The 288,358-nt window shown below is 46.6% G+C and overlaps 3 protein-coding genes, 4 long non-coding RNA genes and 3 pseudogenes across 7 annotated transcripts; 2 read left to right on the forward strand and 8 right to left on the reverse strand.

Moving 5' to 3' along the window:
- Positions 1-25,286: 25,286 nt before the first annotated feature.
- LOC144107002 (uncharacterized) lies at positions 25,287-26,958 on the reverse strand. Its single transcript, XM_077639977.1, has 3 exons — positions 26,698-26,958; positions 26,438-26,598; positions 25,287-25,650 (listed from the first exon to the last, which is right to left on the reverse strand). The coding sequence occupies exons 1-3, from the start codon at positions 26,748-26,750 to the stop codon at positions 25,517-25,519; spliced, it is 348 nt and encodes a 115-aa protein (XP_077496103.1). The 5' UTR covers positions 26,751-26,958; the 3' UTR covers positions 25,287-25,516.
- An 18,807-nt stretch (positions 26,959-45,765) lies between these two features.
- On the reverse strand, positions 45,766-49,032 carry LOC144107016 (uncharacterized). The gene is made up of 3 exons (XR_013309184.1): positions 48,740-49,032; positions 48,084-48,167; positions 45,766-46,275 (listed from the first exon to the last, which is right to left on the reverse strand). It is a non-coding gene; the product is annotated as an uncharacterized LOC144107016 (long non-coding RNA).
- Positions 49,033-60,006: 10,974 nt separating this feature from the next.
- Positions 60,007-60,661, reverse strand: LOC144128548 (uncharacterized; annotated as a pseudogene).
- Positions 60,662-83,418: 22,757 nt separating this feature from the next.
- LOC144107021 (uncharacterized) lies at positions 83,419-84,780 on the reverse strand. Its single transcript, XR_013309186.1, has 4 exons — positions 84,664-84,780; positions 84,525-84,595; positions 84,285-84,453; positions 83,419-84,201 (listed from the first exon to the last, which is right to left on the reverse strand). It is a non-coding gene; the product is annotated as an uncharacterized LOC144107021 (long non-coding RNA).
- A 2,571-nt stretch (positions 84,781-87,351) lies between these two features.
- On the forward strand, positions 87,352-211,265 carry LOC144116217 (mitochondrial-processing peptidase subunit alpha). The gene is made up of 13 exons (XM_077650947.1): positions 87,352-87,429; positions 91,641-91,855; positions 98,474-98,553; positions 101,354-101,436; positions 116,851-116,953; positions 123,599-123,691; positions 134,364-134,536; positions 136,221-136,329; positions 153,677-153,888; positions 162,655-162,745; positions 189,466-189,528; positions 205,249-205,393; positions 206,283-211,265. The coding sequence occupies exons 1-13, from the start codon at positions 87,374-87,376 to the stop codon at positions 206,456-206,458; spliced, it is 1,599 nt and encodes a 532-aa protein (XP_077507073.1). The 5' UTR covers positions 87,352-87,373; the 3' UTR covers positions 206,459-211,265.
- Positions 168,817-170,200, reverse strand: LOC144116218 (uncharacterized; annotated as a pseudogene).
- A 17,442-nt stretch (positions 211,266-228,707) lies between the features above and the next one.
- On the reverse strand, positions 228,708-231,801 carry LOC144128556 (uncharacterized; annotated as a pseudogene).
- An 893-nt stretch (positions 231,802-232,694) lies between these two features.
- Positions 232,695-245,825, forward strand: LOC144116219 (uncharacterized). The gene is made up of 3 exons (XR_013311788.1): positions 232,695-233,127; positions 233,525-233,676; positions 245,653-245,825. It is a non-coding gene; the product is annotated as an uncharacterized LOC144116219 (long non-coding RNA).
- A 4,900-nt stretch (positions 245,826-250,725) lies between these two features.
- Positions 250,726-264,284, reverse strand: LOC144116220 (uncharacterized). Its single transcript, XR_013311789.1, has 3 exons — positions 264,015-264,284; positions 263,445-263,596; positions 250,726-250,778 (listed from the first exon to the last, which is right to left on the reverse strand). It is a non-coding gene; the product is annotated as an uncharacterized LOC144116220 (long non-coding RNA).
- A 13,930-nt stretch (positions 264,285-278,214) lies between these two features.
- On the reverse strand, positions 278,215-282,146 carry LOC144128566 (uncharacterized). The gene is made up of 7 exons (XM_077662064.1): positions 281,669-282,146; positions 281,429-281,593; positions 280,930-281,116; positions 280,586-280,828; positions 279,168-279,339; positions 278,461-278,609; positions 278,215-278,381 (listed from the first exon to the last, which is right to left on the reverse strand). The coding sequence occupies exons 1-7, from the start codon at positions 281,819-281,821 to the stop codon at positions 278,215-278,217; spliced, it is 1,236 nt and encodes a 411-aa protein (XP_077518190.1). The 5' UTR covers positions 281,822-282,146.
- Between the last annotated feature and the right edge of the window lie 6,212 nt (positions 282,147-288,358).

Consider the following 288,358-nt stretch of genomic DNA (forward strand, 5'->3'; position numbering starts at 1 on the left):
AGCCGCCGCGGTCGGTTTCCAGATGGTCGAAATTATTCCGGAGTCCTCCACTACGACACCTCTTTCATCTTTCACTCCCACCGTCCTCCCTTACCGTACGGCGTGGTTTGGGTGTCCACCGACATATGTGAGGCAGTTATTGCGCCATCTCCTTTTTAACTTATTTCAAGGGGTACAGTGTAAATACTGGCAGTGAAACAACAGATCCTCCAGCGAAGGAAGCGAAAGATACTGGAGAGGAGAACAAGCCGCCAATAACTACGCAATTCATAAAAAAGCAACTGAAAATAGAACTTGCACGTAGATGAAATAACACCTGGCAGAACGAAGGAAAAAATACATTTGCATTTCAGTGGTTTAGGAACACTACACAAATACCAGGAACATTTCCTACAAATCACTACCTCTCATAGGCCATCATTGGACACGGACGATTTCCATTTTTATTCCAGCGAGTCAACATTAGTGGAAGCAGAAATTAATGTGATGCTGAAGTACAAGACTTCAATGGTTATATGCAGAACTGTGTCTTAACGAAGCACGAAAGAAAAATATTGATAGGAAAGCTTCGAAAAAACACAGAAAAATAAAACCTGAGATAATAAAAGATCAAAAGCTAGTTAAAACATTGCCGGACGTGGTGAAAAAAATTGGCAGTGGCTTTGCTCGGCTATTCCAGGTTATACGCAGCGAAAGCTACGGCGGCTTCTCCTCTGACGTCACGCCGGATGGTGAGGAAATGACGCTGTGGTTGGTCACGTAATTAGTCACGCGGCTGGTCAAGTGACCAGTCACGTGGTCGGTCAAGTGGTGTGGTGCAACCACGGTGGGACTGCGAGAACCACGAAACTGCGAGTTCGTGGCCAATGTAGCTTTCGCTACAATATACTCGAGAAATCATACGAATAACAGCATGCCTGTGTTGCCCTCCAATGTAACTTCTTCGGCTGCAAGGCACAGGGCTAGCATGCTTTCACGGGGGCAACGGAGCAAAACAACGTAGTCAGTCAACACCGAGCAATCGGCAGACACCTGCCAGAGACCACACGCGTCACTGGCATACTGGCACGTATCATTGGCATAGACACGCGTCATTGGCACGCGTCATCGGCATAGAGACGACATACTGGCACAGAAGGATCGGCAAGGATCTACAGATCAAGAAAACCAAGCACGAACCTTCGGCGCTTTCAGGATGTTCTAGAGTGTAGGCAGCAAACATTGACAATTAACCAGGATCTGCCTTACATTTAGTAAATTTACCTTGCAAAAAGGACATTATGCGCATGAAGATGACTTCGACGACCGAAGAGGAATAACAAGAAGGAAGAGGAAAAACATGACATTATTGGACGCTGTGCGGGCGTCTAGAGAAAGGGTGAACTTTACCTGTCTTTAATGCTTTCATCATTTTCTCGTTTTCAACTTTCACAAAACTGCTTTCATTTATTTTCTTGGCACTATTCCCTTTTCTTTTATCTTTAGGTTTTTCAACAGCCGCGATACATTAGTGGTGCGGGTGAGCTATTCTTTTATCGACCTCAACCTAAAGTACGCATGTTGATGAAGCTGTCTCCTCTTAAACGAGAGAGAGAGAAAGGAATTTTAATGAGAGGAAAAGAGGAGAGGTCGGCCCGTGGTAACATAACCCTGGCCTGCTAATCCACAATGGGAAATGGGAAGGCGAGGAAATGGAAAGAGCAAATGAAGGTTGATGATGGCATAAAAATTCAGGGGGCACTTTGTTAACCTAAAGTGCGATGAGGCGTAAGCCTTTAGCGCTGTGTTGCTGCTCGTGTCACTGATGTGAGGTTAAGATGTAATTAAGTACACAATTGTTTGTGAATCTTAAATGCTGCAGACACTGGAGGGCGTTTGGGAGGCATCCGTCTCATTCGACGCCTTTCTGTAAACACTCTCCAGCGTCCTAGACAAGGAGAGCTACATATGCGTTGGCAGGAAGTAGCCTAGTCGATAGCACGCTCTGCTGCGGAACGGAAGTATGGTGGTTAGAATCCCATGATGCAAGATTTTTCTTAAGGCGAAAGCCTTTAATGGCTCATACTCCTGGTTGAGATGCTGTCCGTGCGTTACATCGCCAAACGGAAGTCACGAAAATGGAAGTGACGTCATACGTCTGGCCGTCCATTACGCTCTTCAACTCGATAAGAAAAAAATCTTTGTGCACCATTGGAAACAATCCCCCATCCTTCCGCTCCGCAGCCGAGCGTGCTAACGACCATGCTACTTCCTGCCAGCGCATATGCAGTTCTTGTCTAGGACGCTGGAAAGTGTTTGCGGAAAGGCGTCGAATGAGACGGATGGCTCCCAAATGCCCTCCATTGTCTCCAGCAAACTAATGAGTACTTAACATCTTAACCAAACATCAGTGACACAAGCAGCAACACCCCCATTGGAAAACACAGTGCCACTGGGATAGTGTATGCCAGTGCCATGCCTGATTATCGGACAAGTTTGGTAGTGTGTAACACTGTATACTTGTACACTTGAAACCAGTGCACACTGGTATACACTTGAAACCAGTGCACACTGTTATACACTTGAAACCACTGCATACTAGTATCCACTTGAAATCATGGCATACCAGCATATTGGTTAAAACTGCATGCTGACGCAGTGGCCGACTGGTACACTGCCAGCGGCTAGCCAGCACACGGGGCCACACTCAATATAAGCGTATTGGCACAGACGCACCGAACTGCACGCAACTGGAGACTGGCATGGGGGGGGGGGGGGGGGGGGCGGTCCCCTTAGGAAAAATGTTGGGGGCGAGCGCCCCCTTTGCCCTTTCAATTCTAGGGTCCCTGGCAGCCCTGTAAAAAGGAACGAGTGATTCCCAATCCCCATGCACTAGAAAACACAGCTTTGCACAATTACATTTTTATTCGGTCTCAAGAGCTTCAAATGCAGGCCCAAACCATCCACTTATAAGATGCTGATAAGCTGGACTTCATATCAGTGTTGTTGAATTGTTCAACACAATTTAAATGTCCACCAAGTACCATGTCATGTTTTACTACCATTCTTCAGAGTACCACAGCCATCATAACGTGAAGCTGTAAGATACCTGGAAAAGCAACCAGTACAAAAAGTCATAACTTCACGAAATGAATTTAATATTCGGAGTGAAAAGTGCATCCAATGTCAGCATCTACTAGACAAACTTAACGATGAAGTAGTCATTCTTCGTTATTCCCTCAACAGTTCCCTTAAATTTCTGCTCAACTAAATAAGAACACCAAGAACATTGTGCTGTTCAGAATCCACTACAGGGCATCTGCTGCTCTATTTCGAAGAAGAAATGTAAAATTTAGAAATTTATTTTTAGAGGCTCTGTGTAATATGCCACATAACGAGTACCTATATATCAATTTCTTTTGCGGTTGCATGGCTGCGTTTAGGTGAATGCTAATGAGTACTTACTCCTTTATTTCGCAACTGGTTAAAGTTGTCCCAGCAATATACCAGTGTTACAGGAAGGTCTCCTGCTAATCTCTAAAAGAAGGCTTTATGGGGTAGACGATGTCTTTTGCAGTACAGTAATATCAGTGTTTGTGGACGTTAAAAAAATAGGTGCATCATGGTAACTATGGTCGGAAAAATCGAGAATGAGGCGCTAGATTCCCATCAAAGGTTGCCCTACGGCAAATGGCTTCGAAAATTTGCCACAACCGTGAGATTAATTATTGAATAACCTCAAGGTGCCATGGTCAAATCCCCTCTCAGGATGCGTGAGAGGGATCATCCTCAGATAAACCACATCACCGCAGCCGTGGCCTCGTGGTAGAGTACCCGCCTCGGCTACGGGAGGTGGTGGGTTCGACTCCCGCCGCCGGCCGGTTACCCACCGGTTTCTTCAAAATGGGTACAAGCCATTCCACGGCCTGGTGCTCGGCTCCTCAGGGTGCATGGCTTGGAAAGGAGCCCGTGCCTTCAAATCCGAACACTGTGTGAGGCCGAGTTCAAGGCACTCCTGCGTAAAAAAAGGGCCACAAATCGGCTTCTACCGCACGAGGCGGATTTAATGTTGTTGACGGCGGAACTTATCGCTGATCCATCAGAGCAACTGTGGATGCAGCGATGGCGTAAAGGTAGAACATCCGCCTCGCGTGCAAGAGGACCGGGGTTCAAATCCTGGTGCCGCGCAATTCTCCACCGGGTTTCAAAAAAAATCCGCGTGTCGATGGAATGCGGCCTGGAGTCCGGCCTGATCTCGGTGACCAGAACCGACAACGCACTCTCTCACCGGAGCAGGATTTGGCCACCCTGGTGTAGTACTTGGCCACAACCTTCTATGATCAAACCAATTAACCCTCGTCCCTCAGTGCCCAGCGGCTGCGGAGCAACTGACCGCGGCTATATAGCAGGCAAGGATATAGCAGGCAACGTAGAGGAGCTCTATAGTATTAACGAGAGGGTAGCAGCTGTAGTAATTAGGCTGAATAGGAGGTACAAGCTGAAAGTGGTGCAGGCCTACGCACCCACATCCAGCCATGACGACCAGACCGTTCAAAGTTTCAATGAGGACGTAGAATCGGCAATGAATAAAGTAAAATCGCAGTACACTATACTGATAGGCGACTTCAACGCGAAGGTGGGCAAGAAGCAGGCTGGCGACCACGCGGTAGGTGACTATGGGATAGGCTCTAGAAATAGCAGGGGAGAATTATTAGTCGAATTCGCGGATAGAAATAATTTACGGATCATGAATACCTTCTTCCGCAAACGAGAAAACAGGAAGTGGACCTGGAAGAGCCCCAATGGTGAAACTAAGAATGAAATCGACTTCATACTATGCGCTAAACCTGGCATCATTCAGAATGTGGCCGTCCTCGGAAAGGTGCGTTGTAGCGACCACAGAATGGTAAGGTCTAGAATTAGCTTAGACTTGAGGAGGGAAAGGAAGAAGCTAGTGAAGAAGAAGACTATTAACGAGTTAGCCGTAAGAGGGAAAGCACAGGAGTTTGGGATAACGCTGCAAAACAGATATTCGGCTTTAACTGAGGAAGACGATCTTGTTGTTCATTCAATGCACGATAATCTGACATCAATAATTACGGAGTGCGCAGTAGAAGTAGGCGGTAGGACAGTTCAAAAGGATACCGAGAAGCTATCTCAGGTAACGAAAGATCTGATTAAGAAGCGCCAAAGCATGAGGGCGTCTAACCCTACCAATAGAATAGAACTAACGGAGCTATCAAAGTTAATAAATAAGCGCAAGGTAGCCGACATAAGGAAGTTTAATATGGAGAGAATCGAGCATGCTCTAAAGAACGGAGGTAGCCTAAAAGCAGGGAAGAGGAAACTAGGCATAGGTAAAAACCAGATGTATGCATTAAGAGACAAGCAGGGCAATGTCATTAGCAATATGGATAAGATAGTTAAAGTAGCCGAAGAGTTCTACACAGACCTGTGCAGTAGCCAATGTAATCAGAGCGCTAACGAGAAGGACAACAGTGCACAGCAATGCGTCATCCCGCCAGTAACGAAAGATGAAGTAAAAAAAAAAAAGCCTTAGAAGCAATGAAAAGGGGAAAAGCAGCTAGGGAGGATCAGGTAACAGCAGATCTGTTGAAGGATGGAGGGGACATCGTGCTAGAAAAACTAGCCACCCTGTATACGCAATGCCTTATGACCTCGACTGTACCAGAAGCTTGGAAGAATGCAAACATTATCTTAATTCATAAGAAGGGAGACGCCAAGGACTTGAAAAATTACAGGCCGATCAGCTTACTATCCATTGCCTACAAAGTATTTACTAAGGTAATCGCTAATAGAGTCAGGGCAACGTTAGACTTTAATCAACCAAATGATCAGGTAGGCTTTCGTAAAGGATATTCCACAATAGATCATATTCACACTATCAATCAGGTGATAGAGAAATGCGCAGAATATAACCAACCTCTCTATATATCTTTCATTGATTACGAGAAAGCATTCGACTCAGTGGAAACCTCAGCAGTCATACAGGCATTGCGTAATCAGGGGGTAGAAGAGCCTTATGTCAAAATACTGGAAGATATATATAGCAACTGCAAAGCTACTGTAGTCCTCCATAAAGTCAGCAATAAAATTCCAATAAGGAAGGGCGTCAGGCAAGGAGACACGATCTCGCCAATGCTGTTCACCGCATGTTTACAGGAGGTATTTCGAGGCCTGAATTGGGAACAGTTGGGAATAAGAATAAATGGAGAATACCTAAATAATCTGCGATTTGCTGATGACATTGCCTTGCTGAGTCAATCAGGAGGTGAACTGCAAATCATGATCAATGAGTTAGACAGGCAGAGCAGATCGATGGGTCTAAAAATTAACATGCAGAAAACCAAGGTAATGTCCAACAGCCTAGCAAGGGAACAACAGTTCACAATTGGCAGCGAGAGCCTAGAAGCTGTGACGGAATACGTCTACTTAGGGCAGGTAGTGACAGCTGATCCGGATCATGAGAGGGAGATAACTAAAAGGATAAGAATGGGGTGGAGCGCATATGGCAAATTCTCGCAGATCATGAGATCATGAGTGGCAGTTTACCAATTTCCCTCAAGAGGAAAGTGTACAAAAGCTTAATCTTACCGGTACTCACCTACGGGGCAGAAACGTGGAGGCTAACGAAAAGAGTTCAGCTTAAGTTAAGGACAACGCAGCGAGCCATGGAAAGAAAAATGATGGGTGTAACGTTAAGAGACCGGAAGCGGGCAGAGTGGGTGAGGGAACAAACACGGGTTAATTACATCCTAGTCGAAATCAAGAGAAATAAATGGGCTTGGGCAGCGCATGTAATGCGAAGGCAAGATAACCGCTGGTCCTTAAGGGTAACGGAGTGGATTCCAAGAGAAAGTAAGCGTAGCAGGGGGCGGCAGAAGGTTAGGTGGGCGGATGAGATTAAGAAGTTTGCAGGCAAAGGGTGGATGCAGCTGGCAAAAGATAGGGTTAATTGGAGAGACATGGGAGAGGCCTTTGCCCTGCAGTGGGTGTAGTAAGGCTGATGATGATGATGATGATGATGATGATGATGATGATGATGATGATGATGAAACCACATCACCAAATTCGATTGACATCACTGACTAGAGGGCCTCCCTTAAGACAATCATAATGGAATATGACTGTAATAATCCGCTGAACTAAATTGTAACAGTTGCCTTTTACCTGTGACAGATAGGTACTTGCCAGCAATTCGATATTTACAGCTTGCCATTACTAGAAGCCAAATCAGTCTTTAGAATTTCAAAAATGTGATTGCCCTCTGAATTTCGGCTCAGAAAATTTTTGCTACTTTCATGTGCAATTAAAAAATTACGCACCGGTGATGGGTGCACAGTGACACTCATCTATGCATGTCATTCCATGACGAACATGCCACATTCGACATCCAAACCACATCACGATGCACGCCGCTGCTCCCTGCTCCCACACGACACCCTGCAGGCCACTCCACAGTGCACATGCCACGCAACCACCTGCATCTGCCTGCACCACAATGCTCACCACTGCTCGCTGCCCCATCTGAGGCAGGGCAGAGGTGGTCATGTGGCATATGCAGGTGTTTCTATAAATTATATTTAATTCCGGCAATCAGCCACAGAGGACAATAATTCGAAGTTTGAGAATGCCCGGAATTGCAGATAGAGTTCCCGCGGTAAAAAGACGATTTCAGATACCTCTTAAGCGCACCTTTAATGCACCACAGCACGGCTGCCATTAGGGCTAGCCGGTGGTCACCTACGTTACATGAGAAAAAACATTACAACAAAAACAATCAATAAAGAAGCACAGAAAAAGCACCAACTTAAAACTGGCTAATTTCCAACATACAATACCGTTCTCCAAACGAAACCAGAGCACTTCACGAAAATAGCGAGGTGGCATTCCAGAGTCAAGTGGCGGGTTTCCGCGAGAGTGCACAAAGCAGTTGCAACCATTGAGAAGGCCCTGACAGCCTTAAATGTAGAAGGTGGCCCCAAATTCATGAAGCACGAAGCTGAGCAACATCAGAGCCAATGCAATTACATACATTCGTGGCCTACTGCATAGGCTAAGAAAGGTTGGCAGAAAATATTGAATATGAATCATGTTTTCATCATGTAATAAGTTCAGCAGGAATAAGCTGAGTAGATGGCACGGTGGCTGATGAATGCTCAAAGGGGTGCAGTTAGTAATTCTCGTCCTTTTGTCTTTTGCAAAAAAGAATGTTGTCTGCTCGCTGCCCCACTCTTGCAACCAGTTTTATGTTGGCGAAGTGCAAAGGTGTCTAAAAATCCACACGCAAGAGCACCAAGGGGCTATTCATGCATTTTAGCCAAACTGCTCGACAGTTGGCCGCGGCAACCATAACCCCAAGCAGGATTCAAAGCAGTTTTAGCACAGCAAGCTCATTTTGTTCCCCATGCCTTAGACCATTCAGCCATCGCTCCAGCATTCCATGCTACATGTTGTAATTGTTATACAGGATGTTTCACGTAACTTGAGCCAATGATTAAAAAAAGTGGTGAAGTGCAGCTGAGTGAAATCAACGGCATATTGTTTGCCATCGTGTAGCGGTTCTAAGATTATTTTTTTTATATTCAGCTTAATTAGATAATTAGTTAAGCTTAGTTATGTAAAATTTTCAATATTCACTATAGGGTCAGGTGCATTCGATTAAACTGTACCGGGGATTAAGAAACCATCATTTCAGTTTTTTGTAGCAACGTATCTCCAACATGTCTTTTTTTTCCAGCATTTAAAGAAAGCCCGCGAAATATGAAAGAACCTGTGTAATTGTCCTCTTCTGCTACCATACTGTAGCACTACCAAGCATGTTGTGAACTAATCATGCATGCTCGCTCACCATCTCAGTGAGTGGTCAACGCCGCTGCAAACGTCTTGAAAATGTGTCAACACGTGCTTCCGGAGCAAAATGCATGCCATGATCTGCAATAAGTGATAAGCTGGCACCTGACAGACAATTCGGACAGAGCTTTTAATGAGGCATACTACACACAACACAAAAGAAGAAACGGATATCACTGAAGTTGCGTAGTTCGTGGTAGACCGTTTTCTTTACCTGTGCAGTTCGTCGAACTGAGCGGTGGTTACTCACTTGGCCACGGTCAGCATGCACGTTTTGTTGGTTCAAAACACAGTTCGGAGTGTTAAAATACGGTAGCGCATGAGCGTGGCCAGGTGGTTTTTTAATGTTTCTTGGACTTTCTTTAAATGCCGCAAAAAGGACCACGCAAGAGGTAAGTACGCACAAAAAACTGGATCAGTTATCTCTGGATCCCACAGCAATTTAATTAAATGCACTTGGACCTTAAGTGAACATTAAAGCTGCATAATTAATCTCACTTAATTCACAAAATAAGCCCAATATGAAAAATACCCTGAGGAGCGCCTCATGACAGCAAACAGTACGTAACTGGCTGCACCCAGCCACGGTTTCCTGCTTTTTTAAATCCTCGACTCAAGTTACATAAACACCCTGTATAGCACTCGCTAGTGGCTTAACTTTCGCCATCACCTATTATCCGTTAGTTCTGCACATGCAAGTGCTTAGCAGTAGTAGCAGTGAAGCCACGCCCATGCAATAAAATCGGATCAGTCAAGAGTTAAAAGGTTCTCCTATGTCGCCAATGGCAACTTTATACCAAACATATCATGAACCAAATGCACAGATTCTGCATTTTGAATTTCCCACTATTTGCGACGTACATCACACGTACTTAGCAAGCGGCTAATGAAATTTGCTGCCCACAAGCAGCCGGTATAGGGTTTCGCGAGATGTACCTGTCGTCTGCTATTCTAGTGTTGCCAAACTGCAGTGCTGCCAAACTATAAAATTACCAGTGTTGCCAGGTTATAGTGTTGCCAGACTATAGACCTCCTTCAAAAACGCTAAGGCGCCCGTGTGCTGTGCGATGTCAGTGCACGTTAAAGATCCCCAGGTGGTTGAAATTATTCCGGAGCCCTCCACTACGGCACCTCTTCTTCCTTTCTTCTTTCACTCCCTCCTTTATCTCTTCCCTTACGGCGCGGTTCAGGTGTCCAACGATGTATGAGACAGATACTGTGCCATTTCCTTTCCCCCAAAACCAATTATTATTATTATTACTCCTTTACCTCGCGACGTCACGAAGATGCGGTGGCTCTGATGTCAGCAGCTACTTTCGCACGGTAGGCAAAACAGGTTCCGCCTGCCCGTGCCTACCGCAGCTACCGGCGGCTGCATCAAGCCTGTGCACTGCAGAAGCAGCATGTATTGACCAGCTGCGTCACTGCTGGATCCACGTAGTAGCATAAAAGGACATTTAAATTAGCCTCGATAGGTTTCTCGCACATAAATGCAGCATTAGGAAACTGGCTAAAAGGCATTCGGCCACGGTAGTAAAGCGCGAAGTCTGGGAGTCGATCGGCACTGCCACTCAATGCACTTAATAGCTTGCAAGTTACTGCGTTCATTCACCTGAACATCAGGATAGTAGGCTGATAATTGCGCAAGGCAAAAAACACATATGTAGCTGCAGACGTATTTATCACCTTGAGCCGGTGTGCACGGGGCGCCGGCAGGTTCACTCGCCCCCAAGGAATGCGTTCTTTTGTTAATAACACAGCATGTTTTAATGGCGCGTTTTATGGCATTTAATATTCACTTGAAACTGTTTCTTGATATGACAACGTAATTATCTGATTCGAGTAGAAAGAAGTCTGGTAATTTGTGTCAATCATGCGCGGTCGCGTTAGCGTGCTTAGAATAGCGTACCTTAAGTGTGCTAAACGCCACATGCTTTTTCATTGCGTCATGCATGTGTCATGTTTCATGAGGTAGTACATGATCAAGAAGCTTGTTTGGAAAGAAGCAGACCCAGGCGTGCTACTAACAGACACGTGGCGAGATTGAGAGGGGACGCGGCAATGAAAAGTGTTTTCGTTATTTATGCATGCGATATGTAACTAAACTTGAAGCACATATGAAATTGCTACGCTAGCTTCAGTAATGCCTTTTATTTTTAGCTATACCTTGTGCAGTTCTGGGTAATTATAATTAACACCCTCGTCAAGCCACCCCACGGTTTTAAATAATTGAGTAGATAGTGTGCAGTTTTTTTTTATTCCAGCATGTACACAAAGCCCTGTTCGGTATGATGACGCGATTAGTTCTCTTTCTAGATGATCAGTACTTATGCATCCTCAGTTACATGAAAACGTTTCCTACAAAAAATAACTAACATAGTACTGCACGGGTAGGAAAAAAAATCGAGAGATTTATTACGCTCCTCAACGTCTCAGGAATAGTTTGCAACAAATGGAATCATTTTATTTTCATGCGTTACGGAATTACGAAGGTGAGTGATCCAGTCGCAGAAAATGTAAGAGGTCAGAAAACGAACCTTAAAGTTTATTCCCTCGTTTATGGCCTCTTCGCTTTCGCTTTACAAAAAGAAATATGGCACTGAAATCAAAGAAATTACCTCACAATTTTCGACGACCACACATCAAGAAAGCGTAATTTATAAATTTGTACTGAATATTTTGCTATAATTTTTCGTCACGAAACACGACTACAGGGCTAGGAAAGAAAATAAGTCTAGAAATCAGAAATTTTCACTAAATCGACCAGCTTAACAAGGGGACAAGTCGGCCTGGCTGGTGCGTGGTCATGCGGCTAAAAACAGCGCTTAAGCGAGGCAGAGGAGATCGGGGAGACACCGTTGTCCCCACTTTTCGCACAGCGCGACACGTATGCCAACAGACGAGCGCACGTCTGCTCCGCCGAAACAACGCCAGCACTTCCCCTCATTGCTGTCCCGAAGAATATCATTCGGGCTCGTGCAGAGTGTCAAAACTTATTTTATTAAATGCCTAGCGTATAAATCAACGGCAGGAAAGCTTTCTACATGTTTACTACTAACCATATATACAATACACAGTGGCAAACTATTTCTCTGAATACGCCGCACGTGGCCAACGCGAGCTCGTGTACTTCGAGAAATTACTAAGTTGGAAGCACCAACCATTGCTGTGATTCGCAGAAACTAAACGCGCCTACAACCCTTGAAAACCTGCGCTCAACACCTTTCCGCCTACCACGAGCTCGCTAGCGACTGCAGCGCCACCTCGTTTGTATACAAACATGCAGGAGGTCTATAAGGTCAAACTCAATGTGCCCAGCATACCCCCCCTCCCCTTATGTTCGTGCCTCGCTTTTACTGTAAAGCAGCCTTAATAGAGGGTACTAGAATCTTTTGAGTGGCCCGACCAGCAGCCGCGGAGTGGGCCGAGGCTGCGTTTCGCTAAGGCGCCCGTGTGCTGTGCGATGTCAGTGCATGTTCCCCAGGTGGTCGAAATTATTCCGGAGCCCTCCACTACGGCACCTCTTCTTCCTTTCTTCTTTCAGTCCCTCCTTTATCCCTTCCCTTACGGCGCGGTTCAGGTGTCAACGATATGTGAGACAGATACTGCGCCATTTCCTTTCCCTCCAAAAAAACCGATTAAAAAAAAAGAGTGTGGAAGTTGGCGGTGGCGCTGCAGTCAACCGCACTTGAATGCGTCTTCGCCGTTAGCCTGCCGTTTCTGCCGCGCACGGAAGTCGCTTCGTAATGCCTGCTTGATGTTCAAATAAGTGCATCGTTCCTCTTTATTAAAATTAATTATGCAAGTGCTCTGTGACCTCACGCAACCCATAAGAAAAACTCCGAAAGAATTCGTAGCAGTAACTGAAATGCCTGGAAATTTACACAGGAACTCCCTCCCCCGTGTACATCCGCGATCTTGTTTAGTTTGCACGACGCTGCTACACGGAATTGCGTAACAGCCTAGCGGAAGGCAGTGACTGCGATGTTGTTGCCTCTATGACATGGCACACACCCACGACGGAGAATAGGCCAGGGTTCGGCGAGGAGCGTGCCGCGGTCGCATGGAACGCTTTCGTTGTCTTTTAGCGCACGCAGTTCTTTAGAATGGCGAGATAGTGGACTTACTTGCAGCATCAGTGCAAGTAGAGCCTTTGTAAAAAATTTAGAGCCGATGAGGTTCGCTTCCGAACCACATCGCATAGTTCGTAATTATTTCCAGCGTTCCATATATCCTGAAGGCAAGGTTTTTCGTCCCGTTACCTCGAATGGGCTGAACGCCCAAAAGTGCTGCAGGAGCCCCGCTATACATTCTAGAAGCAAACCCCGTGAGCTCTGAGCTCTTGACAAAGACTCTACCTAGTAAAAGTGCAGTTCTATAGTTCATGTATCTAATACCAACTTTCCACTTGAGAGAAGCGCCAATAACAGGTCAGGCAAAGCAAACTTGGTGCACGGCAATCCAGTCGTAAGGCAGCAGTAGACGCTCCCCTCCTCCCCCCCCCCCCCCCCCGCTTAAAATAAATACACGAATATGCATGTGTCACAAAATTCGGCGCATTTTCGAAAAAAACCGGCGCTGCGCCTAAGCAATCGCGCCCGCGCGCGGTAAAATAAAACAAAAAAAACAAGCGACGAGGGACCCCGCGGAGAGTGCGTAGCTTTGCGCGTACTGCTGCAACTCAGCTCGCCGGCGCGGTGCCGAGGGAGGCATGGCCGCGCGCGGCGTCGATTCATGTAGAACGTCTGAGTGGTTTCTACTCGTCGTCGAAGGAGAGGGCATGACCTTGACCGCACTAAAGTGATACCCTCTCCCCTTCGCTCTTGCATCGATGACTCCCCGTGGCGAGAATGACCTAGATTGTTCTAGAAGGTGGTTTCCGCGCTCGACCAATGGGGTCGCGCTCCCGGGCGAGAAGGAGAGCAAGTTTGTGCAGTTGAAGCTGCGTGTATGTGCGCGCCTGCCTTGGCGCTAAGAACAAACAAGACGCGGTCTGCGCCTATAAATGAGGGGCTGCAAGCGCTGTCTGTTAGGATGCGCGATTGTCCGGACCCGTGGAGTATCTGTTACGGGTCCAAGTTGGACTTATTTTTGGAAATGCGGCGGAGAGTTTGAAGGATGCTTCACTCCCACCACCGGTTGGCCCGGTATTGCACTACCTCCGGGATCGGCCTTGTCTTTAGCGCGTCTTTACTATCCTGTCTTTCTATCTCCTCTTTCAACTCTCCTTCTATCTGCACGTGGTAGCGATTGTGGCTCGGCTTGAGCCAGTGAACAGGCCTGTGCACTTTCCTTCCTTCCTTTCTTTCTTCCTGGCAGTAACAGACAGACGCTGTCTGTTAGCCCGAGCAGCCGTTTAAGCTTCCGAGATGCGCGCCCACTCTACTCCCGGGAGAACACCACTCGCCCAGACCGGACCTGCGAGGCAACATGCGCCAACTTGCGGGACGGCCCCGTCGAGCTCCTCAGGTCGTCGGACCGTCGCAGTGCCCGGTGAACAAATCGTGTTTTGGTTGTTTGTCTCTCTATGTGTTAGTTTAGGTGCAAAGATTTTGTTGAATTGTATCTCTCTCTATTGTTACTTTGCACGAGTTGCATTGTATTTGCAAATCACGCTGTATGTACTCGTACTGGTGATTGTGAAATCCTGTGTATCGTCTCTTGGCTGTATAAACTTTGTTTTGTTTTGTGAACCTTTGGCTCCGACCCATTCTCTGGCTTGCGACCGGCGGAAGCTGGGCACCAAACAACCAACCCCCTTGTCACTTGGTAGCTGGTTTCCGGCTGAGCTTGCCGCGCTGAGTCGAGGGCATCTCCTCTGTGACCGAGACCGCTACCCCCACACGCTCTAAGGGTGTCTGTAGACGCTCGTAAAAGTGCGCGAAGTGGTCACAGCATGACACAACTAATTTTATTTGCATATACTGGCCCCACTCAGTCCTCAACAAAATCTTGCATCTCAATTTTCTACTCACGGCTCAACTTTAAATGCTGCTGTGCTTTCCTTCGGGCGAAGTCACGAGACTTATTCAGACCTTTGACAAAAAAATGTATTCTGGTCACAAGATGTCAAATTTGAAGTGGGCTCCTTGAAGTGCTGATCGCGTATAATACGGTTCATTTCTGTCTTGTTCAGAAGAGCAAGCACGCATCCATGATGCGGTCGTGATGCAGTCCTCCAGAGCTAAAACATCCTGTGAAAACGTCATCAGCTGACTGATGAACTTGAAGAGACTCAGTGCGGGGTAGAGCAAGCCATCAAAATCGCATGCTTTTGTAAATGTGGCAGCATTCAAATTTTTGTCATCGGGAGCTGGTAACAGAAGCTTATCCATGCACACACGACATTTTGATGTCAAGATACACTTTCTTGCAACATACCCTGCACTATAGTAAGTAAGCCTTGAGTCACTCCTCTGATTGTTATAAGAATGTTCTGTCATAGCTTCTTTGTTGAAGAGCTCTTTCTGTTTCATCATGATTACCATAATGATCAGCATATCAATAAGTTTCTGCTGGTTGTGAGAACCTGCCGCCTGGTCCTTGACGAATAGAAGCGAGCTAACCATAACCTCAGGCAAATTTGACTCAGCGACGCTCTTTGCCAGATTGTAATAATTGAGGCAGTTGATGCTTATTAGTAAATGTTGTGGGCTTGGGTGGGCCAGTTCGAGCACATCCCGTCTTGCACCCTGGCGCGTAGCAACTAGTGATATAGCCGTCGATTGGGAGGCATCCCAGGTGAAGACCAGGCCAGCAGAGATTTCTCGATAGCAATAACTGCCAGAAACAAGCACAACAACCATTCCCAGCAAGCAAGGCTCTTCAAGTGCTGGCGACGACAGCGCCGCCGCAACTTTCTATGGACATCCTGCATGTTTGTAAACAAACGAGGTGGCGCTGCAGTCGCTAGCGAGCTCGTGGTAGGCAAAAGGTCGGGGAGTGGCGTTGCGGATAGGTGATGTGCGCGGGTTTTCAAGGCTTGTAGGCGCGTTTCCAGTTTCTGCGAATCATAGCAATGGTCGATGCTTCCAACTTAGTAATTTGTCGAAGTACACGAGCTCGCTTTGTCCACGTGCGGCCTACTCTGCACTAGCCGGAATGATTTTACTTCGGGACAGTAGTGAGGGGAAGTGCTGGCGTTGTTTCGTCGGAGCAGACATGCGCTCATCGTCTGCTGACATACGTACGTGTCGCGCTGCGCGAAAAGTGGGGACAGCGTCGTGTCCCCGATCTCCTGTCTCGCTTAGCGCTGTTTTTAGCCGCATGACCACGCACCAGCCAGACCGACTTGTCCTCTTGTTAAGCTGGTCGATTTGGTGAAAATTTTTGATTTCTAGAATTATTTTCTTTCCTAGCCCTGAAGTCTAGTTTCGTGACGAAAAATTATAGCAAAATATTGAGTACAAATTTATAAATTACGCTTTCTAGAAGTGTGGTCGTCAAACATTGTGAGGTAATTTCTTTGATTTAAGTGCCGCATTTCTTTGACCAAAGCGACAGCGAAGATGCCATAAACAGGGAATAAACTTTAAGGTTCGTTTTCTGACCTCTCACATTTTCTGCGACTGGATCACTCACCTTCGTAATTCGCATGAAAATCAAATTATTCCATTTGTCGCAAACTATTCCTGAGACGTTGAGGAGCGTAATAAATCTCTCGATTTTTTCCCTACACGTGCAGTATTGTGTTAGTTATTTTTTGTAAGAAACGTTTTCATGTAACTATGCATGCATAAGTATACTGATCATATAAAAAAAGAACTAATCGCGTCATCATACAGAACAGGGCTTTATGCACATGCTGGCATAAAAAAACCGCGCACTATCTACTCAATTATTTGAGACCTTGGGGGGACTTGACGACGGTGTTAATTATAATTACCCAGAACTGCACCGGGTATAGCTATAAATAAAAGGAATGACTGAAACTAGCGTAGGAATTTCATATTTGCACCAAGTTTAGTTACATATCGCATGCATGAATAACGAAAACACTTTTCATGCCGCGTCCCCTCTCAATCTCGCCACGTGTCTGTTAGTAGCACGCCTGCGGCTGCTTCTTTCCAAACAAGCTTCGCGATCATGTATTACCTCATTAAACATGACACATGCATGATGCAATGAAAAAGCATATGGCGTTTAGCACACTTAAGGTACGCTATTCTAAGCACACCAACGCGACCGCGCAAGATTGACACAACTTACCAGACTTCTTTCTACTCGAATGAAATAATTACGTCGTCATATCAAGAAACAGTTTCAAGTAACTTAAATGTCACAAAACGCGCCATTTAAACATGGTGTGCTATTAACAAAAAAACGAATTCCTTGGGGGCGAGTGAACCTGTCGGCGCCCCGTGCACTCCGGCTCAAGGTGATAAGTATACGTGTGCAGCTACATATGTCTTTTTTTTTCCTTGAGCAATTATCAGCCTACTATCCTGATGTTCAGGTGAATGAACGCAGTAACTTGCATGCTATTAAGTGCATTGAGTGGCAGTGCCTATCGACTCCCAGACTTCGCGCTTTACTACCGTGGCCCAATGCCTACTAGCCAGTTTCCGAATGCGGCATTTATGCGCGAGAAATCTATCGAGGCTAATTTAATATTTTTTATGTTACTACGCGGATCCAGCAGTGACGCAGCTGGTCAATATATGCTGCTTCTGCAGTGCACAGGCTTGGAGCAGCCGCCGGTAGCTGCGGTAGGCACGGGTAAGCGGAACCTGTTTTGCCTACCATGCGAAAGTCGCTGCTAACATCAGCGCCACCGCATCTTCGTGACGTCGCGGGGTGGAGGAGGTCCATACAAGTGGGGGCCGCGGCTAACAACAAAACCGGTCTCCACTCCTTCCACTGAAAACATTCTAATACACTCTAGCCTTACTGTAAAACGAGCTTTTTTGTCCCGCAAGCTGATTGAGTGGGTGTCGTCACTTAAGTAGACGTAGACAGGATATCGAACAGATTTGAGATGTCGTGCATGCTTGAAGCGCAAGCTTGTTTAGACACTGAGTACATGGCGTTAGGGATTAAGACTAATACCCGTGTTACACGGGCGTTTTCAACGGCAGTTCAGTCAGTGAGGGTCAGTTGAGGATTTCAACTGCCATTGAGCTCAACTGGAATCGCCTGCTGTTACATGAACACTTCGCGTTTAGTTCAGTTAGCACTCTAACCACGTGACCTCGCAACTAGAGCCAACTAAAAATATGAAAAAAGCAGTGTATGCATTTTTTTCTTGTTGTAAATGATCGTAGTGTATATATTCTTTACTATCGTGGCAATTCTTTTTGTGTATTTTTTGCTTTGCAGCAGATATTTGTGGGTGCGAAGCGAACAGCCAATGCAATCCAGTAATACCTGCGTTACACGGGCGTTTTCAATGACAGTTCAGTTAACCGCCAGTTGAGGATTTCAACTGCCGTTGAACTCAACTGGAATCGCCAGCTCTTACACGAGCACTTCGCGTTCAGTTCAGTTAGCACTCTAACCATGTGACCTCGCGTCTGGAGCGAGGTGTAAATAAGAAAAAATCAGTGTGTGCATTTTTTTTTCTTGTTGTAAATGATTGTAGTGTATATATTCTTTACTATAGTGACAATTCTTTTTGTGTATTTTTTGTTTTGCGGTACAAATTTGCGGGTGCGAAGCAAACTGAGCCAATACAATCCAGTAATACCTGTGTTAGGCCACATTCTCACAGAGGGTTTTTCGCTTCCTCCGTCACCTCCGTCGCCGTCGGAGCCGACGGAGGGGGATGAATTTGGACCGGATTCCCCCCCAAATCGGGCGGCCAGTGCCGCTGGGCCCTGCTCCACGTTTCCGTCGAGCGGCGGCGACGGAGCCCCGCCCCACAAAAAAACGTGCCACTCACAGCGCGAGCTCGCCTCACGTGACCCACGGCTTGCTTCCTGCGACCGAGAGATGGCGCTGGCGAGCGTCGCGGCTTCGGCCGGTGCGTGGGTGCGCGGGCTCCCAGGACCCGGCCAAGCAAGCCATCGCCACAGGCCGGGCTGCCAGCGTCATGAGCCTCCGGGACATTAACGTTTGAGTGCAGTGGGGCCGTGCGGGGGCCCAAGGACGTGCGCGTCCTAAACTCCCCTGTGTCTAATAAAGTTTCCACCACCACCACCGGGCGCAAGGAAAGAAGCCCCTCCCCCCCCCCCCCCCCCCCCCCCGCTTTTTTTTCTTTTCTCCGTCGTTAGATGCACGAGTCTTGCGCCCCGAAAAGCGCCCGCTGCCAAGGAACAGAGAGAGGATGACGGTTTTATTTCATTTGGCAATATACGATGCGTTCCAGGTAAACGAGTCTCTGATGAGTTCACTGTTTTCATTGGGCACAGGATATACGATAAGCGAATTTTCATCTGTTGCGCTCAAGTAGCACCACTGTTGTGTATTTGGATTTCTCGCGCTATCTTTTAGAGCTTGAAGAAAAAATGACTTGCACGGTATCTTGCTGCGAACAAGAAGTTAATATTTAAAAAGCTAGCTAGTCAGTCTAAACTAATTAATAGACTGTGCAGTGCGAAAAAGAAAGTTAGGCAGGGTTTAATCGTGGATATACCAAAGGTGGAGCGAAAGCATTTTGGCAATGGCCCGGACCAGATTTGGAGGTCGTCATCGTGTCGGGCACGCTCACTTATGGTTGCACGCTCAATATGGTTGGACGCTCAGTTATGGTTGGTCCAAATCGGCAGAGGTCAAATTTCGGGGCTAATAATAATAATAATAATTGGTTTTTGGTGGGAAGGAAATGGCGCAGTATCTGTCTCATATATCGTTGGACACCTGAACCGCGCCGTAAGGGAAGGGATAAAGGAGGGAGTGAAAGAAGAGAGGAACAAATAGGTCCGTAGTGGAGGGCTCCGGCCCGGGTCAAGTTCAGAGACTGCCATCGTAACGAGCACATTGAAATTAGCCTGAAAATAGATTTTGGTCCCAATCAATGAAGGTCAAATTTCGGGTGTGGGATGGGCAACATTTTGGAAGCGACCAGGGTCTAATTTGGAGACACCATCGCATTGGCCATAGCAAAAATATGCTTGCCATCCGACTTAAAGCTGTTGCTATGAGAGCATAAAGTTGGGCTAGTTGGTCAATATGCATACTGAAGAAGTTGGCGCGGAAAAACGAGGACAAGCGAGACAAACGTCTTTGTCTCGCTTGTCCTCGTTTTTCCGCGCCAACTTCTTCAGTCGGTTGCTATGAGATCGCTAAGTGCGAAGGTCACTTCAATGTCATATACGCACACCGGACTGAAACTCAAGTTTTGCGTTGAATAGATACTGCAGAGTAGGCCACACGACCCTCAGCAGTACTGAACCCATTTTACGCGCCTAGGAGACTCCTTCAATTGTTAAAAACGTGGTTTCATTTAGCTGGACACCTGTTCTATTTACATGGAGGGAGAGAAACGTAGGGCAAAAATTCATCCCTTTACTCAACAAACCATTGTCTAGTTCGAGCACATACAGTAAACACACAACTGTACAATACAAGCATTTCCGATAGACATGGTTGTACACACAGATGCATATCAGAATAAAATGCATTAAAACATACAGGAATGTCACCAAAACGATCCGATGTGGAATGTTACTACTAGCAAGACGTATTTATCTCTTTCAGACACTCATTGAGTTCTGCTATCAAGAAAAATATGAAAATTTTCATGTGTATTAGCCGATACTGGTAAAATATTCTCTAAACTGTTTTGCTAGTCTAATTCTCGAACGTTAGTATGAAGACCAATCTAGCAAGCCCCGGCAAACCATTCCTGTATTGATAACAGAGTTCATTACCCCCTACATATGTTCGATTTCGTTCATTTGGCCAGAATAATGTGACTGCAGTGCGCGCCGTGCTTTAATAGTAGCTTGCTATATTCGTATAAATATGTTTTGGTGCTGTACGCGTGGTGTTTCGCTGTAAAAACTGTGGAGTTGCGCAACGTTATTCAACTAACATCAAATTTTTGCCATCGCTTGCGAGATCGCATTGTTTTTTCTGCGATAACAGTCATGCAAAGCAACGCAAGCAGACGACAGACGACTTTCACCAGACCTTCGGCATCTCCTTCAGACCCCACCGCCGCTGCTTTTTTTTTTTTCTCCACGCGCGAGAAAGAAAAAAAAAAGGCACTGGCGTAAGGCGTAGATATAGTCCGACGTATTCGGCGCTGCAGCCGGCGACGTCAGCTACGTTACGCCGGCTACGGACGCGTCGGAAAACCACTGCGTCTTGAGTATGACGCATCTGGCGCGCCCGGCGCCGAAGCGCATGCGTAGAAGAGCGCAGTTGGAGCTGGTTTCGGTTTTTTGGCGCGCACCGCGCCGACGTTTTCGCTGGTGCGACCGCGCAAATTTGTTCTCGCGGAATGGCGTTGACGCACGAGGCGAAAAAGAAACTTGCACTAGCACTGCTATGGCATCGCCTTCGTCGCAAACGCAGGAGAACAATGTATATTAGAGAAATCTTCGACAAGAGGCCAGACCTCGTCGAGTACCACCACTTGTTACAAGAGCTCCGACGAGTGGACCCGGAATACCATTTTAAGTATTTCAGGTAACAATTTTACAGTGTTCGCGCAATACAGTAGTGATGCAAGAAGTGGCGTTCTCTATAAGCTTCACTTGTTATATGTACTTGATGTATTGGGTTTTGCGCCAAATTGATGTGCAGCGACATTTCAGCACTGACATTCTCCGTGCCCGTGGCGTGTGTCGAAAGTAGCTTTATTCAAAATTATCTTTTTTTTTTGCGATATGCATAGTGCTCCAGTACCAAAGTTACTGACCGCGCTGTAGCGCTCTTCTCTCTTAGTCGAAACGACAATATGATCCGACGACAATTGAAGCAACACAGGCAGTGTGTAGGGATTACCACTGCAAAGCAGTAAGCTAGATCTTCAGTACAGTTTGTCTGTTCGTGCAGAATGACCAAGGCATCTTTTGACCGCCTGCTGGAGCTCGTTCGCGACAAAATTTTGCATCCTCCCAACCACCGGAGACCGATGTCTCCAGGAGAAAGGCTGGCTGTCACACTGAGTTGAGTGCAGTGCTGGAAATTAAAACTGTGTATTTTAACTGTATTTTAACCAGAACTGATGAGGTCATCACTATTTGAGCTGACCAAATTATGCTTTATTTGCCTTGGTTGGCACATTTTGCATTGCTGTAAGCCTGCCACTAATACAAACAGCTAAAAGACTAATCAGCCACAAAAACAAGGCAAAATTTGTCTGCGAAAGTGTGCACATTATAATGATTTCATGACTGCTGAATATTGATTTTGTGACTGCTGAATGCTTGCAGGTTCCTCGCCTCAGGCTGCAGCATGCAGGACATTTGAATGTCTTACTGCATGCATGCCTCAACAGTGTCACAAATGCTAAAAGAAACTTTGCCAGCTGTGTGGGAAAGCCTGTCACCACTTGTTTTGAAACGCCCAACAGCAGCACAGTGAGAAAATATCCAACAAGCTTACTGCACCAAATGTAACTTTCCTAACTGCATTGGCAGCATAGACGGCAAGCACTTTGTCATCAGGTGTCCGGACAACAGTGGGTGTGATTTCCGCAACTACAAGGAATTTTTCTCCATTGTGCTTCTCGGAGTGGTAGATGCTGATTACCGCTTTGTGCTAGTTGACGTCGGAGCTCAAGGAAGGTTCCCGGATGGTGCTATTTTTGGAGAGAACATGATCAAAGAACAGTTTGAAGATGGAACACTCGGCCTGCCTTCCTCAACGTATAGGTGGCCTCTCTCTATCGTGAGTGGTGCAGCATTCCCTCTCAAGACTTACTGCGGCCTTACCTTGGAAAAAACTTGGACGAAAAAAAAAGTATTCAGCTATCGGTTTTCTAGGGCACGTAGATGCGTTGAGAATGCCTTTGGCATTTTTGGTTGCTCGATGGCGTTCATTTCTTTCCACTGTAGACGGAGATCCTGACCTCCTAACCAGTATAGTAAATGCAGCAGTGTGCCTACACAATTTTCTTATGCAGGACTCGGCATACTGCCCATCTGGCTACAGTGATAGTGTGCGTGGAGAAACTGTACAAGATGGAAATTGGCGCAAAACAGTAATGGATGTCCGTGGCCGCAGCACCCACTCGACAGTTACAAGTAACCGGTCGACTTCAACGGCTATGGCCCTGAGGGATGAAATCGCAGAATATTTTATGCCGCCAACAGGCTCCCTCCCTTGGCAGCTCAATGTTGTTCGGAGAAGCTAAAAACTAGCCTACACCTTCACAAAATGTTCCATAAGCAACCACCTAGTGAATATCTTTCACAAACAGTGAACGTAATGTGGCCTTTCTGCAGTTTTGTACAAGTACCCGACAGACTTCGTTCTGTTCAAGCACGTCACTTCCCAGTTAGTTTTCCACGTCTTTTAGCAGTAAAAGTACAATTAAAATGCAGTCATTTTGTTCTCAAGTATTTTTAAGCCTGTTCTTTTCCTTAAGAACCTGTCTGTTGTTCAAAAAGTGTATTAAACATGACTGAAATTTTGTTTTGTCTTCACAATTTCTACATCAGCTGTTTGTACAAGTGCACTAAATATTTTCGTGGCATGCATGTTACAGAAGTAGTTTTTTTTTTTAGGTGGAAGTAGTACATGCTTTATTTTAGCCTACTTTAGGGGTTTAAGGACTAGTGCTCTTTGTTTCCTTGTTTCCCATCGAAAGGGCTTCGACCGTCATCTTCAGCAAGCACCTGCAGTAAACCTGGGCCTTTGTGACGTCGCAGCATATTGGACATTTCCAAATTACGTGTTTAACAGCCTTCCAGTTTTTGAAATTTCTGAAAAACTGGACGGTTAATTTTGCAGTGTGGCATCACCAAAAAATGACCTGAAAGAAATTTGTTATGCAATGACGTCCATCAATCAGATATCACTTTATTATGTATAAATTGCAAAATTGGTTCCTCGCAGTTTGCCTTTATTTCTATACCCGTACAAGTGAAAAAAGATTGCAGGCTACCAAGTATACAAAGGGTGTAGCGACTAAACACTGGTGTTCCCTCAGTAACATCACATCCGATTTAAAATAACTTAATTTGGCGCATAGCATAAATAAATACACACAAGCTGAGAAGCAAAAAGTAATGTAGGTGAACAACAGCTGCCAATGAAATATAAAACTTGTAAAAAACAAAAATCAGGTAGCAGCTAAAGTAGTCATGGTCTGCGATGAAAACGTTTAAATATGCACAAGCATTGTGAACCAATAGAATGTTGAAGCATAGTGTAATAAACAAGCAAAAATGGCTAAGATTAAGCAACATTCAATCAGGAATAATTACAAAATTGGCCCGGCAGTTTCATATCACAAGCACATGAAGCCTATTGCAGCCCGTCTTCTTGTACTGAAATGAGAAAGTAGTATGATGCATATCTTGTAGTTTCATAGCTTACATCACAGTTGATTTAAAATCACATTATTATGGCTATAGCTGCGCCTAAAATGCACATCTGAGTTTACACTGCAACAAATTAATGTAGCTGAACAACAACTGCTAATAAAATATAAAACTCGTACAGTCAAGTTGTCATCCGAACAAGCAATGGTTCGCAATAATAAAGAACAACATTTAAATCCGAAAATACACTGTGCACCCCATCAGTGTTTTAGCTTAGTATATATCTGAAAACAGATGGCAGAAGTTAAGCAAAATAAAATCAGGAGCAAGCTATCACATTCAAAATCACAGACCTGCAGAAGTTTCACATCACAAGCACTTGAAGCCTGTTGCGTCCTGTCTTCTTGCACTGAAATGAAAAAGTAGTATGATGCATATCTTGTAGTTTCATAGTTAACATCACAGTTGATTTAAAATCACATTATTATGCCTATAGCCGCGCCTAAAATGCACATCTGAGTTTACACTGCAACAAAGTAATGTAGCTTAAGAACAAGCAGCAATAAAATATAAAACTTGTACAATAAAGTTGCCAGCTGAAAAAAGAATGGTTTGCAATAATGAACATTTAAATCTGCAAAAACACTGTGCATACCATCAGTGTTGTGGCTGGACTAAGCGTAGTACAATATTGGAAAACAGATGGCAGTAAATTAAGCAAAATAATATCAGGAACATGCTAACACGTTTAAAATATCAAAACTGGCATGGCAGTTTCACATCACAGGCACTTGAAGCCTGTTACGTCCCGTATTGTTTCATGGCGTCTCTCATAGCCTGAGTCGCTTTGGGACGTTAAACCCCCCATAAACCAAACAAAATTCTTGAATTGTACCTTACAATAAGATTTGCGCTACGGTGGCTGAGTGGACATTTCCAATACTATAGCAACAGTACTGACTATAGTAGACCCCCCCCCCCCCCCCCTCAAAAATCAAAATATGCTGTTTAAAAATCAGACATCAAATTCGGAAAGAACCTGCATTAATTCAACTTTGCACTTTGCCGCTGCTTGCCTATCCATCGTGTCAAGGGCTAACGCAATGGACAGGCCAAATGCCTCATGTTCACTCATTTTCTGCTGTAGCCGAGACAGCAACTGCTGCTCAAACATGTCAGGTGGTTTACTGCGCTGTTTGGTCGTGTGAGCTGGTGGCTCTCTTGCAGGTGGCTCGCAGCTGGCAGTGAGAAGCGCTCATTATCTTGGAGTTCACAGGCGGCTGGTGTCAACAGCTCACAGTCGCCATTAATGCTCCCAGCAGGTGACGGTGTACATTGATGCATGGCACTGATGATTGCCTCTCCAGGAGTGTTCGCATCATCCGCCACTCCATGCGGCCTTTTGAGGTTGGATGTAGTTCTGGAAGATACGGCATTTCACTATGTCGACATGCTTAAGATGAAACGATAAATATCCACTGCCCGCAGGGAAAAAGAAAGGTTTCCAACTGTGTGGTTTGTTGCAACTCACATCTCTTTTAAACAATGCTAAGCTTTGGAATGCACTGTTTGTCAGCATATCGACTTCATACCAGAAAGGAAAAACATCTGGCTGCGGTTTAGCGTGGTTACATCAGAAAATCATGTGGAAGCACGTTTTATACTTTTTTTTATGTTGCTGAATTCATGCTTGTACTGTAAATTTGCTAACTGAAGCCAAATGTTCGTGCTTTCTATTAGGAGTGGGGCAAATTTGTGGCTAACCACCGAAACATGTTCTGTTCATTCTACTTAACTATAAATTTTGGTCCAGTTTGTATGAGGTCACTTTCAGGCTGGGTGAGGGGGGCGTGAAATAAATTTGGGGTGTGGCCCGGGCCAAATCTAGGGCTGGCCACGGAAATGGGCTTGGTTCTTTGTACTTAGATGTCAATTTTCGCTTGAGATGTCGCCAAGATTATCGTTTGATCACACGATCCCACAGGAAAGCCGGATTTCCGAATCATCCCGACCGAATCGGGCAAGTACACCTCTTCTAAGCGTAGTATAAAAAGATTGTGATGACCGAATACAACCTCTGTGCAAAGTTTGAGCCAGAAAAAAGGCCGACAGAATAAGTCAGTCGGGCGGTGCGCAACTTGCTGGAGGATTTCTCGATCTGGTCTGCTCGAGCAGCGAACTGTGGTGCTACCAGCTGAAATACTCACTTTCTCGGACGGCCGCAGTTTTTGTAAAAATCCATTGACTGCGAATTCCCATGTTGTCTGTGAAACGTAGCCGCTGCCGCTCCGCGTCGCCATTTCCAGCGTCTTTGCCTCCCGCGTGTACCGATCCCGCAACCTCTTCCATAATTTCTAGCATTCGTCCACTGGAAGCAGTGCGGATAAGAGAAAAAAGATCATTACATCCCCTAAAGCATTCACTGCACGCTGCACGCGACAAACGGCAAATTTACCGAGGCACTCACCTGTGCCGAGACCGCTGAGCAGCCGGATCGCTTCCCACGCATTCCTCTTTCATTCAATATCTCTGTAGTCCAGTCGTTTCGTATCATACACGCAAGGATGCGATCTTATACCCTCGAGCAGCCGCTCTACCACACCGTTGGACTCGCCAGTCATGCAATCCATGCTGTCAGATATCGAGTAGCTCTGTCGACCGCTGTAGGAGACCGTGTCAGCCATGTTGCCCCTCGCGAGGAATGCCAGGATGGGTGGCGGACGCAGCTCGACGCGGCCGGTGAAAAATACAAGGCGCTATTCGCGCGTCAGCCGCGCTGGCGAGCGCCAGACGACGCTGCATACGTCCGCTGCGTCGATTGGTTGAAGTATTGACATCGGTTTCTAGCCAGCGTAACGTCGCGGAGGCCGGCGCACGCACGCGCGCGCGTTACGTCGTACTATATCTACGGCTATAGAGTCACGTGGGAGAAGCGAGCGCCCGCCACAACTGGTTTCCCGGTGTCCGGCGGCTCTTTCGAACACCGCTCCGCTCCGTTGCTGCCGCGGTTTTCGGCTCCGTCGCCGCCGCGCCGTAGAGGAGGCCGGCTGTGAGAATGTGGCCTTACACAGACGTTTTCAACGGCGGTTCAGTTGAGCGTCAGTTGACGATTTCAACTGCCGTTGAACTCAACTGGAATCGCCTGCTGTTACACGAGCACTTCGCATTCAGTTCAGTACTTTAGCACCCAACCACGTGGCATCGCAACTAGAGCCAACTAAAAAAAATGAAAAAAGCAGTGTATGCGTTTCTTTCTTGTAGTAAATGACCGCAGTGTATATATTCTTTCTTATAGTTACAATTCTTTTTGCGTATTTTTTGGTTTGATGTAGAAATTTGCGCGACGATGTCGGTTGGTAGCCAAGACTATCCGATGTGTGGGCCGGTTTGTTGGTCGTCGTTCTCTTTGTGACGCTTCTCGCAGTCCATCGTGTGCCGACCCATCCATCGTCGAAGCCGGCTCTTTCTAACGTGTCTACATCGAAGCATTTTACTGCGGCGGTGCGCTTGCTTGCTTCGGCTCTGTGACGCACGCCAACCGGTTATGTTGGAATATCAGCGCGATCGTAATCGCCGCGATGAGCTGTGCCTTTTGCTAGTGCAGTAGCAGGCTTTGCTTGCTTCCAAAAGATGCGAGTTGCACGCAGAGCTACTGAAGAAGTCCACCATCAAAAGGAAGACGCAAGCGGTGGAGAAGGGGTGGCGCTTCCTCATGGCATGCGCATTAGATATGTGCGCGAAGGAGCCACTACTGTGGTCGCTTCATCGACCCCCGTCCTGGTATGACACTACAGTGCCAACGCTCTCGGACCAAGATTTTAAGGCGAACTTTAGAGTAACGAGGCAAACGTTCGCCTATATTGTATGAGGATTCATAGCGCACAGAATACACAGGACACAACACAAGCGCTTACTTCCACTGAATGGTCTTTATTTGGCGCTGACAGCCTTATAAAGGTCAGGTATTGCGCAGGTACAAACAACTAACAATGATTATCTTGTCAAGGTCATGATGTGTCAAGGAAAGACGAAAACCAAAACAATAAAAACATTAAAAAATAAAAAAATAAAAAACAACAAAAAACCTACCAAACAGTGCACAAGTTTCACACTTTCGCCCTCTGCCTTGCACCTAAGAAAGCTAAGTCTTTCATTGATAAAAACACCGAAGGATCACTGATACAATTTCCCAGTCCCTCTTTTTCCATCTCTGCCGCTTCAATTATTTCCCTCGTTTTTTGATTGCTATTTTTTCCCAATACTGAGCACTCCTTGAAGTTAGGCGTGCACTTGTGACTACGGCAGTGACGAGCCAGATTACCTGGTCCCTGATCTCTAACACTTCTGTGGTGCTCGCTGAGTCGCTTGTTCAGGCACCGGCCTGTCTGCCGGATATACAACTTGCCACATGAAAGTGGCAACCTGTATATAACGCTATCGGCACAAGTTACAAATGGGTTCTGATGCCTTACAGAGCAGGCCTTCTTATCCTGCTTGTCTGGACATGTGTTCTTACACATGCGGGACAGTTTTCCTGGGACTGACATGCAAATTTTTGCACCAATTTTCTCTCCAATCTTTTTGAGGCCGTGGGAAATCCTGTGAATATAAGGTATTACTTCAATTTTGCGGGTACCTTCTTCTTTATCTGTCAACGTTGTGTTTTTCTTTTGTGTGCGCATGCTTTCTGCTACTGCTACTACAAGGTACCTCGCGTAACCCGCTTCCTGAAGGCGATGAACCTGATTATTGAAACTTGTTGTCATTAGGCAGGTGCACGACTTATTGACTGCATTGGACAGGCATGTTTTTACTACTCCTCTCTTGACTAACTTCGTATGTGCGGAGGTAAACGGTAAGAGAGCCTTATTCCCTCTAGGCTCATACATCCAGCAAACCCGACTCACAGAAACTAATTTTAAATCAAGGAAACGGATCATTCCCTCAACAGGAAGCTCGTGAGTAATGGACAGTGGCTCAAGACACTTCGCGAAGGTAGATATAGTGCTTTCTGCTACCTGAAGAAGGCTTCCATTGCTCTTCTGAAGAACGACCAAGTAATCATCTACAAACCGGAACGTTTTTATCACCACTTTACTATCTAGATTACTCTGTATCCTCCTATCTGCGCTCGCAAGAAACAAGTCACTAAGGGCAGGCGCTATGCACGAACCTATACACACTCCCTTTTTTTGCAGATATACTTCCTCATTCCACTTAACAAAGGTTGACGAGAGGTACAGGGACACTAAATTCAACAAACCAACAAACAACTCAACAAACAAGTGGAATGAGGAAGTATATCTGCAAAAAAAGGGAGTGTGTATAGGTTCGTGCATAGCGCCTGCCCTTAGTGACTTGTTCCAAGGACCTCCAAGGACCTCCTCCTCTGTGCCCAGTGTAGTTGCGCCGGCAGCCTCTTCTGCTGCAGAAGCTACCACTTCCGCACCGGCTAACATTTCAGTCACCACCTCCAGCTCAAACAAAAAACGAACATTTGCATAAGTAGCCCCAGTACACTTCTTTGCACTGTTATGTTCCAAGCTTCAAACTTTCATTTGCTTTTAACTTGTTTCATGGCCGAATTTTACATTCGTGAATAAAGGAAATGGTACTTCTAGAAACTTGTACCTTCAACAACACATCATTAATGGCTGACTTTTTTTGGACTCTTGCTATCTATACTTGTTGAATTAGCTAATATTTTGCAGACAATTTTTGTTGTTGACCTTACTACGATACAGGGTGTGGTGTCATACAGCAAGACAACTATACCGATAAGACTCAAGTATGCAATAAAGTGATCTGCTTTGACATCATGCATGATGTGTTTATTACTGCCAAGGTAACATTCTGCACTATATGGCTGCAATTTTGCAAGGCAAACTGTTCATTTGATTTAAAATCACACATTCCAGTCTTGACTTCAGAGAACGTATCTCAACTGACCCACCTGTAAACTTTCTTCCAAAAGGCTTGTATCATTGCAAGGCAACGATCCCAAGAATCTGTGCAGGCGATAGAAGCAAGGCCACTGGATGGCACCAGAGCCAGTAAAGCATCTTATACGCTTCCTGTAAATAAATAGAAGCATAAACAGCAATTTTTATCGTAATGGTGGCAACATTTCTTCCCATTCAAGGAACGTATGGAATTGTGAGGCTCTCTTGGTGCACTCTTAAAATAGATATTTCTTTTTTCAAGGCTAGCAAATGCCGGAACAATTGCAGAAAATTGTTTCATTTAAAGTCGACAATCACTTATTAAATGAACACTTTTGTTGCCTACATTATGGGTACACTCCACCGTTCCAATACCCATTTCCAACGATCCCTAAGATTATGTGGAACTTATTTGTTGTGGAATTCCATCCCTCCACTTACCCACACATGTTTTATTTTTGTGCGTGGGAGCTCTCTTCCAAGCCGAGTTTAATCTAGTTATTCCTTCTGATCAACACTCTCGGTACTACCAACAAAGCTTCCTGTACTGTGGAAATGCGAGCGATAGAGGTTACAGTAGAGCTGCAGATAGTATTGTGCCCAGCTGAAATTGCAATCGCACATATAGCAATCTGCAATACAGTGCCACTGATCTTGCTAGCTGCCAAGTAAACATAGTCATTCTGCATTTTCCTGTCTGTCCAAGCCGGGTGACAAACGCTTTTAGCCAGCAAGGTTTGTACTGATTTATAATCACGCAGCCACTTACCTGTACTGCTGATTCAAATTCTCAAGTTGTTCTGTATCAGAACGCTGCCTTCACGTCTGTGCAGTTTTTTGTAATTTGTGCTATAATCAGGGAGGCGCCGCTCCCTTTTTGCCACGGCGATGGAAGTGGAGGCTGCTGTGCCTCTATTGGAACCCGGTGGGTCGGCAGCAGCCGCCCAGAGGAAGCGCCTGCACCGCCAGAGTGACTCGAGCAGCCAGGGCACTGTTGTGTACTCGGTGCCAAGTGAAGACCCCTCGGCCGACGACGGTTTCATACCGGTTGTTGGCAAGAAGGCCAAGCGCAGACTGCGTAGACTAGCCGAATCGTCCTCATCGAGCACGTCAACGGTCTCCTCATCAAAAACGCCAACGATGATCACGGCGCGAAGTTCCTCAGCGCATACAGCCTTGTTTGTGCCGTTGAACTCAACGGACAACTTGAACCTACTGAACAGACAAGCCATCTCTATTTATCTGGAGAGCCTTGTACCGGGAGGCATAAAAGATGTCAGAATCAACCCGTTCAAAAACGTCATTGCCATTGATGTGGTGGAGCGAAGTTCACTAGAGAATTTAACCGCAATCACAAAACTCGGCAACATCAGTGTGCGCCCCCTTATTCTCCAGGACAGCGGCACTACGGCTGGCGTAATCTATAACGTCGACATCGCCATCTGTGATGCAGATTTACCCATGTTGATCAAGCCGGCAACCGACGGCATTTCCATCATTCAAGTTCAGCGGTTAGGCAGATCTCCATGCATCAAGCTGACCTTCAAGGGTGACTGCATACCATCGTACGTGAAGGTTGGGCACTTTCGTCATCCAGTTCGACCTTTTGTGCCTAAGCCACTTCAATGCAGGAAGTGCATGAGGATCGGCCACGTGAGCGGCGTCTGCATCAACTCCATCGTGTGCCCGCGATGCTCCGAGTCACACAGCGGTGATGTTTGCCGCGCGACTACCTTGAAGTGCGCCAACTGCCACGGCCCTCATGACTCTTCCTCGAAAGACTGCCCCCGTCTAAAGACCGAGCGGGCGGTACTGAAGCAAATGGTGCGAGACCATTCTACGCACAAACAAGCCGCCGCAAAGGTGCGACGACGTCGTTCGCGCCGCCGAAGGTCGTCAAAGAAAGCAGTCACATTTGACAATAATGCCCCAAACCCAACTGCAGCTTGTCCGCCTCCACCAAAAACCGTACCATACCAAGGGAGCCCGGCTTTTGGTGAGGCTGGACCTGCTGCCTCAGATGCAACTTGGCCACCACTGCCAAAGCCTTCTACGCCTACTGCGTCAGGGATGTTGGCGCACTCAGGGCAGTGTGCAGCGCCTACGACTGATCCAGCCAACAGGCACGATCAAGGCCATAGCCCAGATATGCAAGTGATTGCAATGCTCACGACACTAATGAATGTCATGCGTGCTCTGCTTTCCAGCCTACACACGCCAACCGCGAATAGCGCACTTCAAGTGCTGGACGCGCTACATCCAGTTCTTGCGGCTCTACAGTAGACGGCATCATGGCTCCTTCGGACCTGTCTTTTGAAAAGAAAGTCAAGCAAGCTTTCATTTTCCAATGGAATGCTCGTGGGCTCCAGTCCCGGATTTCTGATTTACGGCACTACGTCTACGAGAATCACTTCCCCATTCTTGTGATTTGTGAACCGAAGACCCCGGCAATTTTGAGAATATCTGGTTACGAGGCCTTTTCATCACCCACGTGCAACAGATCCAGCAGTCATCGTCTACATTCGACGTGAACTTACATATGTGCAACATTCAGTTCCTCCGAACGAAGACAATCAGTACGTATGTCTGACAGTGAAGAGCCGTGACCTGACGTTTACGCTACTGGCGGTGTACTTGGCGCCATCAAGTCGTTTCGACGCCAGAAGGTTGAGTGGTTTGATGGCAGCTACACCTGCTCCGTGGGTTATTATGGGTGACTTCAACGCTCATCACACCATGTGGGGAGGCGTTAGGATGGACGTTAGGGGAAGACAGCTTGTGTCCTTCGCCTCTGACCATGACCTCCAGTGCCTGAATGACGGAAGGCCGACCTATATACGAGGGGTGACTTATAGCAGCTGCTTTGACTTGACTTTCGTTTCAAAGTGCCTTAACAACAGCGTCCGGTGGTTTTCGGATGTAGAAACCCATGGCAGCGACCATATTCCAACCTATCTGATTATTACCGGCCATTCCACATTTTCCCCAGCCACGTGTAGGCAGCGCATTGACTGGACAGTTTTTAAATTACTTATGGAGGCTGCTTGCGCAGATGGCTTCTCTACCGGTTTTGATCAAAAAATTAAGGAGGCCATGGAACACGCCACCTGCCCCTTTAACCCTGTCGCTAACTACACCAATTTTGACTTCTAATTGCAGCGACTGCGATCACAACGGCGCAGGGCAGAGCGCAGATACCGACGCACAAAGTCGCGCCTAGACCTAAGAGATGCTAGGCGCATACAGAAGAAGATTCAGCGCAGAATTCAGGCATAGCAAACACAACGGTGGAGGACATTTTGCCAAACACTTGATCCACGGAAGCCTTTGTCACGCGTTAGGAGTGTAATTCGGGGTCTTCGCACGTACCCTCAACAGCGCTACCCGTTCAAATCCGTAGCGCTCCACCAAAGGCGCAGTGTGGTTGAGGTAGCCGAAGATTTCTGCGCAAAAATAACAGGCCCTCCGAATCCAGGCGCAACGCTGCACTGCAACAATGTTCCACCCTCACGGGATTTTCGGATGGATGCACTATTCTCCAAGGAAGAACTTGATGCTGCGCTGGCTTGTTGTAGAAGGTCATCATCACCAGGGCCCGATGGTGTGACGGACTCCGCACTTGCCAACCTTGGCCAAGAAGCTCGACGGGCTCTTTTGGACACTTATAACAAGTCATGGACTGCTGGCATAGTTCCTCATGATTGGAAGACCAGTCGTCTGGTTCCACTTCTTAAGCCGGGGAAATCACCGCTCGACCTTTCATCATAGCGTCCAATTGCACTCGCCAGCTGCGTCGGCAAAGTCATGGAAAGAATGCTGCTCACACGCGTGGAATGGTACTTGGAGCGATACTAGATTTATCCAACCTTCATGTCTGGGTTCCGACAGGGCCGCTCTTCAATCGACAACGTGGTTGACCTTGTAACGTCGGTGCATCACAGCAAAAGTTTGAAAATATTGACCGTGACATTGTTTTTGGATATCAAGGGCGCGTACAACAGCGTAACGCATCAGGCCATTTTGGACGCAATGGAAACTGCTGAGATCGGACGCCGCACGTTCAGCTGGATACGCAGCTATTTATCAGAGAGGTCGTTTTTTGTCCTGACTGCGGACGGACCAACGTCCTTACACCGAAATTCGCAAGGAGTCCCTCAGGGTGGAGTGCTGAGCCCAGTTCTCTTCAACCTTGCTCTTATCGGCCTGGTCGACGTATTGCCACAATCTGCTCAGATCTCGGTATATGCAGACGACATTTGTATTTGGGCATCAGCGGTGACCCGTCTTCAAGTTCGTGCAAGGCTTCAAAAAGGGCATCGATATTGACATCTTATCTTCGCTTGCAGGGCCTGAACATTTCAACCGAAAAGTGTTCACTTGTGGCGTTCACACGCAAAATAATGTCACGTTACACCATTCGCATCAATGGCGAAGCCATTCCCTATGAGAGAAGCCACAGATTCCTTGGTGTTGTCATCGACAGGAACCTCTCGTGGAGTCCACATATCTACGACATGAGAAAGAGACTAATTTCGATTGTCCACGTCCTCTCCTTCCTCGGGGGAAAGTCCTGGGGCGCATCAGTGCGCTCGATGCTACAACTGTACCGTTCCCTATTTCTGGGCTACATGCGGTACAATCTTCCGATATTCAGTTCCATTAGAAAAACAAATATCGAGACTCTTCAAAGTGTGCAAGCGCAAGCTCTCCGTATCTGTCTTGGACTGCCTAAATGTGCATCAACAGCAGCAACTGTTCTTGTTGCCCGGGAACATCCTGTTACTACATACATTGCTGTTGACACCATGAGAACACATATTCGGCACCTCACACGGGTTCCCTGTCATCACCTCGCAGCACTCCCAATAATTAGGCCGCGTACTGCATTCGCCAAAGTCATTGAAGCCCATCGCGCATATCTTCCATCGCAGTTCACCCCTGCGTCAAGACCGAGCTCACCCTTATGGAGTCTTCATGAACCTCGGGTTCACCTCTATATTCCTGGCATTACAAAGAAAGCTGGTGTATCACTGCCCGCTCTCAAACAACTGACATTGAATCACCTGCATTCTTACCACAGTCACCGCATACATATTTACACAGATGGATCAGTTCACTCGACCAGTTCTGCGGGGTCGGTGGTGATACCGGCCAGATCTATCTTCATGAAAGTGAAGACGACCTATCCAATATCTTCAACTGGTGAGGAACTCGCAGCCTTACGGGCTGCGGTAGAGTTCATCAGTCAAGAACCTCCACATGACTGGACGGTTTTCACCGACTTTTTTAAAGCAGCCCTTCAAGCCCTGCAAGCTGCGCTACGCCGCGGGTCGCAGCAGCAACTTGCTGCTGAGATCCGTCTACTGTACCACTGCACCGTTTCCAAAGGTCATGACATCATTTTTCAATGGCTGCCAGGACACTGCGGTATTAACGGTAATCACCAGGCCGATACGGCTGCGCGTTCTGCTCACAGTGACGGACTTCCAGTGAGGATCCCAATATCGAGACCTGACGCTGCATGTGGGCTTCACCCTTTGGCGCTGGAGCTCACACTTTCAGCGTGGAACACGGGATAGTTCTGCAACCTTCGCCTCAAGGCACTGGACACTGAACTGCGCCTTCGTCTTCCCCGTAACTTAGAACGTCGCGACGCAACACTGTTATGCCGTTTATGGATCGGTGCTGCATTTACCAATTACTATGCTTTCCGGATGGGGATGGCCGACAGCCCTGCCTGTCAGAGCTGTGGTTGTGAGGAGACCATCGCTCATCTTCTCTGTGAGTGCCCTGCATTTGCGAGTGCAAGACATACACTGTGTTGTGCCCTGGACCGCCTCGATCCTCGCCCATTAACAGAGCAAAAGATCCTCGGTCCGTGGCCACAGCAGTCGACTGCCCTTAAGGCATACAAGACACTCTTTGCCTACTTGAGAGCGACTGGATTGAGTGACAAATTGTGACAGCGTTGTGCGTGTGTGTGTTAGCCTTTTTTCCCTTCTCTCTTCCTCCTTTTCGTCCCCTAATCCCTCTTCCCCAATGCAGGGTAGCCAACCGGAACCCCTTTCTGGTTAACATCCCTGCCTTTCCATCCTTCTCTTTATCTATCTATCTATCTATCTATCTATCTATCTATCTATCTATCTATCTATCTATCTATCTATCTATCTATCTATCTATCTATCTATCTATCTATCTATCTATCTATCTATCTATCTATCTATCTATCTATCTATCTATCTATCTATCTATCTATCTATCTATCTATCTATCTATCTATCTATCTATCTATCTATCTATCTATCTATCTATCTATCTATCTATCTATCTATCTATCTATCTATCTATCTATCTATCTATCTATCTATCTATCTATCTATCTATCTATCTATCTATCTATCTATCTATCTATCTATCTATCTATCTATCTATCTATCTATCTATCTATCTATCTATCTATCTATCTATCTATCTATCTATCTATCTATCTATCTATCTATCTATCTATCTATCTATCTATCTATCTATCTATCTATCTATCTATCTATCTATCTATCTATCTATCTATCTATCTATCTATCTATCTATCTATCTATCTATCTATCTATCTATCTATCTATCTATCTATCTATCTATCTATCTATCTATCTATCTATCTATCTATCTATCTATCTATCTATCTATCTATCTATCTATCTATCTATCTATCTATCTATCTATCTATCTATCAAATTCTCCAGCTTCTGCCACACCTGCTTGACTGTTACATAGTAGCACGTGCTGGCGATTAGTTCCTCGAACCGCACGGTCATTTCCGAATATAAAGATGCATTCTGCTTTTGCGGTCGCAGCTGGGGAAGGTAATCTTCCCACAAATCAATCAGAAGGTTGGTCATCACTTCCGTCCATACGAAGCGCTTGGCCACGACGGGGCCACGCTGCGCTGCTGCCGAACTTCCTTCTGTGGCTTCCATGCTGCTGCCCACGTGCTGCTACCGCTGCTACTGCGCCGTTCACACGGTTCACGCTTCACGCGGCAGTCGGGCAGTCACGTGATCACGCGACCGAAATTTTAATGACTAAGTAAACCTCTTTGTTGTTTAGTTTTATTTTTATACGTTTGTTTAATGCATCTCGAGTTTTATTTGCCTTGTTTCTTTAGTTTCATGCTTTGCATATGCCGCTGCACACTGAGCCAAACAATCTATTAAGGGGCAAGTTTTTCGGCCCGTTGGTCGCCATCTTGTCAGTTGGCCGTTCAACTCGGATCCCCGATCTCAGTCGAACTCAACTGCCGTTGAGATTTCAACGGCAGTTAGCACTACCGTGCAACACCGCCAACTGCCGTTCAGTTCAACTGAACTGCCGTTGAAAACGCCGCACACGACACACAATTGTTCTCGATGCACGATTTCAAAGCTTCTCGACCGTATGACAACGGCACAGCAGTTACGGCCAGTCAGCAAAGCAACCTGTCGCTCTGAAACATACTGGCGCAAAACAAGCCCTCACGACCAACACTTTGCCATAAATTCGGCTGCTGTGCACCGAGCAAACGGCCAATCATTTGTGTACAAAGGAAAAGCGCCTGTTACGGCACCGCGCTCTACAGCTGAGTCAAGTCCACTACAGAATGCACAAATGTTGACTTACTGCTCAATTCTTCGACACTGTTGAAGTAAATGCCTTCGTCGTCCATGACCGCAGAAGAGTCCACATCGCGCCTCCGGCAAGTTTTTGACGAAAATCGGCGAGGCATTCGTCATTTATTTCGCCTCGAAAACACCAACAAGACAAGCTTTTATACACAAACAGCACTGTCTTGCCGTTTCCTTCGATAAGGAGAACGCGTATAATACAGCCTGGAGGTTTGGGATCCTCCGCGACCTAGACGACCTAGGTATCCGCGGTAGGATGTTAAACTGCTTCACTGACTTCCTTTCCGACCGCTCATTTTATGTACGCCTGGGATCAACCCTGTCCAGGAGCTTTGTTCAAGAGGACGGAGTTCCTCAGGAATTTATTTTAAGCGCGACATTGGTTATTATAAAAACGAATTCCATAAGTAAAACAATCCCAAAGTTCATCCTGTATTCAGTATACGTTGATGATGTTCAAATAGCCTGCACATCCTCGAACATTGATGGCAACATGCGAGAGAGAAATACAGTTGACAATGAATAAACTAGTGACGTGGGCAAATCAGAACCGTTTCCAGTTTTCCACACAGAAAACAGTAGCCATCCTTTTCTCGCTGAAACGCGGCATACAATTCGACCCATTCGTACACCTGAACGGAACACAGATACCTGTCAAAAATGAGCACAAATTTCTAGGGATAACCTTTGATAAAAAACTCACTTTCCTGCCCCATATAAACGCACTGGAAAAGAAAGCCTCCAGATCCTTAAATATACTCAAGGTACTGTCACGCAAACGTTGGGGTACTGACAGGACATGTCTTTTGCAAATTTATCGCGCCGTGGTACGCTCTACCTTAGACTACGGATATATAATATATGGGTCAGCGAGAGCATCGGATCTTAAACGACTGGATCCAGAGCATAATTTAGGTTTACGTCTTTCTATTGGTGCATACCGGACATCACCCATAAACAGCCTATATGTAGAAACTAATGAACCATCACTTATAGACAGAAGAACCATGCTTACCTGCTCGTGCATTCGAAAAATTCGTTCCCTACAAAAACATTTATGTTACCATATAGCTACTAAGTGTCCATCTCAAACGCTCTTTAACATTAAACCTCAATCTAACAGGCCATTGCTCTTGCGATTTGAAGAGATGTGCCAGAATCTTGGCGTCCTGAACACATTACCTGGTATTGCTCAAAGACGAGATGCACTACCTCCCTGGCGCAATTTCCCTGCATTCTGCGATTTTTCTCTTAGACGCATCCCGGAGAAACAAGCTCCACAACAACATATCACACAAGAATTTCTAGCACTGAAGGAAAGGTACAGTACTTTCAGAGCATTTTATACAGATCGTTCAAAAACAGATGCCTACGTAGGAAGCGCAGTGGTACAAGGCAATTGGATTGAAATAGTAAGGCTTCCACAGTGTGCCTCCATTTTCACTGCCGAATGTTACGCGATTTCTGGAGCCGTACAAAAAATAGTGAACGAGAACCTTGCAAACAGTAAAATATATACAGACTCGCTAAGCGTGCTTACAGCCCTTCACCCTAAAACTTCAGTCACTCCTATACTTAGTAATTTCATACACAACATAGTAATAGCCACTGCTAAAGGACCAAACGAAAAACTCTGCAGGATACCAAGCCATACCGGAATTAAAGGCAACGAAAGAGCGGACTTCTGCGCTACTCAAGCTCGTTATCAGCATGTAAAGAAAGTAAATATAACGACCAAAAATTGCACTAACTTAACTCATCGTAAAATAAGAGATAAATAGCAGTCCGCGTGGAACAACAAAGTTAACAACAAATTACACAATGTAAAACCAGCTATAGGTGAATGGAAATCCTGCACATACCAGGAACGTTTTAAGGAAGTGATTATGTGCAGTCTTCGCATAGGACACACGCTCCTCACACACAATTTCCTACTGACAAAACAAGATCAACCTGTCTGCGAAAAATGTGGACATGAAGTTACGGTTAACACACATTTTAATTTCTTGTGTGAAGCTGGAAAAACTAAGGAAAAAGTAGTTTACTCAGTTTTATAACGAATACATTACTTTTCATCCCTCACAGGTTTTAGGAGATGATGCAATTGTTTATATATCACATGTTTTTAGCTTTCTTAACGAAACGAGATTTCTCAAGAGACTCTAAATTTTTTTACCCACTGGTCTGTTTGAAGTTTAGTACACCTCAGCCACTTTCTCAGGCCTGAGAAGAAGGCTGAGGTTTTTATATTGATTGGTTGGGAGCCTCCATATCCTTGCACAGCCAAGAAAAGTTACTGAGGTTACCCAGCCCTCTTTAAAGCGCTTACTAATAGCCATTTCTACAATTTATGTGTTCACCGTGTAGTATTAACGTTTGAGGGCCTGTACACCAGGGATGAGTTTTACATTTCTACAATATTCAACAAAAGACTTTTCCTATACCTTGTTCTTGGCGCATGATGGCCTCAGTTGCCTATGTGCCATAAAACCCAACACAACACATCATGATCTACTGTCACATTGTCAGCACGGTTTTCGATCTGGTTTTTTCACTGTCACCCAGCTCATTGAATTTACTCACGACATAGCTTCCGCATTAAATAACCGCGATCAAATAGATGCAATATTTATAGATTATTCCAAAGCATTTGACATGGTCTACCATAATAAGTTACTCGACTGGACAACCGACTAATTATACTTAATATCCCAGTTCGTCACTTTCAACCATGCACAGTCATTGTAAGTCACTGTAACTTCAGGTGTACCTCAAGGAGCGGTGCTTGGGCCTATATTATTTATAATTTTCATTAATGATGTAGCAAATGTTATTAATGACACCGCGGTGAAGTTGTTCCTATACGCCGATGACTGCGGGCTTTATCGTAATGTTGCTAACGCCCATGATCATCAGGAACTAAACAAAGTGTTCTCATTGTTCTGTGAATGGAGTAACGCATGACAAATGAAAATTAATTTCACTAAAACAGTTGCAATGACCTTCGGTAACAAAAAGAATCCGCTGCATTTCTCTTACAGTAATAACGATAACTACTTGACCTATGTCAGCGAGTTCAGATGCCTGGGTGTTATTTTTTCATATAACTTAAAATGGAATGCTCATATTAACAATATTTCTGGGAATTAAAGCACTTCGCAATCTTGGCTATCTCAAAAGAATGTTAAAAAATGCCACGAAGGAATGTAAATTAACTGCTTCAAATCACTAGTTCGACCGATCCTGGAGTACGCCTCAATTGTTTGGTCCCCCCATCACGCGAGCGGCATTCACCGTTTGGAATCAGTTCAAAAAGAAGCAATACGATTCATCTTCGGCCGGTACGATCGCAAGTTTTCACCTTCTTCACATATGCACACTTTATCTTTGCAAACGTTAGAACATAAGCGCACACGTGGCCGCATCATCATGCTGCACAAGATCATTCACACGTCATCTGGCATTCAGGCACCCTTCTCATTTGTCTCCTCGAGCGCACGTGCAACCCGATGAAACCACCCATTAAACATTGTTCCTTTCAAACCACATATAGACTGCTTTAAATTTTCTTTTTCCCGCTAACTGTTGAAATTTGGAATCGATTGGACGGCTCACTTCGCGCATTGCCAATTGAAGAGTTCGGTGTTAAGTTGCCTAACAATTTGACCTGTTGATCTGTGTTTAATACTTTTATGTTATCTATTTCTATGCTACCTATGTTATTTGTTTTTACTAATGCATGTACCCACTCCTACTACGCCTCCCCAGTCCGAGACAGCATTATTTGTAAATAAAATAGATAAATAAATATCAGGGTACCGACGCAGAGCTACTCGCCGAACCGCAAAAACGCTCCCTGAACACGTCGCATACAGACCCCCTACCCGCATACGAGGGCCTCCCCAATGAGACCCTGGACGCGGACATAGTGGGCCACTTCGATTTTCCATGATCGGGCAGCCCGCTGGCTGCCAGCAAGTTAGCCCCTGACAGGATGTCGCGTCATGGTCACTTGAACTGGCAGCCACTGGAAGCCGCGAGCAGCCGGCTCTCGCGTCCGCGTCGTCTGTTGCGTCGTCTGCTGATCACTTTCATCAAGTCGAGAGAAGAGGTGGCTGCTCTTGCCACGCTCACCGATGCTGTTGACCGGAGTGAGCCCGTTGACAGCGAAGATGATGACGACGACGCGTCTGTCGTGCTTCTCCTGGCGGCGCATGTAGAGAGGCAGGACCGTCACAGGGTCCCACTCTATGTGGAGGGAGTCGTGCCCACATATTTCGAATTTGAATTCCGGAAACTGTTTCGAATTTCGAGAAGCTTGTGCGCAGATCTCACTGGCGAATTTGAGGCATCTGCCTTCTACCCGGAGGGATGTCGAGGACGGCGCCAGATATCTGCCCAGAAGACTATGCTCGTCGCCCTGACGTACATCGGTACTCAAACCACGATGTACCAGATTGCCGACAAATTCGACGTGAGTCTACGGTCCACGCTGCAATATGTCGGGTATTAGATTTCTTGTTCTCAATAAGAGAGAGAGAGAGATAAGCTGGCCGGACCCCGACGAGCGACAGCGCAGCAAGACGGCTTTCTGCCAGCTCGGCCGTCGCGGACGAGTGCTACCGGACGTCATCGGGGCGATCGATTGATGCCATGTCCGCATTGCTCGACCCTCGGAGTCAGAGGAAAGTTATTATAATCGAAAAAAATTTCATTCTATCACCCTCCAGGGGGTCTGCAACGCTGACATGGTTTTCATAGACGTCTTCGTCGGCTTCCTCGGCAGCGCGCACGACTCCAGAGTTCTCCGCGAGAGCTTCCTCTTCAAAGACGGGGAATCTAAATGCGAAGGTCTTCTTATTGTTACATCGTTAATGCGTGTTTAATGATGCATGATGCACGGAAGAGAGTTCAGAAAACTGAAAGCGGCGCGCGCGCATATGTGCAAGATATCGATTAAGCGTCTCGGATCGTTTCCGCGAGTTTTAACCAAGCTGAACTGTGAGCAACAGGTATAGATATAGTGATGCTCGGAATTACGTGTTTACAAATTGCTACATATGCTACGGTCGGTCATATATACGCAGGAGGTTTTAATTTGTTAATTTGTATTTCTTACATATGTGAATGAATTAATTCGCGCAGGAGGATACCTTTTGGGAGACGCTGCGTATCCGTTGCTGCCGTGGCTGCGGCCCCCGTACCGACACTCCACGACCAACTGGCAGCCTTGGATGGCGGCATTCAACAATGCGCACAGTCGGCAGCGTGTTGTTGTGGAGGGCAGCTTCGGCCTGCTGAAGGCGCGATTTCAGCGGCTCTTCTACATCGACGTCGCCAGTATAAGCCAGGCGGTGCACATCGTGCTGGCAGCTTGCGTGCTGCACAACAAGGCAAGGAGGTGCGGCGACGCAATGGAAATCTTGGAGGAGGTGGACAGCGGAACCAACGTGTCGCCAACCGAGCCTGCCGACGACGAGGAAGAGAGTGCTGTTTCGGCAGGAACTTTGCGCGACAGCGTGTCTCAGAGCCTTCAATCGTGAAGTATATATGCCTCTCATGTATACCTGCCATCATTTATTTTTTCATTGCTTGAGGTTTATGCAGTGTGAGCAAGCTTCCATCACTCCATTACATTTAAAGATAAAATTAAGGCTGAAAGCAGAAAAATTAAATTATTTGCTTTCAGCAACAATATTGTTATGTATATGTTGCCTGTTGGGACTATAAATGAAGCAACGCAATTGGCACGTATGATGACTTGCAGCCTTTTCTATCTTTTCTTAATGAAGCGATCTTCCTAAATTTTTTGCCAAGAGTTTTTATGGTCCTTTTCATTTGTGTACTTTTGTATTTGCATGCAATTTCTCAGTTTTTTTACATTGAAATATTTGTTATGTACATTGCAGATAGATGATGTGGTGAAGAATATTATGGTGCATTGTTAAATGCAACAGCGCTTTAAATAAATAGCTGTACGTGAACGTCCTTTCTTACTTTATATAAAAAAATATGGTTTTACCTCATCACAATAATATCCCAGGTGTTGATTTGCGAATGGGAATTGCTGTTTTCTGTGGTTTTATTTGTCCCTGAAGGAATAGGTTTTTTTTAGTGTATATATGGTCCTAATAGGGCAGCTGATTTTGTTCTGGGCTCATCTTAATTCTGGTCCCTACTGGGAACTTCTGATTCTGAAGTGGGATCTGCTAGCTCCTGCTCAGAACGGTTTGTTGTTGAATTAGCAGCCTTTTTTATTTTGTGGTAATGGTGTTCCCGAACCGTGCACTAGCAGAATTTTTAGCTGAATCTCATAATTTTTCATGCAATAAATTACATAAAGAGTGCTGAAGTTTAATCAAAAAACTTTGCTTAATTATTGACCATACTCCACTAACACCTGTGGCCTGCCCTTAATTAATGAGGGAGTATATCATTAACCCATAGTATGAGTTTGAATGTGAGCTGTATAAGTTTCTCATATAATTTGTGTATATTGCAACGGTTTGGTTGGGTTTATGGGGGTTTAACGTCCCAAAGCGACTCAGGCTATGAGAGACGCTGTAGTGAAGGGCTCCGGAAATTTCGACCACCTGAGGTTCTTTAACGTGCACTGACATCGCACAGCACACGGGCCTCTAGAATTTCGCCTCCATCGAAATTCGACCGCCGCGGCCGGGATCGAACCCGCGTCTTTCGGGCCAGCAGCCGAGCGCCATAACCACTCAGCCACCGCGGCGGCTATATTGCAACGCTCTGTTGTTAGTCTTGTTGACGCTGCTACGTTTCAAGCTCTGTGTTCTATGGGCAAATCTAGCTGTGTGGTCCTGCAGGAAGACACATATTAGTGTAGGTTAATTCCTTCTTTTTTCCTTACTTCTTGGAGTATGCCACTGCCTGTCACCTGCATAGAATGGTTAATGTAGCAAGGGATATTGGTACACAAAATGATGCTCATGTGTGATGTTCGTGAAATAAGTTTTCGTGCGTAAATCATACAGAGTAGCCTTTCAGTTTTCTCTTCGTATATGCCTGCATTCTGCCCCCTGAACAGTAAATGACAAGAGGCAGTGTGAAGGCTATAAACTGCAGGAATAAGTGCATGCAATAGAGATATTTTAGACAGTTGTGCCTACAAGTAATCTGAATGTATATTCAATGAAACACCGAGATCTTATTACGTATGCATGGTTGTAGAATATATGGAAAGATGAAGCACTAGGATAATTTAAAGTACACACATATTGAAATGTAATAGAGGATAAGAGACGAATTTACAAGTGTGCGTATGCACACGCACATGTAGCCAATTAGTGGAAATATATGGAACTGAACAGAATGAAACATACAGAAACAATTAATTAAAGAAAGTTATAAAAAATGTCAACTGCTGACTAGACAGAATAAAAGAAACATTAAAAACTATGCATTAGTTAGGAGGCTTGGAGAATAATGTGAGGAGGAGGTCCTTCGCTCAAGGGCTGCAGCTGTACTCCTCCTCTAGCCAGCAGCAATCTTTCTTCAATGGCCATCCACTGCTGTATGTTAGCTTCAGTCACCATAAGATGGCTGACATGTTCAAATGAGCATTGCGTTCCATGAATAGTAAATAACAACAAGCATGCAAGCTAAACTGCTGGAAGGATGGTGTGTGCTAGAGAAATTTAGACAAGTATGCTCTGGAAATTTTGTTGCCATCCAATTTATTATCAGTACACAGAGAAACAAGTGATCAGAATGTACATACACGAACCACGCAGATCTTATTAGAGGTTTGTAAAATTTATTAAATTATGTACACAATATGAAGTGCAACCAAGAATGAGATGAATCTGCATCTGTCTAAGTGTACACATGGACATACACATACATAGCAACTTAGCATAAATATACAGAACTGAACACAAACATATAACAGCAATTATGAATGAAAATTATAAAAGTAAGCGCTCACTAGACAAAAGACGAAACATTAAAATTAAGCATTATAGTAAGGAGGGCTTGGAGAGTGAATCGGAGAACGGATTGGGGAATGAATTGGGGAAAGAGTTGGGGCACGTATCGGAGAATAGAGTGAGACAAGCGCCTGCCGTTCCAGTGCTGCAGCCACCCGCTCAAGAGCTGCAGTCCTCCTCTCTTCAGTAGCAACCTTCCTCTCTTCAAGAGCCGTGCACTCCCTGTGCCGCTGCTGTCTGTTAGCTTCGGCCACCTCAAGATGGGTGACGGCACTCTCGAGCACTGCACGAGAGTGCCCTGGGCCTCTTCCTGGCTCGGCCTGGTTGCTGCTGCCGGGGGCTTGGCAGCGTAGATGGGCTTGGGGGCTGCGAGTCTCCAGCAGTAGTGCTGCCTCTGCTCGTGCTCAGTTGAGAGCTGCCAGGAATTGGGCTCGCTGTGACAGTTACCCTGCTGGGGCCAGGCTGGGGGCTGGCTGCAGGTTCAGCCTGGCTGCTGGTGGCAAAATAATGCGACATCATTATGCATTCCTTGCACTAAATAACAGAGACTTTGTAGTGCATATGTGTAATCCCTACACAAAGGGCACTGTCATTCATTTAGTCATTTAATTTCGTACATATAATTCTGCTGACAGCAAAAGTCAGCTTGGAGCATCTTTCAAACCATTCAGGAAACAGGGATTAAATTGCTATCAAAGGCTTTTCAATTTCAGTTAGCCAAAAAAATTAACACTGCAGATTGTTTTGTATTTTTGTTCAAAAAGGTCTACCCCATGGAATTAACCTGTCGAGTTTATTGTTGCGCCCTAAACAGCCATAGAAGGAACCTTATAATACTCATACCACATTTACATTTACAAGGAAGCTAGAACACACAATTTTTCAAGAAGTGCAAACTAAATTACACGGATTTAATGTCCTTTCAAATGTGTCAAGATCCATTTTCAAAAAGTGAGAGCATTTTAGTGTCAGTAATTCTAGATTACTGAGAGCAATGGCACAATATCGCTCAAAACATGAAGCCTTACATATGTGGTGCATAATGTTCTTGATGTATTGGGCCACTATTTCACATGTTGGCCACATTAATCAAGAAAAATCACCCATTTGTAGACAAAGTCAAATTTTTCAATGCCTGTGGCCTTCCATGTGCTCTTAAACCAGCTGTTTACTGCCTACCATATATTTTGTGCTAGGTTCAGTGGATTCCCTACACACCCCCTTGTTTTTCTGAAGGCCCTTCCTTAATTGGTAGTGAACTTTTTTCATACCTAACTCACGTATGTAACTGCGAGGAATGTGGCTGATATTGCGCCATATAGTTGTGGCAGTTCAGTTATTTTATTAGTAGGAAACACACAGATATACTCATGTCTTGGTTTATATTTCTTGATTGGTTTATAGTTATTGAGTGAATAGTCGGAGTGTGCGAAGAGCCTTGTACATATTCAACCTGGTGCTGATACATATTCAACCAACTGTGCGTAGCAGCCATAAATGTTGATACCTAGATGTGTCAGTGTCATGGAAATTATCACGGCTGACTTCAAAGCTCTGATGTACACCTTCCACATGTGCGTACAGAGTTGAGCATGCACATGAGACTTCTTGGTGTGTGTGTTTAATTATTGACTCGGTCTGTTATGTTCAGAGCAAAGACGCATGTTTTGCAGAGGTTTACAAGTCTCCGATATGAGACTGGTGTGGAACAGAGATAATTTTTTTGTTAGGTTTATAGTAGTCCGAGCTACTGCTCCGTTTCTGGACACATTTATGTAGTCGTTGTTTCTTACTTTTGTCTCTTAATAAATATGACTTGTATCCTTGTCTAAAGCGAAGCAATTGTTGTCACTCTTTGTCATGAGTGTAGTGCTGCAGTCATGGTCCTTTTTTATCCTATGTGCCACATCAAGACACAATTAAAAACTGAAAAATGACTACCACTACTCCCCTACTTCAACAACATCCCCCTGATTTTATGCTTGGGGAAACCCCTGATGGTGTTTGATTTCAAATATGCTTTGCATGGCATGCACTGCCTTTTCCAAAAGTAACCAAGCAACTGTGTTTGTTCTTTAGGCATGTAATGGAGCACATGCATGGCACCCCTTAAACCTTAAATCTTTATGGAGAATCATTCCTCACTATCTGAGGCCATTTGCTTTGTAGTGGTTTCATAAAGGGTCCACTATATGGCTGAGAGGCAAGCCCAATATACTAGTTATTTCGGCAAAGCCTGTGCTACAATGCAAGTAAGTTCCCTGTCGCACTTCTCGTGTGCAGAAAAAAATGACTAACTCTTGGATGCTCTGGACGAGTCCTGGCCCCAGCAAGTAGGGTGGGTTGATGCTGTGCGCTTTCTCAAAGATTTAAGCGAGCTCCCTGAGAACAAAAAAAAAATATAGGATCAATTTGACACATATATATTACATCACTTAATATGTGTACAGCTCTTCGCAAACACACTATTTCATGCATGAAGCTTGACATATATCTATTCAGCGAGACAAGACACATGTACAGCTAGCCTATAACCACGGCATGCATAATGCCCTATAGTTGCCCAGCAGCAGAGCTGTTGGCATGAGCACAAAGTCCGGATTTATGCCTTTCAGTAGCCATATGCAGTTGACAAAAAGACAGTCAATTTAACCACCCAAATGTTGCTGTGAAATCTATAACACCCTAAAAGTACAACAGGAATTACATCATTTACACAATTAAAAGATGTCCAAAATCAGTACAGTTAATTATTCTGTCGCACAATCTACCTGGACCAAAGAGTAAAAAATGCCGCAACATTCTTAACAGGTTTGTGCAATGACTAAACTGCTTCAGAGGCAAAAGTCACGTATGCATATAATCAGGAAAACATAACAAGTTTTCCATTCTGTAGAAATTAATTTACTCTTCTGAAATCATGTTCTATGTACGTATACAAATAATATACTTACTCTACAAAGTCGCATGTTCGCTGGTCCGCCCCTGATTGGCTGTTATGGTGTCTCACCGTTTTATATTTTCTCTCCAGACCCCGCCACTTGTTCTCAATTTGCGAATGGGTCAAATGGCATCCGAATTTTGAATTCATCAAATCTGCCAAATTTTCTCAGAGTTGTCTTTTAGTTTTTAGGCGTTTAGAAGGGTCTGATTTGAATTTTGTATATTCTTCAACCAGGAACAGAACTTTGGCCCGAGGCCACAACTCCCCAGGCTCGGTGGTAGATGGGACGGGGGCTGCCGGAGCATTGAGCCAAACCTGCACGTTGTCTGCAACCAAAGGCAGGCATATATATGTTGCGCACTATGTACTGCATGATCAAATATTGCATATACACATAGCGAGAAAGCTATACGTACGGTCCTGCTGTCACGTAAAGGCGCTGGTTTCCGTGTACAATGGGTGCACCGGTGTCGTCGACTGCCTCAAAAATTTCCGTCTCCACACCTTCCAAGAGGATTCTCAGCGGCGCGGCCATCCTGTATCTCCTCCGAAATGAACGTATGAAGTGAAAGCGTTGGAAAGGAGCTTACGTATAAATAAGGGACGAAGAAGATGCAGAAGACAGCATGCAGAACGAGCGACTCCCGCTAATCCGTAAAGCGCCAAAGAAACGGAATAAGATACTGCCCGTCAGCTTGCACCAACACAGGCGCACGCATGCATGTCCGCACCAAAGAGATGCCACACGGTTGCCGCGCAGAGCTGGATGCCAAAGCGCTGTCCGAAACAGAGTGATATCGCTCAACCTCTGCAAGAGACGAACCAAAGATACGTAGATACCAGAAGAGAGCTACGGATATATCGTAGACGCCGCAGACTAAGCCAGCACTTAAGCCACTTAAGCCAGCAGCAAAAAGCGCTACAACGCATGCACGACACATATGCGTGCATGCCTACATCAGAGGGAGCACGCCGACACGCGCGTATATGGGCTGCAATAAAACAAGACCGGAAACCAACTCCGTGGAGTTCACGAGAGATAACGGATGCACATCGTCGTCTCATATATATGAGACACGTGCATCCGCTATCTCTCGTGAACTCCACGGAGTTGGTTTCCGGTCTTGTTTTAATTATTGCAGCACATACGCGCGTGTCGGCGCGCTCCCTCTGATGTAGGCATGCACGCACATGTGTCGTACTGCATGTACGTTAATTGTAGCGCTTTTTGCTGCTGGCTTAAGTGGCTTAGTTTGCGGCGTCTACGATATATCCGTAGCACGGCAGATAACGGATGCATCGTATATGCGCGCATATGCCGATACGATCGAGTCGAAACCCAGAGTTGCGAACGAAACAGGCATCGTTAGCGATCGCTGAGCCAGCTGCAAGAGAAAAAAGCAAATATATACAATACAGCTATAGCTGATACCAGAGGCGTGGATAGACGCCGCGCGCAAACGAGTTTGAGAGAGAGATAACGGCGCGCCAGTTTGAGACCCCAGGAAGAGCTGCCGAAATCGCGAAGCGCAGCCATCATCGTCCGAAAAACAAACCGGGAGCGACCGCTAAACCTACAAGACACGAACCAAAAATAAATACGGCTAGCTGATACAAGAATAGAGATATCGTAGACGCCGCAAGAAGCTAGAGAAGATATATACCAGCTGCAAGCCAACGTACAACAAGAGCTCTCATGCATGCATGCAGTATACGTTAGAAAGATATGCCGACGTGCACGTAGTAAAATAAAATAAGGCCGGAAACCAAACCATCTTATCAAGTAATCAAGAGAGGTAACGACTCTTCGCACGAGACGGCGCGCGGAGGTGCCGAAATAAGCGTTAGTTGAAACGAGTAAACAAGATGCGGCTCGGAGATACGACTCGAAATAAGACACGCATAACCATGTTAGGAAAACAGCACAGAGATACGAACGCGAACGCCGTTTCTGCGCGCTAGCTGTTATAAGCAAAAACGTAGCATATGGACGGGACGAAGAAGGGCGAAGACAGGACGGTTGCTACTTGTTTGTAGCAACCGTCCTGTCTTCGCCCTTCTTCGTCCCGTCCATATATATGCAACTTTTTTGCTTATAATATGTCTGACCAACTGGCCCGTCAGTATACTCCGCTAGCTGTTAACCACCCAAGCTGTCGCGAATGCGACTCCCTCCATTTTGTCATCTGCTAGCCGCCACAGCGGAGTGCTGTGGAGCTAGCAGACGACTCTGCCAGCACAAAATCGTCCTGGCGAGTCTGGCTGTCCGCTGGCTGCCCGAAACCACCCAGCCAGAGAAAAACTAACGTGTTCTGGGCAGCCACCGGAAGTGCGCGGAGCAGCCGGAGAAAATCGAGCGCCTGGCGGCGCGCTCTGGCAGCCCGCGGGCTGCCTGCGGGCTGCCAGAGGCGGATAATCGAAGAGGCCTAGTAGATGTCAAGGTCTGGTTTGCTCTGGGTCAGCTCCGTACCACCTCCGCGGCGGGACCGGACGGAGTGTCGAAGACGCTCAGAAACCTAGACCCCAAGTCTGTCGCGGCTCTGACAGACCTAATGAACACCTACTTGAGGGAAGGCGAGATCCCCCAGAAATGGCGGCATGCACGGGTGACCTTCATCCCTAAACCGAAAAAGAATCTCTCGATTGAGAATCTGCGGTCCATCTCCGTCACGTCTTGCATCGGAAAACTCATCGAGAATGTCATCCTTAACCGATTGCAAATTTACGCGTAAGACTGCGACCTACTTCCTCCCACAATGATTGGCTTTAGGGCTAGCTTGTCCACGCAGGACGTGATGCTCCAGCTTAAGAAGAACGTGCTGGGCCTTCCACGCGGGACCGGGACGAAGGCAGTGCTCGGGCTAGACCTGAACAAGGCCTTCGACAACGTCTCGCATAAGGCGATCCTCACGAATCTCTCTAAAATAGACCCGGGAGAACGGACATTCAATTACGTCCGATCATTCCTATCCGAGCGCACCGCAGAGCTTGCATTAGGTGGTCTCAAATCGGAGCCCATTCTTCTGGGAAGCCGAGGCATGCCACAAGGCTCGGTGCTTTCGCCTTTTTCTTTAACCTTGCATTCATTACAATACCCCCAAACTCGCCGCCTTGCCGGGGCTGCAGCACACCTTATACGCGAACGACATCACCCTGTGGGTAACCACTGGGAATGACGGCCATATAGAAGATACCCTGCAACAGGCGGTTGACATAATTGAAACTTACGCGTCAGGAGCTTCACTTGAATGCTCGCACTCCTAACCGGAACTGCTGGTTCTTAGGGCCAAGCCACGCGGTAGAAACGCGAACCAGACAACGCCGACCCCTCTCAATGTATATGTGCAAAGACTTCCAGTCAAGGAGGTCCAAACCATACGCATACTGGGCATGTACATACAGAGCAATCGCAAAAACGCCGAAACAATCAACAGACTCACGGCCATGGTCAACCAGACTGTGCGGCTAATCCGGCGGATCTCCAGCAAAAGACGAGGCATGAAAGAGAAAGCTCTATGTCGACTTGTGCAGGTTTTCGTGCTGAGCAGGATCGTCTACCTCCCTTATCTGCAACTGCAGCTCGCGGAAAGGAACAAGGTCGACGCTGCAATCCGGCAGGCCTACAAGGCGGCCCTTGGGCTCCCGCACAGTACGTCCACAGAAAGGTTGCTGGCCCTTGTGGTACACAACACGCTCTCGTAGCTGTGCGAGGCGCACCTCGTTTCCCAGCTCGGACAACTCCCTCGTACGAGCGCGGGAAGGGCCATCCTATACATACTAAAGATGTGCGAACAGCTCCCCGAAAGGGAGTCGAAAACGCAGTTATCCACGCACATCAGGAAAGCTCTTTTGATTAAACCCCTACCCAAGAACATGCACCCCGTGAACCACGAAGGCCGACGCAGAGCGGGGGCTCGCACCCTACACACCAAATACTGCCGGAACGACAATGCGGCGTACGTGGATGCCGCGGAATACCGGCAAACTCAGAGAAAAGCGTTTGCACTTGTCACGGTGAACGGGAACGGCACTCCGTTGGCGGCCGCGTCAATAGAAACCACCTCCTGCGAGACGGCGGAGGAAGCGGCAATAGCCTTAACTATAGCGAACACGCGTGCTGATATTATATTCAGCGACTCCAAAACAGCCATTCGCAATTTCCCGCGGAGCCGTATCACATCTACCTCACTCCGCATCCTTCAAAACACCCCCCTTCCGATTAAAGAAGTTGAATTGATCTGGGTCCCGGCCCACTCGTCTAATCCAGGGAACGAGGCGGCTCACGCGCAAGCCCGAGGTTTCGTCGACCGGGCAGTGAGCGCGCCCTCCGACTCGAATTTCACGAGGGACGGGTTGATCTCATTTCATTACATCACCCATCACTTTAGGCTGGAGAGGCGCGCATATGCCCCCTCGCCACAAATCGTTAACAAAAGCGCAGGAAGTTACGTGGCGCCGACTGCAAACACGCTCCCTTCTGAATCCGGCAGTGCTTACCCTCATGTGCCCTGGCCAGTATGACCCAAACTGCCGTAAGTGTGGTGAAAGGGCCACATACGACCACATTCTCTGGAAGTGCGCAAATGGTCTGCCTCCGGCGGAGTTGATACAGCTCCCTTCTCCCGAGCGGTGGAAGGCCGTGCTGGGCAGCTCGGACCCTAACATTCAAGTACGGGCAATCGAGCGTGCTGTAAGGTTTCTGGCGACAGCCGGTGGTCTGATTCAGCTGCGTATTCGGCAAGGACACCTGCAGCCGGGGTCCCTGCACGGCGATAGGCATCTGGGTTCCCACGGCCGGTCCTCGCGAGGTTTATTGGATTCGAGACGGAGGATTCCACTGCCGTTTGTAAACCTTGTTCCCGGAAGATCTACAGTGCGGCACGGAGGCAGTTAGCGACCGCCAGAACCAAGCAAAGGTGATTCACCCCTTCAACTATGCCTGCTCGCCGGCGCCTCGCCCATTCGGACTTCCCGGAAGACGTGTCCGGCTGGAGCGTGAGAACTGTCGTTCGGACGCGAAGACAACGCTCTCTCTGGTGGGGGCGATTGTCCAGCGGCACCCTCTTTCTCCGGCGAGGCATGTGACGGGGGCGTGTCCCTATGTGAAGTGGTGTGTGTGAGTGTGTGTACGACAACGCAAGTTAGGCCACGCCCAACCTGGCGAAGACTTTCTCGAACCTGGGGAATCCTAGGGACCGGACCCTTTTTAAACCGGACGACGAGTGCCGTGGAAGAAGAATCCTCGATCATCCTCAGATCTTCTCAGATCCTCCGACCTTCCCCCATCACCCTCCAATGGGTTCCAAAATCTTGTAAATAATGTAAAATAAACCCCCTGTACAGTTTCCTTCAGTTTCCGACAACGTCATTCGAAGAAGGGACCTGCGGCGCTGAAAGAGTCAGCTCACTCAAGGACCCCTCGTCTCTAACAGTGCCAATGAGGTCGCCGCCAGCCATGGGCTATCGGCCATCTAGTTTGTCTCTCCTGCAACGTGCTCTCGACGCGAGAAATGTTTTACAATCCAATTCAGTCAGGAGTAATTTCGACCACCTGCGGATTTTAACGTCCACTGACATCTCACAGCGCACAGGCGCCTTTTGCGTATCGCCTCCATCGAAACGCGGCCGCCGCGATCGGGTTCGAACCCGGGCACTCCGGTTCAGTACACCTGCGCCATGTTGCGTTTTTGCAGAAGTTTCGGAATCCCAGGTTGCGTTGTCAGGTAACGATACGCGTGCGCAGACGCGCGGAGAGCAAGGTTTCTTTTGTTTGCTTTCTGCTGCTTCATTGTTCAACTCCTTGACATGATTATCTGCCTCAGGCGGGGAATTAAACAAGAGAAAACAAAATCTCAAACGAAGATAGATTTACGGGGAAAATATATTTATTCATATATAGAGGGCGTGCCATATCGCGCCGAGTGAAAACATCGGCGGCGGTGGCGCAGCCAGGGCAGTCGAAGGAAGGAAGGCCTCAGACGTTGCTGGCACATACCCACTACGGGGGAGTGGCCAAGACACAGGCGGTTAATTACTGGATACAGGAAAGTTTTGACGGGAAAAGGAGTGGCAATAGTATGTAGTCTGATAGATTGGAAGACGGAAGGAAAGGGGTCCAGTTAACTTGGAGATCGAAGACGGGACAATTGCTTAATGTGCATAATAGTACACAATGCCAGTAATGTTGCAATGTCGTACTGACTGAGAGCGGGAAAAAGAAATTAGAATGGGAGTCGCTGCGTTTCTTGAAGAAAATTTTGCACAGCAGAGCGCACACTCCTGTCGCTTCGTCCAAGCAAAGAAGCGCCAATGGAAAGAACAACCGCGGAAGACACAGGCAAGCCCAGTTGATGAAATGGAATTTGCAAAAGACGCTTCCTCAAATGAGAAAAGCGGCGGCAGAACAGCAGGAAGTGATCTATTCTCAGGTTCGGCACAAAAAGGGCACTGTGGGGAAGCTGCCAGGCCAGATCTGTGAAGGTAGAAATTTAGAAGGGGAACCCGGCAACGCAAGCGCGTGAAAGAGACCTCTAGTCTGCGTGAGCGCCAGTCTTTGCAACTCCAAGGATGCAGAAGATGCTGATATTCGGGAGATGATGTAAGAGCCGAGGCAGCAAATTCCTGAAATATTGTGTAGCTGCGAAACCTCACCGCAGCTGTATATGCACACGATGGCAGGACAGCAACAATTGGGCCGCTGAGAGAGGCTCTTGCTAAGGAATCTGCAACCTCATTTAAGTGAAAGCCCATGTGACCTGGTACCCAAAGCAACCTTACCGAATTTAGATGGAGCGGAATCAGGAACTTAAAGAGGCGTAATGGCCGAGAGTCAGTGGGTGAGGATAAGGAAGAGCAAATGAACAGAGAGTCTGTCATAACCACGACCTGGGAAACGGTAGATTCTAATTTTCGTAAGGCTAAGATTACTGCTAATAATTCAGCCAGAAAAATTGTAGTGAAGTCAGGAAGACGGAGAGAAAAAGACCAATCCAGTGAAGGCGAAAAAATTCCCACACCTGCCTTTTCGCGATCCTGCGAGGCATCGGTAGCAATAAGAACATGAGAGGGAAAGGACCTTAGGTGGTCCTGCAATAGACCCTGAAGAAGCGGAAAGGGCTGCAGCTTTGCATTCGATGGGAAAATGTCATCGAATTCAATCTGGACAGATGAGGAGTTGTTATATATTTGGCGGACATCTGTGAAATGAATATTTATGCGATCAAGGAGGGACTGCACGTAACATATCGGCGGGGTATGAAATCGAGACCAGGGAGCACTAAAAAAGGCGGAAGGTTGACTAAGAAATATTATACTGGAAGCGTGAAGAGGTGAGTCGCACAATTTTAAAAATGTTTGAACTGTTAAAAGGCGAAACCTAGCTGATAACGAAGGCATTCGCGCCTCAAGGTGCAGAACCGAATTGGCGACATATTTTGGAAGCCCCAGACAAAGGCGCAACGCCTCACGCTCCAAAAGCACAAGAGGGCGAAGTTTATAGGCAGGAGCTCCTGAGAATAAAACACACCCGAACTCCAAAATTGGGCGGACGTACATTTTATAAATCATCAGAAGCGTATGCCTTCTCATGCCTGACCTAGCACTACAAAGCCTGCGCAGGATGCCAATGGCCCGAACTTCTTTTGCAGAAACTTGCTCAATGTGTGGCCGCCAGGAGAGAATAGAGTCGTATAATACACCGAGATACTTCACCGTCTGAACTTGAGGTATTATGTTATTTTTACAGACCAGACAGGGCAGTCGGCAGCGGCGCGCCGGTGCCCTGGCGCACATCTTTATCTTCTAGTCCCCATCCCCATATCCGGCCCTCCTCTTACTGGTCCGGCAGTGCGCCTAGGTAGCGCTAGCTTTCATTTGGGAATACACTACATTCCTTCTTATCCTTTAATGGTTCTTATCCGGTCACTTGAGAACAAAGTTCGTCAGTTTCTTTGGCAAATTTCTGAGAGCTTGGCGGTAAGGGTACCTCCTGGTTTCTGGCTGTGGTGTGACCTGCGGGTAGTTGTGGGCACTTTTTATGTCTTGCTTGGCTTCCGGAGGGTCTATGTTGTCAGGTCTTTGTCGAGCTACTGCAGCTTCTGAGTGGTTCGTTCGTTTCCTCAGCCGACGATTGTAGGTGTCCCAGTCTTCAGTGCTTTGGGTTTGTCGACCTCCTTGGGGGGCGAGCCTAAAGAACGGGGAATTCCTTGTGACCCTTTTGCTTGCACTCTCAGCAGCTATTGCTGTTCCCTGAACCCTCGTTACTGTGTAAGGCTGCAGTTCGTAATGGCGTTCATGCGAGTGCGGTGCTGACGCTCTCAGTAACATTGTCTCTCCTTTGAAGCCATGAGGAACCGCTCTACGTTTTTCGTCCGCATAGCTCTTAATTTTCTGCTTCTTTTCTGTCAAGTGTTTCGAGGTCCTCGAAGCGGGACTTCTCCTTGATCTGTGGTAACTTAGTGCAAATCTTCCTTTCGAAGAGGAGTTCAGCTGGCGTGTAGCTGTACGTGGAATGTGGCGTCGCTCTGCAGTTGAGAAGGTATTCGCCGAGCTCTTCTTCCCAATTGCTTCCCGTCGTCTTCACAGTTTTTTGTTTCTAATGAATCTTTCAACCTCGCCATTTGCTTGTGGCCACAGGTGTGTTATCCAGTGGTGTTGAATGTCATTTAGCTCCATGAAACAAGCGACTTCATGTCCGAAGAAAGGAGGACCATTGTCAGTCTTTAGCACGTAAAGCAACCCATGCACGGAAAACATGTCGCTCAGCTTTGCTGTGACACTTTTTGTGTTCAATGAAGAGAGTGTTGTAACTACAAGGAAGCGAAAGTATTCATCCACAACCACTAACACATATTTTTTACCAAGCAAAGGGCCAGCGAAGTCTGCCGCCAGTGACTGCCAAGGGCAATCTGGGAGTTGCGTCTTGCAAAACGGTGAACACTTCTTATCTGCAGCTGTTTTCTGACACAATTCACAGTTCCTTATTTCTTATTCCACTTTTCTGTCAATTCCTGGGAACAATATTTTCTCTCTGAGCAGTTGTTTGGTTTTGACCATTCCCTGGTGTCCCCTATGTGCCAGCTCAAAGGCTTGTAACTTCACTTCTTCGGGGATCATCAATCTTGACCCTCTCAAAACAACATCATTTTCAGTAACTGCTAGCTCATCTCTGATCTGAATGAAGGGCTTTAGCTTGTCAGCTTTCCACAGTCTCTCCGATGACGTCCGATCACTCGTCCTTAGGGCTCTGATGAGCAGTTGCATTCGCATGTTCCTTTTGTATGCCATCTCCACTTTTTGCATCGTCAAATCTTTGGGGAGAGCAGACTGCAGGGTGAAAGGAACATACTCTTCTGTTACAGCTGACTCTTTAGAGGAATCTGCATCCTTCCTTGGTGGAGGGTGTCTGTACAGGAAGTCTGCAGGGTTTTCTTTGCCAGGTATGTGCTGGATGTCAAAATAGTAGTGCTGTAGCCTAAGGCTGAGGCGTTCGGGTCTTGCTGACAGCTTTGCACTTGGGTTCTTGGTTATGGACACTAGTGGCAGATGATACGTCTTTACTGTGAACTTGCCTCCTGCAAGGTTCATGCGGAAGTGTTCAACTGTTGACACGATGGCCAGCATCTCCTTGTCAATCTGAAGGTATCTCCTCTCAGTTGGCATTTATGCTCTGCTGTAATATGCTAAGATGTTGGGTGCCCTTTCATTTGGTGTTTCTTGGTCCAACACTCCAGCTATTCCACCAGGTCCAGCATCTGTGATGACATATGTTTCCCTGTTATCATCAAAATATGCTGGGGTCCGTGGTCTTGACAACTCTTGTTTTACATCACCCAGGGCTTTCTGGTGCTTCTGCAACCAACAGAACTCTATGTCGTTGTGAGTGAGGCTTCTTAGTGGTTCAACTGTTTAGGCCAGGCGAGGAATGAAACGGCTGTAATGATTTGCCATCCCAAGTAAGCTTCATACTTAAGTTTGATTTCTTGGTTGCGTCATTTTTGCCACTGCTTTTACCTTTCATGGTCAACACTACTCCACTGGCAGAGAACACGTGGTCGTAAAAGTTAAGACTCCTCGATCCCAACACACACTTTTTCTCGTTCAAGGTGAGGCCAGCATCTTCGAGGTGCTTTAGCACCAAACGAAGTCGGCGATCGTGTTCTTCAATTGTGCGGCCTCAGACAAGAATGTCGTCCCTCATATTATGATGCAATCTTCATTTGGCAGCACTTGTCTTATGGCATCCCGGAATATCTCCGCAGCAGCATTGACTCAAAACAGGAGTCTCTTGTGCCTTATTAGTCCACAATGAGTGGAGAAATTTGTTATCGTTCTTGACTCTTCTTCTAGCTCTAGCTGGTGGTACCTTTCTTTGAGGTCCAGCTTGAGGAGACCGCTGCACCATTTAGGATGCTGATGACATATTCAAATGTAGGCTTTAAATGCCACTCTCTGGCGATGGCTCTGTTTGCTTCTCGCATGTCAATGCATATTCTTACAGTGTTGTCATTGCGCTTGGGCACAATTACAGTAGGCGAGACCCATGGGGTTGGGCCAGTTACCCGTTCTATGATGTCCTGATCTTCCAGGCGTCTCAGCTCTTCCTCCACTGCACCTCGCATCTAAAAGAGGATTCAGTGATGTTGTCGGGCCACCGGTTTCACATCACTGGAGATGGCCAACTTCACCTGAAAGTTTTTCAGTCGTCCGAGTCGACCGAACAAGTTTGGAAATCCTTTTGTGATGTCAATGAACTTTCTTTTGTGACTGTCTGGACTATCTTGATTAGCCTCAGTGCTGTGGCTGTTTTGTAACTCAGAAGCGATACTTGTCGCCCTTTTACTACATGCACAGTTGCCTGGACACTCATATCTTTGGAGCAAAATGTTGCACTGAACATTCCCATCACAGGGAATTCTTGTGCGACACAATAAGGGATAAGCCGCGTACTTGTCCTTCCCAGTATTGTCTGAAGTTGGTTGCGTCCGGTTTCTTCACCAATCACATTAACACCTGCACCAGAGTCCACAAAGAATTGTAGTGGTGTTTTATCTACCTCCACTGACACCACTGGCACTTCACTTCCTGAGCTTTGCACATGTAAGACCGATTCATCAGAGCTTGAGTGCTTGAGAGCACTTACGGGTGCGTCCGACTTCCACAAGCAGCGCACAGTTTCCGTGGCTGTGCTCTTGCATAGACTAGCAAAGTAATTCTTCTTCTAGCACCTGTGGCAGGTAGCTCCCCAGGCCGGACATCTTGTCTTGCTCCCTTTTGAGCTCATTTGCCTCCACAGCATGAACATCTTTCTGCCTTCTTCTGGTCTTGCCAGTGCCTCTGGCTGGCCCCTCTACAGGAATTCTGCTTCTTTACTGTGAGTTTCTGCACAGTTTTTGCGGGCGCAGGATGTTCCATGGTGGCCGCTTGGCTTTCGACGACTTCAAAGCTCCGGCCAATTGCTAGAAGTTGCGTTAGCGTGATGTCTGGTTCTCGCAGTGCGCTCCGTCGCAGCTGGGAGGACGACGTGCCTTCTATGATCTGAGAGAAGTTCTTTGTCGACGTCGGTGAACTCACAAGTATCCGCGAGTTTTCTCAGCCGTTCTTGGAACTCGTCGAGGGATTCTTCTGGGCTTTGTCTTCCTTGGCGGAAAATATGGCGCTCATACACGGCGTTCTTTTTGAGTACGAAATGCTCCTTTAGGCGTGCCACGGCCGTTTTGTAGTCCTCTCCCGTGTCGGACAACGTCAAAAACGTGTCATACACAGCTTCTCCAGCATAGTGAAGCAGCATGACGTGCTTGCGGGCGGTATCTGTGACGCTCGCGGCCAACAAGAAATTGTCGAAGGGGGCTTGCCATCGTAGCCACCTCTATGCAAGCGATGTTGGATCCCAATGTGGATCAAAAGGCAGAAAGGCCGGCAGGAGAGTCTCCATGCTTCTTACTTGACGCGTCTTGCGGTGAGCGGGTTTGTATCTTCTGTGCGTGGTACCACCTCCAATACGTTGTTTCTGTAGCCCGGCCTGCAGCTGAACGTCTTCTCGTCTTCGTGCTTCTTGCCTCTGTCGGCTTCTCAAACGAGGCACATCCTCGTCGCCAGGTTTTTGTAGTGTCTATGCCCGCTCAGGGCGTCTTCTTGAAGAAACGCCTGACGCCGATTACAACTGATTAAATTACTTTATTTAACCAAACTACCACGCACCGCCATTTTCTCTCTTCTAGCCCCCATCCCCAGGTCCGGCCCTCTTCTTACTCGTTCGGCAGTGCGCCCAGGTGGCGCTGGCTTTCATTTGGGAAGACACTACACGGGAGATGCGGTGTTCGATCCCCAGTGCCGATGCGTACCGATCTAAGATAGCATGGGCACAAGTTTTCCTCTCCCTTGTGCTCGGCTTATCTAGGGTGATATGCTTTGAAAATGGGATTTTGACCCCTCCTTGTCTAAGCTCAAATATCTCGTGTCATGACGGTACTTGTCCAAAGCTGCCCTTGCGCCGTAAAATTCAATATTATCATAGTGTAGCGTCTACTACAACGTCGTTGATGACCACGCACATGTTTTCTTGGCATTTTTCCTTATTGTTATCCCCCAACAGTGCAATCGGGGGGGGGGGGGGAGGGGTGTTCTGATCTTGTTGGACGGCCAACTAAATTATGAAAAAAAAACAAACCGGCGTTGATGTTCATTCACCTACGAATGAACGCGTGTTGTGTCTTGGGTGGGAATACAGACGATGCACTGAAAGCTGAGGATTATGTACATTCCCAAATAAACAAGCACAGAGATAGCTAAACGACTCTATTTGGCGAGCATTTCCTTAGTGAATTAGGACAGGTGACAAGCTTACAGCAGCGAAATCATTAAAGGACGAAGAAGGAAGTAAAACTGTGAGTTTAAATTACCTAAAAAACTCCCCGCCACCTCAATCAGCCCAGTCAGAAAGACCAAGCGCCCAGCCTAGCTTGAACAGAAGCCTGCAAAGACAGGAGCGCGTTCAAAAGCCAAAAGGCCCTGGGGCTACACAGCGGGTACCATCAGCTATAAACCACCTTGAAGGAATTACGCATTTGTTCCAATTCATTTGATGTTTTTACGTGCTATCTACGACCAGGTACACTAGAAATGTTTTGCTTGCTGTCCACATCTGATCATAGCTGTCATCACACCAGCGAGACAGCATCATTTGGCAACGTATTTAGAATATTCTGTTTTGTTTCAGGCAGCGCGTCGTTTATTCGCATGCAAAATGTTTTACATCATCTCTAGGCTCAAGGTTAATATAAAATCTACATCATCTCTAGGCTCAAGGTTAATATAAAATCTAAAGTCAATGAACATCATGCATGAACGCCGCCATGCTGGTCAGAGTATACAGTCTGTGCAGAGGAGGAAGGGGAGGAAAAACTTTTGAGTGCAGTTAGTCTTCCTGAGTGGAGCCCTCAATGCAAGGCTCCATCCTAGTCGAAATCAAGAGGAAGAAATGGCCTTGGGCAAGGCATGTAATGCGAAGGCAAGATAAGGTTAATATAAAATCTAAAGTCAATGAACATCATGCATGAACGCCGCCATGCTGGTCAGAGGATACAGTCTGTGCAGAGGAGGAAGAGGAGGAAAAACTTTTGAGTGCAGTTAGTCTTCCTGAGTGGAGCCCTCAATGCAAGGCTCCATCCTAGTCGAAATCAAGAGGAAGAAATGGCCTTGGGCAAGGCATGTAATGCGAAGGCAAGATAACCGCCGATCCTTAAGGGTAACGGATTGGATTCCAAGGGAAGGCTACTGTAGCAAAGGGCGGCAGAAGGTTAGGTGGGCGGAGGAGATTAGGAAGTCTGCAGGCATAGGGTGGGCGCAGCTGGCAAAGGACAGGGTTAATTGGAGAGACATGGCAGAGGCCTTTGCGCTGCAGTGGGTGTAGTTAGACTGATGATTATGATGATGAGCGGTCGCAATCCTGCCGGCCCGCCAGAGCAGCTGTCGCTGGTATTGCTGTTCGTGCTGGTCATAGAGGTCTCGGGAAGAAAGGCGCTCAGTCCATGGCCCCGTTGGCTACCCCATGATCCCAAGAGGAAGGGGGGGGGGGGGGTATGGGTGGGACGCCACCGGGCGGTGTGGTGCATGCCTAAACGGAATGCCGGAGTGTAGGTCGGATTTTTGGCAGCTCGGGCACTTGTCTGGGTTGAGGGTTAACGATGCTGCAGCGCGAAAACCCGCTCGCACAAACAAGCACTATTTGCAAAGTTCGGGTTGTGTACAAAATTTCTTTAAGCTCTTGCAAAGCGTACGTCGGACAAACCAGGCGCAGTCTCAGTGAAAGATCGAATTATCAATTCAACAATGATTACAGAATTTTGAAGGGGAATATGGAGCTCGTTGCTTAAAGTGCCCCATGTTTTAGCGGAATCCCCGAAGGTGGAGCAGATTTGTAATAAGAGAGTAATTACTCATTGGCATCCACCCAATCGCGTGCATGCGGCTACACAAAAAAGTTGTACAGTTTCCACACAAACTTCGTATTTAAGAAAAAAATTCGTCCTGGTGCCAGGTTCGAACCCCGGACTAGGACGAAATTTCTTACACTACAAAGTTTCTTTGGAAAGTGTACACCTTTCCTGTGTAGCCGTATGGCTGCGCTTGGGTGGATGTCAATGCGTAGGTACTCTATCTTAGGAAAAGATTGTCATTACTCTCTCTGTAGCTCTAAGAAAGCTTGAAACAGATTTTCTTAGTCCCACGCAATTTGAGTTGTTTTATCGTGCTGGCTTCGTTATTTTTTTTTCTCGATTTCACGCCTTTTCAGCTTTCCTCACAGCCCCTTTTGGCCCTTTGTGTCTGTTATTTCGTATCATACTTTCACACCTGTAAACGCCTCTATTATGTCTGTTATATTTTAATTTTCATCGTATGACGTCGCCGCGTACGCTGTTATCTAATAAATTTTAAAGTTGCGCTTGTACTTTGATGTGTGCCGTGCATGCGAACCCAACGCCTTTTCAGGTGCCTCCCTGCTCGTTCTGCCTGTTGCCTCCATTCGGAATCTTGAAGTCAGCGGGGTGGTTCTCATATTTAATCTGTCCCTGTCTAAAATGTGCGGCGTTTTCTGTTTTTTGCTGCCATGAATCACCAACTAGCCCGATCAACCACGCCCGGAAGTTAGAACCCTTGTTCACTGGCCGGGCTGCTTAGCGCAGTGACACGTTACGGGGGCAAAGGCCTGTCTCCTTCCCTTTCCTGCTAATCTTGGCTGCAGTAGCGCAGTAGCGCGAGCGCGGTTCCTCTGGGGCTCGATGCGCTAGCGACGCTTGGTGTCTTGGCAGTGCTAAGCGACGAAGGTCGATACACGTCGGGGAAGGGCAAATTACAGTCTAGCGCGATTTGAAGGTTATCGCGCGAGCGTCGGCCGAGAACATGAACAGCGCCATGGCCCAGAATTCTCTGCCGAGGCGAGGGAGGTATCAGGCCAGCTTCCCTCACTCTTTTTGCTGTTCCTTCAGCAGCTGTCACTCCCTCCTGGGCTATCACCTTTTTTTTTTATTTTCTTTTGGAAGGCTCCAAACAAGATAAACGTGGAAGCACGCGGCAAGTAAAAGCGCCAGTTTGGGCAAAAATGCACGGTATCTCTATTATTTTTTATAGCTTTCGCGTCGCCAATTGCACTATGACGAAGTATTGTAGCAAGGTATGCCCTAAACATTTTAAAAATGAAGATGTTTTATGTGCGGTCGTCGAGAACTCACGAGCGCATCACGTCATCGAGCGCATCGTGCACGATTTTTTTTTAGTTTCTAACTACAGCCCGATCCATCTTATTATCACTGTCGCAAGGAGCGACCGGGAGATGAAAGGACGCAGCATAAAAATTTGCATAACTGCGCTAAATATGGATAGATTTTGTGCATAAATAAGAAAAATAGTCTTAATTATACTGTTTCCTTCAAAGCTCTGTAGTTAGAAGCAGAGCGAAATCATCACCGATGAAAGAATTCACATGTGCAAGCTGGTCCCTGAGGCCGAGATCAGACAACGCAGTTGAAATTAGAACGTGTGCGGCAGCCAAGCCGGAGCTGCGGGTCGTAAATAAGACACAGACGAGGAACGATAGAGTCACTAAGGCGTTTGAATGTCGATAAACGCTAACCGTTCCGATATGTGTTCGGGCTACTATGGTCTCTAAATGGTGCTGCAAATTTCAGTGATGGTTGTGTACACAATCACTTCCCTTTCGATATCAGTGGCATCGTATAGGGAGAGGGCTAAGCAATGAACTACCACTGAAAATGGCTGTGTCATCGATGCTTACCCATTAATGTTGATTAGACTAAAATTCATTTCAATCGTTCTTTATTGGCTTGTTTAGTGTGTAGGGAGAGGGCTAAGCAATGAACTACCACTGAAAATGGCTGTGTCATCGATGCTTACCCATTAATGTTGATTAGACTAAAATTCATTTCAATCGTTCTTTATTGGCTTGTTTAGTGTGTAGGGAGAGGGCTAAGCAATGAACTACCACTGAAAATGGCTGTGTCATCGATGCTTACCCATTAATGTTGATTAGACTAAAATTCATTTCAATCGTTCTTTATTGGCTTGTTTAGTGTGTAGGGAGAGGGCTAAGCAATGAACTACCACTGAAAATGGCTGTGTCATCGATGCTTACCCATTAATGTTGATTAGACTAAAATTCATTTCAATCGTTCTTTATTGGCTTGTTTAGTGTGTAGGGAGAGGGCTAAGCAATGAACTACCACTGAAAATGGCTGTGTCATCGATGCTTACCCATTAATGTTGATTAGACTAAAATTCATTTCAATCGTTCTTTATTGGCTTGTTTAGTGTGTAGGGAGAGGGCTAAGCAATGAACTACCACTGAAAATGGCTGTGTCATCGATGCTTACCCATTAATGTTGATTAGACTAAAATTCATTTCAATCGTTCTTTATTGGCTTGTTTAGTGTGTAGGGAGAGGGCTAAGCAATGAACTACCACACCACTGAAAATGGCTGTGTCATCGATGCTTACCCATTAATGTTGATTAGACTAAAATTCATTTCAATCGTTCTTTATTGGCTTGTTTAGTGTGTAGGGAGAGGGCTAAGCAATGAACTACCACTGAAAATGGCTGTGTCATCGATGCTTACCCATTAATGTTGATTAGACTAAAATTCATTTCAATCGTTCTTTATTGGCTTGTTTAGTGTGTAGGGAGAGGGCTAAGCAATGAACTACCACTGAAAATGGCTGTGTCATCGATGCTTACCCATTAATGTTGATTAGACTAAAATTCATTTCAATCGTTCTTTATTGGCTTGTTTAGTGTGTAGGGAGAGGGCTAAGCAATGAACTACCACTGAAAATGGCTGTGTCATCGATGCTTACCCATTAATGTTGATTAGACTAAAATTCATTTCAATCGTTCTTTATTGGCTTGTTTAGTGTGTAGGGAGAGGGCTAAGCAATGAACTACCACTGAAAATGGCTGTGTCATCGATGCTTACCCATTAATGTTGATTAGACTAAAATTCATTTCAATCGTTCTTTATTGGCTTGTTTAGTGTGTAGGGAGAGGGCTAAGCAATGAACTACCACTGAAAATGGCTGTGTCATCGATGCTTACCCATTAATGTTGATTAGACTAAAATTCATTTCAATCGTTCTTTATTGGCTTGTTTAGTGTGTAGGGAGAGGGCTAAGCAATGAACTACTACTGAAAATGGCTGTGTCATCGATGCTTACCCATTAATGTTGATTAGACTAAAATTCATTTCAATCGTTCTTTATTGGCTTGTTTAGTGTGTAGGGAGAGGGCTAAGCAATGAACTACCACTGAAAATGGCTGTGTCATCGATGCTTACCCATTAATGTTGATTAGACTAAAATTCATTTCAATCGTTCTTTATTGGCTTGTTTAGTGTGTAGGGAGAGGGCTAAGCAATGAACTACCACTGAAAATGGCTGTGTCATCGATGCTTACCCATTAATGTTGATTAGACTAAAATTCATTTCAATCGTTCTTTATTGGCTTGTTTAGTGTGTAGGGAGAGGGCTAAGCAATGAACTACTACTGAAAATGGCTGTGTCATCGATGCTTACCCATTAATGTTGATTAGACTAAAATTCATTTCAATCGTTCTTTATTGGCTTGTTTAGTGTGTAGGGAGAGGGCTAAGCAATGAACTACCACTGAAAATGGCTGTGTCATCGATGCTTACCCATTAATGTTGATTAGACTAAAATTCATTTCAATCGTTCTTTATTGGCTTGTTTAGTGTGTAGGGAGAGGGCTAAGCAATGAACTACCACTGAAAATGGCTGTGTCATCGATGCTTACCCATTAATGTTGATTAGACTAAAATTCATTTCAATCGTTCTTTATTGGCTTGTTTAGTGTGTAGGGAGAGGGCTAAGCAATGAACTACCACTGAAAATGGCTGTGTCATCGATGCTTACCCATTAATGTTGATTAGACTAAAATTCATTTCAATCGTTCTTTATTGGCTTGTTTAGTGTGTAGGGAGAGGGCTAAGCAATGAACTACTACTGAAAATGGCTGTGTCATCGATGCTTACCCATTAATGTTGATTAGACTAAAATTCATTTCAATCGTTCTTTATTGGCTTGTTTAGTGTGTAGGGAGAGGGCTAAGCAATGAACTACCACTGAAAATGGCTGTGTCATCGATGCTTACCCATTAATGTTGATTAGACTAAAATTCATTTCAATCGTTCTTTATTGGCTTGTTTAGTGTGTAGGGAGAGGGCTAAGCAATGAACTACTACTGAAAATGGCTGTGTCATCGATGCTTACCCATTAATGTTGATTAGACTAAAATTCATTTCAATCGTTCTTTATTGGCTTGTTTAGTGTGTAGGGAGAGGGCTAAGCAATGAACTACTACTGAAAATGGCTGTGTCATCGATGCTTACCCATTAATGTTGATTAGACTAAAATTCATTTCAATCGTTCTTTATTGGCTTGTTTAGTGTGTAGGGAGAGGGCTAAGCAATGAACTACCACTGAAAATGGCTGTGTCATCGATGCTTACCCATTAACGTTGATTAGACTAAAATTCATTTCAATCGTTCTTTATTGGCTTGTTTAGTGTGTAGGGAGAGGGCTAAGCAATGAACTACCACTGAAAATGGCTGTGTCATCGATGCTTACCCATTAATGTTGATTAGACTAAAATTCATTTCAATCGTTCTTTATTGGCTTGTTTAGTGTGTAGGGAGAGGGCTAAGCAATGAACTACCACTGAAAATGGCTGTGTCATCGATGCTTACCCATTAATGTTGATTAGACTAAAATTCATTTCAATCGTTCTTTATTGGCTTCCAAAAGAGACGAATGCATCTTATGCATTATCACAGGCTTAGCGCTTTGACCTCGGTCCTAATACTTCAACGCGGCGCCCATTCTTTCTTTCACGTCTTTTATCCTTTTCGGGATAGAAGCGAACAGAGATTCTGCAAGTTCTGGGTCCTGTCGGAGGACATTCCACTCCCTCTCAAGGGCTGCCCACAGAGTGTCTGCGTCAGTGCTCGTCAAGTTGGAGCGAGCCAGCTGTGCCTTCATTAAACCCCAAACATTTTCGATTATGTTCAGATCGGCGCTTTTTGGTGGTCAGAGGAGCTGCGCAATTCCAGACTTGGTGAGATTTTCTTGCACTCATGATGCAGTGTCAACAGGGCAGCCGTCGTGTTAGAAATAAAAACATCCATCAGGGAAAGGTCCGTTCACGGCGAAAGGAAGGAAAACAGTGTCGATGATCTCGTTGTAGACTTCGGCCGTGAGCCTCCCTGGGATGCGGAAGAGGGGACCCAGACCAGCGTAGGTTATTGCACCCCAGACTTTGATCGAGACACGCCCGCTTGCTCCGACATCGCGGACGTTTTCACCTTCATAGCTGCAATAAAATTGATGCATCGAATTTAATAACCAGAATTACGCACAGGGCCGTTACCACAATATAATGAGAGACTGAGCGCTAGCTGCTAAGGTATTTTCAGCTCGTGATAAACTGAGGTAAAGAATTTCAGAGCGACGTGCATATTTTCTAGCTAGAGACCACCGATTTTAGTTTTGCACAAGTAAAAGGTTTGCCGGCGGTGTTGGTGCGGTGATTTTCAGAAACTGCATGCACCGCTTGAAGGCTTCTCGATGATATGACTTGCAGGCGAAGCGATTTAGTGAAAAACGAACTCTTATACAGGCTATTTACAGATGGGCACAAACAAAAGTCAGTATACGGCCACAACTATCCGCGGCCGGCCTAGCCGACCGCCTGCACAGAGGCGAGGGACACCGCGTCCCAACAGTCAAACTGGCGCGCCTCGCACCAGCTCTCAACGGTCACTCCCTCCGCACTCCGCCAGACCGAGCGTCTGCCAGCTAGGAGTAGCTAGAGACAAAAGCACACGGGCGCGGCTCCCTTCGCGGGTACACCCCGAAGATGTCCGCGCTCCTTGCCGCACGTAAAAATAAACTGCTAACTGCGGCTCATCAGTTTTGCCGAATAGGAAAGCTCAGAACTGATGTCAGCGTTTTCCCTTACCCCCGAGTTCTAGGTGGTCTCGCAATCCTTCGCCAAGGGGACAGGGGTCCAAGGTCGAGGCCGGCAGATAGCGCCGCCGTCCGGAGCGGCGAAGGAAACCGCAAGGACGAATGGGGAGACTAACCAAAAAGGCATGAGTCCCCTTCTAACGGCGTGCACCAAAGCAAAACCAAATAAAACAAAACCGGACGCGCAGCCTAGGTCACTGCCCTCTCGCGGAATATTCGCAACACATGTACAAAAAGATGCGACAGCGCGCCGAACCCTACAGCACACTTACTTGCACTTCGACTGAAACTCCGCTACGGTATGGCGGTCTTAAAGCCTCTCCTCGGGTGGTGGATTTCACAGCAGCCGCCACACACGAAGCGTGCCATATTCCTCTGCTCTAGCCGTATACTCTCCGCGCTTCCCCCCCTCCCCCCATCATAACTAACTCTGGTGACATACTCCTCCTGTATAGACCTGTTGGCCTCCTCCCATGGTAACGCCTGTCTTTCTCCTACGTGGTTGCCACACTACTACTGCGCTGCAACTTAAATCAAAGACGATGCAGTGAGCTCTGCAAAAGAAAATCACAGCTAACTTTAATAGAAAAGAGAAACAGAGTCGTTCAGGGAGCAAACGGGACTCGGAAAAGAAGTTGATTGAAGCGAGCCGAGAATAAATAACTGCGCTTGGTGATCCTTGTGCGGCTACTCAATCTGCTCCAATAAAAAACTTCACGTCCCTGAAGCATGAGGTTAAGAAGTTTGCGGGGATACGGTGGCCGCAGCTGGCACAGGACAGAGTTAACTGGACGAACACGGGAGAGGCCTTCATCCTTCTGTGGGCGTAATATGGGTGTTGATGATCATTTCGCTGATAAAACTAAAGAGTGGGCCCAAAACCGCTGATCTTGTGAAATGATATGCAAGAAAAGTAAATCTCACCGGCAGCCATCGACTCTCCGAACACGAAGTCGCTGGTTCCAGCAGGTAGAGAATGTCGATTCGTCACTAAATATGACCTGTTGCCAGTCCTCAGCGCTCCATGCTTCGTGCCGATATGCAAATTCCAAACGCTTCCTGCGATGTTCGCTGGTCAAAAGCGGTTTTCTCGCAGCCACGCGGCTTTTAAGACCCGCAGCGTTAAGTCTCTTCCGGATAGACGAAAAGCTTAGGAGAAGGTCAAGTTCTTATTTGATTTTCTTGGAGGGGAGCTACTGCTGTGTATAGTCCATCTCATCCGCATCTCAACTCTCGCGCGACGTATACTGCGGATACGTGCACTCCCCTGGCATTGGAACTTCAAGCCATTTATAATGCCATATTGCTTCCCTTCCTCTCGTTCCAACATTAAATACAGTTCATATTTACACCGACTCCCGCGCCGCCCTTAAACAGCTTAAAGCTGTTCGACGAACGTTCGAGATTTCACAATCAATTCATGTGCTCTGCGCAAAGTATCCATGTCCTGTGTGCACACACTGGATTCGCGGCCATGCCCAAGATCCACATAACATTCAAGCGGATGCTATGACTCATCTTCATACATTAGACGATCCGCCACCTTCCCCTCTTCCCCCAGCCCCGTTCCTGTCCCATGTTTCCGATTCCGAAGTTCTCCGTATTGGCACCCTCTCCCCCGTAGTCTTACTCGGCAGGAGGAGGTATCCGTGCGCCGGATTCGGGCAGGGGCGGCTCTGACACCATCTGTCCGTCATCGGTGGCGTGCCAAAGATCTGCCAGCACCTGACAGGTGCCCTCACTGTAGCGCTGCACCGGACATTTGTGATGTGCGGCACTTGTTATGGACGTGCCCAGCGACGGCTGCTATCAGAAAACGGCTCCTCAGGGAGGTGGGCCTGCGGTGGAACCGCGAAAGTGACTACGTGAAGTGGACTGTGGACAACCGTTTCATTAGCAACCTGTGCGACTACCTCAGCGCAACGGTTCTTCCCGTGCATTCCTCCCCCCCCCTTCCTTTTTCAACTTATGCCTCATGGCACACTTCTCGAATAAAAAAAAAGTTTTCTTGGCTGTCGTGAATGGATCGTGGACGGCGGCAGCTATTATCAGCGCGTCTTCCTCCGCAGTTGTTCTTCTGAGTCATCTTTGATACGGGCATCCTCCAAGTGGTTTTCCCTGTGAAACACTCAAAGAATGCGGTTGACTGTCTTCTGAGGACAGTCACCTTCCGGGATATCTCTCGCTGGGACATGAACTTTCCCAATGAAACAATTTCGTGGCGCTCATCTAACGTAAGTCATCGTGGAATTTTCCTTGCGACAAGTGGTCTAGGATCGCATCGATTATTGCAGCAGTTATATACTCTCACGAAAAAATGTTTCGCGGAATGTTATTGGTGGACAAAGACAATATGACGAGGCGATGTTGCGGTTTTATATTTTTCCAACTTCAAAGTCGTTCAAATCAAGAAGTGCCAAGCACTGGCTTTACCAGATCTTTCCCACCAATTTTGTTATCGCCCGCGAAGATACGAGGTAACCAAGTCCACACTTTATCGCAACCAATGGAAAGCTTAGAATATAGAGAAAGGGTGGTGATTTCGTGGAGAGGGTGAAGCTTGTTGCGTGGAACAGCGAACGAGGAAGAGCAGAGTGCGCAATCATAATTTTTCCTGTTCCAAAATCGGCCGCTAGGTGCCTGGAGGGCTAGGCTGGTCGACGCTCGCGCGATAACCTTCAAATTGCGCTAGACTGTACATAACAGAGTGCCGAAAAAGGGTTCTGCTGGTTCTTTTGTGTCCGCTATAGCTGGTGTGATAACGTTCCTGTGATACCGCATGAGCCTTCGAGCTTTCTCGCGTGCACAGTTCGACTGCCTTGAGGTAAATTCTGAGCCATATTTGTTCACTGGCTGGCAGTGTAGATTCTTGAGGTGATTAGCTATCGCTGTATGGCCTGATCGTGTTGGAAGTGCGTCGGTGTTCCCCGTGATTGCCAGTGCTGTCAAGGAGCTTCATGGTGTTCCTCCTGGGCACAGATTCGTGCGCGACGGGCGATAAAAAAAAATAGAGGACGAAACGGGGCGGCTATGCTATGCACAGAGTAGTGGCGAGACTCCACAGAGGTGGGGCCCTCATCGGGACTCAGCGTGAAGCACGGCTTTCTGTGAAAGGTCAAGGACAACCAGATCCAGAAGCACTGCACCAGGTGCGTTCTCTCGAGGCTCGCTCAGGCTCCGACTAGTGATCTTTCGGACTTTTCAGCAGGCTAGTGACGGCAGCGGAGTCCGTTCGCTGTCTGCCGGAGATTAAGGCGTGGCTGTTAAGCGATAGCTCAAACGTGTACTGCTTTTATGGGAGGGTTGAACTACGGTGCCACGCTGGCACTCTGAATGCTTGTTGAACGTTGTCGTGTTGCGAAGCAGCATTTTTTTTTAAATAGTTGTTTATTGGCAAACAGTCAGATATTTGTAATTCGGTGTTCGATCCACTATAGCCGAGGTAGCTAAAACGCCATAACACCCAGCACCGGAGCACAACTTTGCAAGGATTCAAAGCGCTACGGACAGGACAAGTGAAGGAGACACACACACAAGCGCTGCTAACAACTGAAAAAAATTTATTGCGCCAGAAGCAATATATACCCACGGGCAACACCCACTGCAAACAAAAATAAAAACAGTAGCAAGGTTCTGCACATGCTCAGCCATGCTCAGCATGCTCAGCTCTTGGCGCAATAAAATTATTTCAGTTGTTAGTAGCGCTGCTGTGTGTGTCTCCTTCACTTGTCCTGTCCGTAGCGCTTTGAATCCTTGTCATGCACCAACTGGCCCGGCTTGTTCCTCTCTTGGACAACTTCTCAATTTGTGGTCTTTTCTAAAGATGAAATTAGAGCGCAACACTAAGCCTTTGTGCGCCTGGCTTTGGAACGCGTTTGTTGGGATTCCTATAGCCCGAAGTCAAAGACCTGCACTGTGGCCGTTTGGACGCGTTCAGCATTGCAGCTATTTGTTGAAAGTGATCGCGGCGTCACTTGGTTGCTGGAGAAAGGAAATGGCACAGTATCTGTCTCCCATATCTCGGCGGACACCTGAGCCGAGCCGTAAGGGAAGGGATAAAGGTTATGGACTGAGAGAAGAATGGAAGAAAGGTGTGCCGTATTGGAGGGCTCCAGAATAATTTGGACCACCTGGGGATCTTTAACGTGCACCGACATCGCGCAGCACACGGGTGCCTTGTGCGTTTCGCCGCCATGGAAACGCGGCCGCCGCGGTCGGGTTCGAAGCCGGGTATTCTGGCTCAGTAGCCAAGCGCCCTAACCACTGAGCTACCGCGGCGGCTGTTCATGTTCTGTCCTTGGGCCCTATACTTCTGAGTAGCATTTCGGTCGCTTCCTTTGGCTCCGCGTAATTCATCGTGGCTTCCCGGTGGCGTAGGCAGTCGCGGACAACGCCGGTGATGGAGGCTGTTAGATGTGGGCCCCTGGTTCGCCTGGGCCATCTCTCGCCAGGCGGAGGTCTACGGGTTCCGGATCGGGAGTCTGCTGCTACGGCGGGACGAAGAAACGAGATGGGTTTCGAAGTGGAGGAGAGACTGAAAAGGGTTTATTTACATTTTTACAGATTTCAAAAAAGTGAATCGGAAGCTGGTCGATCACATGCCAGACTGCTGCTTAAATAGGGTACCATGTCTCCAGGTCCCTAGTTGGGGAATTTAGGTGATTCAAAATGCGTCCATTCACACAAGCGATTGCGGGTCGGTGGGCTGGAAACGCTGATTGGCCCAAAAAAAAGTGACGTCACGCCTCTGACGTCATGGTCACGTGACTTTTAATGGCGTCATGTCCGGTTGGGGACAGACACATTTTCCCTAGAGTTTTCTCAGAATTCCTCACGTTTGTGACAGCGTGCGCGGATAAAGAAGCGCATCTTTACCTCCACCCCACCCAGTTCGACCACTTTGCCGAGCGGGGTGCAGTTGAGGAACCCTTGCCTAAATGCTCCCGCCATTCACGTTTACCCCCCGCCTCCCCCCCCTCCCCCACGACACTTTCCCGAACTCGGATGTTTTGTCGCCTTTTTTATTTTTATTTTTTGTGTTTGCATGCACAGTGCACATGTCTCTACTTAAGCAAACTGCGCCGCTGATTCCACATTGACTATTCCTGCCGAAGAGGCTCCAGGGAAGTGTCCTGCCATGTCTGCGCTTTATTCTGGTTTTTTTTTTTACTCGTTTTGGCCAGGGGCACGCGAGTACACGCATCTCCGCGAATCCGCCACCGTCTGTTTCTGTACTCGCCGCCGCTCTGCCTTGAGGGGCGACCATTCTCTCCTCCCGCTCCTCGTTTTCCTTTAATTCTTTCTCTTTTTTTTCTGCACGCTCCCAGCGGCTTTTCGGTGGACAGGGTGCGACAGCGCGTATTCTTTTTCTATTTATTACTCTTTCTCCCTTTTCTAGTATTTTCCTTTTCTGCCCATCTTCTTTCCAGCACCCGATTGCTTGTTGCTATTTTCATGTGGCGGACATGTGTGCCAATTACAAACGTCGACTCAAAATAAATCTGTCTAAATGAAGCGTCTCTCAACTTTGCATATATATATATATATATAGTTACCCTTGATGTAGTGTCTCTGTACACAAACATACCGCATGATGATGGCATCCGATTCTGGTCGCATCCTATGGAAAACACAAAAACGATGATGCTCCTAGCCAAATTAAGTACCATCGCTGCACTTACTGATCTGGTCCTCAAGCTCCACTTTTTTGGATTCAACAACTCCTTTTACCTACGAACGAGTGGTACCGCTATGGGAACGAAAATGGCCCCAAACTATGCCAACATATATATGCATAGCATTGAATCGGAGTTTATCCGCTCATACCCAACAAAAACGGCTTTTTACAAACGCTTCCTAGACAACATATTCATGGTATGGACGAAAACAGAGGACCAATTCATCCAGTTTATTTCAGAATTTAACAACGTACATCCAAAACTCTGTTTCACACACACTTACTCCACCAGTCAAATTAATTTCTTGGACGTCTCAATTCGAATGGAGAAGGGTACCTTAATCACCAGTGTCTATAGAAAGCCCACGGATAGGCAACAGTACCTTCATTAGAAGAGCTGCCACCCACGCCACTGCAAAACTTCAATTCCATATTCTCAAGCCATCAGATTCAAACGGATCTGCTCGCGACCAGAAGACTTCGAAAAAAATTCTAGCCGTATGCGGGAGGTTCTGAGGGACCAATGCTATCCGGCCTCCATTATTGATGATGCCGTTACGAAAGCGGAAGCAACAGATCGTAATGAAATGTTTGGGGATCCCCCATTAGCAACCGCAAATGAACACCGCTCTAATCTCGTCTTAACCTTCGCAAACAACCTTCCTAATGTCAACAAAACTCGAAAAAAAAACATTTCAACATAATCGAACAAAACGATCGACTGTCAAAAATTTTTCAAACAGTTCTACAGGTTACCTACAGACTACCAAAAAACATGCAGGAAGAATCGCTGTCAAACTTGCCAGCACATGCGGACAACAACACTAGCTCAAAGCACACACTCTAACTTCAAACACTCCATACGTGAAAACTTGAACTGTGACAGTAGTAACGTAGTATGCATGCTCGAGTGTGGCGATTGTCAGATGCAATACATTGGCCAAACAGAGAATTCCTTCCGAATTAGATTCAACAACCACCGCGCGCACACCAGATCTCTTTCTCTCCTCCCCCTGTCGAAACATCTTTCCCAAGAAGGTCACGAGTTTCACAAACTAAAAGTTACGCTGCTACAGAGCGGCTTCCAAAATGCCCGTGAGCGTGAGCAACGAGAGTCATACTTTATATATCAGTTTAATACTGTGCAGGCCGGTATAAATGAAAACCCTGGTACTCTCTCCACACTTCAGAGATCATAGTCCTAGCCCTACTGAAATTCACAGCACCCGGACTGCATCGCCTGAGGTCATGCCAATTTGCGTGCTTGCTTCCACATGCCGCCCTTCTCCTCCCCCTGCCATTCTTTCTTGCTCATGACCAGAGAAAACAGTTCTGAGAGCAAAGCATATTGCCTATTCCCCCCTCAACATTTTATATTTTTTATATATTTTATTTATGTCTTTTTTCCTGCTTTGCAGATAATAGAGCGTGATGCTCCATATAGGGCAGTAACCCATTGCAATAACGCACACTTGGGCGATTTCGCGCCTTCGTTCCCCATTTTCTTTCTGTTACTCTCCCCTCTCTCTCAGTTTTTAGGAAGGAGCCCTCTTTTTGTCTCCGCGACGGAAGGCGGGCGGAGGCACCTTCGACGCATCTTCGCGTTTCGTAACCTCACTTAATTGAGGTCTCCTTCGTTTTAAAATTGCCCTCGTGGCGGGAGGCGTTCTGGAACGACGCTGACCTCCGACGCCGCGCGAATGCAGAAGCATCTATAGCTTTGCGCCGGGATGCAGGAAACTCAGGCGCCAGACGCCTCCAAGTAGGTAGAAAACAGTGCCTTCCACTGGTTCCATGGTATTGGTGGCTGATCCGGGGTTTGCAGGAATGTACGAGGGGGCGTAAGATCCCGTGAAACTCATAGTAAAGGTTTACCTCGTCGGCACGTTGTTGTATTGTAGATGCAAGATCGAACGACACACCGGAGCGAGCGATGTCATGCTGACGCCAAGTTTCCTCCGACCCCCCCCCCCCCCCTCTACTTTTCCTGCGTCACGTATACGCGGTGTCAAGCAACATGCATGTGACTGAAACTGAAACTCTGAAGAAGAGAAACTGAAAGTAAGAGAATTGAATTTGAAAATAAGAGAAGAGAAACTGAAACTGCCGCACAGTTCATTACCTGATGGACACAACAGTATCATGTATTGCTTAACGTCTTCATAAAACCTCTGTTTGTTCGTCTATAACATTAGCAGCATTAGCATATGTTTGCTATTAATGACACCCAGGTAATGAACATGATTTACCAACTTAAGTAGTGTTGGTTCTGGTGTAACGCACGAATAATTTATAGACATGCCTTTGTGTATACGCCAGAAATTAAATTGTGAAGCAAGCCTTGAAACTGCCTGTGCATTTCTCATAAAAAAAGGGGAAAAAAATTATCTTGCTTTCATAGCATGCGTGTCATCTATATCAGATGTGATTGTAATCTTGAGCTATAACTTGAAATGACCCATGCTGGCTGCCATGAAAAATCACTTTTTTAATTGTTCAACAAACCTCATAACTCATTTATGTCACGAAAGGAATGAAATGCTTCACTTATGTCTCATTGCTTTGGTACAGTCATGGTTCATGATGCAATGTAAATTCTGATTTAGGAATATTTTGTTACTTGTTGCATGGTTTGTTCCTGAAATTCAGCACATCCGCCAGTGTTGCGTTCCCGCGTGCTTTTCTTTTTTGTTAATTGAGCACAGATGAATAGCCACCGGATTCTTCGCCGATCGCCCAGTGTGGGTATGTGCCATCTTTTGATAGGCTAACAACAACAGCAACATTGGCCAGGCTATCAGCTTCCGCAAGTTAGGTTCACGCAAGCTCCGCTTCAGGTTGATCTGATCTCCTTGCAACGAGTTGCTGATACGCAGGCTGACCCCGTCTTCTATTACGACCATATTTACCCGTTCCATGCGAAACATATGCCCGCAAATATCCTAAATGGTCTTCTTTCTGAACACCTACACAATTTTCCTCATCATACTGTTCTCTCCACTGATGCCTCCGGCAGCTGTCAGAAAGCGGCGATTGGCATATATTCGCAGGATCTGGCTTAGAGCTATTCCGTTCGTATCCCTGATTATACTTCTAAATTCTTCGTAGAGTTTTTGGCTATTGGTTTGGTTCTTCTCAAAATTCCCAGACATGTAGCACGGGTTCTTATTCTTGCAGACTGCCTTTCAGTTTTAGGCTCTCTCCAAAACTCCGGAAAATCTTTATTGAATCGGCCGCTTAGGTTTTTTGTTCCGTGCACAGTGCGTGAGATCCGCTTTGTCCGGGTACCTGCAGGCATTCGGGTGTCTATTTTAACGAGGTGGCTGATTTATTGGCAAGGTCAGCTCTCAGCGCTCCTGTAATCTTAATCTATCCCGTCCCTCACCTCATTCTGTTGGAAACTTCACGTTTCCAGTGGTTCCAACATATTTCAGCCAGCTTGAGTGATCCGTTGCTCAATACCGTGGATTTTCACCACTTAAAGTACCCATGGGATGTCCGTTGGTGTAAATCAAGGCGTTTTGAGGTGTCAATGACGCTTCTGCGATGCAGAATCCCTCACTTAAATTTGTACTTACGCAGATACGGGTTTCCTGCGACAAACCTTTGTGTCTCATGTGGGCAGGTTGAAACATTAGACCATTTTCTCCTCTCTTGCCGGCGGTTGTTCAAGGAAATCAGTATTTGGAGGTCCCTCTTCCAGTCTCTTCCAGTTCTTCTCTCGTTCGGTGCGAGCGCCAAGGAATTCCCGTTAAGCAGTGTTTGTGGCTACCTTCATGATTACATAAGTGCAACTGATCGGTTACCTTGTTAGCTGTATACAAAATTCTGTCTCATGTCCGAAATGCTTGGTTCTATTCCTGGTAATTCATATTTCTTAAATTTAATTGAATTTTCTTATCTTTATCTTGATTCAGTCTTCTACGCCGCCGCCTCACGTCTTTTTTCCCGTGCAAATACTTCATTGGCAAATCTCCACTGTACCTTGGCCAATCCCCCCGCATGGGTATGTGCCATATTTACTGAGGTGAAGAAGAAGAGTGTGGACTACAAATACTATCTGTACTTGTGCTCTATGTGTTTTTTTTGTCAGTTTGCAATGTAAGCCATTACTAGGTGGAAAGGCATGCACTTAATGGGCATACCCTGTGCACATGAATGCGGAAAGCTGGCCATGGTTGTCCAAGCATTGCCAACAAAGCAACGGGACCTTCAAGAAACAGGATAGAGTTGTGACCCCTCACATGCAATGATTTTCATACAATTTGAAAATGTGGCAATTTACAGCAGTCCCGTGGTTATATTGTTGCAAAACAAGCCAGCTCATTTAGGCGGAAACATTTTTAGAGGCTGCCAAAAAGGAACATGTCAAAAAGTTACACATAGCATCCTGTTTCATTGACGTTGTTTATATGTGTGGTAAACGATATGAACAAGCATCTCTTTGTTGGTTAACTGCTTTGCTATCCACGCACTGTCATGCAGTACATACACAATCACAGTTCAGTGACTGCAGAGCGGTCTGCAACCAGTAACTTGCAACTATACTATGCAGCAAGCTTCTTTGCACGGTATTTGTTATATTTATCGAACGATGAGATGGAATTGGTATGGCTATTTCTACACAGTGCATTTCCTAAAGACTCCTTTCTGCCATACTGTACTTTTTACCCAAAAAGCTTCCCACAGAGTCATTTAAATTGCTACGTATAAAGATGTTTGTAGCAGGTGTGTGAGCCCGAACAAAAATAAATGTTTTAATTTTCCTTAATTCTTCAGTATTCCTGATTATCACGACATGGGCATCTATATGTTGGTACAACTTTTTTCAGGCATTACAACTGATGTACCGATGTGTTTGGTACTAATTCATCTTCAGACCTTTCATGTCTGTTGGGTAAAAAAAAAACGAAATAATAGTTGGCTGCATTAGTTTTCACTGAGATAACTAGCATCACACAGCATGCTCTTGAAATTCCTCTAGCTGTCTGTAATTGGCTTCATTGTATAGCTTCATACTTGTTTAATTTAAACTCTGCACACTGCTCTTTTCACCGCACATGGCGACATGGCACGCGGAGCCCCGTGGGAATGGGCGAGGAGGATTCAGAGGTCAGCTGCTGCTTCCCTGGAATCCAAACACAGCTATAGGCACCTGCAAGTCACGGTTAATTTCGGAAAGGCAGCTCTGCCCGCTTCCTTTCGTCGTCTTGTCCGTCGTGCGTCCCGTGTCGCGGCGAACTCGACAAAGGGGAGGCCAGCAACCCCCTTCCCCTCCCCCTCCCCTCCTGAAGCAGAGGAAAGATCCCACAAATAGTTTCCTAGAGAGGTCCTTTTTTCCCTGCGGTGAACGAGGGGTCAAACGACAGGCCCAAGCAGTGTGAGGCAACGTTCTCTGTTCATTCTAGAGGCGCAAGCTTACACTGCAAAATGAAACCTTGTCTTTCTCTTCCAAATGCAATTTCATTTCATTTTTACAAAATGCAAGTTACATACTATAGAGATGCAAGGGCTAAAAGCTGCTAAAAAGCAGCTTGACTGGGCCCAAGCGCCTCTGAAATGGCAGTACACGACAAACGCACTTCAAGCAAAAAAAAAAAATGTTTACATATACGTATAAAAAGCATTAAAAAATGTTTACGTGCTCTTAACGCAGCGCTATCCACGTTCTTTTATTGATGACGCCATAAGCAGAGCTTCAAATCTGAACCGTAGTCTAATACTCCAGGGGCACCGAAGAGATAATCGAAATGATTACACTACAAACCATATTCTCACATTTAACAGTAACGCACCGAACATAAACAGAATTCTTAATAAGCACTTTAATATTCTCCAGCAAAGTCAACGACTATCGAAAATATTTACATGCGCACCCCGCGTGATTTACAGGCGTGCCAAAAACATTCAGAACCATCTAGTCCACTCCAAGGAACACAAAACCCCAAAATATGGATGCCAGCCCTGTAGTAAAGATCGCTGCAAAGTTTGCAAGCACATGAAGACTACGTGTTCCGCAACTAGTACGAGGTCAGTTTTCCAGCATTCAATCAACGGCAAGTTTGACTGCGACTCATCAAACATTATTTACCTTCTTGAATGCACTGTGTGTAACCAGCAATACATAGGAGAGACAAACACTGCATTCCGCATTCGATTCAACAACCACCGAGCACACACCAAGTCTCTCCCCAATCTTCCCCTATCCAAGCATGTAAACTCAGAAGGACACCCATTTGACCAACTAAAAGTAACAGTTATTCAAGGGGGCTTCAAAAACAGGCGAGAACGTGAACAACGTGAATTCTATTTTATCCACAAGTTTAATACTATTCAAGAATGTCTTAACGAAAAGCCTGGTACCCTTTCTTTTATTCACGACCTCCAAACAAAATAATACTGCACCTCTCGTTAATTGGCTAACTCAGATATACCCTTTATAACTCCTATTGTATATCCCAGGCAATCATACCCCTCCTTACTTACACTATCCTGCCTCGTGCAGTATTAATAAGCTTTGACGTTCTTTCCTTACTTTTTTCCGACAATTTGAAATCTTTGTACACAGCTAGCCCAGCCCTCCTCCACTACAACCAAGTATTCCCGACGAAGTCGGTTCAACGACCCGCCCAGGGAGAGGGGTGCACCGTTCAGTGAAACCCAGACCCCCTGAGTAAGTTCTTACACATGTGCTCGTTAACGTAGCCCACTCCTTCCTTAACGTTCTAGCCCTCGGCTCACCGGAAATTAGTGAGACCCCCCACAAGGCGCCTTATTTGGCCTGTTCGTCGCTGCCAGTGTCATTTGCGCAGCGGCGCCTCTTTGGCCACGCATCTGCAGCGGCGCCCATCTTTGTGTTTGTGCAGTTTGTTTGTGTCTTGTTTGCACGTTTTGCTTTCGTACGCCTGTGGTTGCCGCGCTGCCCATATCGCGGGCACCGTCTTCCTCTCTCTTTCTCTCGTTTCGCCATCTTTTTTTACCCCGTCCTTCCTTACTAGAATAGTCCCCCCCTTTTTTTCTTTTCTTTCTATTTTTTGCTTCCTCCCCCAATCTTGTCCCTGTCTGCTCCCCACACCCCCATCTTTATTTTTTTTTACTTTTTTGTTCAATTTTTTGAACTGCAATGAAAACAATGAGCATGTATGTTCACTAACAATAGTTTACAGACGCATGAAAACAAAGAGAAGACCCGAGAAAAATAAAGAGAAAAGAAACACTCAATAGGCATACATGGCACCGGCAGACAACAGAGGAACATAAAATGCAACCTGGCTATATATTCACAAAATACATTTTTAACTCGCTTGGTTTAACACTATCCAAAACTTTGTGCTTATTAAGTGTGGTCGGTAAATTGTATGGTGTAGGAACAGCGCTAAAAACAGGACAGAAGTCACTACATCTTTATCTCCCCCTTTAAACACAACTGTCACTCTTGCTTTATTCATTTATTCCGGGTAAACTCCCGTTTCAATTAACAAATTGAAGATTTATGCAAGCACAGGTGCAATATATGATAGTACATATTTGACTGGTTTTATCTGAATATTGTCAACATCTAAGGCTTTGATATTATTCAAATTCAGGTCTCATTGGTGGGCTCAAGGAAAAGGCTTTCGAAAGGGCTACAAGATGAAGGAACTTCAGGTAGATGCATCATAGGTAAATGGGTGGTTAAAAAATTGCTGTTTAAATGGCCAGCAAGAGCCTGACCGGATAATTCAGAGCCCTTATAGATTATTCGTTGAGCTGGGGCATTTTTCGTATTGCGACGCAACAAGTTATCTACACCTTTCCACACAGTGTCTGAATTTTTCATTCCAACATCAGAGAACAGTTTTTGATGATACACAGTCTTAGCACGCTTAAGCTCAGCATTTAGATTATTTGTTTTTTTTTTTAAATAAGAGATTCAAGAGAGCGATTATTTAAAAAGGCATGGTACTTGTTTTTGCTCTTTATCATTCTTCTGAGCTCTGGCGTGATCCATGGTTCTCTTATTCGTTTAGACTGCTTAATGTTCTTTATATATTTCTACAAAAACCTTGATAAACGCTGAATATGCATTATTTGAGTCCTATATAGAATAACTAGGACTCCCGCCCAAAACCAGTTCAGCTTATCTGGGTACCTCCAACCTTCTTTATTTGCGTGTAACTCCAGCCCCTCGTCATCTTTGTTATCGTAGCCGCTATTGTTTCTCAAGTACCATCTTGATATTAGCAGTTCCTAATTCAAGCCTTCTGCAGGGTTTGAAGGACCTATTTAATTGGAAATGAGGAGAGCACGTGCACAGGGTGGAAAGCGTGTGATCTGCCAGGAAACACTGAGGCGGCCCCGAGAAGGGCCTTTATTAAGGTTGACAGCCGTTTTGTGCCTCTTCACTTGGCAGCGACGACACAGCGTGTGCGGTCCCCATGGTTTTGCCCCAGCTGTCGAAGCAATCCTCGGGCACGACCTTCGACATCTGATGTTTTTATTTAAAAAACACATGGACCAAAGTCGTGCTGTATGCAGTGCGATCGCCATGTGGTTCCACTGACGGCGAACAATCATCCACCTACCCCGGCTCTTTGGACAGATTCAGGAAACGACTGAAAAGAACAAAAGTAACTAGCAAACAAGTTAGAACGCTAAGAAACGAAGGCGCCCTGCGCTAATGCTGTAGCGAGGTCTAATATGTAAAATTTCACGGCTGGCGTCGATTTCTACAAAGCGCGGGTAGTCGCTACGCAAATAAACAAAGGTGCACTGGAGCTGGGTAAGTCTGCAGCTACAACCACGAGTTTTTTGTCTCTACCGCCGATTTCCACACCGCGCGATCGTCATAACTTTTCTTGGACTTGCTGTTGAAGCTGACAGCGATCATAAAAATTAAGGCCGCCGACTGTAGTGACAGAGGCTTGCCATTGAAAGGAACAAAGCCGTGCACTTTGTCAACCAGGCAACGAGGCCTAGCGCGAGTTTTAGAGCCGACTTGGACAAAGCGCGAGACGGCGCGCGCTTCTAACGCTTGCCGACGCAAAGAAACAAAGGCGGAACTTCTGGACTTACAGTTACATCTGATAGCGATCCTAAAGGGCAGATTGTAGTGGCAGAATTATCGTGGACACTTTTACCCTGGACTTGCCACTGCAAAGGAACAAAGGCGCACTGGGGTCGATGCCCTGGCGTCTCGCCACGTGGTATCGGTCCGCGGCAAATAAGGACAGCATCGGCTCGCCAGAAGCATCCAGGAAACGATGCTGCAAAAAAACTTACGTTACAAGCGCCGCAATTTGGCGAGTTCTGCACGAGAAAACTTGCGAAAACGTTGTTCAACCCTTACCTCGTGAGTGAGAACGTGCACGCCCGACAAGCGCTTCATCGTGGCTGTCAGACGGCGGTTGATGGCGACGCCGGCGGTCCTCAAACCGCACCTTATGTGGGTCGTCGTAATGGAGTTGCAAAATTTTGAACACCAGCACGACGTGCTCCTGCAGCAGGAAAACGAGGTCCTGGAATGCGCAAGGCATGTAGGTAAGCGGTACAGCACTTCATGAAGCGAAATTTGAGATAAAATGCGTACCTTTATGTCACTGGCGATTTCTCGCGGGTGAGCGCCTTTTGGGGGTCGTCGCAATGTCGTGGAAGCAAGAACTGTACAGAAATTTCAGCTGGCTGCGCCGACGAGCGCACCACGCAAAAAAAAAAAAAAAAAGCCATACCTGGACAGCTTCCGAAACGCGCGCGCCGCCGCCTACGCTCACGAAGAGAATGCCCGCAGTAGAGATGGGTCGCTCAGGAGTAAGCCGGATCTTCTGAGCCGCTCTTTTAAAAGAGCGGGTGAGCCGTGGCTCAGTAAAAGTGAGCGGCGGTTCTTTTGGAGATCCGGCTCACTGATCCATAGGACCGTAGTCCAGCGTAGTGATCCGTGCCGAACGGCGAACTGTCTGTTCCGTCAGAGCTGGGTCTTCTGCCGGGTGCGATTTTCGCGCCATCTGTTAGCAGTGCGAGAAAGCTGGTTTGTCGTTCAGTTAGCCGTGTCGAACCGTCCGTCAGAGCTGCTGGGTGCGATTTGCGCGCCATCTATTAGCAGTGCGAGAAAGCTGGTTGAGTGAACGGGTCGCCCGCTCGCTGAACGAGAGATCCGGATCTCCAAAGGAGCCATTCGGCTCACTGAGCTGAAGACCCGGCTCTTCAAAAGATCCGGATCTTTTGAAGAGCCGGGTCTTCGGCTCAGTGAGCCGTTTGGCTCCTTTGGAGATCCGGATCTATTGAAGAGCCGGGTTATAGTTCACTATAGCCGGGTCTTCGGCTCAGTGAGCCGAATGGCTCCTTTGGAGATCCGGATCTTTTGAAGAGCCGGGTCTTTGGCTCAGTGAGCCGTTTGGCTCTTTTGGAGAGCCGCTCTTCTGGTGAACCGATTCTCTCGTTCAGTGAGCCGTTTGGCTCTTTTGGAGAGTCGCTCTTTTGGTGAACTGCTTCTCTCGTTCAGTGAGCCGTGCGGCTCTTTTGGAGATCCGCTTCCCTCTCGTTCAGTGAGCCGTGCGGCTGTTTTGAAGGGGCGCTTTTCTCTCGTTCAGTGAGCCGTTCGAAGAACCGTTCAATCAGAGCCGGGTCTTCTGGCAAAGTGCGTATTTCTGGGCGAGTTGGTTGAGACACATTGCGAGCAAAAGAGCGCTCGCAGAGCTTGTCCTCGCTTTGTGTTGTCCTGCGGTGTTGTGTCTTCCTTGTGGTCGTCCGTTGTCTGCGAGCGCTGTTTCGCTCAGAACGTGTCTTCTGGCAAATCATTGGCAAAGGATGGCGCCGTTCGTTGACAGCTGTTGTTCGAGCGATGTCTCACGACTCCCACCGATCTTGCATCGTGAGATGGTGCAACATTTCGAAGGTATTAGTAAAAATACCTATAACACGGTTATTCTACTAATGCACATATCGTTTTTTTTTAAAGCCAAATAACTAAACTCTATAGCAGAGGTTACAGTGTAACCTGCTAGTTATTTGGCTTTCATGAAAACAAAGCAATATATGCATCCGTAAAATAGCCGTGTAGTAAATTCAGGCATGGTCTCTTCCTTTTCTTTAGAGAGGAACAGGGCCTCTCCAGACAGTGTTTGAAGATGGGGACGATTGTCGAATGCAGATGACGAAGAGAGGAAATATATCTACATAAATGTACAAAGGCAAATTGAGTTACAGAAGCAGATCTCATACAGACGGCCGAACTAACTGTAACTAAAAAAAAAGGTAATTCTCACACAGAGAACATACACTACAAGACCTTGCTTATCGACCCACGTGTTAAAGCCTAGGTATATTTGCAGAATTACAAGCCACTGCACGGAGCCTCTAGCTAAACTAGGCAATACCGACTTGTGATTTGTAATGCATTTGCTTGCGTTTTTGTAAGTTTTATAAACAAAGAAGTTAGGGCGGCCGTATTTCGAGGCCCGTCCTAAGTTTCGATAACCAATGAAGGTAGCCACCTACAGCCCTGAAGTTTGACACAACCTCGAGCCCATGGCTTGGATAAAAGAAAAACACATAACGAAAATTTCCGAAAAACCTATTATTACGGGAGCCCTTACCCTTATTGCGTGATGCTCTTTTCCTTCCCCGCCCCACCTGCGCGTCGCCTCTCGAAGGATGACAAGTTTTCTTTCTTTTTTTTCTCAGCTAACTGGCGGTGCCACTAACCCACTGGCTCGTCCCAGAAATATAGCGGAGGCCGGCGACGCCTCGGCGCCATCAAGAATAGAGACGCGCGTGAAGGAGCCGCAAGCATGCGGAAGGAAAAGAAAAAAAAATGATGGTCCCTGCGCCGAACTTGTGGAGAGAGGGAGTGGAAAGGAAAGAACCACGGCTCACTCAAATGACCCGGCTCTTTCCTGAGCCGTTCAAATGATCCGGCTCACTTCAGTGAGCGGAGTCGTTCTGAGCCGCTCACTGAAGTGAGCCGTTTTGCCCATCTCTAGCCCGCAGACCACGTACGCCCGGCGGCCGGCCAGCCGGCCCTAGCGATTCCCTAGGCACTCTAGGGACAGGCCGAGAGAGGCGCGGCGACCCCACATCCGGTTGAGAACGAGGGCGAAGCGAAAAAACGTCACGCAGACACGCATCCCACCGACCAATCGGCGTTTCCAGCCCACCGACCCGCAAACGCTTCTTACGGACAAGCGCATCCCATCGACCAATCAGCGTTTCCAGCCCACCTGCACCCAAACGCTTCTGTATTACAAAGTGATCACGATAAAAACGCACAATACTCTATAATCGTTGATGAAATAAATGAACTGTTAACAATGCTTATGTTTTATATATAATATATAAAATATTTTCATTTAAACGTTTTTTTATGAGTGAAGTAAATAGTTCAAGTTATTTGTAAGATACCAGTTTCGGTTCTGAAGGTTAATCCGCCAGGGAGAGAGTAAAATGGCGTCTGGTTCCTCGCGTGTGCTGCCGAAAGGTCTGCGAAATATCCTGAATGGGTAAGTTTGTGAGAATATGCAACCTAAATGTAAAGGATCGCAGTGTGTCTTTGCTCACCCCGGAGCTCGGCTGCTTGCTGAGGAGGTGTGTAACGGCAAGCGAGTGGGTATTTGTGTCGCCGGTGTTTGCAGTGGTGTGCTCGCCTGACGCAGAATTTGAAACGAGCTGCCACGTGAGTTCCCTAATCGAACCGTGTGTAGAAACGTCGCCCAATAAGTTTACCACGGTGAAGATGCGAAGTCGCGCTTCACTACTGCACAGCCTGTGGCTGACCGCCCGTCCGAGAGTGCGACCTCGTTTCAAGTTGCACCATCTCCCGAAAACGCACCTGCAGCAGGGTTTTCCTCTCAGAGTGCAACCAAAGCAGCCTCGAGCACTGTTGTTGCCCAGGCGTCTGCTCGAGGCTGGTCGGCCTGGCCGCTGGGGCGCCTCTTTTTGTCGGCGTCATTGTGCGGAATATGGCCTGCCCGGGTGGACGGCAGCCACTCTCGTCGGGGCGTTGTGCCTTGTGACAGTGCGTGCTCGCGGCACTAGCGTTCGCGCTTCCAGGTGCAGTCAGTCGTTCGAGGTAATGACTGGTTGCGTGGTGAAATGTAAGCATCGTTGCGTCATCACGAATGAGAGAATCCCTGCGCGAAGCCGGTCTGGTTAGCGGGCTGGGCTGCAGGTTCCCAGCCGAGGCGCACAGCGGGCGTGTGGTGGGTACCTTCTCCAGCTTTTCTTGCCTTCTGGACGCCTTGTGCTCAGTTTTAAAGTTTTTACGCACCCGCCATGCTTCAAATTTCGCACTGGTAGATTTTACCTCGTTTAAAATGGTGCAGCGATGCATCCACCGTGGCATGTCCATCATTGTGTGGTCATTTCAAACAGGTGTCAGGCTTGCGAGCATGCGTGGTAAAATCTGAGAGCAGCAGTCCAGGGTGCTTTTAGCAGCCACGCAAAGCCGCCTGCTGTAGGCTGCCGCTTTGTGAGGTGCGCATAAAGTGGTGTGTAGTGCACCCAATTAACAGGCCTCAGCCAAGCCAACCACACTCCTCAGCTGAGTTAAGATTCTGCTTGGTGTGGACGGTAGCAGCTCCTGCTGCTGACTTAGTGCACCTGGATGACTTGCTGCATTCTTTTGTTTCCCCACCTACACCTCTGTTAAAACACACTCAACTTGGGCTAGGATTTTTTTGTGGCACAGCTAACAGAAAGCAGAGTACAGTTTTTTTGCAACGTTTTGTGTACGAATAACGGAAGCTATGTGCATTACTACTTACTTATGGATGGTGCAGTGCAGCATTTCCTTGCTGCAGTGTGTGTGTACACAGTTTTTTTGTAGGGCACAGGCATCTAAGCAAAGTAGTGCCATCTGGCCTGACCTTGGCCACCATGCTGACATGTGCAGTGGGCTGCAGCAACCACTGGATGCACGTTGATGTTCTTAATCATGTATTTTTGAGCAAAAAAAAAGAACGAAAACTGAACACTTTGTATGTGTACTCTTTTTATTGTGGCAGGTGGAATTTCAACCTAACTTTTAAAGGGAACTCTCATTCGGCTACATTGTGACATCGATAAGTAGTGTACAACAGAGCTGTTTCCTGTCCTTCAGTTTTGAAACTTGGTCCTTTGCCCATTTACTGGCCAGACTCGAAAGTCTCACCACTTGCTGTTAAAGGGACCGAGACACCAAACTTTCTAGCTGCACTTTGTTTACCTTAGTGTGTATTGCTTCTCTGCTTTGTCAAGTCTGTTCAAAAGGCTGTGATGTCACTCAGGTGGTACTGGATGGTTGATGGCCCGTGCACTCCTCCTTTATTTGGTAAACTTCTCTAGCTGGTTGGGATTGAAAACTGGATCAGTGAAGCATTTTTTTGAAAAACACCGACTTAAAAGACACATTTGCATGCAGGACTAACTCTCAAGCCATGCCAGTGACACGACTAGTGGACGCTGGTTTTACACTGAAGAAACATCGCTTTGTGTTTTGGCACTTAACAGTGAGCACTTTGTTGCTGGAAGTTTTAATGTAGTGCATATTTTATTATTTCTATGTGCCCAGGGGAATCTCCCTGGTTGGGTTAATTTCAATCAAGGAATTAATTACTATAACATTCACCCAAGCATAGTCATGTGGTTACAAAGAGATATACTGTTTGTAGTCGCATAACTATGGATGGATGTATTTTAAGGACTAGTTACTTCCCGGATGATGTTTTTCACTGTTGAAAGCTCATCTTTACAAGTCTTTTTTTTTTTTATCAGTGTGGCTCGCACTTTGTTGGGGCCAGTGTAATTCTCTTTTTGTTATTGTACCACTAAAATAAAAGGAAAAAGTCCCTTGTCCTGGACTTGAGTTATAAAGTTTCTACCATGTGTGCTACAAGCGAAATTCTGGATTGCCATGAGAGAGTCTTCTCAGTGTGAATGACTAGATCCATTTGCAGGTGCAAATAGTTTGTGGTAGTTTATTGATTCTCATGTCAATAAAACAAATGAACTTACAGCAAGGCTACATCAGCTGGGCTAGACACAAGGGAGATTTGTCATTAAAATTCCACAGTAACCCTGCTCTCGACGTAGCCTTTCTGCCTGCTTGCTTGGTACCGTGTGGTAGTACCTGTTGGACATCATGCGGCAGCTGCTACTTGTTTGCATAAGACAGGTGGAAAAGCATGCTGCATGGGACAAAGGAGGCATTATTTTGCGCTGAGATTGTGGCCTTGTGGGCCGAGGTAGCTCATGGTGACATGCTCTGTCTGCTGGATGTAAACTTGAGGGTGTGGTTAGCATCATATTGCAGAGGGAGTGGGCTGTAGGTTGGACTGTAGTTGGGAGGCCTGAGCTGAGGCTGCTGCTTTGCTTGTTTGTTTGTTTTTAAATTTTGTCCTGCTGCTGAAGGTGCCTTATAGAGATAAATTTCTGTGCTAATTGTGTGGCCATGGGATGCCCTGCTGCACCTGTGAGTGATGATATTGCATTCCCTCTTCATTCTGTTTCATTTAGATGAAACTTGGTGCTTACTTATACCTGGTATGTGGCATGACTGCCTTTTGAGTCCTGTCTATCTATTATAGCTTGTCTGTTGACAGATCAGTGTTTAGGAAGTAAATGCCATTGGCCAAACTTAGCAGTGGGGAAGAGCAGTTATGCTAGCAATGTGCAATGAAGAATGCTGCTACTTAGAAGAATGCATTGGCCCATGTTATTTTGGTCTGCAGGCATGCTAGAATTTGGAAAAATGAGTTGTCTTGAGGGAGGCAAGTGCCTCATACATTGTACTGTGGAACATTCTCTCTAGGATGCTCCATCCTAAAGAGCAAGTTAATGTGTGGTGATTCTTTCTGCAAAGTGCCTTGTGTGGCATTTTCTGCCTACATTGTGAGCAAGCGCAGTTCTGTGGCGGCCACTATCACGGGGTTGGTAGGCGTCAACCAAAGCAAATATTGCTAGTATTTCTTGTTGAGGGCTCTTGCATCTGTCACCTCATATCTGCTATTAGTTGCGAAGGGCAGAAAAATGTGAAATTTCATTGCACTTTGCACTCAAGACTTCTGATTGGTTCCTAATTTTGTTCAGAAGTATGATGCACTCCTAGTATCAAAGCACATGGGAGTCTATTAGTTTCTTGTCACTTTTTAAACAACACCTGCAGCAGAAGGTTTTCATCTTGTATAGTATTAGTACAGGCTACCAAGGCATTGTTGGGAACTCCATGTTCTTGGAGATGGCTTACGTTTTAAAACTGGATTGGGCAGAAGTACTCAAATGGCGTGGTTCCTCAGGTTCATGGTAGTTTGCAGCAGACCCAGCATGTCAGCAGTTGTGCGCCCTTTTTGTGGTGTACGTAAAGTGCATTGTGCCATGCTATCATTCATGCTTTGGTCTGCATGCTTTTCAGAGGTACACCATCTCTGAAAAGTATGCATCTCGTTTCGAGGCATCAGAAGCCTGTAACAAGCTCAGATGTGAACGTTTTGCATGTCTGGCCACGAAACATGTTGACTTAGGCAGTGTTTTAGGGGGGCAGCAGTGCTGGGCCCACAATGCTTTTTTCACAGCTGTCCATGAATTTGCATCAGCGTGTTTGCATTAGTTTGCATGCATATATTGCTCTGCACTGTACCAAATGAAATAAGCGCAGTGCTTTTTGAGCTGCTGAAAGCATTGGTAAGACTGGATGCCTGTTCAGCCGTGATGTCATTCTGGAGGTTCTCCTTTGCAGTTGCTGGCATGGCAGTCGGCGTGCACTATGCACCAGGGGCACACCAACCCCAGAGCAGATTACCCGTATACCATTGTCGGACCCTCTTCCGGGCTTTCCCAAACCCCTGTATGCTGTGCCCTCGGCCCACGACCATGCCACTGAGGTGACCACGCTGGACAATGGCCTCCGGGTTGCCTCGCAGAACAAGTTTGGCCAGTTCTGCACTGTGGGCGGTGAGGCTTTTGCATGTTCTCCGTCAATGTGGCATGTGCTGTCTAGCCTGGAGATGGTGCAGCTTTTGGTGTTGGGCTGCACTTGACTCGGTCATGGGTCACCATCAGTGGTCACCAAACAACCTAATCTGCCTGGAGGCCGAGCTTGATTAGGTTGCTTGTAAATGCTACTGAGGTGACTAGGTCATGGTTCCATGAAGTTCTTTTTGATTTTTGCGGAGACTGATCACAGTCGTAGTAGGCTCTCCATCTGTTGTCTTTTGGTACTGGGGGACAGGTCCATTGTAAACTTCTCTTTCCTCTTTGATTTCATGTGTAGGGTGCCTTCAGACGAATTGTGTGCCTGCCTAACTTTTCTGTTCTTCCTTTAATTTCTCTGTTAATTTGTGTGCAGTTTGCTAAAATGGTGTAATGCGAGTGTTTGATGAAATGTTGAGAGTCTGCAAGATGGTATTTTGAGAGATGAGAAAGGATGTGACACTGACCACTTGTCATTAAATGCACAGGAAACATGACATTTTCGTATCAAAAGGGACTCTTGTTGTTATGCTCACAACAAGCAGTGTTGCACTATTATTTCTAGGACTGAGTAAAGATATGAGTACGCATATTGTCATCTCATTTTCAGAAACTGGGTAGCATCAGGTTGGAGTACAGCTTTTAAACTCCTGGGTCTCCTTACATTGGTGGACAACGTACAGTAGTGGAGTTGAAGCGGTGATGATACACCTTTACTCCGTATGATTTTGGTGTCTTAAAATATTCTGTACTTTTGTAGCAGCCATCACAAAATGATGGATCATGTCTTGGCCATGGCATTTGCATTTCAGTGGACACGAAATGCAAAAGCATGTCCATGTGCTGTGTGATGTCAATGCACTATTAAGGATCCCAGGTGGTCGTTAATCTGGAGCTGCAGCATTCCTGACAGCCCATGTGGAGGTTGGGGTGTTTAACTCCACATAATGTACCATCACAAAATGATACCATACGTCATCATGTCTAGGGCATAAGCTGTATTTTGGGCACCTTTGTGAGCTCCTTTTCTCGTTTTTTTTTTTCACTGTTGTGCTGTTTGTGATAGAGCTGCAGAGTGCGGGTGGTTCATGTTAGTGCAGGGTTGGACTCACAAAGATACATTTGGGTGTTATGATAGCTAGGTGAGCAAACAAAGCCTAGTGTTCAAATTGCCAGCTGGGGTTTCTTCTGCAAACCTTTGCGCGCTAACGGGAAGAAAAGCATGGCATGTCATGGAATAACAAGTTATCTCAAAAACAGACTGAACATGCAGCAGCTCTACTTAAGATGGACTTGTCCATCTATCAGAAGCCAAGTTTGCCATCTGGTGAGAGATATTGATGGCTTACTAACTGATGGTTGCTTATGTCAGACTGCTTTCCACAGTTAGATACGAGCAGGAGGTGCATGCTTTCAAATTTTGTTTTCTAAGCCATTTTCATTTACGCAGGACTTGTCTGGATGACATATGACTGCAACTAGTAGGACCTTGGAGGTGGTACCTCATCTTTGATGAGGCCAGCAGTGGTGGAACTAGCCTCTGTGCATGAGTGGGGCTGCAGTGCTCTTGTACTCACCACATCAGTCATTCTGCAGCAGCTTAAGGGGTCGTATGGGTGCACATTCACTTAATTCCATAGTGTTCACAACATTTGCCGAGTGTGGAAAAGTGAGAACGCATTTGTCACTCACATGACAGCACTGATTGCGCACAGTTGTTGGGCAAACCACAAAGGAAGCCCTTGCTGACTTGTCAGTCTGAATCAAATTGCGGCATTTGCTCGCGTAATGAACCCACTCCCAGCCTCACATGTAAAACATGCACCTGGCTTTCAGGACCAGTGTTCAGCATGTCTTGAATAACTGGCACTGTAGACTCTCACAAATACGTCAGGTCGTACTGTGATACAGCAGGCACCTTTTGGAATGCAGATAAACACCAGCGACATGGACACAACTTGTCGACCGCACACTTTTGTGGACAGACGGATGGGCAAGCAGGTGGGCGGGCAGACAGACAGACAGATGGGCAGGTGGGCTGACGGGCGGGAGGATGAGCGGACGGTGCATTGCATTTTGTGCACAGTTCAATTCCTTTTTTTTTTTTTACTTGGACCACATCTTTACACATGTGGCTTTTACTTCCCACGCTCTTGAAGCAGAAGTTGAAACTCTTTGCAGTGCTGTAGCATCGGCAAAAATGAGTTAAGTTGGTTGGGGTAGTATCTATGCTAGCACAGCCCATTGAAGCCTTCAGGGGGGAAGAGGGTCTTAAAATTTTGTTTATTAATTTATTAATGAAATCACAACTATGAAATCTTCAGAGAACATGTATTTTTGCGTGCTGATTCCAAATATTGAATTTAATTTCATGTGCAACAATTTCTTGAGCAATTATGCAATATGTTATGTAACTTTTTGTGGAGCGCTTTCAAGAAATCCTGCTGCAGGAAACTTGCTAGAATGCATGTCATTGGTTTCTTGACATTAAGCTATGCAATAAAACTAAAATTATCATCCTGCCTGTCATAGAAGTTGAGTTACAGAATATTGAAGTTGTCACTTCAGAAACAGGAAGACAAATTTTTCTTCCTGTTTGTGAAGTACGAAGTTCAAAACCCTGTAACTCAACTTATGTGATAGGCAGGATAATAATTTTACCTTTATTGCATAGCTTGTTATCAATTTCTTTAAAGCTCTCCACAAAAAGTTACATAACATGTTACATCAAGTCCACAAGGACTTGTACATTAAATTAAATTTCATATTTGGAATCAGCACGCAAAAATACATGTTCCCTGAAGATTTCATAATTGTGACTTCATTAATAAAAATTTTTTTTTCTAAGACCAGCTTCCCCCCTTCAGCTTGGCTCAGCTATGTTTTTTTTGCTTGCCTTCATACAAGGAAAATATGAAATTCAGAGAATTCTGGTGGCTTTTAAAAATGAAAAACATGTGGCAAGAAAATGATTATAATGATGCCAAGTGTGGTCAGAAAAAATTTGGAGGGCGCTTAAGCTGCGTCTTTAAGTGTGAGACGCTCCAAACTGGACTACGGGTGCATAGTATATGGTTCAGCAAGAGCATCCTACTTGAAACGACTGGACCCTGTTCATAATCTTGGTCTGTGCCTATCAACTGGAGCATATAGAACATCCCCGGTAAATAGTCTTTATGTTGAAGCTAATGAGCCCACACTAGAGGATAGAAGAGTCACACTTACATGCACATACATCCTAAAAACTCGTTCTCTTAATAAACATATCTGCTATCCCATTGTTACCAAGTGCCCATCTAGAAGATTATTCAATAATAAACCACATTTTATCAGGCCACTAATAATGCGCTTTGAGGATAAATGTGAAGAGTTAGCAGTGCTGGACGCCCTACCGAATATTCCACAAAGACATGAATATCTGCCACCATGGTACAGCCTTCCTACGGTGTGTGACTTCACACTGACACACGTAAACAAAGAGGAAATGCCACACAAGCACATACTGCAAGAGTTCTTTGCCTTACAAGAAAAATATGACACCTACACTGAATTTTACGCTGATGGCTCAAAAACAGAAAGCCATGTCGGAAGTGCAGTAATTCGAGGAAAAAATGAAAAAATGAGACGATTGCAACAGTATGCATCGGTATTTACTGCGGAGTGCTATGCCATCTTTGTAGCCGTAGAACAAATAGTAAAACAAAACATAAAAAATAGCATAATTTACACCGATTCACTGAGTGTGCTCAAAGCGCTGCACTCTACAAATGCTGCTGAACCCATAATAGGAAAAATCATACATAACATTGTTAAAATCACAAAGCAAAAACATAACATTATATTCTGCTGGGTCCCTAGCCATGTTGGAATTTTAGGTAATTAGAGTGCAGATGCTTGCGCAGCGCAAGCTCGAATTGGTCATATAAAACAAGTTAACATACCACAGAGGGATTTTTCTAATTTACTGCACAGTAAACTCAGGAATAAGTGGCAGGTACATTCTATAAAACCCGTTTTGGGAGAATGGAGATCATCTAAACACCAGGAACGTTTTACAGAAGTTATTTTGTGTCGACTACGCATTGGACCCACACACCTTACACACAACTTCTTACTGACAAAAAAAGACAAATTTCTCTGCGAAATGTGTGGCGATGAACTCACGGTAAACCACATTTTAATTGTATGCACAAAACTGGAACAACTGAGGAAAAAATATTTCACAACATTCTACAATGAATACATCCCACTACACCCCATGTTACTTTTTGGTGATCAAGCACTGTTTGATTTTTCAAGCATTTTTAAGTTTCTCATAGAAGCTAATGTTTTAAACAAACTCTAGATATAAAAAGCGTAACCTTTAACAAAAGCTCTAACCGTGTGTTTGGCGCATCATAGCCTCAGTTGCTTTTGCGCCATTAAAATCAATATAACTAACTTTAAGTGTGAGACGCGACACGCTGTCGCAGCAGCGTTGCCAAGGAGTGCACGGAAGGCCATCGCCCATTCGGCGGATGTGTGGCCTGTCAGACAATTTAAGGAAAGGACGCCTGTAAGGAAAGGAAATGACGCCTGTCTCACAATTCTGGCTGGACACCCGTACTGCGCCCTTACAGTGTGGTTCAGGTGTCCACCGAGATGTGCCATTTTTCGCTCATGGCCAACGACACAGGCTTTTCTGGGACACCAGCTCTTTAACGCTGTCGCGTAAAAAAAAAAAAGTATATATATTTAAGGGTGCCAGCCTATGGCATGGATGGTACTACTAATCCAGGTAGAAGTTCACGTGGTGGCTGACCTGACACATTATCGTCATCACTTGGCAGTGTCTTCTTTTTCTCTGCATATTATAAATAAACAAGAGTATATAAACATGTTCTTAATTGCCAGGCACTGGTTTGGCGGCTTTCCTTCATTACTGTGTGTGCTAATTTGAACACTCCCATTAATTTACCTCATGGAGACCTCTCGAATGAGGCAAGGTGCCTTGAGCCAAAGGAAATTTTCTTTCTGCGCATAATGCATTGGCCGCTTTGACGATACAACTTGTGTTGGGAGTAGGGGAACAAATAAGGGTTGTATTGATCAGTTGTTTCACGGTTAGCAGGGGCAAAGCTGAGAGCCTCCTCACCTAGAGGTGCCCAACCTGCACAGCTGTGCTTATAACGCAGGGACCATTTTTATACCGCTTCTCAGCTTTACTTGAAATGGATGCTTTTGCGTTAATACCGTGGTACTTACACCGTAGTAGCAGTTGCGATTTGTCAGTGGTAGCACTTCTGCTGGCCAGTTTGACACCTTGCTACCAATGTAGTTTATATTGTATAAAATATTATTCGCTGCTGCAATGTTCTAATTTTCATACCATTTGCCACAGAACTTGGAAAATGGTACTCAGTTTCACTGCATTAGCGGAACTGTGAGTGAGTGTCATGGGTGTGGCGTGTTACTAAACATGAAGCGCCATCAGAATGGCCATGGCCAAAAGTCCATAGAATGGTTGTTAAAATACTGAAGCATGTGAGACATGATTCATGCGGCTGCCATTTGATCTGTGCGTGCGTGTTTTATTTGTCGTGCCCTATTTTAGTACTGAGTGCTTTGAAGGTGCACTAAAGAGGATTCTGAGCTCTTCTTTTTACCATGAGAACTCGATCTACTCTCCAAGCCCTCTTACAATCTTAAATTATTGTCCTGTGCGGCCGATTTTCCTATTAAATTGGATTAAGCATCCAGGCTCTCGCCTTTTTTTTTTTTAACTCACCTCCCGGTCGTTTGGTGGCTTTGCTTTAGTTTTTTTTTTGTTTTTTAGGTTTCCGTGAATAAATAGTTTGTCTTAGACAACATAGCCGCAAATTAGGACCAGGGAAATAAAAATATTCGTGGACTCCTTGCTTTCGCAGATCACTCCACGTATTATTACGCGTCACTCTGCTAATGGCAGAGCGGCAAGCTGCCATGCGACAGGCTGAAAGGCACTCCATGTGTTGATTGATTCCTTCTACTCTCGGAGGTGAGTTCAGAAAAAGGGGGAAGCTGCGATGTTTAATCCGATTTAGTAGGGAAATCGGCCTCACAGGAGAATACAGTTGCTCTGATGGATCAGCGATAAGTTCCGCCGTCAACAACGTTAAATCCGCCTCGTGCGGTAGAAGCCCATTTGTGGTCAAGACCCCCTTTTCCCAAGCATTTCACCCAGAAGAGCCGAGCACCAGGCCGGGGGAAATCTTGTACCCATTAAAAACCGGTGGGTACACGGCGGCACTGGGGATCGAACCCAGCACCTCCCGAATGCGAGGCGGATGCTCTACCACAAGGCCACCGCTTCGGTAAGAATGCGGTAAGAATGCTTGGAGCGTGTAAACAGAGTTTCCGCGGTAAAAAGTCGAGCTCAGAACCCTCTTTAGTGCACCTTTAATGTGCATCAGCTTGTGTAGCTGCTGTGGTGTTATTTTGGTACACAAACAAATGCTTGGATATTAACAGGCCCATTGTTGCACTGTTAATGAGCTGTGATATTACTCGCTGCAGATGTGACATACCAACGGTCGCATTTAATCTGTATTGCTTGGTATATCTTGCTTTTCCACATTGCAGTGGTGATCGATTCCGGATCGAGGTACGAGGCTCCTTACCCAAGCGGCATTTCCCACTTTCTGGAGAAGCTGGCCTTCAATGTGAGCGGGCTTTCTCATTACAGAAACGCAGACAGTCACTTGGTCTCAAGGAGTGCTGCCAGGCCTTTTACATATTGTATCAAGTGTGGTGTGTGTGACCAGGTTGTACTTTGCAGTGATACGCTTGCATGTGCAGGTTCTCTACTGTGTAGCCTTTGTCACTCTGTGCTTGGAGAAGTGCAGACTTGCGTGAAATGAATAAATCTGTTCAGCTTAACAGAAGGCTTTGTGAAAGCATGCAGGCACTGTTAATAAGGCAAAAATGAGACAGGCATGAATGGGGAGGGTTTTGGAAGGAAACATCTGTCAAGCACTCCAGAAAGAAAATTTCTCAGAAATTCCCTACAGCACCTGTAGTCAGCCGATCATTTTTTGCTTGTGTTTTGGTGTTTTTCTGTTTCAGCTGCTTTTCTTCCGTGTAGGAGGAGAGCTGCCCCACAGTTTACTTAGATCTGCATACAACCTGTAGTTTATACTATACATTCCTATGCAAACACGGGCATCATTCTTAGATGGTTCTCCTGACCAAACTGCCAGCTTGCTCACCTTTCATACAGAGGTGGCATTGGGTATTGGTTTTGTTTTATGCAGTTACCTCTTTCCATGCCGTGGGAAAAATGGACATTTCTTGTATAGGTTCTTTTTATTATTTTTCACCACAAAAATTATGTTAGTTACATTAGCATGTAGAACATCAGAATGAAGCTAAATAAATGTACTAATGTGATAGTATGCATTTCAAGTAGGAACAGTAGGTGGTAGTGTGGTATTTTATTTTGTCTAGTACAGACTTGGGTGAAAATTTTTGCGTATGTTTATGACGTATATTTATGGTGTTAGGCGTATACTGCAAAAATAAATGTTTCGGAAATTCTGAAATATACAAAAATGTTGCCTGTTTTATTGCATAAAGCACCTGAAAGTTTCAGTGACAAATACCTGGAAATGACAAATACCTGGAACTACAAAATAAATATTTGATGCCTCATAGAAAGCACTGTTTTTTTTGGAGTTCTTACAAAAGCTGTTTTTTTCTCCTAATATTTTGGTTGGAATATGCTGGAAAGTACGAACACATCTACTAACATCAATGTTCTCCTGAGTGATGGACATTAAAAGAGTAAATGTAGAATTGTAATCCCCAAGAAAAATTGCAAATTGTAAGAATAGAGTGATGATGACAACGAAATTGAGAAAGAATGACGAATATCGGGAAAGTAGAAACAGGCTAATATATATCTTCTGCACAAAAAGTTTCGAATTAAAGCTACTAAAGCTTAGGCATAAAAATAGAGTGCCGCCCCATTAATATTTTCAGCCACAAAAGAAACCAAGGCTCACTTGTCACTTTGGAAAACAGCTCCTCAATGTTGAAAGATGCATACAGACATCCAGCAAGCACAGAAGATCAGCAAGATGCCTTCTGGACATTAACCTGTGAAGAAAAAGACCTCAAATCAAGCTGGCATTACTCCATTAGAGACGCAGTCATAAGAGCTCTACAGTGTTCTTGGAAATGAGCAAAGCATTAGACTGGCCTCTGCATTTGTGGCCTTTTTTACATGTCATCGGATTTATTTCAAGGCTGTTTGCTCAGGATTAGCATCCAGACATATACTTATTCCTGTGCACTGAAACCTTATTGCCACTGTTAGGAAAAAGAGCCTGATAACATTGTTACGCCTGGTCACCTGTCTTCTTCACCACATTGGTGCCATTGGCTTCACCGAACAGTGCCATGCAGGGGGCAGGCTCTTTTTTTTTGGGCAGAACAGCTGTACTTGTTGAGAGCGCGATACCAAATCTTGGCCGCATAACGTAGACAGACTGCAAATAGCCACCATAGCACTGTGAACATCTCTGTTGTATCTTGGGTGGCACAAAATATTAGTACAGCGGTTGCAGGTAGAAAGCAGTGCACCATTGTGGACAGCAGTTCGTTGGTGTTTTGGGCTGGTTTCTTATTCATCGTTGGCCCTAAAACCAGACTAGTATCTGACATCATCCTGAGGCTCACTGCTACTACTAGGATTTAAAAAAAAATTATCGCGATGGCCAAAAAAATGACAAAACTGAGGGGTGGTATGCAATACGGTCCGGATATCGGAAGCTCTCTATGCTAAGAAAAATTGTGCGTCATGCTCTTCAGTTCCGCACCAGAATTCACATCTTAGCAGAGTTGCAAATTATAATTTACAAACGACTTCTCTACTTTGCTTGCACTGGAAGGGAAGTACTACCAGCGGTGGTGCTTGCACTCTCATTTATCCATAGGTCCATTCGATTCGCCTGCACTATCCAAACTAGTTCCCTTCATGCTGCACTTTGCCATTAATATCAGGAGTGCAGCCTAGCATCGTCTGCATGGCACTACTGTTTCAAGCAAATGCAGATGTCGTGCAGACCTAGTTCAATGAAGCTGTGCACTTGCTTGACTGCCAGTGCTGATTTCATGCAGACTGCATCATGGTAGCAGACAATAGACTCGCTTAATAGGGAGCAGTTGGCGGTGCGTGCCAGAATTTTTACATGCCTTAACTACTGCGCTGCAACCAAGTGTTTACATGCTGTGTAGCTTGTTGGGCAAGCGTACTTGTTCAGCACTGAAGGGTCCTTTATGGCATGCTTAGGCATAGAAGTGTAGAGATTTCACTGTATTGGTACTGTATTCTGTGCTGCTCATTAGCAGGAAAGGTGGCCTGTCTGGTCAGAGTGAGCAGCGTGCTGACTGGAAATGTGTGAAGCTTCCAGATCTGTTAGAAGCGGTGAGTGCATTGCAATGACTCTCCCTCTTGTGCAGTCGACCAGAGAGTTCAAGGACCGAGATGCAGTGCTGCAGGAGCTGGAGAAGCAAGGCGGCATCTGTGATTGCCAAGGTTCCAGGCAAGTGGCTATTATTGCGGGCAGTGATGGGACATGCTGAATGGGCTCAGTCTGTGCATTCTTCAGTGCCTGAGGCACAGTGCACCATGACAAAGGGTGTAGGGGACCCATGATGTGCTGGTGTGCGCCTTGGTTTTTAGCAGGCAAAATTCATGCACCAATGGCGTAAAGGTTAGAGCATCCACATTATGTTCAGGTGTTCTGTAGCTCAAATCCCAGTCTTGCTGCAATTAGACTGAGTACTGATGGGATTGAAATACAGTTGAATCCAGGTGTTACATTTTTCATGATACTGTCGTGGAAAAAAACCCAGACCAGCTGGCTAACGTAGCACCAAATGCAGTGCATGTAAAAAATTGTATGTCGTTTTGTGCTGTTTCTTTCTATTGTTATTTTGTAAGCGCAGTATCCTCCTTTGTAATTTGCAAGGCAAGCTTTGTGGCTCTGGCAGCAGCGAGAAGGGAATGCAGGCGGAGCGAGCTAAGATGTGGCATGCATAGGCTCCTGCACTGCTTCCGTGGCGGCCAGTTTAGTCTTAGACAATCCTTATGTCTTAATTGTATCTGGCAGGTTGTTCACATCCTGATCGCATGACCGAGATCAGAGGGTAAAAGGAGATACCGCTTAACTGAGTCGCACAAATAGCAATACCGTCACACCCCTCTTTCTTTGAAGTGATGACCGAATGCTTCCACTGGAGAGAGCTGTTTAATTTTAACCAGATTTAGGCTTCCAACTTGGGATTTCCTGATGTTATATTGACCTCACACTCACTCTCTCAGTAATAAAGGCTGAGCTGGTTTTAACAGCCATTGGGGGGGGGGGGGGGGGGGGGGTGCCTTGCATTTCTTGCGCAGACATTGACCATTGACCATTTTGTACGTCCTCATGCACTTCAATTTTTTTTGGTTCTGTAAAACCTTGATAATTTAAATCCCATTTATTCAGAAATTTGAATAATTTGGACTGCCACCAGAGTCCCGCTAAACGCCCATGTACAACCATGTATGGCGTCGGAAGCTCGTTTGTCGGGATGCTCCGGGTCCGGCATCAGTTCATTTGGACAGGCTGCCAAAGTGGCACCTTGTTGAGATATGACCTGCATGACAAGTGATCGTCCTGACATTCGTCCTCAGGCCTGAACTGCATGTTGCATTGTTTCTTGCACCCCTCTGATGTGCGCGCTGTGACAGGTGTGTTGATGATCAGTAGTGACCTGTCGATAAGCCCAAAGAAAGTCCAGTCGCATAGTAGTTGCATTTGCTAAGCTTCGCCACCAGCCTGCAGTAATGGCTGCTATGGGCTGCACATATCACCTGCCAGCCGAGCTGCACACCGTTTAGAATTACGATTGCTTTGTTGGCGATATATAATTTTTTTTCGAAGGTGTCTGGCCACTCTGGCGCCAATGTGTGCTTCCCTCGCTTCCTTCTGTGTGGCAGTATTTCCGTTCTTCCAGCGTGCCAAAACTCCATGGTCATCACGTTCTCCATTTGTGCAGTAAAGTGTCCTCACGTTCTACTACTGCGTTGCAGACTGAAAGAAGCTGTGGAGACATTTACTATTATGAAGCAGTTCAGCTTCCGGTGTTCCCAATGGCGTGCATGAAAACGAAACTGCAAAAGATCACTGTTGTCATGCAGTTTTCGTCTTAAAACGAGGTGACCATTGGCCACGTTTTCGCCAAATAAATTATAAATTTTATTTTTATATAAATGTTTTTGGCAGTTTTTGGAGGTCATTCGATAGTGTGACATAGTTTGACTCCCTTGAAGGTTTTACTGTAATTTCGTCACGCTTGCCATCACTGTATCCTATGAATTGTACTCATACTCACAACTGTTAGGCTGTATACACTTTTATTGCTTTCATTAAACTTCCGTGTAAAACTTGACCCGCAGTTGATGAGTTGGCACTCTTTGGCCGGAGATGACCTTGTGCCGTTAAAGCGGTATTGTCAGTTTTGATCAATGCTTCAGAGTTTCCAGCTTAACATATATTTGGTTCTGTGGAAAACTTGGGTTCGTTGGAACAAACAGCACGAAAAAACAGAGTGAAGAAATGAGAGCACAGGACGAGCGCTGACTCTCAACTAACTTAATTCGCCATGGTGCACAATTTACCGTATTTACTTGAATGTAACGCGAGTTTTTTCTCATATTTTTTCCCCTTAAAGTCTACCCTCGCGTTATAATTGAATACCGCACTACGATTGGCCTAAAGCAGTGCCGCGGTGCAGCCATTTCAAGCAATCAGCTTGGTTTCGGTTTCCGCAGTTTTGCGATCTTATGCTGGCAACATCGGTACCACGGAAGCCAAATCCTCATCCATCTAAAGTCAAAGTGTTGTTCTCTGTCATTTTTTGTGTTTGTTGCGACCTCGCGCTCAGTTCGTCATTGCATCGCGTTCTTGTGGCGTCGCTTGCGTTGTATCGATTCAGCTTGCACGATGGCAATGTGTCGTGCGCAGTACGACGGTCGTTTTAAGAGAAAAGTGATCCTGTTACTGAAAAAGTCGGGAATTCTGTGGCAGCTCGAAGACTTGACCTCAACGAGTCAACCATCCGCGGATGGCGGCTGCAGCGGGAAGGGCTTTTTAATTGTGCGCCCGACCACAGAGGATTTCGAGGGCCTCGCCACGGCCATCACGTCGAGCTGCAGAAAAAAGTGGCGGACTTAATTATCGAGCAGCACAACCATCTCATGGGGGTCAGTGTTGAGCTGATCCGTTGGAAAGTTAGACATTGCTCGGCAGATGGGAAATTCAGAGCATCTCGTGGGTGGGCCCAAACTTTCATGAAGAGAAATGGATTCTCTCTGCGGCGAACAACATCGATGCTGCAGAAGTTACCGGGAGACTTCGATAGCTAAAAGGACTCCGTTTCCAAGAACTCGGCCTTGTTAGATGCGGGCCCCTGGTTCACCTGTGCCGTCTCTCGCCAAGGTTGGTGTCCCCGGGTTCTGGATCGGGAGACTGCTGTTGTGGGGTGACAAAGAGATGAGAGGGTCTTCGAGGTGGAGAAGAGGCTGAAAGGGTGTATTTGCATTTTTACATAGTTCGAAAGAGTGAATCGGGAGCTGGCTGATCACACGCCAAATCGCTGCTTAAATAGGGTCCGCTGTCCCTAGGTCCCTAGTTGGGGAATTTAGTTCATTAAAAATGCGTCGAATCACTGTGATGTAGATCACGTGTCCAGTCTTTAGGGTCCGCCTTCCAGGACGCCATCAACACACTCTCGCCACTTCTGGCAAGTTATGGTCCGCGCTGTCCAGGCAGCAGTGATGAATAGCCCGAAGCGGTCCCCAAGCAGCGTCGAAGGTCAGTCACCTGCACTTCACAGCGGTAGCGTGGGGGCGAATGGACGCCACTGCACTTTGCAGAAGGTTCCACGTATAAGGAAAAGCACTTAGGGTAAGACGAGGTTGTTTTCAAAGCGCGACGATTCCGGCATCGTTGGCTTAGTCAAACACGGCCGCATTTGCCACGGCTCATTTGCAGCCCCGCGCTGCTTGCCGGCTCCCCCGCCGTCCCCTCCGGGAGGAAGACGTCGTTATGTCCCGGGTGGGTCCGGCGTTGAGAACAAACGACAGGTTACCGAAAGCCGTTCTCAGGCAGCAGAGGGCCGTTTCACCCCGGAAACAGCAGGAGGGAGAGGAGGGGAGGTCCCTTGTAGACGCCATCACCTGCATTCGTGGCACCGCAACCACGTCAATGGCCCTTTGAAGCCTCTGTTGATTGATGCTTCTCTTGGCTTGAATATTCCTGGCCTGTTGGCGTCTCCAAATGTAACAGCTCCTCCGCGGCCAGGACAGTCGCGATCGGCCAGTGGTCACAATCACGAGTCGAGGAGAGGTGGGAGTTGTAGCGTGGGAGGCCCTTCTTGATCTTCTTAGGCATTAGTCGAAACCAACCACTCAACATAGCGCCACTTCCCAGGCAGTGCCCAAAATTCACCCGAGAGCCGCCAGATTGTTATGCAATACGACTGCATTGTCAACATAAATGTAAGCACAAAATTTTGTAGCTGACAGCAATAGTCTCGGCTACTAAGAGCAGCTTCCATGTCTGCCAAATTCGCTGCCAAGGCCCGATTCGCCGTACACGATTTGAAGGGAGGTAGCAAAATTTGGAAGCAAAACTAGAATAAACAAACAAACTAGCACCTTAATTTTGCCCGTATTTAGGGTCAAGAGAGCACCCCCGTCTCATCTGATGTCGCCAAAGACTAACTGCCAAGTTGTAGAATACGCGGTGGTTTGTCAAAGCCTACAAATTTTTGATTAGAAACTCTATTCTTTATCAATCAAAGCTTTGATCCCCTTATACCACCAGAATACCGATATTCTGCTTAAGATTTTGCCCACACTCAAATTAATCCACTGGCTCTTTTCAAAGAAGCTTGACGCTCGAGTCTAATAATCAACTGTTCGAGTTGAACTCACAAAGACGCGATTGCACGTCGCAGTCCCCCACTCATTCCCGTACTGGCGAGAGATTTCTCTTAAACTCAATTAGTCAATTACGCACCTCGTCACCCTCACCTGTACAGAAAGCTGCTGCAGCTGTTCTCAACAGAATTCTGCAGCTTCACTTCGTTCGCTTAATCTTTGAATACCAAAATCGGCTAGCTAACCAAGCGCCGCTAAACACAAGTATTTAAATGGGCACCAATACCCGTGCTTTCTTTACCTTCGCAAGGCATTAGCTACGCCGTCATTAACGTAGCAACAAACCTTTCGTATCTCAACCAAGTTTTACGCGCCCGAATCTGCTGAAGACACCAAAGCAAACCTGTTTCAAAATTTCAAAGACAAAGAAATTTGCTTGCTTGGAATGGTTCTACATAAGCAAACAGCTCATCGTCTGCTCGGGAACTTTCTTCGCTGCAATCGTGTGAGTGCCTTTTTCACTTGCTAGCATCCCAAATTGACACACGTCCTTTCTAACTCAGTGGCACAATCACCTTTAGTTAAGCTTTAAGAAACCAGTAACACTTGGTCAAATCCAAATTTGTAACCTAAAACAAAGTAGCATTTCCTTTTCCGATTTTACATGCACACAACTGAAAGAGGAATAATAATAAAAAAAAACAGCTACTTCGAATGGCTACGCGGAGTGAAACATGGCTCACCACCCCCGCGTCGAAAGGATTAGTCTTTCAGCCGCGCCCGCCGGGGTCGCGCTCTGACTGATTGTACTGCTGTCAACTCGTGACAAAGGGCAACTGAAAAAAGACATCCCTGATTGCTACTGTCATCTCCACAGCCCCTTGACGCGCTCAGAAGGCCCCGGCGGCCCATGCAGTGCCGATAACCAATACCGGGCGACGGACAGCGACCGGAGCGAGAAGCTGCTCTCTGTTCTCGCCCCAAGCATGCCCGGCAACCTGTTCGCCCTGCGCGCTTCCTCGAATACAGTGCGGAAAGTGAAGGACCCATCCTTCTCAAGTGTGCGCGCCGAACACACCGGCATGTGTGGTCTCTGTTGCTCGACCCCTGAGCTCGCATGCGCCGGGTGTCTCGCAAACTAGCGCCTTCTGATCTTTCGGGCAGATTTCCTTTCTTCCTGACCGCCTTTCTGTCAGGTCGCGGTGGTCTGCGTCGTCCCGTAAGCCAATGCCCTCTGCAAAAACTCGCTCCTGTCCTGCTTGCAAGATGCGCTTTTCTCTTTCTGTTACCGCGGTCACCTTTAAAAGCCCCTGCGCGTGCCGCCTGACCAGTAACTTTAGCTGCAAGATTACAAGGCCCAATGCGGGAAGGTTTTTGTTTCCCTTCTGCCGCACTTTTATCTCTGCTAACGCTAGCACCTGTCTGCGCCCCTGAAACATTTCAACCGTTTTTTTCTTGGTCCGTGCCTTCTTCCTGTTTTTACGCCTAGGCACTTCCGTTTGCATCTCCTGATCACAACTAGCTTGATCTAGTTTTTCAGAGGCACCACGGAGACCCTCATCCAAATGCAAACTGGCCGCTTTGCCTTCGCAGGTCAATGTCAGCTCCACACTGCTGACACACGGACCTTCCGCTGCCCCCGAGTTGGGCAGTTCGCTTTCCTTAAGGCAGTCCTCCACCGCCCGCTTATAGGCCTTAGCGCTTACCCCTGAAACGCCCTGCTCCTCTGCAATGGAGCTTTCGTCCTCTGTCTCCGCGTGGCTTTCGATACTGCGTTTCAACATTACAGCTCCGCAATCTTCATGACGGTTGTGCGCTGTTTCATAGTACTGTTTTGCGTCGTCACGTCTGTCCAACTGAAACGATCCGCCCCTGACTCGCTCTAGAAGTACTTTGATTTGGGCTAGTTGGTTCATATCTTGAAAGAAGTTAGGACGGCGCTAAAACGACAAAGAGGCACGAACACAACAGGACGGGCGCCAACTTGCAACTGAAGTTTATTGCACCAAACCCCTACATTTTATGCATCAACTGAGCCGTATCACAACAAGCTTATCACACAACAAAACGCAATTTCTTCAATAGTCAGAACATCGGAAGTAGGCGCTACTTTTACAGACCAGAGACGCCTTCTGCACTATCCACTTGATAACAGCATTATTCTTACTTTATAAGTCCCCAGATTAAATGAGTGCGCAACCCACATGAAAGCAGTTGATCATCCAAATGATACACACACGCTTGGGCAAGGCAACCAGCGCGCAAACTCTACAATCGTGATTTAACACAGAGTGATAATGAAAGAATGACCAACAACAAACGCGGAAAATTTGGTGGACATGAAAACTTAAACCTTCGGGGGAACCTCCCAGCGTCAATGTACTATAATTATCGTCAAAAATTTAACACCTTTGAGAAAACCTCCCAGCGTCAAAGTGCTACAATATTGGTTTCTACACAATCGTCTTTTCGGCCGATAAAACACATCGATGAAAAAAAACAATGTATGCAGAAAACTTGCAAACATTGAAACCTAAAGACAGCCTTCGAGAAACGCCACCTCAGCGTCACTAGTTGAAATGGACGGACTACTAACGCATGCGCTTCCCGCTTTCTTAATAAAAAATGGCTCCACTACTTCTCGCTCAAATCTGTCTTTACCGCTCTTCAAAAAAATTGTTTTGCTCAGATCCGGACTACACCCCTTGCACGTCTTGCAGTGATCTGCAAAGAAACTTCCATGATGTTGGCGCACATTCCGCAAGTGTTCACTGGCACGTTCATTAAAACATCGACCGGTTTGCCCTATGTAAACTAAACCGCAGCTTAGAGGAATCTGATATACAACTTGTGATCTGCATTTCGTGAACAATTTTTGATGTTTAATAGGGCAAACCGGTCGTTTCTTTTCCGGTTTTGACATTGTGCAAATCTTTGACAACTTTGATGGGGCCGAGAACACAACCTGCACCTGATGTTTGCTTGCGACTTTTTTTATACCATGGGACACCTTATGCATGTACGGAATCACAGGGACCAATTTTTTTGCTTCCGGAAGTTTCTCATCACAAGGCCGCTTGTGTTTCTGGATTAACATTTCAGAAACAGCCAAAATCAAATGGGGCGGGTAACCCGCTTCGTGCAACCTCTGAATTTGGGCGCCAAAGCTCATAGACATCGTGTGATGGCACGACTTGCTTAAGGCACTCTGAAGGGAATTAGCGATTATTGCTCTTTTTACGAGTTTAGAAGGAGCACTATCAAACGGTAACAGCCCTTTCTTAGATCTGGGATTGTACGCCCAGCATAGGTGATCCTCCATAAAAACCAATCTAACGTCTAAAAACTGCAGTTCGCGATTCACTGGTAACTCCCACGTGAACTTGAGGCCCTGGCTGTTACTGGTGAAGACTGATAACACACTTCCTGCCGCCGAAGCTACATCGGACTCATGAACATTCTTCATGATAACCAAAAAATCGTCCACGTATCTAGAAATGGATACTACACGTGGATCTCTAAGTTGAATTTTGATTTGATTACCAACAGCTGACAAGAAAATATCACAGAGTACCGGTGCCACTGAAGACCCTATGCATACACCTTTTTTCTGGACAAAGAAGCTACCTTCAAATGAAATGGCTGTCGAGCCTAAGTAGAATTCTAACAAGGCTACAAAACTATCACTGCTAATGCCAGCTGCATTTTGAAACTGAACTTCACCTGTTGTGATGATCTTTTCTCTGACCGCGCTTAGAAGTCCATGATGAGGAACAGAGTAATATAAATCTTCAATATCGATGGAGAAACACATGTACTCGAGGGAGGGCAAAACGTCCAGTTGCTGCACGACATACGAGGAACTACGAACCACGAAAGGATCATCTTCCACCTAAGAACCGAGGTGCTTCTGAAGGTAACTACTGACAACGCACTGCCATGTCCCTTTTTCCGACACGATGGATCTTAGTGGCATTCCAGGCTTGTGGGTTTTGACCGTGAAGAATATTTCAAGGAAGCCCCTCTCTTCACCTTTTGCTCGCTTCTTGATGGCATCCAGGTGCAAGTCATCCAAGATTTTTAGTACTTGTCGTTTTCTGGTTCGTGCGTTGAACTTGACCGATTTGAAGTTTTTGTTGATGGCTGCAATCGCCTTTTCTCGAAACAAACCCACGGGTAGGACAGCAAAACCACCATCCTTATCTGCTTGGAGCGCCAGGAGACCTTTTTCTTTGAGGGCATTGGACACCTTTTCAAGAGGCGGGTTTTTCGGGGGGTTAGCCCCGACGCACCTCATCAGGCAGGCGACACCGTCATCTATAATCCTCTCTTTTCCACGCTCCGTCGCATGGCTGGCCACCCTTCTAACCATGGCAAGCATCTCCTGCCGCTTGGCATGCACCGGGAAGCAGAACTTTGGGCCTTTCTCCAACACTTCTTTCACTTTTTCTGGAAGAACCGCATCTCCAAGGACGACAAGCTTGCTGGGGCGAACACAAGAAGGTTCCTTAGGTCGGTAAAGCAGGCTCGTCACCGCACGTTGCCAGAGAAACTCTGTAGTCTTTGCTGACAGCCTTTTCACTTCTTCTAACAGCCTGCGCTCTTTCGTCGGGTCTCTTCCAAGCAAAACAAGGACACGTGCCCAATCATGGAACATGCGGACCTGCCTCCAGTACTCAGACTTGAGTATCTTGCAAATGCGCCTGATGTGGCCCCAAGATGGCTGCACAACACCGATGAGAGCTTGAACCTCAAATGGAACGATCTTTCGCTTCAAGCAGAAGGAAAGCACCCGAGACTGGCAAGTAGATACGGCAATCAGGTTGGTACAAGTAATGACGGGGTCGGTACAGAAACTTGAATATAGGAAAGGGCCCAGTGCAGAAGAAATATGCTCAAGAAGTACTTTGATTTGGGCTAGTTGGTTCATATCTTGAAAGAAGTTAGGACGGCGCTAAAACGACAAAGACAAAGAGGCACGAACACAACAGGACGGGCGCCAACTTGCAACTGAAGTTTATTGCACCAAACCCCTACATTTTATGCATCAACTGAGCCGTATCACAACAAGCTTATCACACAACAAAACGCAATTTCTTCAATAGTCAGAACATCGGAAGTAGGCGCTACTTTTACAGACCAGAGACGCCTTCTGCACTATCCACTTGATAACAGCATTATTCTTACTTTATAAGTCCCCAGATTAAATGAGTGCGCAACCCACATGAAAGCAGTTGATCATCCAAATGATACACACACGCTTGGGCAAGGCAACCAGCGCGCAAACTCTACAATCGTGATTTAACACAAAGAGTGATAATGAAAGAATGACCAACAACAAACGCGGAAAATTTGGTGGACATGAAAACTTAAACCTTCGGGGGAACCTCCCAGCGTCAATGTACTATAATTATCGTCAAAAATTTAACACCTTTGAGAAAACCTCCCAGCGTCAAAGTGCTACAATATTGGTTTCTACACAATCGTCTTTTCGGCCGATAAAACACATCGATGAAAAAAAACAATGTATGCAGAAAACTTGCAAACGTTGAAACCTAAAGACAGCCTTCGAGAAACGCCACCTCAGCGTCACTAATTGAAATGGACGGCCTACTAACGCATGCGCTTCCCGCTTTCTTAATAAATAATGCCTCCACTACTTCTCGCTCAAATCTGTCTTTACCGCTCTTCAAAAAAATTGTTTTGCTCAGATCCGGACTATACCCCTTGCACGCCTTGCAGTGATCTGCAAGGAAACTTCCATGATGTTGGCGCACATTCCGCAAGTGTTCACTGGCACGTTCATTAAAACATCGACCGGTTTGCCCTATGTAAACTAAACCGCAGCTTAGAGGAATCTGATATACAACTTGTGATCTGCATTTCGTGAACAATTTTTGATGTTTAATCTGAGCAACAACACACCCCCAACAACACACTCTCGTCACTTCTGGCAAGTTATGGTCCGCGCTGTCCAGGCAGCAGTGATGAATAGCCCGAAGCGGTCCCCAAGCAGCGTCGAAGGTCAGTCACCTGCACTTCACAGCGGTAGCGTGGGAATGAAAGGATGCCACTGCACTTTGCAGAAGGTTCCACATATAAGGAAAAGCACTTAAGGTAAGACGAGGTTGTTTTCGAAGCACGAGGATTCCGGCGTCGTTGGCTTAGTCAAGCACGGCCGTATTTGCCATGGCTCATTTGCAGCCCCGCGCCGCTTGCCGGCTCCCCCGCTTGCCGGCTCCCCCGCTTGCCGGCTCCCCCGCTGTCCCCTCCGGGAGAAAGACGTCGTTATGTCTCGGGTGGGTCCGGCGTTGAGAACAAACGACAGGTTCCCGAAAGCCGTTCTGAGGCAGCGTAGGGCCGTTTCACCCCGGAAATAGCAGGGGGGGGGGGGGGGAAGGTACCTTGTAGACGCCATCACATGCATTCGTGGTGCCGCGATCACGTCAACGGCCCTTTGAAGCCTCTGTCGATTGATGCTTCTCGTGGCTTGAATATTCTTGGCCTGTTGGCGTCTCCAAACATAACAGCCTCCTGATGCGAGGAAGATGAATAAACATGTTGTCCACGATGTCTATTAAAGGTTTTGCATCCTTAAGCCTCGCGTTACATTCGTGGTTTTATTTTTTCCCACTGGGAAGCATGTAAAGTCATCCCTCGTGTTACGTTCGTGGTCACGTTACATTCGAGTAAATACGGTACACGCATGAGTGGCTGAAATCAGAAGGATAAGTTAAGAAAAGTTTTACAAATATGCAAGATTATACTGACAGATAGTCCACATTTTAGGTGTCAAGAAAAGTAATTTCATTATTGGTTCGATATATATTCTGTTTGCGGATGCACGTGTCTGGGTTTTTGGTGATGTGATATGATTCAACCACCTCTCGCGTTGTCTTATCGAAGTGCCTGAACAACACTCTTGTTGAACAGAGCTTTGGAAAGCAGCCCTCGTACATGCGGCAGTGGGCTATAACGCGCAAATATTTGTCGTTTTTGACCTGATTGCTGTGCTCTTGAAGGCGTGTGTCAAGACATCGTTCAGTCTGGCCTATGTACTGAATGCCGCAGGACAAATCAAACTGGCACACTACACCGTTGGTGCACTTAACAAAATTTTCTTCATGGCGTATATTGCAACCGTTGTGGTCAACTTGGTTCCATGTGTTGAGCCTGTGATGCATGGATAGGCCGATGCAGGCCAATTTCAAGGAGGCGGATAAAAACACCTCTACCTGATATCGCTTGGCCACATTCTTTAGATCATGCGAGAGGCGGTCAGTATAAGGAATGACTGTGGATTTCTTCCTCTTATCCCTGCTGTTTTGCTGGACAGTGGGTGCCTGTGTTCGTTTAACTTCTTTAACCAGTTCTCCAGAGATGTGCGCTAACAAATAATGTGGGTATCCTGCCTCCCTTGATCTGGTGACCTGGGCTTCGAAGCTGCTGTTCATCATGTGAAAACATGACTTCTTTACAGTATTTTTGAGGCATGACTTGGCTACGCAGTTCATGACTTTTTTTGGAAGGCCCTGAGTTAAAACTAACGGTCAGCTTGCTGGAACCTTGTGTTGTAACGCCAGCTGACATAACTTTTTTTCCAGTTTAATCTGTGTGTCTAAAAGCTGGAGAAAAGCGGCTTTTGTGGCCTCAAATGTGAATTTTAGCCCGGATCCACATTCCTTGAAAACTTTCAGAATGTTGATCATCTTGGTGTTGAAAGACAAACGATCAGCAAATATTAAGTAATCGTCAACAAATCTAAATGTCTTACAGACATTTAGATTTGTTTACATTTAGACATACAGACAGAAAAATTGAGACATGTGCATCAGCAAACCGAATATATACCTAACCGATAATGAAATTGCATTTCTTGACAACAGCTGCCGCGGTGATTCAGTGGTTATTGCGCTCGGCTGCTGATCCGAAAGACATGGGTTCGATCCCGGCTGGGGCGGCTGAATTTCGATGGAGGCGAAATTCTAGAGGCCCGTGTACTGTGCGATGTCAGTGCAGGTTAATGAACCCCAGGCGGTCGAAATTTCCATAGCCCTTCACTCCGGCATCCTTCATAGCCTGAGTCGCTTGGTAGGTTAAACCCCCACAAATGACAAATGGCATTTCTTGACGCCTAAAATGTGGACTGTTTGTCATGTACAGTGAAAGCTCGTTAATTCAAACCTCGATAATTCGAAATTTCGGATAATTCGAACTACACTACTTGGTCCGGCCAAGCTCCATAGAGATCTGCGTATAAAAAATCCCGTTAATTTGAAAGCGAGTCGGTTCCGCTACGGATAATTTGAACTGCGCGCCACCGTCTGGGCAGCTTGGCACACAGCACGTGGCCAAAAAAAAGCACCTAACTATTTAGACGCTGTGCAAGCCCTAAACGGGGACAGAAGATGGAACCAGATAAAACCATGGAAGAATGGGTAAAACCTACCGTAAAAACCAGACTATAGGTCGGACCGGAATATAGGTCGACCCCCTAACTAACCAATTCTAAAAATGAAAAAGATCTTTTTCAATAGGAAAAGTACCGAAAGACATCCTTACTTTGAAACAAATGCGACTCGAGAGGTTGCACAATGGTGACAGTATTTAATTTCATTTAAATGCTGCTTGTATGTACACCCGGCAAATTTTTTAACAATATCGCGCACCAATCGGCCCGCGTGTTTGTTTCTGGCACAGGCAAGTACGGCGCCGTAGAGCAAAGCCCTCCTCTTCATGAATCGCCGCAACCAGGATGGCGAGCCTTTGAATTGCGCCCTCGTGAGTCTAGAGGCACGCGCGATCTCTGCCGCTTTCACGCGGATGCATTCGGCAGTCACAGGCAGCGATCTTGCTCGCAGCGCAACGTTTCCTTCCTATTCTCGATACACTACGGTCTGCCCACGAAATGATGTTTTCTTCTGGTTGCTGCAAGTTGTAATACGCAGCTTCTGCCTCCGCCAGTACTGAATGCTCTTTTCGGATACTCCAAATTCGCGCTGTGCCGCCAGGTTCCCGTGAGCTTCCTCGTACTCAATCGTGTTTTTCTTGAAGGCGACGGTAAATTGCTGTTAGCTTCCGCTTTGCATCTACTGAAACGCAAAATGGCGGCACTGCTGCTGATGGCGATGGTGATGGAGGCTGCTGACTTCAGCCACCCATTGTTGCAAGACTTCCGTATTTTTTCCGCCAATGACCGGTATATAAGACGGGGGTCGACTTTTCACCATGGTTTTTTGAAAAAAAGTTCGACCTGTATTCCGGTTTTTACGGTATATAGCACCATCACCGACGCGGCGGCGGGCGTCCGGAGGGTAGGGGTTGGCGGCCGCGGTGGCGGCTGCCTACCTTCATTTCCGCGCAGCCTCCGAAACTCGCAACTAAATACTCATTAATTCGAGCCCTGTTAATTCGTAAATACGGATAAGTACTGTCGGCGCAGTCCTAGCCAATGCCCATGAAAGGCTATGACTTCGGATGGGCACTACAAATTACATGTGAAAAGCTTTTTTTTTTTTCTTTGCGAGTGTTGTCCATCCTTCCACCCATCAGTCGCCAACGGAAGCACGTGGTCAGCTGCGATCATGACGCCGGCTTTTAGCATCGCCCGGCGGTCAGCCGCTGGCCAGAAGCAGCCAACGTGGGCTAACTTCCTTCCGCCCGCTTCTACAACATTGCCGCGCATGCTGAAGCAGCCTCTCGCTTCACCACGAACTCGTCGTTGCCGTTACAATGTGCCTCACGCTCACGGCAAACAAAAGTCGCACAAAGCTTTTGCTTTGTCTGAAGATGCCCGCAGCACAGGATTTTAGCGATGAAACGCGCCAGATTTTCAGAATGCTTCTGGACTTTCAAAGCTGCTAGGCTTAGCCACTACGCGTCTATTGACGTCTGGAAGCGCGGGAGGTTCAAACAGGCTATTTTGGTTCAGAAAGGGGTCACAAAGAATAATTCGTCCTCTTTCTCGTCATTGAATAAAAAATAGCTTAATTGTAAATGCACAGCTATTTTTTCAGCATTTTACTAAGCGTATGGAACCACGCCGTTTCTAAATCCTGGCGGCAGCGGTCTGGTGGCAGCCGCCTGTTTTCCGCTGCTTGTGGTGCTGCACGGTGGCGGTGCAGCGGCATTCCACCATGCCGCTCAAAATCCGCAGCGCAAGTTCGCTTCATGTGGGTCACCCTTAAGGCAAGCGTACTGAAAACGAGGCTTGCACAACCGGAGAAGCGCTGGCACTCTGCAGAGTTCGCTTCTCCCCCTTGCTAGAACTAACGTCAAAAGGTAAACACACTGGGATCTTATCGCTGCGCAGCATCTTGGCGCACTGCCAAGAAATGCGTTGTGGACCATGAGGGTGCGAAATGGAGGGAAGCGTTAAAGACTGACACTTTTTTTTTTTTTGCAAATTCTTAGGCAAAAATCGGGGGTGGGTGGGTTCATGATGCGAGTGGGTTCGTTACACAAGTAAATACGGTACATATATTTTAATGGAAATGGTTCTTGTCAGTTTTTTTGAGGCCATTCAATAATTCAAACATCGGATAATTCAAACTTTTTTCCCAGTCCCGTGAAGTTCAAATTAATGAGCTTTTACTGTATAATCTTGCATGTTTGTAAACCTTTGCTTTTCTTACCTTATCCTCGTTATTTCAGCCGCTCGTGCATATAAATTGTGTACCATGGCGAATAAAGTTGGTTGAGTGTCTGTGCTCGTCCTGTGTTGTCGTTTCTTTAGTCTGTGTTTTTTCGCACTGTTTGTTCCAATGGATTGTTACCAACTCGCCCAACTTGTTCTATTTCTAGAACTTGGTTTCCAGTGCTCCTGTTCAAGAGGCATCTTTATAGAGTATAAGCTTGCGTTTTTTCCATTATTTCTCAACATGGGGCTTCCCATACATGAGAAAGCTGCTTTCATCTGCTCTATAGTGATCAGCTCATGACACCCCCTTGAAATGGTACAGTGTTGTAGTGAGCTGCCTTTTATAGCCATGAGGCCAAGTTTCACTCATTTCGTGCTCATCTTCAGGGACACGATGATTTATGCTGCCTCAGCTGATGCTCGGGGTTTGGACCCTGTGATGAAGCTCCTTGGTGACGTGGTGCTACGGCCGCTGTTCAAGGAGGAAGAGGCAAGTGGCACCCTCTGGTTGTTTAGGGAAATCACTTAATTCAGCAAGACAGGAAGCCTGCCTGTGGCCCCGATGGGAGGTAGCAGTTGCATGAACACTGTGTGGTGTGGAAACTGCATGCGTGGTGTTCTTGCCATCAATGGGTGGTTGACACTGCCTTGTGACCAAACCTTGGTGGACAGAAAATGTTTAGTGGATTGATTTGGCCTAGCATAGCTGCCAGTTACATTTTGCTGCATGCGTTGTGCATTTTTGGTGTTTATCACAGGTTTTGAAATTTAAATGTTGGAGGGAATTTGTGCTGGTGTTCACTCGGAATGAATGTCTCCTTATTGCCAACTTGTTTGCAAAACATTCTATCTTCAACAGCGCCATCAACAAGAGAACAATCCGTGTTTGTTGTTCTTGCAGTAAAACCTCATTAATTCAAAAGTCAGATGGCGCAAAATATTTGAATTGAGAGATTTTTTCAGTTATCCAAAAACAAAGCAAAACGAAAAAGGCAAGCGTGAAATGTTATTCAACCACGTGCAGCACTATAGAGTCACTAGTCCTGCACTCAGGAAAGCTGTGTTTGATTTTTAATGATTAACTCCCACTATGTTGGCAATTCAATTTCATTCATCATGTGCCTCTGGGCCATAAAACACAACACAGCAGCACATTCATCATGACTGCTACGTCACCGGAATTTTGGTCACCCTGGTTTTCATTGCTCAGAATGCAAGGCAAAAGATGCAGCGCTCGTTTTTTCATCTAGCCTTTCTCTCCATCATCTGTTTTATACGACTTCACATTCTTGGTTATGCTTGCCACACTGCTTTCCTCGTGTTTCACTGGTAATTACCCATTGATGGCCAAATAGCGTTTTGTGAGAAAGCACAGTAGACATGTCAACATGTCACAGCCGCAGTTGTACAAACCTATGAGTGGCCGTACCTTGTGTATTCGCTTTTACACAATTTCCTGGATTATGAAAGCTTTCTTTTCAGTAGAAATGATATATTTGTTATCACGTGATGCTAAACCTGTCAGTCTAGCCTGACTTGGTATTTCCCTTAAGTGTCCCTTTAATGCAACTGATGTTGATGGGACTGAAATGTCGGTTTGAATAAACCAGATGGTCAATTTAATGAAATTTCATGGTATTTTGCAGCTGCTAATGTGAGAGTAATAACCGAAGCAAATCTAGTTGTCTCAAACAAACCCTTTGAGTAAACAAGTTGCTCGACTAAATTTTTAAATTTCTTATTTCTCTTGTTTGTTAAGTTAAACCTGGATGTAACGAACCTCCATATAGCGAATTCCTCAATGTTACGAAGTTTCTCAATTCCCCAGCACCGCCCCCATTGAAGCGCGTGTATTTGAGACCTAATGAACGTTTGCGGGTTACCTTGATATAACAAACTGCATGGCTACGCCGTCTATATATTAGCTGGTGCTGAGTTTCTCAAAATTGGGCAGAACCACGCGAAAGTTTCGTGACGATAAAGCACGAACTGACACGAGAGGAACGCCGATCGCAACGAGCGACCGCAGTTGACACAACACACTGTGCTGCAGCGCTGTCGGTGCATCTTCGGCATTTTCTCTTTTGGAACGCCATACCACGTGGCATTACACCAGTTCATGCTCAAAAGCAGCAAAAAATAATAGGGAATACAACAAAAAAAAAAAAACGAGCAGTGCGGGGTTGTCACCAGCGTGTGGTTGCTTGCGTGATTCCGGTGCCAATAGCTTCCGCGCGTCGGGAGCGGGGACGGCGGAGAGCACCAGCGACACAAGGTGAGGAGTTCGTTTACTGGGGCAACAGCGAGAGCGAGGGGAAAACCGAGAGAGGAAACGTGGGTAGAGGCACATGCCTGTGCGGTCGGTCTACGGCGGTGGTGCAGCCGCATGCATTCTCTAGCTCAGCCAGAGCGCCCCCGTCTCCCACCACCCTCCCCGTACCACACGTAGCAGCATTGTGCGAGCCGCGTTGGTGGGGGCGGCGCCTGCTGCCACAGTCGCACTATCAGCGCAATCGCGAAACATTACTACGCGTTTATGACATTGACTGACGCTGTTTTCTGTACACATTTTCAAGGTGATTTCATCTGCATTAATTTCTTATTTTGGTTTCTGTTCTGCAGTGTCCTTTCACTCTTCTTGCAAAAACTGAATGTAATGAAAACCTGGATGTAACGAAAAATCTTGGACTTTTTTCAATTTTGTTACTGCAATTGTATTTTAATCTGTGACGAACTAAAATTCACTGATAACGAAAGCAGCTTACTTGATAGTACAGTAAAAGCTCATTAACTCGAACTCGGTAAATTCAGATTCACGCCAGGGTCCCGGCACAGCCCTGTGTATTTCAATGGAAGAAAATGCCCGATAATTTGAACAAGTCGGCATCCACTATGGCTAATTCGAACTAGGAGCCACTGGCTGACACCACTCCTCGTAGATAGAAGTTGACCCATAGCGAGTAAAACACACTCCAAATTTGCCAAAGATGTAAAACAATGGAAGAGAAAAAAAAAACGATTGCACGAGGCTCACGGAGCTCGCGTTCCGGTGCATGCCGTAGCAGATTTTCACTGCCGGAGCACTCGCCCGCGCCGCTGATGCTTCGACGCGAGCCGTTCCAGGTTTTCGTTGTGCCACGGTCGCTGGGTAGTGATCATGTGGTTTAAGCAACGTACAGTAGAATCTCGTTACAACGAACTTCACGGGACCGCCGAATTTAAATCGTTTTTTTGAAATATCGTAGTACTGAAAAACCATTATTTTCATGTCAGTAATGCATCACAAGAACTAAAATTACGTACCTTTGCAGCAGATTTACGTGTTGGTAAGTAATTAATAAACGATAACGCTGGGCACAGTTTAACTTGACGTTAAAAGCTTGACGTTAAAAAGTCTAGCGGGCCTGATAACATCCCTTCAGCTTTTCTCCGCCGTTACGCAGAATCGTTATCGCATTACCTGGAAGTTATTTTCAAAGCCTGTTTGTCTCAGTGCGCAGTCCCATCAGAATGGAAAACCGCACGTGTCGTACCCGTTTTTAAAGGCAATGACCCATCTTGCGTGTCTAATTATCGCCCAATATCTTTGGTCTCGACCAGTTGCAAAATGTTCGAGCATGTGATCTGCCGAGCTTTGACAGAATTTCTGGAGTCGACCCATTTCTTGTGTGATCAGCAACATGGATTTAGGCGAGGTTTATCTACAGTCTCACAACTGATAACCACTTACCATGATTTTTTTATTGCAGTTAACAACAAACAACAAATGGACGCTGTTTTTCTTGACTTCGCCAAAGCCTTCGATAAGGTACCGCACACCAAACTCATAGGAAAGCTTTACACTGCCGGAATCAATCCTAACATTATTGACCTTATTAGAGCCTACTTAGAAGACAGATTTCAATACGTTCATGTTGGCGATGAGTACTCTGATGCACTTCCGGTTTCATCTGGTGTTCCGCAAGGATCTGTTCTGGGGCCTATCCTATTTTTAATTTACGTAAATGACATAATTAATGTGGTTGATTCCGAAGTTAAAGTTAAACTATTTGCTGATGACTGCGTTTTATACTCCCTAGTTAACTCCACAGCGGACCAAATTAAGCTTAACAGTAACCTGCAGAAGATCTCAAACTGGTGCAACCAATGGGGTATGCTTCTTAACGTTAATAAATGTTTGGTACTTAGAATTTGTAAAAAGAAAACTGTTCTGACTCATCCATATTGTATAGCTGGCGTTCCACTTCCAGAATCCTCGTCTGTAAAATACCTTGGAGTCCAGATATCTAATCACCTAAACTGGGATGCCCACATCGATATTACTTGCGGGAAAGCACTGAAGACTCTATGGTGTTTGAGGCGTAAACTGCCAAATGCCCCAAAACACGTGAAACTGGCAGCGTATAAGGCTTTGGTGCGGCCTCGTCTGGAATATGCCTGTTGTTTATGGGACCCATTTACAGCCAAGAATATTTCCAAATTAGAAAGAGTGCAAAGAATCGCAGCCCGTTTCATTTGCAACAGATACAAACGAACAGATAGTGTAACAGCTATGATCAAATCTATTGGCCTAGAATCCCTGCAGACAAGGCGCACTGAAGCTAGGTTGAAATTTCTGTACCTAATATATAATAATCTCATTAAAATAAACGCTCATGATTATATTACTCCTGTTTCGCGAGCAGGTACGCGTTATAACCATGGCAAAATGCTACAAGAATTTCGTGCATATTCTAATACAGTTAAACACTCATTTTTTGTAAAATTGATTACAGACTGGGATGAACTCCCGAAGTGTGTAGTGAATAGCCCGAATGTAGAAATGTTTGTTGACAATTTGAGAGCCTTTTGTATGTGAAATCCTTGTTTTTTGCTTATTTTCGCATCATCTGTTCGCTTTTGAATGGCGCTAGTCTATATATGTATCTTGTTTATTTTTTACTTGTACCTTTGTTCACCCCTGCTTGGAGTCAAGCGACTCCGCAGTATAAATAAATAAATAAAATAAACTACAATTTATTGCTTGAAGAAGTCTGTTATCTTCTTCTGGCGAGTAGACGACAAGTGCTGTAGGACAAACGCCTCCACATCCTCGACCTTCCTGTGCACGTCATCGGGGACATCTTTGCAGCGCCCGAGGAATGATTGGGTCTTCTCTAGAAAGACTAGGACATCTGAGCCGGAAACAATTTCTTCCTCTTCGTGCGCTGATCCAGTGTCGGCATCGTCTTCGTCGCTACTACATTCTTCTTGCTCACACACTTGGTTCACGATGTCTTCGGTGGTGAGCTCCGCAGATGTAGCCGCCCCGCTGTCGCTATCCACATAATGCGAAAGTCGCTGTCCACATAAGTCGCTGTCCACGGTAGTTGCCCAGCCGCAGACGTTTTCTTGAGGGAGTCAGCTGCGACTCTCGATGTAGTTTTATAATCTTGTCCCGATCTTTGAGCATCGTTGCCATTGTTGACGTTGCCATTGTTGACGGTGTAATGTCAAGCTCCCTGCACAAGTCCGCTTGCTTTTTTCCAGCAGCTGCGACAGAATGTCCGCTTTTTCTTTAAGCGAAAACTGGCGTCGCTTCTTTTTAACGCGGGGGCCAGGAGAACTCATTGTCAGCAAAGCTAATGCACAACACAATCACAGCGCCGATAACTTTGCAGATCCCAACGTTCGCTGTCGACGTGGTGACACTGCGCTGAATAGGCTTAAGACTACTGCGCAGTATGTGACCACACGCTGGATGGATGATAATGGCCTTACCCTTTGTATCGGGCGGCAGCTTGCGCCGCCTAGCCTATATTCATTCAACGCGACACTCGCGTGATGGCGATACTGCTGGGGCTGTATCCGTTGCAACGAGTTCCCCAGCGCATAGGTGATGCTTCGGATGATGATGACAGGCGTCAGCTTCAGGGATTTGGTACGGAACTTCGACGGACCTTCGTAATAACGAAGCGTCTTGCGACGAATGCGAGATTAAATTACATACGTTATTCTGAAATATTCGGTAATTTGAAATTCGTAGTACTGAAAGTTTTTTACATTGAAAGTATAGGCATTTTGGCGGGGATTTAAAAAAAATTCGTAAATCTGAAAATTTCGTTAATCTGATGTTCGTAGTAACGAGATTTTACTGTAGTATGGCGGCAATGGCGGTTCGGGCGATGGCAGCTTTTGTTGCTGCTGCGAGTGCTAGCTGCGTGGACAGCAGCGTGGTGACGTTGGAGCCCTTGAGTGACGCCGATATAATTGAGGCTGCATGCTCCTCAGCAGACGTTGCAGGGCTCACATGCAGTGAGAAGAGCCGACAGTGATCAGTCCGATGGCGACGCTCGATGTTGCAGCACGCCACTGCTCTGTCAGTGAGAACTCTGACGTTGCGCAGGAGCTTTGGGCAAGCTGCAGATGATGTTGATGGAATCTCGATAGAAGAAACGCAAGCAGATGCACTTCGCCGATTACTTTTAATTTTGACAACCCTATCCCGTAAATAAACATGTTTTGGAGCATAAATAGCGTCATATATTCCAGCACTAAAGCTCCCTGCTCACGCGAATGCATTCCCGTACTTGTTTCTGGCGCATAACTGGCCGATCAATTTATTTCATTTGCCACTAGGACCGGATGAATTTAATTCTCAGAATATGCCCTCCACAAACGCGTAGTAGCGCCTAGCTCGTGGTAAACGAGTCTAGATGTGACTGCTTGGGGTTCTGCCTGCGCGGCGGGGCTCTACAACAGTTCATTCTGGCGCTGATTTGATAATTCGAACTTTGCTTAATTCGAACAATTTTCTGGTCCTCTTTGAGTTCGAATTAACGAGCTTTTATTGTACTGACTTAATGTGAGCCAAGAAATTCTTTTCAACATCTTGCTTCTTCTGGCACCATAGTTTTGTGATGACTGTGGTAGACACTCTCAGCCCTGGATTTTTTATTTTCTGCAGCTTTCTCATTTGCCGCCATGGGCTTGTGTTGCTTCTGCTCCAGGCATGTTACAGTGCTGCTGTGTGTCTGAAATGCGAGCACAGAGGCCAACAGTGAATGTGCCTCCCGAGTAGGGATTCCTTTGGCAGCCTGGCTGCGACCCAAGCCACGTGTTGATGAGGGACAAAGCTGGATTCGTTCTTGCGTAGGTGGAAAAGACGCGGCAGACCATCCAGTTTGAGCTGGAGGACATCGACACCAAGCCGGACCAGGAGCAGCTGCTTTTCGAGATGATCCATGCTGTGAGTACACTCTCTTCAGATGCTTTGTGGAGGGTAGCACCAACTTTTTGGACAGCACGGAAAGAAGGGTGCAGACGGGAGGAGGAGTGCTACTAGCAACTTTGAAGTCTACAGTAAAGCCTCATTAATTTGGACTTCAAGTGACTGTGAGTTATTGAAAGGTTGAATTATCAAATGTTGCCCAAAAAACTGCCAAAAGCTGTCCACATCACCATAATTTTAATTGGTGAAAACCAGTATGATTTACTCATCTGCTTTTCAATTCAGATGATAACTACACGGCAACGACAATTTTTCGGAGTTCCGCCAAATTCTGTAGTATTACGTGCACTCTGTTGTCGGGAGCATCGAAGCAGAACTGCTTCAAAAATTGTAGAGGCATGCACGGCCTCTTTTACTGTGCAAAGTGGTAGCATTGAAACTTCCTTACAAGTTACACCTGAGGAGGAGGCTCCACCACGCAAACTGCGAACAGTGCTGCTTGATGCGGGCACAGTTTTGCCACGCTGGAAGAATGGAGGAACCATGCAGAAAGCAGAGAGGGAAATGTGCTGGCGATGGAATGTTCAGGTGTCTTCTAGGAAGAACCGAGAAGGACTTTCAATATATGGCGTCCATAACAGTGCACAGCTGGGCATTGACGCAAAGCTCAGAAAAGTGAAACACAGGTATGTGCTCATACCATTTTCCATAATTTGTGGCCCTCCAGTTACCATCGCGCCGATATTAAGCGCTCATGAGAGGTGCACGGATGATACTTCATCGTGCATTTCAAGTTTTAGTAATGCTTTTTGGACGATTGCTTGCTGTGCCGGTCATGTCTTGACACGAATTGACCGGTATTAGTCCATCTGCTTCCCATTTTAGGTGGTTAGAGTGGGGAGGTGTGCGCATTGGAGTGCCAGAGAGTGTAACACCAATTCAGGATGAAGCGGTGGCGCTGCTGTCAGCAGTTAGATCTCTTCCACGGACAGGCCAGGCTTCGCTGTGGGGATTTCGTCTGATAGTGCTTCAAGTCTGCCAAACCTCTTTCGTTGCTGCAGTAGTATGAAGCAGATGTGGCGTCTGCTACAATGCTGTGTTGGTCCTCCTCATGAAAACAGTCGTCCTTGAGTCATTTGGGTGCTACACTTCCATTTGATGTAGCTGTCTTTTTTTTTTTGATGGCAGTATCTTCGATAGGTACCATATTTATACGACTGTAAGTCGACCTATTTTTCAAAATTTAAAAATCTGAAGTGGGGTGGTCAGCTTACAATGGGAACGATAGCATGCTACCATAAACAAAGGCAAGACAAACGAGATATCAGGCATGCTATAGTGTGGTTGCATTTTTGCTGCGCGGCTCCATCGCATTGCTCTTGGTGCTGGCCTTGAGCAGCTGCTATGTCAGCACGCAAAACCGGCATCCCTTCCCCGCGCGCAGTGGCCGATGGCAGCTGTCAGTAAGCAGCAAACCGCCCCCCCCCCCCCCCCCCCTTCTCCCCCCACGTGTCTGCTGATAAGCGGCGGTGGCCCAATAACACATTCGCTTCTACTCTTAATAGGCGTCCTCCCAGTTTCTTTTTTTACTTTCAACTGCGCACTTGGCTCTCAAGGGAGCGTCGATAGTTGATGGAAGGGTCACTGTTCCAATCGTGGGGGCACCACCACTTGGAACGGCAGCGGCGCCGGGGAGTGTCGATAGGCGACAGAATTTTGTCTTTGCTGACTGTAGTGTTCCCATATATGCCCCCAATATACAGGAACGCTGTTGCTGACGAATGACCGCTTGTGGAGAGAGCCCGCGCTGTCAGTTCGTGCGGCACGTCTGTGACGCGTTGGCAGTGTTCCATGCTGTACAGTCAGTTTTTTGTACCTAGTAAATGACATTGCGAGAATATCACTGGCAGCGTGGACAACAACAAAAATGGCTGCAAGGCGTGATCTGCTTGTCCACCTTAGGATAAGAGCCATGCAGTCGTTCAGGTTTAGCAGCAAGCTCTTTCTGCTGTGGGGGGATAGGGTAGGGAGTGGAGGGGAGGGGGAAAGACAAGAAGCATTGTGAATGCATCACTGTGAAAGCTCGTTAATTTGACTTCCGTTACTTGGGTGCCCCATTTCCAAGCATAGTCTGACCTCTAAATTTCAACAAGGCGCCATTGTTGCGGTTTTCTTAGCTTCGCACCCCAGTCCATGGTGACGATAGTGACTATCGGCCACGCATCAGCCAGCCAACAGAGCACAAATGTGTGCCGTTTCGGACTGACTGGTGCCGCCCCCTTGCATTCATCCACTTGATTCCTGCATTCCAGTGAGGGCGCCAAAACTGCATGCCTTCTCACTCGTGACACGCCCGCTTGTGAGAGCTTCATCGCCACTGTGTCGCACCGTGAAAGATGCCGCGGGGCCTTCGTCATTTTGGAGTTGTTTTGTTTTGGTGCCCCTGGCAGTGGGCACGCAATAAAGCATTGATGGAAGTGTGAAATATAGTCAGTATTGCGCTGTGCCCATCTCAACAACAGACGATGATTGTACAGTCTTTAACCAAAAAAACATTTTCCACAATAGACACGGTTCTTGTGAGTTTCGTTAGGATCCTTCGATAATTCAAATTTGGACAATTGGAACACTTTTTCCAGTTTTCCTTGAAGTTCGAATTAACCAGCTTTTACAAGTGTAAATCCACTCCACATCCATCCCACAAGATCGACACATAAGTTGTTTAGCATTGCAGTCAGCTTCTTTGAGACGGGGCAGTGCTGAGCTCGCTTAGATGATTTCCTGCTTTCTGTCGCATACGTGCTATGCTCATCGTTCTCATGTTGTGCACTGAATATTTTTGACACTTATGTTCTCAGTGAAGATCGCGGCTGCGTGGTGCGGGGTGCGTTGCTGCAGCCGTCGGGCGTTCAGCGCGACGCATTTGGCGATACCTACGAAATGTGTTGCATACGGCAGCAATGCCCAATATGTAAAGGGAAGTAAACTCGGATTTTTTCGCTTTCTGAGCGCTTCCCGGGACAGCCTTCGACGCGTGGATAAAAGCAGTTTGCCGGCTCGGCGATCGTGCCGCCCTTGGGCACCGTCAAGCACGTCAAGACTGTGCGGGAATCACTTTGTGACAGGTACGGACGAGGTACTGTGCTTAAATGCGTGTGCAGTCTATCACGAAGTGTTTTATTCATGGGCAGGAAGGCCTCGATTGTCACCGCGGCACCCAGACTTCGTTCCGACGCTTTTTGCTTTCTCAAGCAAGAAGGCCAAATGGGCAAGTGCTGTGAGCCGCTTTCAATGCGCGATGGAGCGGGCAACGAAAAAGAAGCTACGACAGCATTCACGCATGGTGCTAAAATTTTGTCATAATCTCCTATGGAAATTTCCTTGTTTATGCCACTACACCCTGGCCAATCCCCCCGTGTGGGTATGTGCCATGTATTAAGAGGCAGAAGAAGAAGGTGCGTTATGTGTGTGTTCGAATCATATCCATGATGAAGAGCTCTGCGTGGTATCGCCGGAATGGATTGATGTGCGCCTCTCGCGCTCGTCTTTATGGACGCGCATGCTTGTTTAACCTATGCAGTGGTGTGTTGTGAGAAAATACAGTGAAATGCTAGCAGAGCTGCTTTGTTGCGAGTACCCTTATGCTTTTATAGCTCGTGTAGCTATTCTGCAGCGCTTGAGCACAACGATTGCTTGTGAAAACTGTTGTCCCCAGTCGTTTTCTGTACTATGGTGTGCACGATGTAGTATCCACCTTTCATGAATGGCAGGCATATACAATGGAAAACGCCAACCTCACTGATCGGGAATATTTCATTGAACATTATGTTCCGAATGTAGCCTTCAACTCTGAAGCGGCGGCCCTTGTTAGCTGGTGTTTGCATCGCATGCTGGATGATCGGAGATACTGAAGCATTTGCTCTTCGGTGGGCACTACAGCCTGCCTCGGACTTCGCACCAAGCCATCAGTCAACCCTAAAAATCCTCCAGGTACTGCCCAGGACACACCATCGTTGACAGATTCCAACAAAACGTGCTCCGCAGCGGCACTCAGTCCGGCCGGGTTGGGCGCGCAGTACCCTACCAGTGAGCTTCCAGCGTTGTACGCGAGGTGGCAGCACAGGAAAATGAAAAAGGCGGACTGCTTTTGAGCGAGACAAGCGCAAGTGTGCAAGAAAGCGTAACTGAACTGGCTGTCATAGATAAGCTTTGATTTGGAGAAGATGCACCGTATATACTCGTGTAATTTGTGCACCCCCAACTTTTTACTCATGTTCTTGAAAAGGAAAAAACCTTATACTCACATGCTTTGCACTCTGTGCTGTGCCAGACCACCAGCATGTACTTGAGTGCGTGCAAGGCAGATTTGGGAAGATCGGCGCAGCTGCGTCTCTGTGTGTGGTTGCCACAGGTGCGAGTGGTGAAGGCCTGATTTGTGCGCCGTTTACCCGGCTCGGTCGCGCTGGAAGTCGCTTTCCCGGATGAACAGTTCATGCGCACCCGAATCCGAAACTACTGAACCATTTCCTGTTTGGTTTGCCACTACTAGTCAGCTGGGCCGTCCGCGAGAGCTCCGTTTTATCACCCGTTATCTCCTTTGCCTCCCACTGCTGGCTTGCAATTATATTGTTGCACATTTATTGCTTTGAGCTGCACACGTGCCATCATGCCATCGCGTGGGGAACTGCATAGTGTGCGGCAGGGCAGGAGTGGGTATGCGTCTTATATTCTTATATTTGGAGTCAACGTGTTTGTTGGCCAGCAAGGAGTATGAGATGGGGGGTCTAGGTTTATATGGCAGTATACAGTATACATTGCGCGTTATGACCTTTGTAGGGTTTTTAAGAAGTGTTCAAAAAATTTTTATGTAGTTTGCACTACCTCTTTTTGAAACCCTAATTTTAAAAAATAAATGTGCAAATTACACGAGTAAATACGGTAATTAAGCTTTTTAAGCTTTTGCAAAGAAAAGTGAAGAGCCATACATCAGCACATTTGAGCTACTATGCTCGAAAGTATGTGCAGTGTATGTATGGGCTGTCCTGAGAGATTTAGAAACTCAATGGTACACACTCTAGAGTGCTTCTAAACCATTGTTTTAATGCTCCAAAGTGCTCCAGATTCGAAATTTTAGTCCTTGAGACTGTTGCTAAGTCAACGTTCCTCTTCCAGAGTGCTCCAAATTGGAAATTCCAGGACTCCAAAAATTGCTCCAAATTGCATTTTACCACTAGCATCACTGCTAGAGTATGGGGAGGCTACCTAGGAAGAGGGATAATCACTCCCAGATGCCATTCAAATCATTAGGAAAGCAGGTAATCTCCCCAAGCGAATTTTACAATTGCCATGCAGAGAACGGGCGTTTAACAAAAGATACAAGCATTTTGGGAAAACAATGATGGTGGGGACAGTAGATGAAGAGAAGAGATAAAAAGAAAGATGAGGACGGAAACATGATAAAGAAGCGGAGGAAAGTAAAAGCCAGGAGTCATGTGTGAAAGCGTGTAGAAAGTGAGTCGAGTCCCTACAACCAGCAGTATACAGTGGTGGGACTGGAAACATTGGTTGGATCTAATTTTAAATAAGGTTGTGAAAGTAGAAAACTATAAGGCCATTTTATCCTTAATTACGAAAGGTTCCTTGGCCAGTTAAGCATACCCTGTACCAGCATACGTCACACTGAGACAAGTCCCCTTCACAGCCCATCACACCCATTCACGCACCAGCTAACTAGTGCACGCACCAGTCGGACTAGTGCATTCAGTGCAGCTTAAAATTATTCATGCAAAAGACATTAAAGCGGCACTATAAATCGATTTGTGTGCTGTGCATTACAGCTGTGGTTTGTCAGAATGAGCCTTTCTGCACAGACACCGAGTTGGTTTTGCTCGGAGATGACTGCGCGCTGATGCCTGAGCTCCCCACATTTTTCTCCCCACATTTTTCAAATATACTAGATGGCAGGAGTTAACTTTTCTAAGTTCCCTTTGGGCTTCGTCTAGCTTTAAGATCTTTATGAGTTGCCCCTGGAGCATGAAGTGAGGGCTTGACAGCCTGGGCTCTTTCTTCGTCAGTTTACCTGAGAGTTGGAGCTCTTTTGTATCTGATGGAAACAGGATCTGATTAGAGTTTTCCGCTGCAGTCAGCTTCGTTTGACAATTTTTGCAATGAGCGGACGAAAAGGGACATGCACTCTTTTCGTTTGTGAGGAGCGCACCTCTTGAAAATGTTGCATGGATTTATAGTAATAATAAGAATCATTAAAGGGATCTCATTTTTACCAAGATTTCGGTCATTAGCGAAGACCTGGCAGTGAACACGTGATTACTTCCCTAACCTCTTCAGGGACAGAACTGGCACTTTTGAAGGCAATTAGATAATCACCTGCATACGGGAACACACGATCGAGCTGCTCTTGTAGACTGTAGTGCACAAACCAGTTTTTTAGCTGTAACGATAAGCATTTATAATCGGTGGAGGCAACATCCAAACGGCGTCATTTTGTTGATATGAAGGAAATGAGGGCACGAAAACAAAGAAAAGCAGAGTATGCGACATATCTTAGGTCTGGAATACGACCATAACGATGGGACTTGTTAAGATTTCAAGAGAGTGTTCGAGCAGAATAAAAGCGGGTGAACAGTTCTGGCCAATTATGCTGTGGTCCAGAAGACGCAGAAAAGGACAGGGGCTGCATGCTGACCCTTACACACACCGCGCTTTTAAAGCACAGGCAGTGGCTACGACCTAGTGGACAAGAGCCCGGCTTCTACACTTTCCCAATGTTTCACGCTAATGCAAAGTATACCGTTGGATTTGATGGCATAAGTAACGTCGAATTTGTTAACTTGTGCAAGCGTGTTTATTTATTCCTAGGTATTTCATGCGTATGTGTCTCTGCCTACGTTTTCCGGTGTGCTTGTTACTTTGCTGTGTTTTATTGCCTTGTATTGTCACGTTGCAGTCTTCCTCCCCTGCGTCGAGGATATACAGTTGTAAGAAAGGGCCATTTATTATACACATGTTTCTTCTTTCCGCAAGTGTCGTTCTGTGCAGCGAGCGTGCTTTTGTGCCTACACGTGTGCTTTCTGTACGGGGAGCGTCCTTGGCGCCTCCCACCGTCCTGCGAACGGACCGATGGTCGCCCGCTTCGTTACCAATTGGTGTGGTCGTTAGGGTCGCGGGCAATGCCCCCGCCACCCGAAGTACGAACTGGAGAGCCGCGCGGCGTCTGCTTTCAAGTGGGCCCGTGCACATGTGCGCGTGAGTGTGTGCGTGTGTGTGTGCTTCCGGTGCATTGTAAGTGCGCGGTAGCCTGCGGCGCTGGGAGGAGACACAGCGAAGAGACGGACGACAAGGAACGAGTGTGTCTCGGAGAGTGTGTGTGTGCGATGCTCGACGGTGCGGGTGTGCGAGCGGGTGCGAATTCGCGAGTAACTATTTTGGCATGTAAATAAGTTTTTTGTAAATATATCCTTTTGCATTTCCTTCACATGAGTGCTTAATCGTCTCATTTCTTCAGCGCGTATTTGCTAACATTAATTTAATCTTAAGGGTCATCTCTAACACAGTTAAACCTCTATGTAACGAACACCAGTGTAATGAAATCCTCGATGTAACGAAGTGTTCCAGTTTTCACAACTTCACGTCCATAGAACACCATGTATTTTTGGCCTCGAAATACCGAAGTAGGTTTTGGCACACTTTAAATGTAACGAAGTTTCATTGCTGTCTGGAAACAAACATGAGCAAAAAGTTGTATCGCGGAGGTGTGTCGAAACGCGCATTGGAGCGCGTACATAATATGGGTGCTGCCGGCTCTCGCATACAGAGCGCATGGGCAGACGCAAATACAACGGTGATTATAGTGGTGAGCGTGCCACCGGCCACGCCATCTGGCATAGTGCAAGCGAGGCTGGCACGAGCGTCTGCACAGCCATGGCAGTCTGCCAGGCCAGCCCACGGCTGTTGCTATCTTGCTGAAAATTGGCGCTGCATGCGACGCACTGCTTGTGCCCTAAGGCTGCGCGTCATGTTTATCGCGTTTAAAGATGCCTAAAGCTTGGTAAAAGGGCTGGAAGGGTAGTACAGTTGGCACACCCATCAGCTATGTAGCCGCTTCTCACAGAGACTATGGGTGGGTCTGATTTTATTTCATTGGTTGGTGATTGGAGGACACTTCTCACTATCGCCAACATAGAGAAAGAAAGGAAAATAAGGGGGGGAGGGTGAGCATACATGGTGTGGCCCGCCACGAGGCTGCTTCCGACGGCCACGAGGTCGCAGCGGTGGCAGCGTCGGAACACTTTGTCGTGTCGGCGGTGTGCTAAGACAAATGTGTTGTTCCTGTTACCCACGAGGTGGTTGTCGTGATAGACGTGGTAAGGTGACTAGCGATCTCGCAACAAAGACGCGAGTAACGCCGTTGCTGCTTTTGAAGAAAGGGCAGAAGTAACGGAGCACTTTAATCGCAAATAAAGGCTTTTCCTTTGAGTTACCTGCAACATGTTTTTGGCAGATTTGTTAGCATGCTAGGAGACGACTTGCGATGTGTATAGAAATTTCAGTGTTACGAAGTAAACTGCCGATTTTACCGACTTCGTTAAATTGAGGTTTAACTGTCGGACGATATGGGACGTGGAAACACAAAACATTGCCGTGTAATTAATGCATTTGCCTAGAAGCAACACAAACCCGAGTGAAACTACACACGCACAAAGTGTGCATGCATAGTGAGTGGCTGGCCCAAAGCACATCACTGCCGATGAGCAGTTTAATGCCTGCAGCCCATTGGTCACTCCCTACACACCTGTTTGCCCTTAATTGCTTTCCCACTCAACTTATTCAGTGCTTTCTCCTTCTCAGTGACCCACACTTCCTGCTTTCCACATCCATAGCCACCTACTCCTTTGCACTTGCAGTGTTGCATGCTTTGCCTCAAGGTCATCAAAAAGCTGACTTCTAGTGGCTTTCAAGCCTGGTGGCAAAGATCACTTTGCTACTGTGAAAAGCTCCGAAGAAGAAAAAAAGAATTCACACTGTGTTCATAGCTTGCTTCCTAGTATGTATAAAGCAAAGTGCATTCTGAAGCATTATTTGATGTCTTCCACTGAACTTCACGGAATGTAAATTTTTTCACCGCAGAAAGCAGGGCCCTTATGCATGAGTCATACCCAGTTATGTTTTTAATGGTTGCAGATTCCTAGATGTCTCTTTTGAGGTTTGTCTTCCCTCTGTTGATATCTGCCGCTGGATTCTCTTCCCTCTGCTGTTTCAAACTTCGTGTAACCCCTGCATTTCTTGCAGTGCTGTACAGCGTTGGCATCAGTATCAGATTTCAAGGACCAACAGTGCTATCGCAGTCTGTACTTGTAACATTGTCCTGCCTGCCCCATGAAAATGCTATCACAACTGAGTGGGAACTTGTAAACCACTGCTGTGGCACAAAAGTTATGTGTGATCTGCAACTTTGCCCTCCTGAAGGGAATCGATCAAGGTGGATTTTGTTTCAGGCCAAGAAATTAGGTTCAGTTTTTTTTTTTCAACATCCATCTGAAGTGGATTGGTAATTGTAATGAATAGATTCCAGTTTTCTCTTTTTGTTCTTGCATTTTCACTGCAATTTTCATCCATAAGAACATTATTCAGAATTAAGAGCTTCAGTGGATATAATGAAATTTCACAGTGATCAGCCAACAAAATTTTCAGCTGCAGTGCAAAGTGGCAGCCACAGTTGTGTCGTTTGTGCAAAATGTGAACACCACGTTTGGCGCTCAGATGACTGTGTAAGCGTTGCACGGGGCCGGTCCTGACTGCCCCACCATCTCTTCGGAGTGGATGTGGAACAGCTTTTGACATGCAGCCAATGTGCTACAGTGCATGTTCTCAGTTCCAGTTTCTCCTGTGTATCACTTTAAGGTCTCAAACTACAAAATAATATCGGAGGCTGCACCACTTCTGAGATGTGCATTTGCTATGGAAGACCTCACAGAGGCTTACCCATTGGCCTCCTAGCCCTGTGCCGGCTGTGGCCGCACTGTTCCTGTGAACTTCATTGCATCTGCCCACCCGTCTCTCCAAGGCTGTAACATTTGCAAAGGTGCGAGTGGGGTTGGTTGGTTCTGCGTAATTAACTTGAGCAGTACATTATTCTGGGCACGGACAGCAACAGGGGAAGATAAAAACTGTGTGAGATGGTACTCTGGCTGTTTGTGTTATTTTTACGTTCCCCTGGTGTTGTCCATGCCCAGAGTAGCGCATTGCTCATGTTCATTATGCAAGATTGCCAGCCTGCGTCTACATGAAGTGATGCTGGAGAGAAGCCGCAAAAATGTGCCAAGTAAGAAGTGCAATAAAGTTGCCATGTGTGTTGTTATCTTTAGTCTTTGTGTTGAGCTGGGTCCAGAGTGGCTGCTATCCTTGGACTGGCAACTGCTTTTATAGCAAGTAGTATACTTCTGCGAAAACCTCATGGCACCAGCTGTTGGTGCCTTCTACACAGCAGTTAGAAAAACTGTGCAATCAGGAATCTCAGTATGTATCGCTGGACAGACTTGCGCAGAGAAACCTGACACCAGCTCATGGACAAGGGCACATGTGCCACTACACCATACATTAATTTGGAGAAGAGCTAAAACTGCTTTGCAGGAACGGCCTGGTTGAGCCTGTGGTTGAAATTATAATGCCGCAGGCTGCCTACGGCAACAACACTCTGGGCCTGCCCAAGCTGTGCCCCCGAGAAAACCTGCCACTCATCAACCGCCAGCTGCTGTACACCTACCTGAGCCACCACTTCACGCCTACACGCATGGTGGTGGCAGGTGTTGGCGTCGAACATGCTGCGCTCGTCGAGACCGTCCACAGGTGAGGGAGTTACACTCCACACATGCAAATAGGGTCCCCTCTTCAATGCACTGCATTTCAAGAAAGTGCATTCGCATGGCTGTTGGAAATAGAGCACTGTTTCACTCAAACCCATTGTAGTGTTTGCTGCTGGAAAACCTCGTTAACTTCGTCAATTCGTAAATCCAGATAATTCCAGCCACTGCAGTGACTCATTGTTATGGTGCTCAGCTGCGGACTCGAAAGACGTGGGTTCGATCCAGGCCGCAGCAGTCGCATTTCGATGGATGCAAAAGTGAGTTCCCATGAGTACTGTGCGATCTCAGTGCACAGTAAAGAACCCCAAGTGGTTGAAATTACCAGAGCCCTCCACTACGGTGTCCCTCATAGGCTGAGTCGCTTTGGGAAGTTAAAGCCCATAAACGATACCAAATCCAGACAATTAGTAATTCCGGCATAGACCTGACCAAAATTCATACAAGTGTGTGGGGCTGGACACTTGTTGATTAGGACTCAACCGAGCTCACACCAGGTAATTCGTACTGGCTCCAGTTTGAAGGCCGTGTCGAGGTGTGGCAATTGGTGCGCGATCACCCAAATAACTTTCCTCAGTATGGTGCAGTGCTGCCCGCGAACCTCTGACATGCGTGCAGCAGCAGTTGTAGTGACAGTCGGAGGGAACTTTTCCCGAAAGTTTTGGTTTCGCTCTTCTGAGCTTTGCGCCGATTCGTGGTGGTGGCAGCTATTGGCCACGCATTGGCCATTGAGCTGAGCATAGCTGTGCATGCCGCTTGGGCTCTTCTTTTTTCTTTCTCTGTTTTCAGAAGGCGGGTCACTGTTCTGGCATTGACGCATGCTTCCTTTGCTTCTATCCTTGTGGTTCTTCCTAGGTGCTGAAACTGCACGCTAGCTGGGCGCTATTCGCAATATGTGCAATGGAGCCCCTTCACACGCGATGACACCTTGTGAGGAGGAAGGAAGTGGAGGAAGTCTTTACCATTTTGTAGTACTTCCACGTTGACATTCCTGGCAACGTGCACAGTGTAGCATCTTACAGAACTGCGAAAAATCAATGTTGCTGCGCAGTTTTCGTCTCAAAAGCTGACAGCCACCGCCGAGTTTTGATATGGACAGTTTACTGCTGTTTATTTTGGGCCATTGATAATTCGGACACTTTTCCCAGTCTCTTGTAATCATAATGAGTTTTTACTGTTGTATGTGTGTATATAAACCAGGAAGGTACTATGGAAAAGACAGACTGTTAGGTGTGCATGTCCTTGTAAGTTTCTTTCATGTGGCACTCTAGTAGCTCATTATGTAATGGGCCAAGTTTCAAAAAGTGGCCTGTGCAACTGTAACACAAACTTTTGCCAGTGCATTGCTGTAGTTTTAATCGGTTATGACGCCACCATTTCAAATGCTAGCACAAAAGGAGTCCACGTGCTTTAGCTGCAAGTTTGATACCTTTGATGCCTTTAAGCTTGTCGAATTCTAAAGCCTCTTCAGCAGCCGTTTAAGCATTGGGTTTGGTGCACTTGCTGAATCAGCTGTGTGCAAAAAAAGAAAAATGGATTGTTGTAGTGCATGCATGTGTGTTTCCATCGAGCATCAGCTGTGCTTGCAGAGCAAGCTTGTGCTCCACCAGAGGCATGTGTGACCTGTGGTGGGAGCCTTAGTTCATTCTCTGAGCGATGCCCGCATGCAGGTACTTCGTGGAGCAGCCACCACTGTGGATGGAGAACCCAGAACTGGTCCTTGACCCAAAACTGGAGCCGGACCAGTCCATTGCCCAGTACACGGGGGGCATCATCAAGGCAAGCACACTTCTGCTTTGCACCTGATGCCTCCTGCCATAGCACAGCATTCCCAAGCTTGACCAGAGTAACAGACACATTTCGTCTGGTGGTTTGGTGCCAGTCACATGAGTCCCATAGTGTATAGCTTCTGAGCACAGTGCTCCGGACATCAACTGTGGGAAAGGGGTGTGATAAGAATGCAGAAAACGGTGGCGCTTTGGGCAGTGGCAGATTAAGCTCCACTGCCAGAGCATGCACACTTTTGTCTGCTGCTGTGCAGCCCTACTCCCATTCCACTTATATGAACATCTAGGTCCGGCATGTCAGCAGGCTTTGAGCTGTCAGAAATTGGGGTCGTGACAGTCAGTGCACCATTATTGTCCTGGACAGATAAATGTAAATTTTACCGGATAATTGCTCTTTGACGAGGCAGCATCTAATGGAGTTGCTGGCATCAAACACCCCACCCCACCCTGAGCAGCATCAGTGGCATCAGCATGTGTCCCGCAACGAACCAGTCAACCATTCTTCTCTGTGCTTTCAACAGGCGCTGTTTCTTTGTGTGTTGTGCCATGGCTAGTAGATTAGGTTACCACCATCTCTGATTACTTCAAATCGCTAAGTTCATTCAATAAATGTACCGTGTTCCCGCAGGGAAATTTTTTGGCCTGGGTACCATTTATTTCATTCCCAGTGACTTTGAATTAACGTTTTACTGTACTGTCACTAACAGGTTTTTCAGACTTGCTGGGGACTACAAAATTATCCAAAAAATCAGGCAGTGCAAATAATCCTGTTCACCCCCCAAAAAAAGAAAATCACTTTTCTTTAACTCTTGGTTGCCAAGCTGCCTGAGAAAGGTGTTGCAACTTGTATCAGCTGTTGCGTGGGTTTACACGAATGACAAGACACGTACAGTGCATGTTAGCTTGCCGTGCTGCCAACTGGTGTGCCTCCCCTCTTTTATTGAACCTTTTGAACACATGTTTTTACCTGATGGAAGAGCATAGTCGGTGCCTGCTGGGCTTCGCAGTCTGGCAGCCAGACCTAAACTTGTAGGGCACCTCATCCGGCCTGATGTTGACGCTGGGATCTTCCAGTGGGGGAAATTGTATTTGGCTTTGTGGCTTTGGATGCTCCTCCCGGCCTGCTGTGGCCTTCTCGTGGAGCTTTCCATGAGACCGAGTGTTAGGCGCTCCTGACATGTCATCAGTGAGGTGCGTAACATGGAGATGTTCATTTTCACAAGCTACCATGTTGTCTCAGGTTCTCTGAATCAAACTGAACTTCCTGGGACACACTTGCTTCAGAAGCTTGCATTGTGCCTCCGGTTGTAACCTGGGACCTGGTTTTGCTTCTGCTCTATATCGCTCTGATCGGGCTTCATTATCCCGCTTGTATTTGGGGGCAGGATGTCCACAGAAACCAGAGTCGTCCTGTGCATGAGCAGCGCCCTGCTAGGGTCTATTTCCCGGAGAGTGCATTTGGCAACCACCAGCATTCTTTGCAGTCTTTGCCATTACCCACTGGCTGCTGGAGAATGTTCTCGATGGGTTCCACCTGGTCCTTCCCTGTGAATGTCAAACTTCTGGGACCCAAATTGTGGTCCATTATCTAACCTGAACAGACAGATATAAAAAGACTCTGTGTATGGGGTCGCACATGAAGGTGGGCTAAGCAGTTTTTCTTGTACAGTATTGTTTCGAAATATGGGCATCTGTGGTGGCTACACACTAGAGACCCACCTCTGTGTGTGTGTCTTGCACAGGAATTAAGAGCTGTCAAGTTCCTTCAGTTCCAGAGAGGAGTTGGTAGCACCAATGGCTCTCATGGGCTCCACTCTGGGAATGCTCTCTCCAGTGCAAGTTGGCAAACTCTCATCCAGCTGAGCTCTCTTGCACCATTTTCATCGTTTCTGTGACATTCCTTGGTGCCCTTTGTACAGATGGCACGGGGCTCTCTTCCTCAGTGCCCTTGTGATGATCGAGCCAGGTGTGTTTAACCAGCGGGCTTTGTGTCTCATTCCGAGCGATTAGCTGCTGCCATAGAGGTAAACTTATGCGGTGTGTGCCGGTGTAGTAATTTAGAAAAGTCATCCGTTTGGGGTAATTACCATGATATAACGCTTCAAGAGGAGATTGCAACCGCGTGTGAAATCGACAGTAGTGCGTTATTGAAACAGGATGTCGCCAAAAAGCATGCTCATTGGCTTGGCAGTTTCTGACTTGGGTAGGAAGGCTGGAAAATCAAGCAACATACCAAAACGACCAAAATGGTCGTGCAACCTCCGCGACTCACAAGTGTTAATTTGTGAGTCCCGCATGTTGCAAAAAAGCGGCAGCCACGGGACGGTGGCAAGCTGCTCGATTTTCCAGCCTTACGACTTCATGCTCACAGGCGATTGCACGCCCTTCTCAACTCCGGTTAAGCCCTCCGTTGTGCAAGGTCGGACGCGCCGAACACCACCTGTCTCTTCTTCAGTTTTAAAAGGCAAAGTATAGGCCTTCCAATATGTTCAGGCTTTAGAACAGAAGGTGTTGGCTATTGCCTTCTGTGAAATAAAGCAGGTGATGACGGAATATTTTAGAACAATAAAATAGGGTAATTTTACTGCCTGACTGTTTTCCGATCACATATTCTGTTTGCTTTCGTTAGTTCAAACTTCAGTTAATCCGTGCATTTCGAATTAACGAACTTATACTATATACAGTACCAAGGTTAGCTAGTGTATATTGTACACAGCAAACTGAAATAGTGATAATTTGCTGATTGTTGCAACTTAAAAGAGGGATAGCAGTTTCGTTCTTTAACACGTTCACTGCGTAGCCCCTTATCATAGTTTTGATCTCTGTGCGTCGTGGCCCACCGGTGGGTCACCCGATGCTTTCCGCGGGTGCGTCGTGGCCCACCGGTGGGGCACATTTCTGAGGCTGTTTTTTCCGCCTGCTGAAAGATGGCTCTACTGGCATTTTCGGTTGCAGCTTGCGCGGGCTACTTCAATCATGTATGCTAGCGCAGAAAATCATCACGTAATTCCCTTGGCCCGTGCATTTCCAGGAAGTTGCTTCCCCTGGGGCCGCATTTTATAAGAATCCATTGTCCATTTTCCGCTCCATTTCGCGTGACGTAAGCCTGACTGAATCATCAGACGAAAGCAGCAGTCGATCAATCAAAGAACTGAAAAGCAGCAGATACCCGCGTTGACGATAGCCTTCGCCATTCGTTGCGCGCTGTGGTTCAATATGGGCTGCAATGTGCATCCAATAGTGAGGTCCGGTCGCCAATGAGCCAATAGTCAGGTGGCTTCCCACGGACGTTTGAACGGCACGGCTACGTCATCGAACAATAATGACCTGACGTAAAGGACCAAATGGATCATAGAAACAAAATGGATAATGGCTTCTTGTAGCATACGGCATCTGGAGAATTTATCTAGTCATTTATTACCGCGACTCTGCTCGCTTCATCCCCAGTGAACGCGACTGAAGCGCGTTCTCAAGGATGTCCTTGAAAAGCGGCGCCCTTTCTGTCTACCAAATTTCTGCTTTATGCAACTAGAGCGTGGCCAAGAGTTTCGGTCGTTCTGGTCCGCACAAATGCCAGAGGCGCTTGTTGCTCTCGCACCCTCGATTCTTCTTTCTTTTCCTGGGCATGCACAAGTTTTCACAATAAAGGGTTTGCGTTTTGAAGCCATTGCCTGCTACGTTACCTACCCACCGACCAGCTCCCCTTTGTGGGGCAACATCACGTGACCCTGCGTTTCAGCATTCACTAAGCACCAATACTCAAGAACAAGACCTCAAACTCGACATTTTATTCAAGTACTTCCAGAATAATTTTCGTAAGAAAAAAAAAACAGTTCAAATCACAGCATTTGCAACTAAACGTCTTACGTGCCACCAGCTAACGATGTCAAAAACGTAGTCTATGTTCAGGAGTTCTACTCGTGCAGAAGATTGAAACATGGCAAACACATAAATGGCCTTCCCGCGCAATTTGCGCAGAATGTAACAACTTTCTTCGCCATTACCCTTGCCTGCTCTGGACTTCTGCGAGCTCTCAGCGATGCGTAGCATCCAGTACATCTCCTTCGGACAGACCGTGCAGGTCCATCGGCCTTTTCCAGCGTATGGGCGCGCTTTGTTCCGCGTGTCCATTCGGTCTCAATCTGAGCTGTGTCGAAGAGTGCTCGTGCCAACTCCTCGCGGAATTCGATGATTGGCAACGTTTTACCGTCCACCATTGAACGGACAACCCATGCGTTCACAACTGCAGTTCCAACGATGAGCTCCACCGCAGCTTTCCTATACCACTTGAGCCCTTTCCGTAGGCAGGAGTAGTAGGACGTCATTTGGTCACTGTAGTCTACGCCCTTTTTCGCCACGTTGTAGTCGAGGACTGTGCGCGGTTTCATGATCGGCTCACCCTTTCTCGTTTTTTTTCCGGTATCAACAAGGCTGGCGTCATGCTCAGCAACCGTTGTGATCATGAGAACGGGCCGTTTATCCAACCACTTCAGCACCTTTACGCCGTTGTGGGATTCAAGACCAACGACTTCGCCTTTTTTAACTCTAGCTTGTGTAACTTCTTTCGGAAGCCCCTTTCGGTTCGATCGGAGAGTGCCACATAAAAATGTATCATCTTTCAACAGGCGTGACGCAAGCGGCATGCTCGCGTAGAAGTTGTCGACGAAAAGTGTGCGACCGCAGCCGGTGAAGCCAGCCATCAAATTTACTACTACTTCTTCGGCATGCCCCATGCCCACTATGGCGCCAGATTTTCCGGCATATATCTGCACTTTCAATGTATAGCCCTCCTTCGTGCAGGCCTTGTATAGCTTGACTCCATATTTGTGGGCTTTACCAGGGATGTATTGCCTAAAGGCGAGGCGCCCACGCCACGGAATCATCGTTTCGTCAATGACAATCTGTTTGCCTGGCTCCAACACTGAGCAGAAATTGCGATTCATTTTTTCCATCAAGGGTCGAATACGATAGAGACGATCCTGCTGTGCGCTCGGTTCCTCGTTATCTGCGAAATGCCAGAACCTTAGTAGCAGCAGAAACCGGTCGCGGGCCATGTTCTGGCGAATGCAGCTTACGCCGTACAGATCGCTTCTTGCCCAGTAGTGCTGCAGACTAGGAAGCCTTACTAGACCCATGCAGATCAGTACACCAACAAACACTTTCATTTCTTGCACGTTTGTCTCAGTCCATTTCTTCACACGCGATTTCTCTTGTAGGACGTTCGAGTCTATGTACTGTTTCCCATACCTGTTTGTCTCATGAACCATCATGTCCCAAATGTCATCAGTCAAAAAAAGAGAAAACAAGCTGAGAGCATCGTTGCCAGTCGGGAGGCTGATTAGCACAGGAGGGCTCGAATACGATATCGCTCTAACTCTAGTCGTTATCGCATTCCAACTTTCGGTAGGTAATGCAGCCTGAACATCACCATTTTCTGAATCCTCAGATACCGCTTCGCCGCAATCGCTTGACTCACCATCCCACAGTTCAGAAGAACTTTCCAATAACTCTTCGAGGCTGTCATCGTCGCTGCTTGGACACTCAACGTTCGCTGGAGCAGAAGTTGTGCCGCACGAAGTGGATGGCAACGTATTTGGGCTGCCGTGTGTCCCGGCGGATCTGCTTCCACCGCAGGGTCTTTTCTTCTGGTTTTCTGTACCTCCGTCGAATTTTTGACAGTCCATCACGATTTTTGAATGCTCGTAAAAAATGGAAATCACAAGGATGAGGACCACGAGGCTTGGCACTGAGAGTGAGCCAAGTTATTGCGAATAGGACAGACTAATTCTTCAGCTGAGCTCTTGCACACATTGTGAGCGCTTTTCAAAAGTACGTTGCGCATGTGCAAAGCGCCCGAACAAAAGGCTGGCGCGGGTAGCTGGAACATTTTCTGCGCTGTTTCCTGATAGCCGTCAGCTTTATCATCAGACCCATTGCAAGCGCCAATGTCAATAAATACAGGCGTGCTTTATATCTCTACCGCCATCTGTGATATGATAGTGGAAACGCATTTTCACGCATTTGTGGAAGCATATCGTCGCCGCACTGCAAGAAACGCCTCGTTGTTTGCGCCACCACGGCTGGACTGCGTTGCGTGACCCACCGGTGGGCCACGACGCAGTGAACGTGTTAAGTGTGCGGGGAATGAATGGGCCAGGTAATGTTTTATTGTGGCATCAAATTAAACCAACTTTGTGTTTGTGGTCTAAGCACAGTGATACATATGAAGGTGGGCTAAACAGTTTGTCTTGTAGAGTGTTTTAGTGAAATATCTTATGAAATAAATGCAGTTGTCTACAAGGTTCTGACGTGACCCAAGTGGGCATAAGTTCAAGTTAGATTTCATCATAGGTACGCTGGGTGTGCGATGATAATCGGAGTGGATAAAATGAGCAGAATTCTGTTGAATCATTTCTAGCTGGCTAAACAGGTTGTTAGTGCCAGGATCTCAAATTGACACTTTGAGCTGCGAGTGAACAATGATTTTATAGACTAGTAAGCCTTGTGTCAGCTGGGGCTGTATGAAAGTTGTGCTTTAAGTATCCAAGCATGCAGTTAGTTTTGTTAACGATAAAACTGACGTGAATTTTCAAGCATAGGTTAGATGTGATATGAATACCCAAGTACTTGTATGATATGACAGATTCCAGGGCGGTATTGCTTAGGTGATACTTTGGTAAGTTGCTAGTTGTTAGGAATATGCACATGAATTTACATTTAAAAATTTACATTTCTTACCTGCTTTTTGTTCCATTCAGCCCTTTGGAAGAAAGAGTGACTATGAACACATTGTGACCACCTCTGTCGCCCCTTAACCATAAGTGTATGCATCATCGGAGGTTCATGAACTGCTGTCAGGAATCATAAAGTGGGAACGTAGTTGCATCTCAATGGCTCGCTTTACCTAGTCGAATACTACTTGCTGCTGTTGAGCTTGCAAATTCCGCTTTATGCCCTTCTTTGGGGTTTCCTGGGGTATGTCAGCTTGTCAGACAGCTTGGGTATGCTGCTGTTGAGCATGCCAATTCCGCTTTATGTCCTTCTTTGGGGTTTCCTGAGGTATGTCAGCTTGTCAGACAGCTTGGGTATGAACCTTTCCACCTGGTTAGCCATGTCTATAGATTTGCATTTCTTGGCTGCCGTGAGTGGTGTGAGAAAGCCCGCAATCCTTTCTGAATCTGGCAGGGCCCTTTTTAGCCTGGAATGTGGCCCAGAAATTTCGCTGAGGTTTTTGTGAACTGGCATTTGTCATTCAGTGTCAGATGCACAGCGTGCATTCTTATGAAAGCTTTCTCTAGCCGCTTGCCAAAATTTGGCAGCATTGCTCCTGTCTCCAAGATGTCATCCATGCAAGGTAAAACCGAAGGCATACCACTGAGCACCTGGAAATATTCAGGCACTGAAGAAATACTAAAAGGTAACCTCTGAAAGCAAATCCTTCTTAACGGGCTTATAAATGTAAGTTTGAGTTCACAGAGAGGTTTAGCTGCCAAAATCTCGCATTGACATCTTGCTTTGACGAGGTCTTGGCACCTGTGAAGTGTCCTGGTATCTTTCACTGAAGGCAGCACCAGCTTCTCACTCTCTCTGCTTCTGTTCAGATTGGTCAGGTCAATGCTACCATACTTATTCGAATCTAGGCTGACATTTTTTTTTAAGAACATGAGATATGAAACGCATTGGTTGGCTTAGATTCGAGAATTTAGTCGTTATATTCATGACGAAAATTTTGCTTGCGCTGCAACGAGGTGCGCCTTCATGTGCCCGATGAAAGGCCGCCATCCCGAAGTGTAATCAGCACTGGCAGAGATCGTGAAATCGCGGAGGTCAACGACACTTCCAGTGACCACAGAAGTGCTGCAGGCCAAAGCGAGAGCTGGCAAGAGAGTGAGGCATTCCACGGGACGAGTGAAACACGCGAGCTATCTCCAACAAGTCTCATCAAGTGTGCATCGCTAGTATTTGTAGCTAGCTGCAGCCTGGGATGACATCCCGGAAAGCTTGGTTGTGTGCTCGTTCCTAAAGTTCAGCATTTCCAATGCACTTGATGGCACAGAAAACATAGAGCACTGTATGAAGAGGACAGTGATGAGGTCAGCGATGACGAGGACGAGTGAGCAGGAGGAGGTTCATGGAAATAAATGTTGTTTGTGTGCTGTCCCTGCTGTCGTTCCCAGTTGTTTTTTCGGCTGGCTTGCATTCAAGGAAAGATTTTTCTTTTGGCCTTCAACTTTCGGGTGTTGGCTTAGAATCGAGGGCGGCCTAGATTCGAGTAAATGCGGTCCTGATTTCAGTTGGTTCTGGGATCACTACCTTTGCTCAGCACCATGTAGTTAGGCCATCTTAATCAGCCTCAACCTTACTTTAGCCAAGCCAAGGACACTCTGTAGACTGGCCTTTGAGCTTGATTTGGTTGCATTTTGTGCAGCCCACCGTGGAGAACTTCACTTTGTATTTTGCACCTGGATCTTCTTTCACTGGTTGTACAACACGTACGAGCCTGAAAGCTTCCTTGACAACCTAAAAGACATACAGTCTTTGTCAGAAATATATATGCAGCCCAAGGGGTTTGCTTCCAAACCCTGTAGCGGGACAGTCCTATGCTTGGGATGTTTGAGGACTTAGGTTCCTCCCGCCTTCGTGAGATTAGGGTCCCTGAGTATGCAAGAGGAGCCACGCTGCAGGGCTCAGAAGCAGACCCCTTCGGCTGCATACTTTTGACAAAGCCTATATCCAGGCCTTCCACTTCGTTTAAATCATTGAGTAGCTCAAAGTTTAAGAACAGAACACATGCTAAACTTGCAACTGCGACGATGTCCCGTCCCTCGTAGGGTGCACACCTCATTGCATGCAGTGTATCTGCCAGAACTGAGTGCGGCTCTTAGTTCAGCCACTTCCTTGAGTGGCTGTCTTCCTTCACCATGCTCTTTTGCCAGTGGCTTTAACTGCTTTTAGATTTGTCACTGTTGGTAGCAGCACTGGATTTATTTCAACTGACATCGACAACTGATCTCCATGCCTCACTTTCTTGTCCACTTGCGGGGCTACCAGAGTCCATTCCTTGAACGAATTCTCGCCTCCTTTGACATATACAAGTGTGTTTGTTCAGCATATTTTCTGCTAGTGGCATTTCCTGCCACTAGAACTGCACTTGGGCACTGAGGTTAGACATTTTTTTTTCTGGGTCTCATGTCCACTGCATCTACAGCTGTGGCAACTTTCTGTTGACCACCTTAGTCTGTTCAAGCATAATCAAGATGTGTGCGTGGTATCAACAGACACCCCACCTGTATGACTGCTGAGGTTTCCACTGAGTCAAGTGCTTTCTCGTAATCAATGAAGGCTATATATAGGTGTTGGTTATATTCTGCGCATGTCTCTATCACCTGATTGATAGTGTGAATATGATCTATTGTGGAATATCCTTTACGAAAGCCTGTCTGGTCATTTGGTTGATTGAAGTCTAAGGTTGCCGTGACTCTATTAGTGATTACCTTAGTAAATACCTTGCAGACAACGGAGAGTAAGCTGATCAGCATGTAATTTCTCAAGTCCTTAGCGTCTCCTTTCTTATGAATTAAGATAACGTTTGCGTTCTTCCAAGCTTCCTGTACAGTCGAGGTCATAAGGCGTTGCGTATACATGGCGGCTAGTTTTTCTAGCACAATCTCCCCTCCGTGCTTCAGTAATAAGTTGTTGCCTGATCCTCACAAGCAGCTTTTCCCCTTTGCATTGCTCCTAAGGCTTTCTTTACTTCCTCTTTCATTACTGGCGGGGTGACGCATTGCTGTGCACTACTGTATCTCTCATTTACGCTCCAATTTCTAATGACATTGCCCTCCTTGTGTCTTAACGCATACATCTGGTTTTTACTTATGCCTAGTTTCCTCTTCACCGCCTTTAGACTACCTCCGTGCTTTAGAGCATGTTCAATTCTCTTCATATTAAACTTCTTTATGTCGGCTACCCCCTTACGCCTATTTATTAACTTCGATAGCTCTGCTAGTTCTATTCTGTCAGTAGGGTTAGACGCCCTCATGCTTTGGCGTTTCGTCTCCTGAAATAGCTTGCCGTTATCCTCTTGAACCGTCTTGCCGCCTACTTCTACTGCGCACTCCATAATGATAGCTGTCAGATTTTCGTTCATTGTATGAACATTAAGATCGTCTTTTTCAGTTAAAGCTGAATACCTTCTGCAGCAGTATCCTGAATTCCTCCATTTTCCCTCTTACCGCTAACTCATTAATGGATTTCCTCTTCACTAGCTTCTTCTGTTCTCTCTTAAAGTCTAAGCTAATTCGAGACCTTACCATTCTGCAGTCACTACAACACACCTTTCCGAGGACTTCCACATGCTCAACGTTGCCAGGTTAAGCGCATAGTATGATGTCGATTTCATTTTTAGGCTCACCATTGGGGCTTCTCCAGGTCCAGTTCCTGTTCTCTCGTTTGCGGAAGAAGGTATTCATGACCCTTAAATTATTTCTATCTGCAAACTCTCTTAATAACTCCCCCCTGCTATTCCTAGAACCTATCCCATAGTCGCCTACCGTCTTGTCGCCAGCCTGCTTCTTGCCCATCTTCACATTGAAGTCGCCCATCTGTACAGTGTACAGTGATTTTACTTTTTCCATTGCCGATTCCATGCCTTCATAGGCATTGCGGAATTAGGATGTAGAAGAGCCTTATGTCAAAATACTGGAAGATATATATCAGAACTGTACAGCTATCATAGTCCTCCATAAAATCAGCAATAAAATTCTAATAAGGAAGAGCGTCAGACAAGGAGACACGATCTCGCCAATGCTATTCACCGCATGTTTACACGAGGTATTCCAGGGCCTGAATTTGGAATAGTTGGGGATAAGAGCTAGTCACGATATTTTTCCCTCTCTCTTGTGCGATGTTGTATCCAGATGTTGACGTGGAGTGGTAGAGGGCGGGTCTCGTGAGTGACCCGGGGGACGTACTTCGCGACTGGTGAGTTTGAGACAGGCGTGCAGGTCTTCTGACGTTGGCACCTGGAAAGGCTTTCCTCAAAAAGTTATTTATTACAATATTTACAAAACTGATTTACATATGCCGAAAGATTTCGGCCTCTCCGCTTTAACTAAAAAAGACAAAACTCCAAACTCTCGCGACTCCGGACCACCGTCGACCACCACACAGCCAACCCGCCCGGCCGCCGGTCAAGGAACTCGCTTCTCCAACTCCGCGACCCCGGGACCACCACCGGCCACACACGACTGATCTGTCCGGCTGCCACCAACCAACCCCCCGCGCTCCCTTAGCGCGCACACATCTCCTTGTCCTCCCGCCAAAACTACACCCTCAGCCAATAGGTGACTTTCCCGCCACATTTCGGATGCAACATATCACAACACAAAAGAAAAGCATGCAATATAAAACACACGCCTTGCAACGCAAAAGAAAAGCACAAAATATCGAACACACGGCTCGCTGCAAGCTGCCGTGGCTAACTAGAAACATGCCACAACGAGCGGAGAGAAACCCTTTACGACACATGCATCACTGTTAGCTGCTCTGGCCTAGGGTGCCCGGATGCCCGCTCGCCTCCGGCGCTGTCCCATCGAGCAAGCTGCCGTGGCTAACTAGAAACATGCCGCAACGAGGGGGGAGAAACCATTTACGACACATGCGTCACTGTTAGTCGCTCTGGCCCAGGGTGCCGGGATACCCGCTCGCCTCCGGTGCTGTCCCATCGAGCAAGCTGCCGTGGCTAACTAGAAACATGCCACAACGAGGGGGGAGAAACCATTTACGACACATGCGTCACTGTTAGCCGCTCTGGTCTAGGGTGCCCGGATGCGTGCTCGCCTCCGGCGCTGTCCCATCGAGCAAGCTGCCGTGGCTAACTAGAAACATGCCACAACGAGGGGGGAGAAACCATTTACGACACATGCGTCACTGTTAGCCGCTCTGGCCTAGGGTGCTCGGATGCCCGCTCGTCTCTGGCGCTGTCCCATTGAGCAAGCTGCCGTGGCTAACTAGAAACATGCCACAACGAGGGGAGAGAAACCCTTTACGACACATGCGTCTGATCAGACCATTCCTCCTCGCTTAGGGCGAGGCTCCCGAAACTCGCGTGCGATGCCGCCCTGAGATCCTCTCCCTTTTGTCAGCGCGTTCCCCTGCTCCCCTTCGGCGGCCCTCTTCACGCCTTACCACGACATACGCCAACTGCGTCGTGACAGAGCTAATGGGGAATACCTAAATAATCTGCGATTCGCTGATGACATTGCCTTGCTGAGTCACTCAGGAGATGAATTGCAAAGCATGATCACGTAGTTAGACAGAGCTGCACGGTGGGTCTCAAAATGAACATGCAGAAAACCACAGTAATGTTCAACAGTGTAGCAAGGGAACAACAGTTCACAATTGACAGCAAGGTGCCGGAAGTGGATAGGGAATACGTCTACTTAGGGCAGGCAGCGACCGCTGATCCGGATCATGAGAAGGAAATAACTGGAAGGATGAGAATGTGGTGGAGCGCATATGGCAGGTTCTCTCAGATCATGAATGGCAGTTTACCAGTATCCCTCAAGAGAAAAGTGTACAACAGATGTATATTACTGGTACTCACCTACGGGGCAGAAACGTGGAGGCTAACGATAAGCGTTCAGCTTAAGTTAAGGACAGCACAGCGAGCCATGGAAAGAAAAATGATAGGTGTAACGTTAAGAGACAGGAAGCGGGCAGAGTGGGTGAGGGAACAAACGCGGGTTAATGACGTCCTGGTCGAAATCAAGAGGAAGAAATGGGCTTGGGCAGTTCATGCACTGCGAAGGCAAGATAACCGCTGGTCCTTTAGGGTAACGGAGGGGATTCCAAGAGAAGGCAAGCATAGCAGGGGGCGGCAGAAGGTTAGGTGCGCGGATGAGATTAGGAAGTTTGCAGGCATAGGGTGGGAGCAGCTGGCAAAGGACAATGTTAATTGGAGAGATATGGGAAAGGCCATTGCCCTGCAGTGGGCGTAGTCAGGATGATGATGGCGAAGACCACAGCCTGTTACTTCCAGACTCCTTCCTTATTTCAAACTCTGCCATGTTTAAAGTAAGATTGTAAGCACTCTGCGCCACCTAGGATAGCATTACATCCTTGCAAGCCTGCAACCGGCCAGTAATGCACCATTTCATCTTATGGTGTTCTGTTCCTGCAGTGTAACACCAGTCCGTATACGGCTGTTACAAATGCCGCTACTATTCCACTTTGAGTTTTTGCTCCTTCTGGTGAAACGTCACCATATTGTACAGTAAAAGCTCATTAATTCAACCCTGTCTATTTGGAAATCCAGATAAGTGGAACAGCCGGTGTGGTCCCAGCCAACGCCCATGTAAGTTTACGGTGTCGGACGCTCACTAATTTGGGTGCTACGCATCTCGCGCCGGTTTATTCGAAAGGCTTCTGGAATGGAGGCTGCATCCAGAAGCGACTGGCACGGCAATCAATCATCAAGATAGCCTAACTGAAACCTCATTTTCATGCTGCAGAGTTTCCTGCACGCCTTTGACATGCTTGCGATGGCTGATGTGATGAAAAATGGACAGTCCCGTCTTCAAGAATAGTCCAACCGCTTTGTTTCAGTTGTTCTTTACTGAGCTTTGCGTTAGCCCTCAGCGGCGGTGGCTATCGGCTGCAAACCAACTAACCAGCCAAGGATGCTGATTGGTGCTGCTGCGCATTTCTCTCGCTTCCATCCGTGTGGTTGTTCAAATGCATTAAAGATAAGCACTCGTCACACACTATTCTCTCTCTGTGCTGTGAAGCTTCCTCGCACGTGACGTGACGCAGGCATTTTGAGGGGGCTCCACAGCTACCGTGTCGCATTGTGAAGGATGTAATAAGGGAATACTTACTCACTGGCATCAACCCAAGCGGAGCCATACGGCTTCAAAGGAAAGCTTTACAGCTTTCTCAGAAACTTCACAGATAAAAAAAAATTCATCCTTGTTCAGGGTTTGAACCCGGGACCAACGCTTCACCAGAGCCATCGCTCTACCAACTGAGCTAACCGGGAGGGCAAGCTTATGATAGGGCGAGAGCGAATTGTTCAATAACTCGAAGTGGCAACACTGTTGGTCAAAGTTCAGGGGAATCCCTCAATGTGGAGTAGCCGTATGGGTCTGCTTTGGTGGATGCCAGTGAGTAATTACTCCCTTATTACAGATCTACTCCACCTTGGAGGATTCCCCTAAACTTCAACTGTGAAGCATGCTGGGGAGGCCCTTACCATTTTAGAATAGTTCTGCTTCAACGCACCCGACAGTGTGCACGTGATAAAATGTTGGTGGAAATGCAAAAATCAATTACCGCTCCACTGTTCTCATCTTAAAAGCAGTTTTCAACCATATAAATTTGCCGTGATGCATGCAGGTCTTGACATTTCTTCGGGCCTTAAAGCGCACTTTTGGATAATTCGAATAATTTTTCCGCTCCTTCAAAGTTTGTATTAACAAGCTTTTATTGTACGTGGTTTTTTGCTGATCAGTGACTGTCGAAAAGACTGCAGTGAGTTTTTGAACTTTTTTTTTCTCATTGTCAGCCAGTGTTGATACCGCCAGAATGTCATGTGCATCTTCTGTGAGACAGTAATTTGGAGCATCTCCCTCAGCTTCTCTGTTCAATCAGTTCCACTATACAGGGTGTCCCAGCTAACTAGAGCCAAGGGTTAAAAAATCATTCATTAGAGGCAGGCGAGTGAAACCAGTTGCATATTGGGGACAGCCATCTTGCGCACCACAGACAATTTTTTGTTTTGCAAATAAATAATTTAATTAAGTTTAATTATCTAAATGAATAAATATTGACTTTAGACAGCAAATTGCATTTGAAGAGTTGTCGAGCTTCTTCAGAAACCCCCAATCCACCATTTACGTTAAGGAAATCCTCACGTGCATCATTTTTTTCCCAGCTCAAAAGAAAGCCCGCGAAATGCAAAATAAACCACGTGACTAATGCGCTTGCGCACCACGATCGTGATGCTCTCAAGCGTGTTTTGAGCGAACGAAATCGCTGCAGCCTTGGCTCGAGGGCCCCGCAGCAACGGCAGGCCGATAAGTTGGTGGCGGCAATTCGCACCGTCATGTGTGCCACTGGCTGACGCAGACGAGAAACCACCGCCAACTTATCGGCTTGCCGTTGCTGCGGGGCCCTCGAACCAAGGCTGCAGCGATTTCGTTCGCTCAAACCACGCTTGAGAGCATCACGATCATGGCGCGCAAGCGCATTAGTCACGTGGTTTATTTTGCATTTCGCGGGCTTTCTTTTGAGCTGGGAAAAAAATGACACACGTGAGGATTTCCTTAACGTAAATGGTGGATTGGGGGTTTCTGAAGAAGCTCGACAACTCTTCAAATGCAATTTGCTGTCTAAAGTCAATATTTATTCATTTAGATAATTAAACTTAATTAAATTATTTATTTGCGAAACAACAAATTGTCTGTGGTGCGCAAGATGGCTGTCCCCAATATGCAACTGGTTTCACTCGCCTGCCTCTAATGAATGATTTTTTAACCCTTGGCTCTAGTTAGCTGGGACACCCGGTATATATCTCATGGCACCCATGTTGCCCCACTTTTCTACCCACTGGAAGTCGAACTGTGCAGGTGGCGCAAAGTACAAGCTCAGTTTGCCAGGCTATCGCTCTCCTGCCACCATGCGGTGACTTCTCCAACGCTTCCACCACTGCCTTCTCTGACGCTTGCGTCATCTTCGTTGCTCATGCGCTAGTGGCCTTCTCACTTGTCTAGGGTGCACCTTGCACTTGTGTTCTTGTCTCGCACTTGAAGCTGCTGGCTTTTGTATCAGTGAAGTTGTCCAATGCTGATGTCACAAAGGCAGAGTTTGACTGTGTTGTTTGCGCACCAAGATAGGTGCTTACGTCAACAGCTTTCGTCTATACTATGTCAACTAGAGTGAAAACAGAAAACAATTTATGCCACATAATTGTTTGATTTTGGACTGTACATTTCGAGAAATGAAATTGTGGGTGTTGTTTAGAAGTGAGTATTTTCCATGTTTTTGTTTTTTGATTTGTTTTTTTTTTGAGCTTATGTTGTGCTCTCGCGTATGGTGTGAAAACTTGATGGCTAATGAAGGAGTTTGATACAGAAGGTAGGCAATAGGTGGAACATTAAAGGGGCCTTGGGACATTGGACATGAACAAGCCCAGCCAGTTGCGAGGCTATCTGCTAAGGAGTACCTAAACCAAGTGTGGATAGTTTGCACAAAGTGGAGAACCTGTATCCTTGCTCCCAAGTTTGCTTTGAGCCTCTTGGTCTTGGTTTGACTTTTCTAGGTCATTCTTACTGCTATAACCTCACGGTAGCCATTGGGCAGCTGTTAGCTGGACTCCTCCTCTGGTGTCAGGAGTGGCGGGTACGAGCAGGAACAGAAAAGGCGAGAACCAGACCAATGGAATGAGTTGTGCACTTCGGCTGGCAGGGATCAGTTATGCTCACTGGTGAAAAAAAGAAGGAGAACATTTTTTGCTGTGTGGGTAAGTTCTGCTTGAGAAGGAAATGCAAAACAGGACAAATAAGAAAATAAGACTACATTGCATGACCAGCAGTTACAAGATCAGCTGGCCCTCATGTGGGAAACCTTCCACCAAGTTAGCAGCTAACACTCAAGCTGTTCAGCAAAGTGTACACTCTCTCTCTCGCTCAACTTACCATCTTGTTGTAGTAGGTCTTGTATCATTGGAAATCACAAGAGAACAGGGATGCCTTGAAGTACAGTTGAACCTCGTTACAATGAAATTGAAGGGGCCCGGCGATTACTTCATTATAGCCATAGCTTCGTCATAGCCGTGTTGACAGAGCTTCCAAGGGGAATCATCATTCCTTAATTATCTGTTATTTTTTTATAAACCGTTCCATTATAACGAGCTTCGACTAGTTGGGGAGCAGTTTTTGATCATTGGTAAGCCTGTGCAAATCTCATGTGAAAGTTGCTTGCCAAAGGCTGTCCGACACGGGGTACTGCTTCCTTCTCGGCATATTTTTTGTTTGTGTTCTAAGGTGTTTTTTGGCCTCTTGAAGATAGCATGCATAAGAGAACTAATGTGGATTGATGGCATTCTAGTTGGCTGCAGGAAAGTGTCCTGTAGTGGATGCCAGGGAAGAGGGATGAGGGGGGGGGGGGGGAGGGGAGAGAATGCTTGAAAAGAAATGGGGAGGCGGATTTTTTAGTTGGCTTAGGAATTGATAGAGATAGGTCACCAGAGGACATCCTGTAGTGTACTTGGTCCTGCCTATGATGGGGGTGGGTCCCAGAGGGCACAGTTGGCAGCTCATGACCATAAAAGGGGCATGCAGGTGGAGAAGGACCTGTCGGATGTGAGCCCTGGCCAGACGCCCATACCGGAGCTGGCACACTTTGTCCTGGGGCTGGAGAGCTGCTCCCACCAGGACTCGGACTTCATTGCCTTCTGTGTCCTCAACATGATCATGGGTGGCGGGGGCTCCTTCTCGGCAGGGGGCCCTGGCAAAGGAATGTACACGCGGCTCTACACCAACGTGCTGAACAGGTATGTGGGGAACCACACCTGGCAGTGTGCTCTTGCTCAAGGCCACGGATGGTTGGCCTTTTTAAGTGTTTCTTGTGGTATTGTTTCCTTGTACTAGGTGCCTTTGCACAGAAGTTTGCCTGGGTGTGGGACCTGTCTGGGAAGCATTTTGTGGACTACATTGTGGCTCAGAAACTGACTTTTTGTTCACCTTGGGTGCAGTGCTCAGTAGACATGGGTCTGTTGCTTCTCTAAAGCTGTCAGAGTTATACTTTTCAGCGTCAGTATTTTTCTTAAAACTTAATCGTTTCAAACAAGCTGTGCAAACGGACAGGAAGGTATACCGGCAACATTTTCATCAAAAATTACTGCTACAGCAAGAGGCCTTTTTTGCAAAGTTTTTATGGACAGCCACAATTTATACTAGGCCAGTACTGTAAGAATATATTTGGACACTGATGTGTAGTAACTTCGGTGTCGAAAAACAAATGCTTCTGAAGCAAAGTGCATAGTGTTGCCCACCGTTGCCTCACTATCATTATCTGTGGGTTGTGTCGAACTTTTCCTGAACAAAATTCTATTAAAAACTGCACTTGCTTCAGTGCACGACCTTTGGTTTACTTACGACTACACCCCAAGTGTTTTTAACTCTTTCGCTACCGCTTAAATATGGACAATTTGGAGTGTACTGAAAGAAAAATTTTTTTCACAAGAAGTAACAAGCCCAGCGCATATTGCAACACATGAAATTGTAGCTTATTAGTTACACTTCTGAATGAAACAAACAGCAGAGTGGTGTGTGCAAAACTACTTGAACATTTATTAGTCATATGTGGCAAAAACACGGAAAAGTGTACAGAAAAAACTGATTAGAGGAAAACTGGAATTACAAACTGGTTCACATGGTTTAGAGCTGTCATTCTTTGTCTAAGATCTTGTTCTTGTCTAAGATCAGCCCTTTCGAAGTCATGCACACACAGGGTCAAATCCAGTTTTGACCACCAGGTTGAACGTTTGGAGCGAACCGGACTCCCGAGTTCGGTAATAGGTTCTGTTTCGAAGTAGCTGCTTAAGGGGGGACGCGGGTCTTGAAATCGCGAAAAATGGTCAAAGATGGCAATTTTCAAAAATTGCGATTTTGAAGTATTTAATGTCCCAACTATGCCTCTACAAAATATTATAGCTGAATTCCAACTCAAAGTATGAAAAAAACGGCAATTTAGAAACGTTGGTGAGCCGAAATTGAACGCCAAGCGCGAAGGTTTTCCCCATTTTCGAGCTGCCGTAGCTCCGCGCGACGCGAACCGATCGGCGCCATCTTGGTCTCGTTTGAAAGCTGGTTTCCCGCTCTCCAATTTGGCGCCTCTGGGCAACACCACGTAGACTTTTTAAGGCCTCTCCACGTTTGCGTGACGTCACCGCACTGCGACGGCCCAGTAGGTTCGGCTTCCGCGCTCGCACGCATTTCACGCATTTCAAGTGTGCTGATTATGTCTCTCGAAAAGATAATTACTTTTTTTTTAAATCGTGTTTTGCTTGCCCACACCCTAACCGAATGTTTTTTTTTGTTCTTGTTTCTTTGAAAGTATAAGCAGTTACATTTTAGCAGACTTTTACTGACTTTATATCAAAGCGCGCATGTGTGAAGATACGTTCGTAATATTTTTTTTATTGAAAATGAACAACGCAGAGGACTTTCACAAGTCGTATTTTATTTTCAGATGAGAAACACGATCAGTAGGAGTAGGAAGTAAGGAAACTGTTACAGCGCTGAATCATAAAATGCAGTAAGTGAAGCCAACAACAGAAAAGCTGTAAACAGAAAGCAAACAAAAGAAAATATGCAGAATATATAATAATACAATGCAAAAACTGGTTTCGAAACTAAAAAAACTTAACAAAAACAGTCACAAGCACACAGAGTAGTCAATTCTTCAATGTCTTCAATTTTCTCTCTTTTTCTTTTGCAGCCTTTTCAACTATTAAGTTGATCATTTTTTCTTTTACAAAGGTTATTTAGAAGCGTGTTTGCTGCTGCACTTAGGACATAGTGCATTACCAACTGTGGAGTGTGCCCATTCTCACACACATCAAAGTCAATGCCGTCGTTTAACACATCATGTGTGAGTGCCAAGAGAGCCTCCTTTTGATTTGGTAGTGCATGAAACTGTGTCGCATGCTGTTCGCGTCTCAGTTTGTCAAGAACTATCTCAGCAGTAAGAACAGCATTTACTATGGCAGGCTGTGGAAACTTGAGACTACCACGAGTCATGGCCTTGACTAACTCCCCACCTTCTACTTCAATTTCATCTTCTAGCATTAAATTACAGCATTAAGTGTACAGGATCAATCAGAAAAAAGAGAGGACGTTTAGAGTCTGCAGGGTGTGGATACACACTCTGAAGTTTGCAGGGGGCCCCAAAAAGTGACATTGTTTTCCGGTTGATTGAGTTATTGTCAGCTATGACTGCGATTATACGCAACCCAACATGCTCTAGCTGAGTAATGATGCTATGCAGAATAGTGTGAAGCTGCTGTGCGTTGATGCGCTCTACTGGCAGTATGTGCACAACATTCTTCTGACGCGAAAGCAAGCTTTGCATCATAAAAACATGGGCTGTTTTTGCTGCATTAGGGCTATTTGTAGCTGCACCAACAATTACTCCTCTCTTGTAATCAAAATACGGCTGCAGGTGAATTTCGTCCATCATGAGTACATCAATTTTTTCATGCTCCGTCATTGCTGCGACAAGCTTCTTTGCATACGATAGGAAAGAAGTGCCTTGCTGTTCAGCTGCCCGGCTTACGCTGTAGGAGTTACATATACGACGTATTGTAGATTGATGGGGTAATCTAAGGTTTCCGGAACTGTGAAGGAACCTATAAGCATGCGGAGAAACTGTAAATAAAATGCTTGAGAATACCAGCAACTCTGCAGAACACCGGGATGACCTGCTATGCTTGACAAGAAGAAGAGAAACTTGCTCTTTCAAGAAACTAACTGCATTGGGTTGTTCAACATCTGCCAGTTCACAATTTAAGGCATCTTCAAGCAGGGAAAGTGCCAACTTAAGCAAACCATCAATTTTTTCTTCATGCTTAGACAACAATTTTCCGTGAAACGACTCTACAGCATCCAGCAGACCTATCAAGCAACGGATATCATGTACTGTGTGATGGATGGTATCTATGCCATCAATTGTAGTCAGCTGCACATTTCGGTAATGAACTTTCACCGTGAGGTTCTCTAAGACCGTGACTGACGACAAAACACAAGGGACGTCATCAACAGCAAGATTGAGAAAAAGGACGCAGGCAGGTCGAGAAATAACATTCCAAAAATCAGAAAGCTTGATTTGAGGAAGGCACTCCAGTAGAACTTGGAAAGTGTCAATCTTGTTCTTTGCTGCTTCCTCCGCGTGTGTCTGGAGTGACATGGCGATGGCATCTTGTAAAGAAGCTGCTTCAAGACGCATTCTCTTTTCAGTCGGTGCTTCTCGGGACGTAGTGGCGGGCGCAGAAAGGTACGCGGGACAGTTCGGGAATACACTGGGAATGGCGTCGGAGCTGAGACGAGTGATCTTCAATTTTGCCTCGACGACTTTGCCCGTTTTTGAGTCCACATACTTAGAAGAAGTCCGAATGTCTGATTCTTTAAAGTGCCGCTCGCAGACCTGCAAAGCCCAGCGCAGATAAGGTTAGCATATTTAAGATGATTAATTCCATGGGTGCAATAGCAATTAGCGCAGTGAAATATTTCAAATTTAGAATATTTCCAGCTCGCCCACTAGGCCATGTTGTAGCGCATTATGTACACACAGCTACGTCGCGGAATAAATATCGCGCTTTTTCGACTTACCACTGAGCGCTTTCCGGGTTCGAAATCAGCACGTGGAATGGCTTTCAACCATTGCCTCCTTCTGTCAGCATCAGCTGGGAAAGTGAAGACGCGCACAGTCTTTTCTCCATCGTAATTCCCGCGGCAGCCGGGAACACAACAGTGTCCTGGCATTTTAACAAATGGCTCAGGAACTGTCACACGCGCACAGCACTTTCACAGACGTTTCCCAGGATTGCACTTCGAGTATTCACAGCCCGCAAGGAAGCTTCAGCAAATGACACAGAAAGAAAGAACGGCGGAGGAACAGCATGTTACACACGACACGTGCAGCACATGTTCAAACACGACGGTAGTGATGTTTACAGCAATCGCGATGTCTCCTTTCAAATGATTGCTTTCAACAATTTACTAGAAAAACTGCACAAAGTAAGCTTTTAAAAGATTGAACAGTTTCCAGAAATGCGAACGAAGATTGTTACATTGAACCAGATATCTTTCATGTCTTTTAAAACGGTGAAATTCATTATCTTCAATTTGCTATACGCAAATACGCCTCGGAGTACTCCGCACTTCAACAATTTGAAACAGCGCGGGAGGAGAACGGCGGCAGCGGCCGCCAGGAGGTGCTGCCGCAGCGGTCGGCGGTGGCTGCTCCCGCGTCGTAGTGCGGTGACGTCACGCGTCGGAGGAGAAATCGCCTGGCGGCTGAAGGCGGAACCGCATGGCGCGTTTTTCGCTCGCGGAAAACGCGACGCGCGGTGGACGCCCGCGTTGCCGTCAACGCGCGAGCACCCGCACGTAAAAAGGGGAGCGGCGCCTTTGCGGCGCGTTTTCCGGGTTGCCAGACAACGTAACTCCCAACGACATGAATTGTCCCTGCTACCGCATATGTAATATGCCCTTAAACTTACACAACACTGCAATAGAAATAATCTAAGTGTAATTACACAACGACATTTTTTTTTTCCGAAGTATATTTATCAAGCTTAATTTCAAGCAGGAAGAGAGTGTGCGAAACTGCGACTATGTACTTTCTGCATGCCAAGAGGCCGCTGCTTGTTTACAACTCGACATAGAAAATGGAGTGTCGGGCGCTTACTACAGAGCAGAAGAGGCGGTCGCGTATATCCCACAGGACGCGACGCCTCTCCACTTCCGTGATAAGGGCCTCGTTGAAGACTGCTTTCTCCATTTTCGATGAACACGATGCGCGCACGAAACAGTAGCACGTGTTTTTCACGTGCGCACCGGTTCTGCAGAGCGAAAAAAAAATGCGCCGAAAAGGTTCCGTCGAGATGCGCAGAGAGTAGGGCCATCTAGTGGCAAAACCAAAAACCAAAAATGCCTCGTGACCAAATACCACGTGACTTACTTGAAATCTGATTGGCGGACGCGCCCCGGACGCGCCGCGCGAGGCGTTTTTTTCTTCTTTGAGTAGGAGCACGCGGCAGCGCGATTTCGTGACGGATCATACTGGGCACGCGTCAAAATGACGCGCGCGTCCCACCATCCACGCGTCAATCGCGCCTGAAATCGCGCCATGCGGTTCCGCGAGGCCGTGAAGCGACAATGTGTCTTCACCAGACCTTAGTTTGCGAGGCTCCTAAGTAGGGCTCCCTTAGGCCTGCGTGCCGGGGGGTCCAAAAAGGAGTTTCATTTCGGTGGAAATAAACGTTTTGATGATGATGAAATCGTGGAGAGGCCTTAAAAGTCGTGGTGTTGCTCTGGGCAAGCTGTAGACCCTCGCACAGCGGAGCTATCGGCACCCGTTCGCAAGGGGGGAAAGCGTCGCGAGACAGCCGCCGATTGGGTAAAACGGGCGCCTCCTCGAGGCGCAGCCCTCTGATTGGCCGTGACGCATGCTTTGCCCCCCCGCGGCCGCGTTGTCCGGCTCCTTCCCGTCGTCTGCTTTCGCCTGCACGCGCGTCATTTTTCGCGCTCCTCTTTGTTTCCTATATTTTTCGTTCTGCCTTTTTCCTTATCGTTATTGTAGATATTTTGGCTATTGAATCGCTTCTTTTAGCCTTGAATTTCGTGCTTCTGCATGTATTTGCCTGCCTGGTATCTTTGTTCCGTGTGTCACGATGGCCCGAGACGCGCGCTTGAAAGCAAGCACGCGAAAAGCAGTCGGCAAAAAGAGACGCGCATGGAATAAGTAGAGTGCATCATCGTGAACTGCAGCTTCGGTGATGCCGCAAGCTGCTGTACCCTCGGTGCGTGCGGCTGGACTGAGCTCGTCAACAGCTTCGCCGGTGGACGCGGCTGGACAATGCCGATCGGCGTCAACTTCGGTGTTACCGCAAGTCTCTGCAGTGCCGGTGGATGTGCCTGGTCTAAGCCAGTCGAAAATGTCGACTTTTGATACGCTGCAAGCCGCTTCGAATTCCGTGTCGTCGGAAGCGGCCGAGCCGGCTGACCTAAGCCTAACGTCGACTTCGGCGTTTGCGCACGCCGCTTCGGTGCCGACGGACGCGGCTGAACCGAGCTCGCGTGCTCAACGCTTCGACAAGCACGCGCAGCACGGACCTTGGCAGCGCGCCAAGCCGCTGCCGCTGCCACCGCTGATAACATCATTGTTTCTTTTATATATTTTGAGGAGAGCTCCTGCAGGGGAGGGGGAGGGGGGGGGGGGGGGGGGGGGGGGGGGGCGCTCGGCGAACTTGGCAGACGTTGTGCGCTCTAAACTGAAGCTTGAACATTCCCATTAGATGCTCCTCACTGTCCTGTTTTTAACCTCACAAGAAGCAGTTTCTTGCTTCAACCAAGGAATGGCAGCAACCAGCAGAGCTGTTGCAGCACAGCTTGGTTACAGGCCTGGGAGCTGCCTCATTGGTAGCAGCCTTGAAAAAGATAAACAGAGGCTGTGCAGGTCTGATAAGGGTCACACCAATGCTGAAAAGGTGAAGAAGAGGATGGCCAAGAAGCACAAGCCTGACAGCACCCAGGACTACTGCCCAGGGCTTTTGTGAATTTGTGGCAGATTCAAAGAAAATAGCAGTGATTTTCTGAGCTTTTTTTTTGCCAAGTGCCAAGGCAATACAGAGGCTTTCACAATCTTTACATGAACAGATTTCTGTAAATTTGGTGTTATTGTGTTCAGCGATGACTGGGCTGCATGCTAAAGCATTAAATTTTTCCATATGATCAGTAAACAAAAATGGCAGAGTAAGAAAAAATGAATGCAATTTTCTCAGCTTTGCTTTTTCAATCAAATGCCTTTGCCTTACGGAACTTTTCATAATGTTTGCATCGACTGATTTTATTGAAGTAGGTATCATTTTTTTCAGCAACACCTCAGCTACATCCTAAAGCTTTCCAATTTTCATTAAACCCAATAGACTAGCAATTAGGTCAGATGTAAGCTAATTACTCCCACATTGTTTTTTTTTTCCTTACTGTGTTATTCATTCATGACCTATGTGATGACTTTTTAAAAATTTCTTTAGCTTTAGGATGTGCAATGGGCCCTTAAAAATGACAGCATTACTTTAAAACTGGTTTTTTTGATTAAGAAATCACCATAATGGCCCGTAAGAAAAGACCTAAGTGGCATAAATTATTTTGCCATATCTTCATTTCTAGATGAGATATATAAAATCTGAATATCTATTTGGGATTAGCATTTAAAAATATATCTGCATGCCAATTTTCAGGAAGATATGTTAAGAAATAAAAAAAAGTTTTCAAGACCCTCATCCCCCGTAAACAATTTAGAAGGCTTGAGAGGGCCGTCAATGTTCCTCACCTCACGCTGGCAAGAGAAAAAAAAGGACCTCTTCAAGTCCTTCCATTTGTGCACAAGCTATCGCACAGTGTCAAAAGGGTGTCTAATAAGTTCGCAGTTGATGTTGTTTTTACAGCCCCCTCGAAATTGTCCCACCTGTGCGCTATGACCAGCAGGTGCCAAGGCACTGTTGATGTGGTGTATAAGATTCCGCTCAGCTGTGGGTCTGTGTACATAGGCCAGACAGGGCGCTGTCTAAATGACAGGCTCAGAGAGCATGCCAATTCCCTGGGCTCAAATGGTGGCTCGAATCTGTCTTTGCATTGCCTTAAATGCAAACACTACACTGACAGGAATAAGAGAAGAAACAGCAGTGCCGCCCTCTCCTCTGTTATACGGTTGTTATCGGGCGAGGTTCCGATAGGCTGGCCCGGGAAATTGTGGAGGCCCTCAAAATTAGTACTGCGGAAGGCTTCATGAGTAAGGCATCGATAGCCCTTCTCAAAAAAGAACATGATTTTCTTCGCAATAGATGACCTCCTTTTGTTGGTTCTGGTTTCTGGGCAATTCCACTGAGTTCTGATATGACTTTGCTTGTGCCTATCATTTATGCAATATTTACTGTACCTATCCTTTGCATACCTACGCTTGCATCCTTTCTGCTTCTTAAAGCGGTGTATCGTTTCTTAAAATACATTTGCAAGTTTGTGGCGGGCCGCCGCGGTTGCTCAGTGGTTATGGCGCTCGGCTGCCGGCCTGAAAGACGCGGGTTCGATCCCAGCCGCGGCGGACGAATTTTGATGGAGGCGAAATTCTAGAGGCCCGTGTACAGTGCGATGTCAGTGCACGCTGAAGAACCCCAGGTGGTCGAAATTTCCGGAGCCCTTCACTGCGGCGTCTCTCATAGCCTGAGTCGCTTTGGGACGTTAAACCCCCATAAACCATAAACCATTTGCAAGTTAGCGCTTGTGTGTGTGCGTGTTTCTCCCTCCCGTCCTGTGTTAATCTGTGCAAAGTTTTCCTGAATATGTCGCTACACCAAGTGACAACTTTTTGCGCTACTAAAATCTCAGGTCTGCACTGTGTGTCGTGCCAGCCAAGCCAGTTGTGTTCAGGCAGTAGAGCTGGGTCATGCAACCGGAGGAAAATGTAGTTCCAAGTGTACTTTGTGTTTGAGAAAAAGGAGCAGTCTTTTCCAGCTGTGTAACAAGGCAACTTGCAGGTACCACTGGATGTACAACGCCACAGCGTACAACCATGCCTATGGCGACTCGGGTGTCTTCTGTATTCATGCCAGTGCGGACCCTTCACAGGTGAGTCCTCTGGGTGTGCCCTGCATAGCAGCGGAGCTTTCCATTGTCCGAAGCAATTTTGTGCCAGCTGGTGTAGCAGGGCCAGGAGAGTTGCGTCTCTTGCAGTTGTTACCCCATCATAGCTGATTGGTGAGCATGTGAGCCCCCCCTCTCACAGGCAAACTTGAATGCTTGTAGGTTCACCCATCGTGAAGCTGCTGCTCTGAGGAAGATTAGCTCACAGCCTGCTGTGCTTGTGGGATGATTGCGGGTGCACCAGTGTGTGGCACCACTGTGGACGACATCATTTGATTTGCACTCATTTGACACAGAGGAGACGCAGGGAAGTGCTGCATTAATGGCATGTGTCTTCTCTGGGTCCTTGTGAATAGCTGCAGCACTCAGTTTTCACTCCAGAATGTGACCTCATAGGCTTTTCCCAGCCAGTGCGAAGGGGGAGGGGGGGTTGGAGAGTTCAAACGTTTGCGATGAGTGAGTAGTAACGGTGCTAAATCCTCAGGTGTTCAGCAGTTCATGAATGGTGCTTACTGTTTGATCTAGATCAAGTGAGGATGTGCAAATATTTGAAATTTCGAATACGAATCGAATATGTTTGTTAGTCAAGTCTTATTCGACTCGAGGAATTTTACATTAGAAAATTTCTGAATATTTGGCGGTGATCAAATACCGCATAGGCTTTCATAAATCCTGCTGTGGCCAAACCACAATATGTCTGGGCAGATTAACCGACAGTCGAGTTTAAAAAGCCAGAAAAACAGTAAAAAGGCATCCTGTTCACTTTCTTCTCCATTGTTTATGATGTAGATCGATCACATTTGGACACTGTTAGGCTTGTACCTCACTCGAAGTTCCGCAATTGGACTTTCCCACATACCACACATGATGATAACAAGATGGCTGACCACCTGCTTCGAACAGTCGCAGTGGGAAAGAGTGCAGTTTTTTGTTTGATCCTTACATAATGTGATTCAGTTGTCCTGCTGCCGTCACAGTTCCTTTAGCTTGGGGTTTCCGAATTTGCTCAACCAAGGTGTCACCAGCAGGCAACCTCGGCACCATGATAGGTGGCTCAATCACATTTACGGCGACCACACTCACATCCGCTCACTCACACTCGCACTCATGCCTACTCGCACTCACAGCCACAACCACTCACTCACACTCACAACCTCCCTGCAGGGGCATCTACAACATGCAGATGTTGGTGAGCTGTGACACCACGGGTTCCCGAGCATCCGCAGGTGCATCCTCGCAGGGGGATGATAGTGAGCTGTACGTCACCACGAACCCAAGCACTTGTGCTTCGCCGTGCGTGGTATCTCCGTGTCCGGGGAAAGGGGGATCCTGGTGGTTGAGCCAATACCGAGCGTTTGGACTTTTAAGGTCCCTCGGTGGAAGCAACACACCACTTTGGCCCCCCTCGGTGGAAGCAACACACCACTTTGGCCCGAGCTTCCTGTAGGCGGCACCTCCGGCCTGACCGAACCAAAGGAAATCGGCAGTCGCTTTTTCCAATCCTCCCCTCCATCTTTCACTTTTCTATTCCTGTCTTCTACTCACTTCTTGGTTTTTCGTTCTTTTCCTGTTGGCGAGGATTAACCTTGTGTGGCCAACTACCCTGAGTTGCGTCATATTTGGTTTTAGTTGAGGTGTACAGCTGGCGTGGGCAGGGCTTGCATGCAAGTTCCTGTCCCGTCCCCAAGTTGGGCTCCATGGTGGGTGGCTGGCACCGTGACCGAATAACACCTGGCACACAAACAAGCATAAAGAAAGAGGTACATATTTTGTGGGAACACTTCGCTGCAGTTTCCAGTTCGTCTCACTATACGTGGTCATTTCTGAAGTACAAAAATATAGCCGAAAAACAAAGGCTTCCAACAGGTGGAGGTGCAAACCAACAATACAACAATTTAATCACCCTCCAAGAAGTCAATAGAGTACTGTCTGCCTGCAAAAAAAACTACTGCTCCAGGACCTGACCAGATACCTATGAAATGCTTGCCCATCTTTCCAAGCCTGCTGTAGAGACTCTCTTGAATTTCTTTAGCAAAATATTCATAGAGAGAAAAATGCCTAAGGAATGGAAAATAGCCGTCATAGTGCCATTCCTGAAACCTGGAAAACCACCAACCTTCCCGAGTAGCTATAGGCCAATAGGCCTTTCAAGCTGTCTCGCCAGATATTTTGAAAGGGTCCTAAATATACCGTATTTATGCGCATAATTTGCGCACTTTTTATTAAGAATTTAGGGCTCCAAGAAGGGGGTGCACAAATTACGGGTGGATTTCGCAAGCGCGACTTAAAAACCCCACAAAGGTCATAACGCGCAATATAGGTATAGTGTATGTTGCTGCGTATACGTCAGCACCCGGACCCGCACCCCACGCTGGCCGCCCCCCGAAAAAAAGTTCACTCTAAATGAAAGGCCGTTTGAAACGCCGTTTTAAAACTTTGAAACTTGCTGTATAGTTGTGATATCCCATCGCAGGACACGACCGAACACAAGTCGTCAGAGCCACCAAGAAAAGCGTAGCCGGCAGTCGAGTCACATGCATCAGCCAAACAAACAGCGGTGTTGGCTCTTCTATCAGCTGCCGATCCTCCCCGGAAGCACTGCTGGCTGTTCCGAGTGGCGATGACGCTGGTGCCGCCACGACTGTAATAGCGGCCCCTGACACCACCATGAACGCCCAATGCACAAAAGATTCAAAAAGCCTTCCGAACAAACACGCGGAATAGCTGAATGCTACTGGGTAGAGCCATAGGGTAGAGCCCGCGTGCATGATGGTGGTCTAGCGCAGCGCGGTGCGTAAAATATGGGAGTAAAAAATTTTTGTAAACCCGGGTGATAAGTTAAGGGTGCGCAAATTATGCGCGTAAATACGGTAAGACAAACATTTGCCCTTGAATCCCACAAACTTCTTGACATCCATCAAAGCAGTTTTAAGAAGGCATGCTCAACAAGTGACCATCTAGTTTGCCTCAAAAACACAGTCAGAGAAGCTTTTATACTAGGGGTGTGCGAATATTGAAATTTTTGAATACGAATCGAATACGAGTGTATGGCCTTTGCAACTGAAATAAACAAAACTAGACTGCCTGAGCACCATATAAAAATAAAAAACGTGATGTGCGCAGAAATGTATACTACTTAATTGAACAGCATAACAGTATCAGTCAGGCAAAATGAAATCCATAACATGACAAGACTGGAAACAAAAATAACTTGATGGCTAGTAATACCTCATTAATTCGGAGTTCAAAGAACCGACAGAAATGCCCGGGTAATTCGAAGGTTGATTTATAAAATGCCGCGCGGCCCCAGAAAAAAAACTACCGAAAATGTGGTAGTCTTATGAGGCGGCTCTATAGTGCAAACACCTGTAATCCCGTGACGAGCACCGAGTTTCGGCGTGCTGGAAGACATCGCGAACGTAAGCGAGATGAGAACGCTCATTGACGTAGGAATGGCGAGACTGCCTCTAAAAAGGAAAAAAAAATGACCAGCGACGCGTCAGTCAGCGTCTGAAAGCGGCACGGTGCTGAGATTGGACTACTGGCGAATGCGCGGGGCGACAGTTGCCATTGCCACGGGCAAGTGGCGGAACTCAGATACCAAAACTATGTGGCCAGGTTATTTTTTTACCTAGTGACAGGGGCCCTCTGAACGTTGTCACGCCTGCCGTTACGCCCACATAGGAGGTTCATGAGTTACAGTGCACCATGCAGTAGGCGGGACTTTTACAGGATCGCTTGCCCTGTTGTTACACCTCGACGCCCCTTCAGGAGCCTCACGTGAAATTCCGCAAGTAGACTTTCCCACATAGCGTAGTGGACCAAAATAAGATGGCGGTGGTCACGCTCGGAGAGTTAAGGTGACAGAATGAATGCCATGGGTGCGGACATTAATTAGATAACATATTACGGAAGGATAAAAAATAAACGCGCTTTCACGTTGCAATTGTTAGAAGCGGGTCGTCCATCATCTCGTTCGCAGCACGTGTGGTATGTGGGAAAGCCCACTTGCGGAATTACACACAAGGTCAACCCTAGCGGAATCGGAATGCCATCGGTCCACGCAATAAACGATGGAGAAGAAAGAGAACAGGGCCTTTATATTGTTTTCCTGGAACTTTAAACTCTATATTCTGATAATTTTCTGAGGTATTGCGCTTTTGCCACAAACAAATTTACGAAAGTCTTTGCGGTATACGATCGCTGCAGACTATTTGGGAATTTTCGAATATTCGAAAATTCTCGAATACGAATATGAACCGAATATGAAACATATTCGATTCGAATTCAAAATTTCGAATATTCGCACACCCCTATTTTATACACAATTAACACTGTCTTGTCGTCTTCTTTGATGTGGAGAAAGCATATAATACAACCTGGAGGTTTGGGATCCTCCGCAACCTATGGGACCTAGGCATCCACAGTAGGATGTGGAACTACCTGAGTGACTTTTTTTGCAGCCATTCTTTTCATGTACGCCTAGGCTCAACCCTCTCAAGGAACTTCATTCAGGAAAATAGAGTACCTCAGGGGTGCATATTAAGCACGACCTTATTTATTATAAAAATGAATTCCACAATTAAAATAATCCCGAAGTCCATCATGTATTTAGTCTACGTTGATGATCTTCAAATAGCCTGCACATGCTCAAACATAGCAACATGCGAAAGACAAATACAACTGATAGTAAACAAACTGGCCATATGGGCAGATCAAAAGGTTTCAAATTTTTCTTGCTAAAGTCGGTAGTTGTTCTGCTCTCACTTAGAAGAGGACTGCACACTGATCCCACCTTTTATCTGAAGGAAGTCACACTACCATTAAAAGATGACACAAATTTTTAGGAATATCTTTTGACTAACAATTCACAATTATTCTGCCACACATAAACACCCTCAAAAAGAAAGCTGCTTGATCCCTGAATGTACTAAAGATACTCTCACGAAAACACAGGGGCTCTGATAGGACATGTCTGTTACAAATTTATCGCTCTGTAGTACGCTCTACCTTAGATTATGGTTGCATAGTTCATGGGTCAGTGAGACCATCGTACTTTAAGGGGGGAGGCTACCCTTGAGCATCACCTTTTTTATTTCTTGAGATATCTTGATGAAATTTTCAGGGTAGGCTTACAGCATGAACATCTGAAGAATTACCAAGTTTCATAGAGTTGTGCCCACTGGTTCTCATGTAACAGGAGTATATCAAGGTGGTTTACATGGGTCCCTTGGGACATGCCTGGAGAACTTGCAAAATGTGCTGGCACTGTTAAATTCAGCATAGTCATCCCTGGATAGGTACTGCAGTGCAAGACAAGGCCCTTTTTCTAAATTTCCTTGCTGAAAAATTTTAGCACAGCCCTGAATTTTGTGTTCCTATTTAGGCCTCCATTAACCAAATTTTAATTGTTTATTATGAATTCCAGAGACAATATTTTAATAAAGCAGGCTTTTCTTGCCCTCAGAAATTTATTCAGGTATGGTATAAAAGAAACCCCATGAAATTCTGAGAAGTGGTTCCCAAGATATGGCTTTCCCTAGAAGCCAGACCAGGCAAAAAATTGATTCTTAGAAAACAGTCTTAAAAAATTGAGAGAACACAAACTATTTTTTTCTCGAGATATCTTGATGATATTTTCAGGGTAGGCTTACAGCATGAACATCTGAAGAATTACCACGTTTCATAGAGTTGTGCCCACTGGTTCTCAAGTTACAGGAGTATATCACGGTGGTTTACATGGGTTCCTTGGGACATGCCTGGAGAATTTGCAAAATGTGCTGGTACTGTAAAATACAGCATAGTCATTCCTGGATAGGTACTCCAGGGCAAGACAAGGCCCTTCTTCTAAATTTCCTTGGTAAAAATTTTTAGCATAGCGCTGAATTTAATTACTATTTAGGCATGCACCAATTGAACCAAATTTTATTTATCAACAATTCCAAACACAATATCTTCAATAAATGGGCTTTTCTTGCTCTCAAAAATTTATTTATGTGCAGGGTAAAAAGAAAACCACATGAAAATCCGCTGAGTAGTATCTGAGATATGCTGGGATGAGCAGCCATACAAGAAAAAAATTAATAATTCCAAGAAAATGGCCCTCGAAAGTTGAGACATTTCCAGGTCTAAAACGATCCTGCTGAATAGTTGGAGCTGTCTCTGTGCTCTTTCTTTTTTTGCCGCCTCTGAGTTTTCACTTCATTCTGTTTCTCAGCCTTGCCCATGCGCAGGGCATCTTTCTCAGCCGCTCGCTGGATGGCCAGTTGGCCAGGTGTGAGCCCCACCGACACAGAGACTTCTTTTGTGGCCCTGCAGCTTCCAGCGTTATACCTTAGCACTGCTTCATGCAGTGCTGTCTCCACAGCAATTAAAGATGCGTGTTGCTCCTTGGGCATCAGGGACCACAGGACTGAGTGAAAAGACTCTTGACGCGTTTTGGGTCTTCGCTCCCAAGCAGCGTCGGAGCAGGGAACCCTACGAGAGGCGCTCATATATAGGCAGCATGGCCTCAGCAACGTAGCCTGGAAGATTGTACGCATGTTTCGGCTGGGCTTCTCCTTTTGCTGCAGCAGCCTTATGCCGGCACCATGAGTCGGCACCCTCAGGACACAGTTCATGATGAGGCGCTGCTTCAGTTGAAGTGACGTGGTGGTATGATGCCATCACTGCACGCTGCATGGCAGCCACATCGTTAGAATTGCTCCTGAGGGCCCAGCCATAGTAGCCTGTTAATTTGTCAATGAGGGCCTTTGTAAGCCTGCCCTTGCCTCCTAATGGCTTCTCACTTTTCTGGACAAGATTGCGCAGTGCAGTCCCCATCCTTTTTTGGACGTGGTTCAGGCACTCTTCTTTTACGATGGGAACAAGGCCATAAACGTTCTCTTGTACAAGGGCAGAGAAAGTGCCACTGTCACCGTCGGACACAGGTGTTACGTAACGGAGGTTGTGTTTTCTGACAGAACGTGCAAAGAGAATCAGGGCTGCCTCCACCTCCATCCTCCCGGATTTTGCATCAGTGTTTTTTTGGCACACATGACCCTCATGCCAGCTTCAGTAATCCGAGTCCCCAGGTTTCGGTCCTATCTGACAACCAAGGCACTGGATTGATAGGACTACAGCATCCAAGATGAGGCCCGTGTGATATTCAATGATCGCCTCAACTCCAATGTGGGACGTGTGACCATGCTTGTGCCAGGTCCCATCATACATGACAGTAATGTCCCTGGAAAAGCCTCGGTCCATCTGCTTGTAGGCTTCTTTTACCGCAGTTGCAGATTCGGCGTAGAACTTTTCCATGCACTTAGCTTCTGGGTCCCTGAAGGTCTTCTTCAAGTGCTTTTGAAATGTCCGATGGTGAAGACCTCTGTGCGACACATTCATTGCTGCCCAGAAGTCATTGAGAGCTGTCTGTCCCTTCCCTATTTGTTTCATCGCCATAATTGCTCGAATATTGACTTCAAAAGCCTGTCCTTCGTTCTGGCGTGCAGAATTCCGCGCACTCGCAACAATCCCACAACGTGGGCACATCAACTCAAGTTTTGTTGCCAGTCCAAGTTTGGTGCCTTCTTGAATTTTCAGCCCACTTGCAAGGCAATGCTGGCACAATGGGTTGGAGAGCAGGTCGCCCAGCACATCCATTTGCACAAGGCAAAATTTCCCACCTTCAGTTGTAGTGCTGGCGGGTCCGGGATCGGGCGTCATGGCTTGAAACTTCCTTTGTGTGGCTCTGCATGGCGCCAAGTTGATCCTGAACGGCAGCACGTTGTGCCTCTGCCGCTTCTATCTTCTCAGGTGTCAAGAAATGTGTTGTCAAGCGAACGGTGGACAACGCGTTCTTGCCCTTAGGAGGAGATGCGGGACCGGAGCTGAAGGCCGCGGTCGCTGATGTTGATGGGCTTGGGTCACCAGGCGCACTTGAAACCACGCATTCTTGTGCTGATGAAGCAGAAGGTAGTACGTTGCTAGATGCGGCGACGCATTCGTCTTGTACCGTTGTAGCTGGTCCTTGGACGCTCTAAGCATCGGTGCAGTCGTTGGCAGCGTGCTTCGCCATGCGGATGCACCTCATAGAATGCTTCCTGGCACCGAACGCGTGTCGCGTCTCAAATTTCGTTGTAGGCATTGTGACTGGCCAAGCAACGATCAACAGGCTGCAAGAAACCGATCAACAGGCACGGCGATAGACTGTAAAGGCGGCGATAGCAAAAATGGCGAAAGGCGAACACACCACACAAAGGAGAGCAAGAAGCCGCGGCGGAGACCATTGCGTCAGTGCGCGCAGCAGCCAATAGCAGCCGCCTGCTCCCCCGCGTTCTCGAGGGGCTTGCGTTTGGTCCAATCGTAGCCTCGGATTTCAGACACGGGAAACTCAAAAGCTGCCGCGAGGCCCCCAATGAAAAGCTAGCCACGCCTCGAGCATGCTGCCACCGCCACCACCGCCGGCAGCAAAGAAAAACGCAAGAATTCACGAACAAAACAAGATCGAAATGGCGGCGCTCTGTTTAGCAGGAGAGGAATGGAGCGCGCGCGTAGTTGGGGCATTTTCGGCGCTTGCTCGTGGCTCGGGGGCCGCTGTGGCTTGTTTTATTTTTAATTTTCGATACTCTCACGACGAATTAGACATTAATAATTACAGAAAAGGTGGTTTATGACACATACAGCCGGAATATCTACTTTTCTAAAAATTGACTTTTTCGCGATTTTTCGGTTTTGAAAGGTTGCGTCCCCCCTTAAACGACTGGATCCCGTCCATAATTTAGGTTTGCATCTTTCCTTTGGTGCTTACAGGACGTCGCCCATAAATAGTCTTCATGTAGAAATCAATGGACCGTCACTTACATAAAATATGGTGGGGCAACATAAAAAGAAAGAAAAATAATAAGCCCCTGCCTGCACCACTACGTATAACAGGCCTCATCCAATTTTAAAGTAAATGAAAAGGCCCAAAGGCAATGTTGTACTTTTGCCACCCGTAGGTGGGGAAAATGGAGAAAAATGACAATGACGGTGGGGGGTAAAAGCTACTAAGCGACCCACAGCCGAGGGAGCGGGCCTGGGTAGACTCCCCTGATCTACCCTGGGACGTAGCGGAAGGGGTTGGATAACGGGTGATAGGAATTGGGATGGGATTGGGGACAGCGTGTTTTGGCTCTGATCCTTCAATTGGCTCGACTCCATTGCTGGCCTGTCTGGCCAGGACAGGGAGAGCATCGAGATTGCCCAAATCTGTTCACTGCTGAACCATGTTTGTTATCCCTTCGCTACAAAGTGCCCATCAAGAACGCTCTTCAACAACAAACCGCAAGCTCTCAGCCACTGCTCTTGCGATTTGAAGAGATGTGGCAGAACCTCGGCGTACTAGAAAATTGCCAAGCATTGTACCATGGCAGCAGTAGATCTCGTTTTTGAGCAATTTCCCTGATATTGGTGATTGCACTCTTACACAGTTCCATAAAAAACAAATTCCACAACAACATGTAATACAAGAATTCCTTACACTTAAGGAAAGTGCAGTACTTTCACAGCTTTTTATACAGTACGGGGTCACTCTGCGTCCAGCCGGCCGGGAAGACGAACTTCCGTGCCAGCTACACGCAGGGGTTAATCAAGTATGCAACACATTTCCCCAACCTGTGACACAGAGTCGCAGCCACGGCAGGTCCGGACGAAATAGGCAACGGCAGGGCACGCTAGGAAATAGTTTATTATCCTAACGCGAGGCAAAGCACACTGTGGAAGAATGTTCTATCCGTAAAATAGATGTTCAGTAGCTCCACCAAGTCGTTGACGTCAACCGGCGTTGGGTTCGGGGGCCGGCGGGCAGCGAAAGGGTTCCTCGGGACACTCGGGTCAGGTCCGGCAGTGAGAGAGAGCTTCCCGCCGCGAGTTCCTCCTTTTACCCCCTCGGACATTGCCTCCCTAGCAGGAAATCATTGCCGCCAATTTTAGGCATACAACCCTCTCCGCAGAAGGCAGCGCGCTGCCGTGACGTCTCGTCAGTGCTGGGGCGGGAATGAGCTGAGTCGCAGGGGTGCCTTCTCTCCACATTCCTGGTGGCCAGCGCGCACGTGGAAGTCACGATCGCCGCTGGCGCGGGGGACGAGGTGGGATACCAGTGTATCCCACATCCTCCCCTCCTTAAGAAGCCTCCCGAACACAGAAACTGGGAGAATATTACTTGATCTGCTCCGCCATCCAGGGTTCGAGGTTCGATGTTCTTCGGCTCCCGCAGGTCCATCAGTTGACAGCCGTGCCACGCCCCCACCGATCAACTGCTTCGCTCCATAGGCTTGGCTTCCCGCGCGATGACGCTGTCGAAAGGCATCTTGCTCTCCGTCTCGGTCTTCCGAGTGCGCGCTGCTGCGCCGTTCCGGTGAATTTGGACGACCACCTGCTTGGCACTGGCTGTGATGGCTTGAAGGCCGGGCCCATGGCTGCACCGCCCTGAGGTACTACTGGGTCAGGTGGCTTCAGGGGCCAGGGCTGTGGCGCTTCTATAGTTGAGGCCGCGGTTGGGCTGCCCTGGCATACCTGGTCAGCAGGCAAGGGCCCATGGTTGCGGTGGTAATGGGACCCCGGCAGGCGGTGGCACACATTTGGCGGGTGGGCATTTCCGATGCTATGTAGCAGGTAGCCGGTGTGGCCTGGTTACAGCAGTGTGGCGACTGCAGGTTGCGGGCGGGGCGTAACGTCGGGCCTTCGGCGCGGTGCGTAGCCGAAGCTGGATGGTACGTGGCTGGTAGTTGGTAGTGGAACGGTGGGGTTCTGATGTGCCCTGCTTCTTTTCCGTCTGCGCTGAAAAAGGTCAACACAGATGTAGCCATCTTCTGCAGCGCATGCTACGTAGCTGTTCGATCCTCACGAGAGTCATGAGGGTTAACGCAAATCAGTCTTGCGTGACACTGATCGGCATGAGTGGCCCGTACGTCCATGCACCTAACGAGACTGCCTGCCGGCTCGCGCCCTCGCTCTAGGCTGCGCAGGCAGATTCTGTTTCTGCTTAGGGCGCAAGTTATAGTGGGACGCGGGGTTCACCGGCTGATCGCAGTGCTCGTTATCCGACTGTGGCGCGGGTCGGGCTGTGTCCTCAACCCATTCATCTCGCTGTACGTAACGTTTCAGGTCGCATACATGCACCGGTCCACCTGTCGGTTTCAACCGCAAGTCCTCGAGCCTGTAAACGAGCGTGGAAAGTTTCTCTCGCATGCGGAATGGCCTGATCCATTTCAGTGCCAGCGAGGCCGCAAACTGTTTGCTAGCGTCGCTGAGAACGTGCTGGCGTCGGAGCACCAGATCGCCCACTTCGTAGTGAACATCCCGGTGCGAGCATTCGTACTGTGCTTTCTGCTGTGCCCTTGCCGTGCCCAGGTTGCGGCGAGCCTTGCGTAAGGCTTCTGTCATCTTAGAGCGCAGCTGCGTCGTGTACTCAGCTCGTGCTGACGAAGCGACTGGCGTCTTCCTGCTGTCCGATAGAATCCGGTCCATCGGATTTAGCAGCTCTCTACCCAGATTGAGGGAAGACGGCGCATACCAAGCGAGCGGTTAACGGTCGAACACAAAGCAAACGCGATCTCCGGCAGATGGGAGTCCCAATGCTTGTGCCTCTCAGAGTATGTGACAAGCATGTGCTTAACGTTGCGATTGGCTCGTTCCGTATGGTTCGACTGAGCATGATAGGTGGTTGTTTTCTTGTGCTTAATGCCGAGTGCAGCGCATGAATCAGCAAACACCTTCGCAGTGAAGTAGGACGCGTTGTCCGTTATCAGCTGCTCTGGGAAACCGAACCTGGTGAATACGTTCATCAGCTTCTCCATGATCACTCGTGCCGTCAGCTTTCTAAGGGGGAAAAGTTCAACCCACTTGCTGAAGTGATCTGTGACCACCAGCAAGAACTTGTTCCTACTCGGTTTCATAGGACATGGTTCCATGATGTCACACGCCGCAATTTGCCAGGGAGTCTGGCTGTTGATCGGGTGCATAAGGCCGGGTGGTCGTCCGTCTCAGGGCTTCACACTTTGGCACACATGGCACGAGCGGGCATAGCGTGTTATGTCCCTTTTCATGCCAAGCCAGGTAGCAAAGCAGCGACACAACTTTGTGTAAGTCTTGGGGCCGCTTGCATGCCCAACGATGCACGAGTCGTGAAAGGAGTGTAACAGTGCTGCTCTCAATGCTCGCAATGTCACGACCTTGAACGCCTCGTTTGTGTCACTCTCGGAGGGGATATACCTCAGCAGGACGCTGTCAGAATCCAGCAGATACGAATACATCGCGCTCATAGCACTACCAGCTGTTTCCAAGCACTCCGCACCTACAGCAAAACCAGCTTTCTTCGTGTGCGCGGCGGCCCTGCCGCCCGGCTCCCGGAGCCCATCGAACACTTTTCAACAAAACGGATCCTTCCGCTGAGCTTCAATCAGTTCCTTTCTGCTAAACACGACCCCCACGGAACTCGCGTAGTCCACGTGGTTCACGCTCTCGCCCTGGATTAATGGTTGGTCCGTGTTCCTTACATGGGCTACGGCTCGGGTCTGTCCCTCACTCTGTCCGGCTGTCGGGCGGTCGGTCGCGTGACCTTCCTCGCACTGGACAGGCGCTCGCGAGAGTGCGTCAGCAACAGCATTGTTTTTTCCTTTGCGGTAGCGCACGGTGAAGTCGTAACGCTGCAGCAACAGGGACCAACGCGCTAGGCGGCCGCTCAGCTCGCTGAGTCATCTCAACCAGGTGAGCGCCATGTGATCCGTCTCGATCACAAAGGCCACCCCATCGACGTAGTAGTCGAACTTACGCAGAGCAAAAACTATCGCGAGACATTCCTTCTCTGTCACCGAGTAGTTTCTCTCTGCCGGCGTCAATGAACGGCTCGCGAAAGCTACCGGACGGAGAACGCCTTCATGGTCCTGAAGCAACACTGCTCCTAAGCCCAGGTCGCTTGCGTCGGTTTGAATCACAAACACCCGGTTTAGGTCTGGTAGCTCCAACTTAGCCGTGTCAGCGAGCACTTTGGTGAGGTTGCGCAGTGCATCCTCTTGCTCGTGACCCCAACTCCAGCGCTCGCTTTTCTTCAAAAGCTTTGTCAAAGCCGCCTGCAGCGCTGCGCAATCTGGGATGAACTTGCGATAAAAGTTCGCCATTCCCAGGAAGTGTCTGAGACCGGCTAGATCTGTGGGTGACGGAAACTTAAGCAAAGCCTCAAGCTTATCATCGCACGGCAGAATGCGGCCTCTGTCGATCGTGAACCCCAACAGTGTTATTGGGTCGCGGCGATCTGCACCTTTTTTCGGGTTCAAAGTGATTCCCATGGATCTCAGCCTCTCTAGGACATCTCTCTAGTGGCGCAGGTGTTCCTCGAACACTTTCGAGTACACGACGTTGTCGTCTAGGTACGCGAGCTCATGTTGCCACTTTGCATCTCCCAGAACACGGTCCATTGGGTTCTGATAAGTAGCGGGTGCTCCTACCAAAACCAAAAGACATTCTCTTGAATTGCAAAAGGCCTCTGTGACAAGTGAAAGCAGTTTTCTCCTTGTCCCGCTCATTCATTTCAACCTGAAAGTATCCGCGGCTAGCATCGAGTGTTGTGAAGTACTTCGCCCCACCTAGGTTGGACACTAGGGAAGAAATGGTTGGTAGAGGGTACGCGTCTTTTCTCGTAACGTCATTCAGCTTGCGGTAGTCCACGCAAAGCGATAAGTATTGTCTTTCTTTGGAACCAAGACTACCGGGAAGCCCCAAGGGCTGTTAGACCTCTCAACAATGCCAGTGTCGATAAGTTCGTCTAAGGCGCTGTCCAGTGCTTCCCTCTTAGCCAAGCTAATTGGTCTAAGATTGCACTTCCAAGGCAGTGTGTCACCCGTGTCTATTCGGTGCCTGACTATGGTAGTGAGGCCAGGGCGGTCAGTTAATGTTGCGTTGTACTCGTAGAGGGCGATGACAACCGCACCTTCTCCCTCTCCGTCACGCTGTTCACTTCCGACAGCAAGGGGTGCGCTGACCTTCCCTGCACGGCAGAGCAGTTGTATACTGCGGCAACCTTCTCTCTGCCCTCTCGGCAGCAATTGTCCGCTCGCCTCCTGGTTCTCGGGCTGGCGGGGTGGATTTGTCACAGTCCCCCCCCGCTCGCGCCGCGTTCGGAGTCTGAATTGTCTGCGACGCCGCTGGCGCTTTCGCGATAAGCTTGAAGGTGCCTGACGCCTGAAGGTGCCTGGTGCGCTCCCTGTAGCCTCCCCTGCTGATGTCTATCACAATAGCTGTCTTGGCTAGGAAGTCTCATCCAAGAATTACAGGAACTGATAAACAGGAAAGATGGACGAGGCGTTGTCGCCGCACGCGTCTTTCCCAGCGAACCACTATCCTAGCTGCACCGCTTGATTGCGCTGTGCCGCTCGCGAGGCGAAAAGTGGTATCGCACTCTCTCAACCAGATTTTGTTCTCGCGGAGATGGTTTAACACCTCGTCACCGAACAAAGAAGCGCTTGCTTCTGTCGAGTAACGCGGTTAATTTCTTTCGAGCTATCGTTAGCTCAATGAGCGGCGCTGACAAGTCAACAGAACTTCCTACACCACATGCCAAAGGCACTAGCAAACCGGTGTTCTCTGTGTACGCTGCACGGGATCGAAGGTCGATCACCGGCGGCTTTGGCCGTTTCCCGATTGTGTCTGGTCATGGGCGGGAGGGCGGCCACACTCACGGGCGAAGTGCCCCGGCTAGTCGCACTGGTAGCAACGGTTGCCCGGGCCCCGTCTGCCTAGGTGATGGTCGCCACGTTCCGGTCGGTCGTCTCGAACTCACGGCGCGGACGGTGGGGGCCGCTCGTGCGGCCGCGTGTGGGCCTCGCAATCTCGCCTAGGTTCGTTCCGCTCTGCGGCAGCGTGTGCTGTTCGCAATGCGTAGCTGAATGGGTCCAAAGCGCGGTCGGACAACTCCCAATCCCTTGGGACACGCTCGTCAGCAAACCATGCTGGCGCTTCAGCTCTGGATGGACTGTGCGCTGAGCTGCCATTCCACACGCAGCGCGGCTCAAGTGACAGCGATGCGGGTGGGGGCGGCCAATGCGCACGCGCAGAGAGGATGTCTCCCTGAATGCGCTTCGCCTCAGCAGCCAGCTCATCCAAATCTCTGAACCTGACTCCTCTCAGGTAGGCTGTCAAAGTCGGGTGCGCTTGTCTCGTGACACGCTCAACTTTCTCCATGTTCGTGGTGCGAGGGTCAGTGAGGTGATAAAGTTCGTCCATCGCTCGGACGTACTCTAACAGAGACTCGTCGGGGTGCTGGGTGTGGAGCGCCAGCTCTCTCCTCAAACGCCACTCGTAGTTTGCGGGAAGGAATTCGTCGCGGAAGCTTGCGCAATACGCCTCCATTGTCCTCGCTGGGTTGCCGGCCAGTCGGTACCAGCGGGCCGCTTGCTCCGTCAAAGAAACAGGCACAACACGCGTGAGCATTTCGGCGTCTGCGATCCCTGTCACTTGCTGATAATGCAGCAGACGGTTGAGGTACTCATTTGCTCCCGTAGTGTCATGGTACCCCGTGTAGGTAGGCAAGTCTATCCTAACACTTGGTGACTCGGCCGGGGCTTGTAAATTGTTTTGCAAAATACCCGCTAGACTCTCCATAACCTGCATTGCGTTCTGCAAGAGCACCTCGGATGATTGGAAACTTACGTCCACAGAGTTGGGCGCAGCCGCTGATGGCGTCGAATGATGAGGCCTAAGTGCCTTATTGTCCGCAGAGCGGCGAGGCGCCCGAAGTGGAGCCCCCCATACCAGGCCTAAGCCCTGCCAATGCGTCAGGGGATGTCCCTCGGTTATTCCGCGTGGAATGCCCAAGATTTGCAATACCAAACCCTTCTAAAGGCGCATTAAGTAGGGAGCCCTGGTTCTGTGCCGTTAGCTCTGACAGCATGAACAAAGACTGAAGGTCAGGTCTATCGGCTGTCATCCTTTGTTAGGGCGACGGCAGTCGTTCGCTCGAACAAAGGTCCCTGCTCAATTGCCTAGTTCGCCCCACGTTGGGCCCCAAGATATGGGGTCACTCTGCGTCCAGCCGGCCAGGAAGACGAACCTCCGTGCCAGCTACACGCAGGGGTTAATCAAGTATGCAACACATTTCCCCAACCTGTGACACAGAGTCGCAGCCACGGCAGGTCCGGACGAAATAGGCAACGGCAGGGCACGCTAGGAAATAGTTTATTATCCTAACGCGAGGCAAAGCACACTGCGGAAGAATGTTCTATCCGTAAAATAGATGTTCAGTTGCTCACCAAGTCATTGACGTCGACCGGATTTGGGTTCGGGGGCCGGAGGGCAGTGAAAGGGTACCTCGGGCCACTCAGGTCAGGTCCGGCAGTGAGAGAGAGCTTCCCGCCGCGAGTTCCTCCTTTTACCCCCTCGGACATTGCCTCCCTAGCAGCAAATCGTTGCCGCCATGCTCAGGCTTGCAACCCTCTCCGCAGTAGGCATCGCGCTGCCGTGACGTCACGTCAGTGCTGGGGAGGAAATGAGGAGAGTCGCAGGGGTGCCTTCTCTCCACATTCCTGGTGGCCAGCGCGCACGTGGAAGTCACGATCGCCACTGGCGGGGGGACGAGGGAGGATACCAGTGTATCCCACAACAGATGATTCAAAAACAGATGTTTACGTTAGAAGGGCAGTGGTAGAAGGAAATTGGAATAGAATAGTAAGACTTCCACAGTCTGCATCTATCTTCACTTCCGAATGTTACGCCATCTGTGTAGCCATAGAAAAAATAAATGAGAACCTCGCCAACAAAATTATCTACACAGACTCGCTAAGTGTGCTTACAGCCCTTGGCTTAGAAGTGCAATCACTCCACTGCTTCGCGATATCATACTCAACATAACAACCGCCATAGCTGAAGGACAAAACATAAAACGGCTGGGTACCAAGTCACGTCATCATAGAAGGCAACGAAAGAGCAGATTTGTGCACTGCTGAAACTCGTGACAAGCAAATAAAAATAGTAAATATACCGTTTAAAGATTGCAGTAACTTAGTACATCGTAACATAATACAAAAATGGCAGTCTGCATGGAACCATGAAGTAAATAACAAACTGCATGTTGTAAAACCAGTTTTACATGAATGGAAGTCCTGCACCCACCAGGAACGTTTCAAGGAAGTGATTATCTGCCATCTTGGTATAGAAGACGCACCTTGCACACAACTTTCTGCTGAAAAAACAAGACAAACCAGTTTGTACATGTGGAGATGAGCTTACAGTAAATCGCACTTTATTTTCATGCTCAAAACTGGAAAAGCTAAGGAAAAAGCGCTTTTATCTGTTTTATAACCGATGCATCTCTTTTCACCAAGTGCTGGTTTTAGTTGATAATGCAATTGTGGACATGTCTTGTGTTTTTGATTTTTAACACAAGGAGGTTTTCTTCAAAAAATGTATATCATGACCCAATGCTTCGCCTGATGCACCTCATCCACTTTCTATTTCTTGAGAAAAAGGCCGAGGTCTTTATTTGATTTGTTGGGGGCCTCAAGATCCTTGCCTAACGAAGGATGGTAGCTGAGGTTACCCGATCGCCTTTGAAGCTTCTACTAGCACCCATTTCTAAATTTTTTTTCTCTGCCATGATGAGGTAGTAGTAACTTTTTAAGCCCTCTACACGACCAACAATTTTTCACATTTATTTAATATTCTCCAGAAAATTTTTCCTAGACCTCGAGCTTGGCGCATGATGCCTTAGTTGCCTATGTGCCATAAAACCCAACACAACACAACACGCCCAGAACCATTCATTCACGCTGATGTCCACTCACTCACATTCACATTCACTTGTTTGCTGACAACGGAGGGGATGAGCGATTTACTGCCGCAGCTGACTGCGCTCGTGGCGCCCCTGCCTCGGCCGCACAGGTGTAGTGGTGAGCCGCCCGGGGCTTTGTCAGGCTCTTTGGTCAATTTTCCCAGTTTCGATGCTCGAAGGAAGTGGTCACTTATCACGCACATTCTATGTCCCAAACCAATGTTACGCACGTGTGCTGCCGCGCTTGCTGCTGAGACGATGAGTGCCTGTTCAGCGTCAGTAGCTGAGGTGCGTAGACATGTTTTTGAACAGTGTCCATAGGCATGCGCAGAGTTCTCCATGAGGTGAAGCGAAGTCTCAGCACTGTGCCACCCCCCCCCCCCCCCCCCCCCTTCCCTAACCTCCTCTCACCTAGGCCCCTGTGACCAAAACGGAGTGCAAAGATGAGGAATGATTATAAAACATTTACTTCAGTGTGACGGAATTCCAAAATATACCAAACAGTATAGAGCAATAGTTTTTACTTTCATGTGTAACATTGGCAGAGGAATATATGGTAGAGAGGGGGTAAGCGGATGGTTTCTTGGCACTCACAGGGTGAACAAGGGAGGGGAAAGCCTCAGGCTGCTTGCCACGAAGACAAGTCCTCTAGTTGCAACGTTGGCAGGCACCCTGAGGCTTTCCCCTCTCTTGTTCACCCTGTGAGCACTGGCAGAGGAAGGCAGCCCTTGTGCCGCCGAGGCATCAGTGTAGCATAGCGCTTCCGAAGAAAATTCCCTTCTCTCTAAACCACAGAAAGTGTGACACATCTGTCTTTTGTTCACTGCAAAAAAGACAATTGCCTCAAAATGAAGCGGCCAGTGAACAGTTCTTGAAACAATAACATGGGTCTTCGGCCGTCAGAAAACCTGCATGGCCGTAGCACTGCACTGTTAACAATGACGGAACAGGTTCAACAGAGTAAAGGTATGGGGCAGTCTTGGCACCTCCTTTGGACAATTAGGGGGGACGCATGGCTATGAGCGTCTGTGTAACAATAATGAGTTTGCCTTTATGATGGTCTAGGATGGTGTATGAAAACCATTATTGGGTCTGTCTTGACAGTGACGTGTCCATGAGTCTGCATGAACACATCGGAGGCAACTGGCGACTATGAACACTTCTTGCGGCATGGGAAATGGCTGGAACGAGCCTCAAGTACAGATTTTCCCCACGTAAAAAGGATGCTTGGGGGAGTGGCCATTATCAATTCCTTTGCGAAAGCTTCTTGGGCTTACTTTAGGGCACATATAAGAGCAGGGCTGGCTTCGTCTAGCCAGAGCAGGTATCCACGACCGATCTGTGGACATGCCTGCTGTGCAGTACATGGTCTGCACTGCACATAATCCCTGTCTGAAGGAGGCTTGACAAACCAGTGCGGTGTTCTCGCCTGAGGCTGGTGCGTGCAGAGACCACGTTTGCATCTGCGTGTGCATATGGGGGCTAACATTGCACCTAATTATTCTCCCATAATCCACAGCGTCATGTATCAAGGAAACGTCGTTCGTAGGGGAATGCTTATGCAGCTAACTTGTGAGCCATATTTTAGCGCTTGTCGTTCTGAAACAGTAGGACGTTACTGGGAAAAAGCCCTGTCCAGAAGTTCTCAGAGGAAGTCATAGTGTCCGGTTCAAAGGATTCCTCACGCTGTCCAGATATTGGGGGGGGGGGGGGGGGTAAAATTGCTGAAATCGGAGAGTGCAGACAGAAGTTATTCCACTTGCTGTATTGAAAACATACAGATATAACAAAATTGCATTTCACAAGCCCATTTCACTTGCCCAGTGCCAAAGATTGGGCACCACAAATAAGAAACATGCCTTGCACACATGCAGCGGAAGCTTGTACGCAGCTGTTGACTTGCCAGGGCAGCTCCAGCAGCCCAAATTCCTGGTGGCGGAGTTCCACATACTTATCGGCAGCAAAAGTTTGCGGGACGCAATTTCTTGGAAAAACTTTTATTGTAGCTTTACCGCAGTACTCAGTAGCCTGATATTGTTACCAGAGGAAGGAGCGCGCAGGCCCCAGTATCTTGATACATTTTAAACAATTGGCTTGCGTGACTGAGCAGGAATAAATTTTTTTCTGCATATCCACATCCCGTAAACTTTTGCTGGTGATAGTACATGATGCTGACGGGAGCATTTTTATAGGCATAAAAAATTTTTTTGACTCCGGAAAGAGCATGGGGGAGCTTACTCTTCAACTCTTTTCGGTTCTACGAGCACAGTCCAGTGTCCAGCATGCTGGCATCCTCAACCTGTTTATGTAAAGCTCCTTGCCCACTCCCGCCCCTCGCCCTTGGTCTCCTTTTCTCGTTACATTTTTGGGTATTACATAAGTCGGACGACTTTTTCTTCGCTGCCTTCTTGGTATTGCAGTTTGAACAGCAGCACTCACTTGCACGATACTTTTAGGTGAAATGAAAAACTGCCGCCCGTCTCTTGATTCTTATTACCTTTCGTTTGCTTGTAATGCTTTTCTTTCGTAGATCTTTTGTCGAACGAAAAGGTGACATTACTCAGAGACACTATATTTTAGATCCCTTTCGCCTAGTATATAATAATTATGTTCGAACTATACGTCCAACTAGTCAAGCAGGGCGTGGCCAATTTAATTGTCACCTCATATCGACTGCCGAAACTCACCGCAACGTTTCGTCACCATTTTCACGAAACAATCATTTTTGGCACAGATTAAAACATTGTTGAGAGAAAACTGACGCCAGCCAATATTTTTAACTTTACCCAACGTTTCGGGACCAACTCGGTCCCTTCTTCAGGGGTGACTAAAGTGTGCCAGCAGCAGCAGTAGAGGGTTGCTGCCTTCACTCTCCCTTTGTTAGCATGTGGTGCAGACCACTAACGTATGCGGAGGGAAGTGTTGCTGGAGTCCTATTCATCGCCACCATTTTGAGCCAGATGTGCCATGACTCGGCATGTGGCCTCTTGAACACAGGCTTGTCTCCACGGCCGAGACGCTCACCTCCTCGAAGGCTATCCGGTGGTCGGCGAGGGGGTTGGATTCTGAATTCATTAGCCGGAAGTCATTTTTGTGTTGCCTTATTCTTCGGTGGAGGTTTTTTGTTTTGCCGATGTATGAAGGCGGGCACTTTGAGCTCGGGATTTTGTAAACTACACCAGGTTGTTTTTCTCTGGGGACGCGGTCTTTTGGTCGTGGTAAGAAGCGGCTTATTGTTGAAAGAGGTTTGTGAGGTACGTAGATTCCATGTTTTCCGAGAATGCGTGCGAGTGCCTCGCTGGTTCCCTCACACATGGAAGGACAACGCGCGCGCGTTTTGTTGTTTCATTGTTGGCTGGTCCCCCTGTCCTCCGTGCTTGACAGCGACCAACGCGATGAATAAAGCCACGTGTGTAGCCATTCTTCTGTAGGTTGGCGAAAACGGTGGCTTCTTCTGCTTTTTTCTCCGCATTGAAGGAGCAGATTGACTTTGCTCTTCCCAGGAGAGAGGAGACGACGGATCTCTTGTGGCTAGTAGGATGGTTGGAATTAAAATTTAGGTAGTGGCCGGTATGGGTTGGCTTCCTGTAGACACCGAGCTTGAGATCTGTTCCTTTTCTTCTTATCAAGACGTCCAGGAATGGCAATGTGTTGTTCACTTCTCATTCCATTGTGAACTGAATAGGTGAGCGTCTTGGCCGTGGAGCCAAACCTGTTCAAGACATGTCTAGTCATGGCACATCCGGCTCATAAAGGCGGTGATGAATAGGACTCCAGGAACGCTTCCCTCTACGTACATTAGTGGACTGCGCCACATGTTAACAAAGGGAGAGCGAAGGCAGCAACCCACTGCTGCTGGCACACTTTAGTCACCCCTAAAGAAGGGACCGAGTTGGTCCCGAAACGTTGGGTAAATTGAAAAATATTGGCTGGCGTCAGTTTTCTTTCAACTATCTCAAGAACCCAATCAGACGGACTTCCGTTGAAGATGTTTTCGTTCAAAGATTAAAGCATTAAATACTACCACTTTGGGTATCTCCTTGGCTTCAAGGCATCACCATGTCTGAGTTGACGCAGGGCTCTTTCAAGTACATGATAGAAACAAGAACCTCTAGCATTACTGAAAAGCACGCTTGGTTTTCGTGTCGTTTCCGGCTTGAGCCGAGCTTGTGCCATTCAAGAGCTGGGCTGAGTAGGTCAGGTTCGTCGTGTGGGTCTGGCCCAATAAAAAAATTACAGCCAGAGTAGAGCTTTACAATGCACACACCTGGGCACAGAAAACACCTATATGTTCATGGCAGTACTAGAGATGCCACCTTATGCTAATTATTGCCGAGAAGTAGACAGTCGTTTCAGCACCGAGCACTGTAACTCTGTATACATGAACTCAGCTGTGTAGGAGGCGTGACAATAAACATCTACTTTTCTAGTAGTGGCAGAGCGAAATTCGATCAAAGGATCTGACAAAACTTGTAGCGGCTCATTGCACCCGCTAAAGGCCTGCGCCCATGCCAATGATGAACTAGAAAGGCAAACACCAATGAAAGATTGCCGTTCCCGCACCAGCGGAATCCTCTGCTTTGGTCGTCCAAAGACCGTCATGATGCCTTATGCTGCCTTGAGCACCCTCAACACTGAATATTTGCTTCCCTCAGCTGCCAACAACAACTTGAAAATGGCTAAGCAGATATTGTCATCTCGGAAAACGCGTGACCAACTTTGCTGTCGCGTCCACCCACCACTCGCGTCCTCTCACACCCACTCACTGCCTCTCATGTCAGCTCACATCCACAAACCTCTACTCACACTCATGGCTACTCACTCGCACTCTCACTCATTTCCACTCACACTCACATCCACTCACTTGCACTCACACTCATGTCCACTGACACTCGCACTTACTCATACACAACCACTCTCTCTCACTCCCACTTATGACCACCCACACTCGCGTCACGTCCACTTACACTCACAACCACTCACTCACACTCGTGAGTGAGTGTGGCGACCTATTCCAGTAGGGGAAGCGATTAGGTAAAAATCTCGCCCATTGCATGGCGCATTATTACTTGGGTACCTCTGATGTGCTCGTAACACCAGGCGTGAACATGATCAAAGGGTCCCTGTTGCGAGGCCAAAAAATAGACTGGCTGCCTACCGTATTTACTCGAATGTAACGCGACCACAATTATAACGCGAGGGTCGACTTTTCGGGTGTGAAAAGGGCGAAAAAAATACCTACGATTGTAACGCGAGGGTAGACTTCGGGCGTACGACAGAAAAACCGAAAGAACCCGAATGTGACGCGAGGAACCGACATCGCACAGTTCTGAGGGTCAAAGACAACTTTATTGAAATATAAGCCAAACAGGCATTCCTATACACCCTCATCCTCACGGCAGTTGTCGCCGTCACTGTCATCATCACAGCTTGAATCTTCTTTGTCACTAGCTGCCTCCCACAGGAGGTCGTCCTCGCTTCTGTCTAGAGCATTTGAAATTGAGCATTTCTTAAATGCGCGGTAGCCCAAATCATGAGGCAGCCCGTACCAGGCTGCTGAAACCCAGTGGGCAACGGTAGACGTGCTTGGGCATTTCAGCCTACCTGCAGGTGTTGTTGATCCGCTTTCAGTCCACTCTCAGTATAATTGTCGCAAGCGATCCTTGAAGGGCTTGTTCATGCAAACATCCAGAGGCTGGAGAATGGAGGTCATGCCACCCGGTATAACAACGAGATGCGTTCGTTCACGCTGTAGCTTTTGTTTGACGCCGGGTGTCTGGTGACCTCGGAAAGAGTCCAAAACCAATATTGCTTCCGAATGCAGCAATGCACCTGGCCTTCGGTCCCACACGCTTTGAATCCAATCTATGACAAGATTCGAGTCCATCCAACCTTTTTCATGACAGCGCACGATAACGTCTTTCGGGAAAGTTTCCTTCGGGATCGTCTTCCGGCGAAAAATGATGAATGGAGGGAGCTTGCGGCTGTCAGCCAAACGTGCCAGCATAACGGTAATCCGATTTTTTTCGTTGCCTGTGCTTCTAAGGCGAACTTCATGCTCACCAGACTTGTGCACTGTTCTGGACATAGGCATGTCCAGATACACGGGGGTCTGGTCGGCATTTCCATATGCCCAAGTGGCATGTTGGTAGAGCGACGAAGATCGATGACGTAGTGCTGGAACTCTCGAAGTTTTGATTTGAAGTCCCCGGGCAGCTTCTGGCAAATAGAAGTCGTGCGTCGAAGGGAGAACCCGGCCCTTCGCATAAACTTCTGCACCCAGCCTCGTGATGCCTTAAACTGGTTTTAGGTCAAACCCGTGTCCTGCGCAAGCTCCTGTGCTTTGCACTGAAGCATTTCAGTGCTTACTCCAAGTAGTCGGGAAAGCTGCTCGCTAATGAACTCTGCAAGGCGACGCTCCAACTTCGGGAAGCGGCCTTTCTTGGGCCCCCAAAAGCCTTTTCGCAGGCTGTTGCAGTTAAACAATTCCTTGCGATGTTTCCTCCATACCCTGATCGTCGATTCATTGACATCCAGACGTCTTGCAGCCGCTGAATTTCCCACTTTCTCAGCAAGCAGAATAGCGTTGCGCTTGAAGCCAGCTGTATACTGAGCTCGTGAGCACGCCATTCCGCTTGAAGACAACTCGACCGTTTGATGGGTATAGGCCTAAGACTCGAAGCACGGAACGCACAACTACATGCACTGGCACCAAACACGAGAAAGAGCGAACAAAGCGCGCTGCTCCATGCCCTGCTGCCTGTTAGTCACGTGGCCACGTTTTTGCATCAGTTGCAAGGATTAACAGACAGATGGCAGTGGGATCGCTCGCTCCTTTGCTGGCGTCTTGGCGGCGATTGCGAGCACTCGGTGCCTTCGAGATGGCTATTTCTTTTTTGTAGTCACGGAGGCCACACAACCTCGCTACAGGTTGCGAGCATTCGTCAAGAGGTGGCGCCCTCTCATCGCGCCAGTGACTCTAGCTGGCGTCGACTCTTGTTGGCTTGTACTCACTGGCGAAAATTTTTTTTTTTTACGTTTGCGTTAGGCCTTGTCCTAGTAGTTGTGACCTGTGGTTCGCGTATTGGTTGACCGGCGAGTTGGAGTGCGTGATTCCGAATGACCAGTACGATCAACGCACATGTTTGACACATGAAATGATTTTAATAGTGTGTGTTTGGTGCTCTTCATAGCGTTTTTAAACCTATTATTCGATTGTAACGCGGGGGGTGACATTTCCTTTCCACTTTCGGTAAAAAAAACTCGCGTTACATTCGAGTAAATACGGTAGTTTCGGTTTCTGAGCTTCGCTGGTAGCTCGGGGTGATGGCAGCTGTTGGCCTGCTTATTCACTGAACATCTGAACCCAGCTGTGTGCCACTGTCGGATGCTGGCTGCCGTGTCATTGGTCATTTCTTTTTTCTTTTAAAAAGCATCCGTTGTTGCGACGCCAATGTGTGTTTCCCTCTCTTATGTCCGCATTGTTCTTCTAGCACACTAAAACTAAGCGCTCGACTCGGGCATTTTGGTGTTTTGTGGGGCATGACATCCTCGTAAGGCTTCGCCTCATTTTCGCATTTTCAGCAGTTTTTTTTTCTTTTCGGGTGCGAGGCATTGTATAAATTGTCTTTCGAATACTTTTGAACATTTCGTCCTGTCGCTTCGAATCAAAATTAATGAGGTTTTCTTCTTGCCATCATGTTATTTTTAGTTGGCTGTCGCGTGCCAATTAATGGATTTCATTTTTTCACTCATTTTCCGTGACCACATTACAGGTTGCATACAGTTTTGCTGTCTAATCAAGTAATATATATTTCTGTGCACAGCACTTTGTTTTTAAATGGTACTGAGTCAGTCTAGTTTAGCATATTTCAGTTCCAAAGACCATACATTATTCTGGAAAGCAACAGTAGTTGCCTGTTTATCTTTTTCTGAAATATTTTTTTTATACTGAACACATCTTCCTATTTCATATTCGTAAATTTCAATGTTCGCATAGCCCTAGTTATCACATAGTCTTCGAATCCGTCTAAATCATGTCGAAGTACCTTATTTACACAGTTAGGCTGCGAATATAATGTGAGTTGGATTGCCTATGAAAAGCAAAGCTTTGCCTGAAACCAGCGTCATTTTCTGCAGCCTCAGTGTCATTTAGGAGGCGATAGTTGAGAAATGCGCGCCACTAAATCGAGCTCGAGCTCGGCAAAATCACTCACACTGCGCCTCCGCTTCTTGCTGCCGCTGCCGCGTGCTTGCTTTGTGCTGTCCTGTGCTGCGTGCGTTCACTCCTTTTCTTTCCTCCCCCACTCCTCACTGCGCTTTTACTGTATTTCCCTTCTCAGTGGCACAGACTGCCTTCTTTCTAGTTCATAGCCAACTTTCCTTTTTTGCCTCACAGCCCCAAGGCCTCTGAAAAGATGGCTTCCACTCGCAGCTCATGAGCCTAGTGGTTAAGCCATCTGCAAGAGTCCTTTTTATCGTCTTCGGTATCTATTCGCCTCCAAATGTTGGCCTTGCAATTACGCCGTCACATTTCAGTGACTGAGATGTCTTGGACTTCGTGCGTGCCATAATGTCATCCTTCCGTGCCCATTACATCGCCATGGCCAGACACTCCTTACTATGACTGTTGCTTTATTAAAAGTGTGTTCACTAGAAACGAAAAAAAAATGTACAGTTGTCTATGGGAGGTAAAATAAGAGTGTCGTTTCACTTTATGATATCTGAATTTTCGATAGCGGGCTTCTAGTGTATTCAGTTGAAAACCTGAATTTGGTACTTGCCCACTCCAGCTTGTAGTGCTCCCGCCAACCAGCCCACAGCTGCATACCATGAGGGCTCTGAGTGTATCAGGGACTGCATAATGCGATTCTTACCTTTGTCAACTTGTAACCATGGGTCTTTTGCCTGTGTTGTGTTCTTTCAGCTCCGTGATGTGGTGAATGTCATTGTCCGGGAATTCTCAGCCATGACAGGGAGGGTGTCGCACGTAAGTTTTACAGATTCCTTCTGTAGCTGCAGTGTGCGTGGAAGGTGCATGATTTTAAAGCGCCTACCTTGGTTGGAGCTGGCTGAGTGAGCTGTGGTGTCACCCTGACCTTTGGAGCCAGAGTAGTGTGCACACCTATGCAGGAGTGTGGAAGTGGAATTGAGCCAAGCCGTTCCGCTGCCTTCCTCCTGTAGAGCCTAGTCTGGAGACCGTCAGTCATACATTGCAATGTGCTTCTTTTTTGCGTTCCACAAAAAGGGCTTAGTAAAACAAAAGTAGGGAAACCTGTGCTCTGCACCCAGACTAAGAAAGTACAGGAGAGAAAGAATGTGCTGCAGTGGCTGCGGGACAGGTACTCTCAAGCTCCTTTTGGGGGAGCGCATTTGTACAGGACACCCAGGTCATGCTCAAGATTTCAGCTCAGCCAAGGAGTGAGAGTGCTGCCGTGTACACCTTTCCTGTTTTAACGCGAGAGCGTCAGTGCAGTGGAACCCCGATTATGCATTCTCCGTTCATGTGACGACCCACATCTTATGATGCATTGGTGCAAGCCCAGCGAAGCTCCTAAAGGGATGATGCATTAAAAGCCTCGATTTTACGATGGAAAAATATGCATGCCCTGCTTCATACAATGGCTGGCGGGAACCGTCCGGAATGAGAGGCGCTGGCGAAGCACTGTATTGGTAGACGTGGTGTGAACCAAATTAGTTCCAGATCGGAATCAAGACAGAGGCGCGCGCAATGATGTGATCGACCGCATGACTGCCTGTAATGATGGTCCTACCGATGGCTTGGACTCCTGCGCGCATCCGACCTGAGGCCGTCGAAGTGAGGCGGCTCATCTGGCCTGCTTTTTCACACGCTTCGCTGACGAGGGCGTTACGGAAATCAACTGTACATGAATATCAGCATGAAGTTATTGCAGAGGCAGCAACAAGATTAGACATTTTTGTGATCATTGGCAGCTAGTTTGAAAGCACTTTCCGCTGCAGAGCATGTTAGGCCTAGCGACACAGTGCGAGCCAGGTGCGAGCGGTGTGCTGTCACCAGGCGGGCTGTGCATCGCTGCAGAAAGTGTGCCACCGGTGCATTTGCGTCGCAGGCAAACATTGTTTTATCTTTCCCTTTATGATGCGAATTCCTCGTACAGACATTGCTGCCTAGCTACTGTCTTGAAGTGAAAGCAGTTCTAGAAGTCTGAACAGAAAGACATGTCCCTGGTATGGTCGTACAGTGCACAACAAAACGTCTTCGAATGGTCAGAGCAGCCACATTTCTGGTGCATCGCCCAAATCATCATTTTTGAAGTGCATGCGACGTCTATTTATGCACAGGGACGGGAGCACTCACACGCCTTGTCTAAAGCATCGAAAAGCCTGGCTGCACGAGGTCTTGGAACTAATTGTCACAAGATGAAAACATGCGCTTTTATAAGGTGCGGGGAAAAGAACTTCAGTTAATTTTGAAAGCGAGAGTAGCGAGCTTGTTTATTATGCAGATGCATCACTTGTGGAAGATTTTCAATTATGCGAAGCCTGGATTATGCGACGGCTTCACGCGGTCCCCTGAAAGTCACATAATTGAGGTTCTACGGGGCATGTAAAAAAAAATTCTCCCGGCATCAGCAACTGTTTGAAGCCTCGCAACTGGGTGATCCAGCAATCTAGGTGGGCCACCTAGGTCACGTGACCTTGTGGCGTCATCACAACCTGGCCACAGGATTGTGAGCAAGCAGTGAGGTGAGGTGGCAGTTGAATTAAGGACGGACTGTGAGAGGTTGCCTTGCTTAATCGCTGCACCACAGCACCAGGAGTGGTATGAGGACTCCCAGTGATCTATGAATGTAAATTCAAGAATTACCAATTCTCCATGTATGGGCATGAACTTATTAACATTATCGCGTCATACCCTTAAGGCAGGGCTTAAGTGCCCCTCCAGTTTTTTAACATGAACACGCAAGCATTGACTGCAGAGTCAGTAAGCACTGTATCACGGAGCACAGTGAAGAAATGTGCAAGAATGCATTCATGCACGCAATGAACAGTCTGATGCAAGTGTCCTCTGCTAGACTGTTCCGTGTAATGGGCCTAACCCCATTTGCTTTTGAGTTCGGTATTGCTTTCTGTTCTGTTTTCTGCACACTGCAGAGAAGAGGTTGGAAAAGGCAATGTGGTACCACCGTCCTCCCTGTGGTAAAGAAAAGTGTGAATTAAAATTATGCAATCAGTTGTCGTTGCTGTCACACTACCAGGTGTCCTTTTAAACGTGATGACAGCATTCATAAAAAAATAATAAATAAGACGATAACATGCTCAAAATAAATGGCGGTTGGGTCCATTTCCCAGCACAGCCAAGTAGAGGACACTAGCACCAGACTGTCCACTGCGCGTGGGCATGCATGTTCTCACACATTTCACTGCTAGGCTCCATGATACGGCACTCATTGACTCGACGATCAACACTCGCATGTTCATGTTAAAAAATTGGAAGGGTGTACATCTGCAAAGCCAGCACACTTTACCACTCGTGACAAGCATATTCATGCTGTGTTGTATGCTGAAAGCTCACTAATTTACCATTCATTGGCTTGAATTTTAGTGTTATTCGAACTGAGCATTATGGTTCAGCCATGATGCACAGAATTCTGTGTGTAAAACGACTTCTTAATTCGTATGTTCCTTGTCTCGGTCTTCTCGGATTGGCCCACACCTTCATTGCGAATTCTTCTGGTTCCAAACCCAAAAGCAGAGCATGTCAGCTGTCAGCACCGAAATTGTGCAAAGAACGAAGCAGCATCAGTTGGTGTGCTTTGTGGTTCACTAGCACAGGCTTTATTTGTGGTTACACATCACGTTTGTGCTTTGTGGTTCACTTGCACAGGTTTTATTTGTGGTTACACATCACGTGTGTGCTATGCAGATCTCGGGCTGATGACCCCCCCCCCCTTTTTGTTTTCAAATTTTGATTTATCCTAATTTCTTCTCAAATACTTTTCTAGGTAAGTGGTGAACAAAACACTGTAATCTGCTGGGGTTGTTGTGGGATGGGAAAAACTTTTGACCTCAACAATGGTTAGGTGTAAAGCAGGGGTTCTCAATCTCTTTTGCCTCAAGGAACACCAATAGTTTTCAAAAGGTGCTGAGGAACCCCTTTTTCTTAGTGTTTCCTTCCCTTCCTACCTGACAAGCATGCAAAAAAGAGCATGCAGACATACAGCCCTTCAGAAAAGTGCTTAAATTCAATAAATAATGAGTAGCCATATACAGTCACCGACCGATTTTTCGGAGTCGAAGAGACCCGAAATATGGTCCGAATAATCGAACAGTCCGAAATATCCGTGAAGTACAAAAAAATCACTTTATTGAGATGAAATCGGCTTAAAAATGTCACTGATTTTACCTCGCGGCAAATTTCTCTTGCTGGCGACGATTTGCACCGGTATTTGCACCAAAGTTGTGCTTTCACTGTATACGCTAGACAGAAAGGTCACCGCGTTTAGTTGGAATACTTCCCACTCTACTTTGACGGACCCGACGGGGCCATATTGTCCACAACCCGAGTGTGCACCACACTGCTTGTTAAACACACGCAAAGATAAGGTACTTTTCTTTCAAAGCGACGGAATGGCCGGGCGCAATCACAAAACAGCGAACGGATGTAACTTCGTGAAGACTGAGCACCACTCGGTCAACGCGGTCAGAAAAACCCAAGTGACGAAACGGCAAATGACAAACGTACGAGTCCCGCCGCGGTGGCTCAGTGGTTAGGGCGCTCTGCTACTGATCCGGAGTACCCAGGTTGGAACCCGACTGCGTGGCCGCGTTTCAATGGAGGCGAAACGCAAAGGCGCTCGTGTGCTGTGCGATGTCAGTGCACTTTAAAGATTCCCAGGTGGTCGAAATTATTCCAGAGCCCTCCACTACGGCACCTCTTTCTTCCTTTCTTCTCTCAGTCCCTCTTTTATTCCTTCCTGCCGAGTTGTGAGATAGCTCCTGCACAATTTCCTTCCCCCAACAACCAATTTTCAATGTATGGGACAAGCGATAACTGCCAGCGACAGATAACTGCCAGCGACAACGTCGGCGACAAAAGCAAGTTGACGGCGATGACACCGGCAATGACGGACGGCTATGACGGCTGCCACCTCGAAGTGTCAAGAGATTTCAGGGACCTCTACTGGCAACAGTGAGGTACCGAAAGTGTGTCAAGCCAACCCAACTGCTCCGTAAATCCACCTCAATTCAAGATGGCGCCTTTTGCGCAGTTGAAAAGCCGATACGATGGCCGGTTTTGGCCCGCAGGCGACTGAAATTAGTCCGAAAAATCGAACTTTCGGACTTTTGAAGTCCGAAATATCCATCGCGAATATGTATGCGCTTCTATGGGGTGACTGATGGTGCCTCATCGAGGTCCAAAATATCCTACAAGTCTGAATTATTGGAGTCCGAATTACCCGTCGGCTACTGTAGTTAAATAGTGTATAAGCAATAACAATGTAACAAGTAAAGGAAATGGGGGTGCATTGAGGCATGCACGGACTTCAGTGCTCAGGGAGCATCAAAACACTGCTAGGAACCAAAGGGTTCAGTGTAATCCAGTTTGAGAACCCCCATTATGAGCTCACGGCAGTGGTATAAAGGAGGAAAAGCGAATTTGCAGCTATCATTGTCACGAATAAGGAAGGCGTTCACTGTTGTGGGTTGGTTCTAAACTATCGAAGAACATGAGTCCTTTCAGTACATTGGTACGCCCCAGGATTAATGATAACAGTCACTCTGCTAGGAAAATCGGACTGTGAGAATGGATTTTTTTGTCATAAATGTTACTGTTTCTTCAAATTTTTCTTCTCATTGTGCTAGCAAATGTAATCATTTTCTTAGAGATGTTTACTTGTTTCAAATTTTTCCTAATTTGAACATTTGGTGCATCCTTGTGAAGTTCAAATTCCTTTACTTCATTCATTCACCAGTGCTGCCAGTAGTTGCCAGAAGTGTTTCTTTCGATGAAGTCTCTTCGAGCACATGGCAGAGAGCTGGTTAGTAAAACGTAAGCAGAACTGTGGTGAGTTTGGCCAACTGAACAAGGAAAGACAAGTGGGGGCTCAGTCAGTGTGAAGTCCGAACTGGCAACTGTTTTATTTGTGCAGTTTCTGTATCATCTACGGGTGTATTGCAGTAACTCTGGAGGCACGGGCAAATAAATGGTGGAACCATTTTTTTTCTTTTATCAGCTTGTGTTGCATGTATTGGTGTGCCTTCTGTTGATCAGAGCTAGGACTAAGTAAACTTGGCTGACAAAAAAATCTTCTGGCTTTCACATTTTTAGCATTACTGTATTCACAGCATGCATGGTCCATTCAGTGTTTCATACAAATCCAGTTTGTGTCTTCATTGCTCTCCCCTTTGTTTTTTCGTCTCTGAAAGCATCCTACTAGCTGTTTCTCCCCAGCTCCTTGGAAGCTCGTGTACTTGTCATTGCATCATTTTGTGAATCTTTCCTCCTTTATCTTCTTCGGATTCTTAACTCAATCCTTGGTGCAGTCACACTCTCGCAGCTGCCTTCATGAAAGCTGCAGCATTGTGTGCACAGTGCGGCATTATGGGTGGGTGGAGGGAATTTTATGCATTTAGCTGCATGTTTCGACATTGCTATGTAGCCTGACTCAGCGGAAGGACTCCTAGTGAACTCACAAGGCCAGAGAAAGGGAGAATGTGTGGCTGGCAGAAGTAACAGCACAAAGCTTGAGGAGCAGTGCCCCATGCGGTGTTGCTGCATCTCTGGACGAGACCGTGCTGGAGTTTTGTTCAAGGGTTCCTTCCATGAGGGAAGTACCATAGAAACTTTAGTTTTGCCTTGTTAAGCTTAGGGCCAAACACTTTTCTTTTTTTTTTTTTGTAAAGGAACTGCTACTCCCTTGGCTTGACTCAGATCAAACAGTGCCATCCACCAATGTTTTGGCACAATTTGATAAAAACAAATTACTGGCAAAGCTTTGACTTGTTCCCTTTACCTAGCTATTATGCTTGGTAGCAAGTCTGCCCTGACCGGGCAGTGGTGTGCAATCTTGGTCCACCAAAATTTCAGAGATGTGTAGGACCGATGAGCTCACTTAAAATGTGTTGAATTTTTGTCAGGAAAAGTCTGTGGATTTCTATTGTCTCCCTTGCAGCTCAGTCAGCCTTGCTGTAGTCGGAACTCAAGTCTGGCTAGGCTGAAGGGCGGCACTAGTTTTTAAATGTTTTTAGTCAGAAATCTCATTGCAGCCAAAGAGCTTTTCATTTGTTCATAATGTCTTGACTGCAGTGACACTAAAAAACATGCACATTTAATTGTCTCTGGTGCTCAGTTATTGCTTGCTTGTTTTTCGGCTCCTTTTTCTGGGCAGATCTTGTTGCTTGTTTTGCACGTTGTCTGGTTGATAACTTATTTTATTCTTTGCTTTTGCACACAACTAGTATAGATTCTGCATATATCTAGGTATGCATTTCAATATTGTATGAAACATCTTGCTGGTACGGTTCTGTTACATCAGTGGTGAAGATTTGTATGTGTGGGCCATGAACCATTCAAAATTAAACAACTCACAATGTTCATGTGTCTATTTATAGTTAGGATCAGAGAAGTTCTAATTGCAGGGACTCTAGTACAGGTCTTTTCACATATTGGAATAGCATTGTTGAAATTTGTTTCATATTGGCATATACTCATAATGTATATACTCATGCGAGGGCCGCAATTTTGTTCCCACGGTTTTGATGGTGTGCGGCCCTCACTATAGCCTCCTATATTTTTCATTCCTGGGCATCGGCTTAAAAGCGGCCGTTCAAGCAAAATCAATGGTACCAGCGCTGATTGCGCACAAAGTGTGAGGAGGTCAGGAGAGGGTTTCACCACTTGCCAACGGGCACGTGCTGCTGGCTCGCGTGAACTTCATTCTCTCTGCCGCGAGCAGGTTGTCTGGGATGCGAACGCCTCATCACAACCAGCGGTAAAACTAGGCGCGCTGTGATAAGTCAGGCAATGAACGCGGTTTCAGGCATTTCCTGATGCGAGTGCCTCATTCATCGCCCACGTGTACTTTTGCCGATCGCCGAGAAGTGGCGCTCGCAGCCTGGACGAATGTGACGGTAGGCATCCTTTGACCTTAGCGCCGATGACCAGGCATGGAAAATATGGGAGGCTAGGCTCTCACATGGGACTGGCACTTTTTCTTGAAGTTTTTCCGACTACAGCTGAGCCCCAATTATGCATCTTTATGACGAATTAGCACAGTCCCGGCGAATACTTCAAATGCATAATGCATTGAAAGTGTGGGAGATAGGACACGTGCCCAACAACCAGCACGAATTAACCGCAAAAGGTAAAACAGGTTGCTAGATCAGTTTATTGGCAAACGTCACGGGATTATAAGTTAAGGTAAAGGTCCTCCGAAGGCCTGGCGCTCGAATAGCCAGTGCATCATATGTGCGACCTGTGGCCGTCAGTGTGAGGCAGTGTGAGTGTCGAAGGCCTTGCGGAAATCAATTACATGTTCATTTTAATGTGAGGCTATTGTGTGATAGTAAACTGGTAACAAGATTCGAAGCACGCTAGGTTTAGCAACACGGGGCGAACGGCATGTCGCCACAAAGAAACACACCGCTTGCATGGCTGCGCACCAATCTAGAGCGCACAAGACGAGTTAACCCCCCCCCCCCCCCCCCCCCCCCCCTCATAGGGGCATCTGCAACGCGCAGGTGATGGTGAGTTGTGACATCTCAGTTACCCGAGCATCCGCAGGGACATCCCTGGGATGTCGGTGAACAGTGCACCACCGCGGACCCGAGCACCCATGCTTAGATGTGTGTGGCAGCTCTGTGTCCGCGAAAGGGGGTCGTATTGTTTGAGCCGATGCTGAGTGTTTGGACTTTTAGGGCCCCTTGGCAGAGGCAACACACCACTTTGGCCCCCGCTTTCTGTAGATGGCACCTCCGGCCTGACCCGACCAGCAGTCGCCTCTCCCTGTCCTTGACCTCCCCTCCATCTTTCACTTTCCTATCTTTTTTCTCACACCTGTCCTATCTCTTACTCTCTTCATGGTCTTTCCTTTTTCTGGCAGCCAGGGTTAACCTTGGGTGGCTAACTACCCTGTGTTATGCCATATTAGGTTATAGTTGGGGTGTACGTCTGGCGCCAGCATGACTTGCTTGCGAGTTCCTGACCCGGCCTCTTGTTGGGCTCCTTGGTGGGCGGCTGGCACCTTGGCCAAATAACACATAGATTTTATGGTTCCCCCCCATTTCTAAACATTATCGTTCTCTGGACAGAGGGCAGATTGAAGAAACCAACTTTCTCCCTAAAAAGAAAGCAATATTCTCAAAGTTCCAGATCATCCATAGTGAACTAAAAGAAAAACAAGCTAGAATCATCTCCCCATTCCTTGTATCAAAGTATTTAGCTCATAGATGCCTTAGGCTCCAGCTGCAAAGTATCCAAAATAGCCAGTGGTGATTTATTGCTTGAAGTCCATGGCAATGTGCAGAACTCCAAAGTCACAAATGTTGTACCTATTGGAGACATCAGAGTCTCAGTCAGAGCTCATCGATCTCTCAACACTGTCCGAGGCGTTATGTCAGAAAAGGACTTCATACATCTCACTGACAAAGAAATGCGGAAGGGCTCAATGACCAAAATGTCACAAATGTTAATCGAATTAAAATCAGTAAGGATAACAAAGAAATAGACACAAAACACCTGGTCCTCACATTCAACACCAGCACACTGTCCGAAACCATTGAAGTACGATACTTAAAAGTAAACGTGAGACACTATATTCCTAACCCCCGGAGATGCTTCAATTGCCAGAGGTTTAGCCATGGCTCAGAGTTGCCACGACCACCAAACGTGCGTGAAATGCACTTCGAAGGATCACCCTGCAGAGAACTGTGACGACACTGTGCTACACTGTGCCAACTGTGAGGGAGAGCACACTGCCTACTCAAGGTCGTGCCCATACTGGAAAAATGAAAAAAAGAAATCAACTCTAAAAACAAGGAAAACATCAGTTTCAGAAAAGCATGAAAGCAGTATGCATTGACAAAGGGCACATTCTCTTTCACACCCCATACGAACTTTGCTGGTGTGCTGCATGGGTGCGACACACCATACCGATTTGTGGCACCTGCCCAGCCACACGCAGTGAGCCTGAGGCAGGGCCACCCGTGCCTCTGGCAGATGCAGCAAAAGCTGCTATGCCACCCCTGAAGAAGCGCCTGCCAGCCACCAAGTCGGCAGCCCGTGAGGCTTCCCCCCTTCAAGAAAAGCCCACCAACCCTCTTCCCGCAGGTTCTCCGCGGAACTGCAGTGCCTCCAGTGAGACAATGGACACACATCCAAGCTTGCTTTGTTGCAGCAGTGGTGAAGCTCTCGTGAGAGGAAAAAAGAGAAATCCCAGTAACATGTCCCAAACAAGCAGGGACCTAAGTTTTAAATGCATCCCCAAAAATCATCATTGCATTCCTAATCCACTGGAACTGCCGTGGACAATTAAAAAAACTAGAGCGACGTGAGAGACCTAAATTTGCTGCTTCCTGTAGCTTTATGTATACAGGACACCAACTTGGGGCCTGTACATAAATGTATTTCTAAAAAGTATAAAGTCTTTCAAACGAGACTGAGAGCAGGCAAGTAGGCCGTATGGACGCATTAATATTGTAGTCCAGAGCGGTATTTCAATGCACAAAATCAAGCTCCAAACAAAATATGAAGCAGTTGCAGTCACTGTTCTTAATTCATTTTAAAACAATTACAATATGCTCAATATGTCTTCAACCATACCTCACTGTAACACACCATGATCTAGAAGCACTTTTTAATCAGTTACCAGAACCTTATCTGGTAGTAGGGGATTTTAATGTACACTCCTCGTTTTGGGGAAATGAACAGACAGATACCAGAGGCTGCATTGTAGAAGATTTTATCTCATCCAACAATGCCTGTCTACTCAGTACAGGCAGACACACTTCTACCGCAACTCGGGTGAAATGAGCGTTTTAGATTTGTCCTTTAGCTCACCTTCTGTTTTTACTGATTTTGAGTGTGATGTTCTCGACAACCCCTATGGAAGTGATTACCTTCCTGTGGTAATCACTTTATCATCGTCACCATCAGTCCTCCCTAGCAATCCGCGCTGTTGGAAACTGCACTTAGCCGACTGGCCGCTGTTTTGAGAAAAGGCCAGTCTGGATACAATATTTTCCGATAATCTGTGTGTTGGCGGACTTAAGCCACAGTGAAGAAGCATCAATGTGGCCGCACGCCTAGCTATTCCGCAATCATCAGGTGTAGTACACACAAGAATGCTAAGAAGCAAAAGAAAGCATGGGGAGTTTTCCAAAGATACCCAACACACAAAAACTTAATAATTAATTCCAAAGAGGCGAGAGCAAAAGCATGATGCATGTGTCGTGACGCTGAGAAGAAGAACTGTGCGTCATTCATAAATAGCTCAGTTACATCCAAACAAATGTGGGAACAAGTTCATAAGCTGAATGGCAGCTTTTCTCCTTTCACAGTTTCTTTTTCTGGCACCTCCTGGTACACAAGTATTAGCGAGCAGGCAGACATACTAGGGGAACATTTCTCCACAGTTAGTTCCTCACACTACGGAAAATCATTTTTAAAGTACAAGAACACAACTAAAAAATGACTGCCAACAAGTGGTAGTACAAACATTACAATAATTTAATTACACTGCAAGAAATCCACTGAGTACTGTTGGCCGGCAAACAGACAGCACCCTGCTCTGATGAAATAAATTATGAAATGCTTTCCCACCTCTCCGAAGCTGCTGTAGAAGGTCTTCTGATCTTCAACAAAATATGGCAATCTGGAAAAATGCCAGAGACTTGGAAAAGGCCATGATAGTGCCGTTCCTGTAATCTGGAAAACCGCAAACCTCATCTGGTAGTTACAGCCTCACAAGTTGTCTTGCAAAATGTTTTGGAAGTGTGCTAAGTATTAGATTAATGTTTATTCTTGAATCGCGTGAACTTCTTGGCGTCCACCAATGTGGCTTTAAAAATGACATTCTACAAATGACTATCTTGTCTGCCTTGAAAACACAGTCCGTGAAGCATTCATACACAGACAACACTGTCTGGCAGTATTTTTTGACATGGAGAAAAGGCTCATGATACCACCTTGAGGTTTGGGATTCTTTGCAACCTAGTGGACCTAGATATCCGTGGCACTTTTTTCCCCGATAGTGCATGCATTAAGGCTGCAAACTGAGCGAGTTGGTACTGATTCATATTTGAACAGCGCAATATAACAACGGGACACAACGAAGAATAGAATGGTGCATGCAATTTGAAGTTCATCAACATATAGTGGATTCCTAACTGCTTGAAAGATTTTTTGTCTGTCCGTTCATTTCAAGTATGCCTAGGTTGCACCCTTTCGAGAAAATTTAGGAAAATGGGATACTGCAGGGGTGTATTCTAAGTACCGCACTGTCTATTGTAAAAATGAATTCCATAGCTAAAATAATTCCAAAATCCATAATACATTCTCTATATGTTGATGACCTTCAAATTGCATGCACTATTGGGGACAAAACTGGTATATTCTATGCAGCGGGTGCCGGAGCAATGGAAAACTGCACAATAGCCCCAACTACAGGTGGCATCTGGGATCGGGACAGCCAATGGGAGCCCTTTATTATCTGCAGGCATGTCGCTTGACTCGTTTCGATGTTTCATGCTTTAGATGGTGTTACGATGCAGTTTTCCGTTGCTCCGGCTCCCGCTGCGTGGAGTATACCACTTTTGTCCCCGATAGTATATCCTACAGCTTATTAACACGTGAGAGAGATACAACTCGCATTGAACGAACTAGCAATCTGGCCAGATAGAAATGGATTGAAGTTCTCCCCACAAAAACCATTGCTTTCCTTTTAACTCAAAAGGGGCCTGCAGATTTATCCCACCCTGCACCTAAATGAAACCGTACTTGCAGTAAAACAAGAACACAAATTTTTAGCCATAATATTTGACAGAAAGCTCACATTCCTGCCGCACACCTACCCAGTCTGAATATACCCAAAGTACTCTCACGAAAACGCTGAGGATCTGATAGAACATATCTTTTGCAAATCTACCACTCTGTAGTGCACTCTACCTTAGATTATGGATGCGTTGTGTATGGGTCTGCAAGACCACCCTACCTTAGCCCTGTCAGGCCAAGTGATTCTAATTGGATTCACCAAATTTAGAGGCCACCAGTCTTTAATTTAGTGAGAAAGTTGTATTGTTTTTGTGGTAGTTCCAACATCTAGCAATTCATCAACATATGTTAGCGTCCTTTCACCTGACTGACGTATGCTAGCAGGTAGGAGAGCGATTTAGAAGCTGCATACGCGTTTTCCCTTGCACTGTGTAGAAGAAAAAAAATCGAAAATTGAAAAAAATGGTTTTTGTGGAAAGGAAATGGTGGGATATCTGTCTTGCATATCGGAGAAGAGCACCATAAGGGAAGGGATAAAAGAGGGAGTGAAGGAAGAAAGGAAGAAAGAGGTGCCGTAGTGGAGGGCTCTGGAATAATTTCGACCACCTGGGGATCTATAACTCGCAGTGACATTGCATAGCACACGGGTGCCTTAGCCTTTTGCCTCCACTGAAACGCAGCCGCCACAGTCGCGTTCGAACCCAGGAACTCTGGATCAGTAGCCAAGCGCCCTAACCACTGAGCCACCCTTTTGGTTATTCTGTAATCATATGGAAGGGTACAAGTAAGTCTCATGTTACTCCTTCAAAATTTATTTTTTTTGTCTAAACACATTTAAAAGAGCTAAAATATTTCGCAGATAACGATTCCTAATGGAATCACTGGGACCTGGAGGCCCTATTGCAGAATAGCCAGTGCAATTGTATCTGAGATTCCTGTGACTGCTTGTTTTGTATAAATATATCCTCTTTCATAGTTTATATGTAAAAATGAACATTTTTTCTTCTGAAGAAGATGCATGCATTTAGTGCAAGAACTTTTCATACAGAAAGGAAGTTTCAAGAGCGGCCCATCACACATGTTGAGGTGTCTATTCATTCAATGGAGAAATAGCATTCATAGCTTGTAGGTCAACAACACCAACCCAAAAGACAAAGCATAACACAAGATATCACCCATGGCAGCAAATTGAAACTGCAGGGCGATGCAGAACAGAGTAGCAGCCTAACTACGCTGAAGGTTGAACCCTTGAAAAGCTGACCAACTCGCCCAACAGTTCTTGTTGTGGGATGAAAAAAGTCATCACAGAAAAATCCTTAATGTGGATGCAGTATGATACTGCTGAACGCAGCAGAAAGCATGAATACGAACCCTCACTGCAAGGAGCACCTTCACACGTATGAATACTTGAAATGCTTCTGCATCGACTTAGTCTTTGAGATTTTCGTATTACAAATTTTTAGTGCAGTGTAGATACTGTGAGCTCGAGGCTGGAAATCTGGATACTGGCAACGTGGGTGCCGTGCCTCTTACACGGCATCTCTCGAAAAAAACAAGTGCTTGTCTTCAACCAACTCAAGAATTTCACTAACATTGGACCACACGGTGCCCTGCATGCAGTGAAAAAGTAGCAACAAAGGTACAGGCTCGGTGTCGTGTTATTCTCGCGTGCTCTTGGTAAAAACTGTGGCATCCTCTACTCCAGCAGAGACTGGCATAGTTTCAAAGCAGTCGCAAAAATTTTCAAAGAAATCACAAAAACTAAGTATTTCGTACCCCCAACTCTCAATGAAAGAGCTGACCTATGTGCTGCACAAGCTCGCGGTTGTGAAATCAAAAAGGTGAACATTCCCCCTAAAGACCTGCTTGAGGTTAAACATAATCAATTGAAAAATACATGGCAGGAAACTTGGAGCAATGAAGCAAATAACGTTAGCCTTGCGTAAAAGCGCTACAAAGCAAGTAAAACAAAAAAAACCCACCAGAGGCTCTGGCTATTGTGTTGCATCGAAGGACTGCACCTCTGTACACATCTTTGACCTAGCACACAGTACTTGTGGCTACTCTCTATGTGTTTGAGAACGGGTTGGCAGAATCGGTCTGATCGAGACATTGCATTCTACAAGTGTTTGTTTTGGTCCCAAGGAAGGATGCAAAAAAAAAAAGCCATTCGTTTCACATTTGCCAGTGCGCATCGTCAGCTTGTGGAGGACGTTCTCGTCAAGAGCGCGCGTGCCTTGCTCGCGGTGGCCAATCAGCGTATTCGTAGTGGCGGGCCACGGTATGTGGCATGTGGGAAGGAAAATGTGGTAAGTGGTTGCGGTACGCGCTATGCTAAAAGAATTTGGTTAAAAGTATCTAGTATCTCACGCAGGTCGCCACTCTGTCGCAATATCTCGCGCTTGAGTTTGGATAAGTCAGGGAACGCCATTGACCAATGTTCCTTTCTGTGCCATCGTTGCGATGATGAAGCATCGTTGAGCCAGCTGGCCGTCTAAGGTGGTGGTTGTAACCATGCAGACGCTGCCAGCCTTGGCAAGAATGAGTTACAGCAAACAGGCAACCATGGCATGCAAACTTCCGCGATGTGCTCAGAGAGGCTGTTTTGATTGGTTTCGCCCAGTTGCGTCATTGGAAAAGTGAAATGGGAATGAGAAGCACCACGAAAATATAGTTGAGGGCTGCATTTTGTTTGCTTGTATTTTGAAATTTGCTCCTTGAATAATGCCTGTTCTTATGTGCCGATTCCTGTAATTTCTTTTTGAGTCAGGATCTATGTGACATAAAGAATTCACCTGAAGTACAGCCAGCATCCCTTCAAGCTGTGTTTCACAGCCCCTTTAAGGGAAACAGGTGTTCTTGAAAAGCTCTAAATTCTGGCCCCGTGCTTTGCTACATACTTGATACACACCTCAGCCACTTTCTCATTCCTGAGAAGAAGGCTGAGGTCTTTATTTGTTTTGTGGGGAACCGCGAGATCCTTGCCCGGTCAAGAATGGACGCTGGGTTACCCCACCTTTTTTAAAGCTTTACTGTTATTCATATCTAAAATTTCTTTCCTCTTTCATCACTAGGTAATACAAACTAACTTTTTAGTCTCTACACCGCTATTGTTTTTTCCTGTTTTTACAAAATTCTGCTGAAACAGTTTTTCTGTACCCCTTGAGCTTGGCGCATGACAGCCTTAGATGCTTCTGCACCGCTAAACCAAACACAACACAAGATGAGTTAGCAGCACTGCAGCGCCACATGTTCGCGGTTCCAGGCGACGTCCAGCGCGTGGGACAGCTCATGTGGTTCTACTATGTCGCAGGCAGTTATTGTCTATCAGCTCTCAGTGCAGTGTACCACATGAGAGAAATTATGCACACATGAAGCAATTATTTCGGCTGACTTTTTTTCTTCATATTACTGACTGCCAAGTTGGGGGTGCGGCCCTTACAGGAGTATATACGGTATTCCTTTTTGACTTTTTTTTTCATATTACTGACTGCCAAGTTGGGGGTGCGGCCCTTACAGGAGTATATACGGTATTCCTTTCCTTCGTCATGGGTGGTTTTGTAATGCGCAGCATTTGTGTATTTTCCCCCACTTCCATTTCCTGTTCTCATCACATTGGGAACTGGACCCCTGAAGGTCTGCGAGTTGTGTCTCGTGGAAAAGCCTTGAAACCACACAAGCGCTGTTCTGTGTTGGTCACCCCCCGGATTGTCTGATGAGCAGATGCCTTTGCAGATGGAACTGGAGCGGGCCAAGACGCAGCTGCAGTCCATGCTCCTTATGAACCTGGAGGCACGCCCTGTCATGTTTGAGGACATTGGCCGACAGGTGCTGGCCAGTGGCCACCGCAGGGATGCTGACTACTACATCACAGAGATCAGTGAGTACATGGGTAGTGCTGGTAGCTTAATTGCCTTACCAGTTTTTAGCTGCCAGCATTGCTTTTCCTGTTTCCTTTTGCTTTCTCGTGTCTTTAGCCTAGTGCCAATTGTACCATTATGCACCAATCCGTTTTGCTCTGCCAGAGTGCTCCAAATGTCAAACATTTATTTTTTGCAAAAACACAGTTCTCAAAAAGGGGACAAATTCAGCTAGATATGTTTTTTGACGGCCATCATGAATTCCCAAGTTTCAGGCAAATCATATTCGTTGAGTTCGCTCTTGACTGTTTAAAGTTCATGGTCAGTTTAAGTACGCAGTTCCATCATAGCATCACTGTCACCATGCTAAAAGCGCACTAAAGTTTCAGTGGAAGAAAAATAGAGTGCAGTCAGTCAGGTGCACTAGGAGTTTCTTTTTTTTTTTTTGGTCACTTGTTCTTTGCTCAAGTAATGCAGGATCCAATTTGTTGGCAGCTACCAAAAGGTGGATTGAAAGGGATGCTTCTTTGTACTTTGCACCAGCTGTGCTTGTGAAACCTTGATCATTCAGCACGTTATCTGCTAGCTCATTGAACTGCCGTATTAGCTTTCTTGAATGATGTGAGCACTTCCGAACAGTGCTACTGCCATCACAGCGTGGCAAGCTGATGGCACTGGCTGCCAACGAAGTGTGCTTTGGGAGATGTGTTGTCATGTAGTGGCCTCAGCTGTTGCCTCAGCTGTGGCCCACCTTGGACACTGTGAATTCATGACGCAGTACCCGCATGCGTGTCCTGCATGTGTAGCAATGACTGTTTCATGTTTGGAGAGAGTGTCCATTTGCTCCTGTGGGCTGGTCAGGGGTGCTGTCTTTTGTGGCGAGTGTACAGGGCAGGGTATGCACCGCAGGCAAGATCAAGGCAGAGGACGTGCAGCGTGTGGTGCAGCGGATGCTCCGGTCCCGGGCGTCGGTAGCGGCTCTGGGCAGCCTGCGGGGCCTGCCCCCACTCGAGGACATCGAGGCGGGCCTCCTGAGTAAGGACGGCATGCTGCCCCCGCGCCGCTTCTCGCTCTTCGGGCGCTGACCACAAACACACCCTTGTTCACGCATCCATCCAAGCTGACAACTGGTGATCAGCCTGCAGACCTTCGGGGCACACTGGAACCAGACATCATCAAGAGGCAGTTCATTAAAGATGTCGCCGTCAACCATTGTCCTCTCGGAGGCTGCTGGCAATGCCTCGCTCACCGGAGGGAACTGCACCCAGGCTGGGTGCCTCATGCTAGACAACAGCCACAGGATATCTCACGGACATGAAGGGCAGGCACCTGCTGCATTGTGCTTTAGGACTTGTTAGCATGAGCCGCGATAGTGCATTTCCCCATCTTGGTGTCCACATGTCCCCCGCACTTTTCTGTGTCCATTAGCACCAGCTTGTCCCAGCATTCATTTGTGTTATATTAGTGTGTAGACTGATTGAGGAATAACGAATTTATTACTGGGTACTAAAACGTCTCAACTGGTGACGTCCAAGGCTGTTCTGCTTCTGTGCATCATCAGTACTTTTTGCAGCAGGCAATCTTGGGTCGGCTGGGTGTCCAGCAAGCACTGGATCTTTCCTTGTGCTGCTACACAATATCCTAGGTTGAGTGAAAACACGGGGCTCGAGCCTCTAGCTTTGTGAGCCACCACTATTTTCTCCTTTCCTGCGAGCTGGGCTCCAGTGCTCTGCCACAGCCTCTGCAGCCACTGTGGCATTGTGTTGCTGTTGACAAGTCTGCAGGTTCAATTCTTCACCATATCTGCAGGGAAGCAAAATGCATACATTTGGTATATCCATCTGCATTTTTAACTCTGTGCACTACACAGTGACTGGCTCTGATGTAGTTTTTCGTGTTCCTTAGTCCTTGTCTCTTTTGCACGGTGGCATGTGCTTGGGTGGATCTAAAGAGCCATCCTGCCATAATGGATTTCATTCCATCCCTTTGCGAGTGGTGCCACTTTCTACTGTGTATGTACCATTCTGGGAAGTATTGAGCTCGTGAGCAGCCCCAATCATTTTTTTGAGGAGGAACTGATTTCTTAGCATGGAAGAGCCATGCCTTGTGGCATAGCACTGTTTGTTTTTGCTGGGAACATGCAGTGAAGGAATTCCTTTACCAGTGGCGCCTACAGTGACATCAAGGGAAAATTTACATGCCGCTTGGGCAGAAATGTCATCTCAGCGAGGATCTGCACAGACCTGCTCCAAGTGGAACATGCAGAAATTATCTGGCTGCATGCTCCTGAAATGCTGTATTTGCACGAATGTAATGCTTTTTTTTTCCTTAAATCCTCTGCTTCTCAACGCACGTCGCGTTATATTTATAACCAAACCACGAATGCAGTGTGACCTTTTTTTTAGCGATAGCTCTTAGTGCAAAATCTCAGCGAAACATGGCGCCCGGCCTGGTTCCTTCAAATCTGCACACTCCAACAAATTGTGCAGGTGCAAAAAGACAATTAGCAAAAAAAATTCCTCAAGCACAAATGCGTTCCGTTTTTACTCATAGCCTGTGTGCCACTTTGGGACGTTAAATCCCACAATTTACAATTTTTAGAGTGTTAGCTCTACTGGTCGTGTTTCAAGTGGCCGAGTTACGCTGATTACACGAATAGAATACAAGATGACGGCCTCCATAGCAATGACATTGTATTCCAGTGGTTGCCATGGTAACCAAGGTTGTTACATAATGGAATAAAATAATAACAGGTGGCAGCGTGATGCCCGAGCACCACAACTCGAAACTAAACTATGTAGATCCGGTATATACATCCCTGTCTGGCAGGCGTCAAAGTCGGGCCACTTAGTCCCAGCATTCGTGTAAAATTCGTGCGTCAACCGTTTGCCCCAAAATGGTCCGGATGGTTTCATACGATTCAGCGTTTCGTGGAGCATAAACTTGCTAGGTAAATTAGAGCCTAGCTCTTGGCAGGGATTCGAACTGGCGACCTACGTACCCCCAGTTCTGTCTTTATGAATCTTCAGTGAACATTGCGGCTCAGCCATTTGTCGCAGAGTGTTCAGGGTGGTGGCATACAATTTTGCGTTTCGTGCAGCATAATCTTACTAGGTAAATTAGAGCCTAGCTCGCGGCAGGGATTCGAACTAGTGACCTATGTTAGATGTGTCAACACTCGATATTCAATCGCTGCCTCAGCGTCGGCTCATTTTTTTTTTAATGCAACAGCATTTAGTTTGTCTTGTAAAAGCCACTTGGTTTCTCTAACAAAATTCCCTGATTGGTGAAGAGGATTGTGACGTCATCAGCACCGCCAAATTTGAAAACCTGAGGGCTGAAATGTTCAAGTACCTTCTATTGGGTTATCATATGGGATGATACTGTTCCATTTTAGTCCACCCTCTAATCCACCTTAATCCATATTGTGGGTTGGGCCTACCTCCAATTGCTGCAGCAGTTTCTTTACGAATGCGGTTAAGAAAGCTCCAAGGTTTTTCTCTGCTCTTCAAGATGCCTACAGCAAGCTGAACCACGAGGCACGTGAGGTATAAGGAGAGGCGAACTTATGGACAGCCTTGGGTCGCCAATTGAGACAAAAGAAGGCGGTGGCACACACCTGCAATAGAGGGTGGCTTACAAATCGGGAAAGAAGGCGGTGTTGACTATTAAGAAAGGAAAGGCAACGAGAACCATGTGGAGTACAGAAGGGAAAAATGGAGAATGGGTGCAGAACTGTGCTGCGTGCAGCACAATCGGCAGCGGAACATTGGCCGCTGCTGAGCAAAAGGCCAGCTGCGTTCGATTTTGTAGATTTCGCCTTGAAGTGTTGCCTCTTGAATAATGTTGACAACACGCAAGATGAAGCCGGTTCGTGCTAGCCCTCAGCTGTGGTTGGCCTGAACATTTTAAGCTCACATTATAATTGTAGCATTTTCCTTTCCCTTAAGTTGACACTCCTTGTATTCGTTGCAGCATTGGTAGTAATTGTTGTTACCTTACAAGGGGCTGCTGTAAGCAGCAACCATCGTTTGAACATGGTGAGGACATACATACTCATACACAGGGGAGTGTGAGCTAAAGTGTATACGACCATCTGGCTCAAGTCAGTGCTCTGGAAGCTCCCGGCCCCTGCTCCCATGCTTGTAGTGAGTGCACTAGTCTGGGATATTTCTGGTGTACCATGCTGTGAGACTGGTCACCCAACCTTCGTGTGCTTCCGAGCTCTCTTAAGTATTGCTCTTGAGTCTTCGGTGTTTCACAGGCTTTATTTGTGATCGCCGTGGCATCACCACATATAGCCAAGCTGGGTAATTTGTATGCTTCGTACAGAACCATACTAACTTGAACTCGAAAAATTTATTCAAATAAAGTGGTGTCCAGTCAACGAAACAAGAAGGCCGGCGTTTCGATCCATGAAATCCCTGCCGACTTAGAACTCCGGGAAAGACGGCTCAAGGTAATTAGAGGAAAAAACGCAGCCAAACACAACATCAAATTATTCTGCAGTTTGTAGCTTGCATTTTCAGGCGAGGAAATGCTACTGTAGACAGTTTGACTGCCCACCAAAACAGGGGTGGGCTCTTTTAGCCGACGTCAGCGCTCCGAAGAGTGTTACATGGCCTCAAGAAGTTCGTTGATATCATGCTCAAAGACCGAACGCATCTTCAATGGCCACTGGACACATGCTTGCTCTACAGTGTGATAAAATCGCGGGTTTGCCTGTCCTGATCTGCACTGCTGCATATTATATGCAAGAAGTTCATCAAACCGTTGCTAACAAACCATGCACTTGACATAACAGACAAGAGCGCAGTTGCGAAGATGTACAGCAAGAAATCTCCCGAAAATTCTTGAAACGGCAGTAAGAAACGATTTCCGCCGCCTTCACATGCCATTTTTCCTTGTAAGTGCGCACGTGTCTGTGCCTTCAAGCGCAGTGTTTTTAATACTCACAAGTTGCTCGCCATGTCTGATACTCCCCTTGTTCCAGCTGTCATTTCATCAACGCACGTGCTTGTCATTGGGAGTAATCCGGTCAGTCAGGCCTGCTGTGTTACTCACGACCTCACTGTGCACGTGTGCATCACACAGGAACCTATTAAGCTGTGTTTCTAGTGAAAAGAATAGATAAGAGGGGCATGGATTTATTTGAAATTTGTCAACGTTATTCAAGGAGGTACCGTTCAGCGAAAGCTCGTCGGAAAAATGACCAGAAACAGCGCAGGCTGGGCCTTCCAAGATCTGCTTCAGCCGATCAAAACATCTCGCAATGCTCCGCAGCAAGATTGTAACAGACTCGCTTCGCAGAGTTCTAAGAACATTAGATATGAGGGATGTGCCCCCGCTGGCCAACAGTCTCCCTAGGCAGGTTACCGCGACGTCTTCGGCTTCCATCAATTTGAGCGCCATGCAGTCCTCCATTCCCACGGGTCACCTCTACATCTGAGAGCTCAGGTAATTCCGGACTTGCTCCTGTCCTTATTCTATCTCATGGATTATTTTCCCTTTTTGCTTATCCGATCGAAGTAGTTGATTTCTTGCCATTCGCAGCAGTACAATATAAAACCATCCATCATGCAGTGTAAATACTTATTTTGCGGCATTTCTAGGCACTTCAAGCACTTGTTGCAATATGGATGTTTCGAAGATGTTCATTTTGTTGTAAACCATCTAAAAGTTACCGGTTATGCAGTAGACAAAGGGTCCTAACAGCATGATAGAACGGCGTGCACAGCACGCTTTCAGATTTCAAAAACGAAACTGATGATCCTCTTTCAGTATTGTGGAAGTCAACTCAGACTTCTTATGCATTTGTTGCACTCTGAGCCCTTGAAAAGCATGTTTTTTGCCATTAACAAAATAAAAGTTGTTGCTCATTGCGTGAAAAAAGGATGAAACAGCATGATCGGGCATGCATTTGTTGCACTCTGAGCCCTTGAAAAGCATGTTTTTTGCCATTAACAAAATAAAAGTTGTTGCTCATTGCGTGAAAAAAGGATGAAACAGCATGATCGGGCGCCGCGCATCACAGTCTCACAGCCATTGAAACTGAACTTGAATGGATGGATACGGCTGAACCCTTTAAATCGGGCGGTGGCTCAAGCCACCTAGTCATGACTTATGAAATTTTACTCTTCTTTTGATTTTAGCCACCAATCAGATAACCTTCTCTTGGTTACTTCTACCCGGTTAAAATCTACTTTCCCTTCACTGTTCTTAAATCCCAATGCCTTGGATAAATCAGCCCCGCTGCTTTCCACTGTAGGGTGAAGCCGTTTACAGAAAAGTATCAAGTGTTCAGCCGTTTCACCCTCCTCTCCGTACACAATGTGTATCTTGTGGAACTGGACTCTCAAAACTCCCTACTGGCCGCAAATAACAAAGCTTCCCCTAAATTATCATAGGTATTTTCTGTGGCAATTTCCTGCTTTAAAATCCTGCATGTTCCCAGTGCTGATTTTGCCAACATCCCTGTTTTCCACAGAGCTCTCTTTCTTTAACCTTTTTCTTAACCGATAATTGCTTATTTGCCCCCTTACTGCTGTCCGGATATTTGCTTGTCAATTTTCTAGTTCGCTTTCTCCATTTCGTGTCAACATTCTTTATATACAGGTATCTGAAAAACTTTCCTAGCCCACTGCTTTTCCCCCATTTTTCTCAATCGCTCTTCAAATGCTATCTTACTGCTAGCTTCTCTGCTCTCGAACGACGCCCATCCCATATCACCCTGTACCCCCTGATTTTGTGTATTGCCATGTGCTCCCAAAGCTAGCCTCCCTACGCCACGTTGTTTAATTTCTAACCTTGCTTGAACATCTGGTCTCATACACAGAACCGCATTACCGAAAGTCAGGCCAGGAACCATCACCCCTTTCCAGATCCCTCTTACCACTTCATACCTATTGTAATTCCACAGTGCCCTATTTTTCATGACAGCTGCATTCCTACTAGCTTTATTCATTACATATTTTTCATGCTCTGTCAGATACTCGGCACCGTTATTTATCCACACCCCAAGATACTTGTACTCATCCACTACTTCTAGCGCAACTCCTGTATTCTATGCTCGCCGACCTCATCATTAAATATCATTACTGCAGATTTTTCCTCACTAAACATGAAACCTAATCTGTCTTCCTCTGTGCCACATATGTCTATCAACTTCAGCAAATCTTCCTTGTCAGCCATTAGCACTATATCATCGGCGTATATTAGTCCCGGTAATGACTGTTTGATCCATTCTCCTTGCTTGAAAAAAGAAAGGTTGAAGCCTACTCCGCTCCTTTCTAGCTTAGTCTCCAACCCTTGCAGGTACAACATGAACAACAAAGGAGACAGAGGACATCCTTGCCTAAGCCCCCGCTGTATCTCTACAGGCTCTGGTACATTTTTTTCCCATTTTGTATGCACTCTGGTACCTTTATATATATCTTTTAAAAGATTAATTGCTCCCTCTTCCACATCCAATGTGCCCAGCATGTCCCACAGATACACTTGATTAACGTCGTAGGCTCCCTTAATATTCATAAACGCTAGCCATAGGGGCCTGTGTTCCATTTCAGCAATCTCTATACACTGCGTCAATGCAAACAGATTGTCCTCCAACCTCCTTTGTTTCTGGAACCCATTTTGTAGCTCCCCTAGCACACCCTCGTTCTCCACCCAAGCCTGCAATCTGTCCTTGGATGGATGGATGGATATGGCTGAACCCTTTAAATCGGGCGGTAGCTGAAGCCACCTAGCCATGACTTATGAAATTTCACTCTTCTCTTGATTTTAGCCACCAATCAGATAACCTTCGCTTGGTTATTTCTACCCGCTTAAAATCTACTTTTCCTTCACTGTCCTTAAACCCCAATGCCTTGGATAAATCAGCCCCGCTGCTTTCCACTGTAGGGTGAAGCCCTTTACAGAAAAGCATCAAGTGTTCAGCCGTTTCCTCTCCGCACGCAACGCACATCTTTGAGGGTCATCTTTTAGCGCCGCCTAGAGGCCACTCTGCGCAATGTCGAGGCGATCTCGGGGCCCATTGAAATCGAGCAGACGCTTCAGGCATGCTTTTCAGGAGGCATTGCTGCTACCAAGGAGTTTCGTGGTCTATTGCGCATGCCCGCGTCACCCAGGATTCTCGCGTGTTTAATGGGGAGGGTTCGCGGCGTCGTATAAAGCGGGGGGGGGGGGTATGATACGGTGGCGTAACCACTATCATGGAAAACAAGGAGAGCAGGGCCGACGCTACGCGGCGTAGAAGACGGAAGAAACTCAAGTCGTCGGACTCCGAGGTTGTGGCCTGGCAGTTAGCCGTCGAGGCAAAGAACGAGCGGCGCAAGGCCAAGAGAGATGCGGAGACGCCGGAGTAGAGCGCATCGTCAAGCGCAGACGCCAGGACGCGGAGGGGAAACAGCGTTGTGCCCTGGCCCTACTGGAAGACCGGAGCAAAGAGATGGAGACGTCCGAAGAAGAGGACGTAAAGGGCAGTCGCATGACTGAGTGAAAGTTCCAGTGAGCGGACTTCACGAACAACCCATTTGGCTTTGCGTGTGACGTGTGTGAGCGCCTGTGGCATAAGAAGGACGACGCCGGTGAGTAGTGGCATGCATGGGCCATCTTTCTAGCAGTCAAAGTTGAATAACGTGCCGCCTTCACCACATGTCTCGTATTTAATGTCTAACACGTAGCCATGACGACAAGCAAAACAACTAGACGTAACCAGGGAATACCGTATTGCTCGCTACGTATAACTTGGCATAGCTGAGCTAAATCACTGCCATTATTTTTTTTTGCAATCTGAGCTACGGCTGGCACCGGCGGCGCGGGCGCTCTCCCATTTTCTGTTTTTCGCAACTTGGCCACTGTCCCCGCCTCGCAGATTTCACGTGTCCCAAGGGCAGGCATCACCGCATCAGATGAGCTGCTGCATTGGCCACGCGCGCCATGCGTACCCCCAATCAGTCGGTGTGGTGCACACGCGTTGCTAACGTGGTTTTTCTCTTGTCAGCTGTCACCGCACCCTTTGTTCTGCACTCTCCTTGGATTTCCCATAGCAGTTGCTTCCGGAAGGCGGGCTTGATGCCAGTGACACGGAGGCACGCGAAGCTCCCACCGGTGCAGTGATGACGGTGCTTTGGTCATAGGTGTTGAACGGTGATGACTGTGGCGTGTCGAGTCGAGTTCTGGCAGGCTGACGATGTAATGACAAATGACCTCACCGGTGAGGCGATCATTGCAGCTGTCACCGGCGCGGACAGCAACGAACAGGAAGCATTGCAAGTTGTAATGCGTCCCAAAGCGACTCAGGCTATGAGAGACGCCGTAGTGAAGGGCTTCAGAAATTTCGACCACCTGGGGTTCTTTAAGTGCACTGACATCGCACAGCACACGGGCCTCTAGAATTTCGCCTCCATCGAAAATCGACAGACGCGGCCGGGATCGAACCCACGTCTTTAGGGCCAGCAGCCGAGCGCCATGACCACTCAGCCACCGCGGCTCGTAATTCGACCTAAATTAATTCGGAAATCCGTATATTTCCAACGGCCAGCACAGTGCTGGTCAACGCCTATGTAAGTCTATGGCGTCGTAAGCTCGCTAATTCGGACATTACGGGTCTTGCACCGGTTAATTAGAACGGGCTCCCAAACGGAGGCTGCGTCCAGGTATGACTGGCACGGCAAGCGATCGATAGCCCTGTTCAAACCTGAATTTTATGGTGCAGAGTCATCCGTGCACCTGAGACGTGCATACAACACCAGCCATGACGGCAAACGCACGGCCCCGTCTCGAAATCAGCCAGACCGCGCAGTTTCGGACACTCCGTCTGCGTGGTTCTGGCTGCGTTCGGCAGTGACTGCGGCAACCAGGTTGAAATAACGCAAGCGTTATTTCAACCCATGACGTCGAATCCGGTTTGAAAAAAGGACGTCACGTCCGGCAATTTTTTTGCGGTTTGAGCCATGTTTGAGCCGAGCCAAGCATTGCTTTCAGTAGCATTATGGCCGGTCGACGGAAAGAACGCACGATCGTGTTGCACGTGAGTAATTTGTTCTTGCTATCTTTTGGTATGCACATACTGAGTGATTGCCCGTTATCTGACACTCAGCATTCCGTTGTCAACTTCCTTGCGCCCGAATATTTTGTGTTAGCAGATAACCCAGGACTAGCGCTGAGCCCACTTGCCCAGCAGTGGACCCAAAGGCCCGGAGGGAAAGACTCGTCTGTTTTTTCGTAAGTTCTGCTCAAAAGCTCTGTGCAGTTCAACAGAAAAGAGCTTGCGCTGAGCATGTTTTATATCTTTTGTCAACCCAGCCCAACGTAACTCATGGTCATGTAAAACATGCATAATTACCAGCTTTTGGGTGCTCCCGAAAAAAGGCGGGAAACTTTTGACAACAGTCCAGTTGAACTAACTGTTTGTGCGATGAGTTTTGTACGCGGTCGGATTTTTTGTGGCCCCGCGGCTGGGAAAGTCTGTAGAGTGTTGAATTAATGCTGCACTTTACAGTTGTGTGCTGCTGTTACAATTCGCTTTCTAAAACAGGCGCAAAAATTGCGGCGAGATAAGCGATTACGCTTTGGTGTCTGCAGCGCGAAACATGAGGTCTCCTCGATTTGGCTGCACTTTCTGCACTAGTTCACAAAAGTGCCGTGTCAGTGTAGTGCCAGTTCTTGCGGCGCGAGTGTAGCCCGACACTAGTGCTGTCGGTGCAGCGGCCAAATCGAGTGCAAAAGTGCAGAAACTTTCGTCTGCTGCGGCCATGTACAGTACGTGTTGGTGTTTGTCGCGTGTTTTCACATATGCGCGAGATTGTGCTAGCTGCATTGCACGCTGTGTATTTGCTCCAAGTGGCACATCTCGTGGAGCGGCTATGAACTTTGTTAATTCCAAAAGTGGTGAAGAATTTGACACCGTTCTTTCCGTTGCGTTGTGTAAAGGGGCGCAGGCCGGTCGACCGTCACTGAATCAACGGGTACTTTGAAGAGGCAACAATTAATTAGACAGGTTATTCAGACTACCACTCGAGACGATCTTTTACAGTCCATACGCGTGATTCAGGCTGCTTCCGTTCTATCGAAAAGTGACTACGGTTGTCCGCCAAGAGTTGCCTGATCTATATTTGAACTCAATCGCGTTCACTTTCGGCGGACAGTGACGGCGTCATGACTGTCAGAGGCTAAGAGGCAGGCGAAGGTGTGGGCTGACGGCGACCTCAAGCCCAGTCGCTGTCGTAAGCGGAGGTACTGATGTCGAAGCGAGCCACAAACGTTGAGATCGTCCACGTATTATAAAACATCTCACAATCTGCCTCTTATGGAAGCGCTCCATCGTGCTGCGTCTATAATAATAATTGCACACAAAAGAGAAATGGTGTAAGCAACGTGCGAGGCTGGACAGAAAGATGCGAACCCATACGCAGTATACGTACTTACGTACGTGCGCCATGCAAGCCAGTCGCTTACGCGCGTACACAGACACGTGCACACGCGCGCGCATACACACACTTATACGCGCACTGTCATTTCAGCTGTTTGGTGAGGGCCCGGTGCAGATGCCGCGTCTTTCACGGGTACGCGGCCGTCTCAACCATGGTCTCAACGCCGCTCACAAAACAAGCATGGCCGCGGAGCCGTCTGCTACGGAGCGCGTCAAGCACCTTGCACTACTTGCACGAGAAGAGAACTCGCCGGGAGGCTAGTGCAGCAGTGCAGAAGAACTCGTGCAGCACGAGGCCAAATCGAGTGCCGAAGTGCAGGTGGCACTAGCTGCACTGTCAAATCGAGTGCGAGAGTGCCGCACTTCCTGAACTGGTGCAGAAAGTGCAGCCAAATCGAGGAGACCTATGTTCTTTTAAATTCATATTTCAGAAAACAGGACTTTAAAAATTGACTGGCAGTTTTGTGGTATGCACGGATCTTCCCGATTCCTGCTTCGAGTCCGGCGTTGGCTTGCTGGAGCAGAGGCTGAACAAATGGGACGTTAAAATGCTGAGGCAGCAAAGGCTCTAAGGCGCCACAAGGTGAGCCCTCAACCTTCTGTGAGAATTTTAAAATGAGTGCTGTGCCACCTGCGCCGAGCATCGGTTTTACGTGGGAAAGGTGCTTGGACCCAGGTAGCCAACTAGAATGGAGCGCATGAGGCAACTGGAGAAGCAAGCTTAATTTTAAGGCCTCTAAGCTTAAGACATTTTTACAGCTGATGGTGTAAAGAGCCCTTAAAGAGATTAACATTGTGGGCAATGTGCTTGATGTCCTTTAACTGTTTGGAAGCTTGTGAGGTGCATAAAGCTCACAAGGCACTGTTGCAGTGTGTGACAGGTCATTGTGGTGATATTGGAAGAAGACATAGTGCAGCACAATGGGACAGAGAAAAGGAGCACACAGGATAAGCGCTCGTCCTGTGTGCTTTTCTCTGTCCCATTGTGCTGCGCTGTCTTCTAATATGCTCTACGAACAAGCCCAAACTACAACTTTGTAAAGATTGGTCATGATAGGTTTCTTTGATTTGGCTGCACTCTCTGCACTAGTTCTGTGAAGTTCCGCGGTGGTGCCGGCAGCATGCAACAACAGCTCAGGCAGTTCAAATGCAGCTTGGCACTGGCCGCTTCCAAAACGAATGGTTGAGTGCAGGCCCGATTGTCCAATAGTCTTGCTGTCGTCACGAAATTGCAACCAACTGCATGCCGCCGACACCAACAACCACCAAAATCCTGAAACACTTGGAAGAATATTCAAGCAGCAAATCGCAATGAAGTTTTACCATGAACCTGCTCTAGGAAATGGTCGTTTCACAGAAAGAAAAAAAAATCGTTGCTTGTATACACACAGGCGACTTACGAATTAGCTCTGAAATGCTGCCCATGCGACTCGACTTGACCGCCTAGGTTTTCATTATGACTCCTCAAACAGTCACTCACCTCCTCTATGTGTAGGTCGAAGAAGCAGAGAACGTATGGCACGAGCTATTTAATGAAATGGTGACAGTTATTTGCTGAAAGGTTATCGCTTATGGGGGTTTAACGTCCCAAACCAACTCAGGCTATGAGGGACGCCGTAGTGAAGGGCTCCGAAAATTTTGACCACCTGGTGTTCTTTAAGGGAGCATAGACACCTAACTTTTGGGTGCGTGGTTTCTTCTTTTTAATGTAATGACGCCACTGCGGTGGCTCAGTGGTTATGGGACTTGGCTGCTGACCCGGAAGACGTGGGTTCGATCCCGGCCGCGGGGGTTGAATTTTGATGGAGGTGAAATTCTAGAGGCCCATGTACTGTGGGATGTCAATGCACGTTAAAGAACCCCAGGTGGTCGAAATTCCCGGAGCCCTTCACTATGGCGTCCCTCATAGCCATAGTCGATTGTTTTGGGACGTTAAACCCCCATAAACTGCATCTTTGCTTTGTATATGCTCATCTCCTCAAACGCGAGGCCAAAGCATGGCAGATACGAGGAGAAGCACGGACTCGGTATGCAGCAAAAGTAATATTGCTAGTAATTGATTACTTTTCCGTGAAATTACTGCTTGAAAGTAGTTCATTACAATAATAATTTACCAGGCCGCAAAAGTAATGAATTACATTAGAAATTACTGAGAAAGGTAATTTAATTACTGTAATTATATTACAGTAATTTAATTGCTGGCTATTCTGCCACACACTGATTTCAAGGTGATTGCACACTGCTTTTCAATGAATGCGAAATCCTGACATGATAGCTTCTGCAAATGGTACGCAACAAGGCCTTTTGCATTTTTAAGGCAAAGGTTTGTGCCACCTTCCCTTTTATTTTTTTGTCCCCCTTCCCACCCTGTCCCCCTTCATATTTTTTTTTATGTTATGAATGCAGTATTTTAGCAACAAGCTTGAATTAGCCCCTATGAAAAAATTTTTTGCTGGTCTGCACGTGACTGTCTCCATGTTCAGGTTTTGCGCCATTTCCTAGTCCCTGGCATTTATTGGCACCTTCACTTCATTAAAACTTTTGTGAATGTGCTGGTACAAATTTTGAAAAGTTCCTTTTCTAGCGCTTGCAAGTTGTTTCCATATTTTTGTTTTCCATGGGGGTGAAGTTTCATGGCATGTCCAGTCCGTCAACTATTTCTTATGGTTCTCAGATACTTTGACCCGTTACACTTGTGTATTGTGGAAGAGCCGCAGCTGCTCTTAAGATGCTTTGTGTCCTTGCCTTTGTGCAGGGCAGCAGCGGCGTCTTCTCCGCAGTGCTCAGGTGCATGTGGGCAAAGCATCCAAAAATGATGACTAGCTTGGCTGGCATTTTCTCTTAGTCTCTGAATGCATCATATGGTCAGAATTTGGCAAAATTATGGACATGTATACCAGGGAATCGTTTCAAAAAGTTATCCAGGATTTGTATTGTGAATAAAAATAGCACAACACGCATAATTTTTGGTTTTATGATACTGCAGATTACACGAACCAAGAACAGAACAGCAAGGTTCTACTGAATTTCTTTGAAGGGCTGTGACTGTTTTAAAGGGTGTCTAGCAACCTAGAATTGTCAAGAGGAATTTCGTTTACCTGGGAAAATTGGAGAGTTGTGAGGGATACCATCAAGAAAGGGGCCAAGTCTCGGAAAAGGACGGACTGAAATTAACGCAGAGGTCTGCTGCGAGTTTTAACGATACTGTGAGTGTCCAGCACACGGTTCGTGCTTATTGGCATGACATATTTTTGCTTCTAATGAGTATTAGGCATGGCAGCCTGTCTGTTTTAGCTGTCTTTTTCTTGTCTTCAATTAAGTGAGCATTGTATATACTGGTTGGCTGGTTGGTTCTGTATAGGTTGCCACACTCCTCATTAAATTTGGTCTGGTGCATATGAATAGACACAGCTACGTTCAAAAGTATTTTCTGTGGAATAAGCTGTAGTCATAGTAATGTGCAGAATTCATGCACTTTCAGTATACTGATGCGAGGTGCCACGCCACCCCAGTGTGGCATCAAAATCGATCTGTAAATCTTGCTCTCAGGCCTCGTCAATCATGTAGGCTATTGCAGAAACAAACAAATAGAGGCTAGTTTCTCTGCGGTTCGAGCTGTGATGACGAGGTCGTAAAAAGCTGTTACTTTTTGTGGAAATCGCTTGATGCTTGTCCTCTGCCATTGCTGCTATCGAAAGGGATGCCAGAGTGTGCCTTCATTGGAAAGGTAGTAAAAGGGAGTGCTTCTCAGTGATGAGCAAACCAACCTTTGTCAGCCCTCTTGTTCAAGGGTTCGTTCTTGAAAGCCTGAAGTATTCTTTTGCAGTACAATGAGCAGTGTATGGAGCCCCTGAAAGCATGCAGAGTGTTCCATTTAGAAATTTTCCAGAATTTTCTCAAAGTAGAGTTGTTTGTTTCTTTTGTGAAAGCACATGTAATGTCAGCACATATGGCCACCGCTCTTATGAACCATTAAAAGAAAGCAAAAACTTGTGAGCATAATTGTAACAAACTTCCAAATCTAAGACTCCGGATCACCCAGGCACTTTTCATCTAGTGAGAAGGGAAACAGCTGCTGAAATTTCTGCACAGATTCCTAGTTGAAATGTGCCAGCATCTGTGGGTCCGTTACGGCCAGGGATTCCAGTGTGGTGAAACCCGTACACAAGAGTTAAGCGGCCCTGTCCCGTCAAGAATGCTGCATCTGGGGCAGCATTCCACAGCTGGAGGTGTCACAAGGGTCGTCTTGTTAATGCTCTCACTTTTGTTGTATCTTAAGCTGCTGTTCATAGATTTTTTGTGTCATTAATGTTTCTCAACAATGCCACATCACGTCATGCGCCTTTTCAGTGTCTGAACTGTGACAAGAGCATCTCCACCGCAGCTGTGGCTTCGTGCTTAAGTGCTCGCCTCGGCTACGGGAGGTCGTGGGTACGATTCCCGCGGCGTCCGGTCCACCAGCCAATTAATCCAATAGGAACAGGCGGTCCCCTGGCCTAGTGCTCGGCTCTCCAGGGGTGCACTGCGTGGGAAGGATAGCCTGCGCCTCAAAATTCCCGTCAAATGCAGGCACAAAAACGTCTCCACGTGGTTAAAACCCGCAGTCCAAAACTCTCGCCTTGTGCCAGTTACAAAACTTACAACGTTCACTTCTCTAGCCTCAAGATAGATGTGCCATAAGCACTCTCCGTTCACAAACACCCTTTGAGCAAAGTGCGGCGGTATTTGCTTGCTACCGTTGTGGCTGGCTCACACGCATCGGCAGGTGTGCATGACAGGTTAAAAAAAAAGATGGTCTTCTACTGCACGAGGTGGATTTAGGGTTGCTTGACAGCAAAACTTATCTCTGATCCGTCAAGGCACGGTTTGGTCGAAGGCCCTTCTCCCAAGCATCTCATCCTAGATGAGCCGAGCACCATGGCGGGGAAATCTTAAAACCGGTGGGTACCCGGCGGCACTGGGAATCTAACACAGCACCTCCCGAATGTGAGGCGGATGCTCCACCACAAGGCTGCGCTTCAGTGCTATGATCTTCGCCAAAAGGCTGAGAAATGAAAAGCCGAAAGATTGTCGTTCGGCAGCTTACAAAGTCAAGCTGTCATGTTTTTTCCTGAACGCAGTTATGGCTCAGACTAATTGTACCATTCTACATGATTTTCCCTCATTCATTGACATGCTCAATAAGCTTTAGGATGCGATAAATTATGAAGAGGAATGAAATGTTTCTTTACATCACTGCATTTTGTTTTAAACATGTTTGTATTGTAATTTCAAATATCTGTTTTATAATTTGAACTACTCGAAAATAAAGCATATCGCAGTACTGGCCGGCATTTTGAAAGGCCCTGATATGCACAGCATGTGTACGAGAGCAGACGATGCAGCGGTCCATGTGTCACTACTTTTGGAGCCCACATGACCAGGGGAGTGACGTCACAATGCACCCCGACACTCAGAAACCGAAATCGCTCAGTATAAATAATGCGATAATATTTAATGTGCATATTTGAATTACGGAGCACGTATCACGCACCGGGTGGGAGTATACAATGTTTGAAACTAAGAACACCCCAACCAAACATTTGATGTCTCCGCCCCTTTAAGGTTTTCGGTTTAGCATATGGATCTTGTGACCTGTGTGCCAGCATCAGAAGCCTTTCAGAAACCCTTTCGTTGTTTGTCGACTATTTTTATTCATTCTTGGTCTCTGCCTTGTACACACTTCTTTTTGTGTGTGGTTTCTCTGGCACATCTTGAACAATGTTCCTTTTATCCTTTTTTTTAAGGATCTTTCTAATGTCCATACGCAAAGCCACTACAGCAGTGCGTGGGCTGCTGCTGTAGCCTGTTGTGAGATGTCCTTATCTTTTTTCCCTCATATGCTTTCCATTTTTTGTGTATTTGTTTGTGGGTTTCTCTTAGTGGTTTATTAGTTGCATTTTATTGTTGTGAGCTTGCATACTTTTTTCTCTTTTCATGGCATCCAACCCTGTGTATGACTGACACTAGTGGAGGGACTGCAGCAGCCGACCTTGCATGGCGCGGCATTCTCTGGTCCAAGGCACCTATTCCCCGTTCCAGGCTACTGGCTCAAGATTGTGCCCACAATTCTGCACCTTGGCCTACAGGCAGAGTCGCATTAGGCCCACGTCGGCCAGGACTTCCTTGCCAAATAAAGTGTTCCTACCGACACGCCTTGTCAGTAATTGATGAAGCGTGCGAATAAATGAGTAACAACTTCGTTGGCCGTATAGAAAAACCGTGTTACACAGCAGTTTTTTTTAAGGCCATACCCAGCCACCACATTGTTTCCTCTGAGCAACCTACTCATCTTTGAGGTAAGTGCTTGCCGTGTGTCGCATCACAGTCTGAAGTGTTGCTGCAGAACTGCATATTGCCTTCCTGTTTATGCCATTGCAGCAGAAAATGCTCCACAAAGCTAATGAAAAAAAAATAAATTTCGCCAACATACTGCTTTTAGACAACTGCTAAACGGGTGCTGAAGCCCACAGAACATTGTAATTGAGGCCCTTTGAATTGAATGTTCTTTGTAGGTATTTTACAAAGGCAAGATAACAGTCCTAGCAGTGCTACTGGGATTGCTACTCGCTGCAAACGAGGCGGATTCTGTAGCACTGGGCTCTTGCTGGCAGTTTTTGAAATTCGCATTACCCGAACCTGCACTGTAAAAGAGCATAAAGAAAACGATGTCTTCCTCGGTAATTCATGCCATGCAACATGACATGGAAACCATCACATGGCCAGTTTATCCATTGCCTTCAGGTTCAAGACATCTGCCAGTTTCTATACGGTAGCTTGAGACTGTTGCACTGGAAAATTACATTTCTCGTGAAGGCACTTTTTGAGCAGGAATTGGGTTTACCCTGGTTTTCGTGATTTATGTTTTGGGTGCACAAACTGGGTAATATCAGGCTTTAACTGCTAACAAGAGGCCCTAAATATTTGCTAAATTTGATTTATAGTCTTACTGTTGTAACCTATCTTTCCTCAAGCAGAACGGTGGCTGAGTGAATTCGCATCACCTGTTAATGTCAGATTATTTTTTCTTTTCTCAGCTGCTGAGGGCCATTATTGCCAGAGGGGTACGTAAGGTGTGTACTGTAGACAGGGAAATCGCTTAATTCAAACCGACGGTATTTACAAACTGGCACATCGCTCCCGTCAAAATCGCGCATTTCAATGCAACAAAGCTGCCGGTAATGTAAGCATACGCAACGGCCGTACAGCTTACCTGTCCTGACCGATGAAGCATGGCAATGCAGCGCGCTGCATGTGGCCATCGTGGGGAACAACTCGTCTACTACCCCTGTCACACGGTGCTTCCGAAGTGCAGTTTCTCTTCCCAGCTGCGCTCCTGTTCCTGCCACGACGTGGGACCAGTTTATGTTACCGTATGTGGGGCCTATCGAGTGGAATCTATGAGGCGCCGCTGACAGTGCTGATGAGCGGTCGCATAAGAATGAAAAGACCCGTACCAACCCCTCTGGTCGGGCTCTCTTTATTCCAAACTCTGCGTAAAGGACTATTTTTCGGTCCCCTTACCCTTTGTTTCTAATCAGCATAGTTTGAACAAATTTTCGGTCACTTAATAGTCTGAAGTATCGAGGCGTCGAATGCCTGACCATTGGTACGTGGCCATATATATATTTCCACCCATGGCGCGCGCACAATTTGTCCCTAGACGTAATGACCGTTGGATATATTGTCTTCATGTTCAAAAGACCTGTCGAAAATCTCAAAAGTTCATTATAGCGACAAATTTATATATGAGACTGCTCAAAGGAAGCACGACTACAAAACCACCGCCGCACACACGCGCTCTTAATTAAGTTCCAATAGGTTTACCGAAAGTTTGAGCTATAAAAGCGAGCACGAAACGACGAGAATTCACTGTGTGAGCGTGTGTTTGAGGAAGGATCGCGCATAAAAGGTTTTGCCACTAAACGCACTGATAATAGGGCTTGCATGAGGCACAGCGATACGGTGATATCAATATAAGATGGAATTCCGCATCTGGCGCTTCCAGCCTTCGCAATGAAAAGAGGTAGGATTAATTTTTCCCTTTGCAAAAAAAATTAGCAGAACCCGCTGTTACGTTCGCGGTTGCTGCGTTTTTCCCGGTACGTTTTTTTTTTTTTCATATGAGCCAGATATTCCAGCTGCCACAGAAGCACCTACAGCTGAAACTCGATCGCCTATATCTTACATAATGCACTTGTTGCATAATTCCCTTGTCGTAAGCCGCGAAAGTCATCTCACGATGGTAGTTTACACCGTCCCGGAATTCGTTCAATGCGCGCGTAATGTCGACGCCGGCCAGAAAAAGCGATACTATACACGTACTCCATGTAGGCACTTCTTCGTCGCTGCGTTCGGCGACGTCTGGAAGCACCCAGGCCAACGCCATCCCTTGTCGTAAGCCGCGAAAGTCATCTCACGATGGTAGTTTACACCGTCCCGGAATTCGTTCAATGCGCGCGTAATGTCGACGCCGGCCAGAAAAAGCGATACTATACACGTACTCCATGTAGGCACTTGTTCGTCGCTGCGTTCGGCGACGTCTGGAAGCACCCAGGCCAACGCCATCCCTTGTCGTAAGCCGCAAAAGTCATCTCACGATGGTAGTTTACACCGTCCCGGAATTCGTTCAATGCGCGCGTAATGTCGACGCCGGCCAGAAAAAGCGATACTATACACGTACTCCATGTAGGCACTTGTTCGTCGCTGCGTTCGGCGACGTCTGGAAGCACCCAGGCCAACGCCATCCCTTGTCGTAAGCCGCGAAAGTCATCTCACGATGGTAGTTTACACCGTCCCGGAATTCGTTCAATGCGCGCGTAATGTCGACGCCGGCCAGAAAAAGCGATACTATACACGTACTCCATGTAGGCACTTGTTCGTCGCTGCGTTCGGCGACGTCTGGAAGCACCCAGGCCAACGCCATCCCTTGTCGTAAGCCGCGAAAGTCATCTCACGATGGTAGTTTACACCGTCCCGGAATTCGTTCAATGCGCGCGTAATGTCGACGCCGGCCAGAAAAAGCGATACTATACACGTACTCCATGTAGGCACTTGTTCGTCGCTGCGTTCGGCGACGTCTGGAAGCACCCAGGCCAACGCCATCCCTTGTCGTAAGCCGCGAAAGTCATCTCACGATGGTAGTTTACACCGTCCGGGAATTCGTTCAATGCGCGCGTAATGTCGACGCCGGCCAGAAAAAGCGATACTATACACGTACTCCATGTAGGCACTTGTTCGTCGCTGCGTTCGGCGACGTCTGGAAGCACCCAGGCCAACGCCATCCCTTGTCGTAAGCCGCGAAAGTCATCTCACGATGGTAGTTTACACCGTCCCGGAATTCGTTCAATGCGCGCGTAATGTCGACGCCGGCCAGAAAAAGCGATACTATACACGTACTCCATGTAGGCACTTGTTAGTCGCTGCGTTCGGCGACGTCTGGAAGCACCCAGGCCAACGCCAACATACTTACAGACCATGCGATTTTTGTGCGTCTGTTGGCACAGTTACATCGACGCTAGCGCAAACGATAGCACAAAAGCGAAACTATGCCGCGGCAGATGGCACAAACAGCGCTGTACGAAATGCGCTTGCGTGGGTTCGCTCCGACAATTTTGTTTCTGCCATCCGCTTTATTCTTGTCGCCTGCACCTTAAAATACAGAATTTCTAGATTCCAATATAGCGATGATTCTATGCGATTTTTAATGCGGCCACCGCGATAGCAGCGAAGAAGCGCGCGCGTACCGCATCTTCGCACGCTCCAGGCATGCTCCCTCTTCATTGCTAAATACCTTCCACAAACAGCTGCTCAGGCTAACCGAGACTCATCGCAGTGCGTTTCTGAAGGACGGTATTTGCTTATGTCAGCTTTGTTCCCCTTTCCCTTATATATCGTGTTCATTCTACTTGATCGCCATAGGATGTGCCCAGTGTTTCCCACAAATCATCTTGAATAACGTTGCCGTAGGCTCGCCTGATATCCAGAAATGCTAGCCATAGGGGCCTGTGTTCCCTTTCAGCAATCTCTATATAATCCGTCAATGAAAACAGATTGTCGATAGCTCCAACCTCCTGTTTCCGGAAACCATTGTGTAGCTCCCCTAGCACCCTCTCGTTCTCCACCCAAGCCTGCAATCTGTCCTTTATAATCTGCGTCACCACCCTATAAACCACACACCTCACTGTTATGGGACGGTATCTGCTTATGTCAGCTTTGTCCCCCTTTCCCCTATATATGTTCATTATACTTGATCGCCATTCATCCCCTATCATTTTGTTCACTACCTCTATTAATGTTTGCTTGGATTTCGGTCCTAGCTTCTTTATTAACATAATCGGAATACCATCTGGTCCTGTCGACGTGCCACTAGCAGCCTTCTCTTGTCGTAACGCGAGCGCATGGTTGCGCTCTCTGGAGGGCCACTGCGTCCGACACGGCCGCGCATCGAAGCGAAGTGGCAGATGACGCAAAGCGCCACGCCCAGGTCCAACTTCTGCGCCACTCGACTGCGATGAGTAGCCGTGTCGGACGCAGTGGCCCTCAAGAGTATAGCCACGCACTCGCGTGTTCACGGTGGACGACCCTGTACGTATGGGACCGCTGCTCGCTTCGACCGACGGATGCCTCGGGTACTGCAGAACCACCGTGCCTGATCGTATTTCTGACCATTGCCACACGTTGTAAAGAATTCAAATTACTAACTTGCCTATACACTGCACAAATCAGGACGAAAGCTCGGAACGGAGGAGCGCACATATGGCCACTCGAACAACCCATAAATTACGCGAAATGAAAGCGTATTTTCATACGGTCAATTACGACAAGATTTTCCTGAGAAAGCTTCGAAAAGACTCATTTTTCTGGAGCGCCTTCGAAGGCACAGGCACTACACAAGTGCGAGCACACAAACCACACAAGCGTCCTTTCACAACGAATGTACCACACCACACGTCCAGAGCATCCAGAGGCCGACCAAACAAGCAAGTGATGCAAAACGCCCGCGCCCGCACGACCACGATCCACAAATCACAAATGACGCCAAGCCAATCTATAATCCATGGGTGAAAATAACGCTTTCGTTAGGGTGGCTAGACTGGGAAGGTGTGAAAACCGGCCGGAGAAGCTTGGCCCCGCCGCGCACCGATGCCGTGTGGCGGCGCTGACGGCAGAGGCGCGGTAAGGTGAGCAGCCGAAATGAGCGCATCGCGTAGGCTAAATTTCTAGCACCGAGGCGAAAATGGGCTTGTTTCGCTTACCGCGCGTTTTTTGTGAGTGTCAAAGAATGAATCTTTACCATAAAATAATGTTTCGTCAACTCGCATCATTATTCCCGTGGAATATGCTGCTTCACAGGCCCAGTTTGCATTGCATAGCTGTACTGAAGCGCGTTTTGTGCGTGCACATTTCGAGACGCTGCCCAGGATGCGAGGGACGCCGTAGTGGAAGGTTTCAGAATAATTTCAACCACTTGGGTTTCTTTAACGTGCACTGACTCTCTGCGTTGCGCCGCCATCGAAACGCAGCCACTACGGCGAGAAGAGCAGGTTGCAATGCGTGCCGTAGGACCTCGAAACTGCAGTCGCGTTGGCTGAAGGCGCCCCAACGCGCAAACCAGTTGTCCCCGATTGTGAACCTGTAGCATGTATGCCAGCTTGACGCTCACGTAAGCAATCTCCGACGATTGTAGACAATGAAGCAACACATATCTGGTCATGAAAACATTTATTTACAAATGAGGGGGGAAACTTTTGCAGAAAGAATCTACAATACACAAGGTTTCAGTGTTTTACGCTTCCCTTCACTACCCTCCTGATTTATGCCCTTGAGCAAAAAGTGCATCCTTGTGAGGCAATAAAAACGTACTACTGATGCTGTCAGTGCAACAGAATGGTGAGAGCAACCAATTTTTTGCACACCACTAATAGACTGTAAAATCTCTGCCGCAGCTTCGGCATGCAAGCGCGTTCGGCAGAACGCATATGTAAGTTTGTCTTCAAGGACCTTGATAAGATTATAAAACGACATTGAGGGATATAAAACGCCCCCAAGGTTCCACTCATTGGTTGCCTCGGCTGGAAGTTCTTTTGCAATGTTGTCTTTATCACAGAGACATGCTGCTCTGCAGGCTTCACAATGGGTTGTCAGAACTCGCTTTCTAGCAACATAGCCTGAAATGTAATAGATCAGCCGCGCATCGCTGTGCCGCTCAGCATAGCTGTGGTGGTCTGCGGCCACTTCCATGGCAACAATTGGCAAAGCCTTTACGCTGTCTTCTGCCAGGCTTTCCTTTTCAGCCAGCACCTCCTCGACAGACAGCAATGACTCGAGGACATCCGGCGACACATTGCCGTCCTTAGGGCTCCTTGCCAGACTGTAGAAGCTTAGACACCTGGATGTGCACATGGAACACTTGTTACATATATAAGCATGCTGACAGTCTGTAAAACCCAAGTAAAAATTACATACCTTATGATCAGAATGAACTGAGCTGGGGTAGGATGATCATTTGCCCCACTCGTTTGCCTGACAACGCCGAAGCATTGTTCCAAGCGGTCTTGGCTCAGTCTTGATGTCATTATATACTTGAAGCCGACCTTTTCTGAAAGGTACTTTAGAAGGTGCTTTGTAGAATGTATAGACACCCTCAGCCCCTCAGAAGTACTCTTACTAAGAAAGCCGAGCCCTTTGGCGTGAGCCTCCCATTCATCAAGAAACCGAAGCGCTTCATCAAGGGTGGCCTCTTTCCTATTGCCCGGTCTGAAATACCAAAAACAAAATCATGCAGCATTGTGAGAGAAAAACCCCACACCAAAATTACCTCATGGCTTCTGCAGGGAACCTCGATGTCATAGCTTCAATAAGCCTCGCCATCAGATCAACAAAAGCTCTTGTTGGCTCTGCATTTGGATAAATCCTTTCTATATCCTCCTTGTAAAAGGAAATGGCATGTTCGGCTTCTCTACTAAAAATATGGAAAGCCAAGTCTACTCGCATCTTGTCAAAGCCATTTGGATAAATGTGACTGCGAGTAAGCTTTGGTGCAACCTTCAGTGTCATACTGTTATTGTCTAGCTTCCACATGGTGGAAAGATGCTCCCAGTGGGCCTGTAATATAAGTAATGAAGTATAAAATCGCATTTTACTTGCGATAAAAAAGCAAATCAAACAAGGCATATATATAAAAAATAGACCAGCATGTAGCAAGCTTACTCGGCCAAGATGTGTGTTGAGTCCTTGCTTAAGCAATGTGTTTCGCACACATTTTGCAAGGTGCGGGAAATCTGAAATAAAGTGTAGGAACCTGTCTTCATCACAGGGGTGCATTACTTTGCACTTTACATTCTTCCCATTGCCGTACACACCAAGGTTGTGCCACATAGAGCGATTCCATGTTGCGCCGTCTGTGCAGACATAGTGAACTAGAAGACCAGCTTGTTCACAAAGCACCGTTGCCTCTAATACAATTTTTGAAAGCATCTGAGACTTGACGTTTCCACTTGAAGCAAATACACCTATAGAGAAATGAAGCACATCATATAAGCACGTGATTATAGTTTGAAATCAATAAACATATTTTGTACAAACATTCTTACCTATTATTTGGGTCCAGCTGCCTACTAAAGGCTGAAACATAATGACAAGCCCATGGTCAGCTTTCGTATATTTGTCCCTGTGGTCACTGAATTGACCTAGATCAACAAAGCCTTCTATATGAGTTGAGGTTGTCATGTCCAAGTGAGCAGAAAGTTTCATCTCATCTATGAGCAAGCCCCCATGGCGCCTAATTCCATCAAGCTCTTCTGTTTTTTTTTACACACCCAAGAAGCTTGGTGCTAAAGCCATACGATGCTTTGAAGCCCTGTAAATAGAAAAAGCAGTTACTTTTTGTTCATGTAAAAAAAGGCACATTTAAATACCTTCATGTATCTTTGCAGACAGACTCGGCTAGGCAGCACCAAGATTTTATGAGACCTCAGGTGCTCATACAGTCGTGGACTTTTCATCCTTAGGAGGATACATTCCAGCAGCGATTCCTTGTTGTAACGGTACCCATGGTTGGACTTCCTTCTTGATACTTAAAAACATGCACGCACAGCTGGTTGCTGTTTTTTGGGAAGCTCTTTAAGCTGGAAAACATATACAAAGTTACAAAAGTAAATGCTTTTCAAATAAAGAAAAAGAGTATTCAGGGTAACCTTTTCCTCAAAAAAGGTTGCTTTGATTGCCATGTTTTTTTCTTGCATCTTTTTGAGGGCATCTTGCAGAGAGTTCAACTTATTATTCCTCCGTTGCAGGGTACGCATGCCATACTTTAGCCGTTTTGCAGCAACATTTGAAAGCTGGAGTCGAGCCTTCTTTTTGCAGCGTAGCAAGCGAGCTTTCATACTGCTTCTGCTCTTTTTGCATGACAAGCAGCGGTTAGGTAACTGTGCAGATGTACCTGAAATGAAAAAAAAGACATTTAAAATGTATCAGTCTGGTCGTCAATGTTAAGACATTACTGTACACAAATTTCTATAAGCTGTATGCAGTCCTTCAAGTCCAGAACAACATACGTTGTGGTACTGATCCGTTACATGCTGATGAGAACAGGCAATGTCCGGATAATCTTCCAATGTTGTTCATATTTAGCTTCTCGAACTCCTTGGTATGGCCAATTCCACTGCACACGGTGAGGCTGTTTGCGTACGACAATTCACCTTCTGCTTGTTCTTTACACCGCACATCGCATTCCTTATGAAATTGCCCAGCCAAGAAGATGCTGCACTTGACATGTCCTTCTCCAATGCAGAACACTACCATTTTGGTAAACACAACAGGCGGTGTTTCGCCCTTTGCAAATTCTGCAGTCTGGTAGCAGGCAATGTTGTTCTGCTTAAGCTTCTGCAGTGACCACAGTTCCGAAGGTCGTTTCAGATTGAAAATGAATAGTTCCTCGGCGAACGGCTCGGACATTCCACCCCGCTGTGTATCTGCACCCTCCACGTCTGCCGGGGGGCATTCCTCCGCCGTGTCAAGGCAAGCGCCGCTTCTTTTTGAAGGTATAGGAGCTTGTGAGGCATTTCTTTTTCTTTCTTTCGGCAGCATTCTGCTAATGTATTTCGGTAGGTTAGGAAATACAGTAGGTACTGCGTCTTCTGAGAGGGCAGGAATGGAGCGCGGTATCAAGACCTCAGCTCCATTAATAATGTGCTTGAAGTCACGAACGATAAACCTAGAGGCAACAGAAAGAACAGACCATGGTGATCAGTTTGAGCTAGCGTGAAAGAGCAGGATGGGCATGCTGCGAGAATGTCGTGCAATGCGTTATGTACAGTCACACAGCACGCCGATAACACGTGTCACACTTCTGTTTATTCTAGACGCTTTCCACATTCCAATAAGTCTCATCCACAAGCCCAGCTAAAAATGTTGGCTACGTACCGTGAGTCGAAGTGTCTTTCGCAAACTGCAGAATTCTCCTCCAACGCCTTGTCGGCCCGTGGGATCGCTCGAGACCACTTGGCCAACATTTCTTGGCAGGCAGGGGCACAGAACAAAGAGACTTTCTCTGACGTTTTCCTGTATCCCGTGTCACACCCAGGCACAAAGCACCAACGCTCGGTCTTCTTTCTTGCTGGTGGAGGCATCTCGCATGAGAAAACGCTGCACTGACAACTGCTACGATGTGCGCAAGACCGACGCAGCTGAGAGGTTGAGCCAGGCTGACCAGGCGAAGCTGACCGCGCCGCTAGTAGCAGCGCCACATTTCCCCTGGCGGCATCGGTGCGCAGAGGGGTCACGCGCGCCCGAGGGAAAGCGCCGCGGTCTTCACACCACCCCAGTCTAGCCACCCTACTTTCGTTATTACAACCAGGTCGAAATAACGATTTGGCTTGGCTTTCCGTTATTTTCACGGCAGGGACTGCTGCAACCAGGTCGAAATAACGCAAGCGTTATTTCAACCCATGACGTCGCATCCGGTTTGAAGCAAAGACGTCACGTCTGGCAAATTTTTTGCTGTTTGAGCCATGTTTGAGCCGAGCCGAGCATTGCTTTCAGTAGCATTATGGCCGGTCGACGGAAAGAGCGCGCGATCGTGTTGCACGTGAGTAATTTGTTCTTGCTATCTTTTGGTATGCACATACTGAGTGATTGCCCGTTATCTGACACTCAGCATTCCGTTGTCAACTTCCTTGCGCCCGAATATTTTGTGTTAGCAGATAACCCAGGACTAGCGCTGAGCCCGCTTGCCCGGCAGTGGACCCAAAGGCTCGGAGGGAAAGACTCATCTGTTTTTTCGTAAGTTCTGCTCAAAAGCTCTGTGCAGTTCAACAGAAAAGAGCTTGCGCTGAGCGTGTTTTATACCTTTTGTCAATCCAGCCCAACGTAACTCATGGTCATGTAAAACACGCATAATTACCAGCTTTTGCGTGCTCCCGAAAAAAGGCGGGAAACTTTTGACAACAGTCCAGTTGAACTAACCGTTTGTGCGATGAGTTTTGTACGCGGTCCGATTTTTTGTGGCCCCGGGGCTGGGAAAGTCTGTAGAGTGTTGAATTAATGCTGCCCTTTACAGTTGTGTTCTGCTTCTAGAATTCCCTTTCTAAAACAGGTGCGAAAATTGCGGCGAGATAAGCGATTACGCTTTGGTGCCTGCAGCGCGAAACATGTTCTTTTAAATTCATATTTATTTCAGAAAACTGGACTTTAAAAACTGACTGGCAGTTTTGTGGTATGCACGGACCTTCCTGATTCCTGCTTCGAGTCCGGCGTTGGCTTGCTGGCGCAGAGGCTGCACAATTGGGACGTTAAAATGCTGAGGCAGCAAAGGCTCTAAGGCGCCACAAGGTGAGCCCTCAACCTTCTGTGAGAATTTTAAAATGAGTGCTGTGCCACCTGCGCCGAGCATCGGTTTTACGTGGGAAAGGTGCTTGGACCCAGGTAGCCAACTAGAATGGAGCGCATGAGGCAGCTGGAGAAGCAAGCTTAATTTTAAAGCCTCTAAGCTTAAGACCTTTTTACAGCTAATGGTGTAAAGAGCCTTAAAGAGATGAACATTGGGGACAATGTGCTTGATGTCCTTTGACTGTTTGGAAGCTTGTGAGGTGCATAAAGCTCACAACGCACTGTTGCAGTGTGTGACAGGTCATTGTGGTGATATTAGAAGAAGACATAGTGCAGCGCAATGGGACAGAGAAAAGGAGCACACAGATAAGCGCTTGTCCTGTGTGCTTTTCTCTGTCCCATTGTGCTGCGCTGTGTCTTCTAATATGCTATACGAACAAGCCCAAACTACAACTTGGTTAAGGTTGGTCATGATAGCTTTCTTTGATTTGGCTGCACTCTCTGCACTAGTTCTGTGAAGTTCCGCGGTGGTGCCGGCAGCGTGCAACAACAGCTCAGGCAGTTCAAATGCAGCTTGGCGCTGGCCTCTTCCAAAACGAATGGTCGAGTGCAGGCCCGATTGTCCAATAGCCTTGCTGTCGTCACGAAATTGCAACCAACTGCATGCCGCCGACACCACCAAAATCCTGAAACACTTGGAAGAATTTTCAAGCAGCAAATTGCAATGAAGTTTTACCATAAACCTGCTCTAGGAAATGTCGTTTCACAGAAAGAAAAAAAAATCGTTGCATGTATACACACAGGCGACTTACGAATTAGCGCTGAAATGCTGCCTATGCGACTCGACTTGACCACTCAGGTTTTCATTATGACTCCTCAAACAGTCACTCACCTCCTCTATGTGTAGGTCGAAGAAGCAGAGAACGTATGGTACAAGCTATTTAATGAAATGGTGACAGTTATTTGCTGAAAGGTTATGGCTTATGGGAGTTTAACGTCCCAAACCAACTCTGGCTCTGAGGGACGCCGTAGTGAAGGGCTCCGGAAATTTTGACCACCTGGTGTTCTTTAAGGGAGCATAGACACCTAACTTTTGGGTGCGTGGTTTCTTCTTTTGAATGTAATGATGCCACTGCGGTGGCTCAGTGGTTATGGGGCTTGGCTGCTGACCCAAAAGACGTGGGTTCGATCCCGGCCGCGGGGGTTGAATTTTGATGGAGGCGAAATTCTAGAGGCCCATGTACTGCGTGATGTCAGTGCACGTTAAAGAACCCCAGGTGGTCGAAATTTCCAGAGCCCTTCACTACAGTGTCCCTCATAGCCTGAGTCGCTTTGGGACATTAAGCCCCCATAAACCAAGCCAATCTTTTTTTGTAATGAGGTGTAAGGCATTATTATACACGGATTACCATGTGGTATGCTCCTATGGCTGCAAAATAATTTATAACTGAATTTCTTGTGCTGTTTCAGTTTCACTAGCTGAAAGATGACTGTGACCTTAAAGAGAGGTTGTAGGTCATGTGAGGCGTGAAAAACTGCAATATAATTGGTGCTTCTACATTTGTTGTCATTCCTGCTCTTGAGGAAGGCTGGCTTCAGTACTGCAGTAAATTAAAACGGTTAAGCAGCAATTATATCACGGTTTTTCTCTGCCTCTTGTGACCTAAAACCTCCCTTAGACGTCACAGCTCTCATTCGGCTGTTGAAACCGAAACAGCATGACAGAAATATTCGATTATAAATTATTTAGCAGTTGTAGGCGAATACCACATGGTGATTCATGCATAGTAGTGTCTTCCGCATCATTATAAAGAAGAAAATATGCCACCAAAATTAGGTCTCTATGCTCCCATAACGTGCACTGGCATCGCACAGTACACGGGCCCCTAGAATTTCGCCTCCATCGAAATTCGACCACCGCGGCCAGGATGAAACCCGTGACCCGAAAGACGCGGGTTCGATGCTGGCCGCGGCAGTCGAATTTTGATGGAGGCGAAATTCTAGAGTCCCGTGTATTGTGATGTCAGTGCATGGTAAAGAACCCCAGGTGGTCGAAATTTCCAGAGCCCTTCGCTATGGCATCCCTCACAGGTTGAGTCACTTTGGGACTGTAAACCCCCATAAACCATAAAGCTTTCAACAAAGAACTGTCATCATTTCATTGAATAACTAGTTCCATACCTTTCCCGCTTCTTCGACCTACACATCGGCACCGCCGTATTGCTGCACCGCAGCTGCGCTTCCATTTCGGCAAGTGCAAGCCAGCCTAGAACTCGTGCTGCACTTCTTGAACTAGTGCAGAAAGTGCAGCCAAATGGAAGAGACCTTATGATTATGTGGCCATTTCCTTTGCATTGGGTGGGCGACAGTTTTTGTCCTAGCCATTACATAGAAAGAAGAAACAAAAAGGAAACGCGGAAACATTCACTATTAAGACGACAGCTTTCACCTACAGACCCCAAATGAACAAAGCCTGCCTGTATAGTGAACAAAACAACTAGGCTGTCACGGATCTAGCAAATTATAATTTTGAAAGTGGGCCTCCTGCTGTGAAACTGGCAACGTTTGTGCCCCTAGAGACAAGCAGAGGCGAGAAGCCACAGACGAATGTATGTAGGACAGGGAGCTGAACGAGGAAGTAGTTCCCATAATTGAAGAATACATGGAAAGACAAGGACGAGACACGTTTATGTTCTTCCTTCTGTGTTCGTCGTTTTGTTTTCACAAGTTAGGAGTAGATGTTTCTTGTAGTTTCACTTTTTTAGGAAAATGGGGAGAGGATTGTTCATCTTGAGTCATGTAGCCCAAAAGACAGAGCACAGGAGTGACTCACACAACATTAGTCTTTACGTTTTGTTCCTACTGTTCTGTGTGCTTGCACCCCTTGTCCCCAAATGAGGCATTGACATGATCTTACGTGGTGCTTTGCTGGTAAAAGGATGTGTGCTGCATGCATATGGGTGTGTGGCATTCAGATTCAAGCACCAACACACGGCTTCTAGTGCAGTAGGAATTACGGGAGGAAAAAGAGCCTCAAGGATGTAGATGAATAGTTTAGCTCTTCAGTTTGCCTTTTCTGAAAAATTTTGTGGCAGGAGGTTTTAGTACATGTCAGCCCACCCCTCATGTAATAGTCCCTTGTGGGCCTTTGAGGTACAAATAAATAAAAAGTAGTGCCCTTTCAAACAGTATAATTTGCAGCTTTGGTGCAAGATTTTTGGTGGCCACTTCAGGGAGTGTTTGCCCAGAGCTTGTAGTGATTGCTTAATGGCGCTTGGTCCCAAGAACCGTACAGTTAACCAATTGCCCTCGTGCCTCTTGGTGAGAAAATCTGAGAGGTCAAAATGACAATCTACAATAGCTGTGAGCAGTAATGAGCTGGATGTATTGCCTAAGGGAAACGAGGTCATCTGCTTGACAGTAGTAGAATTTTGGGTTGGTTAGAGCATAGATGGCTTAACACCATCTTCCATATCTTAATAGATGTGGCATTGTTGGCATGTGTAATTAAAAATTTGTTTCGATGTGTGTGGCTGGTGAGCTGTCAGCTCTGGCATGACGAAGTTGTAAGCTCAACCAGAAGTACCTGTGCTGTTTGAGCTCAGGGCAAGAGCTTTGAGCGAGGCCGCTGCACTACGACCTTGTTGTACATTTGGCTTTCATGGTACTCCAACTTCCTCCTTCCCCCACCTGTGTTAGGAATGTCGCCATGGGGTCGAGCGAAAGTGGTGGCGTGTAATTAGAGCAGTGGCATGGCCATAAGGTCCATCCGAACAGCACTGCGTAAGACTTGTTTGCTGGATTGGCCCCGCAGTGAGAACTGGGGTGAGTTATGAGTGGGCCACTGTGGAAAAAGACAGTAGAGCAGCGGAAAACATGCCACGAATGGTGGAGAGCTATAGTTTGGAGGCAACCTTTGATGCCTTTGTTGCCATTGTGGTCAAAGTTATCTGTGAGACCATCAAGGGCAGCACCTGTTCTGAATGCATCGCATAGCAATAGATCAGAGCTTCAATTTTATAGTTGGATCATGGGCCTTACTGCAGGAAGTGTATGAATCGGTTCAGATTTCACATTGACATGCATAAAATTCAGCAACGTTAGTACTCACAGGTACAGTAAAACCTCGTTAAGGCATACCTCGCGGCACTGTGGAAAAACTGTGTGCAAAGCGGCAATATTGTCACGAAGACGACGAAGCTGGCAGTGGTATAGGAGCGGAAAGGTCACGTTATAGGCGAGCGGCCATTAAAATCATCTCACTGCCATCATTCATCGCCGCTTATTATTCGGCTGGCCGCCACTTATCATTTGGTGTGAGATGCGGGGTATCATCCCCATCCTGGTCCTGGATCTTCAGAGTCCTCCGCCTGCCGTTATCATCGGCCGTGTGCACCTGGTTCGCCCTGCTGTGCCCCAGCCCGCCGAACCTGAACCGACCTCGCCGCTCACCCCAGTCCCGTCCCCCGCCCTGACCAGAAGGCATATTGACATGACAACGCTGCCGCGACCCTAGACACCGCCCACACGTGAGGACACCGCCCCCTGCCCATGCCATTCAGTGCATTCAAGGGCTTCGTCCGTCGGCTACTGGCGACCTGTGTCCCGGAAGCTTCGTCGACCAGGATTCATTCACACATATCTTTCATCGTGGCGGCCAGCACTTCCCCCCATGCCATGTACCATCCTCCTCTGAACCCATCTCCACTGAGCCGTCTCTCCATCGGTGTCTTCTATTCACTATCGGGACAATCGCTCGGCAGCCCCGGGTAGTCTCACTAAAACGACGAAGCTGGCAGTGGCGCGGGAACAAAAAGGTCGCACTATAGGCGAGCGGCCATTAGAATGATCTCACTGCCATCGTTCATCGCCGCTTATTATTCGGCTGGTCGCCACTTAACAATATGCCCAAACTGAAAGCAGCCTGAGTATATCCGTTGACCTAGTAAAAGGTGATACCTGAGGCATTTCAAAGAATGCGCAGGTGAAACCTTTTAATCACATAGCTACGAGTGCAGCCCTCGAAGGTATGTAAGCCAGGTCCCGTGTCCCAGCTGCTCTATTAGGCCGTATTTGAATGAACAAGCAAGTGTCTAGCACGCATGCAGTTTTTTCCAACAGTACAACTTTAGCTGTCTTCAGCTTCCATGTAAGCGTTACTTTCATTGGATGGGTTTTTACCAATGATGGAAGCAACAGTGTCAATACCAAACTGTGCTGAAGAAGTCTTGGACTGCAGTGTCTAATACATCACCAATCGTGCAAAAAAAATGACTCCGCAATGCGTCCTCTGCAACAAAATACCTCCTGTAAACAGGATGTATTTTAGGAATACCTGCTCTATTCCGAGGCCTGGATTCAGAACAGTTGGGGATAAGAGTTAATGGAGAATATTTTAGTAATCTGCAATTCTCAGGTGATATCTCTAAGTCGCTCAGCAGATGAACTGCAAAGCAAGATCAGTAAGCAGAATGGCGGGTCTAAAGAATTAAAGGAGTATAGACACCCAACTTTTTGGTGCATGTTTTTTGTTTGTAATGATGCGTAAGGCGTTGTTATACATGAATTACCACCTGGTATTCTCCTATAACCACTAAATAATTTATAATAGCATTTCTTTCTCGTGCTGTTTCGGTCTCAGTTTCAACAGCCGAATGAGGACTTTGATGCCAACGTGTGCCTACAGGTCACGTGAGGCATAAAATGCAATATAATCGCTGCTTCCACATTAGTTGTCATTCCAGCCCTTGAGCAAGGCTGGCTTCAGCCCTGCAGTAAATTATAACGATGAAGCAGCGATTATATCGGCGTTTCTCTATACCTCACGTGACACAAACGTACTCTTTGACGTCACAGCCATTGTTCGGCTGTTGAAACCTAAACAGCATGACAGAAAAAATTATAAATTATTTAGCGGCCGTGGGCAAATATCACATGGTGATTCATGCGTAGTAGTATTTTATGCATCATTGTAGAGAAGAAAACATGCTACCAAAGTTACGTGTATATATTCCTTTAACACGCAGAAAACCAAATGGAAATTGCTCTTGGCCATTCCCTCCAATGCAAATGCTGTGTGGTGTATAATATTGTTACGTGGTGGCTGTTCAAAGAGTGAGGCGCGATGAACGATGGCAGAGTTATAACTTAATGGCCGTTGGCCTAGCGCGACTGCTCTGTAATGCACCACAGCCAGCTTCGTCGTCTTTGTCACAATATTCCTTTTTCTCATGGACATTGTCACATGTAGGGAACTGGGTGGTGTGTCATTGTTTGCGTAAGTACTTAAGGACACTGAGAAGTTCCCTAGGCAGCCGCTGACCACACACCATACGTGGCAAAATTACTTTTGAAAAGTAATTAAATTCTATTACTAATTCATTTCCTAGAAATCACAGAAGTAATTAAATTACATTACAAATTACTGGTCTCAAAAAGTAACGACATTACATTACAATTACCTGCCTTAAGTAATGAAAATTACTTAGTTTCGATGCTAAAATGTTGTGCATTGGTCATGGTTTGTGCAAAATTTCAAGTTTTTTGTTTGCACTGCCACTGAGCTTGAAAATGGGTGTTGGAAATTTTGCCCCTCTTTACTCAATCTGAACAGCCACTTTGCTGATGTAGATGGTCTTTCTCATATCACTCTTCAATCAGAAGTACATCATTCAATGAGTAATATCGTCCCACCATCCTGATTTTGAAGAATTTGTCATCCGCATAAACAGCCGGAGTACATTGACTGCTTATCCACGTATCGTCCCAGAAGTGCACAGGGGTGCAGAGAAGCCGCCAGTTCTGCTGATGTTCAATTGATTTGTTCTGCAGGCAAGTTGGTGGAAATAAATTGCATGTCAGTGGGACGCTGTTGCCTTTCTTGCCCTTGAGTTAGAAATAGGGCCTCAAATGAAGCCATAAAAAACCAACAACTCGCGACCAACTTTCTTAGACGTGTCAGTTGAGACTTCTTGTCAGTGCGGCGATGTCAAAGTACTTGCTCAAGCACTCGCAGTGCATCTGTGCGAAGGTGCCATATGGCATGCCTTGGTCATGGCGCTCTTCTGGTGGCCATGCAGTGCGTTTGTGTGTGAGACCGTATGCAGTGCAGGAAGACTCGTAGCAGTCCTGTGACTGATATGCAGACTTTTCACAAAGGCAGTGCTGGCGCCTGCGCGCACATCACCTCTCGTCTGCGTACGCCGCTTCCCTGGGGTGCTGGCTATTACTGGTTGCGCACTTTTAAGGCAAGAGCCTTAAGTGGCGCTTTAATGCGATACCCGGCTATGTTGTCGATGTCCAGGAAAAGTGGTTCACAACCCCCAGTGACATCATCAGCAAAGAGAAAAATTTCTTCCGTGGGTGCAGAGAATTGAACCAAGGGCCTTCAGACTGTGAGGTGATCGCGCAACCCATTAGCCACAAAACCGCGTTGCTTCGTGGCGAGTAATGGTTCATTTAATGTGTTGCCCTATGACTGTATGCTAATGAGTAGGTGTGTCACTAGAAAGGAAGGAAACAATATAAATTAAAAAATGAATGTTTTTCGCCTTCAAAGCATGGAAGTAGTCTCTAGTGCCCTCCGTAATTTATTTTATCTTTGGGAGTCGCCGCTGTGGCTCATTGGTTATATGGTGCTCGGCTGCTGACCCGAAAGACTGGTTTGATCCCGGCCTCAGCAGTCTCATTTCGGTGGAGGTGTAATGCTATAGGCCCCTGTACTGTGTGATGTCAGTGCACTTTAAAGAACCCCAGGTGGTCAAAATTCCTGGAGCCCATCACTATGGCATCCCTCATAGCCTGAGTTGCTTTGGGACGTTAAACCTCATAAACCAAACTAAACCAAAGCAAATCTTTGTAGCATTTTTAGGACATGTTCAGAAAATTTGGGACAGTAAACCCCCATATACCCTACCTTTGCTTTGTATATGCTCATCTCCACAAACGTGAGGCCAAAGCATGGCAGATGCGAGGAGAAGCATGGACTCGGTATCCAGCAAAAGTAATATTGCTAGTAATTAATTACTTTACCGTGAAATTACTGCTTGAAAGTAGTTCATTACATTACTAAATTTCCAGGCCACAAAAGTAATGAACTACATTAGAAATTACTGAGAAAAGTAATTTAATTACTGTAATTATATTACGGTAATTTAATTGCTGGCTAGTATGCCACGCACTGATTACAAGGTGATTGCACACTGCTTTTCAATGAATGTGAAATCCTGACGTGATAGCTTCTGCAAATGGTACGAAACAAGGCCTTTTGTATTTTTAAGGCAAAGGTTTGTGCCACCTTCCCTTTTATTTTTTTGTCTCCCCCCCTCCTTTTCTCCCTTCATATTTATTTTTTTTGATGTTATGATGTTATGAATGCAGTGTTTTAGCAAGAAGCTTGAATTAGCCCCTATGAAAAATTTTTTTGCTGGTCTGCACGTGACTGTCTCTATGTCCAGGTTTTGAGCCATTTCCTAGTCCCTGGCATTTATTAGCACTTTCACTTCAATAAAACCTTTGTGAATGTGCTGGCACAAATTTTGAAAAGTTCCTTTTCTAGCACTTGCAAATTGTTTTCATATTTTTGTTTTCCATGGGGGTGAAGTTTCATGGCATGTCCAGTCCGTCAAATATTTCTTACCGTTCTCAGATATTTTGTCCCGTTACACTTGTGCATTGTGGAAGATCCGCAGCTGCTCAAGATGCTGTGTGTCTTTGCCTTTGTGCAGGGCAGCAGCGGCGTCTTCTCCGCAATGCTCAAGTGCATGTGGGCAAAGCATCCAAAAATGACGACTAGCTTGCCTGGCATTTTCTCTTGGTATCTAAATGCATCATATGGTCAGAATTTGGCAAAATTATGGACCTGTATGCCAGGGAATCATTTCAAAAAGTTATCCAGGATTTGTATTGTGAATAAAAATAGCACAGCACGTATAATTTTTGGTTTTGTGGTACTGCAGATTACACGAATCAAGAACAGAGCAGCAAGGTTCTACTGTATTTCTGGAAGGGCTGTGACGGTTTTAAAGGGTGTCTAGCAATCTAGAATTGTCAAGAGGAATTTCGTTTACCTGGAAGAATCGGGGAGTTGTGAGGGATACCATCAAGAAAGTGGTCAAGTCTAGGAAAACGACGGACTGAAATTAACGCAGAGGTCTGCTGCGAGTTTTAACGATACTGTGAGTGTCCAGCACACGGTCCGTTGTTATTGACATGACATATTTTTGCTTCTAATGAGTATTAGGCATGGCGGCCTGTCTGTTTTAGCTGTCTTTTTCTTGTCTTCAATTAAGTGAGCATAGTATATACTGGTTGGTTCTGTACAGGTTGCCACACTCCTCATTAAATTTGATCTGGTGCATATGAATAGACACAGCTACGTTCAAAAGTATTTTCTGTGGAATAAGCCGTAGTCTTAGTAATGTGCAGAATTCATGCACTTTCAGCATGCTGATGCGAGGTGCCACGTCACCCCAGTGTGGCATCAAAATCGATCTGTAAATCTTGCTCTCAGGCCTCGTCAATCTTGTAGGCTATTGCAGAAACAAATAAATAGAGGCTAGTTTCTCTGCGGTTCGAGCTGTGATGGCGAGGTCGTATAAAGCTGTTACTTTTTGTGGAAATCGCTTGATGCTTGTCCTGTGCCATTGCTGCTATTGAAAGGGATGCCAGAGTATGCCTTCATTGGAAAGGCAGTAAAAGGCAGTGCTTCTCAGTGATGAGCAAACCAACCTTTGTCAGCCCTCTTGTTCAAGGGTTCCTTCTTGAAAGCCTGAAGTATTCTTTTGCAGTACAATGAGAAGTGTATGGAGCCCCTGAAAGCATGCAGTGTTTCATTTTGAAATTTTCCAGAATTTTCTCAAAGTAGAGTTGTTTGTTTCTTTTGAGAAAGCACATGTAATGTCAGCACATATGGCCACCACTCTTATGAACCATTAAAAGAAAGCAAAAACTTGTGAGCATAATTTTAACAAACTTCCAAATCTAAGACTCCGGATCACCCAGGCACTTTTCATCTAGTGAGAAGGGAAACAGCTGCTGACATTCCTGCACAGATTCCTAGTTGAAATGTGCCAGCATCTGTGGGTCCGTTACGGCCAGGGATTCCGGTGTGGTAAAACCCATACACAAGAGTTAAGCGGCCCATGTCCGGTCAAGAATGCTGCATCTGGGGCAGCATTCCACAGCTGGAGGTGTCACAAGGGTGTGTGGAAGAGGTCGTCTTGTTAATGCTCTCACTTTTGTTGTATCTTAAGCTGCTGTTCATAGATTTTTTGTGTCATTAATGTTTCTCAACAATGCCACATCACGTCATGCGCCTTTTTAGTGTCTGAACTGTGACAAGCGCATCTCCACCGCAGCTGTGGCCTCGTGCTTAAGTGCTCGCCTCGGCTACGGGAGGTCGTGGGTACGATTCCAGCGGCCTCCGGTCCACCAGCCAATTAATCCAATAGGAACAGGCGGTCCTCGGCCTAGTGCTCGGCTCGCCAGGGGTGCACTGCGTGGGAAGGATAGCCTGCGCCTTAAAATTCCTGTCAAATGCGGGCACAAAAACGTCTCCGCGTGGTTAAAACCCGCAGTCCAAAACTCTCGCCTTGTGCCAGTTACAAAACTTATGTTCACTTCTCTAGCCTCAAGAGAGATGTGCCATAGCTCTCTCCGCTCAAACACCGCCTTCGAGCAAAGTGCAGCGGTATTTGCTTGCTACCGTTGTGGCTGGCGCACACGCATCGGCAGGTGTGCATGACAGGTTAAAAAAAAGATGGGCTTCTACCGCACGAGGTGGATTTAGGGTTGCTTGACGGCGGAACTTATCTCTGATCCGTCAAGGCAACGGTTTGGTCGAAGACCCTTCTCCCAAGCATCTCACCCTGGGTGAGCCGAGCACCATGGCGGGGAAATCTTAAAACTGGTGGGTACCCGGCGGCACTGGGAATCGAACACAGCACCTCCCGAATGTGAGGCGGATGCTCTACCACAAGGCCGCGCTTCGGTGCTATGATCTTCGCCAAAAGGCTGAGAAATGAAATGCCGAAAGATTGTCGTTCGGCAGCTTACAAAGTCAAGCTGTCATGTTTTTTCCTGAACACAGTTATGGCTCAGACTAATTGTACCATTCTACATGATTTTCCCTCATTCAATGAGATGCTCAATAAGCTTTAGGATGCGATAAATTATGAAGAGGAATGAAATGTTTCTTTTCATCACTACATTTAGTGGAAACTGTTTGTATTGTAATTTCAAATAACTGTTTTATAATTTGAACTACTCGAAAACAAAGCATATCGCAGTACTGGCCGGCATTTCGAAAGGCCCTGGTATGTGCAGCTTGTGTACGAGAGCAGACGATGCAGCGGTCCCTGTGGCACTGCTTTTGGAGCCCACATGGCCAGTGTTGCTGCTCTTCCTTGTGAGTGACGTTATAACGCACCCTGACACTCAGAAACCGAAATCGCTCAGCATAAATAATGCGATATTTAATGCGCATATTTGAATCGCAGAGCACGTATCACGTGCCTGGTGGGAGTATGCAATGTTTGAAACTAAGAACACTCCAACCAAAAATTTGATGTCTCCGCCCCTTTAAGGTTTTGGGTTCAGCATACGGAGCTTGTGACCTCCTGTGTGCCAGTGTCAGAAGCCTTTCAGAAACCCTTTCGTTGTTTGTTTTGACTATTTTGATTCATTCTTGGTCTCTGCCTTATACACACTTTTTGTGTGTGGTTTCTCCGGCACATCCTGTACAATGTTCTTTTTATCCTTTTTTTGAGGAACTTTTTAATGTCCATACACAAAGCCACTACAGGAGTGTGTGGGCCGCCGCTATAGTCGGTTGGGAGATGTCCTTATCTTTTTTCTCTCATATGCATTCCATTTTTTGTGTGTTTCTCTTAGTGGTTTAATTATTGCATTTTATTGTTCTGCGTTTGCATACTTTTTTCTCTTTTCATGGCATCCAACCCTGTGTATGACTGACACTAGTGGAGGGACTGCAGCAGCCGACCTTGCATGGCGCGGCATTCTCTGGTCCAAGGCACCTATTCCCCGTTCCAGGCTACTGGCTCAAGATTGTGCCCATAATTCTGCACCTTGGCCTACAGGCAGAGTCGCATTAGGCCCACGTCGGCCAGGACTTCCTTGCCAAATAAAGTGTTCCTACCGATGCGCCTTGTCAGTAATTGATGAAGCGTGTGAATAAATGAGTAACAACTTCGTTGGCCGTGTAGAAAAACCGTGTTACAAAGCAGTTTTTTTTTAAGACGATACCCAGCCACCACATTTTTTCCTCTGAGTAACCTACTCATCTTTGAGGTAAGTGCTTGCCGTGTGTCGCATCACAGTCTGAAGTGTTGCTGCAGAACCGCATATTGCCTTCATGTTTATGCCATTGCAGCAGAAAATTCTCCATAAAGCTAATGAAAAAAAAGAAATTTCGCCAACATACTTCTTTGAGACAACTGCTAAATGGGTGCTGAAGCCCAGTGAACATTGTAATTGAGGCCCTTTGACTTGAATGTTCTTTGTAGGTATTTTGCAAAGGCAAGATAACAGCCCTAGCAGTGCTACTGGGATTGCAACTCTGCAAACGAGGCGGATTCTGTAGCACTGGGCTCTTGCTGGCAGTTTTTGAAATTCGCATTACTCGAAACTGCACTGTAAAAGCATAAAGAAAACGATGTCTTCCTCGGTAATTCATGACATGGAAACCACCACATGGCCAGTTTATCCATTGCCTTCAGGTTCAAGACATCTGCCAGTTTCTATACGGTAGCTTCAGATTGTTGCACTGGAAAATTACATTTCTCTTGAAGGCACTTTTTGAGCAGGAATTGCGCTTACCCTGGTTTTCGGGATTTATGTTTCGGGTGCACAAACTGGGTAATATCAGGCTTTGCTAACAAGAGGCCCTAAATATTCGCAAATTTGATTTATAATCTTCTCTTACTGTTGTGACCTATCTTTCCTCAAGCAGAACAGTGGTCTGAGCTAGGTGGCTGAGTGAATTTGCATCACCTGTTAATGTCAGATTATTTTTTTCGTTTCTCAGCTGCTGAGGGCCATTATTGCTAGAGGGGTATGTAAGGTGTGTACTGTAGACAGACAGGGAAATCGCTTAATTCAAACCAGCGGTATTTACAAACGCACTTCGCTCCCGTCAAAATCGCATATTTCAGTGCAACCAAGCTGCCGGTGATGTAAGCATACGCAACGGCCGTACAGCTTACCTGTCCTGATCGATGAAGCATGGCAATACAGCGCGCTGCATACGGCCATCGTAGAGAACCACTCGTCTACTACCCCTGTCACACGGTGCTTTCGAAGTGCAGTTTCTCCAGCTGCGCTCCTGTTTCTGCCACGACGTGGGACCAGTTTATCTTAGCATATGTGGGGCCTATCGAGTGGAAGCTATGAGGCGCCGCTGACAGTGCTGATGAGCGGTCGCATAAGAATGAAAAGACCCGTACCAACCCCTCTGGTCGGGCTCTCTTTATTCCGAACTCTGCGTCAAGAACTATTTTTCGGTCCCCTTACCCTTTGTTTCTAATCAGCATAGTTTGAACAAATTTTCGGTCACTTAATAGTTTGAAGTATCGAGGCGTCGAATGCCTGACCGTTGGTACGTGGCCATATATATATTTCCCACCCATGGTGTGCGCACAATTTGTCCCTAAACGTAATGATCGTTGGATATATTGTCTTCATCTTCAAAAGACTTGTCGAAAATCTCAAAATTTTATTATAGCGACAAATTTATATATGACTGCTCAAAGGGAGCACGGCTACAGAACCATCGCCGCGCTCACGTGTTCACTCTTGGCGCTCTGAATTCACTTCCAATAGATTGACCGAAACTTTCAGCTATAAAAGCGAGCACAAAACAACGAGAATTCACTGTGTGAGCGTGCGTTTGAAGAAGAATCGCGCATAAAAGGTAATTTTACCACTAAACGTACTGATCATAGTGCTTGCATGCGGCACAGCGAAACGGTGATATCGATATGAGATGGAATTCCGCATCTGGCGCTTCTAGCCCTCGCAGTGAAAAGAGGCAGGATTAAATTTTCCCTTTGCAAAACAAACATCTAGTAGAACCCGCTGCTACGTTCGCGGTTGCTGCGTTTTTCCCGGTACGCTTTTTTTTTCATATGAGCCAGGCAGTCCAGCTGCCACAGAAGCCCCTACAACTGAAACTCGATCGCCTATATCTGTTACATAATGCAATTGTTGCATAATTCCCTTGTCGTACGACGCGAAAGTCATCTCACGATGGTAGTTTATACCGTCCCGGAATTCGTTCAATGCGCGTGTAATGGCGACGCCGGCCAGAAAAAGCGATACTATACACGTGCTCTATATAGGCACTTGTGCGCCGCTGCGTTCGGCGACTTCTGGAAGCACCCAGGCCAACGCCAGCACACTTACAGACCATGTGATTTTTTGTGCGTCTGTTGGCACAGTTACATCGACGATGCGACGCTAGCGCGAACGACAGCACAAAAACGAAACTATGCCGCGGCAGACTGCACAAACAGCGCTGTATGAAATGCGCTTGCGCGGGTTCGCTCCGACAATTTTGTTTCTGCCATCCGCTTTATTCTTGTCGCCTGCACCTTAAAATACAGAATTTCTAGATTCCAATATAGCGATGATTCTATGGGATTTTTAATGTGGCCACCGCGATAACAGCGAAGAAGCGCGCGCGTACAGCATCTTCGCACGCTCCAGGCATGCTCCCTCTTCATTGCTAAATACCTTCCACAGACAGCTGCTCAGGCTAACCGAGACTCGTCGCAGTGCGTTTCTGAAGGACGGTATTTGCTTATGTCAGCTTTGTCCCCCTTTCCCTTATATATCGTGTTCATTCTACTTGATCGCCATAGGATGTGCCCAGTGTTTCCCACAAATCATCTTGAATAACGTTGCCGTAGGCTCGCCTGATAACCAGAAATGCTAGCCATTGGGGCCTGTGTTCCTTTTCAGCAATCTCTATATAATGTGTCAATGAAAACATTGTCCTAGCTCCAACCTCCTCTGTTTCCGGAACCCATTGTGTAGCTCCCCTAGCACCCCCTCGTTCTCCATCCAAGCCTGCAGTCTGTCCTTTATAATCTGCATCACCACTTTATAAACCACACACTTCACTGTTATGGGACGGTATTTGCTTATGTCAGCTTTGTCCCCTTTTCCCCTATATATCAAGTTCATTCTGCTTGATCGCCATTCATCCACTATATATCATTTTGTTCACTAACTCTATTAATGTTTGCTTGGATTTTGGTCCTAACTTCTTTATTAACATAATCGGAATACCATCTGGTCCTGTCGACGTGCCACTAGCAGCCTTCTTCTCTTGTCGTAACGCGAGCGCTTGGTTGCGCTCTGTGGAGGGCCACTGCGTCCGACACGGCCGCGCATAGAAGCGAAGTGGCAGATGACGCAAAGCGCCACGCCCAGGTCCAACTTCTGCCCCACTCGACTGCGATGAATGGCCGTGTCGGACGCAGTGGCCCTTCAGAGTGCAGCCACGCACTCGCGTGTTCAGGGTGGACGACCCTGTACGCATGGGACCGCTGCTCGCTTCGACCGACGGAGGCGTCGGGGACTGCAGAACCACCGTGCGTGATGCTATTTCTGACCATTGCCACACGTTGTAGAGAATTCACATTACTAACTTGCCTATACTCTGCGCAAATCAAGACGAAAGCTCGGAACGGATGAGCGCACATATGCCCACTCTAACAACCCATATATTACGCGAAATGAAAGCGTATTTTCATGCGGTCAATTACGACAAGATTTTCCTGAGAAAGCTTCGAAAAGACTCATTTTTCTGGAGCGCCTTCGAAGGCACAGGCACTACACAAGTACGAGCACACAAACCACACAAGCGTCCTTTCACAACGAATGTGCCACACCACACGTCCAGAGCATCCAGAGGCCGACCAAACAAGCAATCGATGTAAAACGCCCGCGCCCGCACGACTGCGATCCACAAATCACAAATGACGCCAAGCCAATCTATAATCCATCGGTGAAAATAACGCTTTCGTTAGGCCGGCGTTATTTCGACCAGGTGAAAATAACGGAAAGCCAAGCCAAGTCATTATTCCGACCTGGTCGTAATAACGGAAGCGTTATTTTCACCCATCGATTATAGATTGGCTTGGCGTCATTTGGGATTTGTGGATCGCGGTCGTGCGGGCGCGGGCGTTTTGCATCGCTTGCTTGTTTGGTCGGCCTCTGGATGCTCTGGACGTGTGGTGTGGCACATTCGTTGTGAAAGGACGCTTGTGTGGTTTGTGGGCTCGCACTTGTATAGTGCCTGTGCCTTAGAAGGCGCTCCAGGAAAATGAAAGTCTTTTCGAAGCTTTCTCAAGAAAATCTTGTCGTAATTGACCGTATGAAAATACGCTTTCATTTCACGTAATTTATGGGTTGTTCGAGTGGGCATATGTGCGCTCATAAGTTCCGAGCTTTCATCCTTGATTTGCGCAGAGTATAGGCAAGTTAGTAATGTGAATTGTTTACAACGTGATCAGGCACGGCGGTTCCGCAGTCCCCGAGTCATTCGTCGGTCGAAGCGAGCAGCGGTCCCATACGTACAGGGTCGTCCACCCTGAACACGCGAGTGCGTGGCTGCACTCACTGGAGGGCCACTGCGTCCGACACGGCCACTCATCGCAGCCGAGTGGCGCTGCAATGGCATAAACAGGAAGGCAATATGCAGTTCTGCAGCAACACTTCAGACTGTGATGCGACACATGGCAAGCACTTACCTCAAAGATGAGTAGGTTGCTCAGAGGAAACAATGTGGTGGCTGGGTATGGCCTTAAAAAAAAACTGCTTTGTAACACGGTTTTTCTACACGGCCAACGAAGTTGTTACTCATTTATTCACACGCTTCATCAATTACTGACAAGGCGTGTCGATAGGAACACTTTATTTGGCAAGGAAGTCCTGGCCGACGTGGGCCTAATGCGACTCTGCCTGTAGGCCAAGGTGCAGACTTGTTGGCACAACCTTGAGCCAATAGACTGGAACGGGGAATAGGGGCCATGGACCAGAGATTGCCGCGCCATGCAAGGTCGGCTGCTGCAGTCCCTCCACTAGTGTCGGTCATACACAGGGTTGGATGCCATGAAAAGAGAAAAAAGTATGCAAGCTCAGAACAATAAAATGCAACTAATAAACCACTAAGAGAAACCCACAAATACACAAAAAATGGAATGCATATGAGGGAAAAAACAAAAAGGAGATCTCCCAACAAGCTACAGCAGCAGCCCACGCACTCCTGTAGTGGTTTTGCGTATGGACATTAGAAAGATCATTAAAAAAAAGAATAAAAAGAACATTGTTCAAGATGTGCCAGAGAAACCACACACAAAAAGAAGTGTGTACAAGGCACAGACCAAGAATGAATAAAAACAGTCAAGACAAACAACGAAAGGGTTTCTGAAAGGCTTCTGACGCTGGCACACAGGAGCTCACAAGCTCCATATGCTAAACCAAAAACCTTAAAGGAGCGGAGACATCAAATTTTTGGTTGGAGTGTTCTTAGTTTCAAGCATTGCATACTCCCACCCAGCGCGTGATACGTGCTCCGCAATTTACATATGAACATTAAATATTACCGCATTATTTATACTGAGCGATTTCGGTTTCTGATTGTCGGGGTGCATTACGTCGTCACTCCCGAGGAAGAGCAGCAACCCTGGTCATGTGGGTTCCAAAAGTAATGACACAGGGACCGCTGCATCGTCTGCTCTCGTACACATGGTGTGCATATCAGGGCCTTTCGAAATGCCGGCCAGTACTGCGATATGCTTTATTTTCAAGTAGTTCAAATTATAAAACATTTGAAATTACAATACAAACATGTTTCCACAAAATGCAGTGATGAAAAGAAACATATCATACAAATATTTCTTTCCTCTTCATAATTTATCGCATCCTAAAGCTTACTGAGCGTCTCAATGAATGAGGGAAAATCATGTAGAATGGTACAATTAGCCTGAGCCATAACTGTGTTCAGGAAAAAACATGACAGCTTGACTTTGTAAGCTGCCGAACGACAATCTTTCGGCCTTTCATTTCTCAGCCTTTTGGCGAAGATCATAGCACCGAAGCGCTACCTTGTGGCAGAGCATCCGCCTCACATTCGAAAGGTGCTGTGTTCGATTCCCAGTGCCGCCGGGTGCCCACCGGTTTTAAGATTTCCCCGCCATGGTGCTCGGCTCATATAGGGCGAGATGTTTGGGAGAATGGTCTTCAACCAAACCGTCGCCTTGACGGATCAGAGATAAGTTCCGCCGTCAAGCAACCCTAAACCCACCTCGTGCGGTAGAAGCCCATCTTTTTTTTAACCAATCATGCACACCTGCCGATGCGTGTGCGCCAGCCACAACGGTAGCAAGCAAATACCGCTGCACTTTGCTCGAAGACGGTTTGTGAGCGGAGAGAGCTATGGCACATCTCTCTTGACGCTAGAGAAGTGAACGTTGAACTAAGTTTCGTAACTGGCACAAGGCGAGAGTTTTGGACTGCGGGTTTTGACCACGCGGAGACGTTTTTGTGCCCGCATTTGACGGGAATTTTGAGGCGCAGGCTATCCTTCCCACGCAGTGCACCCCTGGAGAGCCGAGCACTAGGCCGGGGGACCGCCTGTTCTTATTGGATTAATTGGCTAGTGGACCGGAGGCCGCGGGAATCGTACCCACGACCTGCCGTAGCCGAGATGAGCACTCAAGCACGATGCCGCGGCTGCGGTGGAGATGCTCGTCACAGTTCAGACACTGAAAAGGCGCATGACGTGATGTGGCATTGTTGAGAAAGATTAATGACACAAAAAATCGATGAACAGCAGCTTAAGCTACAACAAGAGTGAGAGCATTAACAAGACGACCTCTTCTACACTTTCTTGTGACACCTCCAGCTGTGGAATGCTGCCCCAGATGCAGCATTCTTAACAGGACATGGCCCACTTAACTCTTGTGTATGGGTTTCACCACACTGGAATCCCTGGCCGTAACGGACCCACAGATGCTGGCACATTTCAACTAGGAATCTGTGCCGAAATTTCAGCAGCTTGTTTTCCTTCTCACTGGACGAAAAGTGCCTGACTGATCCGGACTCTTAGATTTGGAAGTTTGTTAAAATTATGCTAACAAGTTTTTGCTTTCTTTTAATGGTTCATAAGAGTGGTGGCCATATGTGCTGACATACATGTGCTTTCACAAAAGAAACAAACAACTCTACTTTGAGAAAATTCTGGAAAATTTCTAAACGGAACACTCTGCATGCTTTCAGGGACTCCATACACTGTTCATTGTACTGCAAAAGAATATTTCAGGCTTTCAAGAAGGAACCCTTGAACAAGAGGGCTGACAAGGGTTGGTTTGCTCATCACTGAGAAGCACTGCCTTTCCAATGAAGGCCCGCTCTGGCATCCCTTTCGATAGCAGCAATGCCACAGGACAAGCAGCAAGCATTTCCACAAAAAGTAACAGCTTTTTACGACCTCGTCATCACAGCTCGAACCGCAGAGAAACTAGCCTCTGTTTGTTTCTGCAATAGCCTACAAGATTGACGAGGCCTGAGAGCAAGATTTACAGATCGATTTTGATGCCACACCGGGGTGGCGTGGCACCTCGCATCAGTATACTGAAAGTGCATGAATTGTGCACATTCCTATGACTGCGACTTATTCCACAGAAAATACTTTTGAACGTAGCTGTGTCTATTCATATGCACCAGACCAAACTTAAAGGGACACTGAGGAGAAATTGAAGTTGGCTTGTATCGATAGAATACCAGCTCCTGATCACAAAATCGCCGCTCTTACTGAAAACAAAGCTCTTGTAAGGTAGAAAATAGCAGGAACCAAAATACAGGTATCGCCACCACAGGCCAATCTCGCAAGTACAAGCGTGGTGACACCATAGGACAAGAGACGCCACCTTGAAGGAATTTTCCATCCTACTTGGTTTCGCGAATCTCTGAGGCTGACAAAGGTAGGTTGCGCAGATCAATATTGAAGTAAGTTTTGTTTTAAAACCAATAGTGCACTTTTATCACACAAGGAAGGCAGGCAAAAGACAACCTGAATGTTGGAAGCAAAGAAAACGGATGCCTGGCGGCGCCACAGGCGGCCAGGAGAGTTTCGATTTGTTATGGCGCTTCGCGTCTATGAGCTTTGCATGCCCCGTGGTTTTGTTTTTGACGCGCTTCGATTTACAAGCGCCGAACAGCAGAGGAACTCCAAGTGCCGCTTCAAGTGCTAGTTAACCTTTGAAGGAGCCTGTTAAGGCTTGTCAGATGATCGCCACGGTCAATGAAAAGCTATGATGGCACGATGGTCGGTGATCGTACAAGGCAGCACTTGTGTATTTGCACGCTTGCCCGGCGAAACATTCCCGGCTGTGCCAGTCAACTTCAAACTACTTAACAGAAATCGTTTATTAGGGACGGGAGACACGGTACAAGGCAGTTCAGAAAAATTGCTGATGGCCTAGCTCTGTTAGGCCAGGATATACCTAGCGAAAGCGCGGAGATTTCTGCATCAGAAGAGTGCATTCACTAGATGCGCCTTTATTGACGGCTGTAACTTGAGCCGTCGTGGCGGAGCGGTAGCGTTTCTGTCTCAAACGCCGAAGGCCCTGGTTCGATTCCGAACCTCGGCACTGGACTTCTTTTCTTTTATTTAGTGAGTGGGCGGGGGGTTTCAGTGGCTCCCATGGATGCCGCCGCTGAATACGTTGGTTAGCGATTAAGCGCAGGCTCTGTCAAGGCGCGTTTATGCTGCGGCGAGGCAGACCTCTGCGTTAATTTCAGTACGTCCTTTTCCGAGACTTGACCACTTTCTTGATGGTATCCCTAACAACTGCCCGATTTTTCCAGGTAAACGAAATTCCTTTTGACAATTCAAGGTTGCTAGACACCCTTTAAAACCGTCACAGCCCTTCAAAGAAATACAGTAGAACCTTGCTGTTCTGTTCTTGGTTCGTGTAATCTGCAGTATCACAAAACCAAAAATTGCGCGTGTTGTGCTATTTTTATTCACAATACAAATCCTGGAAAATTTTTTGAAACAATTTTCTGGTATACATGTCCATAATTTTGCCAAATTCTGACCACATGAGCCATTCAGAGACCAAGAGAAAATGCCAGCCAAGCTAGTCATCATCTTTGGATGCTTTGCCCACATGCAACTGAGCACTGCGGAGAAGACGCCGCTGCTGCCCTGCACAAAGACAAGGACACAAAGCATCTTAAGAGCAGCTGCGGCTCTTCCACAATGCACAATTGTAACGGGACAAAGTATCTGAGAACGGTAAGAAATAGTTGACGGACTGGACATGCCATGAAACTTCACCCCCATGGAAAACAAAAATATGAAAACAACTTGCAAGCGCTAGCAAAGGAACTTTTCAAAATTTGTGCCAGCACATTCACAAAAGTTTTATTGAAGTGAAAGTGCCAATAAATGCCAGGGACTAGGAAATGGCGCCAAACCTGGACATAGAGACAGTCACGTGCAGACCAGCAAAAAAATTTTTCATAGGGGCTAATTCAAGCTTATTGCTAAAACATTGCATTCATAACATCAAAAAAAAAAACATGAAGGGGGAAGCTTTGCCTTAAAAATGCAAAAGGCGTTGTTTCGTACCATTTGCAAAAGCTATCATGTCAGGATTTCGCATTCATTGAAAAGCAGTGTGCAATCACCTTGAAATCAGTGTGTGGCAGATTAGCCAGCAATTAAATTACTGTAATAAAATTACAGTAATTAAATTACTTTTCTCAGTAATTTTTAATGTAATTTATTACTTTTGTGGCCTGGCAATTTAGTAATGTAATGAACTACCTTCAAGCAGTAATTTCACGGAAAAGTAATTAATTACTGGCGATATTACTTTTGCTGCATACCGAGTCCATGCTTCTCCTCGTATCTGCCATGCTTTGGCCTCGCGTTTGGGAGATGAGCATATACAAAGCAAAGATGCAGTTTATGGGGGTTTAACGTCCCAAAGCAATCGACTATGGCTATGAGGGATGCCATAGTGAAGGGCTCCGGGAATTTTGATCACCTGGGGTTCTTTAACGTGCACTGACATCGCACAGTACATGGACCTATAGCATTTCGCCTCTCCCGAAATGAGCCTGCCGCAGACGGGATGAAACCAGAATTACGGACACACTAGAGACTACTTTCATGCTTTGAAGGCGAAAAACATTCACTTTTTAATTTATATTGTTTCCTTCCTTTCTAATGACACACATACTCATTAGCTTATTGTCATAGGGCAACACATACATTAAATGAATCATTACTTGCCAAGAAACAATGCGGTTTTGTGGCCGATGGGTTGTGTGATCACCTCGTAATTTGAAGGCCCTGGGTTCAATTCTCTGCACCCTTGGAAGAAATTTTTCTCTTTGCTGACGATGTCATTGGGGGTTATGGACCACTTTTCCTGGACATCGACAACCACGCCGGGTATCGATGTTAATGTGCCACTTAAGGCTTGTGCCTTAAAAGCGTGCAAGTAGTAATAGCCAGCAGCCCAGGGAAGCATGCGGACGAGAGGTGCGCGCAGGCATCAGCACTGCCTTGGTGAAGAGTCTGCATATCAGTCACAGGACTGCTACGCATCTCCCTGCACTGCATAAGGTCTCACACACAAACGCACTGCATGGCCACCAGGAGAGATCGATGACCAAGGTATGCCATATGGCACCTTCACGCAGACGCACTGCGAGTGCTTGAGCAAGTACTTTGACGTCTTTGAGTACTTTGACACTGACAAAATGTCAAAAAAAAGTTGGCCACGAGTTGTCGGGTTTTTGTGGCCTCACCTGAGGCCGTATTTCTAACTCAAGGGCAAGATAGGCAACTGCGTCCCAGCGACATGCAATGTATTTCCACCAACTTGCCTCCAGAACAAATCAATTGAACAGCAGAATGGCAGCTTCTCGAGCGCCTGTGCACTTCTGGGATGATGCGTGGATAAGCAGTCACTGCACTCCCGCTATTTACGCGGATGACAATTTCTTCAAAATCAGGATGGTGGGACCATATTAAACATTGAACAATGTACTTCTGATTGAAGAATGATATGACAAAGACCTCATCTACATCAGCAAAGCGGCAGTTCAAATTGACTAAAAAGGGGAAAAATTTCTGACGCCCATTTTCAAGCTCAGGGGCGGTGCAAACAAAAACAAAAAAAAAACCCTAGAAATTTTGCACAAACTATGGCCAATGCGCAACATTTAAGCATCGAAACGAAGTAATTTTCATTACTTAAGGCAGCTAATTGTAATGTAATGCCATTACTTTGAGACCAGTAATTTGTAATGTAATTACTTCTGTGATTTATAGGAAAGTAATTAGTAATGTAATTTAATTACTTTTCAAAAGTAATTTTGCCACGTATGGTGTGTGGTCAGCGGCTGCCTAGGGAACTTCTCAGTGTCCTTAAGTTCTTACGCAAACAATGACACACCACCCAGTTTCCTATTAGTGACAATGTCCATGAGAAAAAGGAATATTGTGACAAAGACGACGAAGCTGGCTGTGGTGCATTACAGAGCAGTCGCGCCAGGCCAACGGCCATTAAATTACAACTCTGCCATCGTTCATCGCGCCTCACTCTTTGGACGCCCACCACGTAACAATATTATACACCACACAGAATTTGCATTGGAGGGAATGGCCAAGAGCATTTTCCATTTGGTTTTATGCGTGCTAAAGGATTATAGACACGTAATTTTGGTGGCATGTTTTCTTCTCTACAACGATGCAGAAAATACTACTACGCATGAATCACCATGTGATATTTGCCCATGACCGCTGAATAATTTATAATTGAATTTTTTCTGTCACGCTATTTCAGTTTCAACAGCCGAACAATTGCTGTGATGTCAGAGTGCTTTTGTGTCGCGTGAGGCATCGAAAAACGCCCATATAATCGCTGCTTCATCGTTATGATTTACTGCACTGCCGAAGCCAGCCTTCCTGAAGAGCCGGAATGCCAACTAATGTGGAAGCAGCGATTATATTGCAGTTCTTTCATGCCTCACGTGACCTGTAAGTACACATTGGAGTCATAGTCCTCATTCGGCTGTTGAAACTGAGACTGAAACAGCACGAGAAAGAAATGCTATTATAAATTGTTTATTGGTTATAGGAGAATACCAGGTGGTAATTCAAGTATAACAACGCCTTACGCATCGTTACAAACAAAAAAACACGCACCCAAAAGTTAAGTGTCTATACTCCTTTAATTCTTTAGACCCATCATTCTGCTTACTGATCTTGCTTTGCAGTTCATCTGCTGAGCGAATTAGCTATATCACCTGAGAATTGCAGATTACTAAAATATTCTCCATTAACTCTTATCCCCACTTTTCCCAATCCAGGCCTCAGAATAGAGCAGGTATTCCTAAATACGTCCTGTTTACAGGAGGTATTTTGTTGCAGAGGGCGTATTGTGGAGACTCATTTTTTTTCTGCATGATTGGTGATGGATTAGACAATGCAGTCGAAGACTTCTTCAGCACAGTTTGGTATTGACACTGTTGCTTCCATCACTGGCAAAACACCATCCAATGAAAGTAACACCTACATGGAAGCTGAAGACAGCTAAACTTGTACTGTTGGAAAAAACTGCATGCGTGCTAGACACTTGCTTGTTCACTCAAATACGGCCTAATAGAGCAGCTGGTACACGGGACCTGGCTTACATACCTTCGAGGCTGCACTCGTAGCTATGTGATTAAAAGGTTTCGCCTGCACATTCTTTAAAATGCCTCAGGTATCATCTTTTACCAGGTCAACGGATATACTCAGGCTGCTTTCAGTTTGGGCATATTGTTACGTGGCAACCAGCCGAATTATAAGTGGTGATGAACGATGGCAGTGAGATCATTCTAATGGCCCCTCGCCTATAGCGCGACCTTTGTGTTCCCGCGCCGCTGCCAGCTTCGTCGTTTCACTGACACTACCCGGGGCTGCCGAGCGATCATCCCGATAGTGAATAGAAGAACACACCGACGGAGGGACGGCTCAGTGGAGATGGGTTCAGAGGAGGACGGTACAACACAAATGGCATGTGGGGAAGTGCTGGCTGCCACGATGAAAGTTATGTGTGAGTGAATCCTAGTCGATGAAGCGCTTGGGACACAGGTCACCAGTAGCCAACGAATGAAGCCCTTGAATGCACCGAATGGCATGGGCAGGGGGGTGGTGTCCTCACGTGTGGGCGGCGTCTCGGGTCGCGGCAGCGTTGTCATGTCAACGTGTCTTGTGGTCAGGGCGGGGGACGGGACTGCGGTGAGCGGCGAGGTCGATTGAAGTTCGGCGGGCTGGGGCACAGCGGGGCAAACCAGGTGCACACGGCCGATGATAACGGCAGGCAGAAGACTCCGAAGATCCAGGACCAGGATGGGGATGATACCCCGCATCTCACACCAAATGTTAAGTGGCGACCAGACGAATAATAAGCGGCGATGAATGATGGCAGTGAGGTGATTTTAATGGCCGCTCGCCTATAACGTGACTTTTCCGTTCCCGCACCACTACCAGCTTCGTCGTCTTCGTGACAATATTGCCGCTTTGCACAGCTTTTCCACAGTGCCACGAGGTATACCTTAACGAGGTTTTACTGTACCTGTGAGTACTAACGTTGCTGAATTTGATGCGCCTCAATGTGAAATCTGAACCAATTCATACACCTCCTGCAGTAAAGCCCATGATCCAACTGTAAAATTGAAGCCCTGATCTATTGCTATGCGATGCATTCAGAACAGGTGGTGCCCTTGATGGTCTCACAGATAACTTTGACCACAATGGCAACAAAGGCATCAAAGGTTGCTTCCAAACTATAGCTCTCCACCATTCGTGGCATGTTTTTCGCCGCTCTACTATCTTTCTCCACAGTGGCCCACTCATAACTCACCTCAGTTCTGACTGCGGGGCCAATCCAGCAAACAAGTCTTACGCAGTACTGTTCGGATAGACCTTATGGCCATGCCACTTCTCTAATTACACCCTACCACTTTCGCTTGGCCCCATGGCGACATTCCTAACAGAGGTGGGGGAAGGAGGAAGTTGGAGCACCATGAAAGCCAAATGTACAACAAGGACGTAGTGCAGTGGCCTCGCTCAAAGCTCATGCCCTGAGCTCAAACAGCACAGGTACTTCTGGTCGAGCTTACAACTTCGTCATGCCCGAGTTGACAGCTCACATCGAAATACACACATCGAAACAAAATTTTTAATTACACACGCCAACAATGCCACATCTATTAAGATACGGAAGATGGATGTTAAGCCATCTATGCTCTAACCAACCCAAAATTCTTACCACTGTCAAGTAGATGACCTCGATTCTCTTCGGCAATACATCCAGCTCATTACTGTTCACAGCTATGGTAAACTGTCATTTTTACCCCTCAGATTTTCTCATCAAGAGGCACAGGGGCAATTGGTTAACTGTCTGGTTCTTGGGACCAAGTGACATTAAGCAATCACTACAAGCACTGGACAAACACTCCCTGAAGGGGCCACTGAAAATCTTGCACCAAAGTTGCAAATTATTCTGTTTGAAAGGGCACTACTTTTTTTTTATTTATTTGTACCTCAAAGGCCCACAAGGGAGTATTACATGAGGGGTGGGCTGACATGTATTAGAACCTCCTGTCACAGAATTTTTTGAGAAAAGGCAAAATAGAGAGTTAAAAACATAACAGCGCGGAAAACAGGGACTTCAAGGGTAGAAAACACAGGACAAGTGCTTGTCCTGTGTTTTCTACCCTTGAAGTCCCCGTTTTCCATGCTGTTAATTTTTTAAATATGTATCACCAACTCGCCCGCCTTGCTATCGTGTAGAAGAGCTAAACTATTCATCCACATCTTTGAGGTTTTTTTGCTCCCATAATTCCTACTGCACTAGAAGCCGTGTGTTGGTGCTTGAAACTGAATGCCACACACCCATATGCATGCAGCAGACACCCTTTACCAGCATAGCACCACGCAAGATCATGTCAATGCCTCATTTGGGGGCAAGGGGTGCAAGCACACAGAACAGTAGGAACAAAACGCAAGCACTAATGTGTGAGCCATTCCTGTGCTCCGTCTTTTGGGCTACATGTCTCAAGATGAACAACCCCTTCCCCATTTTCCTCAAAAAGTGAAACTACAACGAACATCTACTGTTAACTTGTGAAAACAAAATGACAAGCATAGAAGGAAGAACATAAACATGTCTCGTCCTTGTGTTTCTTTGTATTCTTCAATTACGGGAACTACTTCCTCGTTCAGCTACCTGTCCTACCTACATTCGTCTGCGACTTCTCGCCTCTCGCCACTGCTTGTCTGTAGGGGCACAAACGTTGCCAGTTTCACAGCAGGAGGCCCACCTTCAAAATTATAACTTGCTAGATACGTGACAGCCTAGTTGCTTTGTTCACTATACAGGCAGGTTTTGTTCATTTGGGGTCTGCAGGTGAAAGCTGTTGTCTTAATAGTGAATGTTCCCACGATCCCTTTTTTTCTTCTTTCTGTGTAATAGCTAGGACAAAAAACTGTTGCCCACCCAATGCAATGGAAGTAGCCACATAATCATAAGGTCTCTTTCATTCGGCTGCAATTTCTGCACTAGTGCGGCACGAGTTCTAGGCTGGCCGAAATGAATGAAATGAAAGCCGAATTGCTGCACCGCAGCTGCGGTGCAGCAGTATGGCAATGTCCATGTGTAGGTTGAAGAACTGAAGTAGGTATGGCGCTAGTTATTTAATGAAATGATGACAGTTCTTTGTTGAAATGTCGATGGGGGTTTAAACGTCACAAAGTGTCTCAAGCTGTGAGGGATGTCATGGTGAAGGGCTCTGGAAATTTCGACCACCTGGGGTTCTTTATCATGCACTGACATCACAGTACACAGGCCTCTAGAATTTTGATGGAGGCAAAATTCTAGGGGCCCGTGTACTGTGCGATGTGAGTGCATGTTAATGGAGCATAGAGACCTAATATTGGTGGCATATTTTCTTCTTTATAATGAAGACACTACAATGCATGAATCACGATTTGGTATTCGCCTACGACCGCTAAATAATTCATAATCGAATTTTTCTGTCATGCTGTTTCGGTTTAAACAGCCGAATGAGAGCTGTGACGACAAGGAGAGGTTTTAGGTCATTAGAGGCATAGAAAAACTGCGATATAATTGCTGCTTTATCGTTTTTATTTACTGCACTGCTGAAGCCAGCCTTCCTCTAGAGGAGGAATGACAAAAAATGTAGAAGCACCAATTATATTGCAGTTTTTCACGCCTCACATGACCTACAACCTCTCTTTAAGGTCACAGTCATCGTTCAGCTGCTGAAACTGAAACATCACGAGAAAGAAATTCAGTTATAAATTATTTAGCAGCCATAGGAGCATACCACATGGTAATCCGTGTATAATAATGCCTTACACCTCATTACAAAAAAAGATTGGCTTGGTTTATGGGGGCTTAATGTCCCAAAGCGACTCAGGCTATGAGGGACACTGTAGTGAAGGGCTCCGGAAATTTCGACCACCTGGGGTTTTTTAACTTGCACTGACAGCGCACAGTACACGGGCCTCTAGAATTTCGCCTCCATCAAAATTCGACCCCCGCGGCCGGGATCGAACCCATGTCCTTCAGGTCAGCAGCTCCCTTAAAGAACACCAGGTGGTCAAAATTTCCGGAGCCATTCACTACAGCGTCCCTCATAGCCTGAGTTGCTTTAGGACATTAAACCCCCATAAACCATAACCTTTCAGCAAATAACTGTCATCATTTCATTAAATAACACGTGCCATACCTTCTCTGCTTCTTCGACCTACATATGGAAGAATTGAGTGACTGTGTGAGGCATCATAATGAAAACCTAAGCGATCAAGTCCAGTTGCATGGGCAGCATTTCAGCGCTAATTCGTAAGTAGCCTGTGTGTATACATGAAACAATTTTTTTTTCTGTGAAACGACGATTTCCTAGAGCAGGTTCATGGTAAGACTTCTTTGCGATTTGCTGCTTGAAAATTCTTCCAAGTGTTTCAGGATTTTGGTGGTCGTTGGCGTCGGCAGCATGCAGTTGGCTGCAATTTCGTGACAACAGCAAGGCTATCAATCGGGCCTGCACTCGACCATTCGTTTTGGAAGCGGACAGTGCCAAGCTGCATTTGAACCATCTGAACTGACACTGCATGCTACCGGCACCACCATGGAACTTCACAGAACTAGTGCAGAGAGTGCAGCCAAATCAAAGAAACCTATCATGACCACAATCTTAACAAAGTGGTAGTTTGGGCTTGTTGGTATAGCATATCAGAAGACATAGCGCATCACAACGGGACAAAGAAAAGGAGCACACAGGACGAGCACTTATCCTGTGTGCTCCTTTTCTCTGTCCCATTGTGCTGTACTATGTCTTTTTCTAATATCACCACAATGACCTGTCACACACTACAACAGTGCCTTGTGAGCTTTGTGCACCTCACAAGCTTCCAAACAGTCAAAGGAAATCATGCACATTGTCCACAGTGTTAATATCTTTAAGGCCTCTTTACAACATCAGCTGTAAAAAGGTCTTAAGATTAGAAGCCTTAAAAGGAAGCATGCTTTTCCAGTTGCCTCCATGATAGTTGGCCACCTAAGTCCAAACACCTCCCCACGTAAAACAGATGTTCGGTGCAGGTGGCACAGCACTCATTTTAAAATCATCACAGAAGGTGGAGGGCTCACCTTGTGGCGCCTTAAAGCCTTTGCTGCCTCAACATTTTAACGTCCCATTTGTTCAGCCTCTGCGCCAACAAGTGAACGCCGGACTCGAAGCAGGAATCGGGAAGGCCCGTGCATACCAGAAAACTGCCTGCAAGTTCTTCAAGTGCTGTCGTCTGAAATAAATATGAATTTAAAAGAAGAACATGTTTCCCTCTGCAGACACCAAAGCGTAATCGCTTATCTCGCCACAATTTTTGCACCTGTTTTAGAAAGCGAATTGTAACAAGAGCACACAATTGTAAAGTGCAATTAAGTCAACACTCAACAGACTTTCCCAGCCGCGGGGCCACAAAATATCGGACCGCGTACAAAACTCATCGCACAAACGGTTAGTTCAACTGACGACCGGCTTTATTAGTGGTTCAACTAGACTGTTGTCAAAAGTTTCCCGCCTTTTTTCGGGAGCACGCAAAAGCTGGCAATTATGCGTTACCATGAGTTACGTTGGGCTGGGCTGACAAAAGATATAAAAACACGCTCAGCGCTTGCTCTTTTCCGTAGACCTGCACAGAGCTTTTGAGCAGAACTTACGATAAAACAGATGTCTTTCCCTCCGGGCCTTCGGGTCCACTGGCGGGCAAGCGGGCTCCGTGCTAGTCCTGGGTTATCTGCTAACACAAAATATTCGGGCGCAAGGAAGTTGACAACGGAATGCTGAGTGTCAGATAACAGGCAATTGCTCAGTATGTTCATGCCAAAAGATAGAAAGAACAAATTACTCACGTGCAACACGATCTCACGCCCGTCCCGCCGACCGGCCTAAGGGACAAGCAATGCTCGGCTCGGCTCAAACATGGCTCAAACAGCAAAAAAAATTGGCGGACGTGACGTCTTTTCATCGAACCGGATGCGACGTCATGAGTTGAAATAACGCTTGCGTTATTTCGACCTGGTTGTAGCAGTCACTGCCCTTTCGTTATTACGACCAGGTCGAAATAACGATTTGGCTTGGCTTTCCGCTATTTTCACCTGGTCGAAATAACGCCGGCCGGCAAAGCGTACGCTTTGAGCTCGAGTGCATGAGTCGAGCGGCGCAGCGATGCTTGCTGCTCTGTGTGTCCCTGCTTGCAGTGGGGCTGCAATTCGCAAGTAGCGACCGGTGCAGCGCGCCGGCCGAGTTTTCGCACATGCATCGCCTGCTTTTTACTTCTGTCGCGAGTGTCACACTGCTGAGTGCTCCTTATCAGCACTTCAGAAAACAATGACACGCTTTGTTCTTCATGGCGTCGTGGGTATAGCATTAGCTTCGCATTCCACAGGTTCCTAGTTCGAATCCGCGTGGTCGAGTTTTTTTTTATTATTTTAGTTTTAAATAATCTCTCCCGTCTTGTTTACCCGCGAGCAACTGGATTTATTTTTCGAGCCATGCCTTTCTGACCCAGCAATAAGTTCCACTCAGTATGGGCTGCACTCAATCTAGGTTCATAATCAGGAGTGTTGAGTTTGTTTTACTATGATGGGATTTATTTAAGAGTGAAAAATGAAGCGTCCCGGCCCATGAATTTCGCATAGCAGGAAATGACAAGAGAAGAGTGAGAACGAGAAAGGGCCAAGTCGGCAGGAGGTCTCGCACGTTCTCTCGCATGACATGGGAGTTGGCGAACCATCGGCCAACTGCCGTCTTGTGGGAGACGTTCCGCCGACGCCGACAGTCGACCGACTGTTTTCGTCGGCGCAGTGTGACATAGAGCCAGACATCACGACGACATGGTTTGGCAAACCGAATTGGACGACTGTTGGCCTGTCTTTTGCACAGTTGTTGTTATTTTAATATGTAAACAACCTCCCCCACCCAACTACCTACAGTCAGCTGACTGCTAATGCAAAAGACATGCTTATCTATTCAATATATAAGTTGTGTGTGTGTGTGTGTGTCTGAATTGTGTATGCATTAAAAATTCACATTTTAGCACACTGCTGTCAAACACAAATTAATGCACATGAGAAATTATGACTTTTCCAGTTGTTTGGAACAGGTAAAGTCAGTTCTAATTAAAGCTGTTCTACATTTTACAGAACAGTGACACAGTAACAATAGTGACTTATTTTTGTAGTTTTTTTTGTCCATTATTAAATCCAAAACAGAAATAGCACTGTGTGGCTGCAAAGGGGCTTAGACATGCATCACTTGGCTGTTGTGCAAGGCGCTCTGTTCTCCACAGAGATAGCATGCCATCAGGTAGTCCTTTAGCATATCTTCACGAGCGGATATTGCCGTTGCACAAGTCAGACTACAGTTTTGAAAACAAGTATGGGAAGTTCTGCTGAAGACCATGTCATTGCTGCCATGTACAAAATAAGCTGGCATATACTCTGTGCAACTCCAAAGCATTCTCAAATGTCGCAGTGTGTGGAAAACAAAGTGGGTGCCTTTGTATTGCATAAGAGTCTACACATTTGTTTCTATTACTATAAACATAATGAGATGTGGGAGCCAGTAAAGTAGATTACAGGTAGAGGAAATGCGAAACCAATTTGGAGGGTTTACATTGCAATGGCTCCTGGCTTAGGCTGGGAAAGAATCCTTTGTACAGTCAGGGAAACAGGATATAATGACCGTATAATCTTGTTATCTCGAGCAAACACCAACATCTCAAGCAGAATTTGTAAACTTGGATTTCCAGTATGAGGATTATGATGTTGCACAATAAAATGAAATAAAAATTGAGCCATTTAAGTATGTGACAGGCATATATGCGCATGTTCTCTGATACAAATTTAAAGCAATGTTTAAGAATTATTTTCATTCATTAGTAAAATGTAGACTGATTGAATGTAAAGGTGACCAGTTCACAATCTAGCTAGCAAAAGTGAGCATTGCTTACTGTTAATTGATGTTTATAGTACCACTCAACATGTGTCGAATTTTAGAGTGTGCTATTAGTTGCCGTCTATCAACATTTTCAGCAAAATATACCTATTTCACTGCCAGTCTGGTGTTCAAAGAAAGAAATTAATTGAGGCATGGATAGGCATCAGAAACTTGGAAAAGACCAATTTGAAGTTAGGCCGAAGAATGCCAAAAAAAAACCCCAGAAAAGCAGTGATGACTTTTGTCTTTACTGGTGTCTGCTGCAAATTGAAGTTGAGCGCTTTTGTGTTCAAGATGAACCAACAGCCCTGTTAACACTATCCTGAATATATAAAAATCACATGCATAAACATGCATTCTTAGCATTCTCACTGAGCCATGTTATGAAGGCGGTGTGTTGCTAAGCTGAAGAGATGATAAGAGAGAGAAACCAAGAAAAATCTGACCTAGATAGGCACAATAATGCATGCTTAGATTTTGAGTGCACAGGTTCAGTTGGCTAGACCTAGCTTGTGCACAGTGTGCAAGTTAGCATAAATGCAACTGTATGCCGTCCGACAAAACTATTGTGTAAATCTGCCCCAATATTACTTGAAATAGATTGTGAGGAAAGTTCTTACGCGTAAGAGAACATTGCGTTGGCTTGCCGAGCTGAGCAAGTGACTAAGCACTTCATTAGAACAATTTATTTTAACATTTATTATACCTAAATAGTACTAAAGGACAATACTTGAGTGGTCAGCTTTGTGTAGAAGTAATCAATCATTAGCATCCAAGCACAGCCATACGGCTACAAAAGAAAGCTTTGCAGCTCTTCTTTGTGGCCTTATGGCTGCACTTGGGTGGACATTAATGAGTATTTACTCCCTTATTACAAATATTCTCTGCCTTGGGGGAATCGCTTAATTCAGTGGATGAACATCATCATTTACGGGGTGGATTTCTGTAGTGACCAGCTCAAAGGACAAGAGGCTAGTAAGCCTTGTGAGCTGGAAGGCCATTCCAGCCTTTAGTGGCAAAAACAAAAATCAATATTGAAATGCAGTGGCATGAGCTAACTAGGCACAACAGTACTAGTGTGGCTAGTGCAGAAGGAAACATGAGTAAGAACAGATTAGTTGGTTATGTGACGGTAAATAGTTAAAAAAAAAACCCTGCAGTTTCTGCACGACATAAAGAAATTTGAAGATTCACCTTTGGTGCTGTAAAACTGGAGCTTCAACAATAGTCTGAGAAAATAAAACAAGGGCTCAGGTCTGAACTCATTCTAGGATTTTAGTTAAGTTCGGTTTGTGCCATGCAACGTTAGAACGCCCAAGGTGATGCCACACAGGATCTGAAGCAAGTAACTTGGAAGACGGCGATGCCAAGTACATGTTATGGTGTAAATATCCTAGGCTGTGGGAGGGCGTACAAGCATTATGAGGTGAGACCATGCGAGCCATGTGAATGGCTGAGTGTTTAAACCAGTATCCAGTGAATATACCTTTCTCGGTAAAGCCTTATAAGTAGGCAAATGTAGTTTTGCTTACAATGAAAAAAATATGAGTGCATTCTTAGTAACATTAGCAAACAGGCCATTCTAGAGCATGCAAAATGTTGTTTTGGAGAACTAAAACATGGGTATTTATTGCAAGATGACAGACCCCTTAATATAGCCATCAGTGAAGGCATGTAACAAAACACTGAAGGGAAAGCCATAATATAGGTAGTAAAAAGCTGAAGCTCAAGGGCAACGCCTTGGAGGACATCCAAGACTGCAGGAAAAGGCAGGATGCTTAAGAATTGGCAAGGGAAATCTGCCGACGGCTGGCTTGGATCCAGTTTAGAGCTATTGGATGCAAGTTAAAGCACGACAAAAAAAGCCATACATAAATAAGCGAATCACATGCTTTTTCAAAGCCAAGAATAAAAGCATCGAGGGGGATATTGCAGTCAAGGTGCATGTCGTGAAGAACAAGAGCAAGTTGGCTATTGCAGGAATGTTTTCGAAAAGCTTGCCAATTTGGATGAAACAACTTAATGGGCCAAAAAAATCTAGCAGGGCAAGAGTACAAAATGTGTTTGGTGATTTGCAGCACATGGCAATGGCATAAATAGGGCCACAGGTGCTGAGAAATGATGGGTAAGAAACATAGAGGGGCCGAACTATGATGAGGCAGGAAGCTATCTCCACAGTATGCACTAGATATGCGTACCCCGTGCTTCCTGTCCTGTTGAGGTTTGCTACAAATTTCACAAAACTTGGTACGAGTGTACTGTCGGGTGAGCCGGCGGTAAGTTTGCATGATGAAACTGCGTTAAAGGACGAGGGCAACAGATCAACAATTGCTACTATGTGCAGTGGTGCTGTTTTCCGTCGACTTTGTTCCTAACATACCTTTACCAGCTCTACAGGGCTCATTTTGCAGTTTTAAGTGGTGTCAGGTAAAGCCAACTGCTATTCTTCAACCAACAAACTGCTGTGCCATACAACACATCCTTCTAATCATCTTCATAATTTGCAAGATAAATGTATTTCTTTAGTCTCGTATTCAAAATAACACTGATTAATTGCTTGTGTCATCATCAGAACTAAAAAAATTAACCATGCTTTCAAATATACAGCCATTCCTCATTAGTGCAGTCCTCGTTAATATGGACTTAAACTATTAGCAGTATTTCTGGGGAAAAAACTTTTTCCAATTTACTTACGCTTTGCTAACATAGAAACTTGCTGATCATAGTGGACAGAGTGAAAATGCGTACGGCCCATTGTCGCATGTGTTCTTGTCCCATTAATGTGCAGAGGGGAAAGACTTAAAACTTTGGATTTGAGCTGATAAATCGAACGCTGCCTGAATCATATACCTTTCTTGCACACTGGAATTGCCATCACAATGCTTGCCCCACTGTCTGCACAGACTGTTATGCTAACCCGTGGACTGCCAGGCACACTGACTTCTAACCAGCTCATACACTTTCTGGTTACCAAAGAGCATATCTTTCTAGTGTAAAAATCACTGTCAGGGCTCGGCGACTCACATCCTGGCTTGAATTGCTCATTGCACAAAATGAAATAACCTGCTTAAAATTAAAACAACAGAATCGCTTGTTTATATTATAACCTCACATATGCCTCCCCGCAGCCCGCAATGCTAGGTTAGCACCTTTTATACTGAGTACACCGCAGAAGAAAAGAAAAATGCAACACTCCTGATTTAGGCATGGGCAGCGGGCAAGAACAGAACTAGGCGCCGATGCAAAGCGGGGAATCTGCTAATGCAAGCAGCAACAGCCATTTCATTCAAGTAAAGGAACGGGTTCGAATTAAATGTGGTCTTTGCCTTGGCAGGTCAACGGTTCCATTGATATTACAGGACTCTCAGAAACAGGGCAACGTCGGTATTACAGAACCAACCACCATGCAACAATGCTTAGCACATTTCAAAGAACTGAAATAAGCCTTGTTATTGTAGCTTTGAATCTGTGCAGGAATGGTACCGTCGTGACCACACAAATGTGAAAGGATAAGTGGGCCAGGAAACCTAGCCGATCACTGGGGAAGGCGCAAATATGCGTCTATATGTCAGCAAATAAATTTTTGTTAGTGTAAAATGTAAGGAGGACTAAGAAAATCTGGGAAGCGTTCTACACTGTCGATACACAGCTGATTTTGCTCGCCATCGCCGTCACTCAGCAGACAAGTAATCATGTCCGTAGCAAGCATTAACAGGCAAATGAAGGTAGCAGGGTGCATGTGCATTCTGAAATCTCCTTCTCAAGGCTTCAAAATTGTGTTGTTAAACAAACTGGTGCGGCTGTTCCAGGGAGTGCTGCTGAATAACTACTTAACACCAGCAAAGCAGAGTTCACGAGCTGCTCTGCAACAATAGCATTGGGCACACATCCACTTTCGTACTGCTGATCTTCTGATCGAAACGGACCGTGAGCAAAATCAACAACAAACAGTGTCACGGTTCATGAGGCGCTTCAAGATCACCGAATTTTTCTGATTGCAGTGGAAACCAAGATTCCACTTCAACTTCACATTGCCAAGAATTTGACAAAGCAAAAAGAGAAAAAAAAGCAATGGGAAAGATTTTCTTAATATATATATATATATATATATATATATATATATATATATATATATATATATATATATATATATATATATATATATATATATTCATCAAGACTCGTTATGCCCAACTTGTTCTGTGGACAGTTTTTACCCCATAAGCTGCTGTCACAGTTATTATTTTTTTTGCGCAACAGAGTGGATGCACATTGAAAAGTAGACTCATGAGTTAACACATATTAGAGATTCTACACTGTGAACTAGCCGTGATTTAAATGCGGCAATGATTCTTGTTTGTAATCGGGTAATACCATGTTGTCACAACCTAAACCGAAATAGCTAGAGGAAGTGTTCAGTCACCCATTCATCGCGCAAATATTTATTGCAGACAAATGTCTGCACAGCGGGCAGGAAATAAAAAGAAATGACGCCCTCGAAGATACATCTGCACTGCACACCCATGTTTTCACAAAAGTTACACAGTCGGCCGGCCACTCGTAACCCGAGCACCCATAATCACAAAATGTATTGAATGGAGCACCAAGACGCAAAAGGATGGCGTCGTTGCTTTTGTCGCCGCAGAAAACAGTCCGACGGCCGTGCAGCCAAGATCGTGCCACGTCGCACACACGGCAGTACTCGAGCACAGTGCCCGCGCGAATCGCGGTCAAAATGGTAATGGATACGTAGCAGAAATAACGTCGTGTGGTAGCGATCACTGCAACCATCGCACCGAATGCGACTAGCTGCGTAACGCCACGATCATTTCAGCATTCGGAAAGCACGGCGTCCGTCGTGAGCTTTCGCAGGTACACATTTCGCTGCCTTGACGTAAAAGCACTCGCTCCGATCGCAATCACGTTCACTACGCGGACACTTGTCACTGTGCTATGCAGCTCAGGCACGCACAAGAAATTGACCGTGAGGAGCTGTTACTCGCCGCTGTCCGTGATGATACTCGCAGGAATTACAAACGCTTGCAACAACCACAAACAGCTCCATATAAACACTTCGTGACACCGCCACTGCACAGGTCTCGCATCGGTTTGAAGAGGCGCTCTGTCAACTCCGTCAGCGTAGATGATTACTGCTGAACGCGGCGAAGTTTGCAGTCGCTCTGAACACTGGTAATATCAAGATGTGTCCAATATAATACGCTTCGCGACATCGCTGCCACTGCCCAGGCCGCGCTCCCCAGTTCAGTCGATGGATGGCCATCTTGCCCCGGCAGGGCAGAACCGAGGCGGAGGGCGGAGGGGCTCGAGACGTCACTGACGTCACGGGAAAAGCAGCCAATAGCTGCAATCCGGTCGCCTGCCGGATGCGCTCGTCCGCCAGAAAATGCCGGCGTTATTTCGACCAGGTGAAAATAACGGAAAGCCAAGCCAAATCGTTATTTCGACCTGGTTGTAATAACGAAAGCGTTATTTTCACCCATCGATTATAAATTGGCTTGGCGTCATTTGGGATTTGTGGATCGCGGTCGTGCGGGCGCGGGCGTTTTGCATCGCTTGCTTGTTTGGTTGGCCTCTGGATGCTCTGGACGTGTGGTGTGGCACATTCGTTGTGAAAGGACGCTTGTGTGGTTTGTGTGCTCGCACTTGTGTAGTGCATGTGCCTTCGAAGGCGCTCCAGAAAAATGAAAGTCTTTTCGAAGCTTTCTCAGGAAAATCTTGTCGTAATTGACCGTATGAAAATACGCTTTCATTTCGCGTAATTTATGGGTTGTTCGAGTGGCCATATGTGCGCTCACCCGTTCCGAGCTTTCGTCTTGATTTGCGCAGAGTATAGGCAAGTTAGTAATGTGAATTCTTTACAACGTGTGGCAATGGTCAGAAATAGGATCAGGCACGGTGGTTCTGCAGTCCCCGAGGCATCCGTCGGCCGAAGCGAGCAGCGGTCCCATACGTACAGGGTCGTCCACCCTGAACACGCGAGTGCGTGGCTGCACTCTCTGAAGGGCCACTGCGTCCTACACGGCCATTCATCGCAGTCGAGTGGCGCAGAAGTTGGACCTGGGCGTGGCGCTTCGCGTCATCTGCACTTCGCTTCGATGCGCGGCCGTGTCGGACGCAGTGGCCCTCCACAGAGCGCAACCAAGCGCTCGCGTTACGACAAGAGAAGAAGGCTGCTAGTGGCACGTCGACAGGACCAGATGGTATTCCGATTATGTTAATAAAGAAGTTAGGACCAAAATCCAAGCAAACATTAATAGAGTTAGTGAACAAAATGATAGTGGATGAATGGCGATCAAGCAGAATGAACTTGATATATAGGGGAAAAGGGGACAAAGCTGACATAAGCAAATACCGTCCCATAACAGTGAAGTGTGTAGTTTATAAAGTGGTGATGCAGATTATAAAGGACAGACTGCAGGCTTGGATGGAGAACGAGGGGGTGCTAGGGGAGCTACACAATGGGTTCCGGAAACAGAGGAGGTTGGAGCTAGGACAATGTTTTCATTGACACATTATATAGAGATTGCTGAAAAGGAACACAGGCCCCAATGGCTAGCATTTCTGGTTATCAGGCGAGCCTACGGCAACGTTATTCAAGATGATTTGTGGGAAACACTGGGCACATCCTATGGCGATCAAGTAGAATGAACACGATATATAAGGGAAAGGGGGACAAAGCTGACATAAGCAAATACCGTCCTTCAGAAACGCACTGCGACGAGTCTCGGTTAGCCTGAGCAGCTGTCTGTGGAAGGTATTTAGCAATGAAGAGGGAGCATGCCTAAAGCGTGCGAAGATGCTGTACGCGCGCGCTTCTTCGCTGTTATCGCGGTGGCCACATTAAAAATCCCATAGAATCATCGCTGTATTGGAATCTAGAAATTCTGTATTTTAAGGTGCAGGCGACAAGAATAAAGCGGATGGCAGAAACAAAATTGTCGGAGCGAACCCACGCAAGCGCATTTCGTACAGCGCGGTTTATGCAGTCTGCCGCAGCATAGTTTCGTTTTTGTGCTGTCGTTCGCGGTAGCGTCGCATCGTCGATGTAACTGTGCCAACAGACGCACAAAAAATCACATGGTCTGTAAGTGTGCTGGCGTTGGCCTGGGTGCTTCCAGAAGTCGCCCAACGCAGCGGCGAACAAGTGCCTATATAGAGCACGTGTATAGTATCGCTTTTTCTGGCCGGCGTCGCCATTACGCGCGCATTGAACGAATTCCGGGACGGTATAAACTACCACCTTGAGATGAGTTTCGCGACGTACGACAAGGGAATTATGCAACAATTGCATTATGTAACAGATATAGGCGATCGAGTTTCAGTTGTAGGGGCTTCTGTGGCAGCTGGACTGCCTGGCTCATATGAAAAAAAAAAGCGTACCGGGAAAAACGCAGCAACCGCGAACGTAGCAGCGGGTTCTACTAGATGTTTGTTTTGCAAAGGGAAAATTTAATCTTGCCTCTTTTCACTGCGAGGGCTAGAAGCGCCAGATGCGGAATTCCATCTCGTATCGATATCACCGTTTCGCTGTGCCGCATGCAAGCACTATGATCAGTACGTTTAGTGGTAAAATTACCTTTTATGCGCGATCCTTCTTCAAACACACGCTCATACAGTGAATTCTCGTTTTGTGCTCGCTTTTATAGCTCAAATTTTCGGTCAATCTATTGGAAGTGAATTAAGAGCGCCAAGAGTGAACACGTGTGTGCGGCGATGGTTTTGTAGCCGTGCTCCCTTTGAGCAGTCTTGTAATAAATTTGTCGCTACAATAAAATTTTGAGATTTTCGACAATTCTTTTGAAGAGGAAGACAATATATCCAACGATCATTACGTTTAGGGACAAATTGTGCGCACACCATGGGTGGGAAATATATACATGGCCACGTACCAACGGTCAGGCATTCGACGCCTCGATACTTCAAACTATTAAAGGGAGACTGAAGCACTTTTTGCAAAAATTGGGCTTGCGGTGGCCCCTTAGAGTTTTTGATGCTGCAAACTCGAATATCGAAATAAAATTGGGTAAAAACAAGCCCCAATTGTCGTTTTTAGCAGAAATACGCAGCCGGCGCCTCGGGGCACATCGCGGGTCGCGCCGCCGCCTCTGATTGGCCAAGAAGACGTGACGACATTTCGAGGACCAGCGAAGCTGCCGATACGGCTCCAGTGCTGCGTAGGCTGCGTTGCGTGCTGATTGCAGCTCTTCGCGGTGTTGTAAAAGCGATTATAGGACACTTTTGACACTCACGTGAACATCGGGGTGTCACTGTACCAGTTTCGCACACAAACGACGCAGTATCTCTGTTGCGGGGAGCGAAGAGCAGCCGGGATCGTCTACCGACGTTGGAAACTTGCTCTGGTACGTAGTACGTCATTTTTCGAAGTTGCATGTCGTTATTGGCAGAAGCTTGACGACTGTCCGATAACTTTCTCGCGATAAGCCACTTCGCACAATGCCTCTCGGAGTTCGAGGAAGATTCGGAAGATCGTGACGGTGCGCCTATAGTCCACAGAAACGACTAAACCGGAATGTGTTTGCTTTCGCTTGCCCTACGATGTGTTCTTGATCGTGCCGTGGCGTGGTGTGTGAAAAGACCCGCGACCACATTTTTCTCGCCTGGCAATAGCACAACGTACAAAGCGTTGCATGGAGTAGAAAGTATTATGTTGCTGCACAATTAATTGATTGTGCGTGACCTGAGTGCGTTCGTCTGCTGCGATGTGTTTCGCAATATTGCTTTGGTTACGCTGGAGAGCGGCAGTTATACCCGAAGCTTGATGCAACGGAAAGGTGACTTCGCTAGCTCACATGAACTGTGCCAAGACTCGCTGCCGTCGGTAGGGGCCTCCCTTTCGAAAGGAGCCGTCCACAGTGCTCTCGTAGTTGTGCATGCGCCGGCCGGCACCATTCGCGAAAAAATTTCCGGTACGTGTCTGATGCCGGTATGCGATTTTTTCGCTTGTAGGGTGGCACCCAGTTGTGCATAACCGTATTTTCGCTGTGGCTGCAATATTACTCGCTCATAACAGGTTTTTGTATGCATGCACAGAATGGAAGATGAGTACTTCTGCTGCATTTATTATCAAGTGCCAGAAATCGCTAGGAGAGACCTGCTCTGTGCGGCTACTGAGAAATTTATGATAGCCTGTGGTTTAACACTACAATTCTTGAAAAAAAAAATGAAGAGCAAATGCTCCACTAATGAGTGAGAAATTTGAATCAACCCTGGGGGAAATTTTAGCACTTTTCATTCACAGGTTATAGCGAAATGCAGCGTACTTGCTGTTTGGCTCATCTGAAAACAAATGAGAAACAGTCTACGCTTTCTGCCAAGTTGTCTCCTGGATACAGTCTGAGAAAACCACCTTTTTTATGTGTTCCTGCAGAGAGAGGTTTCTACAGAGGTGTGTGTTGTTTTCAGTGCTTGAGGTTATTGCAAAGTGAGAGCAAGAAAAAGTGCTTTTTGGAGTGAGGACTAATTTAAATTAGCTGGGTCTGCTGAGTTCTGGCAGGTTTTCTTGCAATCACTGTGCAGGAACCTGGCACTAGTGTGATTGACATGAAGAAACCACATGGCAAAAAACCAGAATTTTATTCCGCTTTGAAGCCAGGAAAAAGTATTTGTGGTCCTCTAAAAATGTTAATAAGGTGCATTAATTTGTGAAGATTGGCAGAACATCTCTTACCATTCAGCGAGGTCACACAAGATAATTGTGTTCCAATACCAACCTGCAAAATAAGACAGCAGGGATTACACGGGTTGTAACTTCAGTCAATGACCATTGCCATTGAGCAGTCATGTACAAGCTGGCCGAGCGTTGTTCTGCTATAGGTAGGAGGCGACAGCCTCCTGGCATCCAGCATTTCAGTGACTGCTTGTGATGATCCACTACGCCAGCAGCAACAAAACAGTTAGGCACATGTTGAACCAATATCAAGTTGCATTTTACTACACTGAATAGCTGTATTGTGGCATTTATTGCCGCCGGTGCCAAGCAAGTATGTCCGAGTTAGCAAAACTTCATTCCTTTATTGGGAGTTGATGACACTGCCCTAAAATTCTCGATCATATGAGGCTCTTTGTATGACAGAAAAAATAAGGCAGTTAGGCTGAACTAACACCAACTTGAAAGATGCAGCTGCAGGGATTAAACAAATCGTAGCTTCTACAGCTGAGTGAGTTTGCAAGTCCACTTCAAATAAGATTTTACGTCAGTTAAATTATTTTTTTAAATCTTGGGCATAAATGCAAATATGAGGGCTCCGTGCAGTAATTATACGCTAGCAGCATATGGATGCATGCACAGTAGACACTTGTTCAGGGAACTGAAATAAGAGAGAAGGTCTGTTTGGCTTATCGAACGCTTAGAAGGGCAAGCTAAAGCAATAAAACTCTAGTCATGTTAGAATTGCTACTGCGAATTATAAAATAAATTAAACACTGTCACAGAAAAAATAAAAACCATGTTGGAAGCCTGTTGGCAATGCAAATCTACTTGTGTCAAGGGCAAAAAATCACCTCTGAAGATCTGTAATTGGGGTGAAACTTTCCTTTATAGTCTGCCCTGGCATCTAGCTGTCTCCCTAGTGTGGCTTTGGATTGAGGTAGTTGGTCTGTTTGCAGTTCATGCATGGTTAAATGGTTAGACATAGACATCCAACACTGGATACAATGATGGATGCAATATCGTTCAACTAAATTTTGTGAAAAATTGAGCTACGTATATAGTCTGGTGGAAAGTGCCGTAGTCGAGGGCCAACACACTGAACTCCTAGCTATAAATGTGCCTTGTGTCCATTTCTTCACCATCATTGCCCTTCCAATCAATAAGGCCCAAAAAATTGCAACATGTTTACCGTAAAAGTGCAGAGCAGAAAGGTGGCAAGAAAAAAAAGTTTTTTTTTTCTGCTTACCAAATGACTATTCCATGAAGCACACTAAGCAAAATGATTAAGTCTTCTTTCGTGCTAGCCTGCAAATTGTCGAGAAATGCTGAAGCATAACGCTTTTAAGATCACGCAGATACTGTCGTATAGTGTATGGTGTGTTCACCACAGTCTGTCGCTAGTAATATTTTCTAGAAGACAGCAATGGTTGCTAAATAAGTGATAGTAGTGCATTGGTTCTTTCGTAATGGCAGATAACAAGTATGGGAGATTTCAATCTTAAAAAAATAAAATGAAGGGAGAGCCTCAGTCCAGCGACCAACGTTCCAACAAGAGGACTTGTCTTTGTCAGGTCAAGTGCGGTCATCATTGACGGGGGTTATATAGGCCCTTCACTCTAAGGAGGATGGACTGGGGTTATGGTGGGGAGTGGAGTGAGGAGGGTTGGAAGATGGCACACTTGGTCTTCAAACAGCTGTTGTCTGGCCATGGAGGCTGTCACCTACAGGTAGGGGAGAAGCAGGTTAATAGCCATACTGACATGAAAAAAATGCAAAAACAGACCCCCCCCCCTTTTCAAAAAATATGCAACAGAATCAAAATGAACGATGGCAATAAAACAGCAAGAGGTAAAAAAAGCTAAAGGAAAAAAAATGCCATAAAGGAAAGGATAGAGGCGTTAAAGTGGCTATCAAGGTTGCATTTTTTTCCTTCATAATCTACGCAATCCCCAGCGTATAGTGCACAGTGGTCTACATACTTTCTAGTGGCTGCATGATTTTTCCTACTCTGCCTTCTTATGTTTAGTAATATCTGTTTTTCTTTTTTTGACGAACCAAACATTTTGGTAACTAGTTTTCTCTAATTAAAGTATACGGTGCATGTCATCACATCCTTCGCTGTACATTTTTACCTGTCACAATGGCTATCAAGCCACATTCAGATTTGGGACATGCGGTAAACCCCATACTACTTACCGGTATTTTCTCTGCAGATGGTAAGAAACTGATCATTGTCTGTTGAACCCTGACTTTCTTTTCTCGACCAGCTTCTCTTTTGGGGCCTTTGGAAAACTGCTGCTGAGTGGTGGACGAGATTCTGGAGCAGTTTTTCTCTCCTGAGGCTGCATGCTCTCAGCCATGGCCACAACCTTGTCAAGGAGGCGTTTGACGTAGCCTGTGTGAGCATTTCATCTTGTAGCTTGTGCAATATTCACTTTCTTCGTGACCAAATAAACTAGGTGGTGCAAGCTTACCATGAGTGGGTGACTCCTTTACTGGACAAGCTGTTGGGTCACCACCTGCTGCCTTTGGGTAACGCACACACCATCGAAGTGTGCCATCCTTTGTGCGTGCCTGACCACGTCCACTGTTCTCGTTGTAGTGAAGTACAGCAAGTTGGGTCCTGAAAAAGTTGCACAGGACAGTGTGAAAACGCGTTACCTTGTAACATATGTAAACAGTCCAACTGTAAAGATCATGTGACAAAAGAAGGTCACTGATGGGAGTTGAGCACAACACCATGTTAGCAATTAGTGCTTGAAAGCACCATGTGCACGCGTGATGAAAATACTGAAGGAGCAAAGCACTACTTTTGAAGAGCTATGAGAACAAAGCATCGCCGCAGTTGCCGGGCGGATTGAAAATGAAAATGCAGTGCTTGCATGGTGAACACAGCCGAAACTCTAAATTTCCACAAAGTGTCGGCATGTAAAACCCCTTCTGATTCGGTCGACTGTGTTTTTAATTTCTGTTTATACGACATAAGAAATGATGCAGCTATTGACAATTTCAGTAAGTGTAATTTAAGATGGGCACCTGTTCATATAGTTGCGGCACGTGCCTACATGCCTTTCACTTTTTCTACAGATGCATGTCTAACATTTGTTTTGTTTAACACAATTGTTTTGTGATATCGGTGGCTTCTGACTGTAAAAGTAGAGAATAGAAGACAACAGCTTACCTGGCCCTCATTCCCAAATACGAATAATGGTAGGTCTTTGGTGCAAAATGCGCTAGAAGGCTATGAAAAGCCTCTAATCCATAGGTTTGATATCTAGTAGATAGCCGCGGCATGTCTTGCAGAAGGGCCTTAGAAGTTGCAATGTCTTGAAGCTTCTGGAAAGCCTTTGATTCTAAAAAGAAACGGCCATTATCATCTCTTTGTAAAGCTCTAAGTGTGCGGCTTGCTGTATGCTCTGCATCAACCAGTTAAAAAGTGTTTCAGTGCACCTGTAAATAAACTTGCGTTCAGTAATGCACATCTTATAAGTTTCGATAGTTTTAATAAACATTGGTATTTGAGGTGCACTGTAATAAATGGTATGGAAGAAACAAACAGCCATTATTTGCTTAGCTCATGAAGCTTTTCATTGAAATTCTGCTGCACTGCACAGGTAGCTGAAATTTTGGAATCCAGAGAAACCCTCTTGGAAAATCTTGGAACCCTCAACAACCATAGGTTGTCCAGCCTCTCCATTGCATTGCCTGCCATTTCCTCTTGATTTCTACTAAGATATCATTAACTCGTTTGTTCACTTACCCACTCTGCTCTCTTCATATCATAATGTTACACTTTTCACTTTCACAGCTTGCAACATTGTACTCAATCTAAGTTCAACCTTTTTTGCTAATTCTGTTTCTGCACCATAAGTGAGTACTGGTAAGATACAGCTGTTGTATAATTTCCTCTTGAGCGATACTGGTAAATTACCATTCAATTTTCAGCATAATTGTTAAATGCACTGGTCCTTATTCTTATTATCCTGTTTCTTTCACTCACGTGGTCTGGATCTGCGGTCATTACCTATACTAATTAGACCTCTTCCCTTCCCACTTTTAATGCTTCGTCGCTGCCTATCATAAACCACTGCTCGCTTCAGAGACTGTTGGACGTTGCTTAAGTTCTATGCATAAAGTTTTTAGACCCACTGTTCTGCTTTGCCTGTCGAGGTCATCGATAATGCTTTGCAGTTTGTTCCGAGTTCATTTTTCGAAAGCGCTAAAACAAAACGGACAAAGAAGGAACAGACATGGACAAGTGCTCATCCCTGTCTGTCCCTTCTTTGTCCGTGTTGCTTCAGCGCTTTCGAAAAATGACAAACATGCACCAACTAGCCCCATTTTCCACTCTTCTGGAGTTCCGAGTTCTTTAGCAAGGCAACGTGATCACCAAATTTCATTAACTCTTATCGCTAGTTCTCATTTGAGGTCTGTGAATACCTCCTGTAAACACGCAGTGAATAGTACTCTAGAGATTATGTCTTCGTACCTGAAACCCTCTCTTATTGGAATTTTGTTACTTTATATATCATACCTAGATGTGCCTAATTATGCTTCGCTAGGGCCTTTCACATATTTTCATTACAAAATGTAACATACCTTCTCTGAGCCACTGCTTGGGTCCGATGTCACCGTGCAAGCACGTGGGGAACGATGCCTGGTCGTGTGTGTGGATGTCCCTTATGTGGTTAAGAAGTGACAGCCATTTGGGCACAATGAGTTCTGCTTTGCCTTCGCTAGATGCTGCCGCCCAATACAGATGGTTGCACACAGACTTAATCCAGGGTGCAAGTTCCTTGCAGTTATTTTGTTTTGCAGCTGTGTGCAGTTTCTTGGTGATACCTAAAATGCATATTAAAAAAATAGGACTAATGTAATATATTCCATTAATATGCTGAAAATAACACTTTATCAGCCACCATAAAGCCGCAGCTGCTAGATACCTTTTGCCATGTGCCACACGTCGAACTCATGGGCGATTGCAGCTTTGTTGTTGCGGAGAAAGCACTTGATCTGTGTATGACGGTCGGTCACCAGCACTGCTACCTTGATGCTCTCACTCTCCAGAAAAGCAAGGCCTTGTTTCAGGCCTTCTAACTCCATGCGACAGCAGCCGCCAGCATCATTGGACTGTGGTATGATAATGGCAAAGGATATTGAGTGATGTGTAGCGTGTCTACCAATTAAAAAAAGACTGCATGCATTGAGGTCTCTCCTCCCAGCTGTAACTATTTTTAAGAAAATAAATCTTTGTATTTCTAACAATGGTAGTGCTGTGCTGATGCTTCATCTACCAGGACGGGGATTCAAGGCTAAGCCAATGATAATGCATGTGCTGTAGAAAGAAGTCATGATATTTAAATGTTGCGTTACAGTTCATTTGGCGGCATTAGTGAGCTATAGAAATTTACAGAACGTTGTTGTAGCAAAGTGGAAACGCACCTGCACGACTTCAAAATGCAAGACTTTGTGGCGTTCAACGTCCATCAGAGTATACGTGCCATATTTAGCACTAAATCCTGGTGAATCAGCCCGTCCATCTCCAGCAAGGTTCACCTGTTGGCCTTGCAGCTCTTGCAGCAGACTTTTCTGCTCTTCTTTCCAAACCTGAAAACAAAACAGTGCGCATTGGACCTTGACCATGCAAAGAAAGCTGGAAACTTCTTCACAATGACTCCTTACCCTGTCAATTGCAGGCCACAGATATGAACGCTGGATTGCAAAAAATGTCCTGTTGCTCACAACTGGTGCACCAATTGAAGCCAGCATTCTCAGTGTAGCTGTTGGGTTGCATCCAGAGAAGAGAACTGCTGCGCAAAGCTGCAGGTTGAGCATCGGCTGCTGTTTTTCGACGTCCTGATTACACCAGTAAACAAAATGGCCAGATGCACACTCCCCATAAACTTCTACAAGTGTGCCTTCACACTCGAATCTGACTGTACGAGGTGCGAGGCACTCTGTGCACAGCTGGAAAAGCTTCCAAAGGTACTTCTCCTGCACCAAAAAAATTTTGTTGCCGGGTTCATCTGGGGAGTTTCCGACACACCCGTGCCTGGAAGAGAATGGGCAAATTTTCAATCGCACTGGACAGCCTAAACACGCTACCTTGCATGAAAAACATGAGTGAATGTTTATGGCACCAGAGTAAAAGTAGGGCAAACAGGTTTTTATCATACTGTTAATAAATCGCATACTTCTCTTCAAATTCTTCGCATGGAGTGTAGTCCTCATCATCGTAGTCCTCATCTCCACCTTCGTCTTCTGTGCTGTCATCATTTTCAATGGCCTCTCTTTGGATTGGCATGGTCGTTTGAGTGGCTACATTTATCATGGGGCTGCCAACCTGAATGCCTAAAAATCATGTGATATGTGCAGCTGCATTTAGTAGTTGTTACCACTGCACGCAACATAGAATATGCGGAAATTTTAGTACAACTGAAAACCTCTATAGCGCTTTGCCCCCTTCCCCGTCATTATTGTACAAATGCATGCATAAAAAATGTACGCTGAATGTGGAGGCACATACCGATAGATACAGTGTGTGGTTTTGTCTGAGAGTGGTGTGATGCCATGCTTCTTTTCACACATGCCTGTACAGCTGTGCTTTTTGTCGCTGGCCGCATCGTTGCTTGGACAGACTTGTGTCTTCCCTCACAAGACTCTGTCAGTTTGACCTCCAGCGTTGCATCATGTGCTGAATCTGCAATAATGAGCTGGTTATCATATAATGTGTAAGGCGTCAATGCTTTGCATTACTCTGCTTGCTGAAGATTGACCATTACCAGTGAGAGCGAGGATACTTAGTGAATTTTCCACGCCGAAGTTTTCATGTCGCATTGCACAAAGATCTGCTCCAGCTTCTGTTGTGACATCTGCAACACAGACTGAGACATGATTTGATGCACAGTATAGGCATGCACAACTAAATGTTCAGACTGAATGTAGCGTCATTACCTGTTGGGCTACCAGAGGGACTGCCCAATTTTGGATCAAGTTTTTCCACGCTTGATCCTTCTCCAAGCAGTTCTGCAAGGACCTGGAAGGATAAAAAGTGTACTGAATTACTGAATTGCTCTTTACTGAAAATGTTTCTATCAAAGCAAGAAAACCGCGTATGTGAAGTCGTTCTCGGCTGTTTGGCGATCATCGAAATGTATGTTTACCTTGTAAGAATACTATGACGCCTGCCGACTTATCGCATTTGCATAACCACATCGGAATTGGACAGATTTGAAAAGTGTGAAGCTATCGGTTACGGAAATAGGGGAATAGCGAGGCGCCAGTGCGCATGGGCAAGACCATTACCATTATAATTTCCCGTCCCGTCTGCATGCGAGGAACCATCAGCAGTGTTTCATTGACGAGTAAGTGACGTTTAGCGCAGGGGTCTCTATAGCATATCCCCTTGCGCGAGAAAAGGAAACCCGAGTACAGCCGCGCGGCGCTGTGCCCGTACCATCGCGGGATCGCTCTCCGCGTGCGCTCCTCGCGGTCAACGCTTCATGCAAAGCTCCACACGCAAATGAGACCAGAATTGCCGCAGAGTAATGAATTTAAAATCGGAAGTAGAAGCACTCACCTCATGTTTCCTTCTTTTAGCAAATGCACTTCTTGGCGGTGGTGGCATGCTTCTTTTGTGCAAAAATAGTGAAGGAACCGCGTCATGGTTCAGCCGTGCCCCTTTGACAGAAACCCCTAGCGATCGCATTAGGGACAAGCTCTGCACGTAGTCGCTGTCACGAAAGTGCTTCGAGCAGAGTACGCTTGCTTTGGTCGGCTTGAAATTCTCCCTCTTCACAGCAACGACCCACTGCGCTGCGAGCTTTTGATCTTTCGGGAAAGTGTGGAAGACGACATCGTCGCGGCCGTAGGTGCTCGTACACCCGAACGCACAGCAGTACCTCATGTTAGATCGGCTGCACGTGGTCGGATGCTGAAAACTTGGCTGAAACACTTTGGGATTACGACCACAACGCAGGCAACACTAGGAGCAACGCGCGCTGAAAGCACGTTCGGGTGACTCGGAGGGTTTCCGGCTCCTCAAAATGACGTCACACGGGCCGACAAGGAGGAGGTTTTCCTCTCTGCTTTTCTCCTCTCCTGCGCTCTCTCGGGACGCGGGAGATTTGAACGGCGCGCATTCAATCTGTGATTGTGGCGATGCTTTTGCAACAACTGAAAAAATAACTTCACAAGCAAGATCAACAATGAGTATACTTCAAAAGCCTAGAAGGTTAGCAGATTTGAAAACCGCCTCAGTCTCCCTTTAAGTGACCGAAAATTTGTTCAAACTATGCTGATTAGAAACAAAGCGTAAGGGGACCGAAAAATAGTTCTTTACGCAGAGTTCGGATTAAAGAGAGCCCGACCATGCAGAGGGGTTCGTAAGGGTCTTTTCATTCTTATGCGACCGCTCATCAGCACTGTCAGCGGCGCCTCATAGCTTCCACTCGATAGTCCCCGCATACGCTAATCTAAACTGGTCCCACGTCGTGGCAGAAACAGGAGCGCAGCTGGAGAGAAACTGCACTTCGAAAGCACCGTGTGACAGGGGTAGTAGACGAGTGGTTCTCCACGATGGCCGTATGCAGCACGCTGCATTGACATGCTTCATCGATCAGGACAGGTAAGCTGTACGGCCGTTGCGTATGCTTGCATTACCGGCAGCTTTGTTGCACTGAAATATGCGATTTTGACGGGAGCGAAGTGCGTTTGTAAATACCGCTGGTTTGAATTAAGCGATTTACCTGTCTGTCTACAGTACACACCTTACATACCCCTCTGGCAATAATGGCCCTCAGCAGCCGAGAAAAGAAAAAAATTAATCTGACATTAATAGGTGATGCGAATTCACTCAGCCACCTAGCTCAGACCACTGTTCTGCTTGAAGAAAGATAGGTCACAACAGTAAGAGAAGATTATAAATCAAATTTAGCGAATATTTAGGGCCTCTTGTTAGCAAAGCCTGATATTACCCAGTTTGTGCACCCGAAACATAAATCACGAAAACCAAGGTAAACGCAATTCCTGCACAAAAAGTGCCTTCAATAGAAATGTAATTTTCCAGTGCAACAGTCTCAAGCTACCGTATATAAACTGGCAGATGTCTTGAACCTGAAGGCAATGGATAAACTGGCCATGTGATGGTTTCCATGTCATGTTGCATGACATGAATTACCGAGGAAGACATCGTTTTCTTTATGCTCTGTGCAGGTTCGGGCAATGCGAATTTCAAAAACTGCCAGCAAGAGCCCAGTGCTACAGAATCCGCCTCGTTTGCAGGGAGTAGCAATCCCAGTAGCACGGCTAGGACTGTTATCTTGCCTTTGCAAAATACCTACAAAGAACATTCAATTCAAAGGGCCTCAATTACAATGTTCCGTGGGCTTCAGCACCCGTTTAGCAGTTGTCTAAAAGCAGTATGTTGGCGAAATTTTTTTTTTTTTCATTAGCTTTGTGGAGCATTTTCTGCTGCAATGGCATAAACAGGAAGGCAATATCCGGTTCTGCAGCAACACTTCAGACTGTGATGCGACACACGGCAAGCACTTACCTCAAATATGAGTAGGTTACTCAGAGGAAAAAATGTGGTGGCTGGGTATCGTCTTAAAAAAAAACTGCTTTGTAACACGGTTTTTCTACACGGCCAACGAAGTTGTTACTCATTTATTCACACGCTTCATCAATTACTGACAAGGCGCATCGGTAGGAACACTTTATTTGGCAAGGAAGTCCTGGCCGACGTGGGCCTAATGCGACTCTGCCTGTAGGCCAAGGTGCAGAATTATGGGCACAATCTTGAGCCAGTAGCCTGGAACGGGGAATAGGTGCCTTGGACCAGAGAATGCCGCGCCATGCAAGGTCGGCTGCTGCAGTCCCTCCACTAGTGTCAGTCATACACAGGGTTGGATGCCATGAAAAGAGAAAAAAGTATGCAAACGCAGAACAATAAAATGCAATTAATAAACCACTAAGAGAAACACACAAAAAATGGAATGCATATGAGAGAAAAAAGATAAGGACATCTCCCAACCGACTATAGCGGCGGCCCACACACTCCTGTAGTGGCTTTGTGTATGGACATTAAAAAGTTCCTCAAAAAAAGGATAAAAGGAAGATTGTTCAAGATGTGCCAGAGAAACCACACACAAAAAGAAGTGTGTACAAGGCAGAGAAAAAGAATGAATAAAAATAGTCAAGACAAACAACGAAAGGGTTTCTGAAAGGCTTCTGATGCTGGCACACAGGAGGTCACAAGCTCCATATGCTAAACCAAAAACCTTAAAGGAGCGGAGACATCAAATGTTTGGTTGGAGTGTTCTTAGTTTCAAACATTGTATACTCCCACCCGGTGCGTGATACGTGCTCCGTAATTCAAATATGCACATTAAATATTATCGCATTATTTATACTGAGCGATTTCGGTTTCTGAGTGTCGGGGTGCATTCTGACGTCACTCCCCTGGTCATGTGGGCTCCAAAAGTAGTGACACAGGGACCGCTGCATCGTCTGCTCTCGTACACATGCTGTGCATATCAGGGCCTTTCGAAATGCCTGCCAGTACTGCGATATGCTTTATTTTCGAGTAGTTCAAATTATAAAACAGTTATTTGAAATTACAATACAAACAGTTTCCACTAAATGTAGTAATGAAAAGAGACATTTCATTCCTCTTCATAATTTATCGCATCCTAAAGCTTATTGAGCATCTCAATGAATGAGGGAAAATCATGTAGAATGGTACAATTAGTCTGAGCCATAACTGCGTTCAGGAAAAAACATGACAGCTTGACTTTGTAAGCTGCCGAACGACAATCTTTCGGCTTTTCATTTCTCAGCCTTTTGGCGAAGATCATAGCACCGAAGCGCGGCCTTGTGGTAGAGCATCCGCCTCACATTCAGGAGGTGCTGTGTTAGATTCCCAGTGCCGCCGGGTACCCACCGGTTTTAAGATTTCCCCGCCATGGTGCTCGGCTCATCCAGGGTGAGATGCTTGGGAGAAGGGTCTTCGACCAAACCGTCGCCTTGACGGATCAGAGATAAGTTCCGCCGTCAAGCAACCCTAAACCCACCTCGTGCGGTAGAAGCCCATCTTTTTTTTAACCAATCATGCACACCTGCCGATGCGTGTGCGCCAGCCACAACGGTAGCAAGCAAATACCGCTGCACTTTGCTCGAAGACGGTTTGTGAGCGGAGAGAGCTATGGCACATCTCTCTTGACGCTAGAGAAGTGAACGTTGAACTAAGTTTCGTAACTGGCACAAGGCGAGAGTTTTGGACTGCGGGTTTTGACCACGCGGAGACGTTTTTGTGCCCGCATTTGACGGGAATTTTGAGGCGCAGGCTATCCTTCCCACGCAGTGCACCCCTGGAGAGCCGAGCACTAGGCCGGGGGACCGCCTGTTCTTATTGGATTAATTGGCTGGTGGACCGGAGGCCGCGGGAAACGTACCTACGACCTCCCACAGCCGAGGCGAGCACTTAAGCACGATGCCGCGGCTGCGGTGGAGATGCTCTTGTCACAGTTCAGACACTGAAAAGGCGCATGACGTGATGTGGCATTGTTGAGAAACAATAATGACACAAAAAATTAATGAACAGCAGCTTAAGATACAACAAAAGTGAGAGCATTAACAAGACGACCCTTGTGACACCTCCAGCTGTGGAATGCTGCCCCAGATGCAGCATTCTTGACGGGACATGGGCCGCTTAACTCTTGTGTATGGGTTTCACCACACTGGAATCCCTGGCCGTAACGGACCCACAGATGCTGGCACATTTCAACTAGGAATCTGTGCAGAAATTTCAGCAGCTGTTTCCCTTCTCACTAGATGAAAAGTGCCTGGGTGATCCGGAGTCTTAGATTTGGAAGTTTGTTAGAATTATGCTAACAAGTTTTTGCTTTCTTTTAATGGTTCATAAGAGTGGTGGCCATATGTGCTGACATTACATGTGCTTTCACAAAAGAAACAAACAACTCTACTTTGAGAAAATTCTGGAAAATTTCTAAATGGAACAATCTGCATGCTTTCAGGGGCTCCATACACTGCTCATTGTACTGCAAAAGAATACTTCAGGCTTTCAAGAACGAACCCTTGAACAAGAGGGCTGACAAAGGTTGGTTTGCTCATCACTGAGAAGCACTCCCTTTTACTACCTTTCCAATGAAGGCACACTCTGGCATCTCTTTCGGTAGCAGCAATGGCAGAGGACAAGCATCAAGCGATTTCCACAAAAAGTAACAGCTTTATACGACCTCGCCATCACAGCTCGAACCGCAGAGAAACTAGCCTCTATTTGTTTGTTTCTGCAATAGCCTACAAGATTGGCGTGGCCTGAGAGCAAGATTTACAGATCGATTTTGATGCCAC

This window comes from Amblyomma americanum, chromosome 1 (assembly GCF_052857255.1).
Source record: "Amblyomma americanum isolate KBUSLIRL-KWMA chromosome 1, ASM5285725v1, whole genome shotgun sequence".
Lineage (NCBI taxonomy): Eukaryota > Metazoa > Arthropoda > Arachnida > Ixodida > Ixodidae > Amblyomma > Amblyomma americanum.

Bases quoted from the DNA above. Each gene is read 5' to 3' on its own strand.
- LOC144107002 (XM_077639977.1), bottom strand. From the start codon at position 26,750: ATGAAAGAGGAATGCGTGGGAAGCGATCCGGCTGCTCAGCGGTCTCGG. The intron at 26,599-26,697 runs GTGAGTGCCTCG...CACTGCTTCCAG, and splicing joins GCTCAGCGGTCTCGGCACAG to TGGACGAATGCTAGAAATTA. The intron at 25,651-26,437 runs GTGAGTATTTCA...CGTATCTTCCAG, and splicing joins AACTGCGGCCGTCCGAGAAA to AACTACATCCAACCTCAAAA.
- LOC144116217 (XM_077650947.1), top strand. From the start codon at position 87,374: ATGGCGTCTGGTTCCTCGCGTGTGCTGCCGAAAGGTCTGCGAAATATC. The intron at 101,437-116,850 runs GCAAGTGGCTAT...GCTCATCTTCAG, and splicing joins TGTGATTGCCAAGGTTCCAG to GGACACGATGATTTATGCTG. The intron at 189,529-205,248 runs GTAAGTTTTACA...ATGCCTTTGCAG, and splicing joins TGACAGGGAGGGTGTCGCAC to ATGGAACTGGAGCGGGCCAA.
- LOC144128566 (XM_077662064.1), bottom strand. From the start codon at position 281,821: ATGCTCAACCTGCAGCTTTGCGCAGCAGTTCTCTTCTCTGGATGCAAC. The intron at 280,829-280,929 runs GTATCTAGCAGC...TATGCATTTTAG, and splicing joins CGTGTGGCACATGGCAAAAG to GTATCACCAAGAAACTGCAC. The intron at 279,340-280,585 runs GTATGTTACATT...GTTTCTTTTTAG, and splicing joins CAAGCAGTGGCTCAGAGAAG to AATCAAAGGCTTTCCAGAAG.